Source organism: Balaenoptera acutorostrata, chromosome 1 (assembly GCF_949987535.1).
Source record: "Balaenoptera acutorostrata chromosome 1, mBalAcu1.1, whole genome shotgun sequence".
NCBI lineage: Eukaryota > Metazoa > Chordata > Mammalia > Artiodactyla > Balaenopteridae > Balaenoptera > Balaenoptera acutorostrata.
Genome location: NC_080064.1, coordinates 145396382 through 145684739, shown reverse-complemented (window position 1 = coordinate 145684739; position 288358 = coordinate 145396382). Strand labels below are relative to the sequence as shown.

The 288358-nt window shown below is 41.6% G+C and overlaps 2 protein-coding genes and 1 pseudogene across 7 annotated transcripts in view; 1 reads left to right on the top strand and 2 right to left on the bottom strand.

Annotated features, from left to right (window-relative positions):
- The window catches only part of LOC130708574 (uncharacterized), a 132485-nt gene extending 102607 nt beyond the window's left edge, over positions 1 to 29878 (bottom strand). For all 6 annotated transcript variants that reach the window (XM_057549731.1, XM_057549735.1, XM_057549733.1 and 3 more), the window contains exons 1-2: positions 29664 to 29878; positions 10024 to 10118 (exon numbers count right to left, since the gene is read on the bottom strand). In XM_057549731.1, coding sequence (XP_057405714.1) covers positions 10024 to 10118; positions 29664 to 29757 — 189 coding nt within the window. In that variant the 5' untranslated portion in view covers positions 29758 to 29878. The remainder of the gene's footprint in view (positions 1 to 10023; positions 10119 to 29663) is intronic.
- Positions 29879 to 120506: 90628 nt separating this feature from the next.
- Positions 120507 to 122069, top strand: LOC102999037 (serine/threonine-protein kinase PLK1-like; annotated as a pseudogene).
- Positions 122070 to 138284: 16215 nt separating this feature from the next.
- On the bottom strand, positions 138285 to 288143 carry LOC103000162 (uncharacterized protein C1orf21). The gene is made up of 5 exons (XM_057549766.1): positions 287935 to 288143; positions 252613 to 252707; positions 168443 to 168519; positions 160470 to 160530; positions 138285 to 139092 (listed from the first exon to the last, which is right to left on the bottom strand). The coding sequence occupies exons 1-5, from the start codon at positions 288026 to 288028 to the stop codon at positions 139054 to 139056; spliced, it is 366 nt and encodes a 121-aa protein (XP_057405749.1). The 5' UTR covers positions 288029 to 288143; the 3' UTR covers positions 138285 to 139053.
- Positions 288144 to 288358: the final 215 nt, after the last annotated feature.

The window sequence follows — 288358 nt, the reverse complement described above, 5'->3', positions numbered from 1 at the left end:
ACCATTCCAGGTTACAGGAAGTTTCCTAGGAACACTACTTTCGGATAGCGGGGGGAACCTGTGTACACTTTACTATTGCCCTTTCTCCGTGAGAGAATGAAGTGTGCTATGATGATATAAGTCTTTCTTCGAGGGGACTAGGTATTAACTCTTACTTAGAACCAGAAGAATGCTGTTCCTTAACTTTGTTTCCACCATGAAATAACAACTAACCTCAGAAACGAATCTAAGTGTCCTTTTAACTAGTGACAACAATAACCACTATAATTTGTGTTGGACTTTATGTTTACAAAGCACTTTGTGGGTATTCTTTTATTCTCATAACATTCTGTTCCTGAATTAGGAACTCTGCTTCTGTTCAACACTTAAAATTTAGACGGTTGATTCAACAAATCCCTCCTTCTTAGTGAATTAAACTCTACTCCTGTTCTTCTCTAAAATAAACTACCACAGTGCCAGGAGAATCTGTAATACCCTGAATGTGCCTGGCTCAAGTAACACAAAAATACTAGTTGGATAAAGAATGTTTTCCAAGATCAGTGAAGAGACAGAATTCTTCCCTCCTGTTCCGTCTGTGCCGCAACAAACAAAAGAGAACGATGCTGCCAGAACTAAAGCTCACATGAGCTGTTTTTCTCCTCAGAAACTAAAAGGTTCTGGTCAGGTAGATCGTGTCTGAGATCCTTATGCTGTTTCTCTAAGTATCTGGAAGAACCCGAGGCTGGTGCCCATGTCCTATGCATGCGAGAACAGGAAATGAGAATGAGACCACTGAGTTAAAAGCAGGGAATCCTGGGGATGAGTCTTGGGCTTAAGTGATGTTTATGAAGCTGCTCTAGGAAGAGGTTTCTCTCGTCTAAAACAGATGCTCTCGGGAGCATCTTCACCCCCTACCTTCACTTTGGTTTGGGAACCCTCAACCTTCTAGAATGTCCGCAACCCAGGAAGTAACTCCTTCAAGTCCAAATCCCACTTCTTTCCACCTCCACAATTCATTCCAGCCCCAGCCTGAGCTCACATCCAACCTGCACCTTGAAGGAGGGAGGGGAGGGGAAAGGAGGTGCTTTGTAGAGCTTGACCCTTTGTCTGTAATATCAGCTTTACCCTTGTCAGTTTATTTTACCTTATTCTCAAGAGTGCTAGGAATGTATAAATGACTTGGGAAACTGGGACAATTCAATGTCACGGTCTTTTGCATTATCTGGTTTCCAAAAATAATTACTTGACCTTCCATGTGAGATGAGCACTCAAAGATAAACAGTCACTCCTAAGATCACCAAGAACAACCTTTAAACCGAAAAGTCAGTTTGCTATTATATTAGCTGCTCTGCAGAGTCATAGGATAAGTAAACATGGTCGTATCTGTTAAAAAGAAGAGTTTAAATCGACTCTTAGAGGGTTCCTCATTAGAGAACATCTAGATGGCAATTATAAATCTTAGCATAATAAACATTATTGAGTCAAAGTTTACAATGTTCATTCACATGACTTGTTCCTCACCGGCATACTCGAGAAAGAGTGATATGGCGACTGTGGTCTTGAGCACTTAGCTTTCCTACTGACCTACAGGTACAGAGTGAAATTGCAGACTGTTCTCTGGTTTGTTTCAGGCTGTCAATCAATCCAATGCTTTGGAGAACATTAGCCCCCTCCAGGCGACTGCTTCAACCACAGCGCATTCCGTGGGTCAGAGCCACTTCCCAGTTTTCACCAGCTGAATGCCACTGCTCCAAAGAGAGCTCTGGTAGGTTGCTGGAAATTTTCCTCTTATCAAAGATGTCTCCTAATCTCTAAGTCTTCATTTCTCCAACTGGATGTCCTGACATTTACTGGAAATGTAATGTACCGGAGATAGGTTTGGGAGCTCCCACAAACTCAACAGGTGGGAAGAGGGCGTACCTAGAGCTTGATTCATTCTCCTTTTCCACTAAAGCCCATTAGAATGCTCTATGTCTTGTCACTTGATTGTACTCAGGAATTGGTGAGTTAGACAAGCATGTTTCAACTCAGTCTTCAACTCTATGGATAATACTAAAATCAAAAGCTCACCCAACCATGATATGTCTCATTTGATAGAAAAGTGCCTTCTCATTTATACAAAGATATCTGGAAATAGTGAGTCAAAAACTATTATAATACGTGTAAATCTAGGAAATACATACAAAACCCCAAACTCAAACCCAAAAACCCCCCAAAACAAAAAACCAGCGTCAAATGATTCATTAACTCCTAAGGGAGGACAGCTTAAGAATGACAAATGTTAATCAAGGAAAAAATGACAATGTCTTAGCGTGTAGTGAGAGGAGCACTTCAAAACTAGGTCGTTTATTTGTCTTTGGAGAGGGAAGGGGACTGAATAGTGCCAAGACTGGAGTAATTTACCCTTAAATTATTTATATGCAAAAGTATTAACCTACATAAAATGAAGCTGGATGATCCTTGAGCTTCCTTGAGCTCCTTGAGCTTGCCTGCTGTTAATCAGATATCAGAGAATGGTGGAAAACTGAGGGTATTTAAGATAATGAGAAAATGACAATCCTACTTAACATTACAGATCCCCAGGTATGCAAGTAGTTACTGGAGTTTTGTTATTATTGTCGCCTTTAAAAATAAATTTTAAATCACACAAATAATATACTCATATTTTCCTTAAAAAATTAAAAATATTAAATTTTAAAAATATTTTTTATAAGGATAAAAATCCCCTAACCACCACACCCGATCCTTTCTCATCCTTCCCACCCAATCCAACTCCACTGTTGACAATAGCCAACATCTGCATTTTCTATGCCAGAAACCGTGCTAAGAGTTTACAGGAATATCTTTTTAATTTTCACAAATTCCTGCTAAAGTGGGTTCAGTTATTATCCCCATTTTGCAGAGGAGGAAACTGAGTCATGGCACACTTATGTCCCCCATTAACTCAGGTGCCCACTCTCAGTAGTTCGGGACACATCCATCCGGGTTTTTCTATGGATCCCTGAACATTTATGAGTACTCATAGCACATGTAGGGTGTTGCTGTTTTGTTTCACTAAAAAACCTTAAATGGTATCATACTATACATATCCAATCTACAATTTGCATTTCTCCCTGACAGTTCATAAACTCTAACTCATTCTTTTCAATTGCTGTCTAGTGTACTACAGCTGTAGCATTCTCCTAGCGACAAGCATGCAGGTTATTTTTGATTTTTCACTTATAGAAACGATGCTGTAGTGAAAGTCTTGTGCAAGCTTTCTCATTCACAAGGGCAGCTGCTTGGGTGGATATCAAGATATGGAAGTGCTGGGTGATGCTGAGCGCATGTTTAAATTTTCATAGATACTGCTACATTGTCCTCCAAGATAGGTACCACTAGTATGTAAAGACATATTTTCCTATGACCATGCCAAACTCTGATATTATCAATCTTCAAATTTTTGCCAAGCTAAGGAATCATGTTTTAATATGCATTTCCCTGATTACCATAAAAGTTGTGTTAGGCAACACCATCTGGACTGGTAATTAAATGATAAAGTGAGTTAAAGTAGGGCAACATAAAAAATGTATATGTACATTAAGCGTATTATTTATTTTAAAATACATAGATGTGCATTCCCCCTCCCATCTTTTTTTTTTTTTTTTTTTTTAATTTTATTTATTTATTTATTTATTTATTTTTGGCTGTGCTGGGTCTTCGGTTCATGCGAGGGCTTTCTCTAGTTGCGGCAAGTGGGGGCCACTCTTCATCGCGGTGCGGGGACCGCTCTTCATCGCGGTGCGGGGACCGCTCTTCATCGCGGTGCGCGGGCCTTTCACTATCGCGGCCCCTCCCGTTGCGGGGCACAGGCTCCAGACGCGCAGGCTCAGCAGCTGTGGCTCACGGGCCCAGCTGCTCCGCGGCATGTGGGATCTTCCCAGACCAGGGCTCGAACCCGTGTCCCCTGCATTAGCAGGCAGATTCTCAACCACTGCGCCACCAGGGAAGCCCCCCCCCTCCCATCTTTTGACACAGGAACAAGGCTTCTCAAGTAAGGGATCACTGACTGGGGCTCTACATATACTTTCTGCATTAACCACACCCTTATAATGTACATCTAAGATAATGTAACCACACCCTTATAATGTACATCTAAGTGAGAACGTAAAAGCCTTGTGAAATAATCTGAGTGCAGAATTTAATTGAATTTAACCGCAAGTTTTTAGTAACTGCCTTCATCAAGATTTTCCAAAGCATTTAATTTAATTTTCACAAAAACAGCTCTCTTTCCACACCTGTGTTTCATCGGTTTACATATTACCTAACTAAATTACATAATTACAATGACATTCAACCAGCATAAGCAGGTTTGGAAACCATCGTACTGGCGCTTGGAAAACACACATTTAACTGAGACAGCAAAAGCACAGGGGTATTCTAGAGAGTAGCCCATTAGCCATTCTGTGAGCCCACCCTGGACTGAAGTCAGCATCTTTCAGAGGGGTTTGTGAGAGTCTTCTAACACAGCAGGTTGGGTAAGAGAGAAGCCACTGTACTAGTGATGTGGAACATCTTTTCATATGCTTATTACCCAATATCCTCTACTGTGAACCATCTGTTCATTTCATTTACCTATTTTTCTGGTGGATTAGCCTTTTCTTAATTATTTACAAGTGTTCTTTAGAAATCCCAGTACTAATCCTTTGTCTTTTATGTCATAAATATTTTCTCCCAGGATGTTGCCTATCAACTACTTTTCTGTAGTTATTCTGTCTTGCAGAAGTACTTAATTTTGATCTAATGAAATAAACTATTTTTCTTTCTTTTTTAAATAAATTTAATTTATTTATTTATTTTTGGCTGCATTGGGTCTTCGTTGCTGAGTGCGAGCTTTCTCTAGTTGCGGTGAGTGGAGACTACTTTTTGTTGCGGTGCGCGGGCTTCTCATTGTGGTGGCTTCCCTTGTTGCGGAGCACGGGCTCTAGGGTGTGGGCTTCAGTAGTAGTGGCACATGGGCTCAGGAGTTGTGGCTCGTGGGCTCTAGAGCGCAGGCTCAGTAGTTCTGGCGCATGGGCTTAGCTGCTCCGCGGCATGTGGGATCTTCCTGGACCAGGGCTTGAACCCGTGTCCCCTGCATTGGCAGGTGGATTCTTAACCGCTGCGCCACCAGGGAAGTCCCACTATTTTTCTTTCTTCATAGCTTTTGCTTTCTATGTCTTAAGAAAGCCTCCCCTGCTTTGCTAAGATTCTAAACATATTCTCCTATGTTTTCTTCTACTACTTCAATAATTTTATAATTCCCAGATTCCAGATGAGGAACTTGAAGTTCAGAAGTTTCAGATATTTGACCAAAATTATAAAGCTAGAAATAACCTGGGATCCATATTGATATATAATTATATATAATCTCCAAAGCCAATGCTACTACTTTATACTACCTTCCTGAAGAAGGAATTAAAGTCTGAGAGAAGTAAAGTGAAATACATGGATGTCCAACAGTGGTAAAAATTGGATGAATGCACATGTTTGTACTGAGTACATAAATGGTTGACATATAAATGACTCATCATCAGCCACAGAAAACCAGCACAATCTCTTCCACCCACAGAAACTGTGGTGAATAGTATTTAGATGTCCCAAGTGACTGGACATCTAAATACTATTGAGCAACTACTAGGTACAAAGTAATAGTTGGACCTCGAGGTCCAACTTCTCTTATTCATACATTCCTCCATCCACATTCAAGCAAACAAAAATATACCGAACACCTAGCATGTCCCAGGTAACCAGCGCCACACACTCATAGATGTGGACTTTGCTAGACTCCTTCGCATGGATAGTCTGCAAGTTCCTAAAGCTTTGCTTGCTCAAAAGCAACCGCTACATTCGCAATGTACCTTGAGTTGTGGTCATTTAGGTCACATGCCTTCTATGTGCTACCAGAAAGTGAGCCCACTAGGGTGATGAGATTTACATTATGTGCCTCTGCATACCCCAAAGCACAGAGCCTAAGGCCCTGACAGTACAGGTGTTCTGTTACTGCAGTTATTACATTGTCATGTGATGGATGCTTCACGTCCTCTCTTGTGGACCACATTTGATCTTTTAAGGGTGGGCAAGAATGAGTAATGAATAATGAATGAATGAATGAACACTTTGTATTTTCATCAAACACAGCCTTCTTAGTGATTTTATCTTTTCATTGAGGTCACTATTTATTCTCACCACTACCGGTCATCTTTCCAGGTGTCACAGTCTTGTTATTACCATTATCTCCTGACTCCTCTGTCTTCCTTTAATACCTATAATAAGCTGTCAAATCTTGTTGCTTCTATTGCAACCTTGCCTACACCTTTTCTATTCTCCCTGCCACTGCCTTGGTTCAAGTTCACTATCTCTTGCAAAAACTATTATGAATGATCTCCCACCCAGGCTCCCCATACTACTCCGTATTACACCTGCTGATTCCACATAAACTTTCCTGAATCATCATCTCATTCTGACAATCCCTTGCTTAAAAACTTCAAAGGCTCCCATTAATCCACTGAATTGATTTTGGACCTCTCAGCTAGACATCAAAGCTCTGTGTATGACCCCATCTACGTTTTGCCTCTAATTTCCCGCTGTTCTCCTACTGATGCCTTCTCCTGACCCCTCCCGCTCCCCAATCAAACAGGACCATGTGCTTTTTATTAAATACGATTTGTGTTTTCCATCTCTGTTACTTCAGCCTGGGGCACTCTCCCTCATTCTATCCTTTGAGGCTCATTGTAAACACCAGCTCTTTCATCAAGTAGGTCCTGATGCCACAACAGACAAGATATCTGCCTTCTTTGATATCGGCAGCTCTTTGTGTTGTCTTCTTGGAATCAATCTTGTTTGATTTGTCTAACCCTGTTTTATTTATAGTCATTTGGCACTTACCTTGTTTACTGCAATACAAGCGCCTTGTGGTAAGAGTCAGTGGTTTCCTTATTTTTGTGTTTATCTGCAGAGTTTGGGACAGAGCCTTGTACACAGAGGCACCCAGTAAGCTACTGGTTGACCTGAACAGTTCCCTCAACTTTACTGTAAGCTCCTTGACTTTAAGTACACTGTGTCTCTCAACACAAGTAAGGGCCTTGTGCATAACAGGTACTCAAAACATACTTGTTTAAGTAATTTCATGGTTCCAGAGCAAGATTTTTCAAAACAGATGTAACACTGGCATTAACCTAAAAGAGTCACTTAAATCTCTCTCACCAATTAACGTAAAAGAAAAAGAAAAGGAACACTGACTCTAACGTTCATTATTCTTTCCTTTCGTTTTATGTGATAATGCCTAACTCTTATTAGGTGCTTATCACGTACCAGGCACTGCACTCAAAGTTTTATAACAATCGCCTCATGTAATCCTCCCAAGAGCACCATGAAGCACTGTCTTTTTCCCCAATGGATGGGCGGGAGGCTTAGAGAAGTGAAGTAACTTTATCCTGCAATGAGTAAGTGGCAGAGCTGAGATCTGAATCCAGGCAGTTTCTGCCTCCAAAAACCCATGGTTGTCACCATCATGCCATATGCCTTGGTTATGTTTGCCAACCCTCTTAATTTCAACAGTTTGGGTAAAAAAAAAAAATCTTTTAAAAACTACTTCAAGCTACATCTTAAAATCATTCTTTGAAACATGAGAACATCTTGACTCTCAGATTATTTTAATGGACGTAAAAATAAAGAATTGTTAAGTCTATCTCATCCACCTTCCAATGTAAGCTTCAAATTTAGGAGGCTGTTTTCTCCAACGGTATGCATGGTCAGTACTTGGTTATGCATCCCCCCAAATGGAGGTGACAAAGGTAACATACTTCCAAATAACTGAAAATCATTTAATTTTGGAACGCAGTCTAGAAATCTCAGAACCAAAAATAACCATTTAGTCCCCATTCTCCTTGGAAGTCTTCATATACTTGAAAACTCCTCTCGGTGGCCTGGACTCTAATTTGCTGGCAGAGTAAAGGGGTGTGGGGTTGACATAGATAATCTATGAGTAAATAGGCCAGAATTGCTCTCTTTTTGAATCTCCATTCAGTCTGCATGGAAAAGCACTAGCGCCAATTCTGACCACAGTGCTGAAAAAGAATATACTAGCACCAAGGAGCTGATAGACTATGAAACTGAGAGAGAAGGAAAAAAGTCGTACTGGCCCTAAATATGATGAGAGCAACAATGAGGAAAAACTCACAAGCTGTAAGATAAAAGTCATTGCTTTCCTTAGGATTTCAGAGATGCAAGCATGGGAAGTAGAGATGGATGCTAGTAGTTACATCTAAGAAAGAGCCACCAGCGGACGGGTCACCAATGTCTCTTTAGCCTCCAATGGAAATACTATTACTAAAGATGAGATTCATAACTTAAGATGAAATTATATCAAGCAAGGACAAACTTTATTCAATAAAATACAGTAGAAAACTGACTACTGATGTTTCGACTACTCAGATCTTCTATTTATCTATTCAAAGCAAAAAAAAAAAAATTCATGTAAAAAGTCTGATAATATTAACTTCACTATTTAGTCATAGCTACCTTTTCTGGATTTAAGTATTGATGTTAAAATATACCACAGGTATGATGAACCTCTGTGACTTGAGGGATACCTTAAAATCCAAATCCCATTTATAAAGCAAAATTTTATCAGAGTATTTTTCACTCCTTTAAAATGATCTAAAATACTCAGTTGTTGATACTTGAGTTTTTCAAGTTGTAGATCATATGTTCAGAAAAGAATAGAGGAAAAAGAGTGAGCCTGTTATGTTCATTAGTGTATCATGGAAAAATGACAGCCTTAAATACTCATGAGCACTGGTGAATATTCTGCCGACTCCCTCTGCTGCCGCAGAAATCAGAAAAACAAAAACAAAGCACATAACGGAAAAAGGAGTTTAAGTCAAGTGAAAATATTTTATGACATTGCAAACTTCTTAAAAAATACATTCACGGGCTTCCCTGGTGGCGCAGTGGTTGAGAATCTGCCTGCTAATGCAGGGGACACGGGTTCGAGCCCTGGTCTGGGAAGATCCCACATGCCACGGAGCAGCTGGGCCCGTGAGCCACAATTGCTGAGCCTGCGCGTCTGGAGCCTGTGCCCCGCGACGGGAGGGGCCGCGATAGAGAAAGGCCCGCGCACCGCGATGAAGAGCGGTCCCCGCACCGCGATGAAGAGTGGCCCCCGCTTGCCGCAACTGGAGAAAGCCCTCGCACGAACCGAAGACCCAACACAGCCAAAAAATAAATAAATAAATAAATAAATAAATAAATAAGAAAATCCTTTAAAAAAAAAAAAATACATTCACTCAAACATGAAAAAAATAGCAAGCAATTAATCCCAAAATAAAAGAGAAAAACAATTCTGCTCCAACATAACTGAATAAATGCATATTCTTAACAATCTGTAATCTCTTAAGAAATCAGCTAATATGATAATTTACTAAGTTTAAGAGATGGAATATTAAGGTGGAACATGTATATTGATTTGTATTAGAGAAAGACGTTCCTAACTGTCTGCTTCAGATCATTAGAATTCTCACGTTAACTCAAAACCCACAATACCTTAACAGTGTGAATGTGAAGTACAAATTTGATACGGACCTACCTTCAAAGTACCTTATTTTCCTTTGAAAGGCAACTTCCTTAACAACACTACATATCGAGAATAATGAAACTTAGCCATTCACTATGATCTGGACACGAGTTAAAGGATGCAGAGAAAAAGAAAAAAAGGTAATGGTCCCCCCCCCCATAAAACTCATTCCTACTTTATGCTTTTTCCTTTAAATTTAACCATTTTGAAATACTAATAATTTTGCTACCTTTCCCCTGAAACATTCTCTATGAAGATTAAAGAAGAGCTTGTTCAAAAACAAACAGGATACAGGAGTACTGGTACAGCTTCCAGGCAAGCTATAAATAGCAACGGCATTTTCAAGAAATCTCGTGCCAGTGTGTAAGCTGCAGTTTAAACATGCAGTGCAGATTTTATTATAATGCTGTCACCAAAATTCATTGTTATACAAGAAATTCAATGCTTACCAAGTTTTCTTGGTTCCTGGCTGCTATTTTTTGCTCCTCTTCTGCCCCATTTTTCATGTATTTGACCTCTTCCACCGGTTTGATCCTATACTCATCTGAGTGCCAAAAAAGAAAAGACATTTTATAACTTTTTTCACAATGGGAGAAAAGTGTCAGTAAGAAAGCCCAACAGCATAATTTGTTAGAGCCTTTTCCCTGCGGCCTTTCTATGTGGTTCATTTGAAAAAATCTGGAAGAAGCTTAACCAGCCTCTTTTTATGAGGCGCTCTCCTCTGTCTACTGGGAAAAGCTCAGCATCACGAAGGCAGCTAATGAAAGTGGCACTGCCTGGTCCTTTCACAGACAGCAGGTGGTGGCAGCAGAAACAGAGGTTATTCCATATCTAAAGCCTATTTGGAATTTATACGCATTAGGGCATATCACATAATGGTTTAAGGAGATTTTTCTCCTTGAGAATACGAGTTCAAAATGCCTGTGGCAGCAACGTTATGCAGTACGTTCACACCTGAATTTCTTTCTTTTGGAAAAACAAAGTAGGACTAAAGAGCTTAACTGACCAACAAATAGATATAAACAATTGGAAATTGAAATTTTCCTGTTGGTGATCCCCATATTAAATGTGGAACAGTCTGCAACGATTTCATATGATACATACAGACTTTAATCTCTCTGTAAAGTCACACACATGAAGAGCCATAATATCACACGGCTCTAATTGGCAGGTATATCTATCACTCAAGGCAGGAGAGTATAGTGGGCCATGGACGGGACCTGGACTTTGCAACAGCCAGAGAGAGAGTACAACAAATTCCAGTATCAAAATACATCATAGGACAAACTTGGGAAAACTTGCAATTAAAGCTCCTCTCCAGGGTAGAGGTTTGGTGATGACAATGATGACATTTTCACCAGATTTCTGTCAATAGGAAATGACTTGGGCACACTAAGGTCAAAAACAGGTGTGACTTTGAGTCATCTTTAGTCCAGTGTATAGGAAAAATCACAGACATTATGGAATTAGAAAATTTCATCAACCAACAAACTGATGATTGCCTAGCATATGACATGGAATAATGTCTATAAAAGGCTACCTAATAGACAGATGTCTATCACTAGGAAGTTGCAATATATTTTCTTACTGCCTGTGGTTAATTTGCTACAATGACTATATGCTTATATAATTTCTTGCCTTACTATTTACAATACCATTTCCTATATAGTTTCAGGCTTCCTCATACTATCCCTTAACACGCTACCCGCAAAGATGTTTGTTACAGTAATATTTCTTCAAGTAATTATGCTGTTCCAATGTTTCTCAAAATTATCATCCTTATGAAAGTAATACATTTGCATATATCTGAATAAAGACTCCATGTTCACAGCTGAGCCAATTGTTTTTTCCATCTGACAATTCAAGGTAGTAAAGCATGGTACGTCACATCTGTGTGCTCGTCCTTCAGAGCCCTGAAGTTCACTGTCATGGGATGATCCATGGCAGTGAAGATGCCACTGAGGGGACTGGGCCAGAGGGCTGCCATCAGATCACAGGGTGAGGGCCAGGACCAAAGGGCCCTGCATGTATCAGGGCTCCAGCAATCAGTGCTTGATGGACAGACAGCCAGGTTGAGAAAGGAAGAGGTAGGTGATCCATGGCTTTGTTGTTCCATTAGATTGAAAGTTCCTGGAACAGAGGAACTGTATCTTGTATATTTTTTAAAATCTCTTCCTATGCCTAACAGAATGCCTTCCTTGCTTCCCCTTCCTAAAGCACACATTTGTTCACTTAAGTTCTGAAACCAGACACAGCCAAGTTCCCTAGGTTAACATATTACCTGTGTAAACTTAGGGAAGTTGCTTAACTTCTCACCATCTCCATCCCCTCACCTATAAGTGGGCATTAACAGCCCCCGGTAAATAATAGCTATCATTAATATCAGTTCATTATTATTGAATAACTTAAATATCGGACATTATGTTATGTTAGGTAAGAGCGGTGTATGATTAAATTATAAGCATTATCTTCAAGGAGTTCAGAGTCAATGATCATGAAATAATAACGGTTTACTGAAGAGTGGCTAGATCTTTCTCTAGAAGGGAAATGTCTTTATTTTCCCATCACATTTCACTCTTCTCTCTACCCCAATGCAGGCCTACATTAATTTTTCCCATTACCCATGGTACCCAAGGATATTCTGTGCCAACAGACACTCAATGTAGCACTTTGTTACATATTTTCAAGTCTATATTTCCTGCTGAATATTTCCCATGCATAAATGGTGTCTTTTCTAAAATAAGGTAAACTCTTTGAGAGCAGGTCACTTGATTTTATTTCCTGTGTATCCACCACCCACGAGCACACAGGGCCTGTTTATAAACACTGATTCAATTGGAGCCATTCTAACCTTGTAACTGGTCTATCAACAACCACTGAATGAGGATTATTACCTTAGGAGTACTTAATTGGATGAAGCAATTTTCCTCACTGTTTAGAATGTGTTATCAGAAACACAATTAAACTGCGACACCGATTTATGATCACAAACTACTCAACTGGAAATATTTCACAGATGAAAGCTCAGGAAGGCCTGGTGGGTGAATGAATGATAGACTACTTCTGCTCTGTCCCACGGAGATGGACCTGCTATTGCTATCTCCTACTCTGTCCCAATCCTCCCCTCTAAAATCTGGGCAAAGACTCAGGGCTCACGTGCCACAACTTCCTACATGCCTCTCAAGGCAGTAACTTGTCTTTCTTATTTCACCAGATGTGAAGAATTTACACGTGACAGATGATGCATATAAAATCAACTTTGGAGACATCACCAGTGTGCAATAATAAATAACTGTCATGTTCTGATGCCTGCATGGGACAAATACCACACCATCATACTTTGCCTTGGCTGGTTCGATGATGCTTTAATGATAATACAGTCTCAACATGTATGCAAAACCATGCACTGGCATTAGTATTTCAAGGTCTGTAATTATCTAACCTGAGATGAGGCTGATCATTTAAATAGCTTAAGGAATTAGTATCGAAATCTCCTACACTATCTGTCCAGTGTTTTCTAAATGCTCGGCCAGGGCTTCCCTGGTGGCATGGTGGTTAAAAATCTGCCTGCCAATGCAGGGGACACGGGTTCAAGCCCTGGTCTGGGAAGAGCCCACATGCAGCGCAGTAACTAAGCCTGTGCACCACAACTACTGAGCCTGTGCTCTAGAGCCCGTGTGCCACAACTACTGAAGCCCGTGCACCTACAGCCCGTGCTCCGCAACAAGAGAAGCCACTAGAATGAGAAGCCCACGCACTGCAACGAAGAGTAGCCCCCGCTCGCCGCAACTAGAGAAAGCCCGCGTTCAGCAATGAAGACCCAATGCAGCTAAAAATAAATTAAATAAATAAATTTTAAAAAATAAATAAATGCTCAGCCAATTTCCAGGTGCCATAATTATGATTCCTATACTGTCTGTGTGAGCTTTTTGGTGTTCTGAAAAAAAAATTACAGTGTAAAATTTCCAAATATTAAAATACTTGCCCTAATATGAAATTTTCTAAAGTTATTTCCCCACTGGTTTGGTAAAGCTTCCCAGTCTCCCCTTGACATGCTTGATGCATAATGTACCTCTGAGCCTTTTCACTGTCTCTCAGCCTGAAACTCCTGCCACATCTCTGTTCCTTTGTCTGTTTTTCATCTTTTAAGACTCAGCTGAGGCCTTAATCATCCTCTTTTTTTTTTTTTTTAACATCTTTACTGGAGTAGAATTGCAATCATCCTCTTTATGAGTCTTTTCCTACTCCTAACATAAGAGACCCTTTTGCATTATCATCAAAGGACACTGACATTTTTTGTTGAGATGCCCATCTGTTGCATCATTGTCAGTTCCTAAAAGACAGGGACCAGATTTAATCCATCTTTATAGCCTCAGTGCCTCGCACCGTGTCTAAGCCACGTGAGATGCTAAGCGTCTCGTGGACTGAACGAACTGCTAAGTTTTAAATGAAACCAACAAGCACCACTGATCAGACTCCATCTATTTACCTGGACAAACAAGACCATCAGTTCAATCCCTGTTGCCCTGGGGCTATTTCCAGTGATAGACAGAGCTCTCTCCTGTGGGACAGAGTTCACATTACCCTGAAAGCACAACTGAAGGCCTTCAGAAGATGGGAACATAAAATTATATTTACCAAAATCAATGGCTGTATTAATGATAAATGTTAACCACAAAAGAGTTAAATCATACAGGAAAATACAAGAAAAGAAATTAAGAATCACCTGAACCTCCACAATAGAGAGGTTGCCATTGTTAACGCTTTGGTAAACAGCCTTCCAAACATTTCTTTTATGAACTTGCACAGAATTTTACATGTATTTTAAACATATAAAATTTACAAACAAGATATGCTGTGTATAACCCTTTACCAACATGTTATAGACCTCTTTCCATCTCAATAAATGGAGTACCTTAATCCTTAATGGCTGCATTCGATATATGTCTCATCAGTGAGAAAGAACCTTGAGCATACCCGTTTGCATGCTTGCCCAATGATCTCCTTATGATAAATTCCTAGAAGTGGGGCTGCTGGGGCAAAGGCTGCGCTCATTTAAATTTTACATATTATATATTACCATTTGGTGCCCCAGAAAAATTGTTCTGGTTTGACATTCCCAGTTACAGCATGAGACAGATGCCTGTTCCTGCCAATTTGAGTGGTGACACATGTTTTGTTTTGCTTTGGGTTTTGGTGTGGTTTGTTTGATTGCTAAGAAGTTGAATATCTTTCTGTATGTTTATTGACCTTTTAAATTTTTTCTTTGTCAATTGCCGGTCACAAATTTCATCCATTTTTCAATTGGAGTTATTAGTTCTTTCCTTATAGATTTTAAGGAAATGTTTTTAATAGATTTTAGTCTTTTTATACTAGTCATTTTAACCCTATTTGTGTTACAGACATTACTCTCACTCACTTTGACATTTGTCTTTTAACTTAGTTCATGGCGGGTGGTGTGTTTGTTGCCATGCAGAGATTTAAAAATTTTATGTAGTCAACTATTTCTTTTAGGGTGTTGGGTTTTGTGGCATTATGAAGACATTTTGCAACCTAAGATTATAAAAACATCCTTTTTTTTTTTTTTTTAACATTTTTATTGGAGTATAATTGCTTTACAATGGTGTGTTAGTTTCTGCTTTATAACAAAGTGAATCAGTTATACATATACATATATCCCCATATCTCTTCCTTCTTGCGTCTCCCTCCCTCCCACCCTCCCTATCCCACCCTTCTAGCTGGTCACAAAGCACCGAGCTGATCTCCCTGTGCTATGCGACTGCTTCCCACTAGCTATCTATTTTACATTGAACAATGGAAATTTGACATTCAGAGCACAGTACCATTTACATTAGCACCCTAGAAAATTAAATACTTAGGTATAAATCTAAAAAAAAAACCATATGTACAGGATCCACATAAGGAAAACTACAAAACGTTGATGAATGAAATCAAAGATCTAAATAAGGGGAGAGATATTGCATGTTCACTGACAGGAACTCAATATTGTTAAGATGTCATTTCTTCCCAACTTGACCTATAGATTCAATGCAATCCCAGTCAAAATCCCAGCAAGTTATTTTGTTGATATTGACAAACTGATTCTAAAGATTATATGAAAAGGCAAAAATCCAGAATAGCCAACATCATACTGAAAGGAATGACAAAGTTGGAGGACTGATACTATGTGACTTATTACAAAGCTACAGTAATTAAGACAGCCTGGTTTTGGCAAAAGATGAGATAAATAGATCAACGGAACAGAACAGAGAGTCCAGAAATAGATCCATACAAATATAGTCAACAGATCTTTGGTAAATGAGCAAAGGCAATACAATGGAGAAAGACAGTCTTCTCAACAAACTTCCTGGAACAAGCAGATATCTATAAGCAAAAAAATGACTCTAGACACAGATCTTATACTTTCCACAAGAACTAACTAAAAATTTATCATAGACCAAAACTATAAATCTTCCAGAAGATAACATAAGAGAAAATCTAGGTGGGCTTGGATTTGGTGATGATTTTTTAGCTACAACAACATAAGCACAGCCCCTGAAAGAAAAAAATTGATTAGTTGGACGTTATTAAAATTTTAAAATTCTGCTCTGCTGAATATACTGTAAAGACAATGAAAAGACAAGCCATAGATTAGGAGAAAATATTTCCAAAATATATATTCAATATAGGATTGTGTCCAAAATAAACAAGGAACTCTTAAAACTCAGTGATAAGAAAACAAATAACCCCAGGAAGGAATGCAGACTGTGACAGGAGAACATACCTGCCTTACAGTGTGTGAAACTCCCTCAAGGAGGGGCCGGACGAAAGGTGCTGACCTCAGTCACTCTGGAAACGAGTGGGGTCTGTAGGCCTGAAGGCAAGGGACGTGCACACAGCACTGGGCTCTAGTGGTGAAGTTGTTTCCCATGGGGCATGGGTTAACAACCGTGTCCCTGCTGTACACGTGCGCTGGGATTGAACAGGAAAGTACACGGATGTTGGGGGCCGGGAGTCTCACCCCGGAGGAGTGGGAGGTTACAGGCGACCAAGGGGAGAATGATCCGTGGATAACAGATGCTGGTTGGAGACGTCAGTGAGAACTCACGTTCGTTTAATGTAGAGACAGGTGGTTACACACAGGAATATTTGTAACATGTGTGTGTATGCAAGGTTGGCACGCACATATATTTCTTTGCTTTGTCTGCTGAGAGGGCACAAAGAAACAAGACCCCAGCAGCAATGAACACATCTATCTCCCAGATCTGGGTTTCTAAGACCATTCTCTAACAAAAGGAAGGAACCAGAATCCCTTGAAGAAAAGGCTGACCCTAGGACTGGAAATAGAAATATACTGGATGAGCCTGGAGCATCTTGTAGCCGGAAGGTAAGGAGGTGCTCAAAAAAACAAAACAGAAAACACAAAGATAGGGTGTGTCAAAGGGACACAGGAGCCAACTGACAGAGTTCCCAGCAGCCAAAGCTGGAACAATTTGAGGGACAAAATCAACAAAGTAATAGTGTACCATAACCCAAAGCATAAAATACGTATCCATGTGATCACACTGACATAAGTGATTGAACAAATTAATAAATGGAGGAGAAGAGGCAAATCTCCCATGCTGAGAATTCCAAATAAATTCTGTGAACACTCCACCCCACAGTGAGGAGAGCCAGACTCCCCCCCCCCCCTTAAATGCAGGCTGTGCATGGGGACCTCCTCCCCAAAGGCACAGGATGGAAGGGGGAGGGGGAGTAATTTTACAGCAGAGAAGCCGGACAAGCATGCCTCGGCCCGGTGATCACAGCCAGCGTCAACAGTCATAAGTTTCGTTGATAGTATGTACCCTGGACATGGTGTGATGAAAAGGGCCTTTTACCTCTATTGTCTTCATCCTTCACACCCACACAGTAAGTCTGCTCCACACGAAAGAATCCCGTTCCGAGAGCGCGTTCGTAAACAAACATTTGTTTCCTCGCAGCCCTGGAGGCTGGAAGTCCGAGATCAGGGAGCCAGTGTGGCCGGCTTCTGGTGAGACCCTCTTCCTGGCGGCAGGCGGCTGCCACCTCCGCGTGCACACGGGCTTTCCTTGGGGTGAGCGTGGAGAGCGCGCGAGGTCTCTGGCGTCTCCCTGCGCCGCGTGGCTCACGTACGTGCACCTGAGCCTGGTGCGCCAGGGCCGCGCGCTGCGCCAGCGGCTGGGCTACGGGCGAGGTACGGGAGGGGGCGCGCGCCCTGGGGGCGGGGGGCGGGGAGGGTCGCGAGCAGCGCCGGGCCCGGGCCCTCCCATCTCGCCCAGGCCTCGGCGTGGGTCAGGCCCGCCCGGAGACCCCGTCCGCCCTTCCCAGCTCGGCGACATTGGGGCAGGGGGCGCGGTGCGGCCAAAAACATCCATTTTTTTATAGTACTTTTATGGTTTCATATTTTACAATTCAACCTTTAGATTCATCTGGAAAACTCTAGTATGAAGGGATGAATTAGAAATTCAATTTTTAATATTATACTTATGACTATAAGTTCATATAAGTTCTATAAAATGATTCCTATTTTAAAGAATAAAATAGAGTTGAATATGAATAAAGAATAAAACATGAATTGAAATAGTATCTAATTTGTGCATCTTTTTACTTCAGTTAGCTATGAATGCATTTATACCATTACAATCTGTGTCTGTTGCCTCTTGGCCTCTCCACAGTGCTTCACAAAGAAGTGTCCTTCCTTCCATAAACATCCTCACTGTACATGATAAACCCAAGACTAGGAAAATGCTGGATCACACCATATACAAAAACACAACACACACACAAATTAATGTTTGATAAATGAAAATATGTTTGCTAACTTCTATGTTGGTACTATTTTTCAAACCAAACTTTTATAGTGATAAGGCATAATATTATATTCACCACTCTTAAATCATATACTTTAGTCTTTTGATTTAAAGACACATACACACATTTTACACAGAACGTAAGCTGGTCTAGGTCAAAACAAAGAACAAATCATAGGGACACAAATATTCTAAAATACAAAATAAAGAGCTAAGTATTATGTAGACAATCAATAAACTTTTAGAGTTTGGAGGATGCCACATCTGCAATAGACTGGTTATGCTTTTCCCCCAGCAGAGTCAAGGGAAACTAGGGCCAGATGATGATGACAATAATAAATGGGCTTGGGGCTTCCCTGGTGGCGCAGTGGTTAAGAATCTACCTGCCAATGCAGGGGACACGGGTTCGAGCCCTGGTCCGGGAAGATCCCACATGCCACGGAGCAACTAAGCCCGTGTGCCACAACTTCTCAAGCCCACATGCCTAAAGCCTATGCTCTGCAACAAGAGAAACCACCGCAATGAGAAGCCCAAGCACGGCAAGGAAGAGTAGCCCCCGCTCGCCGCAACCAGAGAAAGCCCGCTTGCAGCAACGAAGACCCAACACAGACAAAAATAAAATAAATACAAAATAAATACATTAAAAAAAAAAAAAGAATCCGCCTGCCAATTCAGGGGACTAAGGTTCGAGCCCTGGCCTGGGAAGATCCCACATACCGCGGAGCAACTAAGCCCATGTGCCACGACTACTGAGCCTGTGCTCTAGAGCCCGTGAGCCACAACTACTGAGCCTGCAATGCCACAACTACTGAAGCCCGCCTGCCTAGAGCCCATGCTCCACAAGAAGAGAAGCCACCACAATGAGAAGCCTGCGCACTGCAACGAAGAGTAGCCCCCGCTCACCGCAACTAGAGAAAGCCTGCACGTAGCAACGAAGACCCAATGCATCCAGATATTAATTAATTTATAAAATGCTAAAAATAAATGAATGAATAAATGAATGAATAAATAAATAAATAAATGGGCTTCACTCAGTGCATATCATGTGGCAGGTCCTAATCTAAGGGCTTTCCATTCATTGATACATTGAAGTCCTCTGAAGGCAGTAAGTACTAGTACTGCATTCTCCATACTATACAGATGGGGAAACTGAGGCAAGGAGAGCCTCAGTAATTTGTCAAGACTACATGTTAGTGAGTAGCCGAGGCAGGCTTTGAAACCAATTAGGCAGATTCCAGGCCTGTGCATTTACCATGAGAGTGAACTTCAGGTCCACTGAAAATAGCCCTAACTACCACATTAGAGTCTTGCAACATCCTCATGTAAAAAAAAAAAAAAAAAAGGCTGAGGCTGAACTCGGGCAGCCAGTTAACAACTGCTTCGTAAACACTCCTAGCAAAAGTGGGTTTGGATTTTTTGTTTTGTTTTGTTTTGTTTTTTAATTATTTTTGGCTGCGTTGGGTCTTTGTTGCTGTGCGTGGGCTTTCTCTAGTTGTCTAGGCGTGCGGGCTTCAGTAGTTGTGGCTCATGGGCTCTAGAGCTCAAGCTCAGTAGTTGTGCTGCACGGGCTGAGCTGCTCTGCGGCATGGGGGATCTTCCCGGACCAGGGCACGAACCCGTGTCCCCTGCCTTGGCAGTGGGTTCGGATTTAATGACAAAGACAGATATCTTATTCCGGAGAGTGGAATCACCCTTCGTCAAGAGTCTGCATCCTTAATTCTAGGCACAGTCCCACTTTTTTAGTTAAGTGAACTGGTGGGGCTCTTCAGTTTCCTTTTGTATCAAGTGGGGATTGTAACTGCTCGTGAAAAGGCCTTATAAACTGTAAAGTGTGAGTCTGTGCTTCTGACGCCAACTAACAATTCAGGGGCAAAGGAAACAGCCACATTTAAGGCTCCAGGTGCAGAAGGTAGGTACTGCGCTTCTCTGTAGAGAGCTGGGGCCTAAATGAGGTCTAAGCACCAGACAGGTGTGGCCAGGTGTGCACTGCAGGTGGTTGCTACCAGGTAGGTGCTGCTAGGTAAGGGCTACCTGGCAGGTGCTGATGGCAAAACAGGTCCTCTCTGCCACATCAGCCAGGATTCCAGGAAGAGGACATTGTTTTGAATTTCTGAATTCTTTGACGTCATTCATGAGAAAATAACTCTGAGGAGAAGTGCTATGGGTACAGAAACCCTCCCACTCTCTCTCTTGCGGCTGAGTCACTTTTTTAGAACTTCCCCCAGCAGAGAACAAGCCTTGCCCACAGCTCCAGTCCTCTGTGCCTTCCGCTGGATGGTACCAGGACACCGGGAGGCACCCAGCAGCATCTCTGCTGCCTTCTCCAGGGCCAAAATTCAGTCTCATTTTCTGCCTGAGGAAGGGTTCCAGGCAGCTACAGAGAAGCCCAGGCACCTAGAGGGGCAAGGGAGCAATTGAAGGAAACCCTCAAGACATAAAACTGAAGTGACACCACCGAGGGCCCTGCCAGCACATCCCCGTCGATGGCATCTGAGAACTCGGAGGGTCCCTCATCTTGCAGTCAGGCTGCCTTGTAGCAATAAGTGACAGATGGTCCTACTTTTCGGCTTACCTCTCTATATAATATTAAAAGAACAGGCTCATGGTACCGTTGGCAAGGGAAGGAAAAACAGCACTTGGATTTTTTTTTCTTTAAATATAGAAAGTATAGCGCATTTTGAGACTTTCTGTCATAGAAAATTTTTCCAAACAGAAATTCAGACTGACTCTACCTCAGCTAGATTAAATTCTGCATCACGTGGCATTCCAGTGCGGTCTGTTTTGAGGTGGGCAAGGGGCCAAAGTGAAGAGGCTGGGCCAGTCTACTCCTATTTACAACTCATGCTCAACTGCTAATTACACCTGGCATCTTTCTAAGTGCTTTCCGTGGTTTGATCCTCCACACAACTCTGAGTGGTGGATACCATTATTATCTCTATACTGTAGACAAGGAAACCCAGGCACTGATGAGGTTCTTTGTCAAAGACAACACAGGAAGGGGGGAAGCTGGAAGAAACCCAGCTGGTAGGAGGGAACTCACAATCACTGCCTTATGTGCTCACGGTTTGGGCCTGTCTCCTCTTTCCTGTCAAAGTGATAAGCACCTATCAGAATGGCCCAGGAACGATCTAAAAGCAGAAAATGAAACTAAGATACTGTGAGACCTTCTGAGTCAAACACTGGCCTAAGCACTTTCCCTTCGGAAGTGTGAGATGGAAACTCAGGGCCAAGGTGGGCTGACTTCTATCATTTCATTAGCCCCACGTGCACTAAAAGCCTTTAAGACCTTTCTGAGGCTCAGCTCAAGACCTTGTAGAATCTTCAAAGACTGAACCCAGGGCCAGGTTCCTCACTCATCTTGACTTCAATATTTTTCAGCTTTTATGACTGTGACCCAGCTCTATCACACACCCATCAAACACTTCTCTTTTAAGGTTCTTTACCAACTCACTGAAAAAAAAAAAGGGGGGGGGAGGGGAAGATGTCCTCTCTGACCTTTGGGAAATAACTTCAGAAGTCAAAAGAAGCTTCTGGAGGCCAGCAGGAAAGCTACAGGGGAGGCAGCTAAAGACTTCCACTAATTAGCATTGAGAGGTGAGCAAGTTAGAGTCTGCTCTACCTCCTCTGCCAGGCTGGCTCCCAATCTCTGTCTCACTCGTTGTCCTGTGCTCTCCACCTGCGTGCACCTCCCACCTGGAGAGCCAAAGCAGAAAATGAGGGCTGCTGCCTCAGCCGAACCCCCTTCCCCTTCGATTCAATAATAAGTAAACTCCAAAACTGAAACTTGAAAGGGAAGGAAACTGTTAACACCACACTACCTTCTAGTGACTTAAACTAGCACTATCCAATAGAAATGTAATGTGAGTTATGTAAGTACTTGAAACATTTCCAGCAGCGACATTAAATAAGTAAAAAGAAACCAGGGAAATTAATTTTGATAATATACTTTATTTAACTCAATATATCCAAAATATTATCCTTTCAACATGTAATCAATAGAAAATTAGTGAGCTATTTTATACTTTTTTATCATAGTAAGTCCTCAAAATCGCGTGTGTAATTCACACTTACAGCACATCTCAATTAGGATTAGCCTTATTTCACGTGCTTAATAGTCACACGTGGCCAGTGGCTACTGTACTGGATGGCACAGAGTTAAGCATTATACTCTCTGCTACTATCTCACAAACACAGATTAATTCATCTTTAATTAATTCTTCACTTTACACAACCAGAAATTATTACAGGAAGAAACAGTGAATTATTACTTTGCTTCCAACTGCTTTGAATTTCTGTATAAATCTATTTTCTCATTTAATCTTCACCATAACCGGTGAAGTTGGTCCCTATAGTATTTGTTTTTTCCTATAGTACTTTTAGATGGGTAACTGATTGGCATAACACCATCTCTCTCACACACACACACACACACACACACACCCACACACACCCGTTACATGTTCTCCATTTATGTAGCCAAGGACCAGATCAGAACTGAAGCCACACAGCAATATAGAGCCCAAGTGAAAGAAAGCAGCCAAATTCTTGCTTTACCGCTCCTCTTTTATACACCATCATTCCAGAAGAATTTACTCTAATAATCTAAGCACTTCCACTTAAGGGAACACGTACAAACAAGAGGACCGTCTTGGGGCTTCCCTGGTGGCGCAGTGGTTGAGAACCTGTCTGCCAATGCAGGGGACACGGGTTCGAGCCCTGGTCTGGGAAGATCCCACATGCCGTGGAGCAACTAGGCCCGTGAGCCACAACTACTGAGCCTGCGCATCTGGAGCCTGTGCTCCGCAACAAGAGAGGCCACGATAGTGAGAGGCCTGCGCACCGCGATGAAGTGTGGACCCCGCTCGCCACAACTAGAGAAAGCCCTCACACAGAAATGAAGACCCAACACAGACAAAAATAAATAAACAAATAAAATTAAAAAATAAATGTTCTAAAAAAAAAAAAGATGGAGGGAAATTTAAAAAAAAAAAAAAAAAAAAAAGAGGACCGTCTTGGTCCTTAGTCAGTCAAGGCCACCTCATCATAGGGGAGCTGGCATGGTCAGGCCCTGGCTCCTGGAAGCCTGCGTCCTCTCAAGGTCAAACAGTCCCTTCCTCCAGGGGCTTTTTGCAGCTCATAAGACAGAGAACACACACACACACAAATAATGAGATTAAACATATAAGCAAATAAACCAAATACATAAGTATGTAAAAATGTACTCTGGGATGGCAGGAAAGAGATTCTTTCTGAAGGTATTAGGAAAGCTTTATGCAAGTTTGGGAAAAGAGCAGGATTTAAAGAGATGAAAGCAGGAGAAAGGGCCCATGCCAAGCAGAGGTCACGGTGTATTGGACCTGGAGGACACAGGCGTGCAAAGTGGTCACAGGGTGAGCTGTCCCTCTGGCTGAAGAACAGGGAAACATGAGGGACAGAGTATGAAACAAGGCTGCCAAGGTGGGTAAGAGGGTAAGAGCCATCGTCAGAGGTCTTGAATGTTCACTAAGGATTTAGGATTTGACTGTCTAAGAACTGAGTGCAGGAGGATTAACACGGACAGAGGAGTACTTTAGAAAAACTTGCTACCCTCTGCAAGGGTGCAAAAAAAAGGAGTTAAAAACAAAAGCAAAGAAGCAAACAAACAACAAAGAGGGCTAATGGAGCATCAGTTCAGAGGACACTGCGTGATTCTGGGTTATGCACTATAACAACCTAAACTATGCTGGTGGTAGGAAAAGTGATGCGAGGAGAGAGTGAGATTCACAGGTCTGGGAACTGGAAGAGACAAAGGCCTCAAGTTTAAAGCCTTTGCAAGATTAAAGCCTACATTACTGGAAGAATGATGGTGACCTTCACGCAAATAGGAAAGTCAATATAACTGAAGAGTTTCCCCCCTTGGGGATGGGCTGCAGAAGAGATAATGATCTCAGGTTTGATATGAAAATTTCCCTAATAAGGCCTGAATCTGTTCTGTGCACCTACTTTAATAGTCTAAGTGAATGATGGTTGAAAGAAATCCAGTGAGCACCCGGCTTTTCTTCGAACTTGCCTTACTAGTTCCTGATAACTTGAGCCTGTTGGTCACTTACTTTATGCAAGCTGGTCTTGGCAATCTGCTCAGTTGTCCTCTGAATGACCTCAGCAGATCTGCTGATCACTTTTCACATCTGCCCTAACCACTGAGGGAAAGAAAATTCCAATCTGGAGATGGAGCTTTCTGGCCCGGCTTTTACTTCTGAAAGGGCCACAGAAATGAGACACAACTTTAGATCTGAAACTTTTTATGCTTCTATACTTAAAGTGAAAGAAAGTCTATAGGTGAACGTCAGTGATAAAGTTCCTTGTCAATGATCTCCTGAAGTCTATGAAATCTAGGAGTCAAGATGCCCATCTGTCAGTTAATCCTCAATGGTGGAATATTCTATAGCAATTCTGTCCCACACATTTGGAGTGGTAGGTCTCTGATACCGAGCAGGGCCCTGGGCTGGGGCTCCTGGGCACAAAGCCCTTCTGTGTCCCCCATTTCTTTGATTACAGGAAGGAGCCTTCATTCAGCCTCCATGACCTTCCCTGAGTCCCAGTGGGCAGACTCAAGCAGTTGTTAATTAGGGAAGGGAGGGGATGCGAGACCAGGGAGAAACAAACAGTCAAGAGAAACAACAGTGCAGCCTTGGGGCAAGGTCCTGGTTCCCCATCAAGGGATACAGACAACAATATCTTTGAGCTGTTTTGCAGACACTGAAACCCCTTGAAGGTGGGAGAAGTTAATGACGGTACGCTACCCACAAGCATGTAGACCCCAGACCAGTTGGAACCTGAAGGTTGATGATGTTGACTCCTACTTACCTCACCACCAACCCGTCAGAAGAATGTCCACAAGCTCATCATGCCCATCATGAACCATTCCAATAAAACTTCTCACTATCCTCTCCAAGTGGGGACACATAGTTTTTCGAGGCAGGAGCCCACTGTGTCCCCCTTTGCCTGGCAAAGTAATAAAGCTATCCTTTTCTACTTCACCCAAAAATATGTCTCTGAGATTCAATTCAGCACCGGTGTACAGGGAAGCTGAGCTTTCGGTACCATCTCCTAAATAACCAAAATATCACAGAGACCAAAATGCTTCATATAAATGGAAACTACTATTTGTAAAAACACACTGCTTATCAACGCTCCCCAGCACGTCCTTAGAAGCTATGAAATTAAATTAACACTTTTAGGAAAAGGATCGAATGTGTGTGTGTACACACACTCAGAGACATATACTTCAGAGCTGTCCCCGAATATGCCACCTTTCACAGACTTGGTCAACTCTTCAGCAACATGGGGTAATAACATCTTTCAAGCATTAAGCTTTTAAAAAGTGAATGAGGCCATTTTATTCGGTGGAAAAGAGAGGCGTGATTTAGAAAGCAGCATACAACTGTCCAGGTTGGAATACAATCCAGTCATGAGTTCTCATTGCCTCTGTCAATGGGTGTGGTAACCCATCTCCAAGGACAGCTCCCAACAGGTCTTCCCCTCCCTATAGGCACACACTCAACAGACGGAGAGCCTTTGTGCTCCCCTGACTCTGGGTTGGTCTTGTGACTTGCTTTGCTCAACAGAACACGGCACAAACAACATTCTTGTACTTTCAAACCCAGGTCTTAAGAGGCCTGGAAGCTTCTACTTCCTCTCTTGGAAGCTAGCTGTCACATGAAAATTTGACTACCCAGATGGAAAGAGAGGTCTGAAGCCATCATGGTCAGTCGAGCCCAGCTGAGCTCCCAGCTGAATGCAGCTGCATGGCTGAGCCCAGGCAAAAAAAAAAAAAAAAAAAAAAAAAAAACCAGCAGATGAACCCTAGTCACCCCACAGAATTGGGAAAAATAATAAATCAGTGCTGCTAAGTTTGGAGTCCTTTGCTATGTGATAATAGATCACTGAAACAATGGGTGACAAAAGATATCAAATGGCTAAAAGTGAGCCAGATCTACCATTCATCTGTGACCATCTGTGATTCTATTGGGATTCTGTAGACTTCTGCTTGCAAACTAATTCAAGTGGAGAAACAGACAGGACCTTCTCTTGTCATATTCAAACTCTAGCATTCAGTAACATCTAGCATACTGGTACTGATGTTCACAATGGATTCTGACAATTCTACTCCCAGAACCCTGTAGGGCTAGGAGAACTCTCTCCCTTGACTGGTACATGAAGCTCTCTCCCTCCCTGTATTCCCGCTTTACGTAACACAGTGCCACAAACCTGCAAATGCTGATGTAAGAAAGAGTAACAAGATGACGAATGCTGGAGTGAATGAAACTTCAGTGTGAGTACCAGGAGGGTGAAGAGAAGCTGGCAGAGGCCTTGAGCGCACTTTATGACACAGAGCCACACAGACAGCAATGACTGCCCAGGCATGGGGCAGACTGAATTATTAGCCCCGATTCTTGACCCTTCTCTACATCCATACCCTTGCCATGAATGTGCTGTGGTCAGATGGACTTCTCTGCCCCTTGTCTTTGAGCCTGTTCACGTGACTTGATTCGGCTAGTAAAGCGTGGGTGCAAGTGACAGTGTGGGTGCCAGGTCTAAGCCTAAGCTTAAGAGGCATCATGTGTATCACTTGTACTTTTACCCTTTTGCAAAAGAAGAGCATACCCTCCCCCTTGGCTCACTGGTCCCAGGAGGAAGCTGAGAGGGACATGGAGCAGAGCCACTCCAGCTGACCAAGCAACTCGTGATCAAGAAAGACATGATTATTGCTGAATGCCACTAAGATCTTGAGGCTGTCTACTACCCAGCAATAGTTAACTAATACAAGCCTCCTTTATTAGATGCTAACATTTGCAAACTACACATGGTACTTTAGAACAACAGAAAGTCTTCCTAGCTATAAAAGTTGTAACCATATTAGCAAATGAATGGTTAGGTGGCCTCATTGCCAAGCAAAATATTAATACAATATACTGAATATCACTGAATTTTTGCTCTTACAAATCTAAGGTTACCTTTCTACAGATTGTAATTTGGTATTCCACATTCTCCATAATTTAACCCTAACTTAGTTTCGTACCCAATTCCCTCTCACGTATATTTTATATTCCATTCGAACTGGATTACTTGTAATTCTTGAATATGGGTCACATCACGTCTAGCCTTTCCTCATCTAGTTCCTTCCTACACCCTTCATCCGACAGGTTTAGATTCTCCAGTGCTTTAGGGCCAGGGTCAGCTGTCACCTCTATAAGAAATCTGCTCTGATCCCACCTTTTAAGGCAGTCTCTCAACCCTCTGACTCTTATCATGATGTGTATGTCTTTTCCTTTTCTGGTATTTGGCTTATTCTGCCTCATAACACTTCTTCATCCTCTTACGAAGTCCTAGAAAGCAAGGTTTATCTCTGTATCCTCCATGGCATTTAGCAAATGGTCTGACACATCGTGTACCGGCCAGTCAATACTTTCTCGCATTAAAGAATGAGTGACGGATGGGAGGCAGCAGGAAATGACATTGAGAAAGAAATGTGGACTTTGGAGTCTGAGACATCTGATTCTATCACTTAGTAGCTGAGTAACTTTGGACCAGTTAGTCACACTGTGCCCCAGCTTCCAAATCTGTAAAATTAAGATGGCAGAGATTTCACAGGATTGTTGTGAAAATTCAACATGAAAATGAATGTAAATGCTTCTCGGTGCCTGACATATGGTGAAGGCTCCGTAAGTGGTAGCTCTAATTACAAAAATGACAATGACACAGAACCTCACATAGAAGTTTAATTTAAACAAATTCCTGATACTAGATTATTTCCTCTTAAAAGTTAAGTGTTTGAGAGTAACAGTAATGACTCTAGTTCCCATTAGCTGTCTTCCCAGAAGGTGTGGTTTCAAAGAGCTGGATTCTACTTTATTAAGACGCTCATATGTCACTCTTCTCCACAGTTCTTGTTTCTATCGGTAGTGACCACTAGAAGCAAATTTGTTCCAGGCAACAAATACATCTCCTTAAAACAAACCAAAATGAAATCTTCCTCCCTCCATATACATGAGCCCACTTGTAACAGAGCATTACCCCTTCCACATTGTTCCCAATTCTTCCCCAGGGGACTGAAACAACCATTGCAACGGATCAAAAGCTAGAGGTTGAAATGCAGTGGAATTCCTTGACAGAGACTGAATAGTGCAACTTGAGTTGTTTACATGTAAACATCATTACAATGAGGTTCTTTATCGAAAAAGAGATGTAGAGGTGCTTTTATGAATAAAAGTACCATGAAAATGTCAAGTCTTGGGTATTATTGTTAAAATAATTAGCAAAAACTGCTTCATCTGCCTGGACTAACTGGAATTTTGTACAAACCCATAGCCACCCTGCATCAGGGTAATCATTGATCTTCCAAAGGACAAACTCAAGATTAGGCAAACTCAAAAGGCTGTAAGTGGCCAGGCATGGAACGTCAGTGAGTGAACTGGGCCTGATGTGCGTTCACGGGGAGGGCTCACCCGTTTACCGGAGGCCATACTCTGACTGAACCGGCAACTGCTACCCCATTCCAGCAACGGTTGCCTCAGGAAATGGAAAATCAGTGTTGTCAGACCTTCTCAAGAAATTTGGGGTTTTGTGTGAAACATCCTGATTTTTAAAGGTCGCCTTGCTTTTTTATTTTAAAATTCTCTGGGGGCCAAAGAAAATATATTTGTAAACCAGATGTGGCCATGGGTTGGCAGTTTGTGACCTCTGCACTAGATATTCTCAAGTCACTATGAATCATCACAGGATGGTTAAAAGACGATTTCTAAGTTCACTGTAATTGTGTTTTTGAAACCGAGAATTTCTAATTCACAGAAAGAGTAATTCCTTATAAACTTATAATAAACTCCAAAAAACACGTCATTCCCTCCATTATAAATCCTTGCCCGTTTTTGGACCTCCATGTGTTCAGTCCTACAGTTCTGGACCGGGACACCCTGCGGCCACTGTCCCATGCACCTGTTTATGTCCTACTAGTTCTTCAAAGCTTGATTTAAATGTGAGCTCTGCATAAAACCTCCATGATCCTCCTCAAAGTCTTCTAGGTATAAATTATGATGAAAACTGTCCAATGTAAAAGATCTGCCTTGATTTTTATCATCTCTCATCAGCCCTCTACCCACACACCCCCGTCACCCCTGCACCCCGCCCCGCCCCTCAGCAAACAGAACACAGGAACACTGCAATTGTTCACGTGAAAGGCCTGGATGGAGGGGCCAAGGATGAAATTCAACGGCACTTACCACCAAACACGTCTCCATTCTGGTAGTTCTTCCCTTTCTGGGCTTCCTCTTCATTTTGAACAGTGGCAACATGCTTCGCAGAGGCACAGCCCATAGTCTCATTCGGTCAGCTTCAGCCGGGCTGAACTGCAAAGCATCTCTACAGACACGGGGACATTTTTTTCTCTTTAGACACAAGGAAAATCCACCTTCTTGCTGAGTCGGTCAAAATGTGCGCACCTGCAAGAAGAGAGCGCTAGATCAGAATGTGGGACACGAAGCCAGTGTCTCAGTCTCCGTGGTGATTCCCGCCCGACCCCACTGGACTGGGGTGCGACCAGGCGCTGAAGAAGGAAATGCAGCACGGGTCATTCTCATCTGACCCCTGCCTGAAAAGCAAGGTCAGAAAGCCTGTGCCCTGCACAACACATGGCTGGACTTTTTTTTTTTTTTAATCTTTATTGGAATATAATTGCTTTACAATGTTGTGTTAGTTTCTGCTGTATGACAAAATGAATCAGCTATATATATATACACATATCCCCATATCCCCTTCATCTTGAGCCTCCCTCCCACCCTCCCTATCCCACCTCTCCAGGTGGTCACAAAGCACCGAGTTGATCTCCCTATGCTATGCGGCTGCTTCCCACTAGCTATCTATTTTACATTTGGTAGTGTATATATGTCCATGCCACTCTCTCACTTCGTCCCAGCTTAACCTTCCCACTCCCCGTGTCCTCAAGTCCATTCTCTATGTCTGCATCTTTATTCCTGTCCTGCCCCTAAGTTCATTAGTACAGTTTTTTTTAGATTCCATATATGTGTGTTAGCATACGGTATTTGTTTTTCTCTTTCTGACTTACTTCACTCTGTATGACAGACTCTAGGTCCATCCACCTCACTACAAATAACTCAATCTCGTTCATTTTTATGGCTGAGTAATATTCCATTGTATGTATGTGCCACATCTTCTTTATCCATTCATCTGTCGATGGGCACTTAGGTTGCTTCCATGTCCTGGCTATTGTAAATAGTGTTGCAATGAAGATTGTGGTACATGTATCTTTTTTTTTTTTTACTTGTTTGTTTGTTTTATATAAATTTATTTTACTTTTGGCTGCATTGGGTCTTCGTTGCTGTGCACAGGCTTTCCCTAGTTGCACCGAGCAGGAGCTACTCTTTGTTGCGGTGTATGGACTTCTCATCGTGGTGGCTTCTCTTGTTGCGGAGCACGGGTTCTAGGCATGCAGGCTTCAGTTGTTGTGGCACGCGGGCTCAGTAGTTGTGGCTCGCGGTCTCTAGAGCACAGGCTAAGTAGTTATGGTGCATGGGCTTGGTTGCTCCACGGCATGTGGGATCTTCCCGGACCAGGGCTCGAACCTATGTCCCCTGCATTGGCAGGCGGATTCTTAACCACTGTGCCACCAGGGAAGCCCCATGTATCTTTTTGAATTATGGTTTTCTCAGGGTATATGCCCAGTAGTGGGATTGCTGGGTCATATGGTAGTTCTATTTTTAGTTTTTTAAGGAACCTCCATACTGTTCTCCATAGTGGCTGCATCCATTTACATTCCCACCAACAGTGCAGGAGGGTTCCCTTTTCTCCACACCCTCTCCAGCATTTACCGTTTGTAGATTTTTTGATGATGGCCATTCTGACCGGTGTGAGGTGATACCTCATTGTAGTCTTGCTTTGCATTTCTCTAATGATTAGTGATGTTGAGCATCTTTTCATCTGTTTGTTGGCAATCTGTATGTCTACTTTGGAGAAATGTCTATTTAGGTCTTCTGCCCATTTCTGGATTGGGTTGTTTGTTTTTTTGATATTGAGCTGCATGAGCTGCTTGTATATTTTGGAGATTAATCCTTTGTCAGTTGCTTTGTTCGCAAATATTTTCTCCCATTCTGAGGGTCATCTTTCCGTCTTGTTTATGGTTTCCTTTGTTGTGCAAAAGATTTTGTTTCATTAGGTCCCATTTGTTTATTTTTGTTTTTATTTCTATTTCTCTAGGAGCTGGGTCAAAAAGGATATTGCTGTGATTTATGTCATAGAGTGTTCTGTGTATGTTTTCCTCTAAGAGTATGATCGTCTCTGGCCTTACATTTAGGTCTTTAATCCATTTTGAGTTTATTTTTGTGTATGCTGTTAGAGAGTGTTCTAATTTCATTCCTTTACATGTAGCTGACCAGTTTTCCCAGCATCCCTTATTGAAGAGGCTGTCTTTTCTCCATTTTATATTCTTGCCTCCTGTATCAAAAATAAGGTGAGCATATGTGTGTGGGTTTATCTCTGGGCTTTCTATCCTGTTCCATTGATCTATATTTCTGTTTTTGTGCCAGTACCATACTGTCTTGATTACTGTAGTTTTGTAGTATACTCTGAAGTCGGGGAGACTGATTCCTCCAGCTCCGTTTTTCTTTCTCAAGATTGCTTTGGCTATTCGGGGTCTTTTGTGTTTCCATACAAATTGTGAAATTTTTTATTCTAGTTCTGTGAAAAATGCCAGTGGTAGTTTGATAAGGATTGCATTGACTCTGTAGATTGCTTTGGGTAGTGTAGTCATTTTCACAGTGTTGATTCTTCCAATCCAAGAACATGGTATATCTCTCCATCTGTTTGTATCATCTTTCATTTCTTTCATCAGTGTCTTATAGTTTTCTGCATACAGGTCTTTTGTCATCTTAGGTAGGTTTATTCCTAGGTATTTTATTCTTTTTGTTGCAGTGGTAAATGGGAGTGTTTCCTTAATTTCACTTTTAGATTATTCATCATTAGTGTATAGGAATGCAAGAGATTTCTGTGCATTAATTTTGTCTCCTGCTACTTTACCAAATTCATTGATTAGCTCTAGTAGTTTTTTGTTAGCATCTTTAGGATTCTCTGTGTATAGTACCATGTCATCTGCAAACAGTGACAGTTTTACTTCTTCTTTTCCAATTTGGATTCCTTTTATTTCTTTTTCTTCTCTGGTTGCCATGGCTAGGACTTCCAAAACTATGTTGAACACTAGTGGTGAGAGTGGACATCCTTGTCTTGTTCCTGATCTTAGTGGGAATGGTTTCAGTTTTTCACCATTGAGGATGATGTTGGCTGTGGGTTTGTCATATATGGCCTTTATTATGTTGAGGTAAGTCCCCCCTATGCCTAGTTTCTGGAGGGTTTTTATCATAAATGGGTGTTGAATTTTGTTGAAAGCTTTTTCTGCATCTTTTGAGATGATCATATGGGTTTTATTCTTCAGTTTGTTAATATGGTGTATCACATTGATTGATTTGCATATATTGAAGAATTGTTGCATTCTTGGGATAACCCCACTTGATCATGGTGTATGATCCTTTTAATGTGCTGATGGATTCTGTTTGCTAGTATTTTGTTGAGGATTTTTGCATCTGTGTTCGTTCATCAGTGATATTGGCCTGTACTTTTCTTTCTTTGTGACATCTTTGTCTGGTTTTGGTATCACGGTGATGGTGGTCTCGTAGAATGATTTTGGGAGTGTTCCTCCCTCTGCTATATTTTGGAAGAGTTTGAGAAGGAGAGGTGTTAGCTCTTCTCTAAATGTTTGATAGAATTCGCCTGTGAAGCCATCTGGTCCTGGGCTTTTGTTTGTTGGAAGGTTTTTAATCACAGTTTCAATTTCAGTTGAAATTGAATCATAGTTCAGTTCAGACCAATCACATTGGTCTATTTATATTTTCTGTTTCTTCCTGGTTCAGTCTTAGAAGGTTGTGCTTTTCTAAGAATTTGTCCAGTTCTTCCAGGTTATCCATTTTATTGGCATATAGTTGCTTGTAGTAATCTGTCGTGATCCTTTGTATTTCTGCAGCGTCAGTTGTTACTTCTCCTTTTTCATTTCTAATTCTATTGATTTGAGTTTTCTCCCTTTTTTTCTTGATGAGTCTGGCTAATGGTTTATCAATTTTGTTTATCTTCTCAAAGAACCAGCTTATAGTTTTACTGATCTTTGCTATTGTTTCCTTCATTTCTTTTTCATTTATTTCTGATCTGATCTTTATGATTTCTTTCCTTCTGCTAACTTTGGGGTTTTTTTGTTCTTCTTTCTCTAATTGCTTTGGGTATAAGGTTAGGTTGTTTATTTGAGATGTTTTTTGTTTCTTAAGGTAGGATTGTATTGCTATATTCTTCCCTCTTAGAACTGCTTTTGCTGCATCCCATAGGTTTTGGATCGTCGTGTTTTCATTGTCATTTATTTCTAGGTATTTTCTGATTTCCTCTTTGATTTCTTCAGTGATCTCTTGGTTATTAAGTAGTGTATTGTTTAGCCTCCATGTGTTTGTATTTTTTACGTTTGTTTTCCCTGTAATTCATTTCTGATCTCATAGCGTTGTGGTTGGAAAAGATACTTGATACAATTTCAGTTTTCTTGAGTTTACCAAGGCTTGATTTGTGACCCAAGATATGATCTATCTTGGAGAGTGTTCCATGAGCACTTGAGAAGAAAGTGTGTTTTGTTGTTTTTGGATGGAATGTCCTATAAATATCAATTAAGTCCATCTTGTTTAATGTATCATTTAAAGCTTGTGTTTCCTTATTTACTTTCATTTTGGATGATGTCCATAGTGAAAGTGGGGTGTTAAAGTCCCCTATTATGATTTTGTTACTGTCGATTTCCCCTTTTATGGCTGTTAGCATTTGCCTTATGTACTGAGGTGCTCCTATGTTGGGTGCATAAATATTTACAATTGTTATATCTTCTTCTTGGATTGATCCCTTGATCGTTATGTAGTGTCCTTCTTTGTCTCTTGTAATAGTCTTTATTTTCAAGTCTATTTTGTCTGATATGAGAGTTGCTACTCCAGCTTTCTTTTGATTTCCATTTGCATGGAATATCTTTTTCCATCCCCTCATTCTCAGTCTGCATGTGTCCCTACATCTGAAGTGGGTCTCTTGTAGACAGCATATATATGGGTCTTGGTTTTGTATCCATTCAGCCAATCTATATCTTTTGGTTGGACCATTTAATCCATTTACATTTAAGGTAATTATCGATATATATGTTCCTATTACCATTTTCTTAATTGTTTTGGGTTTCTTATTGTAGGTCTTTTCCTTCTCTTGTGTTTCCTGCCTAGAGAAGTTCCTCTAGCATTTGTTGTAAAGTTGGTTTGGTGGTGCTGAATTCTCTTAGCTTTTGCTTGTCTGTAAAGCTTTTAATTTCTCCCTCGAATCTGAACGAGATCCTTGCTGGGTAGAGTAATCTTGGTTGTAGGTTCTTCCCTTTCATCACTTTAAATATGTTCTGCCACTCCCTTCTGGCTTGCAGAGTTTCTGCTGAAAGATCAGCTGTTAACCTTATGGGGATTCCCTTGGGTGTTATTTGTTATTTTTCCCTTGCTGCTTTTAATAGTTTTTCTCTGTATTTAATTTTTGATAGCTTGATTAATATGTGTCTTGCTGTGTTTCTCCTTAGATTTATCCTGTGTGGGACTCTCTGCGCTTCCTGGACTTGATTAACTATTTCCTTTCCCATATTAGGGAAGTTTTCAGCTATAATCTCTTCAAATATTTTCTCAGTCCCTTTCTTTTTCTCTTCTTCTTCTGGGACCCCCATAATTTGAATGTTGGTGTGTATAATGTTGTCCCTGAGGGCTCTGAAACTGTCCTCAATTCTTTTCGTTCTTTTTTCCTTATTCTGCTCTGCAATAGTTATTTCCACTATTTTATCTTCCAGGTCACTTATCTGTTCTTCTGCCTCAGTTATTCTGCTATTGATCCCTTCTAGAGAATTTTGAATTTCATTTGTTGTGTTGCTCATCATTGTTTGCTCTTTAGTTCTTCTAGGTCCATGTTAAATGTTTCTTGTATTTTCTCCATTCTGTTTCCAAGATTTTGGATCATCTTTACTGTCATTACTCTGAATTCTTCTTCAGGTAGACTGCCTATTTCCTCTTCATTTGTTTGGTCTGGTGGGTTTTTACCTTGCTCCTTTGTCTGCTTTGTGTTTCTCTGTCTTGTCATTTTGCTTATCTTACTGTGTTTTGGGGTCTCCTTTTCGCAGGGTGCAGTTTCGTAGTTCCCATTGTTTTTGGTGTCTTTCCCCAGTGGCTAAGGTTGGTTCAGTGGGTTGTGTAGGCTTCCTGGTGGAGGGGACTAGTGCCTGTGTTCTGGTGGATGAGGCTGCATCTTGTCTTTCTGGTGGGCACGTCCACGTCTGGTGGTGTATTTTGGGGTGTCTGTGGCCTTATTATGATTTTAGGCAGCCTCTCTGCTAATGGATGGGGTTGTGTTCCTGTCTTGCTAGTTGTTTGGCATAGGGTGTCCAGCACTGTAGCTTGCTGGTCCTTGAGTGGAGCTGGGTCTGTCGTTGAGATGGAGATCTCTGGGAGATTTTCACCGTTTGATATTATGTGGAGCTGGGAGGTCTCTTGTGGACCAGTGTCCTGAAGTTGGCTCTCCCACCTCAGAGGCACAGCCCTGATGCCTGGCTGGAGCACCAAGAGCCTTTCATCCACACGGCTCAGAATAAAAGGGAGAAAAAATAGAAAGAAAGAAAGAAAGAAAGAAAGAAAGAAAGAAAGAAAGAAAGAGGATAAAATAAAATAAAATAAAGTAGGATAAAATAAAATAAAGTTATTAAAATAAAAAATAAAGAATAATTATTAGAAAAAAATTTTTTTAAGTTAAAAAAAAAAAAAAGGGATGGACAGAACCCTAGGACAAATGGTGAAAACAAAGCTATACAGACAAAATCTCACACAGAAGCATACACATACACACTCACAAAAACAGGAAAAGGGGAAAAAATAATATATCTTGCTCCCGAAGTCCACCTCCTCAATTTGGGATGATTTGTTGTCTATTCAGGTATCCCACAGATTCAGGGTACATCAAGTTGATTGTGGAGCTTTAATCCGCTGCTCCTGAGGCTGCTGGGAGAAATTTCCATTTCTCTTCTTTGTTCCCACACCTCCTGCAGTTCAACTTTGGATTGGCCCCGCCTCTGCGTGTAGGTCACCTGAGGGCATCTGTTCCCACTCAGACAGGATGGGGTTAAAATAGCAGCTGATTAGGGGGCTCTGGCTCACTCAGGCGGGGGGTAGGGAGGGGTACGGATGCGGGGCGAGCCTGCGGCGGCAGAGGCCAGCATGATGTTGCACCAGCCTGTGGCATGCCATATTTTCTCCCGGGGAAGTTGTCCCTGGATCATGGGACCCTGGCAGTGATGGGCTGCACAGGCTCCTGGGAGGGGTGGTGCGGATAGTGACCTGTGCTTGCACACAGGCTTCTTCGTGGCTGCAGCAGCAGCCTTAGCATCTCATGCCCGTCTCTGGGGTCCTTGCTGATAGCCACGGCTTGCGCCTGTCTCTGGAGCTCGTTTAGGTGGTGCTCTTAATCCCCTCTCCTCATGCACCGCAAAACAAAGAGGCAAGAAAAAGTCTCTTGCCTCTTCGGCAGTTGCAGACTTTTTCCCATACTCCCTCCCAGCTAGCTGTGGCACACTAGCCCCCTTCAGGCTGTGTTCACGCTGCCAACCCCAGTCCTCTCCCTGGGCTCTGACCTCAGAAGCCGGAGCCTCAGCTCCCAGCCCCCACCTGCCCCAGTGGTTGAGCAGACAAGCCTCTTGGGCTGGTGAGTGCTGGTCAGCACCTCGGGAATCTCTCTCTCTCTGCTTTGCCCTCTGCACCCCTGTTGCTGCACTTTCCTCCGTGGCTCCGAAGCTTCCACCCCTCCCTGCCACCCGCTGTCTCCACCAGTGAAGGGGCTTCCTAGTGTGTAGAAACTTTTCCTCCTTCACAGCTCCCTCCCACTGGTGCAGGTCCCATCCCTATTCTTTTGTCTCTGTTTTTTCTTTTGCCCTACCCAGGTACGTGGGGAGTTTCTTGCCTTTTGGGAGGTCTGAGGTCTCCTGCCAGCATTCAGTAGGTGTTCTGTAGGGGTTGTTCCACATGTAGATGTATTTCTGATGTATTTGTGGGGAGGAAGGTGATCTCCACGTCTTACTCTTCCGCCATCTTGAAGGTCTCCCCGGGGTGCATATATCTTTTCAAATTATGGTTTTCTCCAGATATATGCCCAGGAGTGGGATTGCTGGATCATATGGTAGTTCTATTTTTGGTTTTTTAAGGAACCTCCATACCGTTCTCCATAGTGGCTGCACCAATTTACATTCCCACCAGTAGTGTAGGAGGGTTCCCTTTTCTCCACACCCTCTCCAGCATTTATTGTTTGTAGACTTTTTGATGATGGCCATTCTGACCTGTGTAAGGTGACACCTCACTGTAGTTTTGATTTGCATTTCACTAATAATTAGCAATGTTGAGCATCTTTTCATGTGCCAATTGGCCATCTGTATGTCTTCTTTGGAGAAATGTCTGTTTAGATCTTCTGCCCATTTTTTGATTGGGTTGTTTGTTTTTTGGTATAGGGCTGCATGAGCTGCTTGTGTATTTTGGAGATGAATCCCTTATCAGTAGCATCATTTGCAAATATTTTCTCCCATTCTGTGGGTTGTCTTTTCATTTTGTTTATGGTTTCCTTTGTTGTGCAAAAGTGTTTAAGTTAAATTAGGTCCCATTTGTTTATTTTTGTTTTTATTTTCATTACTCTAGGAGGTGGATCCAAAAAGATATTGCTACGATTTATGTCAAAGAGTGTTCTGCCTGTGTTTTCCTCTAAGAGTTTTACAGTATCCTGCTTTACATTTAGGTCTTTAATCCATTTTGAATTTATTTTTGTGTGTAGTGTTAGAGAATGTTCTTATTTCATTCTATTACGTGTAGTTGTCCAGTTTTCCTAACACCACTTATTTAAGAGACTGTCTTTTCTCTGTTGTATATTCTTGCCTCCTTTGTCATAGATTAATTGACCATAGGTGTGTGGATATATTTCTGGGCTTTCTATCCTGTTCCATTGATCTGTATTTCTGTTTTTGTGCCAGTACCATACAGTTTTGATTACTATATCTTTGTAGTATAGTTTGAAGTCAGGGAATCTGAATCCTCCAACTCAGTTTTTCCTTCTCAGGATTGCTTTGGCTATTTGGGGTCTTTTGTATTTCTATACAGATTTAAAATTTTTTGGTTCTAGTTTTGTGAAAAATGACACTGATAATTTGATAGGGATTGCCTTGAATCTGTAGATTGCTTTGGGAAGTATAGTCATTTTGACAATATTGATTTTTCCAATCCGAGAACATGGTATATTTTTCCATTTGTTTGAGTCATCTTTGATTTCTTTCGTCAACATCTTATAGTTTTCAGAGGACAGGTCTTTTGCCTCCTTAGGTAGGTTTATTCCTAGGTATTTTATTCTTTTTGGTGTGATGATAAATGGGATCGTTTCCTTGATTTCTCTTTCTGATCTTTTGTTGTTAGTGTATAGGAATGCAAGAGATTTCTATGTTTTAATTTTGTATCCTGCAACTTTACTGAATTTATTGATGAGCTCTAGTAGTTTTCTGGTAGCCTCTTTAGGATTTTCTATGTATAGTATCATGTCGCCTGCACACAGTGACAGTTTTACTTCTTCTTTTCCAATTTGGATTCCTTTTATTTCTTTTCTACTCTGATTGCCAAAACTATGGACTTCCAAAACTATGTTGAATAAAAGTGGTGAGAGTGGACATCCTTGTCTTGTTCCTGATCTTAGAGGAAATGTTTTCAGCTTTTTACTGTTGAGAGTGATGTTAGGTGTGTGTTTGTCATATATGGCCTTTATTACGTTGAGGTAGGTTCCCTGTATTCCCACTTTCTGAAGAGTTTTTATCATAAATGCGTGTCGTATTTTGTCAGAAGCTTTTCTTGCATCTATTGAGATGATCATATGGTTTTTATTCTTTAGTTTGTTAATATGGTATATCACAATAATTGATTTGCATATGTTGAAGAATCCTTGCATCCATGGGATAAATCCCACTTGAACATGGTGTCTGATCCTTTTAATGTATTGTTGGATTCAATTTGCTAGTATTTTGCGGAGGATTTTTGCGTTTATATTTATCAGTGATATTGGCCTGTAATCTTTTTTTGTGGTATCTTTATCTGGTTTTGGTATCAGGGTGATGGTGGCCTCATAGAATGAGTTTGGGAGTGTTCCTTCGTCTGCAATTTTTTGGAAGAGTTTCAGTTTCTAAATGTTTGATAGAATTCACCTGTGAAGCCATCTGGTCCTGGACTTCTGTTTGTTGAAAGTTTTTTAATCACAGTTTCAATTTCAGTACTTGTGATTGGTCTGTTCATATTTTCTGTTTCTTCCTGGTTCAGTCTTGGAAGGTTGTACCTTTCTACGAAGTCCGTTTCTTCTAGGTTGTCCATTTTATTGGAATATAGTTGCTTGTAGTAGTCTCTTACGATCCTTTGTATTTATTTCTGTGGTATCCATTGTAACTTCTTTTTCATTTCTAATTTTATTGACTTGAGCCCTCTCCCTTCTTTTCTTGATGAGTCTTGCTAATGGTTTATCAATTTTGTTTATCTTCTCAAGGAACCAGCTTTTAGTATCATTGATCTTCTCTATTGTTTTCTTCATCTCCATTTCATTTATTTCTGCTCTGATATTTATGATTTCTTTCCTTCTAACTTTTAGTTTTGTTTGTTCTTTGTCTAGTTGCTTTAGGTGTAAGGTTAGGTTGCTTTTTGGAGATTTTTCTTGTTTCCTGAGGTAAGACTACTATAAACTTTCCTCTTAGAACTGCTTTTGCTGCATCCCATAGGTTTTGGATTGTCATTTCTCTTGGTATTCTTTGATTTCCTCTTTGATTTCTTCAGTGATCCATTGGTTGTTTAGTAACATATTGTTTAGCCTCCACGTGTTTGTGTTTTTTACAGTTTTTTTCTTGAAATTGATTTCTAATCTCATAGTGTTGTGGTTTGAAAAGATGCTTGATATGATCTCAGTTTTCTTAAATTTACTGAGGCTTGATTTGTGGCCCATGATGTGATCTAGTCTGGAAAATTTTCCATGTGCACTTGAGAAGAAAGTGTATTCTGCTGCTTTTGGATGGAATGTTCTGTAAATGTCAAGTCTGTTTGGTCTAATGTGTCATATAAGGCCTGTGTTTCCGTATAGATTTTCTGTCTGGATGATCTGTCTGTTGATGAAAGTGGGGTGTTAAATGCCCCCACTATTACTGTGTTACTATTGATTTCTTCTTTTATGGCCGTTAGCGTTTGCCTTATGTATTGAGGTGCTCCTATGTTGGGTGCATATATATTTACAATTGTTATATCTTCTCCTTTGATTGATCCCTTGATTGTTATGTAATGTCTTTCTTTGTCTTTTGTAATAGTCTTTGTTTTAAAGTCTATTTTGTCTGATATGAGTATTGCTACTCCAGTTTTCTTTTGATTTCCACTTGTGAATATCTGTTTCCATTCCCTCCCTTTCAGTCTGTATGTGTCTCTAGATCTGAAGTGGGTCTCTTGTAGACAACATATATAGGGGTCTTGTTTTTGTATCCCTTCAGCCAGTCTATGTCTTTTGGTTGGAGCATTTAATCCATTTACATTTAAGGTAATTATTGATATGTATGTTCTTATTGCCATTTTGTTAATTGTTTAGGAATTGTTTTTGTAGGTCTGTTTTCTTCCCTTCCTCTTTTGCTCTCTTCTCTTGTGATTTGATGACTATCTTTAGTGTTATGTTTGGATTGCTTTTTCTTTTTTGTGTGTGTATCTCTTGTGATTTAATGACTATCTTTAGTGTTACGTTTGGGTTGCTTTTTCTTTTTTGTGTGTGTATATATTGTAGATTTTTGGTTTGCGGTTCTCATGAGGTTTTGATATAGGAGTCTATATCTATATCTATCTATCTATCTATCTATCTATGTATACACAGAAGACTTTTTAAAGTTGCTGGTCTCTTAATTTCAAATGCATTTCCAGTGTCCTGCATTTGTACTCTCTTCTCATGATTGCTGGTTTTGATATCATATTTTTGTGTGGATGATTTCCTACCTTTACTTTATGTTTGCCTTTACTGGTGAGCTTTCCCATTCGTAATTTTCTTGTTTCTAGTTGTAGGCCTTTTCTTTTCCACCTAGAGAACTTCCTTTAGGATTTGTTGTAGAGCTGGTTTGTTGGTGATGAATTCTCTTAGCTTTTGCTTGTCTGTAAAGCTTTTGATTTCTCCATCAAATCTGAACGAGAGCCTTGATGGGTAGAGTATTCTTGGTTGTAGGTTCTTTGCTTTCATCACTTTATATGACTCTCTGCACTTCCTGGAGTTGAGTGAATGTTTCCTTTCTCATGTTAAGGAAGTTTTCAGCTATTATCTCTTCAAATATTTTGTCAGGTCCTTTCTCTCTCTCTTCTCCTTCTGGGACCCCTATAATGCAAATGCTGGTGTGTTTAATGTTGTCCCAGAGGTCCCTTAGACTGTTGTCACTTCTTTTCATTCTTTTTTCTTTATTCTGTTCCACGGCAGTGATTTCCACTGCTGTGTCTTCCAGCACACTTACTCGTTCTTCTGCCTCATTTATTCTGCTATTGTTTCCTTCTAGTGTATTTTTTCATTTCAGTTATTGTATTATTCATCTCTATTCTTTAAGTCTTCTATGTCTTTGTTAAACATTTCTTGTATCTTCTTGGTCTGTGCCTCCATTCTTTTTCTGAGATCTTGGACCACCTTTACTGTCATTACTCTGTATTCTTTTTCAGGTAGATTGACTATCTCTAATTCACTTAGTTGTTCTTCTGGGTTTTTATCTTGTTTCTCTGTCTAAAACATATTTCTCTGCGGTCTCATTTTGTCTAGCTTACTGTGTTTGTGGTCTCCTTTCCACAGGCTGCAGGACTGTAGTTCCTCTTGCTTCTGGTGTCTGTCCCCTGGTGGGTGAGGTTGGTCCAGTGGCTTGTGCAGGCTTCCTGGTGGGAGGGACTGGGCTCTCCACTGGTTGGTGGAGCTGGGTCTTGTCCCTCTGGTGGGCAGGGCCGTGTCAAGGGGTGTGTGTAGAGGTGGCTGTGAGCTCAGTACAATTTCAGGCAGCCTGTCTGCTGATAGGTGGAGCTGTGTTCCACCCCTGCTGGTTGTTTGGCCTAGGCGTTCCACCACTGGAGCCTGCAGGTTGTTGGGTGGGGCCATGTCTCAGTACCAAAATGGCGACCTCCAGGAGAGCTCAGCCGATCAATATTCCCTGGAGCCTCCACCACCAGTGTCCTTGCCCCCACAGTGAGCCACATCCAACCCCCACCTCCCCAGTAGACCCTCCAAGATCCTCACGTAGGTCTAGCCCTGGCTCCTATGGAGTCACCAGTTTATGCTGGGTCCTAGTGCACGTGAAATCTTGTGTACACCCTCAAGAGTGGAATCTCTGTTTCCTCCAGTCCTGTGGAGCTCCTGCACTCAAGTCCTGCCGGGCTTTGAAGCCAAATGCTCTGGGGGCTCCACCTCCCAATGCCAGCCCCCCAGGCTGGGGAGCCTGATGAGGGGCTCAGAACTTACTGCTGCGGGAGTACCTCTGCCATATAATGATTTTCCAGTTTTGTGGGTTGCCCACCTGGTGACTATGAGATTTGATTATATTGCAAAAGCTCCTCCTACCATCTCATTGTAGCTTCTTCTTTGTCTTTGGATGTACCTTTTTTGGTAGGTTCCAGTCTTTTGCTGATGGTTGTTCAGCAGTTAGTTTTGGTTTTAGTGTTTTCATGAGAAGAGGTGAGCTCAAGTCCTTCTACTCCACCATCATGTCCGGAATCAAGGGGTGCTTTTAGTTTGGATGCTTGCTGCTTCTTTCCTAAGCATGTGCTGGCCGTTATCCCCTGAATATGGGATGTTTAGGTGCGGTGGCCTGTGTGCATTCCCTGTACGGTGGGGGCAGCAATTCATGCCCACCTGCGGGACTCCCAGCAGTGGCAGTGGGCTGTGAGTGCCCAGAACAGCGGGGGCAAGTGCTTGCAGTCTGCTCGTGGGTCCCCTAACTGCGGCAGCGGCCCACGCACCCCTGGAACAGCAGGGGCAGCAACTGGCGCCTGCTCCTGGGTCGCCTAGTGTCAGCAGCTGCCCGTGCACTCCTGGGACAGCAGGGTCAGTGCTTCGCACCCACTGCTGTGTCTCCCAGTAGTGGCGACGTCCCGGGGCAGGAGGGAAAGTGAATGGCGCCTGCTTGCAGGTTTCCCAATGGTGGAGGTGGCTGGCACACTCCCGGGACAGCTGGGGCAGCACTTGGTGCCTGCTCACCGGTTCTTTAGCTGTGGCGATGGCCCATGCCCATCTCTGGAGCCCACAATGGCGGCAGTGGCTCGTGCTTGCACCTGGAGCTCGTGTAGGTGGCGTCCTGTTGCCTGAGAGCCCACACGCACGGAAAGAAGCTCCTATGGCAGTCCCATACCTCTCGTGTGCCCCCCAACAATGGTGCCTTGCCTCTCTGTCAGGCCCAGACCTCTTCCAAATGCATCCTCAGCTGCCACACTCCATCCTCTTCAGGCTGTCTTCCTGCAGCCAACCCTTGGTCCTCTCCCTGGGTCTGACCTCCAAAGCCAGAGCTTCAGCATCCAGCCCCTGTCCGTACCAGCAGATGAGCATCTCAGGCTGGGGAACGTAGGGTGGTGGTACCAACCATCTGTGCACGTCTCTGTCCGTTTTGCCTTCTGCAAACTGGTTGCTGCACTCTCCTCTGAGTCTCCGAAGCACCCCCTCTGTCCAGGCTGATCTCCCCTCTGGTGAGGGGCCTTCCCAGGGTGGGGAAAGGTTTCCTTCTTCACAGCTCCCTCCCTGGGGCACAAGTCCCATCGTGATTCCTTTCTCTCTTTTTGTTTTTCTTTTTTCTTTCATCCCACCTGTTTACTTGTGGAGGTTTACTTGCCCTTTCGGAAGTCTGAGTTCTGCCAGCATTCAGTAGATGTTCTGTGTGAATCGTTCCACTTGTAGATGTGTTTTTGATGTATTTGTGGCAGAAGGTAAGCTCCACGTCCTACTCCTCTGCCATCTTGATTCCTCCCTGATTATTTTTTTATTGTTTTTTCTAATCTCTATTTATTTCCTCTCTGATCTTTCTTATCTCCTTCCTTCTGTTGACTTTAGGTTTTGTTTGTTCTTTTTCTAATTCTTTTAGGTGGTGGGTTAGGTTGTTTATTTGAGACTTTTCTTGTTTCTTAAAGAAGGCCTGTATCACTATGAACTTCCCTCTAAGAGCTTCTTTTGCTACATCCTATGTTATTTGTATGGTTGTGTTTTCATTGTCATTTACCTCAAAGTATTTATTTTATTTTTTATTTTTGGCTGTGTCAGGTCTTAGTTGAGGCACGTGGGATCTTCATTTCAGCAAACGGGCTTTTCTCTAGTTGTGGCACGCGGTCTTCTCTCTAGTTGTGGCATGTGGGTTTTCTCTCTGTAGTTATGACACTCAGGCTCCAGAGTGTGCGGCCTCTCTAGTTGAGGCCCGTGGGCTCAGTAGTTGTGGCACCCAGCTTAGTTTGCCCCACGGCATTTGGGATCTTAGTTCCCTGACCAGGAGTTGAACCCACATCCCCTGCATTGGAAGGCAGATTCTTTACCACTGGACCACTGGGGAAATGCATCAATTTATTTTTTAATTTTTTTTTTTTATTTCATCATTGTCGCATTGGTTTTGTAGTAGCATGTGGTTTAGTCTCCATGTAATTGTTTTTTCTCATTTCTTTTCTTGTGATTGTTTTCTAGTTTCATGCTGTTGTGGTCAGTAAAGATACTTGAAATAATTTTTATACTCTTAAATTTTCTGAGGCTTGTTTTGTGGCCTAGTATGTGGTCAGTCTTAGAGAATGTTCCATGTGCACTTGAAAAGAATGTGTATTCTGCTTTTTTGGGGTGTAATGTCCTGAAAATATCAATTAAGTCTAACTGTTCTATTGTATTATTTAGGATCTCTGTTGCCTTATTGATTTTCTGTCTCAAAGATCTTTTCATTGATGTGAGTGGGGTGCTAAAGTTTCCTACTATTATTGTATTCCCATCAGTTTCTCCCTTTATGTCTGTTAGTGTTTATTTTATGTATTTGGGTGCTATTTTGGGTGCATATGTGTTGATGAGTGTAATATCCTCTCCTTGTATTGATCATTTTATCATTATATAGTGTCCTTCTTCATCTTTCTTTATAACCTTTGTTTTAAAGTCTATTTTGTCTGATAAAGAGTATTGCGACCCCTGCTTTCTTGTCATTTCCGTTTGCATGAAATATCTTTTTCCATCTCCTCATTTTCAATCTATGTGTGTCCTTTGCTCTAAAGTGGGTCTCTTGTAGGCAGCATATTTTAGGCCGTTGTTTTTTTTAATCTAACCTGCCACTCTGTCTCTTTTGATTGGAGCATTTGGTCCATTGACATTTAAGGTAATTATTGATAGATATGTATTTATTACCATTTTAAACCTTGTTTTCCTGTTGATTTTATATTTCTTCTTTGTCCCTTTCTTTTTCTTTCGGTTTTTCCTTTTGTGGTCTGATGATTTTCTTTTGTTTTATGAATCTATTGTATGTGATAGATTCATAAAATCTGGTTTTGGTTTTTGTGAATCTGTTGTATGTTTTTGATTTGTGGTTACCCTGTTTTTCAAGTATATTTCCCCTTCCTATATCTGCTTGCTTTAGACTGGTAGTCATGTAGGCTCAAACACATTCTAGAAAAAAAAAAATCTACATTTTCTTACTCTCCTCCCCCACATTTTATGATTTTGACGTCCTCTTTTACATCTTCACGTTCATCCTTTTGCTGTTCATTGTGGTTATATTTGCTTTCACAGAAATTTTTTTTTTAATTATGATTTTAAAAAAATCTGTGTACTGGCTTATTTAAATGATTTACTTTCCATTTATGATTTTTTTCCTAAAGATTCTAACCTTTTTTCTATTTAGAGAAGACCTTTCAATGTTTCCTTTAGGATAGGTTTAATATTGCTGTATTCCTTTAGTTTTTGCTTGTCCGGGAAATTCTTTCTCTCTCTGATTTTAAATTTGATAATCTTGCTGGACAGAGTATCCTACATTTCACATTTTTCCCTTTTAGGACTTTGAATGTATCTTGCCACTCCCTTCTGACCTGCAACGTTTCTGTAGAGAAATCAACTGATATAGCCTTATGGGGGGTTCCCTTGTAATTAACTCTGTTTTTCTCTTGCTGCCTTTAGAATCCTCTCTTTAACTTTTGCCATTTTTATTATAATATGTCTTGGTGTAGGTCTGTTTGGGTTTATCTTGTTTGGGACCCTCTGTGCTTCCTGTACCTGGATATCTGTTCCCTTCTTTAGGTTTGGGAAGTTTTCAGCCACAGTTTCTTCAAAGACATCTTCAATCCTGTTTTCTCTCTCTTCTGGGATCCCTACTAAGTGTACATTGGCATGCTTTATTTATTCTTATATTGTTTCCATTTTTTTTTTTTCATGTGGCTTTCTGTTGTTCTGACTGGCTGATTTCCATTATTCTATCTTCCAGATCACTTATTCATTCTTCTGCATTATTTTTTCTGCTATTCATTGCCTTTAGCTCAGCTTTTGTCTCAGTGAATGAGTTCTCTAATTTTTCTTGGTTCCTTTTTATAGTTTCTAGTAATAGTAATCTGCATTTCTATGAATAGTCCTTCTTAACTCCTTCAGTATTTTCATTATCTCCTTTTTGAACTCAATGTCTATTAGACTGAAGAGGCCTGTTTCATTGTTTGTTCTTTCAGGGGAATTCTCTTGATCTTTTAATTGGGAGTGGTTCCTCTGCTTCTTCATTTTACTTATACTTCTCTTGCTCTATGAGTTTAGGAGAAACAATTATCTATGTGGTCTTGGAGGGCTGTTTTTATGTAGGGAGAGGCTATCCCTGTATAGCCTCTGTGGGTTTAATATTTTTTGGTGTGAGGGCTGTTTTTAGTGTGGATGCCTGTTGCCTCTTTCCTCAGTGTATCCTGGCCATTATCCCCTTGATAGGAGGTGTGACTGGTGTTGTGGTGACCAGAGCCTGCACTGGATATTGACTGGGGCCTCCTCTTTTGCTCTGTGGTTGTTACTGCCCTGTCAGGGGCTGGGTCTGTTCCCTAGCTGTTGGAGTAGAAGCCCCCAGATCCGTTTCTGAGCTGCAGTCTGAGGTAGGTGGGATTGGAGCGTTCCTACAGGGAGAGGAGCCACTGAGTATTCCTCTACCAGAGCTGTTCACCAGTGAGTGTGCTCTGTTGTGTCACCTGTCACCCATTGTATGGGCTCACAAAGTATACTGCCCTGAGCCCCGTCTCAACCTTGGGAATGCTGGCAATCAGCCCTGGTGTCCCTCAGGTGTTGTTTTCACAAGGCCACCAGCACAGATCTGCTAAAGCCGGGTCCCAGGACCGTAGTAGTTGCACACCTGGACCTGCTGTGGGAGCTATGGAGGCAGCTCAAAGCCAGGCCCAGCCCAGCCCCCATGTGCACGTGCCTGCAAAGCCCACAGCTGCTAAGGCCAGACCCATCCCAGCATGGGAGCACCTGTTGTCTACTCGGATGTCCTGCAGATGCTGAGTTTACAAAGCCGGCAGTGGAGGTGTAAATACACAGCTCACACAGCTGCAGGGAGAGATTGCAGCCCTGCTTCCTAAGTCACGCGGCCCCTGGGGCTCAGCTGTGGTTTCAGGCCTGCTTCTGTGCATGGGCAGCTCACTGGCGTCTGCTCCTGGGGCCTGCCGAGATGGTGGTTGGTGCAGGTGCCAGCCTAGGCGGTGGCTGGGACCCCTGAGCCTGCCCAGGTGGGAGCCCGAGGCGGCAGCTGGGTTGCCGGAATCTGCTGAGTCTGGAGCCCCTGAGGCGGTGGCTGGTGTGCGGTGTCCCGGGGTCCGTGCAGGTGGGGGCTGGCGGCCATGGTACCCTGCCCTTTGTGCCCCACTTAACAATGGCTCGTCAGTTCTGTGGCAGGCCTGGGCTTCCGCAGACACCCCCGGCTGTAGCCATACCACACTCCAGCCCCTTCAGGCTCTCTCTGCACAGCCAACAGCAGCCCTCTCCCTAGGTCTGTCCTCTAAACTCTGAGTGTCAGTACTCGGCCCCTGCCTGTACCAGCGGACTCACGGCTCGGGCTGGGGCGCGCAGGGTAGCGGTACGACGGTCTGTGCGGGTCTCTCTCCTGCCTGCCACAAACTGGTTGTTGCACTCTCCTCTGCGCCTCTGAAGCTGCCTTTCTGTCCCAGCCGATCTGAGGGGGCTTCCCAGGGTGCAGGAACCTTTCCTCTTTTCAGCTCGCTCCCAGGGGCATAGGTCCCGTCCCACTTCCTCTTTTTTTCCCCCCTTCGTCCTACCTGGTTACGTAGAGCTCTTTCTTGTCCTTTCAGGTGTTTGAGGTCTTCTGCCAGTGTTCAGTAGGTGTTCTGTGAGAATTGTTCCATTTGTAGATGTATTTTTGATGTATTTGTGGGAGGAGGTGAGTTCCACGTTCTTCGCCGCTGCCATCTTGATTGGAGCCTATACTATTCTGTTTTCTTATTCTATTTTATTAGCTAGATTTCCAAAATAATATTATATAACATCTAACCCTAGAGTGATTTTTTGCCAAAATCACAATCTTTATTACTAGAAGAAATAGCTTTACACTTTTTCCTATTCTTCTAAACTAGATTAATGCAATCTAGAAACGAAGTTGAACGTTCTTCTTTCCCTTCACCCTCAAACTTAGCGTAGCCTAACATAAATGAGCTCTAAGCAACCAGACACTGCTTTCTCTTCTTTGGGCCCCACCATAGTTTGCCTTGATGTCAAATTAAAATGTACCCTTTCCACAGCTGAGAGAATGTGTGGGGACTCCTCCTCCTTGCCCTCCTTCCCCCTGACAAACCCCACCTAAGAACTATCTTAAACTTCCCTAGTCAGGTAATCCTACCTAATCAGGGTATATGTCTACACACCCTCCTCTACCTCCCTGTATGCCTGTATTTTCCTTCAGATTTTCTGGTTTTATAATAAGTCCATCTTCCCTTTCTTCTTTGACTAATTAACTCTGATTATCTTTTATATCACAGTTAAGTATCACTTTCTGAAGGAAGCCCTCAAATCTCCTTACTCTTTCCTAACACCATGACTTGTGTCATGGGGTTTTCTATTGTGTGATTATTCCTAAACGTTGTTTTCCCCAGCTGGACTATAAGATTCAGAAGGGCAGGTCAGGTGTTTGTTTTCACCTCGTTTTATCCCTAGCACCTTACACAGTGCCTGCCACACAGTGGACGCTCGGGAGATCTTTACCAACTGACTGCAGAGTCTGAGGAGAATGCAGCATGTGGGTGTCGATGCTAATATTTAAGCACTTTCTTGTAGGAACCCTAAATAAAATGCCTCTAGTGGTTTTATTATATATTCATTACAAGAAGTTTAAACTGCTTTTCATCCTTCCAGTGGATTTTATGATTATATCTTAGAATTCATAGATCTCCAATAATGAAATAGAAGTTTTATAAATAATCTGGTTTTGTGTTTATGAAAATATTGTATTTGATCAATCACATTGATATCCATGAATCATTCAAAGTTTTGTATTATCTGCATTTTCATGGTTTACTGAGTGGGAATTTCACTTTTCAAAGAATATTATCTTAAAGTACAGCAATGGCATGTGCTGTTTAAAATGTATTCTATTTATAAAGACGCAGTTGTAGAGAATGGACTTGAGGACACAGGGAGGGGGAAGTGTAAGCTGAGACAAAGTGAGAGAGTAGCATTGACATATATACACTACCAAATGTAAAACAGATAGCTAGTGGGAAGCAGCTGCATAGCACAGGGAGATCAGCTCGGTGCTTTGTGACCACCTGGAGGGGTGGGATAAGGAGGGTGGGAGGGAGATGCAAGAGGGAGGGGATATGGGGATATATGTATACGTGTAGCTGATTCACTTTGTTATACAGCAGAAACTAATACAACGTCGTAAAGCAATTATACTCCAATAAAGATTTTTAAAATAAATAATTAATTTAAATAAATAAAATGTATTCTATTTAATATGTTCTCATGTGCAGGCTTTCCTGAATTTAGATATTTAATAAATCTGAGACATAATACAAATTTATATGCATTTTAATAGTAGTATTGTTTAGTATATTTCTTGGCATTTACTAATACCCATTGAAGGCAGTCTTTTTAGTTATTAGAGTCATTCTGCATTGACATGATTTTCTTTAACTTTTATTTTTTTGTTTTATTACCAAAACCAGTATGGTTTTGAGAATGTGATAGTACATGTTTTGTGGGGAAAGTAGCATGAAGTTTGTTTCTTTCATATACAGATCCTGAGATGGAAAATGAAGAACAACCATCCTCTGAAAATGATTCTCAGAATCAGAGTGCTGAACAGATTGCATCAAGTTCTCAGGAGGTTGATTTGGTTGATCAGGAGTCTCCTGAGGAAAGTTCTCTAAACTCTCACCCAGAATCTTTGTCTCCAGCAGATACGGACAATGCTGCAGCAAGCATTTCTCCTTCTGAACAGAATTCTAATCCCACGGAAAACCATGAGACTACAAGTCTTGATGGTGAATGTACAGATTTAGATAACCAACTTCAAGAACAATCAGAAACTGAGGAGGATTCCAATCCTAATGTTAGCTGGGGTAAAAAGGTCCAACCTATAGACTCCATATTAGCAGACTGGAATGAAGATATAGAAGCATTTGAAATGATGGAGAAGGATGAGCTCTGACTCACTAAAGTCTACCTGGTGGTAGGTATTTCAAAAGAAAAGGTAAACTGTGGATAATAGATACCCTGATACTAAGCAGGCTCTCTCATGGGAGGCTCTAAGTATGGTGATGAACAACCACGTTCTGACTGGGAGAGTTAGTTATCATAGGAATCTGGAACATGCTGTGTTAGAACTGACCTTGTTTATAACTGTCCCATCAAAAATGCAAACTCACAGTTTCCCCCTCAGGTGATAGCATTGCACCACCCTGCTGCATCTCAGGCCAGGAAAAGATTATTGGGCATTTCTAGGAACCAGATTTCTGCACTCTCTAGATGGTAGATAAGAAACAAATTCAGTTAACTGTGAGGTGGGCAATACGAATTTGTACAGCTTTCTAATTGAAGGAAGCTCTCGGTTTTCTTGGTTTTGGGGTTAGAGGCCCTTTGGGGAAAACACATAGGAGTATTTTGGGCATTCTGGTTATGCTGCCTTCACAGAAACACTCAAAAGTGACCTAAGTGGTTATGAAGCAAATACATTCATGGTGAAAACAGTCTTTGCTCATCATTTTCACTTGCTTCATTGTGTAACATGATCAAGATGACTTGATTTTTTTTCCCCCCTCTTTAACAGTATCCATCCTTTTCATTTAAACCAAAGGTGAAGCCAGTGTACTTTCTCAGTGAGTTCTCTGCATAAAGACTAATCATTGGGACCAGGTAAAAAGGTCATATATCGTGGAAATTGGTTACTTAATACTTTTGAAAAATGGAGCAAGGGAGAAACTATAATGTTGCAATATGAACTTGCCATTGGGCCTTCCGTAAGGAAAGCTGTGACTACTCTGAAATGGAACTTAAAGTTATATCTTTGTAGGGTAAATTATAAATCTTTTCCAGTTCATTTCGTTGGAGGTGATTACCTCTAGCCATCAGCCTTACTCCATCCCATGTTTAGAATGCATTTTGAGCCACAAGGCCTATGTTGCCAATAGCTGAATACATTTTGTTCCATTTTTCTATCTTAGGGAGCCATGATAAAACTGTGGTAGTGATCTAAAAATTCTGGAGTAACTACTATTTTTCCTCCTTTGAAACTAGTTTCTAAAGTTGCACCTAAGGAGTCTGTCACATTTTCTGTTGAATCATGGTTTTTAAGTTTGCTTTTTTTTTAAACAAATATTCCTTCTGATATGGACTTGAAAATTAGTCTATGGTAACCTGTGTAAAAAACACAGTAGCAACTAACATATAGCCATATAGCTTACTGAGAATTTTTTTCCTTTGTGTGAGTGAGTGAGTGTGTGTGTGTGTGGGGGGGGGCAGTCTGCTGCTGGCCACATTTAAGTTTTAAAAACTTTGTTGTTGATATCTGTAGACAGCCCTGTAATTGAAATCATGGCTTTACTCATTTTATTTATTTTTTTAAACTTACCTGACTCAGTTCTAAAGGAATATTTGAGACTTAATTTCTTTTTTCTGTACCATGACATTATATAACAACCCTTTTTCTTAAAACACAGTGTTTGAGGTACTGATGAACTTAAAGTGTATATGGAGCTGTTAAAGAACAGCAGTGCTGTATTGTAGTTATGTATATTCATGTACAGTATGTCTTAGATCCCAGGTAAACTGTTATTTTAGAAGGGGATAAATAGCTGCTTTCAAAAATTCCAGCTAAACTTAATTGGGTCAGTGAGTAATAAATCTAATAGAGAATTCACTTTGAGGGGGGAAAAAAGAGTAGTATACAAGACCTTTATTGGCCCTTAATTAAACCTGACACCAAAATGGATATTTTTTAGTCTCTCTGCATGTGAAATTTGGTGTAAGAAGATAGAACTATAATACATATAGTATACAGAAGGATAGACATAGTGCTTTGTTCATCTTAGTTGCAAAGCTGCCAAAATAGCTGAAGCTTAATTACTTGACTTGCCTTGATTTATAGGACTGGGGCTTGGAGAAAAGGAGCAGATGTTCCTTTAAGACTTGGATTACAGAAGCCTTATATACATTGATTTGATTTTCTTTTTGTATCTCAGAGCCATTGTTGTCTAAATCTAAATTGTCTAAGTTATCAAAGCAACATCATTTTATTTCCAGCAGAGATCTTGTGGCATACAAGGAAAAGCCAGCTTACTGCCACTTACCCTTTCTTTGGCCATTAGGGGGAGTTGTTGCCATTCATTGTGGTTTAGAAGCAAATTGCTGGCTTGTTTAGAAAAATGAATCCTTAAAAAAAAAAAAGAAACAAAAGGAAAAAAATTTAACAAATTATACTTAATACCCAGAAGGAATTATACGTGATTTTTCCCTAGCTAGGAAAAGAAGGTATAGTGTTCAGCTTCAAAACTCCAGCATTGTCATTGACTCTCCATTCTTAATTGACATACTGCCACAAAGTTGTTTTTTATTTCATTAAAAAATTTCAACATCATTAGGCATTTTTTTAAAATGTTTTGTTTTAAAATCTTTATAGCATTTTATTTACTTCCTAAAGATTCAGGGGATTCTATGTAACCCTGAATTTTAGAAACATCTGGTCTACCTCAGTTAGATGTTGACTGCATAGAGATAGAGCTGAAGTGATCACCACAGCCATAAAATTGATTGACTAAGAAGGATTTATACAATGTTTACAAACCCGGAATCAAGTAAGGATTTTATCTGAAAGTTAAAAGTTAGATATTAGAGAAAGTATTTAATTCAGGTATTTTCAAGTTTTAAAACTTCACTTGTTTACCTACTAAAAATAGTTATAGTTTTTTCTGCTTAGGAAGGTCCATTAAAATGATATACCCTAATTTGCAGTGCTTTTCCCATAAAGTTTTAGATGTGAAAGAATTGTAATTTACCAGATATGTTTGGGATGGGATATTTTGTTGGGTAGGTTTTCTTTTTTCTTTTTAACTTTTAATAGGCTTCCAACAAGAATACAATTGTTTCAGAACAATTTTTTTTTAACATTATACTTTTCCCTTTTTCTTCACAGTGTTAGAGGGTAAAATAAAAAATTGTGCACTCTGTGATTTTAACTTCTCTAATATGCTCTCTTGAGATTTTATTAATTTAAATTACCATCATCTCACAGCCCTTATAACAGTAAAACCAGCATTTGTTCTCTCACCAAACTCCATGCCAAATTCATCATGAAGAAAGCTCAGCGTCAGTAATTCAAATAGTGCTTATAATTGTAGAGGCGGGGGTGGGGGCATTTAATAAATATTCCAACCGGTCGTTTTATGCACAAGGCTTCAGTCAGAACATAGAAAAAAAAAAAAAAACATTCTGTGAATGAAATATTGTATGTTCAGATTTTATAAAAGACATTTTTAAAAGCCCAATTTACAGCCGTATATTTTCTTATGATGTAATTTATGAAAAAGATGTCTGTACTAACAGGTGCTGTAACACTACTGTTGTTGGATTTTATTGTTTGGTGATAAATGTATAAATATTTCTAAGGGAAACTATGTACTGTGATGTAAAAGTCTGGGCAAAATGTATATAATCCTTGTATATAATTGTGTATTTGATTATAATGACTGATTGTAAAGATTAATAAAATATGTAAATATGCTGGTCTAGTTTTAATTTTTAGCATCACTTTGCATATCTTTATACTTTGATATCTTTAAATTTTTTTCACCACTGTCTTCCCTTTGATTTTCATTTTACCCTAGGAGAGTAAATTTGGGGAACAGCTTAGAGTATAGACACACAGACATATGTTGAACAGTTCCACAACTCAACTAGGACCCTCAGAGTGGAGTTAGTAATTCACAGTGTCAATATTGGTAACGTGTTTCTGTTTTGAGTTTACTAATATTTAATAAAATCAATCAATCATTTGTCCTTTTAATATTGTCATCAAGAGTAATACTGACCTTTCCTGTTAATTCCAGTGAGATCATTTCATTTAGCAGCCACTTTCAGGTACTGTGATACTATGCTTTTCATCTGTACTGTTCCAGGGTTTCTGAACACAGATGTCTTGAAAGATCTGATAATAATCAATCACTATTATTTATTGATAATTAATTGTTTTCTTTAAAGATCAGCAAACTGAGAGTTGAACAAGTTCTAAGCATCTTACGCGAAGTCCAACATTTTGTGCCTGGGCAATGGAAAGGGAGCCCTGGTTTATTTCCAGAGCCTATGCTCCTTCCGGTATGCCATCTTCTCCCTTCCTTTCTCAGTCCTTCTCACCCCTCCTTCCACCCCCATTTCAGTTTCTGCTCACCTTTTGCTCAGCCACTACCTACCTTCCCACCTGACCACTTTCTCCCCACCTGGGATTGAAGTTTAGAAATGTTAGCATCCATTCTCAGGTTCTCTGGGCATTAATTCCAGTCTCAGCATGCCTCCATTCCTCTAGGACAAAGCACCGCTATTTCAGGAAGAGTTAAAGGATCCAGGAGTATCTCTTGGAAGATTTCAAAGGGGAGGTTGCTTCTCTTTTCTGGGTAAAGCAAGCTTTAAGAGGTCTATCTACTAAGAGAAGCTAAGTAATTTAAGGGTTGAAACTAGTGTCAGCATCTACCTGCTAGGAAGGCTTATACTTCTCAAAGCCTTGCTCTTAACTTACCCTAATAAGCCTGGAGGTCTATAGTTTCTATCCATCCTTTACAGTGAAGTAGTCAATGGGAGGCCACTGATTGATTGATAGAACCCTGGGGATTCTCTTAATCCATAAGAATGCACTCATCATCCCAGATGATAGTGGGAGAAAGAACTAACTTTAGAAGTCCTATGGTGTTAGAGCGCATTTCTATCCTTGTTTCAGTCTCAGCTGTCTAAGAAGTGGTACTGTCTTAAGAAATAGCAGCAGCAGGTAATATTGAAAAAATACTTTGGATGTAATAGTAGGATGGGGTTTCTTAAAATGAAAAGATTGAAAACCTTCCTCACAGGTTAAGGGAGAGAACCAAAGTCATTAAATAGAGGAAGAAGAACTTAACACCAAGGGACTGGCTGCTACCCTCCCACCACCATCACCACCGCCACGCTGGTGCTGGAGTTCTGCAGCAACTGGAGGCACATCCTACACAGGAACCCCCTACTTTATCTTTTCCCAGTTTCTGGGAAAAGCCACTGACCTTGGGTCGAGAGGCAATCTGACAAACACTGCCAGCTAGCTTGTCCTAAACTCCCTTTCCCCACTCTCCCGTCCAGCTTCCTCCATCTGTAGAGTAGATGAAGTTCTCAAGGCAGTCCCAGACAGCTGCTACCTTCAGAAGGACTAATCCGTTCATTAGTCCTTTCTTACCTGAGGTCTTAAGCTACGAGAATTCCAGCCCCAATTGTCTTATTACATTAATATTAATATTTAATAAAATATGTAAATATTTTTAAAGCCCTGTGATCTCAGTCTCTAATCATTACTTTCAACTCAGTCTTGGCCACTCACTTGGATAGTTCTTCAGGACCTCCAATCCACTGATTCTTCCCGTTTCTCAGAATCCATCACCCCTCCCCATGACCTCACTTACCAATTTACCCACCATTAATGTCTCTTCCTCTTTTGAACAAACTTGGCAAAACTTTAAATCTTATTAAACCTAACTACTCACTGATTTTCACCTAAACTTAAGTAACTGTTGGAACTGGATGAAATCACACCACCAGTGCTGACTGGCCTGACTTTAAATCATGAACACAAATCTCAAATGAGATTCAGTACTTCCCGCAATTCCAACCACATTTCTCTAGCTAATTTATTTTCCCACTCTGAGACTACAGTTTCACACCACCTTTCTTTCAAATATCCTATGCTCCTACCGTCACTCACGTGATGACCTCACCACATATATATCATTGAGAAAATAGATGCAGATGAGCATGACCTCAACTTCCACCAACTTCTCTACCTACTGAATCCACATGACTTTATTTGCATTTATTTTGAGGGAAATTTCCCTACACATATTCTAGGACAATCATCCACTTTTTCTACTTTGATAATTGGAGAGTGGGAACCCCCAGACTCAAACTAGAGGTACTGAAAAATAGAAGAATCAGACTGCTAGACTTGAACACAAAGGTGAAGGAATTCCCACCCACCCTCGCCTTACTACTCCCTCCCATATGTGTATTCTAACCCTGAAGGGAGCGTTGTTAAATTATCTCCATCCCTGGGAGTAGTGAAAATAAATATCGGACACCATACATACACAGGAGTGCCTCATTCAAGATCCAGAAATCTAATTCTCCCCCAAACCTACAAAACACAGATTTACATTCCTTTCCAAGAAACTGGGCAATAAAATATTCACCCAAATTTTATATAACAAGCTCTTTTCCATATACTTTTCATCAGTTTGTGCTTATTTTTATTTTTACTGCTAACAGAAGTATTAAGTTTTTTCAATCTTTTTAGAAATCAATTCAGCAGTATACATTAAAGCCTTAAAATGGTTTATTTCCTTTTAACTCAGTTTATCTATTACTAGGAATCTAAGGAAATAGAGGGACAGATACAGATTGCCATCCTAATATTGTGAATAAGAGAAAAAATTTGGATATAATATAGATGTCTATGGGGTAAATATTAAGAACAGTAGGGCCCATCAATAAAAATAATGTGCATTCATTAAAACAATGTTTATAAAAAGTTTTTAATATCTAAGAGCATGCTCTTCAGTTTGGATTAATTGAGCAAAGATTTATTGCCCTTCCTATTCACCATGCACTGAACTAAGCTCTGGGAAGAAGGTGTGATGTTCAACACAGTTCCAAGTCTTGTTCTCATGTATTTTACAGTCAAATCCAAAAGGCAGACATGGAACAAGTAATTACAAACGTGATGAGGGTTTTAAAAGGGGATGATACTGATACTATGCGAGCATATAAAGTGGGGACCTAGCCTGGTTGCTGTCATGGAAAAGTTGTCTGAAAAGTGAAATTTAAGCTGAGATCTCAAATAAGAGGAGAGACAGAAGGAACAACTAGTTCAAAGCCTTGTGTTATGGGTTGAATCGTGTACCCCAAAATCTTATGTTGAAGTTCTAATCCCAAACACGTCAGTCTGTGACTGTATTTGTACACAGGATCTTTAAGTAGGTAATTAAGGTTAAATGAGGTAATTAGAGTGTCTGGTGTCCTCATAAGATGGGGAGATTGGGACACAGATATGCATGAGGAAAGACCATGTGAAGACATGAAGAAAACAGCCATCTATAAGCCAAGAAGAAAGGCCTTGGAAGAAATGAACCCTACCGACACCTTGGTCTCGGACTTCTAGCCTCCAGAATTGTGAGAAAATAATGTCTGTTGTTAAGCCACCCAGTGTAATTTTGTTACAGCAGCACTAGAAAACGAATATGCCCCAAGACAAGAGAGGGTATGGTGTGTTGATGGAAATTATAAGGAGCCCAGCATGGCTGGAAGGGAGAAAATGGGGAGGAAAGCCTGGAGCTGGGCCATGTGGATTCTGAGGATTTGAGATGCTGTAGCTCCAAAGATAAGGATTGTGTGTCTTTCCAAAGACCAACATCTTGCAGGATATAGTAAGGATTTTAGGCTTTGTTCTAAGGGTAATGAGAAAGGGTTTTAAACCCTTCACTGAAGGGTTTTAAACTAGTCGGTGGCATGATGAAATATAATGCTAAATGAATAAAAATTTAGAACTGTATGTAAAGTATGACCTCAGCTCTCTTCTATATATAAAAAGAGACTCATTTATTCAACAGAAACTTACTGAGCACCTCCCATGTGCCAGTCATTATTATAGGGCCTGGGGTTTGCAGCAGTGGGCTAAACATAGTAAAGAAGATAGAAAATAAAGTAGTAAATAAATATGATAATGCGCTCATGAAGAAAAAGAACTTACGGTGAGAGGATAGTGATGGATATCAGCATAGCAAAGAATTCTACTTTAAATAACCAAAATATTAATAATGGTTATCTCTGGATTATAGGCAATTCCTGTTTCTTTATTTATAACTATCTGTGTTTGGATAAATTTCCAAAATGAACATTATGATCTTAAAAATAAAAATGGTCTAGGTCAAAGGAGATGAAAGACATATGCTGAGAACTATAGAATATTAATAAAGGAAACTGAATATGATTCAAAGATATGGAAAGATATCTCATGCTCTTGGATTGGAAGTATTAATATTGTTAAAATGGCTATACTACCCAAAGCAATCTACACATTTAATGCAATCCCTATAAAATTACCCTTGACATTTTTCACAGAACTAGAACAAATAGTCCTAAAATTTATATGAAATCATAAAAGACCCAGAATTGGCAAAGAAATCCTGAGGAAAAAGAACAAAGCTGGAGGCATAACCTTCCCAGACTTCAGACAATACTACAAAGCTACAGTAATCAAAACAGCATGGTATTGGCACAAAAACAGACAAGGATCAATGGAATAGAATAGACAGCCCAGAAATAAACCACTCACCTATGGTCAATTAATATTCAACAAAGAAGGCAAGAGTATACAGTTGAGAAAAGACAGTCCATCACTAGCAAGTGGTGTTAGAAAAGTTGGACAGCTGCATTGTAAATCAATGAAGTTAGAATACACCCTCACACCATACACAAAATAAACTCAAAATGGCTTAAAGACTTAAAGACATGACACCATAAAACTAGAAGAGAACATAGGCAAAACATAAACTGACATAAATTGTACCAATTAATTCTTAAGTCAGCCTCCCAAGGCAATAAAAGCAAAAGTAAACAAATGGGATCTAATCAAAATTACAAGCTTTTGTACAGCAAAGGAAACCACAAACAAAATGAAAAGACAACCTACAGAATGGGAAAAATTTTTCAAATGATGCAACCAAAAAGGGATTAATTTCCAAAATGTACAAACAGCTCATACAGCTCAATAACAACAACAAGAGGTGGAGGAGAAGATGGCGGAAGAGTAAGACGTGGAGATCACCTTCCTCCCCACAGATACATCAGAAATACATCTACACGTGGAACTGCTCCTATAGAACACCTACTGAACGCTGGCAGAAGACCTCAGACCTCCCAAAAGGCAAGAAACTCCCCATGTACCTGGGTAGGGCAAAAGAAAAAAGAAAAAAGAGACAAAAGAATAGGTACGGGACCTGCACCAGCGGGAGGGAGCTGTGAAGGAGGAAAGGTTTCCACACACTAGGAAGCCCCTTCGCGGGCGAAGACTGTGGGTTGTGGAGGGGGAAGCTTCGGACCTCGGAGGAGAGTGCAGCAACAGGGGTGCGGAGGGCAAAGCAGAGGTTCCTGTACGTAGGATCGGTGCCGAACAGCACTCACCAGCCCAAGAGGCTTGTCTGCTCACCCACCGGGGCGGGCGGGGGCTGGGAGCTGAGCCTTGGGCTTCGCTCGGATTGCAGGGAGAGGACTGGGGTTGGTGGCATGAACACAACCTGAAGGGGGCTAGTGTGCCACAGCTAGCTGGGAGGGAGTCCAGGAAAAAGTCTGGACCTGCTGAAGAGGCAAGAGACTTTTTCTTCCCTCTTTGTTTCCTGGTGCGCGAGGAGAGGGGATTCAGAGCGCCACCTAAACGAACTCCAGAGACGGGTGCGAGCCGCGGCTATCAGCGCGGACCCCAGAAATGGGCATGAGATGCTAAGGCTGCTGCTGCAGCCACCAAGAACCCTGTGAGCAAACACAGGTCACTATCCACAGCTCCCCTGCCAGGAGCCTGTGCAGCTCACCACTGCCAGGGTCCTGTGACCGAGGGACAACTTCCCCGGGAGAATGCACGGCGCGCGTCAGCCTGGTGCAACGTCATGCCGGCCTCTGCCACTGCAGGCTCGCCCCTCTTCCGTACCCCTCCCTCCCCCCGGCCTGAGTGAGCCCGAGACCCTGAATCAGCTGTTCCTTTAACCCCGTCCTGTCTGAGCAAAGAACAGACGCCCTCAGGCGACCTACACGTAGAGGTGGCCAATCCAAAGCTGAACCCCAGGAGGTGTGGGAACAAAGAAGAGAAATAGAAATTACTCCCAGCAGCCTCAGGAGCAGAGGATTAAATCTCCACAATCAACTTGATGTACCCTGAATCTGTGGAATACCTGAATAGACAACAAATCATCCCAAATTGAGGAGGTGGACTTTGGGAGCAAGATATATTATGTTTTCCCCTTTTCCTGTTTTTGTGAGTGTGTATGTGTATGCTTCTGTGTGAGATTTTGTCTGTATAGCTTTGCTTTCACCATTTGTCCTAGGGTTCTGTCTGTCCTTTTTTTCCCCTCACTTTTATTCTGAGCCGTGTGGATGAAAGGCTCTTGGTGCTCCAGCCAGGAGTCAGTGCTGTGCCTCTGAGGTGGGAGAGCCAACTTGAGGACACTGGTCCATAAGGGACCTCCCAGCTCCATGTAATATCAAGCAGCGAAAGGCTCCCAGAGATCTCCATCTCAACACGAAGACCCAGCTTCACTCAACGACCAGCAAGCTACAGTGCTGGACACCCTATGCCAAACAACTAGCAAGACAGGAACACAGCCCCATTCATTAGCAGAGGGGCAGCCTAAAATCATAAGGCCACAGACACCCCAAAACACACCACCAGACGTGGACCTGCCCACCAGAAAGACAAGATCCAGCCTCATCCACCAGAACACAAGCACTAGTCCTCTCCACCAGGAAGCCTACACAACCCACTGAACCAACTTTAGCCACTGGGGAAAGACACCAAAAACAATGGGAACTACGAAACTGCACCCTGCGAAAAGGAGACCCCAAACACAGTAAGATAAGCAAAATGAGAAGACAGAAAACCACACAGCAGATGAAGGAGCAAGGTAAAAACCCACCAGACCTAAAAAATGAAGAGGAAATAGGCAATCTACCTGAAAAAGAATTCAGAATAATGATAGTAAAGATGATCCAAAATCTTGGAAATAGAATAGAGAAAATGCAAGAAACATTTAACAAGGACCTAGAAGAACTAAAGAGGAAACAAGCAATGATGAACACATAATAAATGAAATTAAAAATACCCTAGAAGGGATCAATAGCAGAATAACTGAGGCAGAAGAATGGATAAGTGATCTGGAAGATAAAATAGTGGAAATAACTACTGCAGAGCAGAATAAAGAAAAAAGAATGAAAAGAACTGAGGACAGTCTCAGAGACCTCTGGGACAACATTAAATGCACCAACATTCGAATTATAGGGGTCCCAGAAGAAGAAGAGAAAAAGAAAGGGACTGAGAAAATATTTGAAGAGATTATAGTTGAAAACTTCCTTAATATGGGAAAGAAAATAGTGAATCAAGTCCAGGAAGTGCAGAGAGTCCCATACAGGATAAATCCGAGGAGAAACACGCCAGACACATATTAATCAAACTATCAAAAATTAAATACAAAGAAAACATATTAAGACGACAAGGGAAAAACAACAAAAAACACACAAGGGAATCCCCATAAGGTTAACAGCTGATCTTTCAGCAGAAACTCTGCAAGCCAGAAGGGAGTGGCAGAACATATTTAAAGTGATGAGAGAGAAAAACCTACAACCAAGGTTACTCTATCCAGCAAGGATCTCATTTAGATTTGATGGAGAAATTAAAACCTTTACAGACAAGCAAAAGCTGAGAGAGTTCAGCACCGCCAAACCAGCTTTACGACAAATGCTAAAGGAACTTCTCTAGGCAAGAAACACAAGAGAAGGAAAACACCTACAATAACAAACCCAAAACAATTAAGAAAATGGGAATAGGAACATACATATCGATAATTACCTTAAATGTAAATGGATTAAATGCTCCCACCAAAAGACACCGACTGGCTGAATGGATACAAAAACAAGACCCGTATATACGCTGTCTACAAGAGACCCACTTCAGACCTAGGGACACATACAGACTGAAAGTGAGGGGATGGAAAAAGATATTCCATGCAAATGGAAATCAAAAGAAAGGTGGAGTAGCAATTCTCATATCAGACAAAATAGACTTTAAAATAAAGACTATTACAAGAGACAAAGAAGGACACTACATAATGATCAAGGGATTGATCCAAGAAGAAGATATAACAATTGTAAATATTTATGCACCCAACATAGGAGCACCTCAATACATAAGGCAAATACTAACAGCCATAAAAGGGGAAATCGACAGTAACACAATCATAGTAGGGGACTTTAACACCCTATTTTCACCAATGGACAGATCATCCAAAATGAAAATAAATAAGGAAACACAAGCTTTAAATGGTACATTAAACAAGATGAACTTAATTGATATTTATAGGACATTCCATCCAAAAACAGCAGAATACACATTTTTCTCAAGTGCTCATGGAACATTCTCCAGGATAGATCATATCTTGGTTCACAAATCAAGCCTTGATAAACTTAAGAAAATTGAAATCATATCAAGTATCTTTTCTGGCCACAATGCTATGATACTAGATATCAATTACAGGAAAAGATCTGTAAACAATACAAACAAATGGAGGCTAAACAATACACTACTTAATAACCAAGAGATCACTGAAGAAATCAAAGAGGAAATCAAAAAATACCTAGAAACAAATGACAATGAAAACACGACGACCCAAAACCTATGGGATGCAGCAAAAGCAGTTCTAAGAGGGAAGTTTATAGCAATACAATCCTACCTTAAGAAACAAGAAACATCTCTAATAAACAACCTAACCTTATACCCAAAGCAATTAGAGAAAGAAGAACAAAAAAACCCCAAAGTTAGCAGAAGGAAAGAAATCATAAAGATCAGAGCAGAAATAAATGAAAAAGAAATGAAGGAAACGAGAGCAAAGATCAATACAACTAAAAGCTGGTTCTTTGAGAAGATAAACAAAATTGATAAACCATTAGCCAGACTCATCAAGAAAAAAAGGGAGAAGACTCAAATCAATAGAATTAGAAATGGAAAAGGAGAAGTAACAACTGACACTGCAGAAATACAAAGGATCATGAGAGATTACTACAAGCAACTCTATGCCAATAAAATAGACAACCTGGAAGAACTGGACAAATTCTTAGAAATGCACAACCTGCCAAGACTGAACCAGGAAGAAATAGAAAATATGAACAGACCAATCACAAGTAATGAAATTGAAACTGTGATTAAAAATCTTCCAACAAATAAAAGTCCAGGACCAGATGGCTTCACAGGTGAATTCTATCAAACATTTAGAGAAGAGCTAACACCCATCTTCTCAAACTCTTCCAAAAAATTGCAGAGGAAGGAACTCTCCCAAACTCATTCTATGAGGCCACCATCACCCTGATACCAAAACCAGACAAAGACACTACAAAAAAAGAAAATTACAGACCAATATCACTGATGAATATAGATGCAAAAATCCTCAACAAAATACTAGCAAACAGAATCCAACAACACATTAAAAGGATCATACACCACGATCAAGTGGGATTTATCCCAGGGATGCAAGGATTCTTCAACATACGCAAATCAATCAATGTGATACACCATATTAACAAATTGAAGAATAAAAACCATATGATCATCTCAATAGATGCAGAAAAAGCTTTTGACAAAATTCAACACCCATTTATGATAAAAACTCTCCAGAAAGTGGGCATAGAGGGAACCTACCTCAACATAATAAAGGCCATATATGACAAACCCACAGCAAACATCATTCTCAATGGTGAAAAACTGAAAGCATTTCCTCTAAGATCAGGAACGAGACAAGGATGTCCACTCTCACCACTATTATTCAACATAGTTCTGGAAGTCCTAGCCACGGCAATCAGAGAAGAAAAAGAAATAAAAGGAATACAAATTGGAAAAGAAGAAGTAAAACTGTCACTGTTTGCGGATGACATGATACTATACATAGAGAATCCTAAAACTGCCACCAGAAAACTGCTAGAGCTAATTAATGAATATGGTAAAGTTGCAGGTTACAAAATTAATGCACAGAAATCTCTTGCATTCCTATACACTAATGATGAAAAATCTGAAAGAGAAATTATGGAAACACTCCCATTTACCATTGCAACAAAAAGAATAAAATACCTAGGAATAAACCTACCTAAGGAGACAAAAGACCTGTATGCAGAAAACTATAAGACACTGATGAAAGAAATTAAAGATGATACCAACAGATGGAGAGATATACCATGTTCTTGGATTGGAAGAATCAACATTTTGAAAATGAGTATACTACCCAAAGCAATCTACAGATTCAATGCAATCCCTATCAAATTACCAATGGCATTTTTTACGGAGCTAGAACAAATCATCTTAAAATTTGTATGGAGACACAAAAGACCCCGAATAGCCAAAGCAGTCTTGAGGCAAAAAAATGGAGCTGGAGGAATCAGACTCCCTGACTTCAGACTATACTACAAAGCTACAGTAATCAAGACAATATGGTACTGGCACAAAAACAGAAACATAGATCAATGGAACAAGATAGAAAGCCCAGAGATTAACCCATGCACCTATGGTCAACTAATCTATGACAAAGGAGGCAAAGATATACAATGGAGAAAAGACAGTCTCTTCAATAAGTGGTGCTGGGAAAACTGGACAGCCACATGTAAAAGAATGAAATTAGAATACTCCCTAACACCATACACAAAAATAAACTCAAAATGGATTAGAGACCTAAATATAAGACTGGACACTATAAAACTCTTAGAGGAAAACATAGGAAGAACACTCTTTGACATAAATCACAGCAAGATCTTTTTCGATCCACCTCCTAGAGTAATGGAAATAAAAACAAAAATAAACAAGTGGGACCTAATGAAACTTCAAAGCTTTTGCACAGCAAAGGAAACCATAAACAAGACGAAAAGACAACCCTCAGAATGGGAGAAAATATTTGCAAATGAATCAACGGACAAAGGATTAATCTCCAAAATATATAAACAGCTCATTCAGCTCAATATCAAAGAAACAAACACCCCAATCCAAAAATGGGCAGAAGACCTAAATAGACATTTCTCCAAAGAAGACATACAGACGGCCACGAAGCACATGAAAAGATGCTCAACATCACTAATTATTAGAGAAATGCAAATCAAAACTACAATGAGGTATCACCTCACTCCTGTTAGAATGGGCATCATCAGAAAATCTACAAACAACAAATGCTGGAGAGGGTGTGGAGAAAAGGGAACCCTCTTGCACTGTTGGTGGGAATGTAAATTGATACAGCCACTATGGAGAACAATATGGAGGTTCCTTAAAAAACTAAAAATAGAATTACCATATGACCCAGCAATCCCACTACTGGGCATATACCCAGAGAAAACCGTAATTCAAAAAGACACGTGCACCCGAATGTTCATTGCAGCACTATTTACAATAGCCAGGTCATGGAAGCAACCTAAATGCCCATCAACAGACGAATGGATAAAGAAGTTGTGGTACATATATACGATGGAATATTATTCAGCCATAAAAAGGAACGAAATTGAGTCATTTGTTGAGAAGTGGATGGATCTAGAGACTGTCATACAGAGTGAAGTAAGTCAGAAAGAGAAAAACAAATATCGTATGTTAATGCATGTATGTGGAACGTAGAAAAATGGTACAGATGAGCCAGTTTGCAGGGCAGAAGTTGAGACACAGATGTAGAGAATGGACATATGGACACCAAGGGGGGAAAACTGCGATGAGGTGGGGATGGTGATGTGCTGAATTGGGCGATTGGGATTGACATGTATACACTGATGTGTATAAAACTGATGCCTAATAAGAACCTGCAGTATAAAAAAACAAACAAAACAACTAATACTAAACTTTCATTGGGTTATTTGTATGGAAATATGTTAATATAAATGTTTCAGACATTACATGAAATTTCTAAAAATCTTATATTTGTATTTGTATGGAAATATGTATGGAAATATGTTAATATAAATGTTTCAGACATTACATGAAATTTCTAAAAATCTTATATTTGTATTTGTATGGAAATATGTATGGAAATATGTTAATATAAATGTTTCAGACATTACATGAAATTTCTAAAAATCTTATATTTGTATTTGTATGGAAATATGTATGGAAATATGTTAATATAAATGTTTCAGACATTACATGAAATTTCTAAAAATCTTATATTTGTATTTGTATGGAAATATGTATGGAAATATGTTAATATAAATGTCTCAGACATTACATGAAATTTCTAAAAATCTTACATTTGTATTTGTATGGAAATATGTATGGAAATATGTTAATATAAATGTTTCAGACATTACATGAAATTTCTAAAAATCTTATATTTGTATTTGTATGGAAATATGTATGGAAATATGTTAATATAAATGTTTCAGACATTACAGGAAACGTCTAAAAATCTTATATGTTCTGGTATAATGTTATAAGTAATAATCCTAGTTATTACTTTAAAATGTATATCTCAGAAATAACTAATTTTCTTGTCAACTGCATTATTATGAACTTTCATCAAATCTTTAACCATGGTCATTTTTAAGTCTTTTGTCATTTACAGACAGTTCTGGGTGTACTCTGATGATTTTGCAAATATGTTCCTATAAAAGAGTTTCATCTTCAAGAAATTCATGGAAAAGACTCTGATAAGTACAGGTTTCTGGTAACTGACTGTACTGCTGAACTGAATGAATAAGCATTTTCAGAACTCTAATGAAAAACTGATGAACTCATAAAAGTGCTAACAAAAGATCAAGATGAAAAAAAAGAAATTAATTACATGGGACTGAGTGAACTGATGAGGATGAGTATAATTTTTGTGACTTTCTGTCTGAATTAAAAAAAAAAATCCCACAAGGACTCAGAGGAAAAGAATATACAAATCAATTTTCACTGCAAAGTAAAGGAGCTGTTACAGTGGAGGATTACTGGACTGAATGTCAATATTATGACATAGTATAAGTGTGTTTCATGTTTGGTAATTGCAATCATTGTTGCTTTTGTTGTGGTCATCCATGTACAATGCTTGGTGTCAGTCTATCTATCTCTTGTAAAAATAAAATACAGTGTGTGTGTGTGGAAAAAAAAAAAAAGAGAGAGCAAAAAAAAAAAAAAAAAAAAAAAAAAGAATGAACATGTCAGGAAGATAAAAAAAAAAAAAAAAAAAGAAAATTACAGACCAATATCATGATGAATATTGATGCAAAAATCCTCAACAAAATATTAGCAAACAGAATCCAACAACACATTAAAAGGATCATACACCACGATCAAGTGGGATTTATCCCAGGGATGCAAGGATTCTTCAATACACACAAATCAATCAATGTGATACACCATATTAACAAATTGAAGAATAAAAACCATATGATCATCTCAATAGATGCAGAAAAAGCTTTTGACAAAATTCAAAACCCATTTATGATAAAAACTCTCCAGAAACTGGTCATAGAGGGAACCTACCTCAACATAATAAAGGCCATATACGACAAACCCACAGCAAACATCATTTTCAACAGTGAAAACCTGAAAGCATTTCCTCTAAGATCAGGAATGAGACAAGGATGATCACTGTCACCACTATTATTCAACATAGTTTTGGAAGTCCTAGCCACAGCAACCAGAGAAGAAAAAGAAATAAAAGGAATACAAATTGGAAAAGAAGAAGTAAAACTGTCACTGTTTGAAGATGACATGATACTATACATCGAGAATCCTAAAGATGCCACCAGAAAACTACTAGTGCTAATCAATGAATTTGATAAAGTTGCAGGATACAAAATTAATGCACAGAAATCTCTTGCATTCCTATACACTAATGATGAAAAATCTGAAAGAGAAATTATGGAAACACTCCCCTTTACCACTGCAACAAAAAGAATAAAATACCTAGGAATAAACCTACCTAGGGAGACAAAAGACCTGTATGCAGAAAACTATAAGACACTGATGAAAGAAATTAAAGATGATACCAACAGATGGAGAGATATACCATGTTCTTGGATTGGAAGAATCAATATTGTGAAAATGACTATACTACCCAAGGCAATAGACAGATTTAATGCAATCCCTATCAAATTACCAATGGCAATTTTTACGGAACTAGAACAAATCATCTTAACATTTGTATGGAGACACAAAAGACCCCGAATAGCCAAAGCAGTCTTGAGGGAAAAAAACGGAGCTGGAGGAATCAGACTCCCTGACTTCAGACTATACGACAAAGCTACAGTAATGAAGACAATATACTACTGGCATAAAAACAGAAACATAGATCCAATGGAAGAAGATAGAAAGCCCAGAGATAAACCCATGCACCTATGGTCAACTAATCTATGACAAAGGAGGCAAAGATATACAATGGAGAAAAGACAGTCTCTTCAATAAGTGGTGCTAGGAAAACTGGACAGCTACATGTAAAAGAATGAAATTAGAACACTCCCTAACACCATACACAAAAATAAACTCAAAATGGGTTTGAGACCTAAATGTAAGACCAGACACTGTAAAACTCTTAGAGGAAAACATAGGAAGAACACTCTTTGACATAAATCACAGCAAGATATTTTTTGATCCACCTCCTAGAGTAATGGAAATAAAAACACAAATAAACAAATGGGACCTAATGACACTTCAAAGCTATTTCACAACAAAGGAAACCATAAACAAGACGAAAAGACAACCCTCAGAATGGGAGAAAATGTTCGCAAACAAATCAATGGACAAAGGATTACTCTCCAAAATATATAAACAGCTTATGCAGCTCAATATTAAAGAAACAAAAAACCCAATCCAAAAATGAGCAGAAGACCTAAATAGACATTTCTCCAAAGAAGACATACAGATGGCCAAGAAGCACATGAAAAGCTGCTCAACATTGCTAATTATTAGAGAAATGCAAATCAAAACTACAATGAGGTATCACCTCACAGCAGTTAGAATGGGCATCATCAGAAAATCTACAAACAAGAAATGCTGGAGAGGGTGTGGAGAAAAGGGAACCCTCTTGCACTGTCGGTGGGAATGTAAATTCATATAGCCACTATGGAGAACAGTATGGAGGTTCCTTTAAAATCTAAAAATAGAACTACCATATGATCCAGCAATCCCACTCCTGGGCATATACCCAGAGAAAACCATAATTCAAAAAGACACATGCACCACAATGTTCATTGCAGCACTATTTACAAGAGCCAGGTCATGAAAGAAACCTAAATGCCCATCGACAGACTAATGGATAAAGAAGAAGTGGTACATATATACAATGGAATATTACTCAGCCATAAAAAGGAACGAAATTGAGTCATTTGTGGAGACGTGGAGGTATCTAGAGACTGTCATACAGAGTGAAGTAAGTCAGAAAGAGAAAAACAAATATCGTATATTAACGCATGTATGTGGAACCTAGAAAAATGGTACAGATGAACCTGTTTGCAGGGCAGAAGTTGAGACACAGATGTAGAGAACAAACATATGGACACCAAGGGGGGAAAACCGTGGTGGGGTGGGGATGGTGGTGTGCTGAATTGGGTGATTGGGATTGACATGTATACACTGATGTGTATAAAATTGATGACTAATAAGAACCTGCAGTATAAAAAAACAAACAAAAAAAACAACTAATACTAAACTTTCTTTGGGTTATTTGTATGGAAATATGTTAATATAAATGTTTCAGACATTACATGAAATTTCTAAAAATCTTATCTGTTCTGGTATAATGTTATAAGTCATAATTCTAGTTATTACTTTAAAATGTATATCTCAGAAATAACTAAATTTCCTTGTCAATTGCATTATTATGAACTTTCATCAAATCTTTAACCATGGTCATTTTTAAGTCTTTTGTCATTTACAGATAGTTCTGGGTGTACTCTGATGCTTTTGCAAAAATGTTCCTATAAAAGGGTTTCATCTTCAAGTAATTCATGGAAACGACTCTGAGAAGTACAGGTTTCTGGTAACTGACTGTACTGCTGAACTGAATGAATAAGCATTTTCAGAACTCTAATGGAAAACTGATGAATTCATAAAAGTGCTAACAAAGGATCAAAATGAAAAAAAAAGTTAATTACATGGGACTGAGTGAACTGATGAGGATGATTATAATTTTTGTGACTTTCTGTTTGAATAAAAAAAAAAAAACCCACAAGGACTCACAGGCAAAACATATACAAATCAATTTTCACTGCAAAGTAAAGGAGCTGTTACAGTGGAGGATTACTGGACTGAATGTCAATATTATGACATAATATGAGTGTGTTTCATGTTTGGTAACTGCAATCATTGTTGCTTTTGCTGTGGTCATCCATGTACAATGCTTGGTGACAGTTTATTTATCTCTTGTAAAAATAAAATACAGTGTGTGTGTGTGAAAAACAAAAAAAACAAAAAAAAACAGTGTTTACAGAACAGAGCCCAAGAGATTGGCATGGCATTCAAGGCCCCCACGGTTTAGTTCCTGCCAAGTTCCTTAGCCTCTTCTCTCACTCTATGGCTGTCCCGACCCCACCCCATGTCCATGCTGCAGGCATGCACTGGCTGTCATAAATGGGCAGGTGACCAATGGGCTCATGACCAAGGCTGGTCCTCACCAGTAGTCCTCAATGTGCTGTGAAGTTTCTGGCCTCCATGTCTTTGCCCAGGCTGTTCCCTCAACCCAGAAAGCCCTTCCCCATCTCCCACATGAAAATTCTACTCAAGCCTCCAAACATCGACTTAGAGGCCATCATATCCATTGCCCGAGCAGAATCCCTATTCCTTGCGGTCACCCCTACAGCACCCGGCCATACTGCTCTCACCACCCCTCACACTCCGCCTCATGTAAAGACATTGATGAGTTATGTGCACCCACCCTTCCCCAGCTCCCACTCACATCTGCTCAGGTGTGAGATCCTGAAGGCAGGGACCAACTCTTATTCATCTTTAGATCCCCTCCCAGCACTTGGCAGTGTCTGACACAGAGACGTGCTCAGTGAATATCTGTATAATCAAATGGATGCACAGATGTGTAACACCTGTCCTTATGGAAGGATTCTGTGATCACTCCAGCCAGGGCCAACAGAGAGCCTCGTACCTGCTTTGGCTGCTGTCCCATTACCTTGGGCTATAACTATGTATGTGTTGGGTTCCCTACGTCCTACCAACCTACCTCAACTCCTGGCAAGAGAGTGTGAATTCCCGAAGGTAGTGATGATGCCTGATTTATCTTTGTGTGCACAGCACAGACCCCAGCATGGAAATGATAAATGAATGAAGTCCATTAATGATAATAAATTAATCTATGTGGACAACTGTTAAGAAAAAAAAAAGTGCTATATGATCCAGCAATCCCACTTCTGGGCATATATCCAGACAAAACTATAATTCAAAAATACACATGCACCTCTATGTTCATAGCAGCACTATTCACAATAGCCAAGACATGGACACAACCTAAATGATATACACACACACAATGGACTACTACTCAGCCATAGAAAAGAATGAAATTATGCTATTTGCAGCAACATGGATGGATCTAGAGATTATCATACTAAGTGAAGTAAGTCAGAAAGAGAAAGACAAATACCACAGGATATCACTTATATGTAGAATCTAAAATATGACACAAATGAACTTATCTTAGAAACAGACTCATAGACATAGAGAACAGACTTGTGGTTGCCAAGAAAGGCGGGGGTTGGGGAAGGGATGGATTGGGAGTTTGTGATTATCAGATGCAAACAACTGATATATAGAATGGATAAACAACAAGGTCCTCCTATTGTACGGCACAGGGAACTATATTCAGTATCCTGTGATAAACCATAATGGAAAGGAATATGAAAAAGAAAATACATATATCTGTAACTGAATCACCTTGCTGTACAGCAGAAACTAAACACAACATTGTAAATCAACTATACTTCAATAAAATACATTTTTTTAAAAACAGGCTAGGTCAGTTAAAGGATGAAAGGGAAAAAGAAAAACATCACACCAGAACCCTCCTATCTCGTGCTTCTGCACAATTCAAGTCCCCTCTGTACCACATGCTACCATGGACATCAGCAGTGAAGGGGAGCAGAATATGCCACCCCATAATATGCTGCTTTGGCATATTGATTATTTTGAATTAAAGTCACTTAAGAAACAGTCAGTGCAAGGACACTCTGACCCTCCTCTGTTCTCCTGAAAGCAGGAAATAAATCTCCCATGTCAAAGCTACCCTCCCTCTACCAGGAGGGTACAAGACATCCTTATCACCAAAGACAGGCAATTTAGGGACAAGAAAGGCTATATAAGCAAACCTTTTATTTCGTCACTAATTTGCTAACCCCAAGCCCAAACCACTTTGTCTTGTCAACTCTTCGCAAATTTGTTTCCGTGTCTAAAAGGCATAAAAGCTGCCTACTTTGGTCACTTCTTTGAGTCTCATATTTTTATGAGTTCCCGTACATAGGAATTAAATTTGTTTTCTCTACTGTTAATCTGTCTTATGTCAATTTAATTATTAGACCAGCCAAAGAACCTAGAAGGGAAGAAGGGAAAAGTTTTCCTTGCCTGTAGCATCATATAGCTGGGATTCAAAACACTGGGAGGAGATGAGGTTTATCAAGAAAAGCGTGTGGACTGCGGAAAAGAAACGAGGACCTGAAACAGAGCCCTGAGATCGCTGGCATTTAAGGATTAGTGGAGGAGGAAGGGCTTGTATAAAACAGAATGGGAAAGCAGTTGGAGAGGGCGGAGGAAGATGAGGACAGAGCAGTGTTATAAAAACCACAAGAAATAATCATTTCAAGGAAGAAGCTGTGCATAACCTGAAACCCCAAAAGAGCTGGTGCCAGTGAACCTTCGGTGTGCCAGAATGTAGGTTCGGTGTGGTTCTGTCTTCTAACAGCTGAGAAAAGCCAGAAATCCCAGTGAAATCTTACTTTAAACACTGTTCAAGTCAAAATAGATGCGACAACAAAAGCCTCCAGTTTGCAACCTCTGAGCTGGCAGGCCCTTACCGCCACCTGTCTAGGTGGAGAGAAGACTTCATTTTCAAGGGACCATTTGCCAATATCCAGTTCTAGATCTATTAGGGGCACTGAAGGCCTCCTCCAACTGTTGAGATTTTTCTGATGGCTTAACGTCTCCGAGGGTGATTATGTGGCTTTCCAAATACTATAGATGATTGGCTTAATCAAGTAAGTCAATGGAAAAATGTGCCTCATCCATTCACCTTCCTACACAGTTCTAATGTCAACCACGGAAGCACCAGTTCAGACTTTGCCTCCATCAACTGCTCTGGCCAGAATGCTGACTCAGCTTCACCTCAACTTCTTCCTTCTGTGGTTCCTGGGAGTCCCCCATCTCCAAGAGCCCCATCAGAGCCACATACCCACCCAGGATACCTTTATACGCCTCTGCTCAGCTCAATGGTGATTCCCTGAAGTTCCAGCAACACTAAGAGGACTGATCCAGGTCAGCTTTCCTCTCACAGGCAGTGTGATGACTAATGCCCTCCTTGCAGACCTGATAATAAAAAGAACCGCCACTTTTTTTTTAAACATCTTTATTGGAGTATAATTGCTTTACAATGGTGTGTTAGTTTCTGCTGTATAACAAAGTGAATCAGCTATACATACACATATATCCCCATATCCCCTCCCTCTTGTATCTCCCTCCCACCCTCCCTATCCCACCCCTCTAGGTGGTCACAAAGCACCGAGCTGATCTCCCTGTGCTGTGCAGCTGCTTCCCACTAGCTACCTATTTTACATTCGGTAGTTGTATGTATGTCCATGCCACCTCCGCTTTTTGAATCCTCACTAGGTATTAACATATACTGGGCACTCAATAGAGGTGATTCCTTATCCATTTGGCAACATTGTGAAATGTCTGTAATTTCATTTCATAGATAAGGAAAAATAAAATTCAGCAAAGTTAACTGGTTTGCCCAAAGCCCCAAAGCCAGTTAGATGGATCTGGGACTTGAGCCTAGATTAATCAGATTTCTATTACACAGGTTGCCTTTCCTATCTCTGTACAATGATCCATTTGAACCAAGTGTCATATGGCTGCCAAACGAGGCTGATTTAGAGATCCTTGTAAACAATGTTTTACTGCCAACCGGCCAGCCACCAAAAGGATCTGGGAACTGAAGGTATTTTGCACTTACTGAAGGGGTGGGAATAGGAGAAGGCACTGCTTACAGATTCAGGCCTTATGGTCTCTGAGCTAGAGGATATTTATAAGAAACCCTTCAAAATGGTAGACAGGAGAGATAGTTCTCCCTCTTTCCAAGGCAACTACTAGTTTCTCTAATCATTGGCTTAAACATTTTGCCTTCTCTAGTCAGAATGGCCAGAACTAGGAGACATCTATAAACCACAAAAGAAATTAACACAAGTGTGTTTCACCAGCTTATCACTGGATTGGGACCCCCTTGAGAAAACAGAAAAGCTTGGCCTATTCACCTTTGTCTCACTTAACACCAGTACCTGGCTCTTGAAAGGTACTCACTAAACACTTGTGGAGAACTAAATGAAATACTTTGTCGATGAAAAAATTAGTCAATCTAAGAGAAAGAAATGTAAAATTTTGTTCGAACCAAATTGAAGATTATAACCCAGGAACAGCTCAGAAAACTCAGAGAACCGTTCTGCCCATTAGAAGTCAAAACACTGTTATATAAGTTTTTTGAGACAGAGGGTTATCCATTAAATGATATATTATTGACAGGTTACACCATCTAGCGGGTAGTGGGTTCTGGGTCATTGTGGCCCCTTACAAGATTAGAATGGAATGCTATCTTCTAAGGAGTTGTCTTGTCGACGCTAGGAGAATGTTGCTCTTTATGGTTGAGCAAGTATTTCTGCCAATGGGGAGGTTTGGTCGATGCATAATGCAGATACACGATGCACAGTAGAGGGGAAAGAGGAGGCCAAAGGGCAGAGAAATTTTTTTATGTTTAAATTTTTCCTGTCTTGTCATAAAATATGAATTTTATTTCACAGTCTGGTTCTGAACTAGTGAATGTGGGTTTTTTTGTTTTGGGTTTTTTTGGTGGTGTTGTTTGTTTGGTTTTGGGCAGTTCCAAAAATCACATTTATCCTGAAAGAGCTAGGATTTGCAATCACTGAGAAATGTCAAAGAAATGATGTACCAGCTTTGAAGAGAGTTGTATAAAGATAATCCTAAAAATATTTTTTGTTGGAAGTAGACGTTGAAGAGAACAGGTAGTGGTCTCAGAGCTTTGGAGCCAAAAGATCTTTGCGCTGATTCTCCTCCTTGGACAGAAAAGAAAGAGAAGCCAGAGGTGGGAAGTGACTTGACCAAGGTCACACATATCTAGGACTGATGTTGCCTTTAGGATGCAGGAAGGTTCTGGTTCTTCTGTTTCAATGACATTCCACATGCTTTATAGCCTCAGTATATTCATTCCTTTGCGAGTTAACATTCAGCCGGTAAGATAATTACTAACTTCAGCTCTGCCCCTGAGGTGCCTTTGTAAAACTCCAGGGCCCCACTGAACAGTTTGAAAACTACCAACTTAGATAATTTATCGCTGGTTATTTAAACTTTTAGCGCATTCAAGCAAAAATGTCTTTTAATTCCCTGAAAACTGGCTATTCTCATTGGCAGCATTTATTCTTCTCTTCCTTTCCTGATGAATAAACCCATTAATGAAAGAATGCGCTGTGTACTTTCTTTTGTGCTGTTATCCATCTGAATTAACATGTGTGTGGGCAGAGCCCAAGTGGTGAGACCAAGATCCTCTGCTGGGCGGACCCTCTTGTGGGTCTCAAACCCAACGGCGCCCAAGCTTGCTTTGCGATGATGGCAGAAACGGTGCTCTTTAGACCTGAATCGCTGAGTCTGAAATTTCTAAGTTTGAAATTCTGAGTAAGATAGAGAGCTGCAGGAAAGAATGATAAACAACCTGATTATCTCTACATTGGTAAAGCAGTGATGGAGAATTCTAGACTAATGAAGCCAGAGACATCTCATTTTAAGCCAGTATTTTCTGTAAAACTTCCTAATGGCTTGTAATAACAAGAATCATTTATTGGATGTTTACCCCATGCTTACACAACATGTACCATTATAATTCTCATTTTACCAATGACAAAACTGAGGCTTAGCAGTTGGAGTTCTTAACTCAAAGAAACACACTCTGGCTAAACAAAGCAGAGTTGGGGTGGAGAGATACTGGAGAGGAGAGATATCTTGAAGGGTTTTAGTGGTGACACCAAGGGGAGCTGGGAGAGGGAAGATTTTCTCAATCTTTATTATGTAGGATGTGGAAATTGAGCAGAGACTCTGGAGCCAGACTGTTGAGATTAGAATCCTGGCTCCACCCCTTACTCTATGTGACCTTGAACTGGGTCTCTCAGTTTCCCCATCTGTAAAGTGGGTATAATAATAGAACCTATCTCAAAGAACAGCTGTGTTTAAAAGCAGTTAGCTCAGTGCCACACTCACTGCGGGATCTCAGCATGATAGTTATCATCAGCTAATGTATAAAGTGCTATGTATTGGGTTGGCCAAAAAGTTTGTTTGGGTTTTTCATAACATCTTACAGAAAAACCCGAACAAAGTTTTTGGCCACCCCAATAAATGTGCTTTCAAGTCCCCTCTTTGGGTCAGCCTCTCTCCCAGCAGATTGCTGCCCTTGAATTCCACCTATAAACTCTAACTGTATTAATCAGTTCTGGTCATCACTAGTGGCAGCTGTGGCCTAGTGATATGTCCTTCAACCTCTGATTGGTCCAGGCAGAGATGTAAGGAGAGCATCCCACCAATGGAAACAGACCTAATCATCTCAATCTCTCAAAAAACAGCAGAAAAGATTCCTTGAAATCATAAGGAGCCTTCAAAAGACAAGTATTTGGAGGATAAACAGTAAGGAATGGCCTGGATTGTTTATACAGATCTCCTGTGACTGGAGACTGGAGTCAATAAGTTGAATCTTGGCATGAAACAAAGTACACACGAGGGAAGGCTTGAACTGGGGACATCAGCTTTTGTTCTCCAGTGTAGTTGCTACACCACGAATCCCCAGGAGCAGGCCTGCCAAGCAGGGACACTCACTAGCTCTCCAATGCAGTCCCCAAGGCTGCCTCCTAATAAGTCTGGCAGAGATAAACAGGGTGACTGCCCAGGCAACTGCGTTATAGGGGAGAACCTCCACCATGTAGAGAGGGTGGTGTGACCACTGCCAGAGTGTCTGAGCTGCAGCGTGCTGGCCTCTTTGCACAAGCTCTAAAACCAGAGAAAGAGCCCAAATTTGCCAAAGAGCTATATGGGAACAGAGGAAGAAGAGACTTAAAAAAAAAGATAATTATTCTAATAAAACACTAAATTTACAAGGAAAAAAAGACAAAGTTACTTTCCTAGGAATTCTAATCTCACCATCAAAAAAGGACTTTGCACAACTCATCTCCCCGGAAAAGGTAGGGGAAAGCATCTCCCTGGCATAGCCTTGGGCCTTATAGATCCAGATTGGGACATCATTTTTCCTTGGTTCATGAGAGCTGCATCTCTTTGTTTTTGTTCCTAAATTTCCTCTTACATAAAAGAACCAAAATTCCTTCCTGAAGCCTCTGGTTCCCAGAACTTGCTTAGGAAGAATTTGATGTTATAAGTGCAGTACCACTTGCTTGCTTCATGACCCTGGCAAGTCACCGAACTTCGCTGAGACTTGGTTTCTCCTCTCTAGAGTCCTGGCTTTGTCTGCCCAACATGCCTTCCTCCATTTTCTCTGTTAGGTGGGCTCTATCTCACAAACCATGGCGTTGCCGCTGTAGAAATAAAAGCTCTCTGATACAGTCTTGCTTCTGCAGCCTCTCTTGCAGCCATGGGTGAACTTATAGTTTAAATTCTGTGAGTTGGAGCTTTGAATTCAAGGCAGGATCTACCTGGAATCTGTTCAACATGAGAGTGGTGTCAGCCATTAAATTCAGTCTCTGGAGACACAGTGATAACAGCTGGGCCCAGGGATGCTGGGGAAAGTGGTGATACTGGGAGGTCTATGCCCAGTATGTGTGTGTGGGGGGGCGGAACACACATTTTCTGCTCCATGTGTTTCCATGGGGAGGAGCCTCCCTAAGGTAACACGGGTCTTGTCTCTCCATCTGTCACCAGATCACTGAATTGCGAGCCAGCTTATCTATGGAAAACGTGATTCCCAGTCTACTTTCTACTATGTAGTAAAAGGAGTCTAAGCCTGTGAGGGGAGAGGTGTGTGGATGGAGGGAAGTCTGGGTTTTCCTGCTGTGCCAGTCCTGGGGCAGGTAATTCTGCCTAATTCTGAAATGAGGTGTTAGCATTCCCGTATTAGTTCTAAAATCCATCTGCTTTTTTAAAAACTTCAATTTATTTCGGAAGGAAACTTTATATGATCACTAATGGAAAAAGATTCTTCTTAACATTAGGCATGCATAAACTTTAAATACATGACTGTTAAAAATAAATATACTTGTCTACCACTTAAAATCATCTTCAGATCAGTGGTATTTGAGTTTTATTTTGGAAAACTCTCCATTATGCTATACTGCCTCTTTTTTTTTTGTTTTGTTTTTTAAATAGAGATAGGCCACTTTTGTCCTGAGGTAAGAAATGATAGACTGCACAGAAATGAGACAAACAATATTTATACAGTCACACCAAATTAATAGGTTCTCATGGCAATTATGCAAATTTCACTTTCTCTTTAATAATGTAGCTTTCTAGTTAGTGTTGGAATTAGGTAGTGTGAATCTTCCAGCTTATTTTCAAGATTGTTTTGGTTATACTAGGTCCTTTGCATTTCCACATAAATTTTCGAATAACTGGTCACTTACTTCAAAAAACAAGTCTGATGAGGTTTTGATTGGGACTGTACTGAATTTAGAGATGAAATTTTGGGAAAATGGACACTTTAAATAACATTGGGTCATCTTTTCTATGAACATGGCATATCTGCCCATTTAATTAGGTCTTTAATTTCTCTCAGCAATATTTTGTAGTTTTTAGTGTAAAGTTTTTGCATTTCTTTGATTAAATTTATTCCTGTTTTGTGTTTATGATATAAAATTGTCTTAAAGTTTTATTTACATTTTAAAAATTAATGTTATATACTGGTGCTAATATGTAGACATATGATTGATTTTTGTATATTGTTATTATATCCTAGAGCCTTGTTAGATTCACCTATTAGTTTTAGTAACTTTTTGTACATTCCATAGGATTTTTTATGTAAACATTCATGCTGTCTGTGAAAAAATGACAACTTTTCCCTTTTCAATCTTGATGACTGTATTTCACTGTTTGGCCATATAAAACTGGCTAGTATCTCCAGTACAATGTTGAATAGAGGCCATGAGAGTTGACATTATTGTCTTGTTCATGAAATTAGGGAGAAAGTACTCAATATTTCATTATTATATGTGATGTTAGTATTTTTAAGAGAGGCCCTTTTTCAGGTTGAGTAACTTCTCTCTATTTCTAATTTGCTGAGAATTGTATTGTGAATAGCTGCTGAATTTTGTCAAATGCTTTTAATGCTATTTAAATGATCTTGTGGTTTTTCTCTTATATTATTAATGGTGAATTACATTGATTGATTTTTTTTTTTTTTTTTTTAATGAGGATCTTGAATCAGATGCGTATGTTTGATTGATTGATTGATTGATTTTGGCTGTGTTGGGTCTTCGTCTCTGTGCAAGGGCTTTCTCCAGTTGTGGCAAGCGGGGGCCACTCTTCATCGCGATGCGCGGGCCTCTCACCGTCGCGGCCTCTCTCGTTGCGGAGCACAGGCTCCAGACGCGCAGGCTCAGCACTTGTGGCTCACGGGCCCAGCCGCTCCGCGGCATGTGGGATCTTCCCAGGCCAGGGCTCGAACCCGTGTCCCCTGCATTAGCAGGCAGACTCTCAACCACTGCGCCACCAGGGAAGCCCACATTGATTGATTTTTGAATATTAAACCAACCTTGTATTCCAGGGATAAACCTCATGTGATAATGATGTATTTTTCTTTTTGAATTTGACTTATTAATATTTTGGTAAGACTTTTTGTGTCACTATTCATGAGAGATATGCTTTATTCTCTTTTCTTGTATTGTCTTTAACAAGCTTTTGTGTTGGGATTATTTTGGCCTCAAAACAAGTTAGGAATATTCCCTCTTCTAATCTTGGAAAGAATTTAAGATTGGTGTTATGTCTTCCTTAACTGTTTGATAGAATTTACTAGTGAAACCGTTTAGACCTGGAATCCTTATCGTGGAAAGGTTTTAATAACAAATTCAATTAAAATAACAGATATGTGGATATTCAGAGTTTCCATTTCTTCTTTTGTCAGTTTTGGTGAGTTGTTTTTCAAGGAATTTGTGCATTTTATTTAAGTTGTTGAGTTTATTGACAGTGCACCATAATCCCTTATTATTCTGTTATTGTCTGTAAGATCTGTAACGATACTCCCTCTTTCATTTTCAGTATTGATAAATTGTTTCCTTTTTTTTTGTATCAGTCTAGCTAGGGGCTTAGCAATTTTAATAATTTTTTCAATAAACAAATTTTGGGTTTCGTTAAATTTTCACAGCTTTTTTTCTGTTTGATTTCTGTTCTTATCTTGGTCTCATCTCTTCCACATCTTTTGAGTTTAGTTTAGTTATTTTTTTAGTTTCTTAAGGTGGAAACTTAGGTTATTGGTTTTAAACATTTCCCTTTCAGTTTCTGCCTGCTTTTGGTTTTTCTCTAGTGCCTTTAAAACAACTAGGTAAAATATTTTGTCCATAGTGTTTAAGTGTTATCTGCAGAATAGTCATTCAGTATAAGCCCTTCTGCCATTGCTGAAACTGGAACTCAGTTTTGTTTTGTTTTTTAATTTTTGGCTGCACGCGGGCTTCTTCTAGTTGCGGCGAGGAGGGGCTGCTCTTCGTTGCGGTGCACGGGCTTCTCATTGCGGTGGCATCTCTTGTTGCAGAGCATGGGCTCTAGGTGCATGGGCTTCACTAGTCATGGCTCGTGGGCTCTAGAGGGCAGGCTCAGTAGTTGTGGTGCATGGGCTCAGTTGCTCCATGGCATGTGGGATCTTTCCAGACCAGAGATCGAACCTGTGTCCCCTGCATTGGCAGGCGGATTCTCAACCACTGCGCCACCAGGGAAGTCCCTGGAACTCAGTTTTAAGCTTCAAAATCTTGGGTAAGTATTCTAACCCATCTGTCAACTTCCTCACCTGTAAAGTGGGGGTGATTTAACATACCTTAGAAGATTGTCATGGAAAGCAAATGAGATGATGCATATGAAAACATTTTTGAAACAATAAACATGAGGGCTTCCCTGGTGGCACAGTGGTTGAGAATCTGCCTGCCAATGCAGGGGACACGGGTTCGAGCCCTGGTCTGGGAAGAGCCCACATGCCGCGGAGCAACTAGGCCCGTGAGCCACAACTACTGAGCCTGCGCGTCTGGAGCTTGTGCTCCACAACAAGAGAGGCCGTGACAGTGAGAGGCCCGCGCACCATGATGAAGAGTGGCCCCCACTCGCTGCAACTAGAGAAAGCCCTTGCACAGAAACGAAGACCCAACACAGCCAAAAATAAATAAATAAAATAAATAAATTTTTTAAAAAACCTTATCAAATTTTTTAAAAAATTAAAAAAAAGAATACACATGATATATAAATTATATTATCATTAATGCAACATAAAATTAATAAAAATAAACTCCCATGGCATGCACTTGTATTTCCACTAAAAGTTAAGACACAATACTAAGTCATCTTATTTTCATAGCCTGGTAGATGAGGAAGATATTCCTTTATCTTTTTCCAATATATTCTAACTAACCTTGTAATTATATGCAACTACATATCCAACCGATATTGAAGGTCTATCATGTATATATTAGGCACATTTATGTGCACTATCTTATTCAATTTCTCACAAAAATAGTGCCCTCCAATTTATCATTATGTGACAATAACTAAAAAATTTTCACACCTTGATTCTCCTCTTAAGAATCTTAATGAAATCAGAGAAGTCACCTAGATTTATGTGCAAATTGCTCATTGCAGCTTTACACATAACAAAAAAAGGGAAACCAAAATAAATGTGTATAAAGGATTTGTTAAATTATGATGCATACATGTAATGTAATATTATTCAGCTGTTAAAAACATTCAGATTATTTTATCATATGGGGAAAGTATATAATATTAAGTGTAAAGTATAAGATTACTGTTTAAACATGATTACAATTTTGTTTAAAAATAGGAATTAGAAAAAAGTAGCCAAAAGGAAATATACCAGCAGAAGCAAGAAGAACTACAATCCTGAAGCCTGTGGTACAAAAACCACATTCACAGAAAGATAGTCAAGTTGAAAAGGCAGAGGGCTATATACCAGATGAAGGAACAAGATTAAACCCCAGAAAAACAACTAAATGAAGTGGAGATAGGAAACCTTCCAGAAAAAGAATTCAGAATAATGATAGTGAAGATGATCCAGGAACTCGGAAAAATAATGGAGGCAAAAATCGAGAAGATGAAAGAAATGTTTAACAAAGATCTAGAAGAATTAAAGAACAAACAGAGATGAACAGTACAATAACTGAAATGAAAACTACACTAGAAGGAAGCAATAGCAGAATGACTGAGGCAGAAGAACTGATAAGTGACCTGGAAGACAGAATTGTGGAATTCACTGCTGCAGAACAGAATAAAGAAAAAAGAATGAAAAGAAATAAAGACAGCCTAAGGTACCTCTGGGACAACATTAAATGCAACAACATTCGCATTATAGGGGTCCCAGAAGGAGAAGAGAGAGAGTAAGGACCAGAGAAAATATTCGAAGAGACTATAGTCAGAAACTTCCCTAACATGGGAAAGGAAATAGCCACCCAAGTCCAGGAAGCACAGCGAGTCCCATACAGGATAAACCCAAGGAGAAACATGCTGAGACACATAGTAATCAAATTGGCAAAAATTAAAGACAAAGAAAATTTATTGAAAGCAGCAAGGGAAAAACGACAAATAACATACAAGGGAACTCCCATAAGGTTAACAGCTGATTTCTCAACAGAACCTCTACAAGCCAGAAAGGAGTGGCATGATATACTTAAAGTGATGAAAGGGAAGAACCTACAACCAAGATTACTCTACCCGGCCAGGATCTCATTTAGATTTGATGGAGAAATCAAATGCTTTACAGACAAGCAAAAGCTAAGAGAATTCAGCACCACCAAACCAGCTCTACAACAAATGCCAAAGGAAATTCTCTAAGGGGGAGACACAAGAGAAGAAAAGGGCCAACAAACACAAACCCATAACAATTAAGAAAATGGTCATAGGAGCATACATATCAATAATAACCTTAAACCTGATTGGATTAAATGCTCCAACCAAAAGACACAGGATTGCTGAATGGATACAAAAACAAGACCCATATATATGCTGTGTACAAGAGACCCACTTCAGACCTAGGGACACATACAGACTGAAAGTGAGGGGATGGAAAAAGATATTCCATGCAAATGGAAATCAAAAGAAAGCTGGAGTAGCTATACTCATATCAGATAAAATAGACTTTAAAATAAAGAATGTTACAAGAGACAAGGAAGGACACTACATAATGATCAAGGGATCAATCCGAGAAGAAGATATAACAATTATAAATATATATGCACCCAACATAGGAGCACCTCAATATGTAAGGCAACTGCTAACAGCTATAAGATAGGAAATCGACAGTAACACAATAATAGTGGGGGTATTTAACACCTCACTTACACCAATGGACAGATCGTCCAAAATGAAAATAAATAAGGAAACACAAGCTTTAAATGACACAATAGACTAGATAGATTTAATTGATATTTATAGGACATTCCATCCAAAAACAGCAGATTACACTTTCTTCTCAAGTTCTCACAGAATATTTTCCAGGATAGATCACATCTTGGGTCACAAATCAACCCTCAGCAAATTAAGAAAATTGAAATCATATCAAGCATCTTTTCTGACCACAATGCTATGAGATTAGAAATCAATTACAGGGAAAAAAACCATAAAAACCACAAACACATGGAGGCTAAAGAATACGTTACTAAATAACGAAGATATCACTGAAGATATCAAAGAGGAAATCAAAAATTACCTAGACACAAATGACAATGAAAACACGACGATCCAAATCCTATGGGATGCAGCAAAAGCGGTTCTAAGAGGGAAGTTTATAGCAATACAAGCCTACCTCAAGAAAAAAAAACCTCAACAATCTAACCTTACACCTAAAGGAACTAGAGAAAGAAGAACAAACAAAATCCAAAGTTAGGAGAAGGAAAGAAATCATAAAGATCAGAGCAGAAAAAAATGAAATAGAAACAAAGAAAACAATAGCAAAGATCAGTAAAACTAAAAGGTGCTTCTTTGAGAAGATAAACAAAATTCATAAACCATTGCCAGACTCATCAAGAAAAAGAGGGAGAGGACTCAAATCAATAAAATTAAAAATGAAAACGGAGAAGTTACAACAGACACTGCAGAAATACAAAGCATCCTAAGAGACTACTACAAGCAACTCTATGCCAATAAAATGGACAACCTGGAAGAAATGGAAAATATGAATAGACCAATCACAAGTAATGAAATTGAAACAGTGATTTAAAATCTTCCAACAAACAAAAGTCCAGGACCAGATGGTTTCACAGGTGAATTCCATCAAACATTTAGAGAAGAGCTAACACACATCCTTCTCAAACTCTTCCAAAAAATTGCAGAGGAAGGAACACTCCCAAACTCATTCTATGAGGCCACCATCACCCTGATACCAAAACCAGACAAAGATAGTACAAAAAAGGAAAATTACAGACCGATATCACTGATGAATATCGATGCAAAAATCCTCAACAAAATACTAGCAAACAGAATCCAACAACACATTAAAAGGATCATACACCACAATCAAGTGGGATTTATCCCAGGGATGCAAGTATTCTTCAATATACGCAAATCAATGTGATATACCATATTAACAAATTGAAGAATAAAAACCATATGATCATCTCAATAGATGCAGAAAAAGCTTTTGACAAAATTCAACACCCATTTATGATAAAAACTCTCCAGAAAGTGGGCATAGAGGGAACCTACCTCAACATAATAAAGGCCATATATGACAAACCCACAGCAAACATCATTCTCAATGGTGAAAAACTGAAAGCATTTCCTCTAAGATCAGCAATGAGACAAGGATGTCCACTCTCACCACTATTATTCAACATAGTTTTGGAAGTCCTAGCCATGGCAATCAGAGAAGAAAAAGAAATAAAAGGAATACAAATTGGAAAAGAAGAAGTAAAACTGTCACTGTTTGCAGATGACATGATACTACACATAGAGAATCCTAAAAATGCCACCAGAAAACTACTAGAGCTAATCAATGAATTTGGTAAAGTTGCAGGATACAAAATTAATGCACAGAAATCTCTTGCATTCCTATACACTAATGATGAAAAATCTGAAAGAGAAATTATGGAAACACTCCCATTTACCACTGCAACAAAATGAATAAAATACCTAGGAATAAACCTACCTAGGGAGACAAAAGACCTGTATGCAGAAAACTATAAGACACTGATGAAAGAAATTAAAGATGATACCAACAGATGGAGAGATATACCATGTTCTTGGATTGGAAGAATCAACATTGTGAAAATGAGTATACTACCCAAAGCAATCTACAGATTCAATGCAATCCCTATCAAATTACCAATGGCATTTTATACGGAACTAGAACAAATCATCTTAAAATTTATATGGAGACACAAAAGACCCCGAATAGCCAAAGCAGTCTTGAGGGAAAAAAACGGAGATGGAGGAATCAGACTCCCTGACTTCAGAGTATGCTACAAAGCTACAGTAATCAAGCCAATATGCTACTGGCATAAAAACAGAAACATAGATCCAATGCAAGAAGATAGAAAGCTCAGAGCTAAACCCACGCACCTATGGTCAACTAATTTATGACAACAGAGGCAAAGATAGACAATGGGGAAAAGACAGTCTCTTCAATAAGTGGTGCTGGGAAAACTGGACAGCTACATGCAAAAGAATGAAATTAGAACACTCCCTAACACCATACAAAAAAATAAACTCAAAATGGATTCAAGACCTAAATGTAAGACCTGACACTATAAAACTCTTAGAGGAAAACATAGGAAGAACACTCTTTGACATAAATCACAGCAAGATCTTTTTTGATCCACCTCTTAGAGTAATGGAAATAAAAACACAAATAAACAAATGGGACCTAATGAAACTTAAAAGCTTTTGCACAGCAAAGGAAACCATAAACAAGACGAAAAGACAACCCTCAGAATGGGAGAAAATATTTGCAAACGAATCAACGGACAAAGGATTAATCTCCAAAATATATAAACAGCTTATGCAGCTCAACATTAAAGAAACAAACAACCCAATCCAAAAATGGGCAGAAGACCTAAATAGACATTTCTCCAAAGAAGACATACAGATGGCCAAGAAGCACATGAAAAGATGCTCAACATCAGTAATTATTAGAGAAATGCAAAGTAAAACTACAATGAGGTATCACCTCACACCGGTTAGAATGGGCATCATCAGAAAATCTACAAACAACAAATGCTGGAGAGGGTGTGGAGAAAAGGGAACCCTCTTGTACTGTTGGTGGGAACGTAAATTGATACAGCCACTATGGAGAACAGTATGGAGGTTCCTTAAAAAAACTAGAAATAGAATTACCATATGATCCAGCAATCCCACTACTGGGCATATACCCAGAGAAAACCATAATTCAAAAAGACATATGCACCCCAATGTTCATTGCAGCACTATTTACAACTGCCAGGTCATGGAAGCAACCTAAATGCCCACTGACAGACGAATGGATAAAGAAGTTGTGGTACATATATACAATGGAATATTACTCAGCCATAAAAAGGAACGAAATTGAGTCATTTGTTGAGACGTGGATGGATCTAGAGACTGTCATACAGAGTGAAGTAAGTCAGAAAGAGAAAAACAAATATCGTATATTAACGCATTTATGTGGAACCTAGAAAAATGGTACAGATGAGCCGATTTGCAGGCCAGAAGTTGAGACACAGATGTAGAGAACATATGGACACCAAGGGGGGAATACCACGTTGGGGTGGGGATGGTGGTGTGCTGAATTGGGTGATTGGGATTGACATGTATACACTGATGTGTATGAAATTGACTAATAAGAACCTGCAGTATAAAACAAACAAACAAACAAAAGGAAATATACCAAAATATTAATAATGATTATCTCTGGAGTGATACAATTAGGGATGAGTCTTTCTTCACATTCTTTGCTGAGGTTCTAAATTATTCACAGGAATATATGATTTTAGCTTTCAGTTTCTCTTTTGGATGCAGAGACACTCTGAATTGGGTTAATCTTAATCAATTCAGTAAACAGTCTCCTCATTGGTCCATGCATAGCCATTGTTTATTCATTTGTTTATTACAGTGTAGTAAGTACTCATACACCCAATGCTAAATATAAAAGCTAGGACTAAAATAAAAATTTGCATCTAGGCATGAATCTTCTCCTATCCCACTCACTACTTTTCTTTACTCAAAATAACCACTTTCCCAAATCTCATAATTCCCTTCTTTTCCTTTTAATAAAGTTGTATATGGATACATGCTTTTGTAAAGCTATATAAACTATATATTTTTTTATCTTGGTTGTTTCAACTTTTTTAAGAGCATAGTATGTTATATATTATCTTCTAGGACTTTATTCACTTAATATTGCTGAAATTCATCTGTATTGATGCGTATATCACTGGAGATCATTTATTTTGATTACTATGTAATATTCTATTGTGCAACTATATTACTGTTTTTTTTCTGTATTTTAGGTTATTTCCAGACTTTTCCTGTTATGAACAGTACTATGGATATTCTTGTACATGTCTTCCCAGTGTCCCGGTATACCAATTTGGATATAAACCTGGGAGTGGAAATGCTCGTCATAGGGTATGTGAAACTTCAAACTGTTTTTCCCAAGTGGTTGCATCAGTCAATACATATTCCCACCAGCAGTGTATGAGATCCTATGAATCTGTATCATTACCAGCATTTGGTATTGCCAGATGTATTGCTTTTATATTCAGGAAAAGAAGGTTTCTAAAACAAACTAAGAACAAAAACAAAACTGCCTTGCCCTCCCTTCCCCCAAACTCCAGGAAAGATTCGGGGCACAGGAGGTGGTATATAAAACTATTCCTCCACCAACAGCTTTTCACCTTTTTCTAGCTCTAGAAACCCTCTTCTAGCAGTGAGTTGGAAACAGTGTGGGGGTGTGAGAAGTAGGAAAACTGCAGAATTTTGTGTCATGAGGACTCTTTCCAGCGGATGGTGAAATTATTCTGAATAATTAGAATTAGAATTCTAATTAAAATTAGAAACCTCTTATTCTCTCTCTGTCTCTTTCTTTTTGTCTCTGTCTTTCCACCTTTTCCTCTTTCTCTCCTGAAATACAAACCCTGGACCAGACATATCATTTTTATTCTCTGCAGTGTGTTCCTAAAATACTCACCTTGCAATCCTCTGCAAATATCAGAGAACTGACCTGCTATCTAGTGTTTTCTTTTTTCTTGGCTACAGAGTAAGAACCTGCCAGTTACACTAAGTGGGGTGAGGGGTTCCCTGAACAAGCATTGCAGAGAATGAGAAATTCAGAACCATAAGAATTGGAAAACCTATTCCAACAGCAGCACTCTGCTTGCCTCTCCTTTCAAAATTGAGTCCTAGTTTCTATCACTTTGCAGTAGCCTGTGACATGATACAGAACAGCAGATGGACACGAGAATCTGTGATTTTGCCCATTGATTCTGAGAAAGGTAGGCAGCCCACTTTTAAATATACAGAAGAACAACCAGGATAAGCTTGAGAGCCAAACTGATTCTCAACCTGGAATTATCATTCAGCCTAGAGGGCAGACCGCAGAGGCAGAGCTCCCCAGCAATTTCACAAGGTAAATCGGCCTGCCTCAGGACAGTGGTTTTCCAACTAGGTTTAGCAGGGTCCTCTCAGAGCTCTGGAGAAAGGAGGAGAGTCAGGGAGGCGGTTAGAAACCCACTTTGAGATAGAAATAGAGTAGCTTCAAAAAGTCTTTAACATATTTGGTCAAAATCAATTTTCTTATGAAAAAAAAAATTTTTTTTTGGCCATGCAGCTTACAGGATCTTAGTTCCCTGACTGAGATCAAACCTGTACCCCCTGCAGTGGAAGCACAGAGTCCTAACCACTGGATTGCCAGGAAATTCCCAATAGTCCTCTATTTTAAAGAAAGTTTAGAGATCATTGACAATGTTTAGATCTTAAGGTCTAAGAGTAACAGAGGTATAGATCTGAAACACACTTTGGAACAGCAGAGTTATATGAGATGAAGTTAGATGTGGATTCTATGTTGCAGAAGGCAGGGCCATGTGATTTCAAAACCAGCCAAGTGGGAAATAAGGCTTGACTCTTCTGATAAAAATTAAGGAGCTGAACATAAGACTCTTAATTCAACATGAGTAAAATTATTAGGGGGAAGGAATCTGTGCCACTTTTGGTCACCATTGTCTTGTGTGCCTAGCACAGTGCCTGGTACATAATGGGTGTTGAAAGACTTGAGAAAGGAAGAAAGAAAAAGGATGGAGGGAGTCATATCACGTGGGCAGGACCTAGAGTCTTTTTATAAAATAATTAAGATTTTTCCAAAAAATACACACACACACACACACACACACACACACACACACACACACGAGAATCTCAAGTTTTTCACCAGAGAGTACAATGAAGAAAAATTCAGAATACTAATTAGCAAACATTTACCTCATCTACAGAAAAATTCTAACATACCCGTCACACATCTCATTTTAAACAGTAATGGTTCCTTCCAGTAGAAATTCGTTATGAAATTGTTACTGAGTCCAAGCTCATACTGCCCGCCACATGACAGGCCAATAAATTGCAAGATAAATTGTTGGGGCAAGGAATAGTGACTTTATTCAGAAAGCCAGCAGACTGAGGAGATGGTAGACTTGTGTTCCAAAGAACCATCTTGCCTGAGCTAGAATTCAGGCTTCTTTTGTACTAAAAGGGAAGGAAAGCCAAACATTTCCTGGTTCCAGTCAGCCGCTGGAGGGGAAGTTTAATTTCTCTCTTCCTGCAGTCATTCACAGGAGGGCCTTGTCAGGATGCTTCATGGGAGCTAAATGATGGTATTTTAGCTTAATGCTCATTACTGGGGAGGCAGGGTTCCCAGAGATGGGCCATTATGTATAATTTAAGCTTATAGGCAACATCCCTTTAGTGATTAACTTGTAATAGAATACGAAGCTTCTTCCCTATTACAATTCCCTACTGTCAATGTCCATTCTACAATCTTGTGGGGAAAGGCACAAGACTGCTCTGACTACTTCCTGCTGAATGGGGCTGATAAATATTCTTTAGAATCTTTAAGTCAGTAGTAAAATCCTCTTTCCTTTTTTATCTACAACTATTTAAACCTGATGAAACCCCTTAGCATGTTGTTTTCTATTTTGTAATTGAACTTGGAGTTTTGGTTCCAGCTCCCAATACATATACTAAATTCCTGTGCTATTTATTTGGACAAAATTAAACAAATAGGTTGACCCTTCTCCAGCTATAATGAAATTACCATCTACTTTAGTTGGATAGGCAGACCTGTTGGAGGCAACTTCATGAACAGAGGTTAGCATATTGCCCAAACTTTTAACGTAATGGGCAACTGCTATGCCTTTTAGAGCATTTATAGATTCTCTCACCAGGGCAGACACCTGGAATGGCCTACCTTACGATATTTCAGGCTTAATTTAAGCCTGCTTCTGAGAGCCACTGATCCATAGCAGGGTAACTGGCAAGGCCCTATCCCAAGAAAATTAGTTTCTTGAGATAATTTTAATAGTGTTCCTTTTTAACAATGTTCCTTTTTAATGTACGATTCTTTTTCTTGGTTTTTCCTGTTGATTGTGGTCTCCAGGCTGAATGCAGTTTCAATGCCTTAATCCAAATCAGGGGATAATTTCCTTAAGGAGGGCTTTAACCACTTCAAGACTTTCTGTCCAGGTGGAATATGCTTCCACTCATCTTGAAAAAGATAAACACTAGCAGATTATCTAAACTTTCCTGCAGCTCGAGGCATTTGAGTAAAGTCTATTTTCCAGTCCCTGGTAGGACAGGTGCTCCTGTGTTGAATCCCCATCTGGGGAGGTCTGACAGTAGTCATTGTGTTATTTTTAGCACAAGTCATGGTCTTCTGCAAGCACCTTTCATTATTTTCTTTAAATAAACCCCTGGAGGTTACTCTGGATGATTATTGGTCTGCATCAATTGTGATGTTATGTACAATGGCCACTTGATTGTTTTGCTTAGTAGGTCTTGCTTAGTAGGTCTAAACTCACACTGAAGCAGAGTTTGAGGTTCATCTCAGAATTCTTGTTGAGCCAAGTGATTTTTTTTCTGGTGCGAATGAAACATCTGCAGATACATCAGCAATACTTGTGACCAGAGCTGAACAACCTGTCCAAGGGCACCAATGGACACATCAGTGATGGAATCCCCATTTAAATCTCCATAGCCATCCAGGGATCTCCAAAAGTACTGAATATGGCTTCTAAAGGCTCCATTGGATCCCAGGATTTTCTGGGAATACCTCATGTGAATGGTGCCCTCATGACCACTGTAGATGTACACAGCTCCAGAGTGCTGATTTTCCAAAGGTGAATCAACGATCACATCATTAAAGCCATCCATGTTGATGTCTGAAAGAGCTGCAATGGCTGAACCAAACTGAGCATTTTCAACACCCTCGGGGCCTTCCACAAATTGGTGCCAATTCAAAACACCCATTGTGATAGTAAACAGGTAGATTCTTCCTTTCTCTTTCTTTAGGTCATTCATGTGCATAGGCACACCTATCAAGAGCACATCTGTAATGGTGTCTCTATCCACATCGACTGAACACAGCACACTACCAATATAGCCCATCTGGTCACCTCTGTGAGACTGAGTAACTGACACTGTCATTCTCATGAACACTGTGTAGTACTATCTGGCTAGCATAATTCACCCGAGGAGCACCAGTAAGAAAGTGGACACTCTTTCCAGTAGAAATTGAAGCCACAGAGTAACCTAAATACGAGCGCCATCTGTAGGCTTAAAGCATGTTCTGGTGGGACTCTGATGTCAAGCTGTTCTGGTGAAAAACTTCAGGGTGAGGTCCATCAGACTGTTCATCAGCTCATTCCTCACTGTCAGTTTTCACCTGGGGCTCCTGTGGGGAATTAGGTGCCTCAAGTCCAAGGGAGCCCCTGGGCCTCTTCATTCATCAGAGTGATACTCTCTTTCTACCATATGAGAGGCTCTCAACTTTTATTGTTTTTCTTCTTATGTTTTAGTCTAGGCAATCTGTTTTCCAATGTTCTTCCTCCTTATGGCAGCACATTGTTCCTTCCCCAATTGTGACTTCTCTCTCGGGGTTACTCACCTTCCGGGAATCCAATGCCGCTGCCCAAAAAGTGGCATTTCGCTTTGCATCTTCCTTCTGTCACTGTTCCCTGTTGAACACTTTAAAAGCAACATCTACCCATTGAGAAGGATTCATTCCAAATGCGTCATCTAATCTTTGCAACTTTCTCCTGATATCTGAGGCACTTTGCCCAAAAAGGTCAAGTTTACCATTCTAATATTTTCAGGATTCTAATATTTTCAGGGGTCTCAGGATCTGCATTAGTATACTGTCTGTAGGCCTGATAAATCTTTTCCAAAAATTCAGAAGGGTCTTCGTTTTTTTGCTGAATTTCTTGAATTTTGTTCAAACTCTTTTGCTTTGGTTCCCCTTTTCAAAGCCCTGCCAAGATGCACAAATAAGCAGTGCCCTAATAATGGTGTTCCTCCCTCATTGGGGTCCCAATTTGGTTCAGCTATGGGTACTGCCAAATGAGCTTCAAGTGTAGAAGATCCTCCTGTAAGGAGGGTTGCGATCTTCCCAATTAAACAAGTCTGAGAAACCCAGGCGGCTGGTCATTTGCATTTAGCCTCCCATGAGATAAAGACATAAAGGAAATTGCTCTGCCCCAGAGTGGCTCCTGGCCCAAATTGGGTGCCTTGTCAGGACTTAGATGGCGATACCAGACCAAATCCCTGTAACCAGGAACGAACACAGGATTTTCTAATTGGTCCCTATAAGGAGGGGCAGGCCTGAGCCCCAGTGTCAGGAACTGGGGCTAGATATGAATGGAAGGTGGGGGAAGGAGTGGATATATCAGAGCGGCTAAGACAGCTAGCCCAGGTGGAGGAATTAAGGTTTGAAGCAACATATCCTCACTTTCATTCCCTTCCTTTTCTTATTTTCCCTGAGGTAGTAGCACAAATGCTTGCATATAAAGGACTTCGTCATTCTTCCCCACTTCTTCAGAAAACAGCTATAGAGTCATTCAAAAACCACTGTAAAACCATAAATAGCAATTGATCATCTCTAACCATTAAAAAGGATGCCCTTTTGCCTTGGCATCAACCAACCAGGCTGAATTCTGGGCTAGGGCTTTTGGTGATTTTAGGAACCAAGTAGAACTTTTCTCTTCTCCCAGGGAATGTCCCATAGACAGGTTTTTTTCTTTTTTGTTCCTTTCCCCCATTTGGCATCAGTAAAAGTTTTAAATATCACAAAACTGATTTGGCTGTAAATGGAGAAACAGTACCAAACAAACTGAAATGAACAACCCAAAGAACAAAACAGAAAATCCTAAATAAACCCTCAAGTTTGGTCTTGGGGTTTTACGTATACCACCGACACAGGAGACTGCAAACGATGTAATTAACACAGCAAGGGTAGCAGTACATGGTGCACAGGGTCCCAAGATAATCCTGCCTAAACCCCTTTGGAGGTCCTGACAGGTACTGTGGCAACACATTGTTACAATAAAATAGCACCTACAATAAAATAGTACCTTCTCACTCGTGGATTCATGGCTGTAATCAGATCACTTATGCAAACTGTGCCTCAGAGGACTTTTTAGGGATAGTTGAAATATTCCCCATTTTTTAAGAGACAGGAATACAAGACAAAACGCAAACAGCACACACAAATGCTAGCATCCAAAGAAATGAACTGGTTCACAAATCAGGTAAAAGTCCAACAACCCTTCCCTCTTTCCAACAGGGTACCCCACTCAAATACAAAACAAACTTGCTTATTCTGGAGCAAAAGCCCCAAACAGAGAGAAAATAAAGTTTCCAGCTGCACACACCGGAGCGACTTACCCTACTGCATGGAGCCTGTTGGTTCTTACACGTTGATTCCTTGATCCAACTGCCAAGCTCTGGGGCAGCGGGTGCTGCTTCGGGGAACTTGGAAGGGCAGGTCCTCAGGACAAGTGGTCCTGGCAGCTGCTAGAACCTTACCCCAAAATTCCCCAACTGGGGCCAGCTGCCCACCAAAAATTGTTACTGAGCCCAAGCTTGTACTGCTCACCACACAACATGCCAAAAACTCGAGAGACAAGTTGTTAGGGCAAGGAATTGCGACTTTATTTGGAAAGCCGGCAGACCGAGAAGATGGTGGGCTTGTACCCCATAGAACCACCTTACCTGAGTTAGAATTCAGGCTTCTTTTATACTAAAAGGGGAGGGAGTAAAGCCAAACATTTCCTGGTTCCGGTCAGCCTCCAGAGGGGATGTGTTCATTTCTTCCTGCCTGCAGTCATTCACAGGTGGGCCTGGTCAGGATGTTTCAGGTGAGCTAAATGATGGTATTTTAGCTTAATGCTCATTACCTGGGAGGCAGGGTTCCCAGAGATAGGCCATTATGTATAATTTAAGCTTACAGGCAACACCCCTTTAGTGATTAAGTTGTAATAGAATACTAAGATTCTTTCCTACTACAAAATGAAACTCTAGGAAATTGAATGAGCTCACCTGCTATCTGGAGTTGTAAATAGATACATTATGTTTTTAAAGAACATATGCCAAAAATGATTTGGGCTTAGCAGCAATTGTTGCTAAGCCATTCTACCAGAAGGTAGAGAGGTAGAAGCTGCACAATTGGTTCCTGATCACCAGTGCAATAGAGAGAACTCTCTTTTCTGTTCTCAACAGCAGGTGGGAATGCAGGCATTCTCTGCCAGGATCAAAAAGGGGCCATAAATCAGCACATATTTTTAGCAAAGGGCATGAAACATATCATCGCTCGATCCGGCACCACTCCTTGACTGAAAAAAGAAAACTGTGTGTGTTTTCCAGAAACACTACTTAACTGACTCCAACTCTGAAGGTGGTGTAAAATGCTGGTTCATTATAAGAATCAGTTATCAGGTTTCTATTTTGAATATAAGCAGCTAAATCCAAAAACTGATTTCAAGCTACAGAATGAAAGGTTGAGAAAAGTTCAACCTGGGGACAACAGACCATCTTACCTACTGTTCATGAGAGATTCCTGAACAAGTGGATCAAGAAGATATCAGTTCTCCATGGGCCTGGAATCAGGCCAAGCAGCCCTGGGAATTTCAAGCTGACCCTCACCAGGAAGGAAACAAGCACAGCATTTGGGTAACATGTTTAGCAAACTGATAGGGCACTAATTCAAAGGGAATAAACTCCATTCATTGTACTGTCCAGTAGGTTCAGATTGGTAAGCAGGTTGCCTGGGACCCTACCTGTCAGAGCAGACCACAAACAGTCTCAGGTGGAAAGCCTTTATTCGAAGATTACTTTTTTTTTTTTTGAGGCTTTAAAATAAACTAAACTCTATGAGAAGACATGACCAAAATCCAACCAGAGAGAAGCCTGTGATCTACGAATTTTAACACATTTGCACTGAGGTCAAAGGGCTGAAAGAAGAAAGGTGTCTGTCTCGATTTGAGCTTCCGTGTTTACACTTGGCCAGTTCATGCCTGGTTGATTAGGTCCCAAGGTCTTACCCCATTCGTGGTTGTAACTGCCAAATCCTGGGCCTCCCACAAAGATTCAAGTTTCTTGGAGGCCATAATAAGTTTACATAAGATTTGAAGCTGATAAATCCTAAAGTGACCTCTTGTAAATTCTCTTAATCCATGATCTCAACAGTTTACCCAAAGTTTGTGTTATTGTTATTTCCTTTGTGTTGACAAACCATGAACACGTGGGGACCACTTGCATCTCCCCAAACACGAAACACTCTGCACCTAATTATGAGTCCCTAGTCTGTACCAGGTGCTTTTCTAGGTCCCAGGCAAACAGCAATGAACAAAGTGAGGTTCCAACCCCCATGGAGCTTCCCTTCGTATTTCAGTCAACAATTCACTATGGAGACCAGAGAGAAGCAGAACGTCTCTTGAGGGACCAGAAATAGATTTAAAACACCAGAGATGATGTTTAAATGACCTTCATTCAGCAAAAAGTCACCCAGAAGATTAGATCTTTCTCTAAAGACTTTCAGAAAGAAAGTCTCCTTCTGCATCCTGCCCTTCTTAACTACTCAATCTACTAGTTCAATGGTAGGCACCAATAGGCCCCAGTACAGCTTGACAAGGGCAAAGTGGAGGAGGACGTTGTCTATCTGACCCCAAATCTTCATCTTAAGATAGATAAGTAGAGATGGATTCATGATAATATAATGCTGAGAGCACCTGTGTGATAAAAATTTCCCTCAGAGAGTCCTCATTTTCAGATTCTCTTTATTAACAGATTATCCACAGAGGAGGGATTTTAGCTGCAGAAGTTGCAAATATGAGCAAGACATTCCCCAGGGAGAGTGTTAGATGCGACTCACAAACACCAGGCCTTGTGGACGGGCAAGTCATGAAAAACCTGAACCAGAGCAGCAGCCCCCGGGAGAAGCAGGAGATAAAGCAGCAAGAGGCTGTGCTCGGAGAAACGTTTCCAGCTAGAGTTAGTGGCTAACCATGCAAGTAGGGTAGAGAGATCTGATAAGCTAAAACTGGGAAAGTATTTTTTGGGCTTTGGCCAGGAGAGGTTCATTCATGACACAGGAAACATAGTTCCAGCCAAGAGGTGGAGGAAAGGCCTGGATGCCATGGGTGGAGGAGGGAACTGACAATGAGGCAGTCAGCAGTGGGAGTAGAGCCATGAAGCATGACGGCACTCACCTCCTAACTGGCTTCCTTGTCTCTCCTCCATCCTGCACACCATTTGCTCCTAGAGCGCTCACACTCAGGCCCACAATCCTTCAACAGTGCCATTATCACCTGCACGCTAAATGTCAGAATTCTTAGCACAGACATCCCATCCTGGCATGAACCCGGCTTACAGTTGTTTGCATAACTGCCAGTCTTTGCCACTGGGTTATTCCCTCACAGGCTTTGTTCCTAAAGGACTGTACCATTTCTTATTTGGCATTTTATGTCACCCTACCTCTACCCATTATGAAACGGCACTCAACTCACGTGGTTGAATGAATGGAAAAATAAGTGAGAGATGGAATGAATGAATGAATGAATGATACCAGCACTCTCTTTGTAAGAATATGTCTCTGAGTCCCAATATGGAAGGTGAAGATAATCTTTGTGAAATGATTACCTTGCTTTTGTAAAATGTCTCGATGAGCTGGAAATAAAAATCTCTCTATAAATCCAACATCCCGTTGTTGCTTCGTCATTGTCAAAGCGTTTTATTTTGGTGGTCTGAGTTACCATGATGTTTCTTTATAACTAGACAAGTTCAACGGACGTGAAGATCTCCGACTGGAATAGGATTCTCTCGGCGATATAAGTGTGTTTGGAAGCACTACCGTTTAGCATGACACCAAGACCCAACACATGCCCAGTTCTGTCAAACCTCCGAGTCATGCATGTGGAATCAGCGGAATCACCAGGATGATAATTGACTTTACTCTGTGACTCCCCTGTTGGCACATTTATTTTAGCTCTTCTGGCAGAGCTGGAGACTTGCTCTACTATTTTTTTTTTAAACAAATTTTTTAAAAAATTTATTCATTTATTTTTGGCTGCATTGGGTCTTTGTTGCTGCGTGTGAGCTTTCTCTAGTTGAGGCGAGTGGGGGCTACTCTTCATTGTGGTGCACGGGCTTCTCACTGTAGTGGCTTCTCTTGTTGTGGAGCACGGGCTCTAGGCGCGTGGGCTTCAGTAGTTGTGGCACACGGGCTCAGTAGTTGTGGCTCTCGGGCTCTAGAGCGCAGGCTCAGTAGTTGTGGCGCATGGGCTTAGTTGGTCAGTGGCATGTGGAATCTTCCCGGACCAGGGCTCGAACCCATTTCCCCTGCATTGGCAGGTGGACTCTTATCCACTGCGCCACCAGGGACGTCCCACTCTACTATTCACTATGACGTTGTTTTCTAATTAGGTGTCTTGACACAGCAGGCATTCCAGTACGAACATTTCTTTTGTTTCTTTAATGTGGCAGCAAGCTGTCTGACTTTTAGCTGCCTGATCTTTCAGAAATATTACCTGCCATGTAAAATGAGATATCACATGTAAGACACCTAGCCCAGTGTGTGACACCTGAGGGTTCTCTGAGAATGTTCACTACATCTTCCTGTTTATCTTTGTCTTCTGACTTCTGGTGCTTTAGTTACCCTCGGAGATAAAATATTACCTTGGTAAGGCTGACGTTTTTCTTCATCCCGGGAGCGAGTCCAGTAAATCTATAAACAGAGACTACATGGATTCTGTAAATGAAATGGCCACAATTTATTGAGTGCTTTCTATGTGCCAAGTGTTCCCACATTGGATTGCTTTTCATCCTCACAGTAACACTGTGAGGTAGACATTTTTATCCTCCCTGCTTTTTCGAGAAAGGAACCTTGGCTGAGAAGCCAAGTAGCTGAGGTTACAGGGTGGGCGAGCAAGGGAGGTGGGACGAGAGCCCACACCTGCTTCCCTCACACAGTCCTCGACCTCAACCATCGCACACACTGCCCTCCACCTGCACCGTCTCAGTGGCCAGCGCAGTCTTGGGGACCCCACAGGACACAGAGATGGAGAAGCCATAGCCCTGCTCTAAAGGCATTCTTCCCGGCTGAACAGAAATGTGACTGCCCCCAGGTGTGAGTGCCAACACCCCCGGCCCGGAGAGATCCCCTTCCCACCCCGTTCCTCTGGGCGGCCCCCTTGGAGCCCCATCTGGAATGTGGAGGAAGAACTTCCTGGGGCGAGTGCACAGCTGGACCCCCTCCCTGCAAGCCCCCCTCCAACCCCACCCCGACCTCAGCCCAGAGAAGAGGACAGCAGGTGCTCCCGCGCCCTCGGTGTCCTGGGAGCCCATTGTCTGGTTTTGCTTAGCGTGGCCTGCTTCCCTTCTAGCCCTGGGCAAGTGGGCAGAGTACAAGCTAATTGGCAGGGCTGCTCCGAAGACTAAAGAGCATGGGAGCTGCCTGCTCGCTAGCGGGAGGGCGTGTTCCCAGCCAGCGCTCTGACATTCTCTGGTGCGAGGCCACCTGCCTGAGGAAGGTGTAACAGGGAAAGGGTAAACACGGAAGTTCAGGTCCTGACAGCTTGGCAGAGATTCCCCCAGAGGAAAGGACTCAGCTGAAATCCAGCTGCTCAAGATGCTTGGTCAGCAAGGAGGAGACTCGACCTGGAGACAGAAAGGAGTTCCTATAGGGACAGAGAGAGCTGGTCCTGTCCTCCATCCACCTGGCAGGCAGAAGGATCTTGAGCCCCCAGTTTCCTGGGAGACCACAAGGCTGAAGAGAAGGCTGACCCCAGCCCCCAGCCCCCAGCTCCCCAGCTCCCCAGCTCCCAGATCCCCAGATCCCCAATCCCCAGCTCCCCAGATCCCCAGCTCCCCAGATCCCCAGATCCCCAGCCCCCAGCTCCCCAGCTCCCCAGCTCCCAGATCCCCAGATCCCCAATCCCCAGCTCCCCAGCTCCCCAGCTCCCCAGCTCCCCAGTCCCCAGATCCCCAGCTCCCCAGTCCCCAGATCCCCAGATCCCCAGCCCCCAGATCCCCAGCTCCCCAGTCCCCAGCTCCCCAGTCCCCAGCTCCCCAGTCCCCAGCTCCCAGCTCCCCAGCTCCCCAGCTCCCCAGCTCCCAGCTCCCCAGCTCCCCAGCTCCCCAGATCCCCAGTCCCCAGCCCCCAGCTCCCCAGCTCCCCAGTCCCCAGCTCCCAGCTCCCAGCTCCCCAGCTCCCCAGCCCCCCAGCTCCCCAGCTCCCCAGCTCCCCAGCTCCCCAGCTCCCCAGCCCCCCAGCTCCCCAGCTCCCCAGCCCCCCAGCTCCCCGGTCCCCAGCTCCCAGCCCCCCAGCTCCCCAGCTCCCCAGCTCCCCAGCTCCCCAGCCCCCCAGCTCCCCGGTCCCCAGCTCCCAGCTCCCCAGCTCCCCAGCTCCCCAGCTCCCCAGCTCCCCAGTCCCCAGCTCCCAGCTCCCCTGCTCCCCAGCCCCCCAGCTCCCCAGCTCCCCAGTCCCCAGCTCCCAGCTCCCCAGCTCCCCAGTCCCCAGCTCCCCAGTCCCCAGCTCCCCGGTCCCCAGCTCCCAGCTCCCCAGCTCCCCAGCTCCCCAGCTCCCAGCTCCCCAGCTCCCCAGCTCCCCACCTCCCAGCTCCCCAGCCCCCCAGCTCCCCAGTCCCCAGCTCCCAGCTCCCCAGCTCCCCAGCCCCCCAGCTCCCCAGACCCCCAGCTCCCCAGCTCCCCAGCTCCCCAGCTCCCCAGCTCCCCAGTCCCCAGCTCCCAGCTCCCCAGCTCCCCAGTCCCCAGCTCCCCAGTCCCCAGCTCCCAGCTCCCCAGCTCCCCAGTCCCCAGCTCCCCAGTCCCCAGCTCCCAGCTCCCCAGCTCCCCAGTTCCCCTTCTCCCCAGCTCCCAGCTCCCCAGCTCCCCAGCCCCCCATCTCCCCAGCTCCCCAGCTCCCCAGCTCCCCAGCTCCCCAGCCCCCCAGCTCCCCGGTCCCCAGCTCCTAGCTCCCCAGCTCCCCAGCCCCCCAGCTCCCCAGCCCCCCAGCCCCCCAGCTCCCCAGCTCCCCAGCTCCCCAGCTCCCCAGTCCCCAGCCCCCAGTTCCCCAGCTCCCCAGCTCCCCAGCCCCCAGTCCCCAGCTCCCCAGCTCCCCAGCTCCCCAGCTCCCCAGTCCCCAGCTCCCCAGCTCCCCAGCTCTCCAGCTCCCCAGGCCCCCAGCTCCCAGATCCCCAGCCCCCAGCTCCCCAGCCCCCCAGCCCCCAGCTCCTCAGCTCCCAGCCCCCAGCTCCCCAGCCCCCAGCTCCCCAGCTCCCCAGCCCCCCAGCCCCCAGCTCCTCAGCTCCCAGCCCCCAGCTCCCCAGCCCCCCAGCTCTCCAGCTCCCCAGCCCCAAGCTCCCCAGCTCCCCAGCCCCCCAGTTCTCCAGCTCCCCAGCCCCAAGCTCCCCAGCTCCCCAGCCCCCCAGTTCTCCAGCTCCCCAGCCCCAAGCTCCCCAGCTCCCCAGCCCCCCAGTTCTCCAGCTCCCCAGCCCCAAGCTCCCCAGCTCCCCAGCTCCCCAGCCCCAAGCTCCCCAGCCCCCAGCTCCCCAGCTCCCCAGCTCCCCAGCCCCCCAGCTCTCCAGCTCCACAGCCCCCAGCTCCCCAGCTCCCCAGCTCCCCAGCCCCCCAGCTCCCCAGCTCCCCAGCCCCAAGCTCCCCAGCCCCCAGCTCCCCAGCTCCCCAGCCCCCCAGCTCCCCAGCTCCCCAGCCCCCCAGCTCCCCAGCTCCCCAGCCCCCAGCTCCCCAGCTCCCCAGCTCCCCAGCCCCCCAGCTCCCCAGCCCCCCAGCTCCCCAGCTCCCCAGCCCCCAGCTCCCCAGCTCCCCAGCTCCCCAGCCCCCAGCTCCCCAGCTCCCCAGTCCCCAGCTCCCCAGCTCCCCAGCTCCCCAGTCCCCAGCTCCCCAGCCCCCAGCTCCCCAGCTCCCCAGTCCCCAGCTCCCCAGCTCCCCAGTCCCCAGCTCCCCAGCTCCCCAGTCCCCAGCTCCCCAGCTCCCCAGCCCCCAATCCCCAGCTCCCCAGCTCCCCAGCCCCCAGTCCCCAACTCCCCAGTCCCCAGCTCCCCAGCTCCCCAGTCCCCAGCTCCCCAGCTCCCCAGTCCCCAGCTCCCCAGCTCCCCAGCTCCCCAGCTCCCCAGCTCCCCAGCTCCCCAGCTCCCCAGCTTCCCAGCCCCCAGCCCCCCCGCCCCAGGTCCCCGGCAAACACCTTACCTCACATAGACAAAAATAGGGCCTGGTGATGGTTGGGGTTGCTATGCTGGAAGCAAGGCAAAGTTCCCTGACCTGGATGAAAAAAAACAAAACCCTCACAGAGAAGAGGAGTCCTGCTGGAGAAAAGAAGTTTTGCAGAGTGGAGACTGTGGACTTTGTAGCCAGATATATCCATGTTCCAACCTCAGTGCTGCGACAGCCTGTAGCTAACCTAGCTAACCATCGTGCTAAGGGCTTTGAACAATATGTCATTTAATTCTCACAACAACCCTTTAAGGGAAATTATCTTTTAATCTTTATTTTATAAGAAACGGAAGCTTAGTTCAACATCTTGCCCATGGAGACATACCCGAGAGTACCAGTGCCGGGCCTAGAACTTGACGCTGCCTGGTGGAAGGCCATGCTCTTGACCATTAGGCCGCCCATACCAAGATGCTTTCTGTGGCGACATGATATTTGAGACAACACCTGTCCTCATGGAGAATGAGTTTCTTAGTTTCATCATTTCTAACATGGGATTAACCATATTCATCTTTCAGGGTTTTTGTGAAAATTAGAGATAATATAAAAAGGCACATGGGAGAGTTCCTTGAGGTTAAGGCCTAGAGAGAGTCCCCGATACCTCCCTGGGCAGAGAACTACAGAGCCCATGCTCATTGGTGCTATTTCTTTTAAATTAAGTCTCTTGCAAAAACATTACCTTAAATCAGAATGGAAAGATTTTCAAGTCAGAAGAGAACAATTGTCTCAATTCATTTCATTTTTATATTGTCCAAATTAAAATCATACGTATTATATTTTTCTCATTAAAATTGTGATACATGTTGATGCATTAATTATGGAAAATACAGAAACTGTAAAAAAGAAAATAAGAAAAATCTTTACTTCCCACTGTTCAGAGATGACTACTGTTAAGACATTTTTTCTTTTTTCTTTATTTCTGGTATTTCGTTTATATATATATATATATATATATATATATATATATATATATATATATTTTTTTTTTTTACAGAATTGGTATCATATTGCATGCTACTGTACTATATCCCACATTTAAAATGCAATGTATCATGAACACTATCATGACACCAAATAATTCTTAAAATATATGAGAATGAATAGTTGCTTTCCAATTTTCTTTACAAAGTGGCTCATTACTTTTGTAATGGAAAAACATTATGTTTAAAAGAACTCATTTGTTAAAAAATATATTTCTGTGAGGGGTGTGCTGCTTTACCTAACAGGTGTAGTGTCCTATGTTCACTTCTCACTCAGGCCAAGTGGAGGGTGATATTCTCCCAGCAGTAACCATGACATACGAAGTGGAGCTAGGGATAGTTGATTTTGTGAGGATTAAATGAGATCAGGTACACAATGTCCCCAGGAGAGTGTGGGCCATGGTGAGTGCTCAGTAATGATAGAATTGTGTCAGTCAATGACAATGCAAGGAGAACAAGGTGAGCATTCACTGGGGTGCCCTGGAGAATTGGAGGGCAGCCCTGCCAGTGATGTGCTAGAGCCAGCCCTTATATGCTCTCAAAAGCTAATTGTTAAATACTCAGGAAATTTTCAGGCTGGTGGTAAAGGTTATAAAACCACTGGTTGCTCGAAATCTGTCACGAGGGGAGTATTTACACCACAGAAACTGGAAATCAGCAAAAGCTACAAATCAGGGTTATTTGTTTGTTTCTTTCCCTATGTATGTATTTTAGCAGCACACCACTGGTAGGGACAACACAAAGACAAGCTTTGCTGCTTCTCAAAGTGGTGGAGCCCTGAAGAAAATGCTTCTGAGGGCTCGTGTAGCATTAGTCGATTTTGCAAAAATGGAAAGGGATTAACATGAGCTGAGATCCTGGTCTGATTTCTCTTGCTTTAACTGGAAGGAGGAATAGGGAAGCATAAGCAATGGGGAACCAAAAGGGCAAAGCAGAAGAGTTTTGTTTATGCTCCTAAAACAGAAATAACTGGATTAGAGGATTAAAGTGCAGGAGATGGGGACAGTTGTCAACCAGAGTGACAAGGACCTATTAGTGTAAGTGAATAAGAAGCTCACAGCTGGAGAGAAATCCTTGCCCAAGGAGAAGGCTGTGGGAAGGAGATGAAGAATGGATGCACACAGCAAGCTCTCTTCCAACATGTCACAAGGATCAGAGGTGTAGGGTCTGTGTGCTGGAAGGATTCACAGATCACTGGCTCACCTCTAACCTCCTAGGAGGAGACAGGGGCTGGGAATTGAGTTAATCACCAATTGCCAATGATTTAATCAATTGTGCATAAGTAATACAACCTCCATAAAAATCCTAAACAATGGGATCCAGGGGAATTCCCTGGCGGTCCAGTGGTTAAGCCTTGGCTTTCACTGCTGGGGCCCGGGTTCAATCCGTGGTCGGGGAACTAAGATCCCACAAGCCGTGCGACACGGCCAAAGAAAATGGGGTTCAGAGAGCTTCTGGGTTGCAGAAGCATCCATATGCCAGGAGGGTGATACACCCCAAACTCTGTAGGGTCAGAAGAAGCTCCTGTGTTCTGGACCCTTCCAGACCTTGCCCTATGTATCTCTTCATCTGGATGTTCATTTGTATCCTTTGTAATAGCCTTGTAATAAACTGGTAATAGTAAGTAAACTGTTCCGCTGAGTTCTGAGAGCCATTTATTACCGGCAAATTTTTCAAACCTGAGGAGGAAGGGGTCATGGGAACCCGTGATTTGTAGCCAAGTCAGATAGAAGTGCGGGTAACCTGGGGACCTACTAGTTGTGACTAGCATTTGAAGCAGGGGTATGGGGGGGAGTCTGGTGGGACTGAGCCCTTGACCTCTGGGGTCTGCACTCACTCCAGGAAGTTATTGTCAGAATTGAATTAAATTGGAGGATACCTTGTTGGTCTCCACAGAGAACTGGAGCATTGCTTGGTGTGGAAAACCCACACATTTGGCATCAGAAATGTTATGTGTAGAAACAGATCCTCAAGCATGAATGCTGTTTTTATCATTTGTGTGTATGTATATATATGTATTATATATATGTATATAATATAATACAATAAAGCTAGTTTCATTTGGGAAGGGAAATCCCAACAAAAGCTCACACTGAGTGCTTACTGTGCAAGAAAAATTCTGAAAGAAAAGTCAGAAGGTGCTGAGAAGTAATGGCTCTTATCCCGTAAATAACTACGTGAATTTGAGCAAATCATTTCATGTCTCTGGGCTCCAATTCCTCACATAAAATGGAGTTTTCCGCAAATGATCTCTGAGGTTCCTTTCTGTTCCAGAATTCGATGTATTGTTAGCTGTGAGAAAGTCAGTATGAGGTACAGAGGGGGGACATAGGCTGTAGAATCAGACAGCACTGGGTTCAATACCAAGGCTGTTGTTACCGCACATCTTTGGGCTAAAGAGTTAAACTCTCAAAAACTGAGGTTCCTCGTTTGAAAAATGGGAAAATAAAAATTATATTATAAAATCATAAGAATTGACTGGAAAATAAACATAAAGGACTAAGCATACATACCAGCATTCTTTTTTGAATCTAATGCGAATTAAGAGACAAGTTACTTTAATAAGCAAATTAAAATAATGGACTCCATATTATTTTCAAAGCTCTGCTTTGTCATCTTAAGGTGAAACAGTTTAAAAATAGGATATGAAATTCAGTGGGGGAAAATCAGCAAGTGATGAAACAGCAGAATATCCTTGCATTTTTTTTCAGAGAATTCATCTCTAAACAGTTTACCAGTGGAACTTATCTATTTTGGAGAGATTTGTCCAAGTTCACAAAAACAGGCACTGCTGAATGAAACCTTCCTGGGTTTCAGCAATATTGAGAGGTTACATTTTCTCCCCTGTGCTAATGCATCACATTTTTCATAAAATTGAAAGGAAAAAAAGTTATGAGCAGAATTTCATCAACCAGAACATTTTAGAAATGCAGAACCTGGGCTTTTGATTTTACACCATAAATCAAATAAAATGCAGGAAACCATTTTTTCCCAATCCTGATGCCATCATTTTGTACCTGCAGGGCCACATCTTGCCCTGGGAGGAGAGCTATTTCATTTCTTAACAATTGTAACGTTTTCTCTGAGGAATTCCAGTTGCTGCTGAGAACCAGCCCGTCTGAGAATATCCTTCAATGTTAAGTCAGTGATTCAATCAGAATCTGAAATAGTCTCACAGAAAAAAATCAGTTAGAAAGTTGCATCATGCAGACTCAATACTGGACCTTCAACTTCATTGTATCATTAAAGAAACAATTCTTTAAAAAACTAAACACATTGCACAAATAGGTTTGAATTGGCCAAGAGTCATGTTTTGAGTAAAGACCAAGAAGGAAAATAAACAAACAAGGTGGAAGAATTTGGGATGTGATTTTTTTTTTCATGGCATAAATTTATACGATTTATTATGTGCAGAAGACAGGAAAGTGTTGTCTGGGCCAGGATGACTCTCACCAGGTACCAGCACGAGGTGTGAAAAAGCAACATTCCTTCTACCCGGGAAGAGAGCTGTTCTGAAAGCAGCAGGACACTTTTTTCCCGCTGAAGAACTGTGTCTTAGGACTGTCTGTATTGAATTTGCTGTAGTGGAATTTGGTTCTCTGCAATGAATTTCTTCTCTATCAGTGTCTTCTTTGTCTTGTACCCTGTTTTTAATTTGACCACCAGCATTTGGCATTGAATGAAAAGCCCCAAACTCACTCAACTGGAGGGTCACTGCATAGAAGAACAAATCATTGCTTGTTTTTAATTTCTTTCCTTTCCTGGCACAGATACTAAATTGAAATGATGTTGAAAGTATTGATCTGAAAAAGAAAAAGAAAGAATTCAAGGGATTTGCTCCATTTAAAAAAATATGTGTCTTTACTCCGAAGTATTAAGAGCAGTCAGGGCTGTCGGAAACCAGTTTCCAGCAGGTGACTAGGTGATAAGAAATTGTTCAGGTTCAACTTCTAGTTCTGTTTCGTTCTTAATTTATAATAGTAATAGCTGATATATATCTGCCATGTCCAGTTTATAAATTGCTTTAGCATACATTAGTTACCTAATGTGATCCCCAAAGCAGCATAATGGTACAGATACCATCATTATCCCCATTTCACAGATAAGAAGACTGAGGTTCTGAGAGACTGACTTTATCCAGGTTTTTCAGTTAATGAGAGGCAGTGCTTGAAATCAAGCTTAAGTGTTCTGACTTCAAATTCCTTGTTCCTACTGTTGCCTTTTAAAGACCTAAAACTATGGGATACTTGAGCTGAAAGGGAACTTAGAGATCTGCTGGGCCAGCCTTTGCCTGGTTCTACAGGATGTTAACACATGTCCACAAAACAAAATTTGGGAAATGCCAAATTAAAGGATGTTAAGTGGATTTCTTGACCACAGAATGTCCCAGAGCCTTTATTTTGCAATGGATCTTGATGCCTTTTCTGATCTTATTTGGCGATGAATTTATTTTGGGGTCCATCTACCTAAGAACCACATTGTGTCAGGGGTCTGGAAGGAGCTGTCCTCTCTTCTTTTTTACAGAAATAAATCCTCATTTGTTCTGGACTTTCTCAGAGTACGCTATATTGTCACTCATATGCCACCTCAAGTCGACTTGGAAGAAAGTAGAAGAATTGAGCTTTTAATTGTTATGCAACAGATTTACCGCTGGAAACAGGAAGTAGTAACAAAGTGGCAGATTTCTGCCCTGCTGATTCTTTTCACAAACAATTATTAGTTGTGCACCAGATTCCAGGGACTGGGGGGTGGGGGGATCTGCGTGGAAAGATGAAGAGGACAGTTCCTGCCCTTAATGTATTCCCTCACCTTCTAGAACAAGGTGTAAACAAAACTAGCAAATAATGCCAAACATCTGATGAAAGCTGGCACGGGATGGGAGCCAGAGAGAGCGGCATCTGGTCCTGGAGGAGACGGACGGAGGGGGTGATCTGCGCTCAAGTCCCTGCTCGTCTTCCTGGCAGGAGAAAGGCCACATCAGCCCCTTCACCTGCCCCAGGCGAGGAGGGTGGTGGCTGGGTACCCAACCGGCAGAAGGTGTAGGTGCTCTCTGGGATCCATCGCAGCCCCAGGGCACCGGCGTCTGAGCTCCACAGCTTTCCTGACAGAAAGAAAAAAATAGATTGAAAACGTCTCAGCTCCACATGTCCTATTTTTAATTGATTTGCACACAGGCTCTTCAATCACGGTATTAATATTTAATTGTCCTGTCAGGTCAGATCCTTCCCCATCAGACAGTTAAAGATGGTTTTGGACAGACGAGGAAATGAGGGGGTGGAATGGCATGAAATGAGGAAAGTGAGGCATTTGCTCAGAGGGGATCGGATCTGAGGACCAAGGAGGGTCCTGAGAAGAAGTACACCTTGCTCACTTTCTCTCTGCCACTGTTCCTCCATTGCACACATCTGTAACCACCGCAGCACTTGTCCACAAGGCCATTGGGAGCCATATAAGAGCTTAGACAACACCAAGGCCTGAGGAGAAAGTAGGGGGTTTCTTCAATGAGAAGCCAAGAGGCTGGTGCCTGGGGAAGGGTCCAGAGGATGAAGTGTTCATATGCCATGTTTTCTAAGTTTGTGAGGAGAGATTGGTGTTTTGACTCTGGACTCCACCTCAGGCCGGGTGGAACCGGCTTGAACGCACATTTCTTTGAGAAACGGTGTCCCTCTGGGATGTACACCATCACAGCAGCCGAGAAAAATGGCCCGGGAACTATTTTAGGTGAACGCGCTCTCAGAGGCGGTGAATAAACGTCTCAAATGTGACTCGTTCCAAGAGGCTATTAATAGGCAGGAGATGAGAGGGATGGGAGAACTGGATTTCATTCAGTTTCGGACTCTCGCTTTATTTATACCTCCTTTTTCAACACAGAAAGGAGGAGGGAGAGCTTGTCTTGCCGCGTTTCCAGGGGATCAGGGAGAAAGCGGCCACCTCCCCCTCTTCTCCCGAGTCAAAGAGGCAAAAGCAGCGCACTCACCGCGGGTCCCAGCACAGTCCTTTCTGACCATCGCCCGTGGCTTTGCTGAACACAAGCCTACCAAGTCCAGAGAGTCACAGAAAATCAAGATGAGGCGATGCCTCTATTCCTATTCCTATTTGCTTCGACATCGCCGTCGCCTCTCTGTGCATCTTCTGGGCTTGAAGCAGCGGTTCTCATGGGGAAAGAATTGCTGGAAGGGGACTTCTGGAAATGCCCGAGTGTATTTGGCTGTCTTAATAGTGTCCTGGGATGATCTTACCATTTAGTGGGAAAGGGCAGAGATGCTGGACAGGCTGAAACACTCTGGCTGGTGTCCCCAACCAAGAACTGCCCCTGCCCTGCATGACGACTTGGGGCCCCTCTGTGTATTCTCAGCGGAGGATGTGTTTGGAATGGTCTGAGAGTAAACCTGAACTCCATTTTACTCATCCACATAAAGAGTACTTGTTTCATGTTTTAACGGCTGTGGAAAATCAAGGAAAGACAGACTTTTGTTTTGTTTGGGGCTTTACCAAGAGTTGTTCATCTTTCGGAAGAATCAGATCCCTGATGGCAATGACACTTGTGGTATTTGTTACCAAAACCACATGCCTGTGCCGGTCTGCGTCTGCAGCTGTCAGATTTCCGCACGGGAGGATCTGACTACTTCCTGCTGGCTCCTGACGCAGTCGCACCAAACCTTTACATATTGAAACACATCTGATGTTATCCTAAGCGACTTTGGTTTTATTTTGCCTTTACATTCCATTAGGGCATTATACTGATTTTTAGAATCGTATGTAGGTGGATAATATTAATTTAATTTAAGGAACATAAAGGGGATATTATAGAATATTTGTTGTGGGGGAGGCATTGGGTCTGATCCAGGTCCTAAAACAGGGGTGAGATAACTGGTTTAGATTTTAAAACAGGACAAACTCCTGAGAGAAGAGCCAGGCAAATGGATCATCAGCCACAGGACTCTCTGAATCATGTTCTGCTCTGAGGCTCAAATGCTTCTGCAAATGTGCCTGCGAGAATCAGGCAGTTCACGGGGAAGAGTAAAGGGGCAGAAAAGCAAGAGTTCAAGGGCCATGGTAGGGGCACGAGCTCTCAGCCTCACTGGGCACTGTGGGGTCTGCGCCTGGCTGGGGCTCATGGCCTGCTGACTGTAGCCCTGCAAGATTGCAGGCATAGCATTGCTAGATTTTCCATGCTTGCAGTGGAACCTGAAAGTCGGTGTGCTGGCAATTGTATTAGGTGTGGTAAGCCTCCAACGAAGAGAGCCAACAATACAACGGCTTAAGGACCAGGATATTGATTTCTTTTGAAGGTCTTGATCAAGGCAGGGCCACAGCCACATGTGGATGTCAGCCAGGAGAAGAGGGATGAGGGCGTGGAGGAGAGCATGAGCATCATTAAGGTCCAGACCCGGAAGCGGTGCACCTCCGTTCCACTTTTACATGCCCTCTGATGGGTGAGGAAATGCCATCTTTAGCTGGGCAACCATCGCCTGGCTGTAGCACTGACTGTCTCTGCCAGAGTACTTACTCCAAGCACTGAAACCAGTCCTCTGCAGACCATGGAGCTGAACTTGGCTCAAAGACTGCCTGTCCTGCTCTGCTGGAATTCACCATTTAGTTGTAGATTTAAGTTCCACACCAGGAGAAACCATTTAGACTAGAGGAAGAAGGAGGAAGGCAGGGGGGCCAACGTGTTTAAGTTGGTGGCGGGGTGGCATGCTCAGAGCAGACACTCTTAGTGGGGACAGCTTGGAGGATGGAAGGACACAGAACGCAGGTAAGGGAGGTTTTATTCAGGTTATCTGTCTTACCTCCACCTTGCCTGACAAAGCCCTCCTAGGCCAGCCTAGATGCTCCTATTCTGTGTGCCTGGCAGAGCACCAAATGTACTTATTGTTTTCCTTACCTATTTTTGTCTTCCCATCTAGACTGCAATTATATTTTGCTCACTTTTATATCCCCAGGGTCTTGCAGAGTAATTAGTATAGTAGGTGCTCAACAAATCCTTGATGAACGACTGACAAAATTCTATGAACAGTAGAAAACTAATGCATGCTTCTGAGTCAGTGCAAGGCACCATCACGGTGTTTCGTTAAGACTAATCTGGTTATCACGTTCAGAAGGCCAGAGTCAGCAGAAAAAAGACAGACTGGGTTTCTTGGCAAAGTACTCTGTGACTGAGGGTAGAGATGTCCTGTGGGAAGGAATGGGCTTCAAAAGGCTGGTGGGTTGGGGGCGTCTGCATGAGGAGTGGAGAATTCGAAACTCTGCTTCTGGATGTTTCCGTCCAAGTCTAGTCTAGTGATAACAGAGTTAGCTGCAGTACCAGTCACCAAGGCAAGGCCTGACTGGAGAAGACAGAGGTGAGCAGCAAACCCTTGAGGGTTCTATGTCCTATGCAATTGAATTAAAATAGAAACTCTAGGAGAGGCTTCCTGGATGAGGGACCATTTATGATGGGCTTTGAGACGTGAGGAAAATGAAGGTTCTGAAAAAGCATGTCAGCTTCATTAATTTGCCAAGAATCTAGTGAGTCCAATAAATATTTTTATGAAAGAAAAAAAAAATTATGAAATGGACAGTTAGCTATGGTTTGTACTAGTCTCTTCCGAAGAATGAATGGGAGGACAATTGGGGGTTCTTCTCAAGTTGGAAAGTTTCTGTTGCTCTATCAGGTTGTGGCCACTCAAGCCCATTGAAGAAAGCTGTGATCTTTGAGGAATAAGGTTCTGCTGGATGTGAGGGGGAGGTTCTGGGAGAAGTCAGGTCACCCCTTCCCTGAGCCAGTGATCTAGGAAACACCAAACAGGTGGCAGCCCCTGTGGTCCAGGATCGGCCCGGATGCTGACCTTGCCAGTCACCCCAGCCAGCCAGCGGAAGCTTCCACAGCCCCAGGGGCTGGCAGGCGGCCCCAGCATCCGCTGTCACATCCTCAGGGTTGTGAAAGAAAGCCACAGGTCTTCCATTGTGTGCAGGGCAGTGGGACTGTATGTGGGGAGCCTCAGACAGAACTGAGACACACCTCGGGGTGGGGGCAGTCTCCACAATTAAACAAAGGCTTGGCTGTTGGAAGATCCCTCGGGGAGTGAGACTTTGGATTATTAGGCTTGGGTTAAGGAAAGGGCTTTCTCTGCAAACACAGCAGATGCCTGGAAGTGACGCTGCCCACTCAAGATGTTCGTGGGAGGCAAGGCTGAAAGGCCCAGCATGGCAGGTGGTCAGGGTCGCGGCGCTACTAAGCAGGTCTTGGGAGCCGAGGGTGAGGAAGGGTCGGGCTTGGTTTTAAGCCTTGGAGAAGGAGGCTCTGAATGTGGCTGGAGGTGAAGGTGAGACAGAGGAGGATCATGTTGAAGGAGAACTAGAGAGGAAGTCAGAAGGCTTGGGTTTTAATTTCAAGTTTTACCATCTAGCGCTTGACTGGAAGTCATTTTCCTTCTTTGTGCCCTCTTTTCTACACCTGTCCTGCTCTGGCCCAGGTTTGGTGGGGGTGGGAGTAGGGCAGATGGATAGGCTTGGAAGAGGCACAGAGTCCCACACCACTGTGAAGGGCTGATGCATCAGCGATTTCGATTTCCTTGCACTTCGTAAGCACATGATGGATACTCAGTAAATATAACACAGCCACTGTTTCAGGCTCAGAGACCTCCCCTCCTGGAATACTATTCTCTACCAAGGTCAAGGGGGCTCCAGATAATCTAAGGGAGCAATGATTTCCCTTCCTGCAGCTTCCAGGATAGATTAGAAATAATAAAATGTTTGGGCCTAAGAATTAAAAATCAGGATGGATCTAAAGTACTTCACCCCCAAATATCTCATTCTTTCAAAGATGATGATCCGAATAATTGAGATTCTGAAAGAGACTGAAAAATGCTCTTTGGGAAGATTAGATTTCTTTGCAGAATAACAGATTAAGTTTTTTGTTTTAAATGACTGACAACAACAAAGTTAAAATATCCAAAACTACCTCATGAATCAATCAACCAAGGAAACAGACATTTCCATTATTCAGATGTTAGCAAGACTCTAAGTGTAAATATCTCAGAAGTACTAGAAGGTCATATTTGCAACGGACTTTTAAAGGTGAATTTAGCCCAACGTACACACTTTACGGGTGAAGAAACTGAGACCCAGAAAAGAGGTTACAGTAAGAAATGAAAAACGCATATGCAAAGTTTACCTTCTCCTACGCTGAATGAGGATATGATGTCAGCGTGTCCACCCACACATGACACCTGGCTGCCGGGGACACCTGCAAGGCTGCCGTGGGGTGACGTGTGGTTTGATTTTCCTCAGCATCTCTTCCTTTGGGAGAACGCTTCTCTTATTTTCCTGGATCTGTCAGTCAAGGTGCTGTTCATCATGGGAGGACACTTGACCCAGGTTGGTCACTAGTCACAGGGACTGGTCTGGAGTGGGCATGTGATCCAAGCAGAACTCATCAAAGGCTTTTCCTGGGATTTTTATGTGGATGGATCCAAAGAAGCATGCTTCCTTGACTGCAAAGAGGAAGCTATTTATAGTAGGAGAAAATGAGGCTATTCTTGAAGGAAGAAAACCCTAGATAGACAGACTGTAGATAAATGATGATAGATATAGATAGATAGATAGATAGATAGATACACATACACACAGAAACATAGAAAGAACCCGCTTCTGCACTTGCTACTTCTTTTGCTTGAGCTAGTTTGAATTCAGTTTCTGTCACTTGCAAACAAAAAAAGTTGTGATCAATATAATAGAAACACAATGGCCCTGTGACTTTTTAATGATCTAAAGCTGATAAGTTGGTGGTAGAAGGGAAAGAAATGTAAATAGAATCCCTCTCCTCACCTGGAATGTGTTCCCTGGGACTTGGCACTAGGAGGAGACTGTGGGCCTTTACTGTTTATTGCACCCCCCTTTTGTCTATTTCAAAACATTGACAATATGTTGAAATATACAAACATTTTGAAAAGTTACAATGTCCAGCAGCCAAATGCAACTGTTGATTTGGCTACAAGGCAATCGTGATGTACAGGCTTTATTGAATTCTGCTGCTCACTTTATGTATTATTCAGAAACACACAAAAAATGGCCATCTGAATCGTGGTAACGGCTGTACAACACTCCCCTGTGTCATATGGCAGTTTATTAAACTGTTCCCCAAATGTTCAACATTTTAAAAAAAGAACACCTAGGTGGTCTTCTGCTACTCTTTTGCAGAATTTTAGTTAAATTTATTTTCAGGTCAAATGTTGGATTACTTCCAACAAGCTGCTGTTCCGTGAAAACTGCACATTTGCACTTGCCTTTGTAAATGTTATCCTTTCTGCCCTTGGAATCTCCTGCCCCTTTCTTTTGATGTCCTTGTTTTGGTTAACTCTTATTCATCCTTTAAAGCCCTGCTCTGACACTCCCTCATTGATTTGTTCTTTTATCAAGAATTTACTGAACTAAGTGCTGTGCTGGGAGCTGGGGATATGGCAAGGAACATGCCGTTCATTCATTCAACCAACAGGTATTTCTTGAAGGTCTGCTATGTGGCAGTTGCAGTGTTAGGTGCAGGAAATCCAGTGGTGAGTAAGACAAGGTCCCTGCCCTTGTGGAGCTTAGATTCTATCGGGAGATAAAAAAATAGAATTCATGAAGGAGTGGGATGTGTTCTCCTGTCATTTATCTCCATCCTTCTCAGTAGCTATTTCTTACCTGTGTTTCCTACTAGACTGTGAGGAGAGAGGCTGTGTCCTTCACCCCATCTCTCCACAGTGGCGCAGGGCCCAAGGACACCACAAGCGCCACACGATGCCCAGCCTGAGCCCACCAGCGCTTCCTTATTCACAGAGGCTGTTGCCCAGCGAGGCGGGGAGGAGGGGCTACCTGTGGGAGGAGGGCAGTGCTTCCCCAAGGCCTGGCAGAATCCTCTCCAGCAGTAGGTGGAAAGAGGAATTTAATGAGGTTTAAAAGGAGACAATAAAGAAGATCCAAAGACATGGCCATCTGGGCTTCAGCAGTTTATGAGAAGGGAAGCCCAGCCCCAGACAACAGCTGGTTAAACTCGGAAGAGAAGCCACACGACTTTAATCCCCCGTGGAAGCTATTGGTGGGGTCCGTGGGCAAGGCTGTGACTGTCACTGCTTTCTAATGACTCCGCCGTGGGCTCCCTGCAGTTTGGGGAGAGGGAGTTCAGAAGACCAGGCAGGAGGGTGCAGGGCAGATGCAGGAGGTTCTGGGTGGTCAGTTGCTGAGTGCTGAGATGGGGCCAAGGCTCCTGTGGCTGGTGACCCGTGGTGTCCTTTGCTCCAGAGCTAAAGGGACTGTGGCGTTCATCTGGTCCTACCCCTTTATTTAGAAGAGAACACTGAGACCCACAGAGGTTAGGCAGCCTGACAAAGGCCAAAGAGCTAGGAGGAGGCCAAGCCAGGAGTTAGCCCCAAGTTCTCCTGCCTCTGCAGCAAGCTGAGCCCCCTCAGGTAGGACGTGGGAACTGTGACAATTCCTCCACCACACGCAGACAGTTTTCAAGATTGGTATCCGGCCCTCTTTGCTTTTTCTCCGCCTCCTTCCTTCCCTCCCAAGGCGAGTGCCACACCCGTGTGCCCCAGGCACTGGGAGAGGTGCTGAGGGTGGAGATGCCAGGTCTGGTTGCAGGCCGAGGGGCTCCCGGGCTCTGGGGGAGGAACACTTACCCCTAGGTAACGAAGCCTCCGTGTGGTCAGGCAGGATGCACGTGAGATCTAAGCGCACAGGGGTCCCCCGGCTGATCCGGGGGCATCAGGGACCACATCCTGGAGGAGGGGACACTTGTGCCCAGGGGTGAAGAATGAGAGGGAGACAGGCGTGCGACAGGCTTTAAACAGGAAAGGGAGATCCTAGGAATTTCATTTCGGATAAGACGCTGGTGACAGGGATTTAAAGGGGCAGAGATAGGGGCGAGCTGACGGAAGGCAGTGATCTAAGGAGGAGGGGCCGAGGGCCTGGAGTTGTGCACGGCAGGCAGGCAGGCAGGAAAAGAGTCAAGAACTATTTAGAAGGTAACATCAGCACGCCTGTCGATTGGTGGGGAGGCGACAAGGAGGCAATGGAGGAGCAGGCTGAGCCCCCAGGGTCACCTTGTCGTCGTGGTCTGACGTCGCTTCCACCAGGCTCCTGGCTGCTCACTGGATATCTCTGTGCGGATAAGCACTGGCCTCTCAAACCCAAAAGCACTACTTGATTCTTCACAGAATTGTCTCCTCTGCTTCATTTTCTGGTTCCACTCAGTGGTTCCCTTCCTTGGCCAAGCTGATGGTTTCTCTCAGGCCAGCTCAGCTCACCTGAATTTTTTGTGAGGCCGAATTTAAAAGGCACTCATTCCACATATCAATTTTGGGGAACACAATTCAGCCCATAACAAGAACCAAATAAAATCACACGCAAAATGCCTAGCATGATGTCTGCCTGGCACACGGTAACATCCTACAAATTTGAGTTCCCCCCTCTTTCCTGCTAGTAGGATACTAAACGTTTAAAACATCCATTTTAGATGGAGCAAGTATCAACTCTGGCTCCTGTGGGTATAAATTGTTACTAAATAGGGATAAGGGGGATCCAAATTAATGAGCTTCTATTAATCAAAACTGGTTTGGGAATTTCATTTTTTAAAAATTAGATTTATTGAGGTATAATTCTATATCATAAAATTCACCCTTTCAAAGTGTTCAATATATGTTCAAGGAGTTCTTACAAAGGTATATAGTCGTGTAACCACCATTACAATCAATATACAGAATATTTTGCTATTTTGCTATTGCTATTACAATAGCATATATGCTATAACATTTTGCTATTGCTCCAAAAAGTACGCTCATGTCCCTTTGCCATTTCCCCCCTCTCCGAGCCCTTTGTAACCACTGATCTTTCTGTCTCTACAATTTTGACTTTTCCATTATGTCATATAAATGGACATTTGATATGTAGTCATTTGTGATTGACTTCTTTCACTTAGCATAATACTTTTGAGATTCATCCATACAGCTACATGTATCAGTTTCAGTAGTTGTCCGTTTATCACCTTTTTTTTTTTACCAATTTATACCAAAGATACCACAATTTGTTAAACCATTCGCCAATTGATGGGCATTTGAATGGTTTCTACTTTTCGGTGATTATGAATAGAGCTTCTATGAACATTAAGAGTACACGTCTTTTTGTGGACGTATGCTTTCCTTTCTCTTGGATAAGTACCTTAGAATGGGATTGCTGGGCGCTAGGATACGGGGATGCTTAACTTTTTAAAAAACTGCAAACTGGGTACCATTTTGCACCCCCATTGGCTGAGTGTTTTACACATATTTTATCACAGTCTGTGCCTTGTCTTTTCATTTTTCTTAACACTATCTTTTGAAAAGCAGGAGTTTAAAATTTTGATGAAATCTAATTTATCAATTTTTATTTTTATGATGTATGATTTGTGTGTGTGTGTAGCTAAAAATCTTTATTTAATCCAAGGTCACAAGGTTTTATCTTCTATTTTTCTTCCAGAAGCTTTATAATTTTAGTTCTTGCATTACTACTATGATCCGTTTCAAGTCAATTTTTGTATGTGGTTTGAAGTAAGGGTCAAGGTTAGTTTTAGGCATATGAATGCCCAATCATATACCAACACAATGCATTAAAAAGGCATCAAATTACCCCCATCAAACTACCTTGACACCTTTGTCTAAAATCAGTTGACACTACACATGTGGGCCCACATCTGGACTCTTATATTGTTCCATTAATCTATCTTTCTATACTGTGTGCCTATGCTACGTGTGTGTGTCCAAATCCATATTGTCTTTATTTTTGTAGCTTAAAAATAGTCTTCAAATCAGGTAGTGTTAGTTTTCCAATTTCATTCTTCTTTTTCAAAATTGTTTCTGCTATTCTAGATCCTCTGCATTTCTATATAAACTTCAGAATCAGTTTGTGAATTTTTACACAAAAGCCTATCAGGAGTTTGATTGGGATTACTTGTATCTATAAAGGAATTCATTTTGATAAATTAGATGAACACCATTCCTAATTTGGTCAAGCTTTGAAACAAGCTTTGGTATTTTAGAAAACTGTTCAGTTTTTAATTAGGTTGAGTGTTTATTTCGAAGCCTGTGATTCTCACCTTCTCTTCTGAGTCTAGGATGCAATGGAAAGAAGCATCACTCTGGTGACAGAAACACCCGGGAATGTGTTTTGTCCTTGAGAGGAAAGACAGTTTCCTCCTTCAGGGGAACTCTGTCTACGTCTGTGATAGGTAAAATCTCACAACTCAAACCCAAGAGAAGCTGTTTCAGGCATTCCCAAATAACCACCCTTCCCTCCTTTGTCAAGAGCAAAGTTCATCGGATTTAGGAAAAGTGGTCTCATTCACAGCCCAAGCACACCACAGGCCCCAGGAGAGCGTGTTCTGGGAAGGGACTGAGGAGAGGCCCAGAAAAAGCCAGGGCAGAGGCTTTCTGGAAGCATTGTCACCACTAGCAGGGGGTCTTCCAGATGAAATATCCAGAGTAGGGGCCATGATTGCCACCCAGCCAGCTCCCCAGGGACTACCCTTAGAAAACCAGCCTGTCAGCAGCAGAATTGTTGCCTGTTCTTTATACTGTGAATTGTTAGCAGTTTCTAAATAGACCATTCATTTTTCCTTTTAGCACAGAAGGGTCTCACAACTCCAAATACCACCAGGGGCCTGAATGTTTCAAGTCAAAACATTCCCCAAACCACAGCCCTCGGGTGAGAGGCCGAGCTAGCCAAGGGTTTGGAGGAAAAACAACCACCTACCAGCCTGGAAACCACTGTGTACACAGGCGGCTGCTCGCCTTGCTCACAGAGGCTGGGAGACTGAGCATTTTCACTAGTGAGACTTAATCTGAAAAAGCCACCTTCCCTACACTTCCCCTCTGCCTGAGGAAATAAACCCAGTCCTGGGGCTGGAGGCTTCGCGGGGGGCGGGGCCGCCCAGGGTACCTGGAGGACCTGAGCCACTCCTGCCCCGCTTCTTCCTCCCCGGTTGTGATTAAAAAAAAGAGAGAGAGAGAGAGAGAGAGAAAAGAGAGGCTTTTGCAACAGGCCCGGTGCAGCATTTGATTCGGGGAGCAGCGGAGCGGTGTCAAACCTCTGCCAGGATCCTGCGGCGTCTGCCCAGCAACTCCAGGAACACGAGCGCGGCGGCGCTGCAGAGACGCTGGCGCGGGCACCAGCCCACCGGGGAAAGCCGGGATCTCTGGAGTTGTGGCTCCCAGGGCCCCCGACCGCCATCCAGCAGGCAAAAGAGATCCCGGAGGTCCTAGTGGAGCCGCGCGGTCGGCGGTGCTGCCTGCCGGGCCGCTTCCTGCGGGAGGGGCGGCTTCGCCAAGTGCCTTGAGATCTCTGACAGGATGAGGACGCCAAGAGGAGGCGCTTGGCCGCAAGATCCTGCCTGAGTCGCGGCTGCTCAGGCCGCACCGGAAGGAGAAGATGTCCTTGGAGATGTCTGTTCATTGCCCTCTCGCCCACCAGCACGGAGTTGTAGGTGCACGTGGACACGAACTTCATGTTGGTGGTGCTGGAGCGCTGCTGCCGCCGAAGATCTCCCCTGGAGCCGCACCGGCGGAGGAAGGCGACGACCCAGCCCGAGGTCCGCCGCTACCTGCAGCACGTGGTCCTCGGCTGCCGGTACCTGCACCCAAACCAGGTTATTCACCGGGACCTCAAGCTGGGCAAACTCTTCCTGAATGACGATCTGGAGGTGAAAATAGGGGATCTGGCCCGGCAACCAAAGGTGAATATGATGGGGAACAGAAGAAGAAAACCCTGTCTAAATACGTAGCTCTTGAGGCTCTGAGCAAGAAAGGGCACCGTTTCCTGGTGGACGGGGGGCCTATTGGGTGCATCATGTTGATATATACCTTGTCGGTGGGTAGATCACCTTTTGAGATCTCTTGCCTAAAACTGACCGACTTCTGGATCAAGAAGAAGGAATGCAGGATCCCCAAGCACATCAACCCCGTGGCCACCTCCCTCTTCCAGAAGATGCCGCAGACAGGTCCCACTGCTCACCTGATCATTCATGAGCAGCTCAAGACGAGTCCTTTACTTCTGGCTACATCCCAGCCCATCTCCCATTACCTGCCCCACCATTCCATCAAGGTATTCAATCGCTCCCAGAAGCCTGGATCCCAGCAACAGGAAGACTCTCATAGTCCTAAATAAAGGCCTAGAGAACTCTATGCCCAAGACTCTCTGGGGAAAAGAGGGACCAGTGGTCCAGGAGACCAGAGAGTGCCACCTTGGTGACATGCTATAGCGGCTGCATAGCGTGAATGCCTCCAGGCCCTCTGAGACGGGCTGGTGAGGCAAGAGGAGGCTGAGGGTCCCTCTGGCACCCCCATCTTCTGAGTCAGCAAGCGGGGGACGATTGGGACAAGTGCAGCCTCGGGCATCAGCCGTGTAGCAAAGTGTCGGGGGTGTTCTCCAATGGTTGGACTCACCTCATCCTCTGGTGCCTTGGTGACAGTCTGTGGTTCATAGAGCACGGTGGTGCAGAGTTCTCCCTCGCCGTGAGTTCCCATCCCAACTCCTCCGTGAAGATCACTCTCCAAGTACTTCCAAAACTACATGAGTGAACACTTGCTGAAGGTGGGTACCCACGGGAAGGTGATGAACTAGTCCAACAACCCTACCTGCCTACCTGATTCTGCAAGCACAGCACCATCATCCTGCATCCTGCGACGTCTTCCAGGACCACAGCAAACTCATCCTGTGCCCAGCATGGCAGCTGTGACCTACATCGACTAGAAGCCGGATTTCCACAAGTACTGCCTGAATCTCCTGGAGAAGCACAGCCGCCCCAAGAGTCTGGCAAGTCAGCTCTTCTATGCCCGCCCATGGTGGACAAGCTGCTGAGCTTTCGCTCAGCCAACAACCGCCTCAGGATCTCCTCATAGTCCCTCCCCTAGGACTACTGCCCCTCCTCACCCCCACCGGCCCCTTGGGCCCCTATGGGTTAGCTCCCGCCGTGCTGGGTTTTCTGTGATATGTCCCCTCACTCGGACCGGGTGGCTGGAAAAAGAGCTATGTCTTCCTTGTAGGTGGGAGTTGCTATTAAGTTATTTTTGTACATGTTGGGGTGTCTGTTCTACAGCCTCTTCACCTTCCCTCTCAACCCCACCGTATGAATTGTACAGAATACTGCTATCGAATTTGGGACTGTCTTTTTCTTGGCTTTATACACATTAAACACATGTGAATCTTTTTAAAAAGGTGTGGGGAGCGCTGATTGGCTGCTAGTTGTCACGTGCACTCAGTGGCCACCTGGCTCAGCCAGTCAGCAGCAAGAATTGAGTACTCTGGAGGTGCTGTGCAGAGGTGGCTATACGGGATGCCTGCCTTCATTGCCCCTTAGCCCAATAAGTCATGTAGCAATGGTAAACAAATTCAGTGACAACGCATTAAGTCCTTCACAAAGTGCCTTTGACAAAAGGCGGTCGTCTGCTGAGAGCTGTGGGACCCTCTCAGCTGGTAGGGCCCTGAGAATGCTACAGTGACCCTGTCATGGGGACAGGTCTGTCAGGAATGGTCTTGGGGGAAGAGGATGGAATTTATAAGACCTCCTTTGAATGACCAGTGCCGACTCCGGTGGCTCATCTAGCTGGCATGTAGAAAAGCTGGAAATGCTAGCCGAAAGCTTGGGAAGGCAGAGAGGGAGAGAGAGAGAGGAAGGGAGGAAGGAGGGAAGAAAAGCAAGGAACCCCCTGCGGTAGGTGCTGCGAGGGAAGGGCTGCCTGGGGTCCCGTTCATGTGCTCACAGCAGCATATGTCCACTAGTGAGGAGTACTTTGTGGATTCGGTCCAGGAGAGACACATTTAGGGTGCCTGTTTCAGCTGAAGGAAATCCAGGTGAGAGCATACTGGAAAGAAGTTCGAGAAGTTGGCTCAATGGTGGCCCAGGCAAAGAATATGACCAGACTGAGATGACATGGCATGCTGACCCAAGGCACACATGTCGGTGGCACTATGGCCGAATGGTTATAAGCCAGGCCTCTGGGTCAGATGACCTGATCCTGGTTCTACCACATACTGCTGTGTGACCTTGGGCAAGTTACTCAATCTCTCTGAGGCTCAGTTTCCCCAACTGTAAAATGAGAGAACAGGGCTTACTTTAGAGGGGTTATCTGGAGGAATATGTGAGAGAACATTTAGTCTCTGTTCCACATGTGGCAGTGACCATTAGGACGATGGATCAGTTGGGGACCAGTTGATGGCTTTGATGTCACACTTCCCCCCAATGACGTGGACTCTGCCAGTGTTTGGTAGACTCAGCTTCTGCTAAGAAGCTCATCTCATCTGGGACTTGAGGGAGGGAACTCAGCTCTGACTATGACCAGGTTTCAGTATGTGAAGAGATTTGCTTACCCAGGTCCTCCTACTTACCCCGATGACACTATTTACTTATATTTTGGAAAATCTTCAAGCTTTTTCCTTCCAATTGTGTGCTGGGGGGAGGAGGGGTGGGAATGGGGAGATGTTTGTGGGCCCTGGCAGGAGTCAAAGGGGCCCCTGGGGCACCAGAATCCCACTGCATTGGCAGGGGCACAAATCCTGGCAGATTATGTCAAGGATAAAAGAGGATTTAGGGTGACGATTTAAAGCTTCCTTTTCTCCTTTTTTGGGCAAGGGCCTGGGAAGAGGGGGTGGGAAGCGAAAACAGACAGAGCCTTGTTAGTGACTTGAATTTTCACATGTAGAATGACGGAGCTTTGGAAAGGAGTTTCTCCTTGTGTGCCCCTCCCGTTCCACGCCATCTAACCTGATCTTTAAATTGGCGACTCCATTTGTATTCCAGTCTGATCATGGGAGACTCGTATCCCTGTGGGCCCCAGCCTTGGTTTGTAGCAGACGGGAAGTGTTCAGGGGAGCCTTCAGCTGACACAAAAGGACTGTGGGGAAACCAGCCAGCATCCCTCCCTCCCGGCAGCCTCACCCCACAGCTGGGGCCCTGGGAAGCAGGGTGGTGGCAGGTCAGTCTTTACAACTGCTTTTTATTGGATCCTGTCTGCGTTGCTTGTATTCAAGGCTCTCAGTCCCAGATATGAGAGCAAACCACAAGAACCCTGCGTCAGGTCAGTGACCAAGCGCCGAGCATATCAATGACCAGAACTCCGGGAACAATTGGAGCAAGTGCTTGAAATTCCAGCCGTGAGCCCGTCTGACCCACATGGGGGGATGCATATATCTTGGGTAACATCCCAGCTGGCAATTCCCAAACTCACCAGGCATTCAACCACTGCAGCCTCAATTTTAATCATTATACCACCACCCATCACCCCACTCTAGCTCCGCCCCATGGAACGTCCTGGGTGTGTAAATCCTGTTCTTTTTATTCAGCTGAGAGATGCTGCAGAGAGGATGAGAAGCCACTGCCCTCAGTCCCTTGCAACCAGGGACCCTGCTTTTCTGGGGGTGGAATCTGCCTTCCCTGAGGTTTGTCAATTTGGGGCAAAGGAACTCATTCCCTAGATGCTGTGTTTTATCCTGAAGGCATCTCCCAGAGCCAGGGGTGTACTGAGGGCTGAGGGCAGCTGGGTGAGGAACACCACAAGGTAGGAGCAGGTTTAGGCTTCTGCCTGAGGTCAGCGATGAGGGCTAAACCTCCTGCCCAGGATGGGTGGGTTCACGAAATTCTCTTTCCTTGGAATGGCTTGAGCAAAATCGTGTCTGGACACCAGATGAACCCTTGAGGCCTTTCCCTAGCCTGAGCTCTTCGTCTTCTAGGGCTTGATTCATTCTCTTGTCCCATCAACACGAGAGACTCACCTTCATGTGTCACCGGGGGTCCTCCTCACTCCCCGCCTTTCCTGGCTCATTCTCACCATCGAGCTTGGTAGCAGAGTTGAGTGCTTCCTTTGCTGGGCTCTCACAGCCCCTTGGAGTGTGTGTACAGACCCACGCCCTACTATTCTGTAGCTCCCTGGGAGCAGGGTTTATTCTGTCCAGCTTTGTTTGCTGGTGCCCATCTCAGTGGCATGCTAGGTAGACAAATAGCCCGGGGACCCTCCCTGTGTCTCACAGTGGCCTGGGGAGATGCTTAAAAATGCCCAGCCCTCCTCCCAGAAATCCTGACTTAAGTGACCTGAGGTCTGGACACTGGTGGTCTGAAAAGCTCCCCATGTGACCTAATGTGCAGCCCCTGTTGAGACCCCCCCCAGAGTCGACCGTTAATGAAAGCTTGTCTTAGAATGAACCGATGACGTTTGTCCAAGTGATGCCTTCTCTTTTATTTGTGCGTGTGTGTGTGTGTGTGTGTGTGTGTGTGATCCTCAAGTCCTACTCACTCCTAGCATTTATCCCCTGTTAACGCCATTTGTTTGAGCCATAAAACTCTTGGAGGAACCAAGTTCTGGAAGGAGAGCTACTGGCAGGCCTTTCTCCTCTGATGTTTGGAACTGTGCTGAACAACTCATTGCGTCTTAGGAAGTTCCCGCCTCCAGCACATGGGATTCTCTCTCGTCCTTCAGCGTCACTCCATACCTGCTAAACCTCTTCCTCAACGTTTTCTAGACTGCAGACCATGGTTTCTGAGCCTTGTGGGAAGTGGTCGTGGGCAAGTCTGAGGGGCCGTGTGTGAGGCCCCAGGTGGGCCGAGCAGCCTGGACGGAGATGCACGTGGACAGCGTGTGTTATGCAAATGGGAATTACATGAAGTGATTGATAGAGTTTCATTCAGGGAGAAAATGATGAGAGAAATCAGCCCACAAAACGTTTTTCGAAATACCATACGATATCACTTACATGTGGAATCTAAAATACGACACGAACCTATCTACGAAACAGAAACAGAGTCACAGCTCTAGAGAACAGACTTGTGGTTACCAAAGGGGAGGGAGATGGGGGAGGGATGGATTGGGAGTTTGGGATTAGCAGATGCAAACTATTTTATACAGAATGGATACACAACAAGGTCCTACTACATGGTACAGGGAACCATATTCAATATCCTGTGATAAACCATAATGGAAAAGAATATGATAAAGAATGTATATATGTATAACTGAATCATGTTGCTGTACAGCAGAAATTAAGACAACATTGTAAATCAACTATACTTCAATTAAAAAAAAAAAAGTTTGTCCAGTCCAGTTCTATGCGCAGCTCACTGCTAGGGGCTGTGGGACTTCAGGGGATCTGCCCTCTGTGTGAGAAAACCGCAGAAGAGGACCTAAATATATGAGATGAAGCACAGATTTCCAAAGCTACCAGAGCTCTGAGAGGAGTGATGTCCATTCCCGGTAAAGCTCTGGTGTCTCATCCGTGGCTGGCGGCAGCCTCTGAGTCTAAACCAGCTGCAGCTGGTCACTGGCATGAGGTCTTTTTTTGAACACACAAAAGAGTATAGGGAATATTTTCCAAACACACACCCTATTTCCCCATATCTGCTTCAGTTAATTTTTTAAAAGACTGAAACATTGTTAACCCTCCCCTGTGCCACTTCCTGCCCTCCCTCCCCCCTCCCTTTCTTGAAATTGGTATTTGTCTTTCCCATGTATGTTTTCCTATGCACGTTATTATACATGTAGGGCATTCATGCACAATATATGATATGATTTTGAAAGCTTTCAAACTTTATATGAGTGGCATCATACTGTATCCTCTGCATGTTTTCCACTCACTGTTCTGTTTTTGAGGTTTATTCATGTTGGTACAAAATTAACTAAACTACTGTTTACCCATTCTCTTTTTGATGGGCATTAAGAGTGCATTCTGTTTTTCCGTTAGAAATAATGCTACATTGTTTGTAATGTATAGTTTGGCGCACATCTTCCTTCCTTCCTCCCTCCCTACTTCCCTCCCTTCCTTCCTCCCTTCCTTCCTTCTTTCCTTCCTTCTTCCTTCCTTCCCTTTCTTTCCTCCTTCCTTCCTTCCTCCCTCCATCCCTCCTTCTTTCCTTCCTTCTTCCTTCCTTCCCTTTCTTTCCTCCTTCCTTCCTTCCTCCCTCCCTTCCTTTCTCTACCTTTCTCTCCTTCCTTTCTTTCTCTTCCTTTTGAAGTATAGTTGATTTACAATATTGTATTGGTGTCAGGTGTACAGCATAGTGATTCAGTGTTTTTGCAGATTGTACTCCATTATAAGTTATTACAAGATAATGGGTATAATTCCCTGTGCTGTACATTATCTCCTTGTTGCTTATTTATTTTACGCATCTCCTTGCACACAGAAGCTCCACTCTCTCCCTGAATACTCCCTCCATGACCATCACAGCTTTCAGACCTGCTACCTGCCTCCTCCGGGCTCTGCCATGGGCTCACCCTTCCTCAGTACCGGCAACTCGGCTCTTAGTAAGTATTTGAACTTGACCTGGTTTCTAGGCTTCACCTTACACTTGGAGACCTAGTCTTACACCACAACTCTCTGTGGCTCAAGCCTCTCAGGGCTTCTACCCCCCCCCCCCCCCCACAACACCTGGCCTCTGCTGAAAGGGAAGTTCTGTGGCAGGAAAGATTGGCACGTCTTGGGTCATAAGACGAGGTCTCATACAAGTGGTCAGTTTTAACTGGATCTCAAAGGAAGTTCAATTTTCTGTAATAAGGAGAAATGGGAGAGTCTTCCTGAGGGGAGAGCAGGAACCAGAGTAGGAAAATAAACATGGCAGGGTAGTACAGGGTAAGGACCCGGCTAAGAGCAGTGGCCAATGGAAGCTGGGTTCTGTCAGAGAGTGGGTAACATGATGTGAATCTAGTAAGTTAAAACTTCATGCTCCCCACCAGATGACTTTGAGCTTTCGGGATGGAAATGGTGGGTGGGCAGTGCCAGTGGCAGGGGTGCTGGTGGCCGGGAGACCCCTGAGGAGAAGCGCCCGTCCTCTACAGCCATCCGCTGGGCCAGGCCGAGTGTGAGCACTTGTGGTCTCGTTTCACTCATTTCCCTCCGATTTGTTGATGAGGCTTTATCCAATCGGTCTTCCTCTTCCCTCCATCACTCACGTGTCCCTTCCCGCCACTCCCGCTTCCAAGTAAGAGAACTCCAGGCCACCACGTGCAGGCTTCAGTCCAGCTACGACCAGTGGACTGGACACTGACATTGCTTGCAAGAGCTTGGGGAGTGGACACGAGGGGCAGTCCTGCGGTCTCCTCTGCAGCTTGACTTCTCTGTGGCTTGAGGTTAAAGGAAGCTCCCAAAGTTCCCAGTCAGGGCTACAGGGGACCAGCATGTGTGTATGTGTGTGAGGTGCAGTCGGGAGTGAGGTGGGGTTAGGAAACCCTTCAAGCTTGGCTGGCCTTGTGATTTCAAGCGAGCTTCTGCAGGGAGAAACAGGCTTACTATTTCGGAAAGAACAAGCTTGGGTCCCAGGTTTCCTCTGGGCAGAAGCTTGGGCTTTTGCCTTGTTTGACAACCTGTAAAACTCAGCAGTAAATCTGAACTTCCAGCTCCACTGCTGGCAGGAAAAACCCTGGGAATAGTTATCAACTCTTTCCCCTTGGCTGGCAGACCCTCCCTTCCACTCCCTTCATCATTCCCACCCTTATTCTCACTACCAAACCATTAGGAAATCACAAAGAAAATCTGTTCCCAAGAGCCACGGTGAAGCACAGAGGCTGGCTGGGCTGGCTGATCAGATCAATGCCTGTCAGAGGCGAAAAGGCTGGTGCTACAGGGAAGACAGAACCAAGAGAAACTGCTTTTGGCTTCATGCTTTGAGACTATGTGTGTGTGTATTTCTCTCTGGTAGATCCTGGAAGGCGAGCGTAGTGGGAGAATCAATTGTTTTCAGCGTCCAGAATGTGTCAGATAGTCATGGCGTTTGAGGGTGGGGGACGAGAGAAACTCTAAGGCACATACCTCATTTTTCATACTGCTCCCCCTGCATCTAACTTTGGAGAGGGGAATTCCTTAATTCCTCACATCCCTGACCCCCTACCTGGGAGACCCCAGTGCCCGGCATACACTGTGTAATTAACAAATGTCAGCTGGCTGAATGAGTGCCTTTGGGAAGTGGGTGGTTGTTTACTGAGCATTTACTATGGGATCTCCTCAAATCAAACCAATGAGAAAAGTATTGTTTTCAAGTAGGTTCAGGAAGGTTAAGTAACTTGTCCAAGGTCTCACATCTAGGACTGTGTGTGTGTGTGTGTGTGTGTGTGTGTGTGTGTGGTGGAGGGAAAGGGGTGTACAAGAGATTTGAGAGTCTCATGGCATCATTTTTTGTCATTGCTCTTTTTTGCAACTTCATCAAATCTGAATTTATGAATTTGCAGAAGCTGAAGGGACTGAGTGGGGCTGTCCCTGAAAGTTGGAGGCAATGAAAACAAGGTTGGGGGCTTTCCAAGTGGGTGCTTGATGTAGTACATCTCCTGTAAAAACAGAACTTGAACTTATGTACACACAGTAGGGAAGAAGACAGAAGAGAGAACGGACAGGAAGGCCCCAAGATCTTTTGCAGACGTTTATAACAGCCCCTTCCCTGAGATCCAGGGAGAAAGAAAGGCACAAAAAAGCACAAAGCCAGGTCAACTGTTAAAAATTATTTAATAGAAAGTCCAATGTCAAAATGTAACAATAAACAAAAATACACATGTATAAATATGTATATATAATTAGACCTGTATACCTTCTCAGACCCTTTTCAAATGAAACAGAATCATCATCATATCTTGGTGGTCAAATCAGAAATAATATTCAAGCGACGTGGACCCACTTGCGCTGTGGGGAATAATAGTACTACTGAAGAACTTTGAGGGTTCAAAGAACTCCAATCATGAGAGAGCTGGGGATATTGCCAAATGTCCTTTTCTGGAGACCCAGAGAGGGAATATGAGCAACCCCATGGCTCTGTATAGTGTACCTGATCTTTTCTTAGCACCTATAGCCACTACTGCCTAGGGAGTCCACTCTCCTGTCGGATGGGGTTTTGAATTGTTTAAGTTTATGCCATTTGAGAGTTTGCTTGCCCTGTCTCCCAGATTAGGATCTCCTGGGGATTTTGCTTTAAGACCTTCCTATGCTTCAGGCCAAGTGCCAGCACAGTAGTTTGGGATGGATGCCATCAAGGTGTGAGGATTTGCTCTTGAAATGGTGGTTGGTGTCCAAAGTGGCTGTGCACATATTAATACTAGGGGGCACCCAAACCCTCAGGGCTTCAGAGTGAAAATACCAGAACCTCTGTCTATAATATTTTGTATCTTATTCTTTAAAAATTTCTATGTTGTGCACTTTTAAAAATGTGCCTAATGTTTTAGTACAGAAGTATATGAATATATACTTTAAATTAATAAACATACGGGGGGGGATGCATCTCACAAGGTTTTTGCTGACAGCCACGTGTGGTCCAAACAGATGGGCACCCACCGCTTTACAGAATTCACGTGCACGTGGAGGGCTGGGCAGGCTTCCCTGCGGGGCTCCCACGCCCACCTGAGGAAGCCTCTGCAGGTGCTCAGGAGAGCAATGCCTCAAGATGATCTCCCAGACCTGAATGAGAGCTGATGTCTCCTGATCCTGCCACTAGATTTTCCTTGAATGTAACGCCTCATCCTAAATAAAACACAAATGCCCTTGGGAAGAGCAAATACACAGCCACTGACACCTGGCAGGGAAGCATTTTGATCTCTTCCTGGTGATGGAGAGGGAATTGGACCAGGGCAGACAATGGGGAGAGGGTGTCCTAAGGCAAACCTGGCCGTATTCCATGACCACGCCCCGACCAAGGGGACCTTCCAGGACCTTCATTTTAAAGTAGGTGTATTTGAGGCCAAATATTCTGTCAGTTTCCAGCATCGTGATTACTACAGGCCGAGTTCTAATTAAAACGTCTAGGCTGGTGGGATAGTCGCGTGGGAACCACAAGACACAGAATTAGAAATTCCTCAGTAAGGAGCCAGAGGAGTATCTGGGAAAAGAGTAGGTGTTTGAGCGACAATCTTTCCAAGGGTCCAGAAGGCTGGTGAATATGCCAGGCTGCACCCAGGAGGGCAGGTGTGGAGGTCTTGCAAAAGAGGTGAGCCCCAAGCCGTCCTCAGGGCCCTCTGGGGTCAGGAGACCTGAGCCCCTCAGCTAGGAAAACTGCCTTCAGCCCCCAGTGCCTCCAACTCCTCACGGAAATTGTTACCTATTGTGGCCTTTTCTTGAGTTTCTTGCAACCATGCTGCCTCACAGCTGGTATTTTGATTCATCTAATTCTTTTTCTTCTTATAAAGTCTCTAATTATTTGTCTGGGGGCAAAGGGAAGAGAAACCCAACGCTCTGAGCTCTGAATAGGTTCTTTGGAAAACCTAAAAGGCACCGCGAGCTGTCTGCACAGAGAGACTCTGTCTGCTGTCTCTGAGCCTTCCCTGCGTCACTCGCAAAGAGCGCAGGGCTCCAGGGGCCTCCCCGTCCCCACGAGGCTCACGGCAGCTGCCTAGGCTTGCGGGTATTTTCCATGTGCACGCGATCCATCTGTGCTTTTCTGTTTCTGTTTGTTAACTCCCCTTTCTTTGGCAGGACACAGGTGCACACTGCAGACACGGCAGAGGCTCGGCCGCCAGGTATGACCCAACCCGGGGAAAGGCTGTCCAAGGGAGGCTGCCCTTCGGTAGAATGAATGGAGACCTCACACCCCCGAGTTGGGAAGCCCTAGGTGGCTTCCCGTGTATTTATCTTAGGGTACACCCTCATCCCGGGGTCTTGGCCGCCTTGTTCCCAAGAGGTATTTTTAGCCTTGGTGGTTCTACAGCCAGGTCAGGATGACCCAGAGCTGTCCCCTGTATGTCTCTAAATCCAGCCCAGGTTAAAGCTCTTGAAATCAAACACCTCTGGGGGAGAGGACAAGGAGCTGGGGGAGGGGTGGAGGATACACAGGAATAAATCATCTCAGCGACCAACCGTGTACCTCCACGGCGAGGAGGGAAAATCTGGTCCTGATGGGGATCACACTTACCTCACTGGGTGGCCTCGGCAGTGGGCTTCAGAGGGGGCAGAGCGTCACCTACAGCTCTCTTTATGCCCCCTGGGCTGGGTCACTGATTGCCCTGGCCACGTCCCTCTCTTCTCCCTCCTCAACTCCTAGCTCCAGCTGCTTCTCTGCACACAGGCCCTGACAACCCACGCTGTCCCTCCTTTGGCCGAGCGCCATGCTGTCCCCTCGGCCAGGAAGGCCCTTTGCAATGCTCTCCCTCAGGCCTCTGACAAACTGGAGCTTTGATGTCCCCTCTTTTAGGAAGCCCCCGAGTTCCAAAGCTGGGCGGCTGTGCCTCTGAGCGCCTCCCACGGCACCCAGTAATTCCCTGCAGCGGCACTTCCCACACTGTCTTCCCCACTAATGGTGGGCTCCTCGAGGGCGGGAGCTGGGCTTGGGTCAACCGTGTATTGCTGGGGATTAGCTCAGTGCCTGGAGTATACTAGGGGCTCCAAATAATCTGTCGAATAAATGAGAGCCCGACACTGGAAGAGGCAATGCTAAAGATGTTACATCTGGGCCAACCTAGACGAAGGGGCCCCAACCCCAGTCGCTGGCGTCCCAGTGCCCAGTGGAGCTGCTGAAGTGCCACAGTCAGGGACATACTGGCTGAGTGGGAGAGCGTGTGAGAAACGCTGGGGTATACGGCTAGACCTGGCACGTGTCCTGAGGGATGGGTCCTGTATGTGCCTGGAGCTGGGAAAGGCTGCCAGAGTCCAGGTTAAAGCCCAGGTGAGTGAAAGATGCTAGTGGCAGGCATCCTGGCACGGAGAGGGCACAAGACCTGACGACCAGCAGACCTTCATCCTCCTATTCGAGTCTAACTCAGACTTTCGTGAGAGTGATCACTAGCTTTTCCTAGTTTGGTATTATTATAATTACACGAATGCTTTCCTAGACATTATCTTAGAGATTACAGTACGGCAAAATGCAGCTCTTCCTTGAAGTACTTCACTGATAAAGTAGTTATATATTTTTTCTCCATGTATCTTTCTGTGGGGGGTGTGTGTGTGTGTTAGGAAATTGATCCAAATTTAGAGTCCTATAAGGCAGCTGCCTTGTTCTGCTCCAGGAAAATAGATACGGAAAAGCTGGCTTGCAATCTACTGCGAAACTTTCCTTGCTCACTTGACTGTCAAGGGAGAACAGTCCTTGAAGATCTGGACTGAAATGCCAGAAATCAGGGGCTGTTCTATCACTTCTGGGTCTAAGCCCAGGGGTCCCCGAGGTCCTAGAGCTATTCTCAACCCTAGGGACCCTAAGGCGGTTCTGGCTGAGTTCACGGTGTTCTTTTTACTGCCTCTAAGTCTTACTCAATCAGATGCAAAGCCTTGGGCTAAAAACAACCCCTGGAAAGGAAAGAAGGGAGAATTCAGAGTAGAGAGGGAAGACAGCATTAGAATAAGGCCTTTGGTTTAGGGGTGAGTCTTGGTGAATTAAAGCAATTTCTCTGGCTTCCAAGAGATAAGAGCCATTTCCTACATCATCTTGAAGGAATTTGACAGCTACCATGTCAGAAAGAGGCAGGAATCTTGACAACAGTTTTCATAAGAAAACTGGACATAGCACCCCCTTGACACAAGGAAATTCTTTTGATTCTTTCAAGCTAAGTAAGTGAGGGTGGAGGCAGGTCCCCTCTAGGCAGCACCTTTAACAGTTGCCATGGAGACATGAGTCATCTTCTTTAGAGGTTGTGCCTTTAGAAGCAAAGAGAGGAACTCTGGGGAATTCTTGGGCTCTTCTGACCTTGGAACAAATTAGTTAAATGCCTATCCAAGTCACTACATGACTATCTAAAACATTTAAGGTCTTGAAAGAGATTCACATCTAGTTTCAATGCTTAAACTAGCCTGGAAAATATAGAGGCCCCAGTCCAAAGATCAAAAAGAGATGTCAAACCCTAGCTCACAAGAAAGGATTTCAAGTTAATGGTCCAGGTATTGCCTTTCCTCCACCTTTGGAGATCAGACTCTCCTAAACTTCTCCGGAGGTTAAGGCTTTTCACCTTAAAAAGATGCATCCTGGGATGAAACAAGCCTTGGGACCCAGGAAAGAAATCAGAATACTCAAAAGCCTGTTCTGGTCACATCTGATACCTAACTGCAGATACCAGCCTCCTTCTCCACATGCTGAAAGGATTCCAAGGAAAGAGATATGCGCCTGAAATCCCAAAGCCGTTCCCTTCTGGGCACTAACACCCTGCTGGCCTCTCCTGGTTTGTTTGTAGCTTTAGCAGATATAGGAAGGCCAAGTAAAACACTCCCCATGAGGAAACCAAGCTGGTGGTGAGCCAAGGAGAGATTCTGGAAAAGGGAGATGCCCCCAAAGGGCTGTTTTCACAGTGTCGCATTGCAAAGGGCATAGTAATAATAAAAAAGAATAGGAAAACACTTGAATGACATCTTTCCTTCTTTCAACATGGCCATTTATGTTGGATATAGGAATTCTACACTTAAGATACACCACTTAGAACATGGGGGTAATAGGTTCACTTCCCAGGATTACTGTGACAAGACAATTATAAAAATGCCTAGCACAGTTATCTGACACAGAGTGAGTTTAAAAAATAAATGTTAGTTCCTTTTCCTCTTTCCCCAAGATTAGATTAGATCCCAGATAAGGTACAAGAGTCTTCTGAAAAGCATGGCATAGCTAGTGAGCGAGTCCTAAGGTCTGTCACAAAAGTAAATCTGTTTACCCACAATCCTCATTTTCTTCCATAGCTTTCGACCCTCTTCCAGAGACATACAAAAAGGTGACTGAAGTCAAGGGCATTTTTTTCCCCCTTGGAAAAACATGTCCATTCATTGGTAAAAGGCAATTCATAGACCTTATCCATGAAATTCCAAAGGTCTACGGCAGGGTCATATTTGCAGGGTGGAAGTCGATTGCCTCACCCAGCATTATACAAGCGCCGGGAGTGGAGGTGGGGAGGTCCAGTAATCCACCCATGACATTGAGAAGCCATGTTCCTGCTTCGAGCTACCCTTTCATTATGCCCTTCAATATATATTCCCTCTCCCCAACCAGGCCTTACTCTTCTACTAGGGTTTTAAGCAAAACTTAGCAAAAAGTTTAATTTCTGAGAGGTACAAAGAAATAAAGCTCTGAGCATGTCTTCCGGGGGAAAAGCATGCAAGGCAGATTTTATGTAAAATTATAGAGTGCAATCTGATACCTTTTTTTTTTATGAGGGAGCTGGGAGGAGGAAGGAGAGAGCCTTAGATACCAATTGTTTTGCCTTTCATAAAAAATATATCAGAGTCCCGGAGTCCAAGATTCAGAGTCAGTATTTTCCTAGATTGAGAACTTGATAATTTTTCTTCCTATGATACTGACATATTTAATTGAGTTTCTTTTCTAAGACCAGCAGACATGGAAACGCTCTTTTAAATTCTTGCCCAGTGTCTAAGCAGGACTTGTAATCAATATGCCAACGGGCCTCCTAGGCTGCTGAGGTAAACTGCAGAAGAGGTATAATCTCTGCTCTTAGCAGGCTTATGGGAGAGTGTGGCCCTAAGAGAAAATAAGTCTCAACGAGACTGTGAGGAAGACAAAGTTATAACTCAAATTGGGACCGAAGGGGGGGGGGGGCGCGCCATCGTCCCTGGACCTGCTCCCGGGGGCTGTCAGGTTGCAGCTATAGCTGCTTCTGACCCTGGGTGAGCCCCTGACACGGAGGTGCAGGAGGTTGGCACCAGCACGGAGGACTAAAGAACCAAGGCTCCTCCTCAATCAGGGCATCAAAGCTCCGTCTCAGACCCTGGGCACTGCGGACGGGGAGAGACCTGTCTCACAGCAGGCTGGTGGGTCGCCGCTGCTGTGTCTGAGGGCTGACCTAGTTTTCTGTCTCCAGACTTTGTACCTTCTTTGTCCCTAAATAGACCATAACACCACCCTACGCTCCAGCCTGGGGCTAGGAGGCATCATGAGGTAAAAGCCTCTTTTAGGGTTCTCTGCCAGTAACAAACACGCATTCAATTATGACAGCAGTACTCCATGATCCTGAATCTCTGCCAACCAAAAGAAAGCTACGCACATACTGCTAAACTTTTACAATTCTACAACTCAGAGCCCATAAGGCGTGTGTAATCCAGCTGTAAATCTTGTCGACAGTCTGCCCCACCCACTGGCCACTAAGCAGCTGGATTTTGAATCGCACCGGGCACACAGCCATCCCATCGCCCCTCTCTGTCCTAAATACTTCTCAGTCCATTTCTCATCCTTTTTCTATACCTCCATCCGCCAGACCATTTCCCTCCCTCCTTCCTTCCGTCTCCCTGAGTCCTCAGAGATGACAGCCAGCAGAAGCACTAGCTTCTGGATTATTCTTTCACTGTATCTGAGACAATGGGCTTAATGTTCAGATACACAGGGGAAAAAAAAAGGCAAAATGTTTTTGCATTAGACCTTTTCAGAAGGCATAAAAAAATAAAGTACAAACACAGATCCCTTGACAATTTTATGATTAAAACCAACAAATGGAAAACAGACAGTTTTGAGTGTTGCTAACATAATCAAGCATTTCATGCCAACTGGCTCTGCCACCCCATTTCTCAGCTCTGTTTCTAGATGTACCGAATGTGTCTGCAGATGACATCGCTTCTGCACATCAAAGAGGTACCCCGTGTTAAACCCGGGGGACAGAACTCCAGGTGAAAAGCCACTGGCTCACGGGCACAACACTTCGGGTTTCACGTAACCCTCAACAATCAGATTCTCCAGAGACACGTGGTTCTGTGTACATGTGTATCATGTCAAAATGTTAAACGTGACCGTAAGAAAAATGACGTGAGCCTGTTTCATCTCCACGTGGAAGGTGGTGATTTTCTGGGAAGACACTATCTGAGACACCAAATAGAGGAGCCAAATGGAAGACATTCAGTGTTTGCTTCATTCTTGCTGGATAAGAACAAGGAATCTCGGGAAAAGGTCACCCTCGGAACAGTGAACGAGTCACTGGCGCACAAGTTTAAGGTGGGGCTTAGCAGTTCGTTTACAGCTGGGGAAAACTATTTTAGTCACTTGGCCAAAAACCATAGAAAGGGAGGGGACGTAAAACCCTAGGCGACGCGAACTCTCCCTGCGTTTTTTCTGCTCGAAGCTGGGTAAAAAGCCTGAAATTTTGGCTGCGTCTCTATTTATGTAACAACCACAGCTGCCCCCCCCCCCCCAAATAGCTGCTGCTGCCGGCTGAAAGAAGGAAGGGCTTTTGTTGCTAACACTTGAGTCCATTTTCTCTAGCGCCTGACTGAGTTTCCTTCCCCTCGCTTTTGGTGTGTGCTGGGTCTAAAAGGAGATAAGCAACCTCCCCCTGAACACATCAGTGGTACCATCAGGTCTGTGGATGGATTTTCAAGTCAAGGCTCACCTTCACAGCAAGAACACACTTAGCTTCTTATTCTATTCTGTGGCAGGTGATCTCTCGACTACCCACAGCGTATTAACTACCCCCACCTTCGGAGGGGGGCGGTGTGGCTGATACTGAGGCCTTTCGCGTTCGCAACCCTGCAAACAGAGAAACACACAGCGCTTTTGCTGTGTTGTTTTTTTTTTTTTTTTTTTTTTTTTTTTGTGGGCCAAACCCAAACCTGGACACTGCTGGCGTGGCGCTGAATAGGGTGCCCTCCCCTGAAAGTAACAAAGACAACCCCCGTCCAAGCTATCGAACGTGTTAAAAAAATACAAAAGTTATTTTCTCCTTTTGATGGCTGTTTACTTGTGACAACGTTTGTTAAAAATATTATTTCTGTCTTTGAGAAGAGACCATTCTCTTCATAGAATTATGGAAAAATAAACTCTACCAAACCCACAGTTCATGTTCCCCACTACTGCCCGGGGCTTTGGCTTTCGCATCTCCGAATATCATCACCAGGGTCAATGTACTATGTTTTCCAGTCGGCACACGCTTTTCACCACACCATCCAGTACTGCAAGTAAGAGAAAGGAAGTGGCAAGGCCCGCGTGACATTTTGAAGGGAGAGGATTCGGAAGTAGGGTGGTTTCTTTGCTAACAAGATGAAAGGTAACAGGGTGGTTTCGGGCCCTCCTAAAAAGCCGTGGGATGTCCCCTCACCTCCTCTGACCACTGTCAGTACCGCGAGTGCCTGGTGGGTTATAAGTGGGATAGCAAGGAGCCGCTGAGGAGTCACTGCTAAGGAGGGCTCGTCTTCCGCACCCAGGAGCATCGTAAAACACTTGAGCTGGATGAATGGGAGAAGACAAGGAAACATAAAAACAGTAAAATGTTTATTTTCTTAGAAAAAAAAGTAGGCAAGAGGGATCCAAAATGATTGTGATCACACTTCCGTCTGCATCTGAGCAAAACTGACGCTGCAAGCTTGATCTTTGATTAAAGAGACCCAGGAAATGAAACTAACTGCCGTTCGCTCCTATGTCACCTCCAGGAGTCATGTCACAACATGCTTTTAATCGATAACAGCGCCTCTACTTCTTCTTCGCAGAGAAACAAGGCTTTTGCCATAGCAACCGTCCCATCTCCAAAGCGCAACACTGCCAGTGAGAAGCAAGGCTTTGGACTGCTGGGGCGGGGGGGAGGGCAGGGAGGGAGGAGAGAGGGAAGGAGGCGCTTGTCTTAGAAGCGGAACCGGTCTAGAGCAGAAGTTGGATATCTGAGTTCACCACTACCTCATCTTATAGAAAATAGGTTGGAGAGCATCTGTAAAACCAACAGTATCTTTAAGGTGAAATTGCAGAATTTTGCTGCAGACCTGGACACTGAGAGAAGTGAAAAGTTGCAACAAGTTTTAACTAGCAGCAACAAAGAAAGTTCGATAACAGTTTTTTTTTTGTTTGTTTTTAGCAATATTCCTTTGCAAGTTCATTAAGAAACATTGTAACTTAATGGGGATACGATATGGAACGATCTTCTTTTGCTATAGTGCTGTTCGCTGAAGAGAACCGACCTTTGCAAAGATTTCAACGTGGGGTGTAACCTATTTACACAGTAGTAGCTCCCGGTTTGAGTGGTAGAATTGGTGCTATGTGATATCTTCTTCTTCCGAACAGTAATCTCGACCCTTGAGAGGAAAAGAAAAGAATAAGATGTGACCGAGAATCCAAAGCAAGGCTGGAGATAGTTACTTGCAATCGGTTTTCTCTCAGTATATGTCTCCCTGCAACAGGAGCCAGGCTCTGTCACTGACTACTGAGCACCAGGTAGGTAAGTCATAAATACGTGTTGGCTGATTTATAAACTGTATATACCTCATAGCATGGAAGTTTTACCAAGCCCCCAATAAGCCCTTATTTTGTATTGGTAAGAACTTATATTATACTAGGCACAGGAAAGACTCAGCCTTTCACCAAGTTAATTACCAAATGGACGATCCATTCAGGAGACCAATTTGTCATGAACAGGAGAAACCAAAATGAACAGTGAACGAGTCCCTTTTTGCTCAGGCCAGGGCGGCTCACACTCCACAGCTGTATCTCCAAGCCCAGAACTTACACTTTCACAGAGGAGGATGGCATAATCTAGGGATGTCTTAGTTTTAATCCACCCTAATGTGTTGGTTTGTTTGTTTGGTTTTTTTTTTTTGGCCACACTGTGCGTCATGTGGGATCTTAGTTCTCCGACCAGGGATCAAACCCACACCCCCTGCAGTGGAAGTGCAGAGTTTTAACCACTGGACCACCAGGGAAGTCCCTTAATCCATTCTAAGTTAAAACAGGGATTAAAAAACAAAAGATTCACTGAATATGTATAACATATCTAGGACTATGTTTGGTATGTGTGGGATGCACAAGGAAGGCAAAAATGCTTTTAATGCATTCCCTAACAAAACAGGTTACTTGAGGGCTTAAGAACTATATCCAGCCATTACTTTTGAACATATTTCATCCTCTCTCCAGCAGGTTATATACTCTGTGAAGGCACAGTTAGGCCTGGGATTTAAGCTCCACGTCTGACATCACTGGGCTGTCTTGGTCAAAGCACATGGCTCCTTGGTCTGTAGTCTCTCACAGAGAGCACGGAAACAAGTCCCTGTCCTGCCTGTGTCACAGTGTCACAGATAAAGGCTTTGTGTAAAGTCACGTATTCATACTATTTATATCCTTTGACCACTTTCTTTTTTTTTTTTTTTAAACAAAAAAAAAAGAGGAATGTACTGGAAAGATACAAAGGTATCCCAAAGAAGTGAAGGCTCAGTAACCAAGGCTGGGAAGGATAGATGTGGGAACAACATGGACCCTACCTCCTGAGAGTGGCTATTAATGTGACCTAGTTGCAGTAACTTCCAGTCTCTGTGTCTGTTTGTTGTTTCAAATTTCCTGGAGTGACAATCATACTGGCTCAACTGGACTGAGCCCTCTCTACCCCTGGATCACACAAGTGTGAACAGGTAACATCCCGTGATGCTCAAGTTTGCCGAATGCTCTCTCCACGTTGGGTACTGTGCTTAGCACTTTTCAAGTTTTGCTGATTCTGCCACCACAGCCCTATGTCTTATGTACTGCTGTGTCTCCCATTCCTCAGATGAGAAAAACAAAGCCCAGAGAGGCCCAGAGGTTTTCCGAAGTCATAAAGCTTTTACCCGACATCCAATCTTTGGCATGCCACGCACATATCTTTAACTTTCTGACTAGACAGCATAGGTGGTAGTTGGGAGTTTGGTCTCTGCAAACATCCCGTGTTAATACCTTAGGGTTTTGCATGAGTGATCACAGTCTACGTCTTCTTTCCAACAGAAGTCAGAGCCATGTCCTGACTGTCTAAAGTGCTTGGCATCCAAGCCTCCCCATGACCTAGACAAGGGCGGGAGAAACACGGGGAGAGTAGGCTTGACCATGGCTATGGGCAGGAGCAAAGACAGCTCGCTCAGCAGCAGTGGAAGGGGAGGGGGCTGACTTCTTTCGTTTTAAATACACACTACATGTTTCAATTCTGGGGGGAACGTTCCTTTAAAAATAAAATGTTCTTTGTAACTGGGACTTATTACTAAAAGTATCTAAAACATAAAGGAAATAATAATTTTGCATACAACTATTTCTCAAATGTATGACATGTTTCTTTGTCACAATATCTGTATATTGGAAGTAGCTCACATTCTCCTAATACTTCAGCATTTCATTTTAATGCATGACGGTACCACCTGGCTGGTCAGTCATCCTGGCTCTGTGACTCACTAGCTCTGGGATCTTGATCAAGTTACCTCTCTGTGTCTCACTTTCCCCACCTGTAAAACGAAGGTAACAACAGTACTAACTTCATGTGGCTGCTGAAGATTAAGTGAGTTAATAGTAGTAAAGTGATGAAATCGGGCCTGGCACATAATTTTATACATGTATGTGTGTACACATGTGTACACGTGTGCTTGACAAATAAGAAAGTGCTGCCACACCAAGAAGTCTTCGGGGCCTGCAAAAGCACGAGGGTGGCCCGTTCCCATGCTAACCGGCCCCAGATTGCTTGTTCTCTTTGAATGGTTCACCAATTAGCAGATTTTGGTTTCTTCTACCATCACATTGCCAACTCTCACCCCTGCTCCTTGCAGAGTTTTTGAGTCTGGTGTCATCTCCAGGCTTGTTTTACTTGCTGCAAAAAAAAAGTCTCCTGGGCAGGGAAGCTGGGTGACCAATCTTCCTGACAAGAGAAGTGTGTCCCCAATGACACCACCCTGGTGACAGTGTCCAAGCAGATGCCGGCTGTTGCCTTGGCCCAGACCACCCAGGAGACACTCCCTGAGCCACATGATGGAGAGCTAGAAAGGAGACCCTCGTGGACCCTGACCGTTGGGAGTTTATTCTCCATTGTGGGCAACAGGACACATCCAAACCTATCAGAAATATATCAGATGATGCTCTCCACGTATCCTCAACTCATGGGGCTCAGACAGTAGACCTGCGAGTGGCCTCTGAGTGGCTGGCTGGAGGGGAAAGGTGGGCTCATGGAGTTTACATTAGGAAAGGAAAGAGGACTTTTCCAGTGTATATGTGGACACACACATTGTTGTGAGACACTGGGCAAATCTTCGGGCTTTGGTTTCCTGGGGATAATCATGGTCTCTGTTTCATAGGGTTGTGATCTGGATTACGTGGGAAAAATACCGTTTCTAGCAGGTGGTCAATAAATATTAGCTGCTGCTATTATTACTACTACTGCTATTAAACCCCCTGTTTGTCCAGGCCCTGGCAGGAGAATAGGGACCGCCTTCCTTATGGCGGTTGGGTGGGTGAGAACTGTCGTCACAAATTGTACTCTGCCAGGTGTCAGGGAGCCCTTCCTTCCACCTCAGCCTTGCACCCCAGATGGGCCAGAACCCCATGTGCTCAAATAAAGCTTCTATGGCAGACACCTCAATCCCTTCTCTTCTTAAGAAGCCTCAATCAAAGCAAAGGCCTAGGTGGCCAATGTGGGGTTCAGAGGGCATCTTATCCACAAGGAAGAACTTGGATGCAGTGACAGACAGACAGACACACATGAACTGGTGTACTCACTGATAAAGCGGTGTCTCCAACTCTGTAAATGAGTTATAGGGTTAAACAGCAGGAGCATTTCAGACCCTCCAAGTTTACTGTTACCATAAGAAAGTGCCCTCTTTTGAGGGGTAGGGGAAAAAAGGGTTATTATGGGATTATATGAAATCATGTGTGTGAAACTTTTGAAAATTGTAAAGCACTATAGAATTTAAAGAATCTATCATTCAATAAAAAAAAGAAAGTGCCCTCTTTTGAGGGACAAATCTCTTGTAAACCCTCTGCGTCAACCCAAACTGCAACTTTCATTTCTCAAGCATTTGCTCCTCTGAAATTATTATAATTACTATGAGAAGGAGAAGGAAAATTGCATCAGCTGCTTTGCAGACACTATTTCATTGGTTATTCACACCAACCCTACAAAGTAGGTAGGAGTCCTGCGCCCTGTTACTTGTGGGCAAACCTCAGAGAAGGCCAGAACACAGGGCTAATCCTTGCCTCTTTTGTTATGACTGTAGTGAGTTGATAACTAAATTCAAATCAGTTTTATTTTTGTTATTATCACCTGTCAGCAGCTCTGAGAAACAATTATTTTACGAACAGAAAACCTGGAAATCAAAAACAAGGAGAGCGGGCTTCCCTGGTGGCGCAGTGGTTGAGAATCTGCCTGCCAATGCAGGGGACACGGGTTTGAGCCCTGGTCTGGGAAGATCCCACATGCCGTGGAGCAACTAGGCCCGTGAGCCACAACTACTGAGCCTGCGCGTCTGGAGCTTATGCTCCGCAACAAGAGAGGCCGCGATAGTGAGAGGCCCGCGCACCGTGATGAAGACTGGCCCCCACTTGCCACAACTAGAGAAAGCCCTCGCATAGAAACGAAGACTCAACACAGCCATAAATAAAAAAATAAATAAATAAATAAATTTGAAAACAAACAAACAAACAAAAAAAACAAGGAGAGCAAGAGCTCCCATATGGCCAGTGTCATTTTAAGGGGAACCTAAGAAAACGTACTGAAGCAGCCCCGTCTCAGCATCACAAGGGCCCCACCTGCACACAGGCTCTACTGGGCCAGATAGGGAGCTTGTTTCTATAATATGACTTCACGTCTCATTGAAATTTTTAAAGAACTGTGCTAGAAAGAGAACCTTAAAACCTGCAGCTGTCAGAAGGCAGGAAGTGGGAGTGAGCTGGGTTTGGGAGCTACACAGCAATTCTCTTAGCCCAAAGCATGCCCTTTCCCCTTAAAGGGACTACAAAATGGAAGTCTTTGTAAAGACACGGTATGCAGCCAGCATTAGGGACTGTTAGACACAATTCCACCCTTGTGCAAAGGACACACTGAAAGCTACAGACAGCCAGGTCCCCACGAGACCCCACGTGTGGGAAGAATGGAAACGCACGATGACGCTGACAAGGAAGGGTCGTATGAAGAACCACAGAGGCGTTTTGGTGTAGACTCAAAAATCTCAAGGAGCTTTTTGCCTACCGGTTTCCCCGACCTCACCCCTACTCTGTAGAGTTTCCATGCCCTCTTCAATTGTCTGCATTATTTTCTTGGAAACTGGAAGTTTATGTCAACTCACACATTTCTTTTTTTTTTTTTTTTAAGTGATGATCCATTTATTTATTTATTTATTTATTTATTTATTTATTATTTATTTATTTATGGCTGTGTTGGGTCTTCGTTTCTGTGCGAGGGCTTTCTCTAGTTATGGCAAGTGGGGGCCACTCTTCATCGCGGTGCGCGGGCCTCTCACTATCGCGGCCTCTCTTGTTGCGGAGCACAAGCTCCAGACACGCAGGCTCAGTACTTGTGGCTCACGGGCCTAGTTGCTCCGTGGCATGTGGGATCTTCCCAGACCAGGGCTCGAACCCGTGTCCTCTGCATTGGCAGGCAGACTCTCAACCACTGCGCCACCAGGGAAGCCCCAACTCATACATTTCTAAGGTTCTAGGGTCAAGATTTTTTGTTTGTTTGTTGAAATGTCTAGGCTTAGAATTAGCGATATTAAGGTGTAGCAAAGGAAAGGACATTGTCCTAATTCTGCTAGTTTAAAGAGGAACACTCAAAGAGTGACTTTAAATAAAGGAATTATTCCTCCAAAGTGCCTACAGTACTTGTTCTCCTCAAGTTTAAGCAGGCAAATAGTCTAGGGCTGGCTGTCCAGTTTCAGGGGTGAGTTTATCACAGAAGTCTCTAGTACTTCTTTGTAGATGTGTGTGCATTTTGCCTAATACCTACACCTCAAGCATGTAATAGTCAGCTGTGAACTGAGTATTTCCCCAATGGAGTAGACTAGAACAAGACGAAAGTTCCAGAGAGGAAGCAGTGAGCTCCAGTCTCCCCATCTGTAAAATGGGGACAGTAAGACCTAACTTGCAGTGCTGTTGTGAGACTTAGGAGTAATACACATAGGTGTTTAGCAAAGCTTGGCACATGGTACTTAATAAATTATAGCTCTTATGATAATATTGAAAAATGAGGTCAACAGATCCAACTGTTAATAAACTGACTATGTGAGAAATTGGGCCACCGCTGGATTACTCATCTACATTCAGGCCCTCAAACAAGCCGGCACCTCAGGGCCTGGATGCTTGTTCTTCCTCCAACTTCCTGGCTGGCTCCTCCTGCCCGCAGCCCTCACCCCATCCATCACGTCACATTTTCTAGATCTCTGCTCAAATGTCACCTCCTTGTCTCCCCTGAGCTCCTTATATACAATAGCACTTACTCTGTTTCATTTTTATTTATATTACTTATCATTACCTGACATCATTAATGTATTGCTTTGTTCCTTTATTGGCTGTCTTCCCCCTTGAATAGACGCATCCAGTGGGCAGAAAGTGTTTTCTGCACTGCTGCATCCCTAGGACTTAGACTAGTGCTGGCGACATATTAGATGCTCAATAAATATTTGTTGAATAAACGAAAGGAGGAAGAGTATCTAGAGAGTTCTGAGATTTGGGAGTTGGAAGGGGACCCAGAGGTCTTCCTCCCTTACCTTGCATCTAATGTAGAAACGACCTCCACTGACCAACTGACCATATTACAGGCAGGGAGCCTTCTCTTTACGACTGGAACACGTCAGATACTTTTCCAAGCTGCTCATGAAATTGTTCACAGCTGAGCCCAAACCCTGCCTCTCTGTAACTCCCACAGAATGGCATAGTCAGGGCCTTTGTAACCAGAGGCTAGGTCTTCCCAGACTGATAGCATCCTTCGGTCCATTACCTGTGAATAATGAGGTTTCCACCTAGGTCTCGCTCCCTTGCATGTGTGTCAGTTCTCTCATGTTCTTTTTAAAGTGGAGCCATCAAAAACATCACCAGGGGCTTCCCTGGTGGCACAGTGGTTGAGAATCTGCCTGCCAATGCAGGGGACACGGGTTCGAGCCCTGGTCTGGGAAGATCCCACATGCCGCGGAGCAACTAGGCCCGTGAGCCACAACTACTGAGCCTGCGCGTCTGGAGCCTGTGCTCAGCAACAAGAGAGGCCGCAATAGTGAGAGGCCCGCACACCGCGATGAAGAATGGCCCCCACTTGCCGCAACTAGAGAAAGCCCTCGCACAGAAACAAAGACCCAACGCAGCCATAAATAAATAAATAAAAATTTTAAAAAAACCCAAAAAACCAAAAAACATCACCAGTACAGAATAAGATATCCTGGTAATATGGCCCAAGATATGTAAGAGTTAAGTATTTGACAAAAAGGGTCACCAGAAGTGACAGATTCCAAGAGAAATGATGTGCTAAATCTTAATAATAATACAAAACAGAACATAAAACTGAGCTTCTGTCAAAGCTCTGGAGAAGGAAATAACTCTTAGCCTCAAAGGCATAAAAAAAGATCACATAGAAAATAAAAAGATGAACATATTTGATCATGTAAAAATGAAACTTTGCATACCAAAAGAAAAAGAATAAAACAAAATAAAAAGGCAAACCTCAATGGGAAAAATACCTGCAGCATACAATGTGTAAGTGACAAGTCACGTGAGAAGCTCATATCAATAAAAAAAGTTAATTTAAGAGGATTTCAACAAGAGGGAAGGGCACAGAGTGGAAATTCATTCAGAACAAATAAAGTCAGTAAACACACAAATAGAAAAATGGTCTGCTTCAGAAATACAAAAATACAAATGAAGACAATTAGATATTATTTAAAAATAGCGATACCCAATTCTTGGGAGTGTACAATGAAATGCAACTCCCATACACTGCTGGCAGCCTTGTAAAGTGGTATGGCTGCTTTGGAAAGTAATTTGGTAAATATGTATTATGAGTCATAAGACTCAATAAAAGTATCATACCCTTATTATAGCAATCATAGACATCAATATTAATGATAAACTCCCAAATATATGTTTTTTAAAATATATGCATTTATTCCCTGGGGCTGGAGGTGGGAAAGGGGATTGGCTGTAAGCTGGCAGGAGGGATCTTACTGATGTGATGAAAATGTTTTAAAACTGGAATGTGGTGATGGTCATGCAGTTTGCTAAGTTTACTAAAAATCACTGAATTGTACATATAAAATAAGTACATTTTATGGCATGTAAACTATAACTTTATAAAATTCTTACACAAGTGTACAAATATTTTCATTGCAGCATTTTTTATAGGCATGGAAAAAACCATCTAATATCCCAAAGAAAAAATGGTTAAAACATAAAAGACAAAACAACAGGATCGGTCATCCACTATGTCCCAAACTGGCAGATCCTTCTTGTACATCCTGCATTTCCACATATATTGCTTTCTTCTCTCATACTCCCTCCTCCCCAGACTTCTCTTAATGGCTACTTAGTTTACGATCTTGTTCCAACATCATAATTTCAAGTGAAAGCTCTAGGGAGAATTGGTCTCTTCCCCTCTCAGTGGTCCTTCCATCCCACCATGTCTTAAAAGTAATTTTAGCCAAAATGTTTGCTTCCCTTACTATAGGGGGCAGAACAGAACATGTCTCTTATTCCCCTTTGTCTTTTTTTTTTTGCTGATAAAGCAAAAGACTTTATTGGGAAGGGGCACCCGGGTGGAGAGGAGCAGGGTAAAGGAACCCATGAGAACTGCTCTCTCCTCTTTGTCTTTTTTTTTTTTTTTTTTAATTTTTTAAATTTATTTTTGCTGTGTTGAGTCTTCATTTCTGTGCGAGGGCTTTCTCTAGTTGCGGCAAGCGGGGGCCACTCCCCATCACGGTTCGCGGGCCTCTCACTATCGCGGCCTCTCTGGTTGCGGAGCACAGGCTCCAGACGCGCAGGCTCAGTAATTGTGGCTCACGGGCCTAGTTGCTCCGCGGCATGTGGGATCTTCCCAGACCAGGGCTCGAACCCGTGTCCCATGCATTAGCAGGCAGATTCTCAACCACTGCGCCACCAGGGAAGCCCTCTTTGTCTTTTTGACACTCAATGGAATCCTTGTGTGGCCCATAGAAGTTTGCTTTAATGAGGCTTATTTCTGCCTGGAAGTGTGCACTGTTATACTGATCATACAGCAGGCTAACTGACAAATGAAGAATTCCTCCTCCTCTCCTGAACCTCTCTGGATCACTGGGAAGCTCCATAGGTTTCTGACCTGTGCATTATTTGGATTCTCCTACCTCCTGTCTGCTTCCTTTACATGATTCATCTTCCTCCTCTCTCTTCCTAACTGTGGGCTTAGTGAGTCTGTTTCTTGACTTAGTTGTGCCTCTTTGGTAGCCTTCTACCCTGCAGTGTGGGGCGGTCTGGCTTTCTGGGCACCAAAGAACATCTTGATTAATGAAACACAATTGTCCCAACAGTATTTGGTACAGACACTTAATGGGCCGTCTTGCTTCTCTGCCCACCTAATATCTTTTTCCCCAAAACTTTTCCTCCATGTATCACCATCCAGTGGCAACCTCGGATCTAAGTTTCTATGGGAACCTGAACATTTAAACTCTGTCCAAACAGGAATACAGGGGCACGAGAGCTGCATTCCACAGCTTGAGCATCTGTGAACCACCAGCCAGAATCCAGAACAAAGATGACGAGGAGGAGGCGGGACGAGGGTGGAAAAGTGAAATGAAGGACACCACCCAGGGGCTGCTGTTTAATCCTCCTCCTGTAGGGCTGTGGGCCAGGAGTCAGGCGCCCTCCACTGCCTCCTCGGGGCTGCAAGTGTCAGAGCCTCTTCAGTCAGGGAGTGTTTCAGCAGCATTTTCGTTACGGCACAACAACAATTTATAACAAGTTTTGAGGCAATGCCGAAGAAAAGCAAAAATAATTAGCTGTGCTGTTCAAGTCTCCTCCCCTGGCTTATTTCATTAGAAAAATCAATCAAGGCATTAATGGCCAAGTCTGTTTCTAATGAGCTTTATTCTAATTAGACTCGTGCATTATCATTTCAGTTGGAAAAAGGAATCGTTTGTAATTAGCAGTAGGAATATGACAGCCTCTGACTGTTGTGTTGACCATGTATAGGAATGATCACCACGATAACAGCCACAGTGAAAAGAACCCTAGTATATTGGCCTTTTCATTTCCAAGAGAGAATGTATTGACCAAACAGCTTTAAAACTCCCATGAAGTGTTGATTACACCCAAATCCTCATTCTACTGATTCTATCCTTCTAAAAAGGATATTTTAGAAGCTTTAAGGGACCTATTTCTCAAGGTCCTGCTTTGCCTGATGTTGGCACTCAGATGACTTTGATGATGCTTCTTTCCCCACGAGGAGGTGAGCAGGAGTGAGGAAAGGGAAAAGCAGGGATACAGAATGCAGGATGCCCATGTCTCTGGGCCATATTGAACTGATGTCCTAGAGCAGGGTTGGTGACTTTCTCTGTGAAGGACCAAAGAGTAAATAATTTGGGCTTTGCCTTCTAAAGGGTCTCTGTTGCAACTCAGCTCCAGCTATACACATGAAGGCAGCCATAGAGAAAAGTAAAAGAACGAGTATGGCTGTGTTCCAACAAAACTTTATTTGTGGACCCTTAAGCTGGAATTTCACATGATTTTTCACATGTCAGAAAATATTATTCGGCCTTTTGTTTCCCCCAACCATTTAAACACGTAAAAACCATTCTTGTCTGGCAGGCTAGATTTGGCCCATGGGCTGTATTCTGCCCACTTTTGTCACAGAAAATACAATTACCATCTGTAGGTTCAGAGGTTAACTCTGTCACGGGTTCAGGCCCTCTTCCTAAGAGCTCACACAGCAGAGATAAATTCCACCTTGAGAGACATTTCTCTCAAGATGGGGCCAGGGTTCTTCTCCAAAACGTCGTTTTATAAAATTGTTCTTATCTTATAAACAAGAAAACCATCGATCAAAATCAAAATTAAATTTAAAAATTTTCTTACAACCCCGTCTTGCTCATAAATTAGAAAGTTTTCAAGTTTCATTTAAATCTCTGTCCATGTGTCATTTTTATATAGTTTCAATCCTATGATATACAACAAATTTTTTAATTTTATTTTTTTCACTTGCTATTATCTTATAAAAAATTTCCCTGTTATACCTGATTCCTTATAACGATAAAGAGGTACACCACAAAATTTTGCATAATTCTTTGCAGAAGATTTCCAGGTCATTTGATGGACTTAATTCAAAGAGATGTCTTAAATTAGTCTATTCTCAGGTATAAGAGTTCAGATTTAAATACCACCCCCTCACCCCTAAGCCAGGAGAACCCAATTGGTGGATTGGAGCCTCATGGGTCTCCTCGAGGATTCACTTCCTCTAGGACATGAAGCTTCATGGGTCTCCTCTAAGACTCACTTCCTTCAGGACAATGGCTTTAGCAGGCCTGGGATTTCACTCCATATGCCTCCTGACAAAGATGTGCCTTCCAGACAAACTCTTTAGAGCTCTTTGCTCTGAACTAATTGCTTACACCCTAGAATTCATTTTGAACATGGCTGGAGGTTTGGGGAGACTAAGCACACACCTCCTCTCCTTACAGTTTTTAACTGAGAACAGTCAGGTGAGAATCAGCGCTCTTGCTGGATTAGAGAACCCAGCAGGCTCTCCTTATCCCCTCTCTTCCCACCCCCCTGAGGCCTTATGGATGGTGACTGACTCACCCAGTGACAGGTGGAGAGAGTAGAGAATGCTGGGTTTGCCCCTCTTAATGCTCCATGGGCTACCCTACCAGACAGGGGAGAAAGTGACAAGTTGGTTCCTTTCCCTCCTGCCTACACAGAGGAGCAACATTGTTTGCTGGACCACAGTGCTCACCTTCCCTTTCCTTCCTCTTTGCTTTCAGAATAGGAAGCACATGCATTTGGCCAGGGAGAGGACTGCAGCTACTGATGAGACGTCCCTGCCCGCAGAAAGCACAGAAGAGTGAACTAGCCAGATATGAGGGAGAAAAGGCCCAGCGAGCAGTGAGGAGTGGGTGTCCTGGGCCCACGGTTGGGGAGAACATGTCCGTTTGGCTTCCTTCCTCTTCCAGGACATGGCTAAGGTGGGCAAACTGCACCTTAGAAAGAGGAAGAAAAGCAGCGTCCATGGGATTTCATGATGGATCCTGAGGTTTCCATTGGCCTGATGAATCTAAGACATTTCCTGGGAATTAACACTTTGGGAGGATGACAACTGGGGGAGGCCCAGAGGACACATCAGAAGCTGGGCAAACAGAACTAACTGAATTTGTGGGGACTGTTTAGCCTAATAAGTTATGAAGCTCTGATTATATTAAGGCTTGTCACACATTTGATCAACTGGCCAATAAGAACAGCAATGAACAGAGGTCAACTCCATCTGCGGCCACGACTATCAGAGCCCTTGGAAATGGGAGCGGTTTCAAATGAAATTAAAACAGGAGCACTGGGCTTCCCTGGTGGCGCAGTGGTTAAGAATCCGCCTGTCAATGCAGGGGACACGGGTTCGAGCCCTGGTCCGGGAAGATCCCACATGCTGCGGATCAACTAAGCCCGTGCGCCACAACTACTGAGCCTGTGCTCTAGAGCCCACGAGCCACAACTACTGAGCTCACATGCCACAACTACTGAAGCCCGTGCACCTAGAGCCTGTACTTCACAACAAGAGAAGCCACCGCAATGAGAAGCCCGTGCACTGCAAGGAAGAGTAGCCCCCGCTCGCCGCAACTAGAGAAAGCCCGCGCGCAGCAACGAAGACCCAATGCAGTCAAAAATAAATAAATAAATAAATAAATAAATTTATTAAATAAAAAAACAAAACAAAACAAAACCCCAGGAGTACTTCAGGTGACTTAGAGCATGCCTTGGTGCCCGTGTATTAGTTCCTCCTGAAGGTTTTCTTCCACCAAACTGTACATAGGCGGATGCAGTGGAAGGTGTGAGCAACGCCATTGACCACTGTGTAATCTGCTTGTTTTCCACCTGACATTTTGTCATACACATATTCCTCTTTTCATAGACTTCTCTGAATTTTGAGAAATTTAAAAGATACAGAAAAGTATAATGAATGTAACAAACACTGCATTTCAACCACAGGCATAAGAACTAGTAATATTTTGTAACATTGCTTCTAGCTGCCACTCTCTCCCTGAAGAAATGAAACTACCATCCCAGTCCCATTCCCCTTCCCCCATCCCCAGGTGCAACAATGGTCATGGGTTTGGTATCATTTTTGATACTTTAATATTTATATCATATTCATAATATACCAAATAAACTATACATCTTGTATATGAATGTTTACATACATAACAAATATAAATACATGCCATTTATAAATATATCATATAAAAACGTACTATAGGGCTTCCCTGCTGGCGCAGTGGTTGAGAATCTGCCTGCCAATGCAGGGGACACGGGTTCGAGCCCTGGGCTGGGAAGATCCCACATGCCGTGGAGCGACTGGGCCCGTGAGCCACAATTACTGAGCCTGCGCGTCTGGAGCCTGTGCTCCGCAACAAGAGAGGCTGCGACAGTGAGAGGCCCGCGCACCGCGATGAAGAGTGGCCCGCGCTCGCTGCAACTAGAGAAAGCCCTCGCACAGAAACGAAGACCCAACACACCCAAAAATAAATAAATAAATAAATTTATTAAAAAAAAACAAAAAAAAAACCAACAAAAAAATGTACTATAGTAATGTGTGCGTGCACATGTATATGTGTGTGTATAACTGGTGTTTAATAAATATTTGTTGAATGTCCATCTAAAAACAATGTATGGTTTTTTAAATTTGTATGGTGTCATACAATTTTTATCATTCTGCTTATTCCTCTATTCATTTAATAATATGATTTGAGATCTATAATTGTGGAGATATATATATATATATATATATATATATATATATATATATATATATACGCCTGGGTCATTTCTTTTAACTGCCGCATGATATTGTACTGTGGGACTATAAAGGATTTTATTTATTCATTCCTCTAGTGCTAGGCACTTAAACTGCTTCCAGGTTTAAAAACTTTTTTTTTGCTACTGAGCATAGTATGTATGCTTCAGTGAACTTTATTGTACACATGTAAGAGAATTTCAAGGATATAGACTCATAACTTTAATTGATGGTTTTTATTGGTTTGCATTAATAGTATTTCCTTATATATGCTGGCTACAGATCCTTTTCATGTTTTAAGTATTGCAAATATATTCCAAACTAGTTTACTAGAAGCTCTGCATTTGGGAATTATGAGACTTATTAATAAGATAGATACTGACCCATGATACTCACCTGACTCTCTGTGTCTATTTTAAATTTGTTTAGAACCCAGAAGGAAGGCAGAATATGATTAAACATCTCCAAACCTCCAACAACCATTTTCGAGAATATGAGTTTAAAGTATTTGGTACTCCTCTTTTGAGTATATTTAGAAAAATGGGATTAAAATGAGGGCAATCTAGAAGTGTCTGCCCCAAGAATGCTTCCTCTAGCTCTCCACAGAATTTCAAAGAGAGGAATAAGTATCCCACAAATAACAAGATATCTCAGATAAACATTTCAAGAAATGTACAAAACATAGTATGTTTTATAATTCTTTCCCAATTGGTATAAAGGGGCATGCCTCATTCTTTGCTACAGAGGGTTCTGTTTAGTGGGAGTTTGGAAAGTTGGGGGTAAATCAGATAAGGTACTCTCTGAAGTCCCTCCCAACTCAAAACTTTATGCTGCTAGATTAGAAGCTCCCTAAAGGCAAGGACCCAATTTCCTAATTCCTCATGGTGCAGCTCCATGACCCTGGCTCATTTCTGCATCCAGAGAACACATTCCAGATAAGCTTGTTAAATGAATCAAAGAAGTTAGTCTTATCGCTTTAATGATCTTGTTAGGGATCCCCTTTCCTAACTTTCTGTTGTTGTTATAAGCATTTTAAGACTAGTATTAATGAATATTTGCAAAAGCAGGTTTTAAGCAACCCACAAGAATTAAAAAAGAATGAACTCTCCAAACAGCAAAAATACAGATAGGGATTCAGAGGTACCGAGGCCACTGACTCATGGACTCATTCTGCAATCAGCTCAAAAGCTGGCACAGGTTATTTAATGGCTCTATAAATGTTCACACGAATCTAATTCCTTAACATGTTTATACCACACAGGAGGGAGGTGGGCCAGTACACTGGAAAATATCCTGTTCTAATCTATACCACAGGAAGGCACTTGCTCAAGCAAGGTTCAAGCTGATAAGTTCTGCATGTTCAGTTTCAGTCACCACCTCCCCCAAATCCATCCTCTACAAATGGCCTTTATGATGTGGATACAGGCAACTTCAACCAAAATAAAAGCTACCAATCACAGAGCACATACAACACATCAAACGCTCCGCTATAGACTCTACATGAATTTTCTTTAATTTCCCGGACAAGTTAGTATTACTATCCAAATTTTTTGGTGAGGAAACTGAGGATCAGAAAGGTTAAACAATTAGCCTGGGGTCACACAGCTACTACTGGAGTGGGTCTTCGGATTTGCCTGGGGTTTGAAGCACAGGCTCTTTCACTTGCTCCCTGCTGCCTCTTTTCTTGACCTTTGTCAGTTCTGTTTCTTGGCACTGTACCTACTACATACCTGCCATGGGGCTCCTAACTGTTAAGAGCCCCTCCCATCACGCTGAGCCCTCTGCTACAGGAGTCTGCCCCATCACACCTCCTTCCTTCATGTGCTTCTACTTCTGCTAAGCCCAGTGGTCTTATTTGCCCCGTTCACTCATTCAACAAATTTATTAAGACTCTGTTCTGTCTCAGGCCCTGTGCTAGGTTCTAGGCAGAGACCCAATTTTTATCCTTAGGGAACCGTCTATGTAATGCTTCGAGTTCTTTTAGAGATGCTTCAATAATAAATCAGCAGTGACAGAGGTTGGCACCCTCTCTGTCCCCAAGGGCCCTCTGTAGGGCTAAAACAATGCCCTTGGATGCTAGGCGCAAAGAGTGGAAAGGCCATGGGGAGGAGGGGAAACAGACAGCCCAGGAAGAGGACGGGAAGGAGAAACCAAATGGGAGCAAGACCAAAAAACGACACAAGCCAGCATCACTGTCTCTCTGCTCTGAGTGGCACCTTGGGCCGCCTTCCTTTGCCCAAGTACCACACCCATGGCAAAATGACACCATTCACCGACTGTGCCCCAGGTTGCTGTTGAGTTCAGAGCACTGTCGGCCTCACTGCATTCATAAAAATGGCATGGTTTTTATTTGTATTCATGTACTCCACTGTTCTGGAACCTGGACTCTTCTCCTTTGCTACTCCCTAAGGCGCCAGGCTGATAGAACCTCAAGAATTCTCTGAAAATCAAGCCCTCCAGAAAAAAGAAAGTGAGCAGAGCCTGGGTGTGTTGCATCCTTCCAGGCTTGCTGCCTGCTTTATTTTCCTTGGCTGCGTGACCCATGACTAGTAGCTACATGGAATGCTGGGGAACGCTAGGATCCTCAAAGCCCACGGTGTGCACTCTCTTCGCCAGTGGCTCCTGCGCCAATGTTATCATAGTAACTATTGAGAAGTCACTTGCATAAAGCTATGCAGTGGGGAGAGAAACAAAACAGGGCTGAGTCACAGCCTTACCCTGTAATTACAGCTTTACTTTGGCCAGCGAATGAGGAAAGGTACATACAGGAGAGAGACGAGGCAAGGCAGGGGGATGAAGGGAAAGGAGACACAAGGCAGGGTTTGGTTATTGGCAAAATTAAGGCCCAGCTGTGTTTCCCATGGAGCAAGGAGCTGTTTAATGGAATATCGGCAGCCCAGCCCAGTTCCAAAACACACGTGCCAGCAAGAGCATCTCTCTGCCAGTGCTGAAGGCCCTGGTTGTTATGGAAATTGACAAGCTGGTAGGAGGGACATGCTATGACTTCCTCTGTACACACGGGGCAGGCCGGGTGACATTCTTCAGGATCTGATACAACAGTCCCATGTTTCTCATCACTGGCGGCACTGAGGAGGCCTTTAAACGCACCACCAGAAAGTAAAACCTATCATCACCTGCAGGTGCCAAATATTATATTCGATTCTATAGCAGCTCTGCAGTTAAACAGTCTACTTCAGGAAGAGTTTATATATAGAACCAAAAATCATGGCTCATAATTACACACAAGTCACTCTCTTTACCAGATGAAAAGCAAACACCTTCGGATCTCTGACACACTGATTCATAACGTAGTTCAGACTGATCTGACATAATATTAAGAAAAGGAGCCCTTGAAATAAATTTATAAGTGCAGACTTACCATGTCTCTCACCCACTAGGTTAGTTCTGGGGCCAAGGAAATCAGGCCACTTCAGGAACCCAAACATTTTCGAAGTGTAAATGATTTTTCAACAGATGTAAAGGTCTACAGATAAACATCTTTTAAAATCAGCTGGTTTTAAATCCATACGCTGCTCTTTCTAAGACATCTCCTCAAAAGGTCACATTGAATAATTCCAGTCAACAGAGGCGGCGTCTCAAAATCGTACAGGAATATGCAAGGCATGGTGGCAGTCTGCTGCCACCCTCGGGGGGTGAAGTACTATGAGCTATTCTCAAAGAGGAGAAGGGAGCTATGAGAGGAAGGAGAGTGGGTTTTCTCGGAGTTATCTGTGCTCAGTTTCCTAATTTTCTTTACAGTCAGAGATATATATGGATAAGATCAGACCCTGACGAGACTCGTGGGTGCTCATGGGTGTAGTCGGGCCCTGGATCTGAGCAAAGCCCATCAGTGAAATGCACAGGTTCTTTGCCTGGGGCCCAAGGACAGGCTCCAGACGGTTATAAAACTCTAAAATTTTACTTAAGAATTTTGTGTATATGGTATCATGTGCATTTTTATAGGGAGAGTCTTTATAACTTTTACAACATTCCAAAAAAATGCCCATGACCCAACAGAGCTTAAGATGCTTTTCACGAGGAAAACTAACCAGATGCAATTGGCATTGTACTGAGACGTTCTTTATTTAACATTCAGGGTTCTCTCTGAGAGAGCAAAAGACTTCTCAGTTGTCAGCTGTTCTTACATCTTCCTAAAGCAAAATATAAACCCCTGCGTTTGCCTGGGAAAGACAGTATTAATTCAGATACTTAAAAAATGTATTTACTTTTTCTGCTTCTTACAAGTAAACTCAAATATACAGTAGAAAGCATATCTTAAAATCTGATGTGATCTGTCTTTGGTACAATATTCAGAAACTCCTCCACAGGGCCAAGTTTTAATAATCTAGATCTCTTCTTTCTCCTCTAAGTATAGTGAAAGATGAGAGTTTAAAATCATTATCTTGTTCTGCAGTAAACTGTCATTTTCTTTAAGCTGTAAAATTAGGCAAATGTCGCCACTTCACATAAAGTTCAGGAGCCTGTGAACTGTCAGGGACAACTATAGAACGTAATGGAATAATGGTTAGGTATCAGAGTGAAAAATAAAGGTGAAGTAAGTGAAGAGGTGAAGATAAATGAGGTGCTCCCATTGTTTCACAGCATTTTTTTACTCTCCAAAAGGAAAAGCAAAAGTAGATCAGAGCTTACAATGCTCTTTTGAACTCTCACTGCTCTCCTGACAAAAATCTCTCCCGGGGTCATCTCCAGATGCAGCTCAGTGTCCTGGCCTTCTTCACGCCAGCATAGTGAAATGGTGCCAAGTGTCCAAGGATGTCCCAACTGCCTGGTTCATGGACCTCAAGTTTCAGCACTTGACCCCTGAAACACCTACGTTCAATACAGGAGGACCTGACTCACGGTGATAATGGCGTAAGGGGTGATGGAGGAAGGACTCCTCCATTGGTAAAATAATTACCTTTTCAAAGAAATGTGCATTTAAAACTGAGCTCCTCAAGTCAAGGGACTCTTTCCTACTTATTTTGTATCCCTTATTTCCTATCTCTTTTTCTATCCTGAGTCATAGCATAATGTCTGGTATGCTAAATAATTAAATGATGCTAAATAATTTAGCATCAAAAGTGCTAAATAATTTTTTAATGCATTTTTGCTACTTGCTTTTCTTTGACACCAATAACTTCTTAGAAAACTGCTTGCCCAGTTGTGGTGCAAAAGTAAACTGCAGCTCGGCACCATGATCATTTTTGATTTACAGTAGTCCACACTAAGTTTCCCTGTAAGTATTAAACCATCTAGCAGTCCTTGTTTCCTTATACTAATGGTACTTTTGCATATATCTTGAGAGAGACAGAACAGAGATTTCTCTTAGTATGGAGAGGAGAGTTGAAAGGTAAATCAAACTATGCCCTGTAGACATTCAATAAATACAAAGGATGAATCAAGGAACGGCAGGTTTAAATCTCTACAGATTCACTCAACTTTGCTTCTTACCAATTTAAGGAAGAAAAAAGGAATTCCTGGACATTTCTGAGAAAGATTATATCTCAAAACTCAAGGCCTCTCAGAATGACTCCAATTTTCAGCATGAAGCTCTGAGTTTAGTTTTTTAAAATCAATCCTATATAACCTAAAGAATAGATATGAATTGTATTTATGGTTGTCCAAATATTAGTTGGACCAAAGAAATATTTAGCAGTGGTAAAAAGTCAGGAAAATGATTCATAAGAATCCAACTTCCAATTTTGGTTATGTAAACTATGGTGAAGATTATATTAAGCTGAACACATATATTAAAAAGGAACATTTTAATTTGGGGAGGCTTAATGTTTAGATGATACATAGGATAGCATATTCACAAAATTCAGAAGGATGAACTTTAGATAAGAGAGCAGAAATAGGAAAGTTTGATTCAGAGAAGATACAAAATTCCCTTAGAAATGTGTAACTGGGCACGTATCACAGATTATATAACAGCTCGTTTTTGAATATAAACGTATTCAATATATAGTGGGAACACTGTTTATGCTGAATCTATAAATGTTCCTTCGTCCAAGGAAAGTTCCATCCAATAAATGATCAAGTTATAAACTTTGCTTTTGTTGTGCTAAACACATCATAGTCTACATCCTGGATGCAAAGTAAGAAGGAAAGTAGAATTTCAGATGGGAACAATGAATTTCAGTTTTGAGTAACAAGAGGTAGAATTTCAATTATGGAATCACACCAGAAAGAGATTAGATCATTTAAAACACCTTGTCAGGGTCTGTGAATGTTGTTTAAAAAGATAACTTACAATTCAGGTCTCAATTTTTACAGACTACCTCTGACTACGAAGCAAATATTTTTATTGCCAAAAAGCTAGTGGAGGAAAAATAATCCAGAGAAGGATCTTCACCATTACAGTAGGAACAAAATATTGCTTTTTATGCTTCTCTTTACTGAAAACAAAATGTTACTGGCAAGTTGAACAGCTTTTGAACCAATATGTGAAACCTGGTAATTATTCCTAGATGATGTTTTCAATCTAAAAAGTCAGGCATAAGCTAAAATTTCACTAAAAGTAAAAAAGAAAAAATACTCAAATAAGAATGTAAGCATAGCCAAGGAACACTATAGATTAAACTATTATTTTAGTTCATTACCCATTTCTATTTTTCACATTGGTAATATATGCTGGTCTTTTAATGGTGCATTAGAAGATTATATAATGATTCTTTCAGGAGAGGTCCACCTCAGAGAAGAGTCTGCAACTGAAATATGGATGAATTTAAGACCTCTTTCACTATCTTCCACTGACTGATAGGTATATAACCTAGGAATTCAGGAAGAAATGCTCAAGGGCCGCAAAAAGTAAAAAAGAAGTAAAAATTAAAATGGAAAACATTTCAAAGGCAAAATTGGCCCGTGATGCCTTAACCATAGTCGTGATATGTTCTGAATTTAGAATTTAACTCTTCTTCAGAATAAGGTTTTCAAATTATAATTCTCAGATGTATAACTTTAGTATTTAAAATTCACTTCCTGCAGTGATAAATTTAAATTCTCTAAGCATGTAAGCCTTTAATGATTACCATATTGAACCCTTCATTCAGTTAATTCGCATATGGCACTCTGAGATCATAAGTATGGATTAAATTTCCACATGAATCAACTTTGTGTCTTACTGTCACTGTAAAATCCACACACTTTTAGAGAAGCAACCCGGAGACTCTGCTTTGGAGTCGGACAGACGTGAGCTGGAATTCTAACACTACTGCTATTAGCCTTGCAAACCTGGGTAAGTTACTCAAGCATGAGCCTCAATTTCCTTATCTGTAAAATGCAAATATTACCTGTCTCACGGCCACTTCCCTGAGGTAAGGTATTGATTGCAACATGTTTGCGACATTTGTAAACAACTCAGAGCAGCGTTGGGTATGTAGTAGACAGGTGCTAAGGACCTCCTTGCTTGCAGTCTGAGGTCCGAGCAGGGCATCAAGTGCAGACAATACACAGTGATAGATAGCAATGCTCTGTTTCTAGGCAAAGGCTCTTACCAGTCTCTACCTGACCTGCCATACTTTAATGAATGATCAACGGTAGCCCAGGATCCTGGGAAGCTCTGTTATACATTAAATATTCTCCTAGCCACATTGTGGTGTGGGGATGTTTTGTTTTAACTCTAACCATCCCTTTGCAAGAAAAGCTTTGTAACAGAATAAACCAGAATATCGTTACTCTAACTCATGAGGCAACATTTCCCTTGAAACACGTTATTTTACTTCTTACCTTTTCAATTTTTTCATCCAGCATTCTGAAGAATTCTTGTTGGCTTTCAGAGATGTGCATGCTGAAAAACAAAGAGTAGTTAAGTGCATATTTCAGTGTTTTCTTAAACCTAGCTCCCTCAGATGAAAAATGCTGAGTCCCTAAACTTTGGGGCAGTCATTTATTTCTTGCAGACTTTTCCACTGAAGTACTCTGAAGTCACACTAAGGATAAATGTCATTACAGTAATCCTGCAAACGTGTTTCATAATAGTCTACCAGTTCCTATGATTTAAGGAACGCAATTTCCTTTCAACGTACACGTTATTTATAGTGGTGTTACTGGCAGGTGTGTGCCCAGTTTTTGCCTTGTGATTAAAACAAAAAGCACAGGCAAGCAGTACATGGCATATTTCAACCCTGTGTGTAACCGTAACAAGAAAATATATCCTAGTTATTACATTAAAATGTGTATTTCACACAGGCTGTCAACATCAGCATGGTATTCAGCTGACTGTATAGGTGTGGGCTGGCAGCAAACGAGCCGAGAACTTGACCTGAATATCTCCTGTACTGGTGACAGCAAATGCACCTCTTTGGAACTGAAATCCACTGGAACGTGAGAGTAAGTGAGGAGGCATGTCTGAGTAGCCCTCGCCCTGTGTGTTTACCTGTTCTTTGCTATTTAACGGCATACTTAATGAGACGGACGTGGTTAGTGAGGACAAAACTAAGAAGGTAAGGAGAGCAGAGAGGATTCACGGACAGGAGGGAAAGGACCTTGAATGGAAGGGTGACTTTTGTATTCTCAAACCCCGATGCACTAACTGAGCTCTTTCAGATAAACTCCGTTATCCCTAGAGGTGCAGCAGACCCTGCCAGGTGGAGCAAACACCCACCATGGAGATCCTCGTTACCTGTGTGTTGTCTTAGAGATGGTGTAACCAGACAGTAAGCGTGGGGCTTACTCTGCTATTCTTCATGCGTTCCTTTCAGAGAGAAGCCCTAAATCTCTTCCATAGGGACAGAGATAGAACTTTCACTCTGATGAAGTCAATTACCCCCTACCGACTGACTCCCGCCTAGGTAAATAGGGATGTCCTCCTCTCACGTGGAAACTATCAACACAGTGGCATTAATAATAGTTCTTACCTTCCAGGGTACACACCGCACTATGAGAAACAGTCCCTAGGTAACAACTTGATTCTTAAACCCCTTCTGATGGACAAGTTGATGATTGTGAGTGAGGGGAGGAGACGGAGAAGCATGCTGGGCTGGCTTTACTGTCTTTCTTCAAGATTTAGGAAGGGATAATTGGATTGCTTCTCATTTAGTTTATAAAGTATGAATACTTGATGCTAAGATTAATTAGATCTAAAAATCTTTTATAAAAGCCTGTAGGTTGGGATTTAACTACTACAGCTTAACAATTTCGGCTATTCCTATTTCTCTCTAATTACTAAAAGTCCACCTTGGAAAACACAACGCTTCCCTGGAACATTTCTTTTTTATTGAGGTATAGTTGATTTGCAATATTATATTAGTTTCGGGTGTACAACATAGTGACTCAATATTTTTATAGATTATCCTCCATTTATACCCTGGAGCATTCTTGTGGCTCCCAGCTGGTCCCGGCAAAGCTCTTGTGAGTTAACCCTGCCGTCAGAGCCTCTTCTCTCTGTGACTTGTCAGTTTCCTGAGACTAGGGTGATGATACTATTGAATCTTAATGACAAGTAATCAAACGAAGGAAAGATGGACAAAATGAGCTCTAGAACTGAAAGATACACGGCTCCCATTTTAAGTGACTTAAAAAAAGAAGCTTCCAAACAATGAACAGCTAAGCTGTGAAAGTATAAGAAGGCAAGGTCTTAATTCCCAAACACTTCACCTGCAAAAATGAAATTCCATTACTCCTGACAAATCTTAGCCGAAACACAGTTATTTCTTCATGATCATCATTACTATTTTTCAATTGCACCTCAGGGAAGTGGCATAATCCTAATCCTCACAGCAGGACACACCCTGGCTAGTAGTTCATGGCTCACTTTTATTTAGTTATTTTTTAAAATAATAGTATAATAAGCACCCATGAAACCAAAACAAAAAACCAAAGCTGCGATTTTTATTTATTTATTTTTAACACCTTTATTGGAGTATAATTGCTTTACAATGGTGTGTTAGTTTCTGCTTTATAACAAAGTGAATCAGCTCTACATATACATATATTCCCATATCTCCTCCCTCTTGCATCTCCCTTCCACCCTCCCTATCCCACCCCTCTAGGTGGTCACAAAGCACCGAGCTGATCTCCCTGTGCTATGCAGCTGCTTCCCACTAGCTACCTATTTTACATTTGGTAGTGTATATATGTCCATGCCACTCTCACTTTGTCCCAGCTTACCCTTCCCCCTCCCTGTGTCCTCAAGTCCATTCTCTAGTAGGTCTGCGTCTTTATTCCCGTCTTGCCCCTAGGTTTTCCATGACCTTTTTTTTTCAGATTCCATATATATGTGTTAGCATACGGTATTTGTTTTTCTCTTTCTGACTTACTTCACTCTGTATGACAGACTCTAGGTCCATCCACCTCACTACAAATAACTCAATTCTGTTTCTTCTTATGGCTGAGTAATATTCCATTGTATATATGTGCCACATCTTCTGTATCCATTCATCTGTCGATGGACACTTAGGTTGCTTCCATGTCCTGGCTATTGTAAATAGATCTGCAGTGAACATTGTGGCACATGACTCTTTTTGAATTATGGTTTTTTCAGGGTATATGTCCAGTAGTGGGATCTCTGGGTCATATGGTAGTTCTATTTTTAGTTTTTTAAGGAACCTCCATACTGTTCTCCATAGTGGCTGTATCAATTTACATTCCCACCAACAGTGCAGGAGGGTTCCCGTTTCTCCACACCCTCTCCAGCATTTATTGTTTGTAGATTTTTTGATGATGGCCATTCTGACTGGTGTGAGGTGATACCTCATTGTAGTTTTGATTTGCATTTCTCTAATGATTAGTGATGTTGAACATCCTTTCATGTGTTTGTTGGCAATCTGTATATCTTCTTTGGAGAAACGTCTGTTTAGGTCTTCTGCCCATTTTTGGATCAGGTTGTTTGTTTTTTTTTTTTTTGATACTGAGCTGCATGAGCTGCTCTTAAATTTTGGAGATTAATCCTTTGTCACTTGCTTCATTTGCAAATATTTTCTCCCATTCTGAGGGTTGTCTTTTCGTCTTGTTTATGTTTTCCTTTGCTGTGCAAAAGCTTTTAAGTTTCATTAGGTCCCATTTGTTTATTTTTGTTTTTATTTCCATTTCTCTAGGAGGTGGGTCAAAAAGGATCTTGCTGTGATTTATATCATAGAGTGTTCTGCCTATGTTTTCCTCTAAGAGTTTTTATAGTGTCTGGCCTTACATTTAAGTCTTTAATCCATTTTGAGTTTATTTTTGTGTATGGTGCTAGGAGGTGTTCTAATTTCATTCTTTTACATGTAGCTGTCCAGTTTTCCCAGCACCACTTATTGAAGAGGCTGTCTTTTCTCCATTGTATATTCTTGCCTCCTTTATCAAAAATAAGGTGACCATATGTGCGTTGGTTTACCTCTGCGCTTTCTATCCTGTTCCATTGATCTATATTTCTGTTTTTGTGCCAGTACCATACTGTCTTGATGACTGTAGCTTTGTAGTATAGCCTGAAGTCCGGGAGCCTGATTCCTCCAGCTCCGTTTTTCTTTCTCAAGATTACTTTGGTTATTTGGGGTCTTTTGTGTTTCCATACAAATTGTGAAATTTTTTGTTCTAGTTCTGTGAAAAATGCCATTGGTAGTTTGATAGGGATTGCACTGAATCTGTTGATTGCTTTGGGTAGTATATGTAACCACCAAGCACCTTAACAAGATAAATTCCCACCCCCAAAAAACCTCAAACAAGATAAATCCCCACCCCAAAATCCTTTTTCAGATGTCTATATGGCCCACTCCCTCCCTTTACACAAGTCTCTAAAATGTCACTTACTCAGAGATGTCTTCCCTGAGCCACCCTATCATATTTAGCAAACTGCCCCCTGCCTCCTAATTTGTTTTATATATAACATCCAGGGGAGGAATTTATTTAGTAGGAGGAATGGGGAAAGTGTGTCTACTCCATCTAGTCCGGAAATGGAAGTGGAAGTCCGTCACCACGTAAAAAAATTATTTATTGAGGTGAAGTTAACATAACATACAATTAACCATTTCAAAGTGAACAATTCGGCGACATTTAGTTCATTCAAAATGTACAACCATCACTTCTATCTAGTTCCAAAGAATTTCCATTAGTCTAAAGTAAAACCCTTTACCTACTAAGCAGTTTCTGAATCAACAATGTTGATTCTTCCAATCCAAGAACATGGTATATCTCTCCATCTGTTTATATCATCTTTAATTTCTTTCATCAGTGTCTTATAGTTTTCTGCATACAGGTCTTTTGTCTCCTTAGGTTTATTCCTAGGTATTTTATTCTTTTTGTTGCAATGGTAAATGGGAGTGTTTTCTTAATTTCTCTTTCAGATTTTTCATCATTAGTGTATAGGAATGCAAGAGATTTCTGTGCATTAATTTTGTATCCTACTACTTTACCAAATTCATTGATTAGCTCTAGTAGTTTTCTGGTAGCCTCTTTAGGATTGTCTATGTATAGTATCATGGCATCCGTAAACAGTGACAGCTTTACTTCTTCTTTTCCGATTTGGATTCCTTTTATTTCTTTTTCTTCTCTGATTGCTGTGGCTAAAACTTCCAAAACTATGTTGAATAATAGTGGTGAGAGTGGGCAACCTTGTCTTGTTCCTGATCTTAGAGGAAATGGTTTCAGTTTTTCACCATTGAGAACGATGTTGACCATGTTGTGGGTTTGTCATATATGGCCTTTATTATGTTGAGGTTAAGTTCCCTCTACAAAGCTGCGATCTTAACAACAACCTAGAGGTTACTTACGTCCTACCCATGTGTGTTTCTCCCAACTCAAGGGAACCATCATGCCCCCGCTTTCCTTTTACATAGCTTTACTCTCTCTATATGCTTAAAAAGTAGATGATTTATTTTAGTTGTTTTTAACTTTATAGAGTGAATTATGCTCTGTGTAATGTTTCAGGACTTACTCTTTGTTCTAGTGCTATATTGCTAGGGTCCATCCAGCATTGTGCATTGCTGCAGTGCATTCGTTTTAACTGCTAATATTCCACTGTGTGAATACAGTATAGTTCATCTATCCAATTTCCTGTCAAAGGGCATTTGGGTGGTTTCTAATTGTTAAGGTGTTCTTACCAAGTGTCAGACACTGTGATAAGAACCGGGCATACATTATTTCATTTAAGCCCCAGCCCTATAAGACAGGATTTTTCACCTCCATTTTTCTTGGAGAAAACTGAAGCTCACAGACATAACGTCACTGGCCTGAGATTACAAAGTCAGTAAGAATGTGCTCTACGTGGTGCATCAAATGAAGGTGTGAGCATTATCTGCCTTCATTATTAATAAATCTGCCATTATCAGGTATGGGATTGTCCGTCCACTCATGGGGAAAAAAGCCTCATCTTATTTTATACAGCTGCATGATAAATAATAATTTCCTGGATACTACATTATGTCAACGAGTAGAAAAAGTAAAACCCTTCTCTTAGCCCTCTAGAAAAATTTCTTACTTGAATTCCGGAAACCCAATGATCTGACTCACAGTTTAAAATACACACACACACACACACACACACACACACACACACACACACACACACGAGCATTATGCTGTGTGAAAAACAGGTGATTTTCTTCATAATTTTAATGTAAACACATGAGTCAATTTAATCAACTTCTCTGAAAGCTTCAGCACATGCCAGTCTGCAAAGCATGCTATTTCAATGTGTCAAAGTTAAATAAGTATTTGCTTTAAAGGAAAAAAGAAATTCTCAATAGAGTCTTTTTCTAGAAGCATTTAAAAGGAGCATATATCTAATGGCTTGGATGAAAAGATGATTTGGTAGTGTTATCAGGTATCTGTTGTCCCCAGAGGCAGATAAAATTAGTGTAGATAAAAGTGATTACAAGTGAAGTGGATTAGGTAGGTTGTGATTATAGCATGACATTTACCTGAGGGTGAAAAAAATCGGTTGTCCCATTATACTGACACTGTAAATGATAAATGGATTTTAAAATGTCCAGTTTTCTTTGGAAGTAAAAACTTCAATCCCTGAGCTCATTCACCACCCCCTGAAGAGCCCTAAACACCATATCACAGTGGCCAAGGCTGCAGCAATTCCAGACACTCAGCCAGGTTAAAGTGATTATGTTATTTTTGTCTCAACCTCCTGGGAAGAACCAGAGAGCACAACTTTTTCCACTTACGATATTGATTTACATATATGTCATAGTTAAATTTATTTGGGGATGGTGGTGACTGTGTCAGATGTACTCGTGTGATCAGCACCCTTAGGGAATTTGTTCATATTTAGGCAGAACAACACAAAAGAGATTTGCAGCCTCTGGGATTACAGCTTCTTTGAAGAAAGGGCGGGTAGCTTCAAAGTCACACAAGTGTATTTTATCACCAAGGTAGACTCAGTTTCAGAACAATATAGAAACTACTCATTATTCTCTTTAGCATTTTAATTGTGAAATACTTAACACATAAAAAAGGAAACATATAATGTTATTTGTACATTTTCAAATAATAATAATTAAAGGAACACGCATGTAACCACCACTTGGATTAAGAGATAGAACCTCTGGTCCCATTGTCTTCTATCCAGTAGAAAGAACCACTATTCTGAATTTAATGTCTTTTCATTTCCTTGCTTGCCTTTATTGTTTTACCAAGTACATATATATAATATATGGCTTAGCTCTGCCTGTTTTTGCACTTTATATGCATGAAACTGTACATAGGCAGGTACTACCACCTACCTTACTGGTACAACCTTACATTTCATGAGATTCCTCTATCTTGATCTGGGTAGCTATTGGTCATTCATTTTCACTGATATGTAGCATTCCCATCATAAGAATATACCACATTTTTGTTATCCATTACATGTCTGATGGACATTCGGGTTTTATTTCCAAGAGCTTTTTTTTTTTGGGGGGGCCATGTCACCACCATGAGGCACGCAGGATCTTAGTTCCCCGACCAGGGGTGGAACCCATGCCCTATGCAATGGAAGCATGGAGTCTTAACCACTGGACTGCCAGGGAAGTCCCATATCTTCAAGAGCTTTAAGAGCTCACGTAAACAGTGCTGCTATGGACATTTCAAAATATGCCTGCTGGCACACATGCACAAGTTTCTCTAGCGTATACACCTGAGAGTGGAGTTGTTTTCCAAGGTAATTGTACCAGTTTATATCCCTACATTCTGGTAAACATTTTAGTATCATTAGACTTCTAAATTTCTGCCAATCTTGTGGTGTGAAATGGTATTTTTTGCATATGCATTAGCTATTCATGTTTCCTCTTCAGTCAAGTGGTTATTTATGTCTTTAGCCTGCTTTTCTATGAGTTCTGTCTTTTACTTATTGATTCATAGAATTACTTGATATATTCTGGAAACCCAACTACTGTTAATTATACGTATTATAAATATATTCCATCATTTTGTGGCCTTTTACTCTCCTATAGTATATTTTGATAAACAGAAGTTCTTAATTTTAATGTAGTCACAAAAATTAATCATTTTTCTTAAGATCTGCATCCTTTGTGACCTATTCAAAGTTTTTCCCTACCCCATGGTTATACAGATATTCCCCTTCATTTTCTTCTAAGTGATGTGAAGTGTCAGCTCTGTCATATATTGTGGGTCTGTTTTGGGTCTCTCTATTTTGTTCCATTAGACTAAATCACACTGTCTCAATTACTGAGGCTTTATCATAAGTCTTGGTTATCTGGCAGGCAAAATGGAGGTCACTCTAAAAACATTTTTAGCTTTAAAAACAATATAGGAAAATAGGAACTAGAACTTACTTTGCTCTAGGTTGATGAACTAATCCCGGAATCTCTTTATTAGTTTTAAGTCTTACATTTGAACTGGCACTTTTTTCCTGAAACACATAAACACACATGTAAAAGACAAGATGAGAATCAGCAATTAAACAAGAGCATAAATTTTCATCAACAAAATGTTAGATTTGTTTGGGAGCCTCTGAGGTTGGGAAGGACAAAAGTCCTTACAAAGATGTCACACATTACAAGTAGAACTGCCAAATATTTTAACAGGGAACATTGTCATGAAAAGAGGAATTAACTTTTATAACAGCTATGGCTCCTTTTAGAAAATAACGTGTGAGTAATATTTGATTTTTAGGTGGAGTTACTGAAAACAGTAAGAGAATCAAAGAACAGAAGATTCTAGTGAAAAAGAACAGCAGTAGTACAACCACAGCCATTGTTTGCTTGCCCAGGTTAAGTGACTTCATGCATTTTATTTGTGAAAGACAATTGCAGTTACTGACACATGAAGTTTGCATAAGGCCCTAGCAGCGACAGGACAAGAACGTGACTAAAAATAGCTAATATTTTCCATGTATAATGAATATTGAGATTGAATTCCATTAAATTAATGAAACTCAATAGTAGCCTGTATTCCAGAAATACTTCTTTGGCTTTTAGCTTGATCTGATTTCTTATTTCCAGTAAACAAGCCGCATAGGAAAGAAATACTCTCAAATCTTAAAATACAAGTATATCAGTAAGCACACTGTCTCAATAATACTACTGCTTTGTGTTTTTACATTATCTTTAAAAAAATATTTAAGGTGCTTTAAAATTTGCTCTCTAAATATACCCCCGAAAATGAAAGGAAGGACTATTCTAAACCTACTTAACAGGTGACTATATACACTCAAGCAACCTGAGGTGTGGCAATAATTAAAGACCTGGGGTAGGCAGGGGCAAGGAATAAAAAGTCCTGTGGGCCGACCCACCATTCTCACCACAGGCAGAGTGATGTGGGATGGCACATAAACAGATGGTCCCCAAATGAGCTCTTTCAAGAGCTCGTTATTTCTCCTAGGATAGCAGAAGCCATGTAAATCAGTGAAACTGCAACGACTTACATGCCTGGTTGTTTGCTATTTACCATCAAACATGAGCATATCTGTACAACGTCAGTCCTCCAAAATAGAAGGTAATTTTGTTTGTGACCTTCCAGGAGAAGAAACAATCATTACAGTTCTTTAGCAGTCTAGCTTACCTTCTTTACCTCACACTAAACTCGAGAATGTTTTCATGAACATTTAAAAAGTATGAAATATATACTATTCCCTCTGCTGATGTAGTCAGTGAACAACAGATGAACTACCTTATTTTTTTACAAAGAAGGTGGGAGAACAATTAGTAAACTTTAATGCACTAAGTCCAGGAGGGCGGGACCCACATCCCTTCTTTACAACTGGGACCACAGTGCCTGGCTAGGGGCTTGGCACTCCATGGGAGGCACTCATCGAATATTGGTAGAACAAATAAATGATGTCAGCACATAATTAACTTTTCTAAACACAGATAAAAATAGCTCAACTGTAGTCTCTCTGCAGGACTGAAGATGTAGGTTCCCTCCAAATGAGTCATTTTCTCCCTTAAACTTTATGTGTGCTTGGACTAAGCACTGAAAATGGATGTATTTGATGTGACAGAACCTTATACTTTTTCTCTATTCACATAATTTCCTAAACTCTTTGAACTTAAATGATGCATCATAATTTAAAATATTGCTAAGGCAGGAAAGAGACTTCTAATTCAAAGAATGCAAAGACATATAATTGTATTCTGTTTCTATTCAATTTATTAAACTGTACCCTTCATAACTATACTGTCTCACCAAATCTTCCTTAAAAACACATTGTGTGGTTGCTAAAAAAGAAGGAACCGCCCCAAACAGAGACTCAGTAGATGGGGAGGACACTTTAGGACATCAGGCACAGACGTGCCCTTCCAGGAAGTGAGAGTACCCAAGGTGAGGCAGAGGTGGGGGGTGAGGGCATGGGGGATGGGGAGGAAGCAGCTGGAGATTTCCTGGTTACAAATATATATATAACTACATAGAGATTTCTATCTATTTTGTACTTATAATGTATTTGTTTTTACAAATTACCACTCATCAAGATCAGTAACAATTCACCACATGTTATTCTAACTGGTTGCATATATCAACTCATTTTAATGTTCACAAGTATATATATATTAATTTACTTTTATGCCCACAAACCTCTCTGAGATAGGTATCATTATTTTCCCCATTTTATAAATGAGGAAGCTGAGGCATGGAGAGGTGAAACACTTACTGGGATTCTACAAGTAATAAGTAATAGCGTTGGGATTTGAATCCATGCAGAATGGCCCCAGAGTTCATGCTATTAGCCACTAGGCCAGCAGTCCTCAAAGTTTTTACTATCAAGACTTCTTACCTATATTCTGCAAATTTTGATACATTTCATCACACAATATGAATAAAATCACATTTGTTAAAATCAGCATCAATCTCATGAGAAAAATCTTTCTTTTTAATTTTAATTTTAATTTTTGGCTGCACTGCGCAGCATGCGGGATCTTAGTTCCCCATCCAGGGATCGAACCCGTGCCCCCTGCATTGGAAGTGCAGAGTCTTAACCACTGGACCGCCAGGGAAGTCCCTCATGAGAAAAGTCTTGACAAAAGGTGTCAAGCTCATGGTGGTGGATACGAGTTTTCCAAGATTCTAATTTTGGTTTAACATTCGAATTTTATGACCAGCAACAAACACGGACAACTGTTTTCTTTGGAATAACGGGCTCTCTTCGGTCATTTTTGAGAAACTGTTTGCCAAATACCCAAGTCTGAATATCCATAATTTGTCTGTCAGGCACTTTTTTTTACAGTAGAGATGGTGTCCCACAAAAAACAGCTGCAAGTTCAGCTTGCAACTCAATCAACTGCAGAAGTGCTTTTCCTTGAGATAACGATCTTATTCAAAAATAAAAAGATATGCATCTAAGGCCTAAGAGTTAAAAAATTCAATAATTTCTACTACTTCATTAAGGGCATTCTTTTTTTTTTAAGAATCAATTTTATTTATTTATAGTTGCGTTGGGTGTTCGTTGCTGCCCACGGGCTTTCTTTAGTTGTGGCGAGCGGGCTCCTCATTGCGGTGGCTTCTCTTGTTGCGGAGCACGGGCTCTAGGGCATGTGGACTTCAGTAGTTGTGGCTCGCAGGCTCTAGAGCACAGGCTCAGTAGTTGTGGCGCACGGGCTTCAGTAGCTGTGGCTCGCGGGGTGTAGAGCACAAGCTCAGTAGTTGTGGCACACAGGCTTAGTTGCTCCGTGGCATGTGGGATCTTCCTGGACCAGGGATTGAACCCGTGTCCCATGCACTGGCAGGCAGATTCTTAACCACTACACCACCAGGGAAGTCCCCATCAAGGGCATTCTTAAGTGAAAATAGAATATATTCTTCCACTATGCTTGGTGGTGGTGACTACTAATAATAACTACTATTAGTACTACTAATAATAGTACTACTATGATTACTAATAAGGTGTGGTGCCAATGCCTGGATTTGTGCTAAGGCACAGGCAGTTTTACCCACCATTGCTTTTGCCCCATCAGTACAAATGTCAACAGCTATCTGCCTTGAAAAAGGCAAATAGCTTCTTTATTATTAGGAAAATGACCTTGAAGACTCCCTGAGAATATCTCAGGAACCTCCAGGGGTCTGCAGGCCACACCTGAACTATACATAGTGCCTTTCTATTTCTTTTGCATAGAAAAGAACTTTCAATTATTTAATTGTGGTATACGCTTTAAGAAAAAATATTTAACTGCCTTATTGTGATAAAATCTATATTCCATACAATTCCCCCATTATAAATGATTTTAGTAAATTTATAAAGCTGTGCAATTATCACCACAATCCAGTTTTAGAACAGTTAGATCAGCCCCAAAAGTTTCGTCATACCCATTTGTTCTCATCTGTAGTCCCCGGCAACCACAGATCTGCTTTCTGTCTCTACAAATTTGCTTTGTCTAGATTCACCTAAATGGAATCATACAATATATAGCCTTTTGCATCTGGCATTTTTCACTTAGCATAATGTTTTCGAGGTTCATCTATACTTCAGCATATTTCAGTGTTTCATTTATTTTAATTGCTAGATAATATTCCAATGTATGGATATACTATATTTTGTTTATCCATGCATAACTTGATGAACATATGGACTGTTTCCAGTTTGTGGCTATTATGAATAATGCTGCTATGAACAATTATATACAAGTCTTTGAGTGAACATACATTTTCATTTCTCTTGGGTAGACTCTAAGGAGTGGAACTGCTAGATTATATGAGAAGTTTATATTTGACTATTTAAGATGTCACCAAACTGTTTTCCAAAGTGGCTGTCATTTTACATTCCCACCAGCAGTGCATGATGGTTCCAGTTTCTCTACCTCCCTGCCAACACTTGGTATTGTCTCTTCAATTACAGTCATTCAAGTGGGTGTCTCATTGTGGGCTTTATTTATTTTACAAATTTTATTTATTTGGATTTGTTCTTATATGTCTTTCTATCAGAACATCTAGCACCTTGCTACATGGGAGCATTTATATGCTTACTGGTTCGCTGTATTTACATCAAGAAGTCAGTTTTGGGCTTCCCTGGTGGCGCAGTGGTTGAGAATCCACCTGCCAATGCAGGGGACACGGGTTCGAGCCCTGGTCTGGGAGGATCCCACATGCCACGGAGCAACTAGGCCCGTGAGCCACAATTACTGAGCCTGCGCATCTGGAGCCTGTGCTCCGCAACAAGAGAGGCCACGATAGTGAGAGGACCGCGCAGCGCGATGAAGAGTGGCCCCCGCTTGCCACAACTAGAGAAAGCCCTCGCACAGAAACGAAGACCCAACACAGCCATAAATAAATAAATAAATAAATAAATAAATAAATAAATAAATACTTAAAAAAAAAAAAAAAGAAGTCAGTTTTATATTTGCTTACAAACACCAATTAACTTCTGCTTTGGGTTTGTTTGTTGGGGAAGGAGAAGTTTAAAGAGACCTGTCTTTATTTTTATTCTTTATTTTTTTTGAGACCTGTCTTTAAAAAAAGAAACAACAAGCAAACAAACAAAACCAAGAAAGGCCAGAGGAAGGATGAGACTGATGGGAGTCTCTGATGGAGCAGATCCAACAGGGAGGGCTGAGAGCCATGCCACATTTGGGGTGCTCCAGGAATAGGAACAGAGAATTAAACTGGGAGATGACGGAAGAGGTATCTAAGATATTATTTCCCTTGGCAAGAAAAAACTATTTTAATGACATTTGACACTCATAAAATAAGTACCTAAAATAAACTGGGACCAAGTGGGATTAAGATGAAGCCATTGAAAGGGCCCTCAGCAGGCAGTTTGTAGAGCTGTGTTTTTATGATCCATCCATATTGGTATCACAATCATCTAGGATGCTTGTTAAAATACAGATTCCAAGGCCCTACACAATACCTCCTAAGTGTCAGACTCTGGGATTGTGCCCAGGAATCTGCATTTTAAACAAGAGTCCTAGGTGACTCTTAACTCAAAAAAGTTTGAGGACTTTTATTTCAGAAGAAAGGTACCTTTGTGCTTAGAATTCTCCCTCTTGGTCTTCCACAGAGCAGTTTTCAAACTGAGCCCTGGTGTTCTGCAGAGCTGCCTCCGGGGTCAATAGCAAGGCCTCTCAGAGCAGCAATCCCTTGAACTGTACATTCAGGGGTTTTCAAATGATGCTGGAAAAAAGCATCCACTTCTCAAAAATGTTTGCAAACTAATGTCAGGTAGTGACAGGTGTATTTAAACAGCAAATCAAACAACTTCTCCTTTGCTTGGAATTTTATTTCTTTATGAACAGAACACACTCGTCAGTGTCTAGAGTAAACTTATCATTCTCTTCTTAGCTTCTCTCATGTTGAAGACAGTCAAACCGAAATATATTTATTCTGCTGCTTCCAATCTCGAGGGTCATCTCCCAAAGGGAAAGTCAGAATACCAAGAAAAACTGACAGCTTCTTTACAAAGTCTTCTTGAACTTCAGCTCCTTAATTCTGAAGGAAGCAACACAACGCATTCAGGGAGTTGAAGAAAGTACCCCACTCCTTGTTGTTGAGTGAAGGAGCTTCTTTCCTCCTATCACTTCTTTGCCTGTGTTGTCCCACTGAGTCTGGGTCCTGGGAGGTTCCCAGAGTTGGTCTGGGTTGGAAGTGTGAGGAGGAATTTCATTTTCTTTTTTCTGTGCCCAATGGCAGGAAGTTCTGTCTTACAAAGAAATCTCAGGGGCCAGATGGATGGAGGAAGCTGGAGGCCTAGAGAAAAACAGTGGGAGTTGGAGTACTAGCTTCTGGGACTGCTAATGAGGGGCCGACACAGATAAAAGATACAAAAGCACTAAGTAAGAACTCTCAGTGGGTTTCCCTCTATACAAAGACTCTGTGTGTGTGTGCATTTTAACCACTGCATTTCAGAAAGTACCTGAAAACTAGAAAAGGTAAATACTTTAACTAGAATTAGGAGATTTTTGGGGGGTACACACACATTTAAAAGTAAGAACATGTTCAGCTATAACATAAATAATGAGTAATCATTCCAGCTTCTGGGGAGTGTCCCATACGATATACTCTCTGAGAAAACAATCTCATTTGATGTTTTACAAATTTGTGTGATTTCCTAAGAAGTATTAACACGAGTAGGACACCACCTCCTTCAACTATAAAGGAATAGTATCCTCTCTCTTCTGAGTGATGGTGATTAGCTGAGTGACATTTATTCTACCAGAATTTCTGGATGATAGCAAATGGCAAGGCCCAAGCTACGCAATGCAACTGTTGACTTGGGCCCACCGTTATCATAATTACGTGAGGTCAATGTAATTATAATTACCTGTCCATGGAGATCATTAGAATTATTAGTAATTTGTTAGCATTATTTAGTAGTGATGAAATTGGCATGGAAAGTCTCAGCTTTATGGAAATTCTTTCTATAAATTAAAATATAACCATGTACCTCATTCTATATCAAGTAAATGTTAAGTGGAGCAAATCAGTTTTAAAGCACCAAATATTATTCACATAGTTGTTTCACAAGGTAGACTGGAAATATTTAAAATAATCTTTAAAAAGCAAACAGAGTTTTAAGAAATTGCTCAGAACAGATTTCATTGTTTACCAACAAACCTAGAACCAAGTCTCTAAGTTACTATGTCAGGAATTAAAAGAAACTATCATTCACAGAATGTCTATCATTCACAGAAAAATAGACAAGATGAAAAGGCAGAGGGCTATGTACCAGATAAAGGAACAAGATAAAACCCCAGAAAAACACCTAAATAAAGTGGAGATAGGCAACCTTCCAGAAAAAGAATTCAGAATAATGATAGTGAAGATGATCCAGGACCGCGGAAAAAGAATGGAGGCAAAGATCGAGAAGATGCAAGAAATGTTTAACAAAGACCTAGAAGAATTAAAGAACAAACAAACAGAGATGAACAATACAATAAATGAAATGAAAACTACACTAGAAGGAATCAATAGCAGAATAACTAAGTCAGAAAAACAGATAAGTGACCTGGAAGACAGAATGATGGAATTCACTGCTGCGGAACAGAATAAAGAAAAAAGAATGAAAAGAAATGAAGACAGCCTAAGAGACCTCTGGGACAACATTAAATGCAACAACATTCGCATTATAGGGGTCCCAGAAGGAGAAGAGAGAGAGAAAGGACCAGAGAAAATATTTGAAGAGATTATAGTCGAAAACTTCCCTAACATGGGAAAGGAAATAGCCACCCATGTCCAGGAAGCGCAGCGAGTCCCATACAGGATAAACCCAAGGAGAAACACACCGAGACACATAGTAATCAAAGTGGCAAAAATTAAAGACAAAGAAAAATTACTGAAAGCACCAAGGTAAAAACGACAAATAACATACAAGGGAACTCCCATAAGGTTAACAGCTGATTTCTCAGCAGAAACTCTACGAGCCAGAAGGGAGTGGCATGATATGCCTAAAGTGATGAAAGGGAAGAACATACAACCAAGATTACTCTACCTGGCAAGAATCTCATTCCGATTCGATGGAGAAATCAAAAGCTTTACAGACAAGCAACAGCTAAAAGAATTCAGCACCACCAAACCAGCTCTACAACAAATGCTAAAGGAACTTCTCTTAGTGGGAAACACAAGAGAAGAAAAGGATCTACAAAAACAAACCCAAAACAATTAAGAAAATGGTCATAGGAACATACATATCGATAATTACCTTAAATGTGAATGGATTAAATGCTCCAACCAAAAGACACAGGCTTGCTGAATGGATACAAAAACAAGACCCATATATATGCTGTCTACAAGAGACCCACTTCAGACCTAGGGACATATGCAGACTGAAAGTGAGGGGATGGAAAAAGATATTCCATGCAAATGGAAATCAAAAGAAAGCTGGAGGAGCTATACTCATATCAGATAAAATAGACTTTAAAATAAAGAATGTTACAAGAGACAAGGAAGGACACTACATAATGATCAAGGGATCAATCCAAGAAGAAGATATAACAATTATAAATATATATGCACCCAACATAGGAGCACCTCAATACATAAGGCAACTGCTAACAGCTATAAAATAGGAAATCGACAGTAACACAATAATAGTGGGGGACTTTAACACCTCACTTACACCAATGGACAGATCGTCCAAAATGAAAATAAATAAGGAAACACAAGCTTTAAATGACACAATAGACTAGATAGATTTATTTGATATTTATAGGACATTCCATCCAAAAACAGCAGATTACACTTTCTTCTCAAGTGCTCATGGAACTTTCTCCAGGATGATCACATCTTGGGTCACAAATCAAGCCTCAGTAAATTTAAGAAAATTGAAATCCTATCAAGCATCTTTTCTGACCACAACGCTATGAGATTAGAAATCAATTACAGGGAAAAAAATGTAAAAAACACAAACACATGGAGGCTAAACAATACATTACTAAATAACCAAGAGATCACTGAAGAAATCAAAGAGGAAATCAAAAAATACCTAGAGACAAATGACGATGAAAACATGATGATCCAAAACCTATGGGATGCAGCAAAAGCAGTTCTAAGAGGGAAGTTTATAGCTATACAAGCCTACCTCAAGAAACAAGAAAAATCTCAAGTAAACAATCTAACGTTACACCTAAAGGAACTAGAGAAAGAAGAACAAACAAAACTCAAAGTTAGCAGAAGGAAAGAGATCATAAAGATCAGAGCAGAAATAAATGAAATAGAAACAAAGAAAACAAGAGCAAAGATCAATAAAACTAAAAGCTGGTTCTTTGAGAAGGTAAACAAAATTGATAAACCATTAGCCAGACTCATCAAGAAAAAGAGGGAGAGGACTCAAATCAATAAAATTAGAAATGAAAAAGGAGAAGTTACAACAGACACCACAGAAATAAAAAGCATCCTATGAGACTATTATAAGCAACTCTATGCCAATAAAGTGAACAACCTGGAAGAAATGGACAAATTCTTAGAAAGGTATAACCTTCCAAGACTGAACCAGGAAGAAACAGAAAATATGAACAGACCAATCACAAGCACTGAAATTGAAATTGTGATTAAAGATCTTCCAACAAAGACAAGTCCAGGACGAGATGGCTTCATAGGTGAATTCTATCCAACATTTAGAGAAGAGCTAACACCCATCCTTCTCAAACTCTTCCAAAAGATTGCAGAGGAAGGAACACTCCCAAACTCATTCTATGAGGCCACCATCACCCTGATACTAAAACCAGAAAAAGATACTACAAAACAAGAAAATTACAGACCAATATCACTCATGAATATAGATGCAAAAATCCTCAATAAAATACTAGCATACAGAATCCAACAACACATTAAAAGGATCATACACCACGATCAAGTGGGATTTATCCCAGGGATGCAAGGATTCTTCAATATACGTAAATCTTTCAATGTGATACACCATATTAACAAATTGAAGAATAAAAACCATATGATCATCTCAATAGATGCAGAAAAAACTTTTGACAAAATTCAACACCCATTTATGATAAAAACTCCCCAGAAAGTGGGCATAGAGGGAAACTACCTCAACATAATAAAGGCCATATATGACAAATCCACAGCAAACATCATTCTCAATGGTGAAAAACTGAAAGCATTTCCTCTAAGATCAGGAATGAGACAAGGATGTCCACTCTCACCACTATTATTCAACACAGTTTTGGAAGTCCTAGCCACAGCAATCAGAGAAGAAAAAGAAATAAAAGGAATACAAATTGGAAAAGAAGAAGTAAAACTGTCACTGTTTGCAGATGACATGATACTATACTTAGAGAATCCTAAAAATGCCACCAGAAAACTACTAGAGCTAATCAATGAATTTCGTAAAGTTTCAGGATACAAAATTAATGCACAGAAATCTCTTGCATTCCTATACACTAATGATGAAAAATCTGAAAGAGAAATTATGGAAACACTCACATTTACCATTGCAACAAAAAGAATAAAATACCTAGGAATAAACCTACCTAGTGAAACAAAAGACCTGTATGCAGAAAATTATAAGACACTGATGAAAGAAATTAAAGATGATACCAACTGATGGAGAGATATACCATGTTCTTGGATTGGAAGAATCAATATTGTGAAAATGATTATATTACCCAAAGCAATCTACAAATTCAATGCAATCCCTATCAAATTACCAGTGGCATTTTTTACAGAACTAGAACAAATCATCTTAAAATTTGTATGGAGACACAAAAGACCTCGAATAGCCAAAGCAGTCTTGAGAGGAAAAAAACGGAGCTGGAGGAATCAGACTCCCTGACTTCAGGCTACACTACAAAGCTACAGCAATCAAGACAATATGCTACTGGCACAAAAACAGAAACATAGATCAATGGAACAAGATAGAAAGCCCAGAGATAAACCCACGCACCTATGGTCAACTAATCTATGACAAAGGAGGCAAAGATATACAGTGGAGAAAAGACAGTCTCTTCAATAAGTGGTGCTGGGAAAACTGGACAGCTACATGTAAAAGAATGAAATTAGAACACTCCTTAACACCATACACAAAAATAAACTCAAAATGGATTCAAGACCTAAATGTAAGACCGGACACTATAAAACTCTTAGAGGAAAACATAGGAAGAACACTCTTTGACATATATCACAGCAAGATCTTTTTTGATCCACCTCCTAGAGAAATGGAAATAAAAACAAAAATAAACGATATAAAGCCCGAGGCAGCGGCGACGGCGTTGGAAGCTTGGACAGGCCGAGGAGCCCGCCAGAATCGGAGCTTGGAGTTTCTTTCGCTCCCATCATCCCTTCGTCTTCTCCTCGGCGCAGCCCTCGCGACGCGCCCGGCCTGGAGCCCAGCGGAGCGGCCGCGTCGTGTGGACGAAAGGCTCTTGGTGCTCCAGCCAGGCATCAGGACTGTGCCTCTGAGGTGGGAGAGCCAACTTCAGGACACTGGTCCACAAGAGACCTCCCAGCTCCATGTAATACCAAACGGCAAAAATCTCTCAGAGATCTCCATGTCAACATCAAGAGCCAGCTTCACTCAACGACCAGCAAGCTACAGTGCTGGACACCCTATGCCAAACAACTAGGAAGACAGGAACACAGCCCCATCCATTAGCAGAGAGGCTGCCTAAAATCATAATAAGGCCACAGACACCCCAAAACACACCACCAGACGTGGACGTGCCCACCAGAAAGACAAGATCCAGCCTCATCCACCAGAACTCAGGCACTAGTTCCCTCCACTAGGAAGCCTACACAACCCACTGAACCAACCTTAGCCACTGGGGACAGATACCAAAAACAACGGGAACTACGAACCTGCAGCCTGTGAAAAGGAGACCCCAAACACAGTAAGATAAGCAAAATGAGACGACAGAAAAACACACAGCAGATGAAGGAGCAGGCTCAAAACACACCAGACCTAACAAATGAAGAGGAAATAGGTAGTCTACCTGAAAAAGAATTCAGAATAATGATAGTAAGGATGATCCAAAATCTTGGAAATAGAATAGACAAAATGCAAGAAACATTTAACAAGGACGTAGAAGAACTAAAGAGGAACCAAGCAACGATGAAAAACACAATAAATGAAATTAAAAATACTCTAGATGGGATCAATAGCAGAATAACTGAGGCAGAAGAAAGGATAAGTGACCTGGAAGATAAAATGGTGGAAATAACTACTGCAGAGCAGGATAAAGAAAAAAGAATGAAAAGAACTGACAACAGTCTCAGAGACCTCTGGGACAACATTAAACGCACCAAATTCGAATTATAGGGGTCCCAGAAGAAGAAGAGAAAAAGAAAGAGAGTGAGAAAATATTTGAAGAGATTATAATTGAAAACTTCCCTAATATGGGAAAGGAAATAGTTAATCAAGTCCTGGAAGCACAGAGAGTCCCATACAGGATAAACCCAAGGAGAAACACGCCAAGACACATATTAATCAAACTGTCAAAAATTAAATATAAGGAAAACATATTAAATGCAGCAAGGGAAAAACAACAAATAACACACAAGGGAATCCCCATAAGGTGAACATCTGATCTTTCAGCAGAAACTCTGCAAGCCAGAAGGGAGTGGCAGGATATACTTAAAGTGATGAAGGAGAAAAACCTATAACCAAGATTACTCTACCCAGCAAGGATCTCATTCAGATGTGATGGAGAAATTAAAACCTTTACAGACAAGCAAAAGCTGAGAGAGTTCAGCACCACCAAACCAGCTTTACAACAAATGCTAAAGGAACTTCTCTAGGCAAGAAACACAAGAGAAGGAAAACACCTACAATAACAAACCCAAAATATTTAAGAAAATGGGAATAGGAACATACATATCGATAATTACCTTGAATGTAAATGGATTAAATGCTCCCACCAAAAGACAGACTGGCTGAATGGATACAAAAACAAGACCCATATATATCCTGTCTACAAGAGACCCACTTCAGACCTAGAGACACATACAGACTGAAAGTGAGGGGATGGAAAAAGATATTCCATGAAAATGGAAATCAAAAGAAAGATGGAGTAGCAATTCTCATATCAGACAAAATAGACTTTAAAATAAAGACTATTACAAGAGACAAAGAAGGACACTACATAATGATCAAGGGATCGATCCAAGAAGAAGATATAACAACTGTAAATATTTATGCACCCAACATAGGAGCACCTCAATACATAAGGCAAACACTACCAGCCATAAAAGGGGAAATCGACAGTAACACAATCATAGTAGCGGACTTTAACACCCCACTTTCACCAATGGACAGATCATCCAAAATGAAAATAAATAAGGAAACACAAGCTTTAAATGATACATTAAACAAGATGGACTTAATTGATATTTATAGGACATTCCACCCAAAAACAACAGAATACACATTTTTCTCAAGTGCTCAGGAACATTCTCCAGGATAGATCATATCTTGGGTCACAAATCAAGCCTTGGTAAATTTAAGAAAATTGAAATCGTATCAAGTATCTTTTCTGACCACAACGCTATGAGACTAGATATCAATTACAGGAAAAAATCTGTAAGAAATACAAACACATGGAGGCTAAACAATACACTACTTAATAACCAAGAGATCACTGAAGAAATCAAAGGGGAAATCAAAAAATACCTAGAAACAAATGACAATGGAGATACGACGACCCAAAACCTATGGGACGCAGCAAAAGCAGTGCGAAGAGGGAAGTTTATAGCAATACAAGCCTACCTCAAGAAATAGGAAACATCTCGAATAAACAACCTAACCTTGCACCTAAAGCAGTTAGAGAAAGAAGAACAAAAAAACCCCAAAGCCAGCAGAAGGAAAGAAATCATAAAGATCAGGTCAGAAATAAATGAAAAAGAAATGAAGGAAACAATAGCAAAAATCAATGAAACTAAAAGCTGGTTCTTTGAGAAGATAAACAAAATTGATAAACCATTAGCCAGACTCATCAAGAGAAAAAGGGAGAAGACTCAAATCAATAGAATTAGAAATGAAAAAGGAGAAGTAACCACTGACACTGCAGAAATACAAAAGATCATGAGAGATTACTACAAGCAACTCTATGCCAATAAAATGGACAACCTGGAAGAAATGGACAGATTCTTAGAAATGCACAAACTGCCGAGACTGAACCAGGAAGAAACAGAAAATATGAACAGACCAATCACAAGCACTGAAATTGAAACTGTGATTAAAAACCTTCCAACAAACAAAAGCCCAGGACCAGATGGCTTCACAGGGGAATTCTATCAAACATTTAGAGAAGAGCTAACACCTATCCTTCTCAAACTTTTCCAAAATATTGCAGAGGGAGGAACACTCCCAAACTCATTCCACGAGGCCACCATCACCCTGATACCAAAACCAGACAAAGATGTCACAAAGAAAGAAAACTACAGGCCAATATGACTGATGAACATAGATGCAAAAATCCTCAACAAAATACTAGCAAACAGAATCCAACAGCACATTAAAAGGACCAAACACCATGACCAAGTGGGGTTTATCCCAGGAATGCAAGGATTCTTCAATATACACAGATCAATCAATGTGATACACCATATTAACAAATTGAAGGAGAAAAACCATATGATCATCTCAACAGATGCAGAGAAAGCTTTCGACAAAATTCAACACCCATTTATGATAAAAGCCCTGCAGAAAGTAGGCATAGAGGGAACTTTCCTCAACATAATAAAGGCCATATATGACAAACCCACAGCCAACATTGTCCTCAATGGTGAAAAACTGAAACCATTTCCACTAAGATCAGGAACAAGACAAGGTTGCCCACTCTCACCACTATTATTCAACATAGTTTTGGAAGTGTTAGCCACAGCAATCAGAGAAGACAAAGAAATAAAAGGAATCCAAATCGGAAAAGAAGAAGTAAAGCTGTCACTATTTGCAGATGACATGATACTATACATAGAGAATCCTAAAGATGCTACCAGAAAACTCCTAGAGCTAATCAATGAATTTGGTAAAGTAGCAGGATACAAAATTAATGCACAGAAATCTCTTGCATTTCTATACACTAATGACGAAAAATCTGAAAGTGAAATTAAGAAAACACTCCCGTTTACCATTGCAACAAAAAGAATAAAATATCTAGGAATAAACCTACCTAAGGAGACAAAAGACCTGTATGCAGAAAATTATAAGACACTGATGAAAGAAATTAAAGATGATACAAATAGATGGAGAGATATACCATGTTCCTGGATTGGAAGAATCAACATTGTGAAAATGACTCTACTACCCAAAGCAATCTACAGAGTCAATGCAATCCCTATCAAACTACCCCTGGCATTTTTCACAGAACTAGAACAAAAAATTTCACAATTTGTATGGAAACACAAAAGACCCCGAATAGCCAAAGCAATCTTGAGAACAAAAAATGGAGCTGGGGGAATCAGGGTCCCTGACTTCAGACTATATTACAAAGCTACAGTAATCAAGACAGTTTGGTAGTGCCACAAAAACAGAAATATAGATCAATGGAACAGGATAGAAAGCCCAGAGATAAACCCACACACATATGGTCACCTTATCTTTGATAAAGGAGGCAAGCATATACAGTGGAGAAAAGACAGCCTCTTCAATAAGTGGTGCTGGGAAAATTGGACAGATACATGTAAAAGTATGAAATTAGAACACTTCCTGACACCATGCACAAAAATAAACTCAAAATGGATTAAAGACCTAAGTGTAAGGCCAGACACTATCAAACTCTTAGAGGAAAACATAGGCAGAACACTCTATGACATACATCACAGCAAGATTCTTTTTGACCCAGCTCCCAGAGAAATGGAAATAAGAACACAAATAAACAAATGGGACCTAATGAAACGTAAAAGCTTTTGCACAGCAAAGGAAACCATAAACAAGACCAAAAGACAACCATCAGAATGGGAGAAAATATTTGCAAATGAAGCAACTGACAAAGGATTAATCTCCAAGATTTACAAGCAGCTCATGCAGCTCAATAACAAAAAAACGAACAACCCAATCCAAAAATGGGCAGAAGACCTAAATAGACATTTCTCCAAAGAAGACATACAGATGGCCAAGAAGCATATGAAAACCTGCTCAACATCATTAATTATTAGAGAAATGCAAATCAAAACTACAATGAGGTATCACCTCACACCAGTTAGAATGGGCATCATCAGAAAATCTACAAACAACAAATGCTGGAGAGGGTGCGGAGAAAAGGGAACCCTCTTGCAGTCTTGGTGGGAATGTAAATTGATACAGCCACTATGGAGAACAGTATGGAGGTTCCTTAAAAAACTAAAAATAGAATTACCATATGATCCAGCAATCCCACTACTGGGCATATACCCAGAGAAAACCGTAATTCAAAAAGACACACGCACCCCAATGTTCATTGCAGCACTATTTACAATAGCCAGGTCATGGAAGCAACCTAAATGCCCATCGACAGACGAATGGATAAAGAAGTTGTGGTACATATATACAATGGAATATTACTCAGCCATAAAAAGGAATGAAACTGAGTCATTTGTTGAGACATGGATGGATGTAGAGACTGTCATACAGAGTGAAGTAAGTCAGAAAGAGAGAAACAAATATTGTATATTAACACATGTATGTGGAACCTAGAAAAATGGTACAGATGAACCGGTTTGCAGGGCAGAAGTTGAGACACAGATGTAGAGAACAAACGTATGGACACCACGGGGGTAAAACCGTGGTGGGGTGGGGATGGTGGTGTGCTGAATTGGGCGATTGGGATTGACATGTATACACTGATGTGTATAAAATTGATGACTAATAAGAACCTGCAGTATAAAAAAACAAACAAAAAAAACAACTAATACTAAACTTTCTTTGGGTTATTTGTATGGAAATATGTTAATATAAATGTTTCAGACATTACATGAAATTTCTAAAAATCTTATATGTTCTGGTATAATGTTATAAGTCATAATTCTAGTTATTACTTTAAAATGTATATCTCAGAAATAACTAAATTTCCTTGTCAATTGCATTGTTATGAACTTTCATCAAATCTTTAACCGTGGTCATTTTTAAGTCTTTTGTCATTTACAGACAGTTGTGGGTGTACTCTGATGCTTTTGCAAATATGTTCCTATAAGGGTTTCATCTTCAAGGAATTCATGGAAAAGACTCTGACAAGTACAGGTTTCTGGTAACTGACTATACTGCTGAACTGAATGGATAAGCATTTTCAGAACTCTAATGGAAAACTGATGAATTCATAAAAGTGCTAACGAAAGATCAAGATGAAAAAAATAATTACACGGAACTGAGTGAACTGATGAGGGTGATTATAATATTTGTGACTTTCTGTTTGAATAAAAAAAAAATCCCACAAGGACTCAGAGGCAAAAAATATACAAATCAGTTTTCACTGCAAAGTAAAGGAGCTGTTACAGTGGAGGATTACTGGACTGAATATCAATATTATGACGTAGTATGAGTGTGTTTCGTGTTTGGTAATTGCAATCATTGTTGCTTTTGTTGTGGTCATCCATTTACAATGCTTGGTGTCAGTCTATTTATCTCTTGTGAAAATAAAATACAGTGTGTGTGTGTGACTTGTGAAAAAAAATAAAAGAAACAAGCTATAATGTTATAAATCACACTGAGAATTATAAGTTAAGGATGTTTTCAACAAGATGATGTATCTCCAGGTTTTTCTAATTTGGAAGAACTATATTCAATTTTTGGCCAAGGTGCCAAAAAGTTAGGACAGGGTTGGTTATGCTGCAGTAAAAAACAACCCCTGATATCAGTAGTTTAATAATATACAAGTTTATGTCTTACACCTGCTACATGTCCAGTACAGGCTGGCAGGAGAGCTCTGCTCATCCTAATCACTCAGGGACTCAGGCCATTGGAGGCCACATGTCTACATGTGCTCTCATAATCACCATGGCAGGGGAGGGGAGGATAGAGTTGAGCAAGGTTAAGTGCTCATATTTACTCAGCCAAAGCATGTCACAGGACCACACTAGTCAAGAGACTGGAAAAGTACAATCCTACTACATGCTTAGAAGGAGCCGAACTGGAATATTTACAAATAGCCCTAAAGATGACCATAATGCTAATTTTTAAAAAAAGTATATTTTCTTAATCAAGAACTACTTAACATTAACCATTGTGATCTTCCTTTCTGAACAGTCTCATGTGTAAATCCATCAAGTATCTTATTTGTACTGAACATGGAAAACACTTAATTATTGAAAGTTTAAATTGGGCCAAAATGCCACGTAGAGTTTAGATTTCAAAACAAAGCTGAAACTAGTTGGTTAGCTGACATTAATAAATTATGTTAAATGCCACCTGGACACAGTAAGACAGAATAGAGACAAAAATCTGTGGTTTATTCCCCACTCAGAAAACTGCACCGACACCCACACCTACACACCTCTTGATTTTTCCATTTTTCACTTCTCCTCTCCAACCATCAAATCAAACAAAACACATAGGAATGTGAATCATAATCATTGTGATCCATAATAAGAAGACCAAAGATTTTAAGAATCCAACTATCAATGGATTATGGTCCCTAAAAGATTGCATTTAAGAGCTGACTAGCCCATAATAAACATGCTTTATGTTAGATTTTTCTGGTAGGTAAAAACACAGGCAGAAGAATCAAAATCAAAGTTAACAAAATATTAGAACAAAGAACTGTATCATCCATCATGCCTTTAATATTTTAACAAATAAAAAGCCATCATTTGTTCAGAATTGCTAAACTTTTCCTGTGGTAAACCAAAATCTTACAGGTTTTCCTAAGTTGAGAAACTGTAAATGTCAAAGCAAAAAACAAAAACTTAAATGATCCAGTTTTTCCTAAGGGCATGATCTTTTTTCTTGCATTCACTGTGCTAAGCCAGCCAAAAATCAGACTCCAGCCTTCCTGATCTAGCTGGACATACCCACAACTCTCTTTCATTCCAAATATGTCAGCGTCCAGAAAATCTGGTGTATTAATTTCCTATTGCTGCTGTAGAAAATGAACACAAATTTAGTGGCTTAAAAGAGCACAAATTTATGATCTTACACTTCTGGAGGGCAAGAGTCTAAAAACAGTTCACAGAGCTGCCTTCCTTCTGAGGCTCTAGGAAACAACCTGTTTCCTTTCCTTTTCCAGCTTCTAGACTTCACCTACATTCCTTGGCTCATGGTCCCTTCCTCCGTCTTCAAAGCAGCAGTGAAGCATCGTCTCTCCTCTATGACCTCTGCTTCTTACACCTTCTTTTTCTAACTCTGACACTCCTGCCTTACTCTTATAAGGATCCTTGTGATTATATTGGGCCTACTCAAATAATTCAAAATAATTTTTCCAGGTCAAGATCCTTAATTTAATCTCTTTTCCCATGAAGGTAATATATTTACAGGTTCCATGGATTAGGATGTAGACATCTTTGTGGGGAGGTATTAAGCAGCCTACCACTGTCCCCCGTGGCCCCAAAGATTCATACCCATCCCATATGCAAATCAAATATCAAAACCCAGGTTCATGACTCACAATGAAAAGTCAAACAGGGACAGAAACATGTATTAAAAAATACTAGTAGAAAACTATAGTAGAGAAACCCAATGGCCCATTCTTCACGAAATCACTATTTAATGGTACTTATGTGCCAGGCTGTACTAGGGAATCAAAGGTATGATCTTCACCTACTAAAAACAAAGTCAACATACATTTAAAAAAAAATAGAAGTTAAAAAGAAGATACAAGTATGTGTGGTGGAAGCACTTGCAATGACACAACCCAGAGGAGGAGATCAGGGAAGCTTCCTGGAGACGGAGAGGCAGGATTGGGTCTTGAAGAATGTATACCTGGCAGGGAGAGAAGAGAACCAGGCATGCATAGTTGTATGGAGTCCGGTAGAGCCACAGAGAGCATGGGGTGCCAGGAGGCTGTGTGAAAGACAAGGTGGTGAGGTGGGCAGGGGCTGGCCCATGAATGGTTCACGTTGGGCATTTAGATTTTCCTTTGACATAAGGTAGAACTACTGCAGGAGTTTATGAAGCTTCTGTCATGTCAGAATTGCGTTTTAAAGATGGAATCAGAGAAGGCTCGGGGGGGAGGGGGAAAATAGGGGAAGGGGATTAAGAGGTACAAACTACTAGGTATAAAATAAGATACAAGGGTATAATGTACAGCACAGGGAATATAGCCGATATTTTATAATAGCTTGACATGGAGTATAATCTATAAAAATATTGAATCACTATGTCATACACCTGAAACTAATATAATACTGTAAATCAACTATACTCCACTTGAAAAAAAGATGGGATCAGAGAGCTTGTCAGGAAGCTGTCCCTGTAAGTCAGAAGAGATTCTCTGAGAAGCTAGCAAGACAAGAGGAGACAGCATAGCAGATAACAAGAGTATGGGTTCTGCAGTCAGTCTTCCTCTTCACTTTCTACTCATGTCACCTTGAGCAGATTATGTAACCTCTGTGCTTCAGTTTCCTCACTTATGAAATGGGGATAAAAGTTGTACCTACTTCACTGGGTTGCCTGTTGTACAGGAAGTGCATACCAAATGCTAGCTTGTATTGATAAGATGGCTAATTACTCTGGGAATTAGAGACAAGGGAACAGACGTGAGAGTTATCAAGAAAATTACTGAGTGTCCACTATGTACTAGGCACCTTGCTAGGCTTTGAGGGTAACAACAAGAGAAGACCGATGAGATCCCTGCCCTCAGGAAGCAACTGCAAATATCTGAGAAAAAACTCCAAATGCAAAATGATAATATAAGAATAGAAAAGGGCTTCCCTGGTGGCGCAGTGGTTGAGAATCTGCCTGCCAATGCAGGGTACATGGGTTCGAGCCCTTGTCTGGGAAGATCCCACATGCCGCGGAGCAACTAGGCCCGTGAGCCACAGTTACTGAGCCTGCACGTCTGGAGCCTGTGCTCCGCAACAAGAGACGCCACGATAGTGAGAGGCCCACGCACCACGATGAAGAGTGGCCCCCACTTGCCTCAACTAGAGAAAGCCCTCGCATATAAACAAAGACCCAACACAGCCAAAAATAAATATAAAAAACTTTAAAAATAAATAAATAAAAAATGCAATAAAAAAAAAAAAGAATAGAAAAGACTTGAGGTTAATTGAGTGTATACAGGAGACGGAAGAGGAAAAGTATAGTGAAAGATAACAGCCAGATTTTTGGCTTAGCTGACAGTAGGAAATGGTGGTGACTAAATGGGAAATAAAGGAGGTTTAGGGTTACTGATTAAAAGGGTGAAATATGGATATAAACAAGTGCTTTTACTTTCTTGCTACAAATGCATAATGGGTGGGTTGACATTTCAAGTAAAGGTATCTTTTTGGGCAAGCAACGGAAAGCTGACACGTCTGTTAACGCAGAAATGGTCTGGGCAGTGGTGCATTTTTCTAGAAGGGAATGAAACTGAAGCTTGAGGGCCTGTTCCTAGATGTCCTAAAGAATCAGAATAAATTAGGAGACAATGCTGTCTTTCTGAATGGGTATATATTAGAATGCAATTATTTTTTAGATAAATCCTTTACTTATTACACATAGTCTATCCATGTGGATCCTAACAGACATTCATGCAGGAGCAAGGCAGGTGAGAGCGGGGTCACATCTGTGTCAGAGGGATGGCAGAGAAGCACTACAGACGGACAGAACACCTGTCTGAAGGCCCAGAATTTACTGGCTTACTTCACAGGAGTGAATCTGACCTCAGACCGAAAGGGATCTAGGTGGTCAAGCAATGCTCCCTCTCTCCCTGGCTCTCATCTTTGCTTATCACCTTGGTTTCATTTTTCAAGACCCTATGGCACTCTGTAATGACCTATATGAGAAAAGAATCTAAAAAAGAGTAGATATATGTATATGTATACCTGATTCACTTTGCTGTACGGCAGAAACTAACACAGCATTGTAAATCAACTATACTCCAATAAAAATTAAAAAAAAGAAAGACCCTATGGCAACCCCAGATTCAATCCTTCCAACTCTGTGACCCAACAGGCAAGAGGGACCCCTGTTAGCTCCAGTTACAAGGATCCCAAGGAAACACTGCTGAGCCTGCCTTTCATCAGGTGCCGACCACTAGGAAAGCGGGGTGGGGTCTCTTAGCAGGAGTCAGGGGGCTTGCTGGGGGAAGAGAAGCAATTGAGACCACAATATCTTTTACTCTTTTGCCTATGAACTCTTTGTATGAATTCCTTTTCTATTACTATACATATTTATAAAATATAGAAATTCTCTGTTGCATGTATTATGATTTTTTTAAAGTATGCTTAAAAAAAATCTTTTTATGTTTTCACACACAGGTGTTTTAAGTTTCTGATTGGTGGAAAAGAACTGATTTCTTTTTTTCATTTATCATCTTTTCCTTTACTTCTATGATGAATCCTGGCTAATTCTAAATTTAGCTCCCAGCCCGTACACTCTCTCCTTTACCCTTCTGTAACCTCTTCCCACCAGAAGTCAGAGGAAATGAGGGGAAGTCGTTGTTTCAATAGTACCTCCAGGCTGTCTTGCTACTACAAGCATTAGTTCTGCCATGGTACGATTATTTTACAATGTGGACACAGTCACTAGATTTTTAGACACAGACTTGACTGTCAATAATCAAAGCTGGTGTTGTTCCATTATTGACGTACTTTTAGCCCAGAGCTAGGAAAAGAATGATTGGTTGCAGCTAGCATCTGGATTGAAAAAGCTCTTTAAAACTGAAATATGGTACTTAGGGCAATAAAGAGTAATAAGCACATCCTTTTTTTTTTCTCTCCTTTTGGAGAAACGTGCCGCTAGAAATATCTTCATTCTAAATGTCACAAATAGAATTGATCCTGAGATGCTTTAAAGGAGTGTGTTTGACCATGACTGTCTTTATTTGCTTATCTTCTCAGTCTTTTGGAAGCCTTCTAGAGAAGCTCTCATTTTGATCTTTCTCCACATTTGCCCTCAACTTGGGCGTCCATTCCCATCAGACATCAGAGCTGAGCACTTGCTATTGATGTGGGACCATGATGCGACTGGGTCCCCTTTGGCAGCCTGCCACCAAGCTGGGGAGACAAGGTAAGAAGAAGTGACCTATGTCCCCAGCTGCTGTCATTTCTTATCTCTCTGAGGTTCTTTAATTAGGAGGCTTTCAAATTAGGGTTTATTAATGGTGCAATAAGCCTCAGTTTACTAAGTCTACCTTATGTAAAATGGTTTCTGAGTGTTCGATCTATTTTCTACATTCTTCTTACTCTCTAGATCCTCCTAGGCAAATAAGTCTTTAAAAAAAAAAAAATTTTTTTTTTCTTTTTTTTTTTTTGGCCGCGCCGCATGCGGGATCTTAGTTCCCCAACCAGGGATCGAACTCGCGCCCCTTGCAGTGGAAGCGCAGAGTCTTAACCCCTGGACTACCAGGGAAGTCCCACAAATAAGTCTTAAGAGCCAGTTTGCTTGTTCCCTCATTCTTTGCCTCTTATTTAGGTGAAAATCTTTTCCTATCTGAGTATTAGGGAAAAAAAGGTAACTGGCAACGGGAGAAAAATATGTTAAAATACATGTTTAAGAGCTTTAATGAACAACACAGGCCTAAATACAAGGTGATCCCCGTTTTTCCAAATAAAATATCCTCAGAAATGTGTCTTGGAAGCTTAAATTTATAATCTTTTAGGTATGTGGTTGGAACCTTCAGGTGACTAACTGTAATATATAATTTATTAATTCGGCTACACATAATATGTAAAATCACATACTGTGTAAAAAATCATATTAATTTAGAAATACTACTTTTTTCACACTAATATCTCAGGAATTAATTTAAACTTTTCAGGTGCATCAGACATCAGTGCTTTCACAATCAGAGTCACTAACTTTTTGAGTCTTCTAATGTTTCCATCTTCTCTTCTAATTTGTTTGAAATAAAATGCATTTTGAATTTTTGTATGCTGTGGCCTTGGAAATTTAATTCCAAGCCATAAATAAACATTTAGGAGTGGTGACCTCCACATTGTTCACCACTTATTGCATGGTTCTTTCAAAATAACTGTTAAAAGGTTGTTTACAATGACACAGTGATTTTTTCCTCACTTAGAAGCAAAACTGATTCTGTCAGAAGATCTCTAAAAGCATCTAAAGTGATCCCTAACTAATAAAGTCAAGTGCTTTAGGCTAATATGTCTCTCTCAAACTTCGTGTTTAAAACAACAAGAAAGCCCTGTACCACGTGACTCAAATACAAGGTGGCATCACTTTTCTGAAGGATAATTTAAAGAACAAAACAAACAACCCTGTTTGTATCCTGGCATATACCACAGCACTGTGGAAACACCACGTGAAGGAGATTTAAAGGATATCTTTTACCAAAATCCAAGGTTTCCTGCATTAAAGACTTTATGGGATACTGACATAAAATCTCAAATGTGAACAGATATTTTATAAGTTGCCCAAGGTCAGAGTGTTATTGGCTGAAAGGGGATAAGAACACTGCATAGACATTTTTCAATAATTATTTCACATCCTTAAAAAAGCCAAATCTATATGAATTAAAGAGGGTGGGAGTAAGAGTAGCTCACACAATCTCAAACTTCCCCTTTATGTTCTAATACCTAAAGATGAGACACAGGCCTGGAAGGCACATACAATTTTAAAGACACAGGCAAGAACCCTGGCAATCCTCCCACGGCCGTGACTGAGAAAACAGCATCTGCACCTCCCAGACCAAAGCAAGTCAAGGCCAGGCAAGTAACAAGAAGGGATGGAGGCCCTGAGTAAACAAGAGGGAATAAAGGGAGCAGGTACAACTGGTAACAACAGTCATCAGTGAGTGCCTGTCCAAAGGCATTCAAATTTAAATTTTTAAAAATGGTTATTTATGCTGGCCAAATAATACACATATCCAGTGGTATGCTGGAGCTGGCTCTTACTGGGGAGTGCCAACTGTTAAATATTCAGGAATTCTGTGAGTGAACTGCTGGTGGTTTGAAATCAGCCTTTGTGGGAGTATTTACACTATGGAAATTCACAAATGGTATAAATCAGGACTTTTTTCACCCAGAGACCTGGTTTACCAGCACTGTGTGTGTGTATGCATGTGTGTGTGTGTGTGTGTGTGTATTTTTCCCCCTGAAATAAATACACTTTATATGTGGTCAAGAGGAAACCACAATCCAGGGGAATGTTTTAGATGGACCAGACTGGAGTGTCATCATGCTGCTTTTTAAAAATTGGGTTAAGAGGACCTAAATTCTTGGCTTTCCTAGGACAATGCCATGGCCCTCTCCACAGCATACAACCTCTTCCTGCACTGATGGCAGTGAGATCCTTCTCACTGAGAGCTTAACATACGTCATTTCACTCTAAATACCTTTGAAATATTTTCACCATAAACCTTTTGGGTAACAACAGTAATACACGTCAGCTGTTACTCTCTTAATTATAATACTGATCATGGCATGTAAGACCTTCTACAAAAATGCACAGCAAACTAGAGTAGTCAAATTCATGGAGACAGAAAGCATAGGGTTGTTGCCAGGGGCTAGGGGGAGGGGAGAATGGGGAGTTAAGTGTTTAACGGGTACAGAGTTTCGGTTTTGCGAGATGAAAAAAGTTCTGGAAATAGATGATGGTGATGGTTGCACAAAAATATGAGTGTATTTAATGCCACTGAACTGTCCACTTAAAAATGCTTAAAATAGCAAACTTTAAGTATCTTTTACCCAATTGAAAAAATTGCACAGCCAAGTTTGGAGGGAGTTCTCACCTCCAGCCACCCCCAAACTTCTTTAAAAGATTTTCCTGTTTGCTTCATCAAATCTATTTTATGTTCTCTCCTTATTTTTATACACTTTAAAATCAACATTAAACAGAAAACAGATTTATGTACAAAGATCTGTTAAAATATTTCCTTGTACGTCTATATACTCTGCAATCTCAAAGGGCAATTGGTATGTCACATAATCCACTGAAGAACAATGATCTGCAAGTTTGGCCACACTGGGAAAAACTACACATCCTATAGAAGTTCAGCTATGCAGAAATTTTAACATTGTGTTATTTCACACATGCAGAACATTTTTTTTTTTTTGGCCACACAGGGCAGATTGGGGGATCTCAGTTCCCCGACAAGGGATCGAATCTGCGCCCCCTGCAGTGGAAGTGAGGAGTCTTAACCACTGTACCACCAGGGAAGTCCCACACACAGGCAGAACATTTTAAATGCCCTTGGACTTTGAGAACTCAGACCAAACTAACTTTGTGAAAGGCCTGTAGGTCTCGGTTTGTTTATGACTCCAATGCCAATCAACTTTAGGGGGAAACATATAACTTTCCAGGGAAAGGCAATAAAGCCAGATTAAAAACTGACAGCAGTTGAGAAGGAACTAGAATGAGTGTAATGATCTTACTGGGGAAGCACCAAACAGAGTTCAGAAAAGAGGTGCATGGTGAGGTTTGGAGAACTGGGCCTCTAGATGTGGCCAGATCTTCAAAATCCAGACTGTGCCACGTACTGTCTGTAAATTTTGTACGTAAAAATTCTTAGAGGGGCTTCCCTGGTGGCGCAGTGGTTGAGAATCTGCCTGCCAATGCAGGGGACACGGGTTCGAGCCCTGGTCTGGGAAGATCCCACATGCCGCGGAGCAACTGGGCCCGTGAGCCACAACTACTGAGCCTGCGCGTCTGGAGCCTGTGCTCCGCAACAAGAGAGGCCGTGATAGTGAGAAGTCCGCGCACCGCGATGAAGAGTGGCCCCCGCTTGCCGCAACTGGAGAAAGCCCTCGCACAGAAACCAAGACCCAACACAGCCATAAATAAATAAATAAATAAATAAACCCAAAAGTAAAAACAAGATGATGAACGTCAACCACCTGGCACACAGCAACCCCAAGCATTTACCTGCACATGTATGTACACGCATAGATGCTAGCAGATATACACCTTCCCCCCTTAACTGCAATGTCTGTGATAATCCACTTTGGTATGAAATGAAAGCAGGAGGTAGGCAAAATGTTAAAAAAAAAAAAAAATCTTAGAGCCTCAGTTACTTTCTCTGCAAAATGGGGTAACAGAATGTCTTTCATAAAGCACTAGTATCCCATGAAATGAGATTAAATATGATAATGCAAGCATCTGGAACATGGTAGATATTGGATCAGTTTTTACTATTTTTTATCTGCATGATTTAAAGTTATTTATTACTACAGATACATTTTTTTATAATTATAGTAGTATGCACGTACACTTCTGAAAAGTAACCAGGTCAGCCTCAAAGACTTGTTCTGAAACACTTTTTGTCCTGATATTGTGGGGTATTTGGGAGCAAGGAAGCCACGTCTAAAGATGGTCTAATCTGTCCCCTTTACATTGGTGGTAACCATGGTCTAGAGAGATCAGAGGATTTCGCGAAGGTCATACTATTAGTGGCAGAATTAAAAACCTGTCCTTTAATCCAGGGTTTCTTCCTCTCTGCTGCGGAACTTCCACAAGTGGCAGAGTTATAAAAGCAGCTGAATGTTCAAATCACATCTTCTAATTCTGGAAGTAGGTGAAACAAGTGGAAGGTGACTTGCTCTGTCCTGTGATGGCTGAATGAGTAACGATGCCAGCTGACATTCACTGAGTGCCAGCTAGGTATGAGGTATACCTGAGGACAAATCCAGGGGTACGCTTGGAACATGCTAGGATTGAAGCAATGAACGGATCCTAAAACCTAAACAAACATACCTAAGAGGCCTGAATGGCACAAGCAAATGATCTGCCTCATGTACACCCCGCTACGATGCACCCTCGGGGGACTGTGGTCTGGGATCCCTGACTCTCTGTCCCAGTGAAGCGTGGGACGCTAGTCAGCCGACTGGAAGCCCCGTGCACACAGGCTGGGCATGTGGACTGTGGGCTTCAGGGATACGACAGGGCTTTTTAGCTCAATAACCTCCAAGGGCAGCGTACTTGGATCTATGTACTTGGGCTGGTAGGGATCCCAGAGAAGGCGCATCTCATCTCATCTTGGAGAGTCTCAACCTCCTTGCCAGCACTCTGGGAGCCAGATACGGGAAGACAACCAAGGACCTTGGCATTCAGAAGGCAGACTTTCACTTAAAAGCCCTGATTGCATTTTGGCATCCTAGCCCTCAATAGAGCCCGGCTGGAAGGAATGTAGAAGGGGACCTGGGAGTCTGCTTTTTACACTGACTTTCAATGAGTCCTCTTGTTTTCAGCCCCACTTTCCCCTCCATTTCCAGAGATATCTCTGCTAGCAATTCCTCAGCCTTTTGCTCATTCTACAGTGTAACTGGCTTTCTTGGGTTTGCTAAGTTAGTTTCCACTCTCTCTGCTTTCCAGCTTATAGAATGTTGATATTCTTTCCTGTTCTTAGTCATAGAGGATTATTGCTATTCTGTAGAGTTCTTTAACTGTTGCTTTATCAGTGTTTCAGAAGGAAATAAAGGGTAACAGCTATGATCCACCTGTCCTACCTAGTCTAATCTAGGCACCTTGCATACATTGTCTAATTCGACAACTCTATGAAGTAGTTGTTATTATTATGCCCATTTAGAGGTGATGAACTGAGTTTCAGCAACTTGCCCAAGGTCTCTCAGAGGGTTTGAATTCAGGTCTTTCTGATGTCAGGGCTCAAACTGTAGATCATGACCACATCCAAACATTCATGGTGAAATAATGATAACAACGACTGTCGATCATCACTGAGCACTCATTAGGAGCTAGGTTTCTAAAGTGTTTGTATTAACTGTGGCAGCTCCCTGAGACAGGTACTATTACTATTAACCCACTTCACAGAGGAGGAAACTAAGTCATGGAGCGGTTAAGGAGCCTGCCCAAGACCACAAAACTCAGAGAGTCTGGCTCCAGGGGCTGTGTTCTTAACACTTACCAAAGGCAGTTAAACATACTGCATCTACCTTGTGGATTTCCACGATCTGCTTTAGGAACCTCCCCCAGCTATGCTTTTCCTCTTTCCTAGATGACTGACTCCAAAAGAAAACAAAAATCTCTTTAAATCAGCCAACCAAAGCAGAGACAATGAATAGAAGACAGCCACAGTTAAAGTAAAACCACTTTGAAAATATTTGCACAAGAAATTATTCTACTAGATTACACTATCCTCTGTTTACAGTTACCTTCAGACATTCAATTCAGGAATAATGTGAAGAATGCGCCACTATAACTAGACACGTATAAAAAACATACACTTTTTAGATAGGACATGAGAAGTACAATTTGCTTCCTAGACTGACAGCCTGAAATGATATATGCTAGGGGCTGCTGCTGAACAAGTTTAGGGTTTGCGTCCATTTGGTGTTCTTAGATTTGCATGCAGTAGTGCTATGGGCTTGTAGTTTTTAATTAAAGTCTGTTTAACCTCAGCCTGGTAACTGTTAACCAACACAGTATTTCACTGCAGAAGAAATTTTAAAATAAGTTATATTCTTTATATGTACAGTTAGCTCTTATTCATGGCAGAAGCATTAATCACCCATTATTTTCTTTTCCACTTGTATGTCCAAGAACTCAGTTAAAAGATAATGAGATGTAGGTGTTAAACCTAAAGAAGGTGGAAATGTCTCTAGAGCATTACCGACGGTGTAAAGACTTTTGTCTTGGGGTAGTTAATGGAATCTGTGAGCTAAAGGAAGCACAAGATCAAATTAGTGGAACCAAAACACTAGCAATCAGGAAATCTTAGTTCTAACTACCTTGCTCCACAATTAAGCTAAATTAGCTAAATACTTGTTAACTAAATCATAATGCAGGAAATACACAGGATTAGGAAGGTTAGCAAGCACAGCAGTGCTTGTGCTGAACTGATACAATTTTGGCTACATGAGCTCAGTCTAAAATAGAAAATGTGATGTAGTTAAACACATAAAAGGCCAAAGAGCATGCAGAACCACCCCCAAAGGCCACACAATTAGGAATTAAGCATTTGTATAAATAGATATCCTTCTCTGAACTTTCAATTGTGGTCTAAAACATTATTTATTCTAGACTTGTGCCTAGTTCTACACAAAATAATTTTAGTAGTGGATGTTTAAATTTTTTTGAATGAATAACAATTATCTATTAACTCCAGCACATCACTCTCCCTTATGGAGTAAATGAATTGTTCTGATATTTTATGCAGCTGCTAGAGCAGTGCTAGGCAAAAGGAGCCCAATGAACACTTGCTGATGGACAAATTGTATGGACAGAAATGTGGGCTAGTTCCTATGGAGTTTATCCAAGTTGATGGGAGCATTCCTACAGTGCAGGGAGAGCTATTACTCTATCACTGCAGTTTAAAGTTGGCAGTGAACAGCCTAACACCATTTTGCTAAAAGGACCATTTATTTACCTTCTTGGAAATTACTAAGACAAATGTAATTTTTTTTCCTTTCGGTTCTCAAGATAATTACTGCTCCTGATCAGAAGACTTGACAGATTTTAGAGCACTGAGGCCAAGTGGTTTTTCCTGCTAGACACAAAACCCCATGAGATACTCCATGTACTAGTATTTTAAAACTATTTAGTTTGTGTTTGGAAATAGCTTCCAGCAGCATACACAACACACAGGTCCTTTTTCAGTTGGCAACTCTGAAGCTACTATTCTGGAATATAGACTAAAAAAAGAAAACTCAAAAAGGCTTTTAGTGGGTGAAAACTGATTCTAGGGTGATTTTTTAAAAAAAGAAACTGGGGGAAATACCCGAAGTGTCATATTTAAAAACATTCTAAAAATATATCTATTAATAGGCAACATCGGACTTTTGGAACCAAAAGTTACTTCTCAGGGAGCAATTTCCAGAATTTAGGAGAGAAAACATTTTGAATATGATATTGGGGCTAAGACAAGTGATCTGATTATGTCCTATAACTAACTCATATCTATTCATCCCCAAATGCCAAACTGTGGCTTCATCTTGTCATTGAATGTATGCTGTCACCTGGGTAACATCTGCCTGATTTTATCAGGCCAAGGGCCTAGAGCCCTGCTCAAGGTGGTTTGGCAAGGTTTACCGGGGATCTGCACTCCCTACCCCTGTAGCCATGGAAACTGGGGGGGCGCATTCATGTGTCTTTGAGGAGAGCAGAGGGTTGGGAGATGGAGCCAGCTCTGAATTACATGAAAGTGCCTTCTTGTTCTGCACTGGTAGACTCCCCTTGGACTAGGCAAACCCACTGCCCTGAAAGGTATTCTAAACATGGTAAATGTTCTTGTCAAGATGATCTCCACTAAAATTGGATTAGTCCACAAAGGCTGGAAATGATCTCTACTTAAAAGATTTCTCGGGCTTCCCTGGTGGCGCAGTGGTTAAGAATCTGCCTGCCAATGCAGGGGACACGGGTTCGAGCCCTGGTCTGGGAAGATCCCACATGCCACGGAGCAACTAAGCCCGTGAGCCACAACTACTGAGCCTGCGCGTCTGGAGCTTGTGCTCCGCAACGGGAGAGGCCGCGACAGTAAGAGGCCCGCGCACCGCGATGAAGAGTGGCCCCCGCTCGCCGCAACTGGAGAAAGCCCTCGCACAGAAACGAAGACCCAACAGAGCCAAAAATAAATAAATAAATAAATTAATTAATTTAAAAAAAAAAGATTTCTCATAAAGAACACAAATAGCATTGCAAACAAGCAATGCTTAACAAAATTAAGGAAATAAACGGTTTTCAAAAGGCCCTTAAGCACATCAGAGGGCATCGTTTACATAGACAACTGAAGCACTAATTAAAAATAATTCCCGTTTATTCATTAAAACAGGCAATGTAAAAGCTGCCCTTAGTCACCATCTCTTTAACCTACAATCAACAGATCATTCAAGGTAAAGAGAAGAATTAATGTCATGGGGGCATCTTTGCCAGGGACTGGCTCCTTTTAGAGGTGGTGAACCAGGTATCACAGCGGATACCTGAGGATTCTGGAGGATTCTGGAGGTCATGACTCGTTGGTCTGGGGTGTCTGGAGTTGATGGTGGGCAAGAGGTTGGTTGCACCAGCTAGGATCTCCTTTACCTGCAGAAAAGACACCTAACAAAGACTCTTTCAGCTGGATTCTCCAGAAAGGGGGGTTACTATAATACTTGAAAGGAAAAAGCCTGAACTTCCTTAAAAGTATACTAATCTGCCTTTTCTTTTGGCTCGCATGAACCAGTGTAGTTTTGCTATCATTGAAGAGAAATATTACTAGAAACTCTGAGCTTATACACATCAGAGAATCTTATACATTCTAACAGGTTAATGTAACAGGTTTTTCATTTCTAGGTTTGCAAAAATCTTTCACGTCCTTTCTTCGGTTCTTAGAAGCTCCAAACCTGAATTACTCTTCAATTTCATCTTTATTCTCCTTTATTCACTCCTTTGAGCAAAATACTCCAATATCTATTAGGCACTAATGTGACAAGCACAGTGCTATACTGTCTCCTAAGGCAAAGCAAACAGAACCTTCTTTTTTGGCCTCTTCAACTAAGCAGGAAATGTGACGAATCATGATTGTTTAATACATGTCTACCCTCTATCGGGCAACTTACATGAATTCTCGCTAACCCTTTAAAGCACTTGGCATTTGACTGACTGCCTGCTACATCAAGTACATACCAGGGACTCCTTATCCACATGTTACACAGAAGGAAATCCAAGCTCAGAAAATAATTAAGCATGTTCACAGAGCTAGGTACTGGCCGAGTCTGAGCTCTAACGGGTCAGACCGACTCTCATCCCTCCTCTCTCTGCTACTCCAGGGTTCCCCCTACAGAGGCAGCATTACCCACGAGCAGTGATCGTGCACTGAGCTCTTGCCAGGCACTGTCCACAGGTTTTATGTGTGTTAATTGATTTAACACACTCAACAATTCTAGGGGGAAATAACTGCTCTTATTACAGTCACCATTTCATATGAAGAAACAGAGAGCTTAAGATCCTGGCCTCAGCTCACACAAAGCACCTGACAACCCAACAACCAGAGTGCACAGCCTGGTGACTGGGAGTTTTCTCCCCTCACAGGGGTGGCAGTTGGCCACCAAAGGACCCTGTGTTGGGGGTACTGGAGAGAGGTCCCTGTACTGCAGTGGATGGTTACACTTGACCTCAGACTGTCTTCCAGCTAGATGCTTTTGTTTACAACCTAATGGTTTACGTATATTTTGACTTTGGAATTCCTGGCATAGAAAATGGATGTTAAAAAAAAAATCCTAGTGACTACCCCAGGAAATAAAAGAAATAATCTACAACTTGTCACCTTGCCAAGATCAAATGTTCGGTGAGCCTGAGTGAAATTAGCAGTCATTATTCACACAAATCAGGGCCACAGGAATCATTTATTGATGAACGTTAAAGATTGTATATTCTGTGACACACGTGCTGAAAGCTTCTTATTGGTGAGTGTTGGGGAAGATGTGAAGTGGTAGCTGAAGAGGAAAACAGAAAGCTAAGGTGAAAACTGTAAGCTAAGCTTCCACTTTAATGACTGCTAATGAATTAGTGAGAAGGGAAGGAAGAGGAGACAGGAAATGGGCTGGAACGGCCTGGCCCTAAGAAAGCTGGACCTGGGCACTGCAGCCAGAGGCCTTTAGCTCTTAGCATTCCGAAAACCAAGCGGGTAAAGCAGGACATGTGTTAGATTTTGTATATAGACCTACGCCTGAATTCATTTAACAAACAGGGGCTTATCCCGATGTCCTTTTAGGACAACTGCCCGTTGGTGAAGTTCCACTGCAATTCCCCACTTCATGAGCAAATGGCTGTATCCAAATCACAGTGGGGTTGTTGAAAACAAAGCTCCTCACTCAGAACATTCTGTGGTAGTACTGCCAAGCTACTGGTGGTGGTTTTTCAAAGTTAAAACAAAATTACTTAAAAATAATCCAAACTAACATATAATCAATGAGCACCAGAATTAATCTAAATACTTCCTAAGTGGAGATTAAAACTGCACGGGAATGATGTTGCAAATGGGGCTTCTTAGGCTAACTCAATACTATAAGAACAACAATGGATCAATTCATGACCCCCAAACTGATATACTTGAGAGTCAGCAGGCCAAGGCATTTGGTTAAGAGTTCCAATTGGATAGTGCAAAGATGGGAACAGAGGGCAGCTCACGTACATGCAAAAAAAAAAAAAAAAAAATCAGTGATAATTCATAAACTGATGTCATGTTTTTCTATGAGGAGAAACTACTGTTTGAAGCAAGAGAAAGGCTGATAGGAAAAAAACACTAACATTTTCGGGAACAGAGTGGGAGGGGAGATGACAAAAGGTTAGCAAGATGCGACAAAAGGTTAGCAAGATCTTGTGATGCTCAGGCCACTTTTATCACAGTGACACAGTTGAACAAAAAATAGAAATGGATTTTCTAAGCCAAGACAGTCTTCCATTCATCTCTTCCTTTCTAATATTATAGCCATCCTCCTTAATATAGTAAGGACCATGTTTTTACAAAGCATGGAGTATGGTTTTTCTCCATAGGAAAGGTCCGGTCCTGTTGGGCCCTGTCACTATTCCAGGATTTCTAAGGCTGGTTCTGTTTTCCCTTCCTTCATCTTCTTCAACATACTAAATTGTTTAAAAATAAAACATAATAGCCTTTTCCAGTTAAAAGCATTATATGGGTACACAAACCTGAAAAAATAGTGAGCAGTGGTCACAGTGGTGGTGATGGTGGAAGGTTCCTTCTTTCTTATTTTTTTTAAATAAATAGGGGGCAGACCCCCGATGCCCTTTCTTTGGGTTGGCCTAGCATCTGGCAGAAGCCCCTTGCCCTCTCTTCTGCCCAGATCCATGAGAGGCACCAGCCTTCTTAGAACAAAGCCTCCTTTACTAGCAGAGGCTCTGTGACTCTCTGCGCTGGAAGCTAGAACAGGTTTCTGGATATGCTTTAAGTTGCAAGAAGCATGCATGGAACAAGGTCATGCCTGTCAACAGGCACTGCACGTTCCTTCTCTTAGGTCGGGAGACTCAAATCCTACCACTGTGGCTGACCTACCCCACGGCTTATCCAGCTCTCACCTGCCTTGGTTTATTTGTCCAAGAAGCCAAATAAAACTCCGTGAGAATATATACTATGGTGAACACTGTGAATGTCTGTGTGTGTGTGTGTGTGTGTGTGTGTGTGTGTGTGTGTGTTGGGGAGTGAAGGAGTGGAGTGGGCAATTACTAATGAGGATACCATTTCTTACATATCTTTCTAGAGTACAGTCCAAAATGAAGCAGAAAGGAAGCAGCTAAGCTTTATCTCCCTCTAGCAGCCGTCCTAGCCGGGGCTAAAGTGAGTTCATCTCAGGGGTCCACTGTATCCAGATGGCCTGGAGGGCCAGCGGGCTGTTCCACACCGTGACAATCTGCAGGAGGTACCACGTGGCCTGCGCGGAAGTTATTCTTCCTGCCGGAGGCTTGTTCGCTAATGCCTCAGTGTGGAAGTGGAGCTGTGATGAATTTTTCCTCACTCAGGACTTCTGATTGAGTCAAGCCTCCCACCCCACCTCACAATAATCTCTCCCCTTCGTCCCAATCCCTGCCCTAGGGATAAAAATAGAAAGGGAGGTTTCACCAGAACCTGAGAAGAATTCAGGAGCACAAGGTAGCTCTGGTCCAGAACTTTGGGATAGGAAGGTAACAGGTGTCTCTGCATGTGGGTGTGAACGTGTGTGTGCTCATTCCCACACCAGCAGAGAAGACTCACAGCACAGGTCCACGGAATGGTGGACTTTGGTGAGGATTCTTCCGCAACGAAAGAAGCAGCCTCTGGCTGTGGACATCAGTCCCTCCGCCTGGGCCCTGAGGGGCTGTGTAGGTGGCAGGAAGCAGCGGCTCATGGGGGCTTTGCCTGGCACCGATGGCTTCCTGGGCTTAGGGCTCCAGCAGCGGGTCCCACAGGAAGTCAGAGCAGAGTGAGGGGCAGGGGGAACAGTGGTGCCACGTGGTAGTGTTGGGAAAAGTCACCCATCAGGCATCTCCTGGAAAGCCCTGGTACAGCTTAGAAACCTCAAAATGTCAGGGGTGGGGGGAGTCCGCTCTCCAACATAGCAGATAGAGGCAGAGAAATTCATTCATCCATCTATTCATTCATTCATTCATTCTGCATAAATGGAACCGAGTAGCTCGGAGCACGGGGAAAAAAAAAAGACAAAAACCTGGTGCTCTAATAGAACTTTCATTGTAGTGAAGCAAGGGGCAATGCAAATGAGCAAACCCACGGATAATATCAAGTCAGGTGGTGAGAGGTAGTAAGAAGAAAATACAACAGGATCATCGAGAGTGGGGGGTGGAGGAGAAGACTACTCTTTAACTAGAGGTCGAGGTCTCCAGAATTAGAAAAAATGTTTAGGTTGTTCTTAGACACACACACATACACACACTTTTGAATTTATAGTAAATAATAAAAAAGCTTCCATTTTTGTGTCCATTTCCAACCATCACAATTTAAACAATCTATTATAGGCCAATTTAAGTTACAAGAAATTATTAAGGGACTGTTCATAATTTTTATTATACTTAGATTTTATTTTATAAATTATGATACAAAGGAAGTGGACCATAAAGTTTAAAAATCTTTGCTATACACAGACTTCCTTGAATTGATGTGTTTTTATTCATTGGATGAGTGAATAAATGAATGAATGAATGACGCATGATAGCCCAGTTAAGCAGACAGGTTCAAAGCCATCACTTATTAACTTCACTTTGAAACCTCTATTTCTGAAAAGGGGAGTAAAAACCATAAACATAGGATTGTGAGGATAAGATAGCGCCTTTAGAGTGTGTAGCACAGAGCTAGGCAAACAGTAAACGGGCACTGACTTGTTTTGATTTAAGAATAAACAGCAGGATGTAACTTTTGTGAATTCTAAACTATCAATAGTTTTTTAAAATAAAAATTTATTTAAAGACAGACTGTGAAATAACTACTGAGCCTAGGATTATTAATAGAAATCCAGCAGTCATTCTCAAGAAAAAAAAAATGGAATTAGTTTATTTCTCTTGGATTTATTTTTAAAGCTAACTGTTCTTTCCTAACCTAAAATAATAAAATACATCTTCCTTCATCCTGGTACCTGTGAAACGTCACATCCACATTGCATGAACAATCAAGGAGATATACACAGCAGGCTTTGGGCTCTCTGCACATGTATGAATAGAGATTTGAGATCTGAATGTACAGTGGACATTTACTAAGTACTATGATGAGTACCAGGCATGGACCTAGATCTTTAGAGATGGATTCGCTAATTTAATCCTTTTAAACTAATACGCTAGGAATATATGGAAACAACTCTCCTGAACAGGTATGTCCCTTCTCTAGGCCAAATGATAAAAACGTCTATTTTACTTTTGATACAAATATCAAATACGTCATTGCTGTTGTTTTTCTGATAACCAAAGTAACATTTTCATTGTAGGAAATAAATAACTTGTCCTATCAAGTGCCTTAACAATTTGGAATATTTTCTTTGTTAGTTTTACATCTCTTTGTTTCTGTTTTTTTCTCTCTTCTGTTTATCTACAAAATTGGAATTATGTAAATAACATTCTTTGAACAAATGATTTTTAATGGCTTACACTATTTCATTTATTTCATTATATGGATAAACTATTAAGTAACCATTAGGTAATATTGGGGATTTAGGTTATTTCCAGATTTCTACCATTACACATAATGCTACAATAGCTATCTTTATACACATCTTTGACAGCCTTTTTCTAAGAATTATTTGATCAATCTGAACATGAGCACCTATCTTCATGGCTTAAAATATTTTCATCCGGAAAGGCTGTAACAATTTACACCCTCAGCGGAAGGATATGAGTGTCTAGCCCACTCTACCCTTGCCAGAACTGACAGTATGATTTTAAAAACACCAAAAAAAAAAAGGCATAAAAAAATGTCAATTTCCTAGACCAAGAAATGTATCTTATTGTTTTCTTAAATCTGCTCCCCTGCTTTTTTTTTTTTCCTACTAATAAGGTTAATCTTCTTTTTCCATGTATACAATTTTCTTTTCCTCTCCTTTTTTTTTTTTTTTTGTAAACTGTCTATTCATGTCCTCTGCCCATTTGAAAAACTGGATTGTTCAGGATATCCCTATTATCTGACAAAACCCCTTTCTATGTTAAAGATATTAAGTCTTTTTGGGGGTAATATTTGTTGCAATTTTTTTTTTTTTTTTTACTGGGTTGTATTTATCTTTTAAACGTTTACTGTATTTTTTGTTCTAAGGAGTTTCAAATTTGCATATATTAGGCGTGAATCATCCCTGCCCTGCTCTGAGCCCTTTTCTTTTTTCTTTTTTTTTAATTAATTAATTTATTTATTTATTTATGGCTGTGTTGGGTCTTCGTTTCTGTGCGAGGGCTTTCTGCAGTTGTGGCAAGTGGGGGCCACTCTTCATCGCGGTGCGTGGGCCTCTCACTATCGCGGCCTCTCCTGTCGCGGAGCACAGGCTCCAGACACGCAGGCTCAGTAATTGTGGCTCACGGGCCCAGCTGCTCCGCGGCATGTGGGATCTTCCCAGACCAGGGCTCGAACCCGTGTCCCCTGCATTGGCAGGCGGATTCTCAACCACTGCGCCACCAGGGAAGCCCCTGAGCCCTTTTCTGTCCAATTCACATTCTCTTCTCAGAGAACTTGCTCCTGTCCAGAGAAGGCAGTGGATCCTCCCTCCTGCTGGCCTTGGTTGGAATAGCTGGTCCAGGGTGGAACAGCTAGCCAGAAAGAAGCGGACATTGGTTGTGTAACTGAGCCCGGGTCCAGTGCTCAGATCCCTGGTCCTTCTAGAGTAGCTTCTCTGTCTTAGCCTCGGGAAGGCCCAGACCAATCACTGTCCTTCCCTGTGGAATAATCCAAGATCCCTTTCTAGTAAACCCTCCATTTACTTGTGGTATTCTTGGTTTAGTTCCTCACACTCATAACTATTATATCTTTAATGAAACATGGTGAAATAAAGTAATTCTTTCACTTGTGGTTTCTTCCACTGCTCTTACATTTCAGAATCCGTCCCCATCCCAGTATTGGTTAAATAGTCACCTATTTTTTTCTCCTAGATTTAAAAAAAATTTTTTTAAACCCCACATAATTCTCTAGTTCTCTGGAGTGTATTCTGGTATGTGGTTTGCTGAATAATCCATTTCTTCCCCTACTGGTTTGCTGTGTTCCAAGTGATCATCAACTTGTGTGTGTGTGTGTGTGTGTGTGTGTGTGTGTCTTTCTGTGTATTTCAGGGCTATTTATTCTGTTGCATTGATTCTTATGCCTGCAGTACATTGTTTTAATTATTGCAGATTTAATATATGTTTTGATATTTGAGATACCAAGTTCCTTTTCGTTGCTCTTTTAAAATTTTTCATAGCTACCCTGTCCAGAATTATTTGGGTTATCAGAATATATCTTTTGTGGGGGGCTGTGGGGTGGCGGTAATGGGGAGATGTTGGTCAAGGGGACAAACTCTCAGTTATAAGATGAACAAGTTCTGGGGATCTACTGTTCAGCATGGCGACTAGTGAATACTACTATACAATAGAGTATTGTATACTCGAAATTTGCTAAGAGAGTAGTTCTTAAGTATTCTCACTGCAAAAAAAAGAAGTAACTGTGAGGTGATGGATGTATTAATTAACTTGACTGTGGTATTTCACAATGTATACATAGATTAAATCACCTTGTATACCTAAGTATAGACATATCAAATATACGTCAATAGAGCTGAAAAAATCTATTAAAAAATACATGTCCTTGTCTTTCCTCATGTCACTGACTAGACTATCTCAAGCTCTCAACAGCCAGTTATGATTTAACCAAGTCCAATAAGTCCATCTTCACAAAACTAGAAGAAACTTGACTTCTGGACGGCCAGGTTTACTGCCACAAATTCTGCTCATCAGTCCTGCAGATTAAATCCAGAAGGTAGCTAAGAGAAATTTAGGTAGCAAACGTGCTGTGGGCAGCATTACAATTTGCCTCTTTTTTAAAAATTGGGTGAAGAAAATTGGGTAGTCAACAAAATTAAAACAAATTAATGTACTTTCCTTTCAAAAGGTTTTTAAAAATAGACATTAACAGGCCTTACAATCTGATCTAGCACAAAATGCTTTCCTTGATATTTAAATCTTTTTGATATTTAAACACCTACTTACACCATTTGTTTTTACCCAACAACATACAATAGTTACTGGTACATTAAGGAAAAATAACCATTAACATCTCCAATCAACTATTACATATTGCTTTTTAACTATCATTCTAAAGGCACTTTCTATATATAATTAGGTTTTTTGGTGACGTATATACTTATCTAAAATTAGCACTGTATGAATACATAAAATAAACAGAATAATTTTGGGACTTTACTGATAAATTTTTCATTAGAAAGAAAAGTGATGGACTAGGGAAAAAACACCTGCCAGGAATGTCCCAGAACTGCCTAGTTGGCGGTACCGTCCCTGCTGTTCCACACCTGAATTTTTACACACCACAAAAGCAATCAAACAAAAAGGCCGACAAAGATATGATCTTACATGCAGAGAATGGGTAGGCAATCCAATGTTATTTCCTTAACAGAAAACGAGAGACTAAAATATTTTAAAATGCAACAACTAAAAAGGTATAAATGTTAGTATATATGATACTTTCCCTGACTTTATATATTTAATACATATATTTAAATACAGATTTATTAATATTTTAAAACACTGCTGTTAACAGAGAAAACAAAAGGCAAAGAAAACAGATTTGAGGATTTTAAGTGATTTCTTAGTGATTCTACTTTATCAATTTAAAAGCAGAGTACTCTAAACAAGGCCTCACACTTTTCAGTATATAACTAGAGGGAAAAGAATAAGTCCTTTCCTTACCTGAGATTTTCACCTACTTTACCTACATCATCACTATTATTAAACCATTTTGCAGATAATGAAACTGAGGCTCAGAAGTTACTATTCTAAGGTTACACAGCTAGGGGACTGAGCAGCATTTGAGCCTGGAGCTCAAGGGCTTTCCACCACACAGGGTTCAGAACCTTTTTGTGCCATGGACCCCTGTGGCAGTCTGGTAAAGCCAATGTACCTTTTCTTGGAATTGTGTTCTAACATTCCTAAAATAAACACATGGGGTTATAAAGGACAAAAATTATAACAAAATAGAGTTATCAAAATATTTTTAGGAAAAAAATATGTGATATAGCAAATACATTCTTTATTAATAGAAGATACACTATAGGGTCTGATAACTATGGTAATTTTGAAGCAGTGATAAGCATTAATATTTCAACATCTTTAACAAATAATAATATCTACAATAACTTCAATGTACTATGAAAACATCTGATTTCGATTGTTGAAAAGTCATAGGTAGTGCTACTGGTTTGTTGCCTACATTCATAATTACTGTGTTGTTTTCCTAGACACCTTATTTCCTTCTCCAAAGGAAGGTACCCTACCTATTTGTCCTAATCAGAAATCTAAATTTTCGTCAAAGGTTAGTGAAAATAAAGATGTTAATTTGTTTCCCTCAATCATGTCATAGACTTCCGGAATTCTGTCTACAGACCCCTTAGGAACTGGTTAAGTACTCAACGTAGATTCCGTGTATACAGCATGAAGACACCTACAATGAAACTGTGATGAGGGCAAGTCAAACAAATGAACGCTCCCACCAGAACACTGAGCAGGGTCAGGCAGTATAGGTTGCTGGCCCACTTCTTTCAGGGCCAAGGTAACCAGCCTCCCCTTCCCGACTAGTGTGGGCTTGTGCATGTACATGGGTGTCTGTGTGTGTGTGTGTGTGTGTGTGTGTGTGTGTGTGTGTGTCTGGTGTGTGTGTGTGTGTGTGTCTGGTGTGTGTGTGTGTGAGTGTGTGTGTGTTGGAGATGGGAGATATGAGTTACTACCCTTCCGAAAGGCACCTTTACTGTCCTGCCTGACCAGTGTCTGGTACCCGCCGACTCTCTCCTTGACAGTGTGCAGCTGAGGTATCACCACCAGGAGGTGTCAGCAGGTCTTTGGGAAGCACACCCTATTAGGGTACCTGGAGGAGGAGGGAGGAGGAGGGAGGTGAGGCCCAGCAGAGAGTAATGGCCTTCACAGGGCTGTAGCAACCTCCAGCAGTGGTTACGAGGGGCAGGAGGCAGTGGAGTGGGTGCTGATGAGGCAGCAGGGGACCGGTATCTGTTTCCAATCACCTGATTCGCCTGCCTTGCAGCTGCACATTCTGACACCCGAGGTCAACATTTCAGATGGTCGTGAATACCAAATAATGTCTGATATTCACCCACACCACCTTCCTAGAGAACAGCATATTCATTTTGATTGTTCTCCTCATAACTGATAGGATATGTTCACTTAACATATTCAAGTTAAATTAATTTAAGATGTTATCTAAAAATTTAAATACCTGAAATGCTGCCAGAGTGAAATAGACAAACACATTTGGCTTTATTTTTTCGACTTGGTACGTGGCAGAGAACATTCCTGTGGTTGTGTGCATGTGTGTATATGTGTGTGGGAGCTGGTCATGGGGGAAGGCACAGACTTTCCTTATGATTTCCTTCGATTTCCTCCTTGTGGTTCTCAGGAACCATGTGCCCAGCAGCAAGCCCAAGAACTTGCCTTGAGCATGCATGCCATTTGCAGTTCTTTAAGAGAGAAAGAAGGATTTATGTGCATTTAATTGGCAAGGAAGGAGGATCATAAACACAAACTTACACAAGCAAAGAATGATTATACTTAAAGACAAAAAGGAGGCAGAATAATTCAGACCCTCTGCAAATAAAAGAATGGTACTCCAGTTCAAATTTCCTAGCTTGGCATTTGAGGTCATCGGCACTCTGGGCCTCCTACTGGTCCAGGAAGACCCTGCCCTGCGTGGTGTGGCCTTTCTGGCTGCTCCGGCTTCAGCTCAGCCGCCCCTTCCGCTCACTCTCCTTCTCTAGTCTCTGTTCCGGGAATATCCTAGGCTCTCTTGTACTTCGGGGGCCTTAGCATGCAGTCTTCTCTGCCTGGAAGGCTCTGAATTGTCTTCCTCATCACTCCGCCCCCCTCCCCTTCGTCTGGTTAACTTAGCCTTTAGGCCTTACCCAGTCCTCCAGATCAGCCAGCTCCCCTTTGGTTGGGCAGACTGTGTTCGAAATAAGGGCTCCTGATAAAGGTGGGCGAGGGGAAGGCTGCTCTCCTGGCCACGTCACATGCCCTGGTACTGGGCTACATGCGCCTGGGAAAAATGATTCCTTTGTATAAACTAGAAATAGGCTCCATCTGTTGCCAAACTCTGTGCCTATACGCTTGCATATACCTGAAGGAGCTGCCTTTTAATTTGTCCACAGACAGGGGATGGCTTTTTCTAACTTGCACAAAGACACTGTATATCCTGTCATTGGCTCTGCAAGTCTGCCTGCTTGACATATGCAACTGGGCTTTTCATTCATAGCACTTCTCAGTCTGTAGTCTTTGATCTGTATGCTTAATTCGGTAGTATCGGTCACTCCCACTAGACAGTAAGGTCGGTTCGGGGAGGGGACAGGGCTTTTTTGCTTACGATTCTCTCTCCAGTCCCTAACACAGTGTCCTGGCATAGAGTCGAGGCTAACTGCATATTTGTGGAATGAATTAATAAAAAGGAGAGCCGTGGAGATGCTTTAATGGAAGAAATAACCAGACTCTGGGCACAATGGAAGTACCTAGCAAACGGACTTACTCCTACTGAATAAATGAGGATTCGAAGGGTATTAAGAAGCAGAAGCTGGCAGACCAAAAGACTGAGTTCATAACTTCACAACTGAAAGCAGAATTTTCATTGGAGCATTTCACCCCAGGGCTAGAAAGAAACATGCTGCTTCTAGAAGAAAGCAGAGTCAGGCCAGTCGTGCCTCAAGAGCCTGCCTCCGAAGAAAAGGAGTTTTAAGGCAGGGTAGCCAGCTGGGAGGAAACCTCAGTGAGACAAAAACCCAATGATTCATGAGACTCCAGGTAGACCAGGCATCTTAGAACTTGCAAAACTTGTCCAAACAAAAATTCTTGCCCAGTTGGCTGAAGACACTGAGGCAGAAAGCGTCCCCGTGTCACCCAGTCTGTGCGCCACAGGAAAACGGGCTGCAAATGAACAGCTGAGGCCAGTGTAGGAACAGTCCCAGCCCAGCAACTCCTGCAGTCCTCAGGGACTTGGAAAAGAAAGATCAGTGTGGGGCAGGGCTGAGGCGCTGATGGTAGAGGGGCAGGACAACAGCAGTGTTAGGGCAGACATCCGTGCCCCAGTTCCAAATTTTTAAAAAATTACTCATAAGGAAAATGGAGAGAAGGAAAAAGATGAAAGGTCCATCACCAGTAACAGTTTCTCATTCTAGAAAAAAAATGTATGCTCTGCCAGATCACATCCATACTTTTAAAACATTCATATAAAATATATCATCCTATATAGCTTCCTCTACGTGAATTCTTTCTTTACCTAATAGCATATTTTAAAGATTTTTATAGCTACGCACAGAGATCTTTTTCCTTTGTTTAACAGCTGCAACACATCCCACAGTATGATGTATATTGTAATTTACGTAACATAGAGACGACCATTCAGGCTGGCGATATAGTTCTAGTTTTTGTTTGTTTCAAAGTAGTCGCATGTGGTTGGCAGCCTCCAAGGGGGCCCCCGAGAATCTCCACCTCCTGGTTTTCACACCTTGCACTGTCCCCTCCCACACTGTACCAGTGTTGTTCTATGTGACCCAGAGTCTACGGCAGAAATGATGGTATGTCACTTCCAAGATTAGGTTATAAAAGACTGTGCCTTCCCTCTTGGGCTTCTTTCACATGCTCGCTCTGTTTCTCTTGGTTCGTTCTGGGGGAAGCCAGCACCCACAGTATGAAGACACTCAGGTAGCCTGCAGGGAGGCCCATGTGATGAGGAACCGAGGCCTCCAACAACCAGGAGAGTGAGCTTGGAGAAGAACTCTCGGCCCCAAGCGAGCCCTGGGGTGACTGCAGCCCCTGCCAACAGTTTGATGGAAATGTCATGAGAGACCTTGAACCAGAACCACACAGCTAAACTGCCCCCAATTCCTGAACTCAGAAACTGTGTGAGATAATAGATGTTTGTTGTTTTAAGCTGCTAAGATTTGTGGTAATTCGTTATGCAGTAACAGATGACTAATACACCACATACAGTAAAGTCCTAGCAGTGGACTACTTAGAAAAAAGGTACATGCATTCAAAAATCTGAAAGACATTGACGAATTGTCTATCAAAGAGTAGTAGCAATTTATAATCTGCCAACAAAGCACAAGAGTGTTGGTTTCTTCAAATCTCAGCAGCACCAGATATGGTCAAACTAAAGCAATTTTGCTAGATTAATGGGTGAAAAATGGCATCTGGTTGCTTTGATTTGTTTCCTGAATTTCAAATTTTTTTTGGACACATACCATGCATCATCAGAAATGAAAAGGAAAAGGTGCACTGCAGAGTTCTAAATGATTTCTTAAAAAATGACAGAGCGAGCCACCATGCCTCAAGCTCTAAGCCACTATCTTATCATTTAAAATTTCTATTAAATGATTAATTTTATAAAGGAAATAACCACTGAAGTTTGAGTCTGGCAGTAGAAGTCAACATCTCGTTTTGACTGCTTTCTCAAAAATGCACAGAACATTAAGTGATTTCAATAAGAGGCGTGACCTTGAACCTTAAAGCTATCAGCCTTAAATCAGAAGTGATCTAAATCCAAATATTAATTCCCTTTAATGTTGCTGAACCAGAAGTTTAAAAACAAAAAGAGAGTGAGTGATGGGGATCAAATGTATCTGTATTTTCCAAAACTACTTAAAGGAAACATCGTAATAGTCTCAAACCAAATATGAACTCAACTAATTCCTTATTTGGCTTCAATTCCTGGGAAGAATAAATGGTTCTGGGAAAACCTCTTATCTTTTACAAAAAACTATAAAGAGGACTAGAAGTCAGTGATGCTTGAGAGTAGCAAAAATAATCCTCCTTATGAGAGAAAAGCATGTGAAATCACTACAGGTCTTCCACCACCAGCAAACTTGGAGTTTCAAAATAATGAAGACAAATACATATTTAGTTATTTTTAAAAATAAACGATATTCTTGATGACATTTCACCAAATTATTAAATATATCTATCTGTTTCTCCTGCCAGAGGTCATAAAAAACATTTTTAGAAAAAAAAAATCTACTTCTTGTAACAATACAGTGGACATATTGTACCAGGGAAATTCTAGAAAGCTAGAATTTCCCTGGTACAGTATGTCTAGAGCCAAAATATCCAGGTGTCTAGAGCCAAAAACCAAGACAAATTGGTTGCAGATGATATCAAATGATCACTTTAAACACATAAATGAGCAACTCAGAAGGCCCTGAATGGTTATTAAACCAACCAGTTGACTTCTCACTTAGTACATGACAAGTAAGTGACAATATAATTTGATTATCATTGTTGCTTCCCAGGCTACACTGCTCTGAGGAAGGAAAACCCAAGGATGTGAGTAAAAACATGGCCTCCTCTCAGGAGAGGCTCTGGGACCCCCCAGGACTCCTCTCAGTTTTCCTGGCAGGGAAACCCGGGGCGGGTATTAGGGCACTCAGGTCTCCTTGCTGCCCTGCCCTGCTCCGCAGTCACCTCTAATGGGCAGCCCCTGCCCCAGCTGGCCCTGACCCGGGTCAGCCTAGGTGCTCCTGCCATGGCTTTGGGCTCCTGTGACCAGCTCCAGCCATACCTCCCCATCCACCACCCCCTCTGTCAGCACTCAGGTCTGTCCTTCCTGAGGTGAGGGAGGGCTACCTCCCCAGCAGTGGTGCATCTGGGCCACCGCCCGATGGGACCTTGCTCTTTCAGTGATCCTCGGCCCTTGTCTTTGGCTCCCACAGTAAGGTGGATGCCATGCTCTCAGTCCTCCATGGTTTGGGTGGGAGAACGTTCCAGTCATACTACATAGTGTCATCCTTAAAGCATTCTTCCCTGTTCACAGTCTAAGAGAGTTTCAGATAAGGCCATGGAACTGCAACTCTTTCTTTCCTCCCTCAGGATGCTGTGGCCATGGAGGCCGGCAGCCTCTGAGCTCTGCAGGACCTCGGGGTCCATTACAGTGGACATTACTCCTTCTCCCCAGAGGTCTGCTGCATCCTCAGGCAAACACGAAGACCACCACTCCTGTCTCGTCATTGCTACCTGATCCACACACACGTACTCTGTAGAGATTTTCTAAGGAGCTACCTATGTGTAAGCTCATTAGAGCTTATACGTAACTCTCTGTTACGTAACAACTCTCTGTTATTATACCCACAAACTCCACTAACTCTGCATATAGAGGGGATAAAAGATTCTCCTACATGAAACTGTCTCATCCAATGGCAGCTCAGAATTCTGACCTGCTTGTCCGGTAAATCTATAACCTTCTGCTGATAACAAGTAACATGTTCTGCTAAAATACTTCCTTCCTTCCTCTGCATCACTATTGATCCTGTACTTTACCATCCTCTAGTGAACACTGCTGTGAACTGTGATTGGGTCATTTCAGCTCCTAGAGCCAGACTGTCGGGGTGTGAATCCAGGTCCAACTTTTACTGGTTGCATGACCCCAGGCAAGTTCCCTAAGTACTTAAAATTCCTTTATCTGTAAAGTAGAGATATTAAAAGAATCTTCTCTATAGGTTGTTATTAGTAAGAAATGAGTTAAGGCATGTAAAGTGTCTAGAACTGGGCCCGGCTCACAGTATTTGCTATTAGCATTACTATATGAATCGCCCTGTGCTGTACTATACCGCAGGATCCCCACATCTGGTGAGATCTGCAGGTGAAATCATGCCGAAGGGATGGGGTTTTCACTCCATCACTGGCCTAGCTGTAAGTGGCTAAGCTGATAAGTCTCCCAACATGTTGTGACAATAACGTGCTGACAAGCTAAGGATGACTGCACCCTGTACGGAGGAGGAATTTGCCTGAAACCAAAAACAAGAGCACAGTTCAGGCAATTAATCACCCTCATTCCTTTTCCCCCAGAACATTCAACTTTAGCAAATTCAGCAATTTCTGCACAAGAGATTGTAAAAGGATAGCTGGCCACGTGGACACGCCACGCTTGCCAGAAGCCACGTGGAATGCTGTCACCTTCCCACTCAAGCTCAGACAGTTCTGACTCAGTAACTCTGCACAGCAGCCTGTGACACCCGTTGGCTTCCAGATCATTAAGTGGAGACACACTCCTTGACACACCTTTCTCAAAAAGCCAACCAAGATCAAGCACTTCCCATCTGGACTGCCAAGTCTGCTATGCTTATCACGCAAAAGAAGGAATCCAGGGCCCTGCTTTTAAAGTTTTAACTGGAGAACGCTCTGAGCAATTTAGGCTCTCGATCTGCCGCATCATCTGGGGACCACAATGAGATCCCTAAGTAAATATTTAAGGATCTGATATTTTCTTCCTATCATTTTTGCTAGGGTCTGAGCACAAGATTTATACCCTTATTCTGTCACCTGAAGATATCCAGATAGGCCACCTGTAAATGTCCTAGTCTAGGACCTACGGAAGTGAAGTCATGATTCTACCTGCTGAGATGAGAAGAGCCGGCCAGATGCACAGCAGATCACCAGGCCAAGGCTTATTCTAATGACAATGGAAGCATATTCACTTAGGATGATGCTATAAGTTAGCCCTTTAGAGACCTTTACTTAAATAAACAAAACCCAAACAAATAAAACTAGTATTTCTGGGAGGTGGGGCATGGTGATCACATACTGGTTGTAATAGGAAAATGAGGAAAGAAGTGTAATCAATATTTCATTTGCACTGCTACTTACACAGTTGGGCAAAATCAACAATAGACAGGAGGACTTTGGGGATCCCCAACACTCCCGCCCCCCGAGGAGGCACTGTGGGTATAAAGGGAGCCTCAGGGGGCCACATGACGTGGGTTCAAACCAATTCCTTCACTGGCAACTACATGGGCTTCAGTAAATTTCTTAGTTTTTCTGTGCCTCAATTTTCTCATGTATAAGAGGATTGTTATGAAGATTTAAAGAGATAATTTGTGGAATCACTTAGAATACCTGGTGGATAGTAAGGATGCAATGAATGTTAGCTATTATTATTTGTTTTTGGAGTTGGCTTTCAAATAAAATAATTTTTTAAAAGTTATTTGAAAATCTACAAGTATACTTTTATACTTGTTTTAGATGGTTAAAAAATGCTAAATATTTGGGGGAAAAACTGGTATGATGGCATTTATGTTGTTCATGGCACTACCATTCACAGGTTACGGATCAAGAAGTCACCATTTCTGCTCCAAGTTACAGGGCCTCAGAACTACAAACAGAACTTTATAGCATAAAAAACGTTTCCAAAACTAGATTACAAGTTTCTATAACTCAAAATACTGAAAACTGCCAGACTCAAGGATACACTATGTCTGTCAATTTCTTTTAAAACCTTGGTATATCATATATCCTAAAAATTATGTTAAGATGAGAGTTTAGGAATTGGCATTTACTTAAAATATTGTTACTAACTACTACGAAAAGACAACTAAATTGACTTAATAATTTGAGCACTAGTTATTAGTATTTGGGTAAAAGCTTTTAGAAGGGACAAAAAGATGTGTGCATTATACACTGGATTTCTTTGGCACTTATTAACAATAATGGGTTTTTGTTTAATGATTTCACTTTCATGAATAGAGTAGTAACTGTCCCCCACCCCCATCATAGGTGGGGCATTTTTTAGTTTCTATTTGTATCAGCCAGGGGGTTATGCTGTGGTAACAAACATCCCCCAAACTCAGTGGCTTATAAACAAGGTTTCTTTCTTATTCATGCTACGTGCCCCTCACAGGTCAGCAGTGGAGCTGTTCCATGTCACCATGTCATGTCCTCACTCAGGGATGCAGAGGCAAAGTGACCAGTAGGCAAGAACTTTGTCGGTCGCCATGGCAGGCAGAATGGAGTATGTAGAATTCTACACTGGCTCTTAAGGTTTTCCCTTAAATGTGACACGTATCATCTCCACTCATATTCCCTTGGGAAAAGCAAGTCACATGGTCCCATGGGCAAAGAAGTGCCCCATGGACTCAGAAGGAGGAGATTTAGTGAACATCCCCAGTGGTAAACATAGGCACTGTTAAAAGGAGTTCTGCAGGATCCTTTTACTTTTAAAGGTTAAACATGCAGCTGTAGCTAATTCAAACATCAGCCATAACAAGTCTGCCTTTACAATGCCCCCTTGCTCTATCCAGCCATATCCTGGGCTGGGCAAAGGAGGAAATCAGTAATTTGTATCCAACAAAAACTAACTTGATTCTCCCTTCTAACTGGAAACAAAACTTGGATATGAAAGTAGTAAGAAGAAATTAAGGTCTCAGTTAATTTGTTTCTTGTTGAGTGATAAGGGAAGTAGAGAGAGGAACAAATACATTTCTTATTTGTTTTCAAGTAATCAGTTGTTCTCACACAGAGAATGTGCTCCATCGGGCTACTCTCCACGGGCTTTACAATGTCACCCTCTGCTGGGCTTTTCTCCGCCTGCCTCTTCTGTTACCAGCACTTTCAAACAGGTACTTGCAGGAAACAGACGTGGTCTGAATTTTTTTCACAGGCAGATGAGAAATTAGACCTGGAACTTGCAACTTGTTATCATTTATTTTAAAACTGGAAAGGACCTCAGATGTCATGCCAGGAGACCGCTAGTTGTCCTCAGACATCTGCCCCCCTCCTCCTATACGGAGCAGTATAGATGACAACTACATGACCGGACAGCCACCTGACACCTCTCACAGCTAGCTGTGACCACATGACTAGCTGGCTGTCTGAGTGGAAGCTAGATCATGCCTTTCAGATCACGCCTTTGAAGGAATGGATGCGTCTTCCCCTTGGCCCTTTCTCTCTTCTCATTGGCTGGTATGTGGACATGACGGCAGGAGCTAGGGCAGCACTTTTAACCACCAAATGGAAGCTGTGTGTTGAACATAGCACAGCAACAGGAGAGAAGGACTCTGAGTCTCTGAAACTATGAAGCTTCCATGACAGCCCTGGAGTGTGTATGCAAGGACTATATGTAAGAGAAATACATGTTTATAATAAAATGTCAACCATTTCCATGTCAACTGGTTCAAATCTCCTGTTTTCTGATGAAGAAACTGAGGCCAGAGAGACTAAAAGAGGTGTCCATGGCCATACAGCTATCCCCTCTGTCAACTGTACATTAAAATGATGGAAAATGACTCATCTCTCATGTTAATGGCCATGAGAGTAAAATTTCTTACAATTTCTTTTTTAGTGATTTAACGTCATATTCAGCAGAGGGAACAATAGAACTTAATGCTAATAACTACATCACTTCAAGTTTCCTAGGATAATCAACATGTCCTATTAATAGAAATTATTTAATTCAATGTAGATTGCCAGGGTTCAAAGCTAATGGGAAATTCTGAAGATTGAGGAAGCAGTCAAACTCTTGGAAGATATTCTCGAAATACATTTCCCAAAGTCTACCGGAACACAATCAGTGTGTTGTACTGTATTTGTTCTTCCTTCCGAGAAGGGATAGTAAGGCTTCAGATGGAATTTGAATTTGGCTCTGATGGTGTAAGCACCCAGCTTTTAGTACACATACAAGAAACCACAAACTTAATTACCTAAAATGAAGTCCACCCATTGAACCACACTTGCTTTCAGTTAACTTTTTCATAAGAAAGGAGGAAAAAATGGTTCTCAATTCACCATTTCTTTGACATCCTCATTTGCTGTTTTAAAGTGCCACTCAACAGGAATTATGCTGTTTGATGTGGTTTGAGCATCTGATGCTGTAGAGTTGCGAAACGACTGGAACTTTGAAACTGTTTCAAAGAGCAAAAACATCTGACCTTGTTGGTTTAAGCTTTGGATAGTTTATGGAAAATGAGAATTCTTTTTCTCCTTTGGAATATACTTTAGAAACATTTCTTTTAGGTTCTACTTAGTTGTCCTTGTGTTTGGATGGCTGATAGTGAGTCCTAACATCACAACTAAGACCTCAGGGGACCAGCCAAAGCCATTTGGTTCGATTTTATCCACTCCTCTTTCCGATCTCCCACACAGCTGTCCTGAGTCATTTTCGCTGCTAGCAGAAATGACAGCTAGTGTTAAGTGGGGCTCACTTTCCCACAACAAATCATTGCTTTTTGCTTCACTTCACTTCTTGCTCTCAAAATCTCTAATTTGGAACTCAGAATTGCTAGAAGGGAACATGTTAATATCAGTTATTTTTTAAAAATCTGATGTCACATACCTGCTTTAAAAAATATCAAGTGCTCCCTGTTACCTAGAGAATGCCTGAGCTTTACCATCATAAGACCTTCAAATCTACCCATCCTGCCTCTCAAGCCCTAATGTCCCCCATTGCTCCTCTTTGCCACAACTACCTTGGACTATTCTTCACATCAGGGACCCATCCTTCTGTACTTTCTGCCTGGGGTGATCCCCTCTGCCCCCCCCCCATTTTTTTCTCTGAGAAGTTATCTTTTTGCTTGGCCTCTCTCCTAGTTTTTCCTACCTCTACAATATCACTGGTTTAACTGTATTTTAATTATTTATGTATCTGCACCCCCTGCTAAGTTGTGAGCAACTCAAAGAGAGGAATCATATCCTAATTTGACTCCAAACATCTGGTACAGTTCTCGGCACATAGAAGATGTTCAATATATGCTTGCTGAATCAACAGATACTTGGCAATAAAAGGAACAGAAAGGGTCCTAAACTATAGAGTCTAAATCATTAAAATGAAAAAAACCCCTAACTGTGTAAAAGAAATCATAATTTATAATAGTGTCTCTTTATCCCATCTTTTACGTTGAGAGAAAGAAGCAAAAAATCTATGGAGCAGAAAAGTTGCATGAGAGGCAATGGATGTCTTTACCCTAGGAATTAGAAGGCAGAGATTTTTTGAGTTTCAGCTCCTTAACTCTAGGCAGTTTACAGTTATAAAATTAAAATATAAATCCCACCTCATTCTAAAAAAAAAACACAAAGTAACTCTCAGGCAACAGTTGGCAAGGAATACTCCTCCTCTGAGATTTCCTTTTCCTTTTTAAAATCAGTTTAGAATGGAGATGAAAATACCTGCCGTACCTTCCTCACGGCGTGCAAGGTTCCAATGAGCTGGTGGCTGTGAAAGCACTCTATAAACTAGAGAATGAGATGTAAATGAAAGGCATCATTATCCATAGACGGGAAAGAAAAGGAAACAAGTACCTTTCACTCAACAATCCTCTTCAGAGTGGTTACTGTGGACCAGGCAAGGTAGCAGGTATTAGGGATTCAAAGAAAATATGGAGATCAGGACTGCTCTGGCAGGTTCTCCCCCAGACAGATCTCACCTAGTCTCAGGTGTACTCACTCTATAACTAATTCAGTCCCCATGGGCCTGAGTGTCATGGTCTGAGGGCAGGTCTGGATACAGCAAAGGAACAGATGCACCTCCAAGGCCAAGACATGCACCAAATACAGAAGAAAAGGCTCCACCATGAACCACCACCAAGCACCCCTCACTTCCCAATTTGACAGGGTATAGCAGAGCTGGTCACTTCTTACTGGAAATGAGGACTGAAATAGAAATTAATTTTGCATTTTTCTTATGTGAAAGAACCAACAGCTCCAAATAAAACATTAGAACATTTTTAAAAATTAATTAATTTATTTATTTTTGGCTGCATTGGGTCTTCGTTGCTGCGCATGGGCTTTCTCTAGTTGTGGCGAGCGGGGGCTGCTCTTCGTTGAGCTTGGGCTCAACGAGAGCCCAATGGGCTTCAATGAGAAGCGTGGGCTTCTCATTGCGGTGGCTTCTCTTGTTGTGGAGCACGGGCTCTAGGCACGCGGGCTTCAGTAGTTGCGGCTCGCAGGCTCTAGAGCGCAGGCTCAGTAGTTGTGGTGCACGGGCTTAGTTGCTCCACGGCATGTGGGATCTTCCCGGACCAGGGCTCAAACTCGTGTCCCCTGCACTGGCAGGCGGATTCTTAACCAATTTATTTTTAAAATTGTTTATGAAGCATTCATTCTTCCCTCGCATCCAACCTGGCTAAGTCTTGGATCTACAGAAAGTATTAAAAATCAAAGACTATGCCTCTTTTAGCATTATGTTAAAGATTATGTTTATTCGTTTATCCATTCATTCATCCTACCAATATTTTTTTAACACTTATAAAATGCTAGGCAGTAAGTGAGGTACTGGGGAAACAGCCATTAACAACCAGAGGTGGCCTACAGCAAATATTACGCAAGTAACTTTATTTACCATTGTGGTAAACATTACAAAAGAGCGGTACAGGGTTCCAAGCGGTACAGGGAAATCTGTGGGGAGCAAGGAAGGATGGTGGAGGGGTAAGAGGATGCTTTCCTGAGGCAAGGACCTCAGGGCTGAGACAAGGGTAGGTGGAGCTGCTCAGGGGAAGTGGGAGAGAAAGCAATCAGGGGTGGGAACTGCAGGACTGCAGGCTCCAGGTGGGAAGGAGCTCGGCCAAAGTGTGTGTGGTGGGGAGGAGCCCAGAGAGGCAGCGGGGGGTCAACCCCTCCTCAGGTCAGAACCTGAGAGCAACACAAAGCCATTGGAGGAAGGGCTCTAAACAGTAACATGATCAGATATGCAGTAAAAAGCAAAAACAAAAGGTGACTTTCATACCTAGGAGAGTGGTAAGAAGCACAGAGAATTTGGACAGAGTTGAGAGTGGGGAACCATCATGGTGGCAGAACCCCTTCATTTTATGCATGAAGACACAGCCCCAAAAGTGAAGTCACTTCACCAAGAACACAGACGGAGAGATACTGGCAGAACCTCCTTTTTATGACTCTTGGTCCAGTGGGGTTTTTGTTGGTTTGTTTTGTTTTTTCTATAAGAGCAACCTCCACCCTTTAACTGTGAATCTGGAGTCATAGCTCTCCTACCCTTCGAGTCACATCTATATAATCACGGCACTGACTGCTTTCTCGCCACTTTAAACGTCATGATACTACTAAAAACAGCAGCAATCATTTATTAGAAACCTGCCCTGTGCCAGGCAACCTGTTAGGTGCTTTCCATATTTAATCTTCCTAACAATCTTGTAAGGTGGGTATGATTTTTTACTGTTTTACAGGTGAAAAAACCTGAGGCTCAGAAATATTTTTTAAATTGCCAAGGTCACACAGGTAGTTAAGTGTGATCAGAATCTACAACCATTCTCCTCTGGCTCCAAACCAATGCTACTATGCCACACACACTCTAGCCTGTATCATTATCTAATGCCCAATTCTTGTCTTTTGCGAAAAATCAGAATGGGAAGGAAAAGCTTTCCTGGTGTAAACTTAAAAGAGCAAAAACACCTAGAGGAAATTTTCTGAAAAGTTAACTAACTGAATGCATAAATAAATCAAATACATACAGCTAAATACAAGGAGGAGTAAGAACTGAAAAACTTCAGAAGAAAATTTTTATTTTTAATCTACCACACTAATGGCACATTTTTAAAATGCTCCATCAGCCTGTTTCAGGAGATACATATTGGCAACAACCACATGGCTGGAACAAGATGAAAAGAGACCCTTCAAATGGTCTGGTCTACAGGCTCAACTAGAATTGCAACGCTGCTTACTGAATAGCAAATGGGATAATGGAGAAAGAAAGAGCACCTCTGACAGACCTGATCCCAACCCCCGAACAGGTAGAAGTGAAATTTAAAATTAGCTTCCTTATAGTAAACACTCCAAAAATTGAAGAGGAAGTATAAGAAAACAGAAAAAAAAGAAAAAATCTGGCCCTAATGAGAAAGCTATGTACCCAGAAAAAAAATGAAAAAGAAGAAAAGTCTTAGAAGCAATTATCACCCCTCTGAAATAAGTCTTGCACGCCACGCGAGAAATTTTCAGGGAACAGCTGTTATTCATTCTCAGGGAAAGAAAAAGAAACATCCCTATAAAGAAACAGGAACAGCAGAATGCACTCACTCCATGACAGAAGCAATAAGATCATCATTGCATAAATATTAAAATCAGTGCTGCAGAAAATTGGGTCAGTCAATCAGAAATAGATAAAAGAGATACATATATGGAGGCTTGAAAAAGTAATTAGATGTTGAAAAAGAAGGTAAGAGAAGATGGCATAAAAGAGGGCATTACAAATTAGGTGACAATCCATTTCAAAAAATAAAAACAATCAAAACATGCAAAAGAATAAACTGGCCTTGGGGTATCATTTTTATTCTTAACTAAATTAGCAAGAGTTTAAAAAAATGAAACACTCATTGCTAGAGAGGCTATCAATTCTGTCCCTTTATCTCGGTGTTGAAATTGGCAGTCTCCATTCGCTGCTGGTGGAAGGCACCAGGTTATGTATGTCAAAAACAATAAAACTATTCATAATGGTCAACCCAATGATCCCACCCCTGGAAACTTATGTAAGGAAATAAATCAACAGAAGAAAATGGCTTACAGTGGCATCAGGTACCATATAATAATGAAAAACAGGAAATAGACTAATACCCAACAGCAGGATAAAAGCTAAGGAAAATCAATTTGAAGTACTTTTACACATCCGTTAAAATTTAACACGATGACTATAAAGGAAAATGGAAAATGATATGATGCTAAGAAAAAACTGTAATGCAAAGTTACATGCTGGCTATGACTCCCGCTCTGTAAAAAAAAAAAACTATTACTTGTACCTGAGTGAAGACAGAAAGCACCTGACAAGAATTCACAAAATTAAAAAACGTGTTGTGATGGTCAGCCTTTACATCTTTTTAAATCAAATTTTAAGATGCAACTGCTATAATATGAAACACAGGTTCCACACTTTATTAGCTGTACTACCTTAGGCAAGAAGTTTAACTTACCTGAAATTAGTTTACTCACCTATAAAATGAGAAAACCATGGTTCTGTCCCTTAGCAGATTAAATTATGTGATAAACACTTACATAGCACTTACTATGATCCTGGCACTGTTCTAAGCACTTGACAAATATTACCTTTTAAAATCATCAAAACAACATTTTAAGATGAAGCAAAAAGAGGTTCAGGGGCTTCCCTGGTGGCGCAGTGGTTGGGGAATCTGCCTGCCAGTGCGGGGGACACGGGTTCGAGCCCTGGTCTGGGAGGATCCCACATGCCGCGGAGCGACTAGGCCCGTGAGCCACAATTACTGAGCCTGCGCGTCTGGGGCCTGTGCTCCGCAACAAGAGAGGCCGCGATGGTGAGAGGCCTGCGCACCGCGGTGAAGAGTGGCCCCCGCTTGCCGCAGCTAGAGAAAGCCCTCGCACAGAAACAAAGACCCAATGCAGCCATGAATAAATAAATAAAGAAAGAAAGAAAGAAAATTTAAAAAAAAAGAGGTTCAGTAATCCACAGTGACAATAGCAAGAGAACAATAACTTTCACTAACTTTCCGATGTCCATGGGATCAAATCCAGCAGTAAGAGCAACTGCTAACATTGACTGAGTGTCTGCTAATGCGGAATGTGTTGTGCTCAGTGCCTTCCTTGCATTGTCTTCTATAACCCTTAGAACAGTCCCCTAGGTAGGTACTGTAAGTGTGTCCTCAGGATATTCAGGCTCAGAGAGGTTACGTAACATGCTCGTGAGCGAGAGAGCAAAGATTTGAACATGGGTCTGTGGGAGTTCAGAGGCTTCGTCACTACGTGACAGTTTGTTCCATTTTGTTAGGATGGTGTACACAGTCTTTCAGACCCTGAACCTGGCCACACCTACCTCACTCCAGATCTGGGAGAGTTCTGAGTTGACACCAAGACCTTTTAAGCCCCTGGCCTCTGCTCCTACTGTTCCTCACCTGGTCTTCCTCAAAACTCCTATTCATCCCTCAAGGCCCCACCTTCCCGGACCTCCAGAGGCACAGTTAACTGTTCCCTTATCTGCTGCTCTTTCAGTTAGAAATTCATGCTTGTAAGTCACCATGTACCATATTGTTTCTACATTTTTTACCAGCTTGTTTCTTACAAATTATGACTTTCACAAAGGCTAAGACCATGTTTTATACAATTTGGTATACACTGTATTCCTGGCTTTCAGCACAATTCCCAGAACATGACAAGGACCGAACAACCACTTGCTGAATTAACACACACCTCCGGCGCAGAGGATATTCCCAAGAATCACCTGTAACATCAAAGCACCATTTGCTATGTACAAAGGATGGAGAATCAAGAGCCCATATTTCTCAGTACTCTTTTTCACAGAGCTTTGATGCTGAAGGTAGTTTAGCTAAATGAGAATATAAAAGGGACCTCTCTATCAAGAAGGCTTCCCAGATGTAGTAAGTTTGGGTTCAGTGCGCATGGTACCATGGGTTTACTCATGAGGCCTGTTAGCCTGCTGCTTGGAAACTGCATGCTCACTGGCTTACCTTCTCCTTCTAGACAGTAAGCTTCTCAAGGACAGAAATGTGGGTATTCCTCATAATCTCCAAATCCAACGACAGTAACTGTCATGTAACTGACTAAGGAATATTTGTCGAGTGACTGATTGAATGAATGGGGTTGAGACATTTTCTTTCCTTACAGCCTTGACAAGATAGTTCAACCTGTAGCATGCTCTATTATACCAGTGCCAGACTTAAAAAAAAATCTTCAATTTCACGATATTCCTAAAATTTTGTGAAAAAATTAAATGAACTAAAAAGGATAAACTACTTGTCCATCTATGTTGAATCTTTCTGTACTCTCTTCAATGATTGGGAAATCACTGCACGCTCTAACCCCCATAAAGGATTTATTTTTTTCTCTGAAAAATGCTTCCCACTTGAACCTTCTTTAAAAACACACAAAATAAAAAGATTCATTTGGTGGACATGTTCCCTCCTTATCCTGAGATCAGTTCAGGGCTGAGGAACTATTATTAGAAAGCTCCCAGTTGAAGAAGATGCCTTCAAAAAGGAAAACATGATGTGGGATACAGTGTGTTCAAAGCTAATTTTAATTATACAGGCTACTAGGGTTACTGAGATATGCCAAACATTTAGCTAATTAGCAGACTCTTGAGACAAGAGAGCTGCCTAGAGCTACACAGTTTTTCCTCATTATGACTGATGACAAATTCTAGTTAAACACCCATTATAAATGCACTTTCTTTGTTCTTTCTTAAATTCCAATAACATGAGCTAATTTAAACTTGAAAATTAGTCATTAGGACTAAAATGGAGATCTTCCACTTTAAACACAATGATCCAACATCAAGCACCACATTGGCAACGTTTTTAGGAAAGTAAAAAATTCTTAATGTTGATTTTGATACTATACTTATAAGTTCAAAGACCTGAAATTGAAATTAATTAGAAAACTTCACTAAAAAATTCTATGGGTGATGTTCAACAAAATAGTAAAACCTAAGTTAGTAAACACTGAAGTGCCTGGAACTCTCTAGGAGCTGGTTTTGAGGGCATATGAAGCACACAGAAATCAGGAAAACAGAGATAAGAGGAAAACAGCTATCTTCCGTTGAGTACTTACTATGTGCTGCAGTATACTAGGTGTTTTACAAAAATCACCTAATTCCTCAAATCAACCTGGGGAAATCATTATTCCTACTTTGCAGATGAGAGACCAAGGTTCATGCAGTCTGAGTAAGGTCATCCCGTTAGAAAGTAGCCTGGCTAGGTTTGATGCCGAAGATTGCTTTTCTTAGGCTTGTTTAGATGTCATCTTATATCTGAGAAGACTTAGGAACGATGTAATTAGATACATTTAGCCTTTGGGGTATCTGGTACTTATAGAGGTGTTTTGCTCAGGACCCAAGCATGAGGTAGATGTGTCTGTCAGCTTTTCTTTTAAAATAGAAAGTAGATCCAAGGACACAATCCAGGTTTCTGAAGTCAGTGGGATTTCCCACAAGGCTTTTCTCATAAACTGGTCCCTACCCATGGAAACACCTGAACAGGTTGGTGGTTGTAGCAGATGGCAGTTCCCAAAGACGGCTGCTATAGTATCTCCCATGCCCTGTGCTCTGCAATATAACCTTGCCACTCCCCCATCAAGAGGCAGAGCCTATAATTTCACCCCCTTGAATCTGGGCAGGCTCTGTGACTGCTCTGACAAATAGAATTGGAAGAAGGGCCGCTGCCTCTGGGAAGCCAGTTATCTGGTGAGAAGCATGATTACCCTCAGACCACCATGCTGTGAGAAGCCCAAGCCATGTGGAAAAGTCACATATAGGTACTTGTCAATGGCCCCAGCTGAACCTCATGGCCAACATCCATTGCCAGCCCTGTGACGAAGCCCAGTTGAGCCTTAGGATGACTGCAACCCCAGCCAACAACTAAATGCAAGTGCGTGAGGGACCCTAAGCAGGAACTGTCTAGCTAAACCCAGTTGCTCCACAGAACCATGAGATAATAACTTGCTATTTTACAGCACTACATTTTTCAGTGGTTTCTGATGCAACAATAATAGATAATCAGAACAGTGGTGGTATTGGTTTTCTTCTATGGGGTGAAGCAACTATTTCTTTTAAGCAACTGGGAGTAGATATTTGGGGGGATATATTAAAATATCATACATCCCTGCCATGGTAGCTAAGCAAATTCTCCTGTTGAGGGTTATTCCTTTAAAGAATTGAGAGACTATGAAAATGTACCTATGTGAATATTCTTAAACACAGTGGGTTCACAGCAAAATGATTAGATATATTTGGAGTTAGTTTACCATAAGGCTGCCAAACAATTCTCATTTTTTTAAAGCAGTAATCAAACACAATTTAGTCCCTAAACAACTTCAGGATGCCAATACCCTGCTTTATGTTTGTATTACCTGCCAAATTCCACCTGAGCTGATAAGAGAGAATTCAGCATTAATGATTCTAAAGTAAAAAAATAAAATTTTGGAAACAGAAGAATACTACAAAAATACTTGTAGGTTAAGTATAAGAGAAAATAATGTTTAGATAAAAAATAAACTCTTTTCTAGGGGATGTCAGAAGGCTAGCACAGATTTAGCCAAATCTCCTCAGCCTCTGAATATATTGTTCAGTTTTTGGTGTTTTTAACAACAACCTTAAGGCCAGGGCAAGATAGTGAATCATGAAAGAAAAATTTACTAATACTCAAAATCCTGTACTTACTAACAAAAAGAGGGCAAATAAAATATATTTCAAAAAACTTTCAATAACAAGGCAGGAATAAAGGAATGATGGTGCTTGATCGATATACTCTAAACCCTGGGCAATTTGGTTAACTCAAGTTTTCTTTCATTAACTCCAACAATAAAAATTTTAAATTATTGCCACTTTGCTAAATAATGGGAATAGTTTCACAACATTACTTTCATTGTATCTTTTAAAGAATTCCTAAAAAGCAAAGCAATTTGTCCACATGGACAAACTGTTCTTACCTTCCTAGTTTGCAAAGCCCTGAAAAGTTATAGGGCTGCATTCATTCATTTACCACACCACCTATAGCAGAATGAAGTTTCCACTGGTTCTCAACTGAGATGGAAATTGGGTGAATGGTCCTTTTCCCTCCTCTCACAGAGATGTGCATTTCCAGAAAAAAAGCAACTAATATTTGTGGTAGCATGAATGTTGTTCTTCTGCTATAAATCCTTGTGTTTTAAATGCTCTTTGTATAATTTCCTTTCCCTGAGTTGTAAAAGTAATAAATGTTCATTAAGGAGGAAAACATTTTAAATACAGAAAGGAATTTTTAAAAAAGAAGAATCTTCCATAACCCTGTAACCCAGAGATACCCTGCCCCCATAATTTTTTTTTTTTTTTTTGGTCAGTTGACACAAGCAAACTTCTCTTGTGGATTCTTTAGATGCATTTCATGATCTGATCACAAAATTCCTGTGTATGTCACAACACTGATATGGCTTCTGCTTATACAATCAGAACCATAATCCAATCTTTCTTAATGCTGATATGATTTCTTGGTTTAAAAAAAAAACACAAAATCAAATGATGGAAAAGAAAGATGTCATGAAACAAAGGGGTAAAATTAAAACAGATAAAACTGGAAGCTTATGATCCAACCACACACTGAAGAGTACACTGCATAAATTTTAAGAAAATTTGATGACAAATTAAGATGTTACAACTGGAAGTTAATTTTCCATGGAAACCAATGGCATGAAAATAATTATTATAATAACCAAAATTTATACAAAAATAAAACAAAGGAGGTGTTAATAGCTAATGTTAAGTTTAAAATAAAAGCTGTTTTTTTCCATTCATCTCTGCAGGTACATGTATCTTTGCCTTAAAACAAAGTAAAATACCACTGTACTACAGAAACTTAGATGCAGAACTATTTAAGGAGTAAAAAAATTCACCATTGCTCCAACTCAGAAAATACTGTTATTGTTAGCAGGTAATGTCAATGTACTCCCCAAACTGAGAGATACCTTAAAAGTAACTTTTGAGCATATTTTCTATGACAAAGTAAGACCAATAATATCCAGTTCAAAGAGTTTCATCTCAGTTCAGTTATCTCATCATCCTGAGGTTAAAGCAGGAATCACATAAGTTTTGATGCTTTCAGTGCACAACACTGGGTAAGGGCGCTCTTCTTCAGGAGTATGAAACCTATTGAATGATGTAAATCTCTCAGCAGTCAGGGAAGCGATGTTGCCTAACCATATTTATACGTTTAATTCAGCACTATTGGAATAACTGCTGAATATTTCAAACCTGTTTAAAAAATACTGCTATCCCAGTTCTGTATCCTAATTGATTGGAAAGAGGTACAGATGAATGGGTGGATGACTGATTCTACAAGAATATTTTAATCTGGGATTAATTTCACATAATGTCATGATTCCCCAAAGGTCACGATTGTTCCCATCTTATGCAATGTTCTTATTGCAATAGCCAGGATCTTGGGTAAAACTCAAATGCAGCATAATAAAGGATGGGCCAACTTATCTGAATAAGATCCAAGCAGGCCATTACTTAGGAATTCCTCATGAAGATATTCAGTTTTATAGTTTCATATTCATGTGTAAGAATAGAATTAACAAATTTTTTTCTCCTGCCTTTTTACCCCTAGGGTCCAATGAAAGGAAAACCTTCAATTCCAGCAAAAATGAAATATAAGAAATATGACTTATTCATTAAATGTTTATTAGTATTATTAGTATTAATACTAGGTCCTGAATAAAACAAATAGGATCTCATCCTTGTGGACCTTACATTCTAAGTTATAAACACATTTTTAAAAGTGTAAACTCATTAGTAACCAGAAAAAAGCAAATCAAAACAAAAAGATACAGGGTAGCACCAACTAAAAGTTATAAAGTTCCCCATGTGGTAAAGGGTCAAGAGAAACGGACACTCATACTTTGGTGATGGGAAGATAAGTTGGTAAAAGATTGTTTTTGGAGAGAGGGTAATTTGGAATACATATACAAAAATATCTCTTTGTCTCAGTCATCCTATACATGGGGATTTATGCTAAGGGAATGACAGGAGATACAAAGTATTATGAAAAATTGTTCAGACGAGAGCACCGGAACCACAACTAACTGCTGAACAATCATCGACAGGAAGACACTGGAACCTACCAAAAAAAGATACCCTACATCCAAAGACAAAGCAGAAGCTGCAATGAAACAGTAGAAGGGGAGCAATCATAATAAAATCAAATCCCATAACCGCTGGGTGGGTGACTCACAAACTAGAGAACACTTGTACCACAGAAGTCCACCCACTGAAGGTTCTGAGCCCCACGTCAGGCCTCCCAACCTGGGGGTCCGGCACTGGGAGGAGGAATTCCAGAGAATCAGACTATGAAGGCTAGAGGGATTTGATTGCAAGACTTTGACAGGACTGGGGGAAACAGAGATTCCATTCTTGAAGGGCACACACAAAGTAGTGGGTGCATCAGGACCCAGGAGGAAGGAGCAATGACCCCATAGGAGACTGAACCAGACCTACCTGCTAGTGTTGCAGGGTCTCCTGAAGAGACGGGGTGTGGCTGTGGCTCACTGCGGGGACAAGGACACTGGCAGAAGAAGTTCTGGGAAGTACTCCTTGGTGTGAGGCCCCCTGGAGTCTGCATTAGCACCACCAAACGGCCTATAGGCTCCACTGCTGGGTCACCTCAGGTCAAACAACCAACAGGGAGGGAACTCAGCCCCAACCATCAGCAGACAAGCGGATTAAAGTTTCACTGAGCTCTGCACAACAGAGTAACACCCAGCCCTACCCACCACCAGTCCCTCCCATCAGGAAGCTTGCACAAGCCTCTTAGATAGCCTCATCCACCAGAGGGCAGACAGAAGAAGCAAGAAGAATTACAATCCTGCAGCCTGCGGAGCGAAAACCACATTCACAGATAGACAAAATGAAAAGGCAGAGGACTATGAACCAGATGAAGGAACAAGATACAACCCCAGAAAAACAACTAAACAAAGTGGAGATAGGAAACCTTCTAGAAAAAGAATTCAGAATGATGATAGTGAAGATGGCCCAGGACCTCAGAAAAAGAATGCAGTCAAAGATCAAGAAGATGCAAGAAATGTTTAACAAACACCTAGAAGAATTAAAGAACAAACAAACAGAGATGAACAATACAATAACTGAAATGAAAAATACACCAGAAGGAATCAATAGCAGAATAACTGAGGCAGAAGAACAGAGAAGTGACCTGGAAGACAGAATGGTGGAATTCACTGCCACAGAACAGAATAAAAAAAAAAAGAATGAAAACAAATGAAGACAGCCTAAGAGACCTCTGTGACAACAATAAACATAATACAAATGCACGAACATTTGCATTATAGAGGTCCCAGAAGTAGAAGAGAGAGAGAGGACCTGAGAAGATATTTGAAGAGATTATAGTTGAAAACTTCCCTAACATGAGAAAGGAAATAGCCACCCAAGTCCAGGAAGTGCAGAGAGTCCCAGGCAGGATAAACCCAAGGAGAAACATGCCAAGACACACAGTAATCAAACTGACAAAAATTAAAGACAAAGAAAAATTATTAAAAGCAAAAAGGGAAAAATGACAAATAACATACAAGGGCACCCCCATAAGGTTAACAGCTGATTTCTCAGCAGAAACTCTACAAGCCAGAAGGCAGTGGCAGAATATATTTAAAGTGATTAAAGGGAAGAAGCAACAACCAAGATGACTCTACCCAGCAAGAATCTCATTCAGATTCGATGAAGAAATCAAAAGCCTTACACACAAGCAAAAGCTAAGAGAATTCAGCACCACCAAACCAGCTTTACAACAAATGCTAAAGGAACTTCTTTAGGCGGGAAGCACAAGAGAAGAAAAAGACCACAAAAACAATCCCAAAACAATTAAGAAAATGGTAATAGGAACATACATATCGATAATTACCTTAAATGTGAATGGATTAAATGCTCCAACCAAAAGACACAGGCTCACTGAATGGACACAAAAACAAGACTCATATATATGCTGCCTACAAGCAACCCACTTCAGACCTAGGGATTCATACAGACTGAAAGTGAGGGGATGGAAAAAGATATTCCATGCAAATGGAAATCAAAAGAAAGCTGGAGTAGCAATACTCATATCAGATAAAATAGACTTTAAAATAAAGAATGTTACAAGAGACAAGGAAGGACACTAAATAATGATCAAGGAATCAATCCAAGAAGAACATATAACAATTATAAGTATATATGCACCCAACACAGGAGCTCCTCAATACAAAAGGCAAATGCTAACAGCTATAAAAGAGGAAATCAACAGTAATGCAATAATAATGGGGAATTTACCACCTCACTTACACCAATGGACAGATCATCCAGACAGAAAAGTAATAAGGAAATACAAGCCTTAAGTGACACAATAGACCAGAGAGATTTAATTGATATTTATAGGACCTTCTGTCTGAAAACAGCAGATTACACTTCCTTCTCACGTGCACACGGAACATTCTCCAGGATAGATCACATCTTGGGTCAGGATAGATCACATCTTGGGTCACAAATCAAGCCTCAGTATATTTAAGAAAACTGAAACCATATCAAGCATCTTTTCTGAGCACAACCCTATGAGATTAGAAATAAATTACAGGGAAAAAGACGTAAAAAACACAAACACATGGAGGCTAAACAATACGTTACTAAATAACCAAGAGATCACTGAAGAAATCCAAGATGAAATCAAAAATATACCTGGAGACAAATGACAATGAAAACACCATGATCCAAAACCTATGGGGTGCAGCAAAAGCAGTTCTAAGAGGGAAGTTTATAGCGATACAATCCTACCTCAGAAACAAGAAAAATCTCAAATAAACAATCTAAGCTTACACCTCAAGGAACTAGAGAAAGAAGAACAAACAACCCAAAGTTAGTAGAAGGAAAGAAATCATAAAGATCAGAACAGAAATAAATGAAATAGAAACAAAGAAAACAGTAGCAAAGATCAATAAAACTAAAAGCTGTTTTTTGAGAAGATAAAACAAAATTGATAAACCTTTAGCCAGACTCATCAAGAAAAAGAGGGAGAGGACTCAAACAAATAAATTTAGAAATTAAAAGGAAGTAACAATGGACACTGCAAAGAGTAGCCCCTGCTCGCCACAAGTAGAGAAAACCCACGCACAGCAACGAAGACCCAACGCAGCCAAAAAATTAAAAAAAAAAATTTAACAAAAAGAAAAAAAAGAAATGAAAAAGGAGAAGTTAAAACGGACACCGAAGAAATACAAAGCATCCTAAGAGGCTACTACAAGCAACTCTATGCCAATAAAATGGACAACCTGGAAGAAATGGACAAATTCTTAGAAAGGTATAACCTTCCAAGGCTGAACCAGGAAGAAATAGAAAATATGAACAGACCAATCAGAAGTAATGAAATTGAAACTGTGATTAAAAATCTTCCAACAAAAGTCCAGGACCAGATGGAAGGCTATACCATGTTCCTGGACTGGAAGAATGAATATTGTGAAAATGACTATACTACCCAAAGCAATCTACAGATTCAGTGCAATCCCTATCAAATTAGCATGACATTTGTTTTTACAGAACTAGAACAAAAAATCTTAAAATTTGTATGGAGACACAAAAGACCCCAAATAGCCAAAGCAATCATGAGGGAAAAAAACCGAGCTGGAGGAGTCAGACTCCCAGACTTCAGACTATAGTACAAAGCTGCAGTAATCAAGGCAATATGGTACTGGCACAAAAACAGAAATACAGATCAATGGAACAGGATAGAAAGCCCAGAGATAAACCCACGCACATATGGTCAATTAATCTATGACAAAGGAGGCAAGGATATACAATGGAGAAAAGACAGTCTCTTCAATAAGTGGTGCTGGGAAAACTGGACAGCTACATGTAAAAGAATGAATTAGAACACTCCCTAACACCATACACAAAAATAAACTCAAAATGGATTAAAGACCTAAATGTAAGACCAGACACTCTAAAACCCTTAGAGGAAAACATAGGAAGAACATTCTTTGACATAAATCACAGCAAGATCTTTTTTGATCCACCTCCTAGAGTAATGGAAATAAAAAACAAAATAAACAAATGGGAGCTAATGAAACTTAAAAGCTTTTGCACAGCAAAGGAAACCATAAACAAGACGAAAAGACAACCCTCAGAATGAGAGAAAATATTTGCTAACGAATCAATGGACAAAGGATTAATCTCCAAAATATATAAACAGCTTATGCAGCTCATTATTAAAAAAAACAAACAACCTAATCACAAAACTGGCAGAAGACCTAAATAGACATTTCTCCAAAGAAGACATGCAGATGGCCAAGTAGCACATGAAAAGCTGCTCAACATCACTAATTATTAGAGAAATGCAAATCGAAACTACAATGAGGTATCACCTCACACCAGTTAGAATGGGCATCATCAGCAAATCTACAAACAACAAATGCTGGAGAGGGTGTGGAGAAAAGGCAACACTCTTGCACTGTTGGTGGGAATGTAAATTGATACAGCCACTATGGAGAACAGTATGGAGGTTCTTTAAAAAACTAAAAATAGAGTTACCCTATGATGCAGCAATCCCACAACTGGGCATATACCCCGAGAAAACCATAATTCAAAAAGACACATGCACCCCCATGTTCACTGCAGCACTATTTACAATAGTTAGGTCATGGAAGCGACCTAAATGCCCATTGACAGACAAATGGATAAAGAAGATGTGGTACATATATACATGAAATATTACTCAGTCATAAAAAGGAACAAAACTGGGTCATTTGTAGAGATGTGGATGGACCTAGAGACTGTCATGTAGAGTGAAGTAAGTCAGAAAGAGAAAAACAAATATCGTATATTAACGCATATATTTGGAATCTAGAAAAATGGTACAGATGAACCGGTTTGCAAGGCAGAAATAGAGACACAGATGCAGAGAACAAATGTATGGACACCAGCAGGGGAAAGTGGGGGGAGGGGTGATGGTGGTGTGATGAATTCGGAGACTGGGATTGACATGTATACACTAATATAAATAAAATAGATAACTAATAAAAACCTGCTGTATAAAAAAAAATAAAATTCAAAAAATAAAAAAAAAATTGTTCTCTAAATATTAGTTAAATTATGGCATATTCAAACAGTATATTCATAGTGTGTATAGGACAGGCCCATTATTTTATACTTAAATTTTATAATTTAGAATGGTTTAACATTTACAGAGAAGTTGTGAGAATAGTAAAGAGTTCCCATATACCTTACATCCATGGCAAAATCTTAGATTAGGATGGTTCATTTGTCACAATTAATGAACCAAACATTGAAATGGTATTCAGATTTCCATAGTTTTTACTTAGTGTCCTTTTCCTGTTCCAGGAGCACATCCAGGACACTACAGTACATTTAGTTGTCATGTCTCCTTAGGCTCCTCTTGACTGTGACAGTTTCTCAGATTTCTTTTTGGTTTTGATGACCCTGAAAGTTTTGAGGAGTACTGGCAAGGTATTTTGTAGACTGTCCCTCAATTGGGATTTGTCTAATTTTTTTCTCATGATTATACTGAGGTCATGGGTTTTGGGGAAGAAGACCACAGAGGTCATTCTCATCACATCATAACAAGGGTACATGCTATCAACATAAACTTAACACTGTCACTGTTAATTCTGATCACCTGGCTGGGGTAGTGTTGGTCAGTTTTCTCCACTGTAACGTTACCTTTCTTGCCCCATATTCACAATGTACTCTCTCTAAGGAAGTCACTGCGCACAGCCCATACTTAAGAAGTGGGAAGTTATACTCTGCCTCCTTGAGGGTAGAATAATACATAAATGATTTGGAATTATTCTGCATAGGAGATTTATCAATTCTTCTCTATTTATTCAATCATTTATGTGTATCGGTATGGACCCATGGGTATTTATTTTTATAATTTGTATAAAGTAAATGCATTGTGAGCTATTCCATATTTATAGCACAATCTAATACTGTATGATTAATTCTGTTGCTTCAATTCTTTCAGCTTTGACGGCTCGGAGCTCTTTCAGTTGGCTCCTGTGTCCCTGTGACATACCCCATCATTGTGTGTATATATTGTTAGCACTTCCTAATTTGGGCACTACAAAATACTCTAGGATCATCTTACATATTCCCCAGCCCTATAATCAGCCATTTGTCCAAAAAGTCTTGGTTCCTTTTTTTGGAGAATGGTACTAGAAACAAGATCCGGGTGCTGGGTATGTTTGTTGCTACTAGAGTGTCACTGACTCTAGGTCGTCTCAGCTGAGAGAGCAAGAAAGTGGTGTGTGTGTGTACATGCATATCTACACCTGTGCATACATATACTACAAATATAGGTATCAACGCATGTACATACATGTATATAAATATATGCATGCCCATACATGTGTGTATATGTTTACACGTGTTTACACATATCTATCAATATTTCTACATGCATCCATCTATATCTATATTTGGCTAAACATTAATTCACACTGATATCACCAACTCTAAACCACTGCCACCAGATGCTTCTAGCCACCGCTCGTGTGTGTCTAACCTCACACTCCAACAGTGAGAAACCTGCCTCCACCATCCAGCATCCACAAATTCATTAATTACAGTGTTTTCAGAATTGTTAACTCTTAGCGCCACTGCAAAAAAGAGTACAGTGCTTACGTAAAGTTTCTTTTACTTTTACAGTCCCCATCCATCATTTCCAAAGTTACTTAGGTCACCCTCTTCAGTGAGGTTATTTCATATACTTGTAATACTGTTAGATTCTTTTGTCAGTCTACATGCCATCTTGGGATCCCCTGACCTCCTAAATTTTTTTTTTTTTTAATTTACAAACATGAAAGTTCACTCTCTTTGTTGTAAAGTTCTATTCATTTTAACAAATGCATAGTGTCACGTATCTACCATTACAGTCTCACACAGAATAGTTTCACTCCCCTAAAAATTCCCTGTGTTTCTCCTATTCAGCCCTCCTCTTCCCACAAACCCTTGGAAACCACTTATCTGTTTACCATCTGGATGGTTTTGCCTTTTTCAGATGTCATATAAATAGAATCATATCGTATGTATTGTACCTTTTTGACTATATTCTTTCACTGAGCAATGTACACTTAAGACTCATCTATGTTTTTTCATGGCTTAGTAGCTCATTTCTTTTTATCACTAAATCATACCCCATTGTATATAGTTTGTTCATTCACCAGTGAAGGACATCCTACATGCTTCCAGTTTTTTGGTGATTGTGAATAAAGGTACTATCAACACTCATATGAAGATGTTTGTGGGATCACAGTTTTTCAATATCCTAGAAGTATGGCTGTTGGACATACAGTAAGAAATACCATACATAGCTCTGTAAGAAATTCAGGTCCACTTCTGTTCAGAAAAAGATTATATTTCTATGTATTTAGGCATAAAACATAAATAGCTGTGATGGGATTTATGACCAATTTTATTTATTTTTTACTCACTTTCATATTTTCCCAGGATGTTTTGAAGTAATTCAAGCAAGCAGTACATTTATAAACAGGGAATAATTAATTTAAAAAGTACAATTAAGTAAGAGAGTAACAGGAGTAAACCAAATCCAATGGCTCCGTGTTGCTTATCTTGTTTCACTAGACCACCAGCTCCTGGCCAGCAGGGATTCTCTGATATGAGCTTACACACTGTGACTGTTAAGGCATCACACAGACTGTGAAGCATTTCACTATAAAGAGATTCTCTGTTCTTTGCCTACAGCTGGTGTTCCCTGACATTTGTTTCAGGCTCTGTGTATCTCAGACTCAGGAGAAGTAATGGAACCCTGGTCAGCATTTGGGAGACCCAGATTCCTGTCAGTGTGCCTGAATTCGACTTCTAATAAGGAATGTTCTGTTCTGTTATTTTTATTTATTTTTAAATTTATAAAACCTCTTAGTTTCAGGTATACAGCTAAGTGATTCAGTGATATGTGTGTGTGTGTGTGTGTGTATATATATATATATACACACATATATACACACACACACATTCTTTTTTAGATTCTTTTCTATTATAAGTTATTATAAGATATCGAATATATTAATAGTTCCCTGTGCTATACAGTAGGTCCTTGAATTGTTTATCTATTTTATATATAGTAGTGTGTATATTTTAATCCCAAATCCTAATTTATCCCTCCTCCCCTTTTCCCCCTTGGTAACCATAAGTTTGTTTTCTATGTCTGTGAGTCTTTTTCTGTTCTGTAAATAAGTTCATTTGTATCATGTTTTTAGATTCCACATATAAGTGGTATCATGTGACACTTGTCTTTCTTCTGCCTTGTTTCTGAGACCAACCTTTAAACCTCATCTTCCAGTTCTAGTCACCAGATTCCTGTCTTGTTTCTGGTCTAAGTGCCCTCAACTGTACAAATCCATAACGTATTGGAAAAAAAAAAAAAAAAAAAAAAAGTTTCCCTCCAATCAAGCAAGCCCTCAAATAATCTATTTATGAGGAGAAGTTTTGTCAGTAAATGAAAATCTGCAGTATAACATCACACTCTGACATGAACAAAAAAATGAGGCCAGCTTATTAAGTTTTAGACAATATATCTGTCATTACCAGTTGTTTTAATTTTTAAAGAAGGAGGAACTTTGGCACCTATTATCATACAGAGTAAATAAATTAGATCTATTGTGAACGTGAAGCAGGCAGTTACAATGGCATCTTCATGTATCTATTATAATGTTGACAAGCTAAATAATACATCCCCCCCCTTCAAAGAAGATGTATGAATTTTTTACGCCTGGTTATTTATTTCTATCTTTTCTGAATGACAGGTATAGAATCCATTGTCAAAATTACCAATAACCTTTTAGAAACAAATCATGAGGCTGTTGAGTACTACACCTCTGTTAATACTAAGTATTAATTACTCACAAATAAAGTCTATAAGAAGAGACACTACTCAAAGACCAGACTCTTGGAAACATTACCACAGTTTTTGATGTTCTCACCTCCAGGGCCTAAATTATTAATTTTGGGTAAAGCTACCTCACTGAGTTTGCCAATCGATGAGTGAAACTTATATGCTTTGGTTTTATTTTTAGCATCACAGGGGAGATAAGAGAGAAATACGAACAACCTGCAGAAAAGGCACATGACTGTATTATTGTTCTAGATACTCTTAATCAGTGGTGAGCCTTAGGTGGCCCTCTCACTTGTCACTCATTTCCCCCACTCCACTGTTGTATCTGGGCCACTTGGGTAAAAAATACCCAGGCTAAAACAGCGAGACAAATAAATCCAGTATCTAAAATGACCATGTGGATCAAACAGAATCAAGGTTTGAAGAGGGCTTCTTTCCATTGTCTATTTAAATATCATGGTATGGTTCTTGGAGAAGAGGCCAAAATTTTAAATATAAGGTATCAGGTATACCTGATACCTTAATATTTAAATATAAGGTATAATTTTAAATATAAGGTTTGTGTTTGCTGTACTTCCCGAAGTTAAACAGGGAAGGTTTTGGAGGATAAATAAGAAGCTATGCTTCACAGGGCAGAGGAGATCAAGAGTAACTATGTTCAGCAACTTTTAGAAAACACTTTGCATCCAAGGAAGGCATATTTAAAAGCAATCACATTTTGCAACAATGCTGGGAAAAGGGAAGTCATTATCAACACCCTCAATCTTTAAATTAGATGAGCAGAGATCTGTTCTATTTATTCTGTAGCTGCAAACTGGCTAGAGAATGTGGCTATCTGTATACCAGAAATTAATGTGCTGGCTTGGAAAAAAAAAAAACAGCTGAAACACACTAACTACCCAATAAACACTTCACAATGTGCTCCCTCAGCCTCCCCATCCACTCACTATTCATGTCACGTCTCTGTGCTTGGCTCCCACTACTCCTCCTGCTCGAAATCCCTTTCCCCTCCTCATCTGCCAATGCAAACTCCTTTCGTTCAAGGCCCTGCTGCAGTGCTAGCTCTCTGTGAATCTCCTCAGATCTCCCAATCAGGGTCCACCATTCCATTCCCATTCTCCCAAAAGACTTCATTAGGGCCTCTACTGGAGACTTCCTGTGTATGTATCTCTGGCCCCTTGAGTTTCCTGAGTTACATTGGTGCCTCGTTAATCCTTTTTTTCCGTCAGCACCCAGACAATACCTAGCTGACAGTGAGAACTGAGTACATTGAAATAGGAATTTATTCAAGAGATATACTGTAAAAAACTAAAAATAGACTTATCACATGATCCTGCAATCCACTTCTGGGCATGCATCCGGAGAAAACTATAATTCAAAAAGATACATGTACCCCAATGCTCACAGCAGCACAGTTTACAATAGCCAAGACATGGAAGCAACCTAAATGTCCCTCAACAGATGAATGGATAAAAAGAAGATGTGGTGTGTATACCACCCCCCCCAACACACACAATGGACTATCACTCAGCCATAAAAAAGAAGGAAACAATGCCATTTGCTGCAACATGGATGGACCTAGAGATTACCATATTAAGTGAAGTAGTCAGACAGAAAAAGACAAATATCATATGATAGCACTTATATGTGGAATCTAAATTCCACAAATGAACTTATTTATAAAACAGAAATAGATTTACAGACATGGAAGACAAACTTATGGTTACCAAAGGGGAAAGGGGAGGAGAGAGATAAATCAGGAATTTGGGATTAACATATAAAAACTACTATTTACAAAATAAACAACAAAGACCTACTGTATAGTACAGGGAACTATATTCAATATCTTGTAATAACTTATAATGGAAAAGAATCTGAAAAAATATATATACATGCATGTATAACTGAATCACTTTGCTGTATACCTGAAACTAACACAACATTGCAAATTAACTATACGTCAACTTAAAAAATAGTTATGAAAAAAAGAGAGATGCTGTACCAGGACCCTAACACCGTGTTCACCTGCATAAGGTCGTGTCAGTGTATTAGTATGGAAAAGAGAAAAAGCTATTTGAAATAGGGTTTCAGTCATGTTCTGCTATGCCTAGCTTTTGGGATGATTATAGTAGTTGCTCCAAAAACCACCTTCGATTCATTGATTTCTGTATCTGTTGGGTACAGGTATCCCCTGCTTTTTCAAAGTTTGCTTTACACCACTTTGCTTTTACAAAAGAATGAGTGCCTGTTTTCGCTAACCGAAAGAAATGTGAAGAGGATTTTTGCTTTTAGGAAAAAAGACAAAAAGCGAAAATAGCATGCAGCGTTTGTTTTGCAGGAGCCATTATAAAGGCAGTGCATTCCCCCAGCAGTGAGAGTGGCACTACCATGCTCCTTCCCCAGAAACTACACTCAGGATCTCAGCATGACGCTGCTGTACCTGTGAACTGTGGCTGTGGGTGTCTGTGCTTTACCTCCATTTATTTTGTGCATCCGTTAGCAAGATGTGTCCGAAGGTAATTGCTTCTTCACTTTGCACCATTCCAGGTTACAGGAAGTTTCCTAGGAACACTACTTTCGGATAGCGGGGGGAACCTGTGTACACTTTACTATTGCCCTTTCTCCGTGAGAGAATGAAGTGTGCTATGACGATATAAGTCTTTCTTCGAGGGGACTAGGTATTAACTCTTACTTAGAACCAGAAGAATGCTGTTCCTTAACTTTGTTTCCACCATGAAATAGCAACTAACCTCAGAAACGAATCTAAGTGTCCTTTTAACTAGTGACAACAATAACCACTAGAATTTGTGTTGGACTTTATGTTTACAAAGCACTTTGTGGGTATTCTTTTATTCTCATAACATTCTGTTCCTGAATTAGGAACTCTGCTTCTGTTCAACACTTAAAATTTAGACGGTTGATTCAACAAATCCCTCCTTCTTAGTGAATTAAACTCTACTCCTGTTCTTCTCTAAAATAAACTACCACAGTGCCAGGAGAATCTGTAATACCCTGAATGTGCCTGGCTCAAGTAACACAAAAATACTAGTTGGATAAAGAATGTTTTCCAAGATCAGTGAAGAGACAGAATTCTTCCCTCCTGTTCCGTCTGTGCCGCAACAAACAAAAGAGAACGATGCTGCCAGAACTAAAGCTCACATGAGCTGTTTTTCTCCTCAGAAACTAAAAGGTTCTGGTCAGGTAGATCGTGTCTGAGATCCTTATGCTGTTTCTCTAAGTATCTGGAAGAACCCGAGGCTGGTGCCCATGTCCTATGCATGCGAGAACAGGAAATGAGAATGAGACCACTGAGTTAAAAGCAGGGAATCCTGGGGATGAGTCTTGGGCTTAAGTGATGTTTATGAAGCTGCTCTAGGAAGAGGTTTCTCTCGTCTAAAACAGATGCTCTCGGGAGCATCTTCACCCCCTACCTTCACTTTGGTTTGGGAACCCTCAACCTTCTAGAATGTCCGCAACCCAGGAAGTAACTCCTTCAAGTCCAAATCCCACTTCTTTCCACCTCCACAATTCATTCCAGCCCCAGCCTGAGCTCACATCCAACCTGCACCTTGAAGGAGGGAGGGGAGGGGAAAGGAGGTGCTTTGTAGAGCTTGACCCTTTGTCTGTAATATCAGCTTTACCCTTGTCAGTTTATTTTACCTTATTCTCAAGAGTGCTAGGAATGTATAAATGACTTGGGAAACTGGGACAATTCAATGTCACGGTCTTTTGCATTATCTGGTTTCCAAAAATAATTACTTGACCTTCCATGTGAGATGAGCACTCAAAGATAAACAGTCACTCCTAAGATCACCAAGAACAACCTTTAAACCGAAAAGTCAGTTTGCTATTAGATTAGCTGCTCTGCAGAGTCATAGGATAAGTAAACATGGTCGTATCTGTTAAAAAGAAGAGTTTAAATCGACTCTTAGAGGGTTCCTCATTAGAGAACATCTAGATGGCAATTATAAATCTTAGCATAATAAACATTATTGAGTCAAAGTTTACAATGTTCATTCACATGACTTGTTCCTCACCGGCATACTCGAGAAAGAGTGATATGGCGACTGTGGTCTTGAGCACTTAGCTTTCCTACTGACCTACAGGTACAGAGTGAAATTGCAGACTGTTCTCTGGTTTGTTTCAGGCTGTCAATCAATCCAATGCTTTGGAGAACATTAGCCCCCTCCAGGCGACTGCTTCAACCACAGCGCATTCCGTGGGTCAGAGCCACTTCCCAGTTTTCACCAGCTGAATGCCACTGCTCCAAAGAGAGCTCTGGTAGGTTGCTGGAAATTTTCCTCTTATCAAAGATGTCTCCTAATCTCTAAGTCTTCATTTCTCCAACTGGATGTCCTGACATTTACTGGAAATGTAATGTACCGGAGATAGGTTTGGGAGCTCCCACAAACTCAACAGGTGGGAAGAGGGCGTACCTAGAGCTTGATTCATTCTCCTTTTCCACTAAAGCCCATTAGAATGCTCTATGTCTTGTCACTTGATTGTACTCAGGAATTGGTGAGTTAGACAAGCATGTTTCAACTCAGTCTTCAACTCTATGGATAATACTAAAATCAAAAGCTCACCCAACCATGATATGTCTCATTTGATAGAAAAGTGCCTTCTCATTTATACAAAGATATCTGGAAATAGTGAGTCAAAAACTATTATAATACGTGTAAATCTAGGAAATACATACAAAACCCCAAACTCAAACCCAAAAACCCCCCAAAACAAAAAACCAGCGTCAAATGATTCATTAACTCCTAAGGGAGGACAGCTTAAGAATGACAAATGTTAATCAAGGAAAAAAATGACAATGTCTTAGCGTGTAGTGAGAGGAGCACTTCAAAACTAGGTCTTTTATTTGTCTTTGGAGAGGGAAGGGGACTGAATAGTGCCAAGACTGGAGTAATTTACCCTTAAATTATTTATATGCAAAAGTATTAACCTACATAAAATGAAGCTGGATGATCCTTGAGCTTCCTTGAGCTCCTTGAGCTTGCCTGCTGTTAATCAGATATCAGAGAATGGTGAAAAACTGAGGGTATTTAAGATAATGAGAAAATGACAATCCTACTTAACATTACAGATCCCCGGGTATGCAAGTAGTTACTGGAGTTTTGTTATTATTGTCGCCTTTAAAAATAAATTTTAAATCACACAAATAATATACTCATATTTTCCTTAAAAAATTAAAAACATTAAATTTTAAAAATATTTTTTATAAGGATAAAAATCCCCTAACCACCACACCCGATCCTTTCTCATCCTTCCCACCCAATCCAACTCCACTGTTGACAACAGCCAACACCTGCATTTTCTATGCCAGAAACCGTGCTAAGAGTTTACAGGAATATCTTTTTAATTTTCACAAATTCCTGCTAAAGTGGGTTCAGTTATTATCCCCATTTTGCAGAGGAGGAAACTGAGTCATGGCACACTTATGTCCCCCATTAACTCAGGTGCCCACTCTTAGTAGTTTGGGACATATCTATCCAGGTTTTTGTATGGATCCCTGAACATTTATGAGTACTCATAGCACATGTAGGGTGTTGCTGTTTTGTTTCACTAAAAAACCTTAAATGGTATCATACTATACATATCCAATCTACAATTTGCATTTCTCCCTGACAGTTCATAAACTCTAACTCATTCTTTTCAATTGCTGTCTAGTGTACTACACCTGTAGCATTCTCCTAGCGACAAGCATGCAGGTTATTTTTGATTTTTCATTTACAGAAACGATGCTGTAGTGAAAGTCTTGTGCAAGCTTTCTCATTCACAAGGGCAGCTGCTTGGGTGGATATCAAGATATGGAAGTGCTGGGTGATGCTGAGCGCATGTTTAAATTTTCATGGATACTGCTACATTGTCCTCCAAGATAGGTACCACTAGTACGTAAATACATATTTTCCTATGACCATGCCAAAATCTGATATTATCAATCTTCAAATTTTTGCCAAGCTAAGGGATCATGTTTTAATATGCATTTCCCTGATTACCATAAAGGTTGTGTTAGGCAACACCATCTGGACTGGTAATTAAATGATAAAGTGAGTTAAAGTAGGGCAACATAAAAAATGTATATGTACATTAAGCGTATTATTTATTTTAAAATACATAGATGTGCATTCCCCCTCCCATCTTTTGACACAGGAACAAGGCTTCTCAAGTAAGGGATCACTGACTGGGGCTCTACATATACTTTCTGCATTAACCACACCCTTATAATGTACATCTAAGATAATGTAACCACACCTTTATAATGTACATCTAAGTGAGAACGTAAAAGCCTTGTGAAATAATCTGAGTGCAGAATTTAATTGAATTTAACCGCAAGTTTTTAGTAACCGCCTTCATCAAGATTTTCCAAAGCATTTAATTTAATTTTCACAAAAACAGCTCTCTTTCCACACCTGTGTTTCATTGGTTTACATATTACCTAACTAAATTACATAATTACAATGACATGCAACCAGTATAAGCAGGTTTGGAAACCATCGCACTGGCGCTTGGAAAACACACATTTAACTGAGACAGCAAAAGCACAGGGGTATTCTAGAGAGTAGCCCATCAGCCATTCTGTGAGCCCACCCTGGACTGAAGTCAGCATCTTTCAGAGGGGTTTGTGAGAGTCTTCTAATACAGCAGGTTGGGTAAGAGAGTAGCCACTGTACTAGTGATGTGGAACATCTTTTCATATGCTTATTACCCAATATCCTCTACTGTGAACCATCTGTTCATTTCATTTACCTATTTTTCTGGTGGATTAGCCTTTTCTTAATTATTTACAAGTGTTCTTTAGAAATCCCAGTACTAATCCTTTGTCTTTTATGTCATAAATATTTTCTCCCAGGATGTTGCCTATCTATTAACTACTTTTCTGTAGTTATTCTGTCTTGCAGAAGTACTTAATTTTGATCTAATGAAATAAACTATTTTTCTTTCTTTTTTAAATAAATTTATTTATTTATTTATTTTTGGCTGCATTGGGTCTTCGTCGCTGAGTGCGGGCTTTCTCTAGTTGCGGTGAGTGGAGACTACTTTTTGTTGTGGTGCGTGGGCTTCTCATTGTGGTGGCTTCTCTTGTTGCGGAGCACGGGCTCTAGGGCGTGGGCTTTAGTAGTAGTGGCACATGGGCTCAGGAGTTGTGGCTCGTGGGCTCTAGAGCACAGGCTCAGTAGTTCTGGCGCATGGGCTTAGCTGCTCCACGGCATGTGGGATCTTCCTGGACCAGGGCTTGAACCCGTGTCCCCTGCATTGGCAGCTGTATTCTTAACCACTGCGCCACCAGGGAAGTCCCACTATTTTTCTTTCTTCATAGCTTTTGCTTTCTATGTCTTAAGAAAGCCTCCCCTGCTTTGCTAAGATTCTAAACATATTCTCCTATGTTTTCTTCTAATACTTCAATAATTTTATAATTCCCAGATTCCAGATGAGGAACTTGAAGTTCAGAAGTTTCAGATATTTGACCAAAATTATAAAGCTAGAAATAACCTGGGATCCATATTGATATATAATTATATATAATCTCCAAAGCCAATGCTACTACTTTATACTACCTTCCTGAAGAAGGAATTAAAGTCTGAGAGAAGTAAAGTGAAATACATGAATGTCCAACAGTGGTAAAAAGTGGATGAATGCGCATGTTTGTACTGAGTACATAAATGGTTGACATATAAATGACTCATCATCAGCCACAGAAAACCGGCACAATCTCTTCCACCCACAGAAACTGTGGTGAATAGTATTTAGATGTCCCAAGTGACTGGACATCTAAATACTATTGAGCAACTACTAGGTACAAAGTAATAGTTGGACCTCGAGGTCCAACTTCTCTTATTCATACATCCTCCATCCACATTGAAGCAAACAAAAATATACCGAACACCTAGCATGTCCCAGGTAACAAGCGCCACACACTCATAGATGTGGACTTTGCTAGACTCCTTCGCATGGATAGTGTGCAAGTTCCTAAAGCTTTGCTTGCTCAAAAGCAACCGCTACATTCGCAATGTACCTTGAGTTGTGGTCATTTAGGTCACATGCCTTCTATGTGCTACCAGAAAGTGAGCCCACTAGGGTGATGAGATTTACATTATGCGCCTCTGCATCCCCCAAAGCACAGAGCCTAAGGCCCTGACAGTACAGCTGTTCTGTTACTGCAGTTATTACATTGTCATGTGATGGATGCTTCATTTCCTCTCTTGTGGACCACATTTGATCTTTTAAGGGTGGGCAAGAATGAGTAATGAATAATGAATGAATGAATGAACACTTTGTATTTTCATCAAACACAGCCTTCTTAGTGATTTTATCTTTTCATTGAGGTCACTATTTATTCTCACCACTACTGGTCATCTTTCCAGGTGTCACAGTCTTGTTATTACCATTATCTCCTGACTCCTCTGTCTTCCTTTAATACCTATAATAAGCTGTCAAATCTTATTGCTTCTATTGCAACCTTGCCTACACCTTTTCTATTCTCCCTGCCACTACCTTGGTTCAGGTTCACTATCTCTTGCAAAAACTATTATGAATGATCTCCCACCCAGGCTCCCCATACTACTCCGTATTACACCTGCTGATTCCACATAAACTTTCCTGAATCATCATCTCATTCTGACAATCCCTTGCTTAAAAACTTCAAAGGCTCCCATTAATCCACTGAATTGATTTTGGACCTCTCAGCTAGACATCAAAGCTCTGTGTATGACCCCAACTACGTTTTGCCTCTAATTTCCCACTGTTCTCCTACTGATGCCTTCTTCTGACCCCTCCCGCTCCCCAATCAAACAGGACCATGTGCTTTTTATTAAATACGTTTTGTGTTTTCCATCTCTGTTACTTCAGCCTGGGGCACTCTCCCTCATTCTATCCTTTGAGGCTCACTGTAAACACCAGCTCTTTCATCAAGTAGGTCCTGATGCCACCAGACAAGATATCTGCCTTCTTTGATATCGGCAGCTCTTTGTGTTGTCTTCTTGGAATCAATCTTGTTTTATTTATCTAACCCTGCTTTATTTATAGTCATTTGGCACTTACCTTGCTTACTGCAATACAAGCGCCTTGTGGTAAGAGTCAGTGGTTTCCTTATTTTTGTGTTTATCTGCAGAGTTTGGGACAGAGCCTTGTACACAGAGGCACCCAGTAAGCTACTGGTTGACCTGAACAGTTCCCTCAACTTTACTGTAAGCTCCTTGACTTTAAGTACACTGTGTCTCTCAACACAAGTAAGGGCCTTGTGCATAACAGGTACTCAAAACATACTTGTTTAAGTAATTTCATGGTTCCAGAGCAAGATTTTTCAGAACAGATGTAACACTGGCATTAACCTAAAACATTCACTTAAATCTCTCTCACCAATTAACGTAAAAGAAAAAGAAAAGGAACACTGACTCTAACGTTCATTATTCTTTCCTTTCGTTTTATGTGATAATGCCTACTCTTATTAGGTACTTATCACGTACCAGGCACTGCACTCAAAGTTTTACAACAATCGCCTCGTGTAATCCTCCCAAGAGCACCATGAAGCACTGTCTTTTTCCCCAATGGATGGGTGGGAGGTTTAGAGAAGTGAAGTAACTTGATCCTGCAATGAGTAAGTGGCAGAGCTGAGATCTGAATCCAGGCAGTTTCTGCCTCCAAAAACCCATGGTTGTCACCATCATGCCATATGCCTTGGTTATGTTTGCCAACCATCTTAATTTCAACAGTTTGGGTAAAAAAAAAAAATCTTTTAAAAAATACTTCATGCTACATCTTAAAAATCATTCTTTGAAACATAAGAACATCTTGATTCTCAGATTATTTTAATGGACATAAAAATAAAGAATTGTTAAGTCTATCTCATCCACCTTCCAATGTAAGCTTCAAATTTAGGAGGCTGTTTTCTCCAACGGTATGCATGGTCAGTACTTGGTTATGCATCCCTCCAAATGGAGGTGACAAAGGTAACATACTTCCAAATAACTGAAAATCATTTAATTTTGGAACGCAGTCTAGAAATCTCAGGACCAAAAAATAACCATTTAGTCCCCATTCTCCTTGTAAGTCTTCATATACTTGAAAACTCCTCTCGGTGGCCTAGACTCTGATTCGCTGGCAGAGTAAAGGGGTGTGGGGTTGACACAGATAATCTATGAGTAAATAGGCCAGAATTTCTCTCTTTTTGAATCTCCATTCAGTCTGCATGGAAAAGCACTAGCGCCAATTCTGACCACAGTGCTGAAAAAGAATATACAAGCACCAAGGAGCTGATAGACTATGAAACTGAGAGAGAAGGAAAAAAGTCATACTGGCCCTAAATATGATGAGAGCAACACTGAGGAGAAACTCACAAGCTGTAAGATAAAAGTCATTGCTTTCCTTAGGATTTCAGAGATGCAAGCATGTGAAGTAGAGATGGACGCTAGTAGTTACATCTAAGAAAGAGCCACCAGTGGACTGGTCACCAATGTCTCTTTAGCCTCCAATGGAAACACTATTACTAAAGATGAGATTCATAACTTAAGATGAAATTATATCAAGCAAGGACAAACTTTGTTCAATAAAATACAGTAGAAAACTGACTACTGATGTTTCGACTACTCAGATCTTCTATTTATCTATTCAAAGCAAAAAAAAAAATTCATGTAAAAAGTCTGATAATATTAACTTCACTATTTAGTCATAGCTACCTTTTCTGGATTTAGGTATTGATGTTAAAGTATACCACAGGTATGATGAACCTCTGTGACTTGAGGGATACCTTAAAATCCAAATCCCATTTATAAAGCAGAATTTTATCAGAGTATTTTTCACTCCTTTAAAATGATCTAAAATACTCAGTTGTTGATACTTGAGTTTTTCAAGTTGCAGATCATATGTTCAGAAAAGAACAGAGGAAAAAGAGTGAGCCTGTTATGTTCATTAGTGGATCATGGAAAAATGACAGCCTTAAATACTCATGAGCACTGGTGAATATTCTGCCATCTCCCTCTGCTGCCGCAGAAATCAGAAAAACAAAAACAAAGCACATAACGGAAAAAGGAGTTTAAGTCAAGTGAAAATATTTTATGACATTGCAAACTTCTTAAAAAATACATTCACTCAAACATGAAAAAAATAGCAAGCAATCAATCCCAAAATAAAAGAGAAAAACAATTCTGCTCCAACATAACTGAATAAATGCATATTCTTAACAATCTGTAATCTCTTAAGAAACCAGCTAATATGATAATTTACTAAAGGTTTGTTTAAGGGATGGAATATTAAGGTGGAACATGTAGATTGATTTGTATTAGAGAAAGACGTTCCTAACTATCTGTTTCAGATCATTAGAATTCTCACTGTTAACTCAAAACCCACAATACCTTAACAGTGTGAATGTGAAGTACAAATTTGATAAGGACCTACCTTCAAAGTACCTTATTTTCCTTTGAAAGGCAACTTCCTTAACAACACTACATATCGAGAATAATGAAACTTAGCCATTCACTGTGATCTGGACACGAGTTAAAGGATGCAGAGAAAAAGAAAAAAGGCAATGCCCCCCCCAATAAAACTCATTCCTACTTTATGCTTTTTCCTTTAAATTTAACCATTTTGAAATACTAATAATTTTGCTACATTTCCCCTGAAACATTCTCTGTGAAGATTAAAGAAGGGCTTGTTCAAAAACAAACAGGATACAGGAGTACTGGTACAGCTTCCAGGCAAGCTATAAATAGCAACGGCATTTTCAAGAAATCTCGTGCCAGTGTGTAAGCTGCAGTTTAAACATGCAGTGCAGATTTTATTATAATGCTGTCACCAAAATTCATTGTTATACAAGAAATTCAATGCTTACCAAGTTTTCTTGGTTCCTGGCTGCTATTTTTTGCTCCTCTTCTGCCCCATTTTTCATGTATTTGACCTCTTCCACCGGTTTGATCCTATACTCATCTGAGTGCCAAAAAAGAAAAGACATTTTATAACTTTTTTCACAATGGGAGAAAAGTGTCAGTAAGAAAGCCCAACAGCATAATTTGTTAGAGCCTTTTCCCTGCGGCCTTTCTATGTGGTTCATTTGAAAAAGTCTGGAAGAAGCTTAACCAGCCTCTTTTTATGAGGCGCCCTCCTCTGTCTACTGGGAAAAGCTCAGCATCACGAAGGCAGCTAATGAAAGTGGCACTGCCTGGTCCTTTCACAGACAGCAGGTGGTGGCAGCAGAAACAGAGGTTATTCCATATCTAAAGCCTATTTGGAATTTATACGCATTAGGGCATATCACATAATGGTTTAAGGAGATTTTTCTCCTTGAGAATATGAGTTCAAAATGCCTGTGGCAGCAACGTTATGCAGTACGTTCACACCTGAATTTCTTTCTTTTGGAAAAACAAAGTAAGACAAAAGAGCTTAACTGACCAACAAATAGATATAAACAATTGGAAATTGAAATTTTCCTGTTGGTGATCCCCATATTAAATGTGGAACAGTCTGCAACGATTTCATATGATACATACAGACTTTAATCTCTCTGTAAAGTCACACACATGAAGAGCCATAATATCACACGGCTCTAATTGGCAGGTATATCTATCACTCAAGGCAGGAGAGTATAGTGGGCCATGGACGGGACCTGGACTTTGCAACAGCCAGAGAGAGAGTACAACAAATTCCAGTATCAAAATACATCATAGGACAAACTTGGGAAAACTTGCAATTAAAGCTCCTCTCCAGGGTAGAGGTTTGGTGATGACAATGATGACATTTTCACCAGATTTCTGTCAATAGGAAATGACTTGGGCACACTAAGGTCAAAAACAGGTGTGACTTTGAGTCATCTTTAGTCCAGTGTATAGGAAAAATCACAGACATTATGGAATTAGAAAATTTCATCAACCAACAAACTGATGATTGCCTAGCATATGACATGGAATAATGTCTATAAAAGGCTACCTAATAGACAGATGTCTATCACTAGGAAGTTGCAATATATTTTCTTACTGCCTGTGGTTAATTTGCTACAATGACTATATGCTTATATAATTTCTTGCCTTACTATTTACAATACCATTTCCTATATAGTTTCAGGCTTCCTCATACTATCCCTTAACACGCTACCCGCAAAGATGTTTGTTACAGTAATATTTCTTCAAGTAATTATGCTGTTCCAATGTTTCTCAAAATTATCATCCTTATGAAAGTAATACATTTGCATATATCTGAATAAAGACTCCACGTTCACAGCTGAGCCAATTGTTTTTTCCATCTGACAATTCAAGGTAGTTATTGATTCTACTTCTTTCTAAAGAAATTAGAAAGACTGGTATGAGGTTACAGTAATGAGTCCTTTAGGAATACCACGTCCTAAATGTATTAACAAGTTAATCAATGGGTTCTGATCCACAATTACAAAATACAGAATTTCACATTCCAATTTGGTATTCAGAAGAGAAAAAAATAAGAGTAAATTAATAAATGTGGCACATTTAATTAAGGATTATTTACTCAGAAGTTGGAAAAGCACTTGTTAATTGAAAAAGAAAAGACACTGGCTAATTATGCCTCCCATACAATTAAACAGAGACAAAAATAAAGGAAAAAAATAATAGCTAAAGATGGGTCTCCCTAACTTCACTTCGGAACATTAATATTTATAAATGATGGTTCACTGGGATAATTACTAACATTTAACTGAACTAAATTGTGATCTTAATTACTTACGGTGAGTCGAGTCTCTAATTATTTACATATAAATTACACACATACATACATATTTGTTTTAAACACAATTCCAGTGGACTCTATGATTTTGTCTAGAGGACACAAAACCTCACATGATGAGATGGGGAAAGCACAACATTTTAGGACCTAAGCAGAACCTTCTGAAAGAGCCTTCCAAAAGATGGCCCTTTGCCTGCGGCATAGCAAAAGGTTTCTTCCAGAGGGGACCCGCCCTTGCCTTGCCCGCTGTCCTCTCCCACCCCTAAGCCACAGCCCACAGCAGAAACTCTCTAAACAGCTGAGTGATATTCAATCTTCATTCTCTTTTTATCCCTCCAGGAAACGCAGCCGAATTCAAAGTATCAATAGTAGACAAACTACTAATATTTTTCTACAATGAACAAAAGCTGCTGGCTACATGTCTTTCAAAGCAGTGTTATCCCACCGACAGACTTTTTATAATGTCACCAATTTAGAAAGAGGATAGGTTTTAGCGTGTCATTAACAAACACGCCTGGCTAGCCAATGCTGTCTTTGTGGAACACGCTATGACTGGATAAAAAAGAAAAACAAACAGCCACGACTGCAAAGCCAGACCTATCATTATTACTTACATAACACACTGCACAGAATCCATCGTGGTACGAAACAAAAAAGCCAGCAAGACCCTTAGATAAACCACAATTCGTATAAAGCAAATACTTAAAAACGGTCTGTCAAGTCTCTCAGAGGCTGGTGCTGGGGATGAAGATGCCCATCTGGAAACAGACAACTCGTCAACCAACGTGTCACACATTTCCATGGCAATGCAGCCGTCAGGAACGGCACTCTGTGTGGACCAATGGAGCATTTCGGGTGATGGCAGTGACACAACCACTACGGAAATCCATTTTTCCTTTTGGTGAGGGCCCAGGGGAATCCGTGTGGGACTTCAGCCCCTCCATCAGATCACACACTGGAGGCAACTGCAAGTAGCAGAGCCACTGTTACAAGCCAGAGAGCCCCGCCCGGCAACAGGACAACCTGCCGACTTGATTAACAGGAGCCACAAGCAGACTGTCCTCCTCTAGCTCCCTCACACCTGCTCACAGTTTTTCTTTCCTTCCTGTTGATCTTGTCAGGTGGCTTCTTAAAATGCACGTCAGGAGCTGTAGGCTAACACCCCGTTTCCAACCTGCTCCCCTTTCTCTCTATGTAAACAGTTGCAGGCTATGCCAGTCAAAAAAATAGATCTGGGGTAAAAGCACTGCTATGGTGATATTTTTAGCATTTTATTCCTCAGATTCCATCAGAGAGGGCTACACTGTTTCTGTGGCAGCTCTATCATGTTAAAGACACACTGTTTCCCACCAAATCTCTGCACCTCACGTTTGACGTCCGTAAAGGGCCTCATATATATGTATATAAAATTAGGTTTTTAGAACTAGAAGGGGATCAGTTGGTTGGACTTGCTTCAGATGTTATGGAATCATCCCCATTTTCAGGATCCTGTCAATTCTTCCATTGTCAACAACTCACTGGCCCCTATCCTGTCCTCCTCCCAAGCTTTGCAGATGGAAGATCTGCTACAAGGTTACATTTATAACCAACAGAACTGACTTCAAAATGAGTGAATTAGAAGGAGATGAGTGCTGGAGTGAGTTTATAATGTCATAACTATTAAAAAGTTAACAGTTCTCATAAAAGTACATATTAGATGGGGAAGGAGGAAGATAGGCAAGAGTTCTAGAAACGCTACTCTTTGAGGCAGGAAGGGATCTTACAGTTGTTTCCTAGAATGGTGAAATTCGTATCTATTGATACTTTCACACTCAAGTCTTCTTCTGATCAATGACATAGGTACCAGAATGAATCTTTCCCAGGACTCTTCCGATTTCAAAAACTCTGCGCTAATGTCCTCATATCAAAACAATCCTACAAAACAAACAAACAAACAAACAAACAATCCTACATCTGGGCATCTTCACTGAATGCTCCGGATTGGTTCATCATCCAAATTTTGCATGAAGATTCTCTGGTAGACTTATTATTATTATATGCTCAGGAAAATATGAGGGCTTGGAACAAGAGGTAAAAGCAGTATTTATAAAAATAAACAAACCAAATAAAAGACTAAACTATTCTGCATTTTAGTGTAAACTCACTTCTCTTGGGTTTCTCCCACTGAACATCCTGCCCCCCAAGCTAACTAAATTCAAGTCCCCAAATCTTGGTACGACTTCAAATTCATGCCTAGGATCTTTATTTCTTTACTTGGCGAGATTTTTTTCAAGAGGTGAGTATTCATGGTGGCTAAGAGCTTACCCTCTAGAGCTTGAATGACTAGCCATATGGCCTTGGGCAACTTACTCATGCTTTCTGTGCCTTGGTTTCTTCATTTGTAAAATGGGAATATTTATAGTACCTAATCTCACACATAGAGTCACATGAATTAATATATGAATACACTTAAAACAGTGCCTAGCCCATAATAAATGCTCAATAAATGTTGGCTGCTGCTTTAGAAAAACTGTGCTGGTTCTGCAGGGAACACTATTTCTAATGCACAAAATCCATCAAGGTATAAAAACAAAAAGCATAATGTAAACATCAAAAATGAATTTAACTGAAAATTCTGACTTAACTATGTTAACAAATAAAGTGAGAAGGGAATATTATCGTCCATGATAAGCCTTTAGCATTTTTTAACTAAATGCATAGAGTGCTTTAATTAAAATATAACATAATTTTAAAAGAACAATAAATAACTTTTATGACAGGAAAAAGAAGAGTGATCATTATTTGAGTGAAACCAGGGTTACAAGAAAATAATGTTCCTCTATCTTCCTTTATATCCTAACTCAATTACTGCCATTGGCACAGCTCCTAGTCTCGGCCTTCCTTGAGGGCACAAGAGTGAATGGGTGAGGAGGTTCAGGAGAGTCTGAGAACCTACTATGGGCTGGGCTCTGTGATAAGCAATGGAGGGGGTGTGGAGCGGGGGGATGGAAGAGGCCGGGAAACAGTGCCCGGGGAAAACCACTGTCTTGCGGGGTGGCTTATGCTCTGAGAACCCTTCTGCTACCTGGAGCACGTTCCTCAGGCTAGACTGACCCTAGACTGACCGCACGAGTAGGCTGACCCTATCCCACTCAGCCACAGTCCACCAAGACAGACTAACTCTGGAAAACCTTACGCACAAAGCAGAGACTCAGCTGAAGGACCTCACAGACCAGTATCAGTTCTCTGAGTCAGGCAGTCCCTTCACGATAATGACTATATCCTCACTTGCAGAAAGTGATTTCGCCCTTTCCAATGTAATAGTTATCATTAAGCAATTTCTAGGGCAATTATGAACTGCTCGTTCTAAATGTTTTGAATATTTCTAAAATAAGGCTTTGGTGCATTTAATACAAAATGCTCTCAGTTTTTTTTCAGAGTGTGTCTCAAATCAACCTAATAAAGGCAAACTAATTTCAAAATAAGATTCTCTAATACATTAAGTGCTCATGGTCTAAAAATATAAACTGTTAAAAAATAACAAGCAGGGAAATTATGTTTTCAGACTTCATATTTGTGGAAGATTAAACCCTGGCCACTGGGTTTCTACCAGGGGAATTAGGAAGATTGTACATATTTGTACATATCCCCCTTTATGATATCTCATAATTGAAAACTGTTAATATCACTAAGAGGGCAAGTCTCATATGTCTACTGTACCCTTATTCACTAGTGAAACCTAATGCTTGGATATATTTGAAAACCAGAGATAGATAAAAGATATAGTCTTGCTTCAGTCATGTAAAACTCATTTCAGCACACCCTCACTAATAAAGGGTATTATCCTTTTTAAAAATACGCAATGAATTGAAGGGTGAAAATGGTATCTAATTTTTATTTTAGTTTGATGTTTCAAAATTGACTAGTGATACTGAATACTTTCCCCCCGTTTTGATCATTCATGTGTGCCCTTTGTGATATATCTCTTCATATCCTTTGCCCCTTTTCTCTAATTGGAGTTGTAGCATTTTTTCCTATTCATTGTGATATGAGCTCTCTGTAAACTATACCAATTTATGGACATACTTCTGGCCCCAAAAGGTCTGGGCAAAAACACCTCTTGATTTTCGTTCAGACATGAGGTGATGGAAGGAACTAGCTGCTTTCTGTCTTTGAGGCAAGTGCTGGGCTATCCCCTGCTGTCTTTTCTGGGTTTCTTTCCTTCTTCATTTCAGCAGTATTCACTGAGCACCTACTGCGTGCCAGAGAATGTAGTACTCAGTCCTGGGGTTACGCCTAGGGAAGGGAAGCAGATCCTGTTCTCAAGGAGCTCACAGCTAGTAGGGGAAGATTTAAGAAAATGAGCAAATAGAGTGCAGAATGTCTGCAGCCATGAAGCACATGTGTGGGGTGACTGTAATAAGAACAGAAGGGAGGGACCCCCCTAGGCAAGGATGGGGAGAGTCTTGGAGGAGGTGACGTTATCTCACTGGAGCGCTGAGGAACACTAGTGTGTGTGTGGGAAGGACAGGTCTAGGCAAGGCGACGGTGAGTTCAACAACCAGAGAGAGCATGGCAAACAGGAGCAACTACAAGTGGTCTAGTACGGCCAACACGCAGATTCCAGGGGGCCTCGAGGGATGTAAGGAGCAGAGGCTGCTAGGGCCGGTGCAGGAAGACCTGGTATGTGAATCCCACCAGAGGCAGTCTCCATTCTGAGGGGATACGGTCTCCCCAACCAGGGGAGCCAGAGTGAAGCCACCGTTACAGGCTAAGCTTCTGTCCTCTGGCCTGTCCTCAACCATCTCCTCTGGAGAGACCCCCAACCATCGCAATCCAAGGCTTTCTCCCTCTCTCTGAAAGAAGGTGTAGCAAAGGTGGAACTTACTTGGAGCAGTGGAGGTGGACCAGTCAGGTGAGGAAGAACAACACACGGAGAAGACTGGCCAAGAGCCAGAGAAAGCAGCCACAAAGAGTCTCACGAGGGTGGAGTTTTTACCTGGAGTCAGCTGGTGGGGCACTGGTGGGGCTGGAGCTTAAGACACAACATCTGCCAGAACCTGTTTCCTGCTTCCCTGACAGGTATGCCTTCAACTGGTGATGGGGAGATATCACGGCATGCAGAACAGGGAGTGGTGGGGATGGGGTGTGATCCATCCTAGGGGCAAAGAAGCTGCCGCTGAACCTGATCCCAGCTCCTTCCCCTTTGGCGGGACAGCAGTGAATCACAAGGGACAGAGCACCGGCTTCAAAGGGCCTTTCTCTTCTGGGCCTGGCTTGGTGGCTTCCCAGCTGTGTGCCGTGGAGGCAGGGGATAGACTTCTCTGAGTGAACGGAGTGCGTTGAGATGCCTGTGCATGGGTGCTATGGCCTCTCAGCATTCTTAGGGTCTTGTCCACGCCTTCGAAGAGGACAAGCTGAGAGGTGTCCACAGCTGCAAGGATGAGAGGGTAGTAAAGCTTCCCTCATTACAGCACCCTCAATTATTAAGACTGGACCTGCAGGCCCCATTCCTGAGTCATTTCATCATTTCAGAGGCCAGAGAGCACATCTCCTCCATTCATCTGAGGCTCATTCAGTGACCAGGGAACTATTAGCCAGTCATTAAGGGCCCCGGAACATGCATCTTCTGACACGCTCCGACAAAAGACATGCAACCAGATGCAGATCCAGGCTGGACTCCTTTAGGAATGCATATGCAACCAAGGCTTTCCTATGGAGAGGGGGTTTAATTTTTGTATCATACAGTAATAATTCCTAACCAAGAAAGAGAATGAGTGGCGAGCCACTCCCAGAGAGGGAGGGCATGCATGGTGGTTCTGACAGCCATTTTTCCAGCTTCTCAAGAGCTCTGCTCTGACTCTTCTGGAGCGCTGGTTCTCCACCAACCACAGGAAAGCTGGAGGCCAGCTAAGTCCTCTCTACTATTCTTGGTGCGGTTCCTCTTATCCTTGATAACCGTTCAAGAGAAAGCCTGCCGCCCAGCTGTCTGTCCTCTCCCCTGCTTTGATTTAATCCTCATGTCAGCCCTATGAGGTTGGTACTATAACCCATTTTCCAGTTGCAGAGATTAGTCCTTGATTGGCTGGTCAAGTGGCAGTGCTGGTTCTAACCCAGGTTGGTTGGAATCCAGGGCCAGGCTCCTAACCACTAAGCCAGTTCTTTTTTTAAACCGCAAAGCACAGGAAATAATTACTCTGAGAAACGGTACAGGCATAAAGTATGAATGGATTCAGAAAGGATTTGGACATATTTGCAAATCACAGTGATATAAATAAAAGTTATAAAGACAACTAACATTCATGGGTAACATCAGGGAAACTCTCAGAGCCTCCCTTGTCAGGCGTCTGGAGCTTCTGTCAGCAGAAGATATCATCCCTGTGCTCCTTAAGTTAGGAATTAACATACCAATCAAAGTAAGGGTTGTGAGACTTTTCATTACAATGGCGATTTGACCACCACCGCATCTAATGGAAGAAAACGGAAGCTATTCTACAGTATACAGTAAATACTGCAATGTCTTTACAAAAACTTTGTATTTTGAAAGATAACTTCCTTTTAAGCCTTCTGTTATACACTACAATTTTGATATATGATCTTAGCATTAAGACCAAGTAATAAATCAAGGATGTCTTCCTTCACTGGAGTAAGGAGGAGGAGAAGGAGGAGGGATTGGAGGAAGAAGAGGCGGAGGAAGAGAGCTATCGTTTATAGAGCCCTTTAAATGTCCCAGATCCAGTTCAGAAAATCTGTTATGCAACAGCCCATTTAATGCTCACAGGGCTCTAAGACAGAGAACCGTCAATGTCTCCATCAAAAGGAAACGTTCACTCATCCAGCTATACCATCCAGTAAGTGGTGGGAGTGGGGCCAGGCCCTGAACCAGGCAGTCTGACTCAGACCCCAGGCTCTTATTTGACTTTCCCACAAACGTGTAGTAGAGCTAATTTCTGATAAAAACAAAAATTCTCTTTGTTTGCTGATTTCCATTACAGAACTAGTAGAGAATGTTATCACAATATGGATCCTCTCCCCGAATGGAAGTCACCTTTAAGATAAAGATAAACCTTTTCAGGTCAGGCATTAAAAAATGTATTATGATAAAATAAGATCTAAAATAAACGTAAACAGTTATTTTCTTTTTAGGGGTAAACTATAAGGCAATAACAGCAGTTACGAACAGATGCTAACAGAGGGGTTCACATGCCTTCCTTTGTACATGAAGTCGATAAAACTCCACTGTCATTCCACTGTCAAGAGGGCTTGAAATGAGAGTTGTTTTTCTAGGACTGGCAATAAATTTCTGCTGATTCATTCACAGTTAATCCTTCACTGCTGCCCAAGATCAAGGGTCATGAGTTTGCAGGATGGCTGGTCAGGATTAGGAAATTCTATGATCATTCCAGAAACTCTTCCCATTTAGTGTGACTGCCATAGAGTTATCCGAAACATTGAACAATTTGGCCAATGGGTGTGTGTGTGTGTGTGTGTGTGTGTGTGTGTGTGTGTGTGAAGGACGAAGGACATCTTAATGTTGATCTGATGTAATTCCTTTAACTGGGTTCTGACTTAAGTGGATTTCTGTGAAGGAAAAGATTCTCAGATAATAATCCGGATGCTTAAGCATCCCAGGCCCCTCCCCCTCTCCCAAGGGAACTCACCAGCAGGCCAGACGTGCTTGTGCTCTTTTGTGATGCAGTCTGGCGACGGGGTGAGGAGGTTAGCAGGAAACTGCAGCAGCCTGCATTTACACCAGAAAGAGCAGAGCTAATGAGAAGAATTGGGCTGGAGTGGAAAGTTTTGCAGAAGATTAGAGAGGGGAGATTTTGGAGGCAGTCCAAAGAAAGACAGACAAAAAGTCACCAGAGTGGCAGAGAGCTAGAGATTCACGGGAATAGATTTCAGTACATTGTGAAGTAGGTTTATGAATGAGATGCCTCTGGGATTCTTTATCCAGTAAAAATTTAAATTGCTTTTCAGTGATCTTGGGTGATTCTTTTAATATGCCTCTGGACTGAAGCTGACTTCTGGGTTCTACAGCCATTAGGAATAATTTAGTGGCAGCAAAATCATTAGCAAGAATAGGAAGAAATTGGATAGAGTTGTTTTCAGTTAAAGTAATTCCCAAGGCTGCAAGCACTGCCACTGAATTTTTAAAATGGAAAAACACAGCTAAAATACAGTTTGTGATAAAAGAGTACAGCTTCCCTACTTATAAAAAATATTCATGACTTGACGTTCACTGAGGATCTCATGAAGAAAAGTCCCAGAAGGCGAGGAGAGAGCTCATTCACATGTGCATATGAGGGGCGAGGAGGGCTCTCGCTCTCTTTCTCTCTCTCCTGCCAAGTCTGTACCTCTTCTCACAAGAGATTCATTCACGTAAAACAAAAGATCATTTCCAGTTGCTATGAATCGCCAAGTTAGAATCCCCTTAGAGACTAAAGTGTGTTCTGACAGCGACAAAGAATAGCTCTTTAGGAATAACGTGTCTGGGTGAGTGGGGGGAACAGCATATTTGAGGATAGTTTAATGGTGAGCAGCACAGTAAATAAGAACACACCGTCTTCCACAACCTGGTCGGTTTGAACGAGACTATTTTAGTAACACATTCTGCTCAATTTGTTTGTAAGAGATGGTAGCTGGTTTTATTATTTATCTTTCGGGAAGGATTCATAAGGGCATTTGAGTGGTTCAATTAAATTCAAATTGTGCAGTATCGCAATTGCGAGGTAGGCTCTGCAGTGCGAGCCTGAGGACACAGAGCTGATGGGTAAGTGGTCCTCAGTGACCCTCACCCACCATCTATATGTAAGCTACTGAAGTGTAGATTACGATAGTGAAAGTTCTTAAGGGTCCATTTTGCTTCCTCCACAGGGATGTACAGTAGCAAAAAAGAACTGCTGAATCATTTCACACCTGTTAGAATGGCTATCATCAAAAAGACAAGAGATAAGAAGTGTTGGCAAGGATTTGGAGAAAAGGGGACCCTCCTGCACTGTTGGTGGGATTGTAAATTGATGCAGTCACTATGGAAAGCAGTATGAAGGTTCCTCAAAAAATTAAAAATAGAACTACCATATATATGATCCAGCAATCCCGCTTCTGGGTATACATCGGAAAAAGATGGTATCAGGATCTTGAAGAGATATCTGCACTCCCATGCTCACTGCAGCATTAGTCACAAGAGCCAAGGTATAGAAACAACCTAAATGTCCATTGATGCAGTAATGGATAAAGAAAATGTGGTACAGATAGCCAATGAAATAGTATTCAGCCATGAGAAAGAAGGAATCCTGCCATTTGTGACAATATGGATGGATCTTGAGAGCACTGTGATAAGTGAAATAAGTCAGAGAAAGACAAATACTGTATATCACTTACATATGGAATCTAAAAAAGTTGAACTCATAGAAACAGAGAGTACAATAGTGGTTACCAGCAACTAGAGGGTAAGGGAACATAAGAAGATGCTGGTCAAAGAGTACAAACTTCCAGTTATAAGGTGAGTAAGTTCTGGGGACGTAATGTACAGCATGCTGACTATAGACAACAATACTGTATCATATCCTTGAAAGTTGCTAACGAAATGATCTTAAATGTTCTCAACGCGTGCACACACACACACACAAACACACACACAAAAGATAATTAATTATGTGACGTGATGGAAGTGTTAACTAACCTTATTGTGAGAATCATTTTGCAATGTATATGTATATCAACTCGTCACGTTGTACACCTTCAATTATATCTTCTATGTCAATTACATGTAAAGAAAGCTGGAAACAGTAAAAAAAAAAAAAAAAAAAAAAAAGGACTGCTGTAACTTCTAAGCCTTTGAATGACTTAAATCAGACATTTTCAACACATAGAAAAGTATGAAAGGCCCACACCATTCTATACAAACAGGCCAAAGGAGAATTTGGGAGGACAGTTCACACAGAGACACAGAACAGCCACAGTTCCTTACATCTTCTGTACCGTTTTCTTTCAGCTACCTTTCTAAGATACTGCTTGCACCCAAAGGCCTGAGTTAGGTAAAATCTCGAGAGTTCAAAGATCTTCAAGTATAATGCATGGCCTGGACATGTTCCAAAGTTTCTTTTACATGGTGTAAAGAGGCTTTTAACCTGACCAAGGCCAGTGGGTGATAAGGTTCCCCACTGCTCCTGCAGGATCTGGTAGAGGTACACCCGAGGTCTGGGTGTGCAAAGTATCTGCCAGACCAGAAGGGCAAGGATTGCAAGCTCACCCCTTTTACACCACCACCGTGTCAGTTTCCAGAAACAGCCGACATCACCGTTTGAGGCACCTGTTTCCCGTGGATCAAGCCACGTCACCCACTCTTAGGTGTGGGTTTCAAGCCTTGAAATCCTTTTGACCTTCCCTCAACTGGGGAGGGCCTAGAAATGATTCACTTGTCTCCTTCAGGAAGCTCTGTGGGTAGACTTGGCCTTGGCCAGGTCTGACAGTCTACTCCCTACAGAGCAGCGAGAGTAAGCCTTTACATTAAAACCAAAGTCAGACTACATTACTCCCCCACTCCCCAAACCCTCTCCTGCCTTCTATTACATTTAGAATAGAATCCAGAGCCCATATTTGAGCTTCGGGCAACACACAGTCTAACCCAGCGGTCCGCAACCTTTTAGGCACCAGGGACCGGTTTCATGGAAGACAATTTTTCCACAGACTCGGGGGGTTGGGGGAGGGTGGGGGGATGGTGCAGGTGGTAATGCCAGCGCAGCGATGGGGAGCGGCAGATGAAGCTTCGCTCACTAGCCCGCCGCTCACCTCCTGCTGTGCAGCCCGGTACCGGTCTGCGGCCCAGAGGGTGGGGACCCCTGGCCTAACCCCAGTTGCCTCTCTGAGTTCATCACCCACCACTCTCCCCACCTGAGGGCCTCCGACTTTTCCTGGGAACCACCAGCTGCCCCCTCTCAGGGATTTGGCCCTGGTGTGCCTCTGCCTAAAACACTGTTCCTGGGTGTTCTCATGGCCTGCTCCTTCCTTCAGGTCTCTGCTCAAAAATGTCAACTGCTCAGGCAGACCTTCTCTGACCTATGAATCTAAAACAGCCACCGCGGGGCTTCCCTGGTGGCACAGTGGTTAAGAATCCGCCAGCCAACGCAGGGGACACAGGTTTGAGCCCTGGTCTGGGAAGATGCCACATGTCGCGGAGCAACTAAGCCCGTGCGCCACAACTACTAAGCCTGCGCTCTACAGCCCGCAAGCCACAACTACTGAGTCCACATGCCACAACTACTGAAGCCCGTGTGCCTAGAGCCTGTGCTCCGCAACAAGAGAAGCCACGCAATGAGAAGCCAGCACACCGCAACGAAGAGTGGCCCCTGCTCACCACTAGAGAAAGCCCGCGCGCAGCAATTAAAACCAAACACAGCCCCCCCGCCCGCAAAGAAAAGCCACTGCATCACTCTCTTGCGTTTGTTATTTTTCTCACTGTGCTCATCCCCACCTGATAGTGTATTATATGTCTCTCTGTTTACTGCCTGGGTCACTCCCTAGGATGTGAACAAAATGAGGGCAGTCATTGTCTTTTTACCTGTTACATCCCCTAGTAAAAGCCAGTTTCTAGCAATTGCTCAATAAATATTTCTTGAATGAATAACTGTGATTTTCAGAGTTCTATCTGAGCTAAAAGCATATTGCTTTTCATTTTAATGCTTGGCAACTGAACAACTGCATTAGAGGAAACAAGGCAAGGAACAAAGGAGGAAAGCCATGGTCAAAACTCAAGACCTAAACACTTTTAAATAAAGAGACATTTCTGGAGTGAAAGAAGGCAATGGGAAGTAAAAGATTAATAAATAAATATGGTGTTGAACAGCTGACACAATAAAGGCCAAAATGCTGGGTGCAACATTAAAAATAAAATCCTATTTCATATATAATTTGATCATTTCTTCTTTGGTTATAGATCGAGATCAACAGTGACATTTATACACTGAAGCATGGGTGCCTGTAGCTAGAAGGGAATTTAAATGTAGCTTGTCTTGAATGTGGTTTTCAAAATGGAAATGCAACATAATGTAAATACAGATTTGTACCAGTTTGGCTTTGTTTTACAGTCTGAAAAAAATTCATTAGTTTCACAGATTGGTATTTTAGCACCATGCTTTTTCACTTCACCCTTAATCTTTTACCTTCAGTTCTTAATAGCCACGCACATAGCTTTTGAAAATATATTTTAAATGAAAATGTAAATATCCACTTACATTATAACTTAAGCATGGACTATTACTTTATTTTTTTTATAATATATTTACAATTTTTTAAATTTTTATTTATTTATTCATTTATTTATTTATTTTTGGCTGTGTTGGGTCTTCGTTTCTGTGCTAGGGCTTTCTCTAGTTGCGGCAAGTGGGGGCCACTCTTCCATCGCGGTGCGCGGGCCCCTCACTGTCGCGGCCTCTCTTGCTGCGGAGCACAGGCTCCAGACGTGCAGGCTCAGTAGTTGTGGCTCACGGGCCCAGTCGTTCCGCGGCATGTGGGATCTTCCCAGACCAGGGCTCGAACCCGTGTCCCCTGCATTGGCAGGCAGACTCTCAACCACTGCGCCACCAGGGAAGCCCTGGACTATTACTTTTAAGGAAGTGAACTGCATATACTTGTCCCTCTCTCCACCAATTTCCTTTCCCAGCAATGGCCCTTTTATCTAAGAAAATTTAATTAATATATTGTAATAACCTATAATAGAAAAGAATCTGAAAAATATATATAGGTATAACTGAATCACTTTGTTGTACACATGAAACTAACACAATATTGTAAATCAACTATACTTCAATAAAAACTTTAATTATGCAACCTTTATAAGCCAAAGACCATTTTTATTCATTGTTTAAAACTGTATTGTTAACTATATGTTAGTAGAATATTATTTATGTATATATTTAATATAACAGCCACGAGACTATTATCTCTTTGTTACCCTTTAGAATTTGACTTTCTCTAAGTTGTGACTTTCTCTTGCTCTTTTAGAGTCTGGCTGGACCAACACAGACAGCTACGTTAAGTCAACAACAAAATCACACTCTGAAAGTGACCAGGTTAGAGTACAGTACAGTATAAAGTCATCAACCTGGGAAATTAAAGGTTCCCTTTTGTCTAAATTTTGTTTAAAACTATGTCCTATCATACATTTTATTACCCTTTTCAAAAATAGAACTAACATATCCCACTACTACTTCTAACAAAACTTTACAACAGAAAGTCAGCAACACAAATCTCACACTGACCAGCAACTACACTGTACCAATTCAAGCATCGCTGCATGAAAGATAAACTAAACACCAGCCAGCCAAGATGGAAGCAGGGATAGTTAACACCCACACTTCCAGCTTTCTTGCCTTCTACTTGTGGTAATGCTTTGAAGCTACAGAAGATATTGGGGATAATTCTCTCTCAATTTTTAGAAGAAAAAAATTATAAAGCAATCAACACTTGGTCAACTTGGGACCATAAAGCTATTACTTTGTTGACCACTACCACCACCATCATTTTTCTTAAAAAAAAAACTCATCAAAACAGTATCATATATAGTCTTTCCAATGGCCCCAGGGCTTGAGAGAAATTGAGACCACAGAGTCACGTGAACCGTCCACAGTCTGGGAAGCAGGTCAAGTAGAACTTTTGAACACGAGCGCTCAACACTCTCCAACCTAAGTTCAACACTCACTCCCAAAATGTGGAACTGAGGATGACAGAGATCGCCTTGTAGCAGCTAATCTGCAGCAGCATCCAACCACACCCAAGATCTCCAGCCACTGAGTCAAGGGCTTCTCCATAAACTGGGCTTCCTGGGCCACAATCATTTGTTTTGTTTGTTTTAACAAAAGCTTAAGCCGTATGTAGCCCACTGTGCTCTCTAAGATAGTTACTTCTGCAAAGAATTACTTACAGTAGAAAATGTGAGAAATGAGAGACTGAGAGTCAAGTCACAAAGGATTAAGGTGGCTCAATTTCGAATTAGTCATCTGTCAAGCCCCACCTGACTTCTCCTCTTTATGCTTTGAAATGAACAGCAAGACAAGGCCCATTAGCTAAAAATAAACTTCATAGAGGGAATTATATCATAGTTATTTCCTATCTTTCAATTTAGTCCCAATCTTAGGCAACCAATTGGGTGCAGGGCTGAAGACAGGCAGAATGAAACCGAACTGTTTAACTAGTGTACCAGGAGTTAGGAAAGTGAGCAATTTCTTCAGAGCCCTGGAGTTCAATGTGATGGTTCATGGTGAAGTTGACACTGAGAAGCAGGAGACAGAAGAACTTTGCTATCAGCAATAATTCCTAATGAGGGAAAGTACTACACGTGTTGATATTTCCAGTGGCAACAGGTATATGAAAATACAGAACTTTCTTAATAAGCCAGCACCTTGACCACATTGCTTTTCATATTTTATAACCTATGCACGTGGTAACTTTAAGTTAAAAAGGACTTGAAGATAAAATAGCATGGCATAGTGGCTGAAGGTACAGATTTAGGGACCATGCTGATAGGTTTCTATTGGAACCTACCTCATAAGGTATTCTGAGGATTAAATGAATGAATAAATAACAAAATGCTTGAAATAATGTCTGGCACATAAAAAGTACTCAATAAACTCCTTTAAGAAAGATTTCTAGGTCACTCTTTCCTTCATAAACAGCATATTCATCTTAAACAGTAATGTTCATCATAGTATGTTTTTGAAAATAAAATTTATTTTATTTTTCAAAAAACTTCCTTTAGAAAAGAAGGTGTAGATATTTGGAAATAGAAGTGCAAAGCACCGCCTAGAGATAATCATCACTCACCTTTCCTGGTAAATACCTAGAGGCTTGTTTTCAGTCCATGACATTCTATATATATGAGTTTCATAACCAGTTTTTCTCCATTTAACATCAGAGCATCTTAATACAATGAACAAATAGAAATACCCGAACAAGGAAATGAAGCATCAACTATAGTAAACTCTACTGTCTTCCTATCCCAAAGTCTAGAGAGTTTAGGATTAATTATTTGATACACTTAGGTTTTCATTTGGTCCAAGGAACTGCAAAGCCAGACAGAGCCAGACATGCAGATGAGTTCCCAGACTCTAAAACAGAGGTGCCCCTGACCTTACTCTGGCTCAGATATAAGTTTCCCAGACCCTAGTCAACAGGCGCTGGCTCAGAAGCAGGGTACACTAAGAGGGGGTGTTTTCCTACCAGTACTCAGTGATTGTTTGCCAACAACAACAGAAAGAAATTCAGTGTAAAGCATGGTACGTCACATCTGTGTGCTCGTCCTTCAGAGCCCTGAAGTTCACTGTCATGGGATGATCCATGGCAGTGAAGATGCCACTGAGGGGACTGGGCCAGAGGGCTGCCATCAGATCACAGGGTGAGGGCCAGGACCAAAGGGCCCTGCAATGTATCAGGGCTCCAGCAATCAGTGCTTGATGGACAGACAGCCAGGTTGAGAAAGGAAGAGGTAGGTGATCCATGGCTTTGTTGTTCCATTAGATTGAAAGTTCCTGGAACAGAGGAACTGTATCTTGTATATTTTTTAAAATCTCTTCCTATGCCTAACAGAATGCCTTCCTTGCTTCCCCTTCCTAAAGCACACATTTGTTCACTTAAGTTCTGAAACCAGACACAGCCAAGTTCCCTAGGTTAACATATTACCTGTGTAAACTTAGGGAAGTTGCTTAACTTCTCACCATCTCCATCCCCTCACCTATAAGTGGGCATTAACAGCCCCCGGTAAATAATAGCTATCATTAATATCAGTTCATTATTATTGAATAACTTAAATATCGGACATTATGTTATGTTAGGTAAGAGCGGTGTATGATTAAATTATAAGCATTATCTTCAAGGAGTTCAGAGTCAATGATCATGAAATAATAACGGTTTACTGAAGAGTGGCTAGATCTTTCTCTAGAAGGGAAATGTCTTTATTTTCCCATCACATTTCACTCTTCTCTCTACCCCAATGCAGGCCTACATTAATTTTTCCCATTACCCATGGTACCCAAGGATATTCTGTGCCAACAGACACTCAATGTAGCACTTTGTTACATATTTTCAAGTCTATATTTCCTGCTGAATATTTCCCATGCATAAATGGTGTCTTTTCTAAAATAAGGTAAACTCTTTGAGAGCAGGTCACTTGATTTTATTTCCTGTGTATCCACCACCCACGAGCACACAGGGCCTGTTTATAAACACTGATTCAATTGGAGCCATTCTAACCTTGTAACTGGTCTATCAACAACCACTGAATGAGGATTATTACCTTAGGAGTACTTAATTGGATGAAGCAATTTTCCTCACTGTTTAGAATGTGTTATCAGAAACACAATTAAACTGCGACACCGATTTATGATCACAAACTACTCAACTGGAAATATTTCACAGATGAAAGCTCAGGAAGGCCTGGTGGGTGAATGAATGATAGACTACTTCTGCTCTGTCCCACGGAGATGGACCTGCTATTGCTATCTCCTACTCTGTCCCAATCCTCCCCTCTAAAATCTGGGCAAAGACTCAGGGCTCACGTGCCACAACTTCCTACATGCCTCTCAAGGCAGTAACTTGTCTTTCTTATTTCACCAGATGTGAAGAATTTACACGTGACAGATGATGCATATAAAATCAACTTTGGAGACATCACCAGTGTGCAATAATAAATAACTGTCATGTTCTGATGCCTGCATGGGACAAATACCACACCATCATACTTTGCCTTGGCTGGTTCGATGATGCTTTAATGATAATACAGTCTCAACATGTATGCAAAACCATGTACTGGCATTAGTATTTCAAGGTCTGTAATTATCTAACCTGAGATGAGGCTGATCATTTAAATAGCTTAAGGAATTAGTATCGAAATCTCCTACACTATCTGTCCAGTGTTTTCTAAATGCTCGGCCAGGGCTTCCCTGGTGGCATGGTGGTTAAAAATCTGCCTGCCAATGCAGGGGACACGGGTTCAAGCCCTGGTCTGGGAAGAGCCCACATGCAGCGCAGTAACTAAGCCTGTGCACCACAACTACTGAGCCTGTGCTCTAGAGCCCGTGTGCCACAACTACTGAAGCCCGTGCACCTACAGCTCGTGCTGCGCAACAAGAGAAGCCACTAGAATGAGAAGCCCACGCACTGCAACGAAGAGTAGCCCCCGCTCGCCGCAACTAGAGAAAGCCCGCGTTCAGCAATGAAGACCCAATGCAGCTAAAAATAAATTAAATAAATAAATTTTAAAAAATAAATAAATGCTCAGCCAATTTCCAGGTGCCATAATTATGATTCCTATACTGTCTGTGTGAGCTTTTTGGTGTTCTGAAAAAAAAATTACAGTGTAAAATTTCCAAATATTAAAATACTTGCCCTAATATGAAATTTTCTAAAGTTATTTCCCCACTGGTTTGGTAAAGCTTCCCAGTCTCCCCTTGACATGCTTGATGCATAATGTACCTCTGAGCCTTTTCACTGTCTCTCAGCCTGAAACTCCTGCCACATCTCTGTTCCTTTGTCTGTTTTTCATCTTTTAAGACTCAGCTGAGGCCTTAATCATCCTCTTTTTTTTTTTTTTTAACATCTTTACTGGAGTAGAATTGCAATCATCCTCTTTATGAGTCTTTTCCTACTCCTAAGATAAGAGACCCTTTTGCATTATCATCAAAGGACACTGACATTTTTTGTTGAGATGCCCATCTGTTGCATCATTGTCAGTTCCTAAAAGACAGGGACCAGATTTAATCCATCTTTATAGCCTCAGTGCCTCGCACCGTGTCTAAGCCACGTGAGATGCTAAGCGTCTCGTGGACTGAACGAACTGCTAAGTTTTAAATGAAACCAACAAGCACCACTGATCAGACTCCATCTATTTACCTGGACAAACAAGACCATCAGTTCAATCCCTGTTGCCCTGGGGCTATTTCCAGTGATAGACAGAGCTCTCTCCTGTGGGACAGAGTTCACATTACCCTGAAAGCACAACTGAAGGCCTTCAGAAGATGGGAACATAAAATTATATTTACCAAAATCAATGGCTGTATTAATGATAAATGTTAACCACAAAAGAGTTAAATCATACAGGAAAATACAAGAAAAGAAATTAAGAATCACCTGAACCTCCACAATAGAGAGGTTGCCATTGTTAACGCTTTGGTAAACAGCCTTCCAAACATTTCTTTTATGAACTTACACAGAATTTTACATGTATTTTAAACATATAAAATTTACAAACAAGATATGCTGTGTAAAACCCTTTACCAACATGTTATAGACCTCTTTCCATCTCAATAAATGGAGTACCTTAATCCTTAATGGCTGCATTCGATATATGTCTCATCAGTGAGAAAGAACCTTGAGCATACCCGTTTGCATGCTTGTCCAATGATCTCCTTATGATAAATTCCTAGAAGTGGGGCTGCTGGGGCAAAGGCTGCGCTCATTTAAATTTTACATATTATATATTACCATTTGGTGCCCCAGAAAAATTGTTCTGGTTTGACATTCCCAGTTACAGCATGAGACAGATGCCTGTTCCTGCCAATTTGAGTGGTGACACATGTTTTGTTTTGCTTTGGGTTTTGGTGTGGTTTGTTTGATTGCTAAGAAGTTGAATATCTTTCTGTATGTTTATTGACCTTTTAAATTTTTTCTTTGTCAATTGCCGGTCACAAATTTCATCCATTTTTCAATTGGAGTTATTAGTTATTTCCTTATAGATTTTAAGGAAATGTTTTTAATAGATTTTAGTCTTTTTATACTAGTCATTTTAACCCTATTTGTGTTACAGACATTACTCTCACTCACTTTGACATTTGTCTTTTAACTTAGTTCATGGCGGGTGGTGTGTTTGTTGCCATGCAGAGATTTAAAAATTTTATGTAGTCAACTATTTCTTTTAGGGTGTTGGGTTTTGTGGCATTATGAAGACATTTTGCAACCTAAGATTATAAAAACATCCTTTTTTTTTTTTTTTAACATTTTTATTGGAGTATAATTGCTTTACAATGGTGTGTTAGTTTCTGCTTTATAACAAAGTGAATCAGTTATACATATACATATATCCCCATATCTCTTCCTTCTTGCGTCTCCCTCCCTCCCACCCTCCCTATCCCACCCTTCTAGCTGGTCACAAAGCACCCAGCTGATCTCCCTGTGCTATGCGACTGCTTCCCACTAGCTATCTATTTTACATTGAACAATGGAAATTTGACATTCAGAGCACAGTACCATTTACATTAGCACCCTAGAAAATTAAATACTTAGGTATAAATCTAAAAAAAAAACCATATGTACAGGATCCACATAAGGAAAACTACAAAACGTTGATGAATGAAATCAAAGATCTAAATAAGGGGAGAGATATTGCATGTTCACTGACAGGAACTCAATATTGTTAAGATGTCATTTCTTCCCAACTTGACCTATAGATTCAATGCAATCCCAGTCAAAATCCCAGCAAGTTATTTTGTTGATATTGACAAACTGATTCTAAAGATTATATGAAAAGGCAAAAATCCAGAATAGCCAACATCATACTGAAAGGAATGACAAAGTTGGAGGACTGATACTATGTGACTTATTACAAAGCTACAGTAATTAAGACAGCCTGGTTTTGGCAAAAGATGAGATAAATAGATCAACGGAACAGAACAGAGAGTCCAGAAATAGATCCATACAAATATAGTCAACAGATCTTTGGTAAATGAGCAAAGGCAATACAATGGAGAAAGACAGTCTTCTCAACAAACTTCCTGGAACAAGCAGATATCTATAAGCAAAAAAATGACTCTAGACACAGATCTTATACTTTCCACAAGAACTAACTAAAAATTTATCATAGACCAAAACTATAAATCTTCCAGAAGATAACATAAGAGAAAATCTAGGTGGGCTTGGATTTGGTGATGATTTTTTAGCTACAACAACATAAGCACAGCCCCTGAAAGAAAAAAATTGATTAGTTGGACTTTATTAAAATTTTAAAATTCTGCTCTGCTGAATATATTGTAAAGACAATGAAAAGACAAGCCATAGATTAGGAGAAAATATTTCCAAAATATATATTCAATATAGGATTGTGTCCAAAATAAACAAGGAACTCTTAAAACTCAGTGATAAGAAAACAAATAACCCCAGGAAGGAATGCAGACTGTGACAGGAGAACATACCTGCCTTACAGTGTGTGAAACTCCCTCAAGGAGGGGCCGGACGAAAGGTGCTGACCTCAGTCACTCTGGAAACGAGTGGGGTCTGTAGGCCTGAAGGCAAGGGACGTGCACACAGCACTGGGCTCTAGTGGTGAAGTTGTTTCCCATGGGGCATGGGTTAACAACCGTGTCCCTGCTGTACACGTGCGCTGGGATTGAACAGGAAAGTACACGGATGTTGGGGGCCGGGAGTCTCACCCCGGAGGAGTGGGAGGTTACAGGCGACCAAGGGGAGAATGATCCGTGGATAACAGATGCTGGTTGGAGACGTCAGTGAGAACTCACGTTCGTTTAATGTAGAGACAGGTGGTTACACACAGGAATATTTGTAACATGTGTGTGTATGCAAGGTTGGCACGCACATATATTTCTGTGCTTTGTCTGCTGAGAGGGCACAAAGAAACAAGACCCCAGCAGCAATGAACACATCTATCTCCCAGATCTGGGTTTCTAAGACCATTCTCTAACAAAAGGAAGGAACCAGAATCCCTTGAAGAAAAGGCTGACCCTAGGACTGGAAATAGAAATATACTGGATGAGCCTGGAGCATCTTGTAGCCGGAAGGTAAGGAGGTGCTCAAAAAAACAAAACAGAAAACACAAAGATAGGGTGTGTCAAAGGGACACAGGAGCCAACTGACAGAGTTCCCAGCAGCCAAAGCTGGAACAATTTGAGGGACAAAATCAACAAAGTAATAGTGTACCATAACCCAAAGCATAAAATACGTATCCATGTGATCACACTGACATAAGTGATTGAACAAATTAATAAATGGAGGAGAAGAGGCAAATCTCCCATGCTGAGAATTCCAAATAAATTCTGTGAACACTCCACCCCACAGTGAGGAGAGCCAGACTCCCCCCACCCTTAAATGCAGGCTGTGCATGGGGACCTCCTCCCCAAAGGCACAGGATGGAAGGGGGAGGGGGAGTAATTTTACAGCAGAGAAGCCGGACAAGCATGCCTCGGCCCGGTGATCACAGCCAGCGTCAACAGTCATAAGTTTCGTTGATAGTATGTACCCTGGACATGGTGTGATGAAAAGGGCCTTTTACCTCTATTGTCTTCATCCTTCACACCCACACAGTAAGTCTGCTCCACACGAAAGAATCCCGTTCCGAGAGCGCCGCGTTCGTAAACAAACATTTGTTTCCTCGCAGCCCTGGAGGCTGGAAGTCCGAGATCAGGGAGCCAGTGTGGCCGGCTTCTGGTGAGACCCTCTTCCTGGCGGCAGGCGGCTGCCACCTCCGCGTGCACACGGGCTTTCCTTGGGGTGAGCGTGGAGAGCGCGCGAGGTCTCTGGCGTCTCCCTGCGCCGCGTGGCTCACGTACGTGCACCTGAGCCTGGTGCGCCAGGGCCGCGCGCTGCGCCAGCGGCTGGGCTACGGGCGAGGTACGGGAGGGGGCGCGCGCCCTGGGGGCGGGGGGCGGGGAGGGTCGCGAGCAGCGCCGGGCCCGGGCCCTCCCATCTCGCCCAGGCCTCGGCGTGGGTCAGGCCCGCCCGGAGACCCCGTCCGCCCTTCCCAGCTCGGCGACATTGGGGCAGGGGGCGCGGTGCGGCCAAAAACATCCATTTTTTTATAGTACTTCTATGGTTTCATATTTTACAATTCAACCTTTAGATTCATCTGGAAAACTCTAGTATGAAGGGATGAATTAGAAATTCAATTTTTAATATTATACTTATGACTATAAGTTCATATAAGTTCTATAAAATGATTCCTATTTTAAAGAATAAAATAGAGTTGAATATGAATAAAGAATAAAACATGAATTGAAATAGTATCTAATTTGTGCATCTTTTTACTTCAGTTAGCTATGAATGCATTTATACCATTACAATCTGTGTCTGTTGCCTCTTGGCCTCTCCACAGTGCTTCACAAAGAAGTGTCCTTCCTTCCATAAACATCCTCACTGTACATGATAAACCCAAGACTAGGAAAATGCTGGATCACACCATATACAAAAACACAACACACACACAAATTAATGTTTGATAGATGAACATATGTTTGCTAACTTCTATGTTGGTACTATTTTTCAAACCAAACTTTTATAGTGATAAGGCATAATATTATATTCACCACTCTTAAATCATATACTTTAGTCTTTTGATTTAAAGACACATACACACATTTTACACAGAACATAAGCTGGTCTAGGTCCAAACAAAGAACAAATCATAGGGACACAAATATTCTAAAATACAAAATAAAGAGCTAAGTGTTATGTAGACAATCAATAAACTTTTAGAGTTTGGAGGATGCCACATCTGCAGTAGACTGGTTATGCTTTTCCCCCAGCAGAGTCACGGGAAACTAGGGCCAGATGATGATGACAATAATAAATGGGCTTGGGGCTTCCCTGGTGGCGCAGTGGTTAAGAATCTGCCTGCCAATGCAGGGGACACGGGTTCGAGCCCTGGTCCGGGAAGATCCCACATGCCACGGAGCAACTAAGCCCGTGTGCCACAACTTCTCAAGCCCACATGCCTAAAGCCTATGCTCTGCAACAAGAGAAACCACCGCAATGAGAAGCCCAAGCACGGCAAGGAAGAGTAGCCCCCGCTCGCCGCAACCAGAGAAAGCCCGCTTGCAGCAACGAAGACCCAACACAGACAAAAATAAAATAAATACAAAATAAATACATTAAAAAAAAAAAAAGAATCCGCCTGCCAATTCAGGGGACTAAGGTTCGAGCCCTGGCCTGGGAAGATCCCACATACCGCGGAGCAACTAAGCCCATGTGCCACGGCTACTGAGCCTGTGCTCTAGAGCCCGTGAGCCACAACTACTGAGCCTGCAATGCCACAACTACTGAAGCCCGCCTGCCTAGAGCCCATGCTCCACAAGAAGAGAAGCCACCACCATGAGAAGCCTGCGCACTGCAACGAAGAGTAGCCCCCGCTCACCGCAACTAGAGAAAGCCTGCACGTAGCAACGAAGACCCAATGCATCCAGATATTAATTAATTTATAAAATGCTAAAAATAAATGAATGAATAAATAAATAAATAAATGGGCTTCACTCAGTGCATATCATGTGGCAGGTCCTAATCTAAGGGCTTTCCATTCATTGATACATTGAAGTCCTCTGAAGGCAGTAAGTACTAGTACTGCATTCTCCATACTATACAGATGGGGAAACTGAGGCAAGGAGAGCCTCAGTAATTTGTCAAGACTACATGTTAGTGAGTAGCCGAGGCAGGCTTTGAAACCAATTAGGCAGATTCCAGGCCTGTGCATTTACCATGAGAGTGAACTTCAGGTCCACTGAAAATAGCCCTAACTACCACATTAGAGTCTTGCAACATCCTCATGTAAAAAAAAAAAAAAAAAGGCTGAGGCTGAACTCGGGCAGCCAGTTAACAACTGCTTCGTAAACACTCCTAGCAAAAGTGGGTTTGGATTTTTTGTTTTGTTTTGTTTTGTCTTTTAATTATTTTTGGCTGCGTTGGGTCTTTGTTGCTGTGCGTGGGCTTTCTCTAGTTGTCTAGGCGTGCGGGCTTCAGTAGTTGTGGCTCATGGGCTCTAGAGCTCAAGCTCAGTAGTTGTGCTGCACGGGCTGAGCTGCTCTGCGGCATGGGGGATCTTCCCGGACCAGGGCACGAACCCGTGTCCCCTGCCTTGGCAGTGGGTTCGGATTTAATGACAAAGACAGATATCTTATTCCGGAGAGTGGAATCACCCTTCGTCAAGAGTCTGCATCCTTAATTCTAGGCACAGTCCCACTTTTTTAGTTAAGTGAACTGGTGGGGCTCTTCAGTTTCCTTTTGTATCAAGTGGGGATTGTAACTGCTCGTGAAAAGGCCTTATAAACTGTAAAGTGTGAGTCTGTGCTTCTGACGCCAACTAACAATTCAGGGGCAAAGGAAACAGCCACATTTAAGGCTCCAGGTGCAGAAGGTAGGTACTGCGCTTCTCTGTAGAGAGCTGGGGCCTAAATGAGGTCTAAGCACCAGACAGGTGTGGCCAGGTGTGCACTGCAGGTGGTTGCTACCAGGTAGGTGCTGCTAGGTAAGGGCTACCTGGCAGGTGCTGATGGCAAAACAGGTCCTCTCTGCCACATCAGCCAGGATTCCAGGAAGAGGACATTGTTTTGAATTTCTGAGTTCTTTGACGTCATTCATGAGAAAATAACTCTGAGGAGAAGTGCTATGGGTACAGAAACCCTCCCACCCTCTCTCTTGCGGCTGAGTCACTTTTTTAGAACTTCCCCCAGCAGAGAACAAGCCTTGCCCACAGCTCCAGTCCTCTGTGCCTTCCGCTGGATGGTACCAGGACACCGGGAGGCACCCAGCAGCATCTCTGCTGCCTTCTCCAGGGCCAAAATTCAGTCTCATTTTCTGCCTGAGGAAGGGTTCCAGGCAGCTACAGAGAAGACCAGGCACCTAGAGGGGCAAGGGAGCAATTGAAGGAAACCCTCAAGACATAAAACTGAAGTGACACCACCGAGGGCCCTGCCAGCACATCCCCGTCGATGGCATCTGAGAACTCGGAGGGTCCCTCATCTTGCAGTCAGGCTGCCTTGTAGCAATAAGTGACAGATGGTCCTACTTTTCGGCTTACCTCTCTATATAATATTAAAAGAACAGGCTCATGGTACCGTTGGCAAGGGAAGGAAAAACAGCACTTGGATTTTTTTTTCTTTAAATATAGAAAGTATAGCGCATTTCGAGACTTTCTGTCATAGAAAATTGTTCCAAACAGAAATTCAGACTGACTCTACCTCAGCTAGATTAAATTCTGCATCACGTGGCATTCCAGTGCGGTCTGTTTTGAGGTGGGCAAGGGGCCAAAGTGAAGAGGCTGGGCCAGTCTACTCCTATTTACAACTCATGCTCAACTGCTAATTACACCTGGCATCTTTCTAAGTGCTTTCCGTGGTTTGATCCTCCACACAACTCTGAGTGGTGGATACCATTATTATCTCTATACTGTAGACAAGGAAACCCAGGCACTGATGAGGTTCTTTGTCAAAGACAACACAGGAAGGGGGGAAGCTGGAAGAAACCCAGCTGGTAGGAGGGAACTCACAATCACTGCCTTATGTGCTCACGGTTTGGGCCTGTCTCCTCTTTCCTGTCAAAGTGATAAGCACCTATCAGAATGGCCCAGGAACGATCTAAAAGCAGAAAATGAAACTAAGATACTGTGAGACCTTCTGAGTCAAACACTGGCCTAAGCACTTTCCCTTCGGAAGTGTGAGATGGAAACTCAGGGCCAAGGTGGGCTGACTTCTATCATTTCATTAGCCCCACGTGCACTAAAAGCCTTTAAGACCTTTCTGAGGCTCAGCTCAAGACCTTGTAGAATCTTCAAAGACTAAACCCAGGGCCAGGTTCCTCACTCATCTTGACTTCAATATTTTTCAGCTTTTATGACTGTGACCCAGCTCTATCACACACCCATCAAACACTTCTCTTTTAAGGTTCTTTACCAACTCACTGAAAAAAAAAAAAGGGGGGGGGGGAGGGGAAGATGTCCTCTCTGACCTTTGGGAAATAACTTCAGAAGTCAAAAGAAGCTTCTGGAGGCCAGCAGGAAAGCTACAGGGGAGGCAGCTAAAGACTTCCACTAATTAGCATTGAGAGGTGAGCAAGTTAGAGTCTGCTCTACCTCCTCTGCCAGGCTGGCTCCCAATCTCTGTCTCACTCGTTGTCCTGTGCTCTCCACCTGCGTGCACCTCCCACCTGGAGAGCCAAAGCAGAAAATGAGGGCTGCTGCCTCAGCCGAACCCCCTTCCCCTTCGATTCAATAATAAGTAAACTCCAAAACTGAAACTTGAAAGGGAAGGAAACTGTTAACACCAACACTACCTTCTAGTGACTTAAACTAGCACTATCCAATAGAAATGTAATGTGAGTTATGTAAGTACTTGAAACATTTCCAGCAGCGACATTAAATAAGTAAAAAGAAACCAGGGAAATTAATTTTGATAATATACTTTATTTAACTCAATATATCCAAAATATTATCCTTTCAACATGTAATCAATAGAAAATTAGTGAGCTATTTTATACTTTTTTATCATAGTAAGTCCTCAAAATGGCGTGTGTAATTCACACTTACAGCACATCTCAATTAGGATTAGCCTTATTTCACGTGCTTAATAGTCACACGTGGCCAGTGGCTACTGTACTGGATGGCACAGAGTTAAGCATTATACTCTCTGCTACTATCTCACGAACACAGATTAATTCATCTTTAATTAATTCTTCACTTTACACAACCAGAAATTATTACAGGAAGAAACAGTGAATTATTACTTTGCTTCCAACTGCTTTGAATTTCTGTATAAATCTATTTTCTCATTTAATCTTCACCATAACCGGTGAAGTTGGTCCCTATAGTATTTGTTTTTTCCTATAGTACTTTTAGATGGGTAACAGATTGGCATAACACCATCTCTCTCTCACACACACACACACACACACACACACACCCACACACACCCGTTACATGTTCTCCATTTATGTAGCCAAGGACCAGATCAGAACTGAAGCCACACAGCAATATAGAGCCCAAGTGAAAGAAAGCAGCCAAATTCTTGCTTTACCGCTCCTCTTTTATACACCATCATTCCAGAAGAATTTACTCTAATAATCTAAGCACTTCCACTTAAGGGAACACGTACAAACAAGAGGACCGTCTTGGGGCTTCCCTGGTGGCGCAGTGGTTGAGAACCTGTCTGCCAATGCAGGGGACACGGGTTCGAGCCCTGGTCTGGGAAGATCCCACATGCCGTGGAGCAACTAGGCCCGTGAGCCACAACTACTGAGCCTGCGCATCTGGAGCCTGTGCTCCGCAACAAGAGAGGCCACGATAGTGAGAGGCCTGCGCACCGCGATGAAGTGTGGACCCCGCTCGCCACAACTAGAGAAAGCCCTCACACAGAAATGAAGACCCAACACAGCCAAAAATAAATAAACAAATAAAATTAAAAAATAAATGTTCTAAAAAAAAAAAAAGATGGAGGGAAATTTAAAAAAAAAAAAAAAAAAAAAGAGGACCGTCTTGGTCCTTAGTCAGTCAAGGCCACCTCATCATAGGGGAGCTGGCATGGTCAGGCCCTGGCTCCTGGAAGCCTGCGTCCTCTCAAGGTCAAACAGTCCCTTCCTCCAGGGGCTTTTTGCAGCTCATAAGACAGAGAACACACACACACACAAATAATGAGATTAAACATATAAGCAAATAAACCAAATACATAAGTATGTAAAAATGTACTCTGGGATGGCAGGAAAGAGATTCTTTCTGAAGGTATTAGGAAAGCTTTATGCAAGTTTGGGAAAAGAGCAGGATTTAAAGAGATGAAAGCAGGAGAAAGGGCCCATGCCAAGCAGAGGTCACGGTGTATTGGACCTGGAGGACACAGGCGTGCAAAGTGGTCACAGGGTGAGCTGTCCCTCTGGCTGAAGAACAGGGAAACATGAGGGACAGAGTATGAAACAAGGCTGCCAAGGTGGGTAAGAGGGTAAGAGCCATCGTCAGAGGTCTTGAATGTTCACTAAGGATTTAGGATTTGACTGTCTAAGAACTGAGTGCAGGAGGATTAACACGGACAGAGGAGTACTTTAGAAAAACTTGCTACCCTCTGCAAGGGTGCAAAAAAAAGGAGAGTTAAAAACAAAAGCAAAGAAGCAAACAAACAACAAAGAGGGCTAATGGAGCATCAGTTCAGAGGACACTGCGTGATTCTGGGTTATGCACTATAACAACCTAAACTATGCTGGTGGTAGGAAAAGTGATGCGAGGAGAGAGTGAGATTCACAGGTCTGGGAACTGGAAGAGACAAAGGCCTCAAGTTTAAAGCCTTTGCAAGATTAAAGCCTACATTACTGGAAGAATGATGGTGACCTTCACGCAAATAGGAAAGTCAGTATAACTGAAGAGTTTCCCCCCTTGGGGATGGGCTGCAGAAGAGATAATGATCTCAGGTTTGATATGAAAATTTCCCTAATAAGGCCTGAATCTGTTCTGTGCACCTACTTTAATAGTCTAAGTGAATGATGGTTGAAAGAAATCCAGTGAGCACCCGGCTTTTCTTCGAACTTGCCTTACTAGTTCCTGATAACTTGAGCCTGTTGGTCACTTACTTTATGCAAGCTGGTCTTGGCAATCTGCTCAGTTGTCCTCTGAATGACCTCAGCAGATCTGCTGATCACTTTTCACATCTGCCCTAACCACTGAGGGAAAGAAAATTCCAATCTGGAGATGGAGCTTTCTGGCCCGGCTTTTACTTCTGAAAGGGCCACAGAAATGAGACACAACTTTAGAGCTGAAACTTTTTATGCTTCTATACTTAAAGTGAAAGAAAGTCTATAGGTGAACGTCAGTGATAAAGTTCCTTGTCAATGATCTCCTGAAGTCTATGAAATCTAGGAGTCAAGATGCCCATCTGTCAGTTAATCCTCAGTGGTGGAATATTCTATAGCAATTCTGTCCCACACATTTGGAGTGGTAGGTCTCTGATACCGAGCAGGGCCCTGGGCTGGGGCTCCTGGGCACAAAGCCCTTCTGTGTCCCCCATTTCTTTGATTACAGGAAGGAGCCTTCATTCAGCCTCCATGACCTTCCCTGAGTCCCAGTGGGCAGACTCAAGCAGTTGTTAATTAGGGAAGGGAGGGGAAGCGAGACCAGGGAGAAACAAACAGTCAAGAGAAACAACAGTGCAGCCTTGGGGCAAGGTCCTGGTTCCCCATCAAGGGATACAGACAACAATATCTTTGAGCTGTTTTGCAGATACTGAAACCCCTTCCAGGTGGGAGAAGTTAATGACGGTACGCTACCCACAAGCATGTAGACCCCAGACCAGTTGGAACCTGAAGGTTGATGATGTTGACTCCTACTTACCTCACCACCAACCCGTCAGAAGAATGTCCACAAGCTCATCATGCCCATCATGAACCATTCCAATAAAACTTCTCACTATCCTCTCCAAGTGGGGACACATAGTTTTTCGAGGCAGGAGCCCACTGTGTCCCCCTTTGCCTGGCAAAGTAATAAAGCTATCCTTTTCTACTTCACCCAAAAATATGTCTCTGAGATTCAATTCAGCACCGGTGTACAGGGAAGCTGAGCTTTCGGTACCATCTCCTAAATAACCAAAATATCACAGAGACCAAAATGCTTCATATAAATGGAAACTACTATTTGTAAAAACACACTGCTTATCAACGCTCCCCAGCACGTCCTTAGAAGCTATGAAATTAAATTAACACTTTTAGGAAAAGGATCGAATGTGTGTGTGTACACACACTCAGAGACATATACTTCAGAGCTGTCCCCGAATATGCCACCTTTCACAGACTTGGTCAACTCTTCAGCAACATGGGGTAATAACATCTTTCAAGCATTAAGCTTTTAAAAAGTGAATGAGGCCATTTTATTCGGTGGAAAAGAGAGGCGTGATTTAGAAAGCAGCATACAACTGTCCAGGTTGGAATACAATCCAGTCATGAGTTCTCATTGCCTCTGTCAATGGGTGTGGTAACCCATCTCCAAGGACAGCTCCCAACAGGTCTTCCCCTCCCTATAGGCACACACTCAACAGACGGAGAGCCTTTGTGCTCCCCTGACTCTGGGTTGGTCTTGTGACTTGCTTTGCTCAACAGAACACGGCACAAACAACATTCTTGTACTTTCAAACCCAGGTCTTAAGAGGCCTGGAAGCTTCTACTTCCTCTCTTGGAAGCTAGCTGTCACATGAAAATTTGACTACCCAGATGGAAAGAGAGGTCTGAAGCCATCATGGTCAGTCGAGCCCAGCTGAGCTCCCAGCTGAATGCAGCTGCATGGCTGAGCCCAGGCAAAAAAAAAAAAAAAAAAAAAAAAAAAACCCAGCAGATGAACCCTAGACACCCCACAGAATTGGGAAAAATCATAAATCAGTGCTGCTAAGTTTGGAGTCCTTTGCTATGTGATAATAGATCACTGAAACAATGGGTGACAAAAGATATCAAATGGCTAAAAGTGAGCCAGATCTACCATTCATCTGTGACCATCTGTGATTCTATTGGGATTCTGTAGACTTCTGCTTGCAAACTAATTCAAGTGGAGAAACAGACAGGACCTTCTCTTGTCATATTCAAACTCTAGCATTCAGTAACATCTAGCATACTGGTACTGATGTTCACAATGGATTCTGACAATTCTACTCCCAGAACCCTGTAGGGCTAGGAGAACTCTCTCCCTTGACTGGTACATGAAGCTCTCTCCCTCCCTGTATTCCTGCTTTACGTAACACAGTGCCACAAACCTGCAAATGCTGATGTAAGAAAGAGTAACAAGATGACGAATGCTGGAGTGAATGAAACTTCAGTGTGAGTACCAGGAGGGTGAAGAGAAGCTGGCAGAGGCCTTGAGCGCACTTTATGACACAGAGCCACACAGACAGCAATGACTGCCCAGGCATGGGGCAGACTGAATTATTAGCCCCGATTCTTGACCCTTCTCTACATCCATACCCTTGCCATGAATGTGCTGTGGTCAGATGGACTTCTCTGCCCCTTGTCTTTGAGCCTGTTCACGTGACTTGATTCGGCTAGTAAAGCGTGGGTGCAAGTGACAGTGTGGGTGCCAGGTCTAAGCCTAAGCTTAAGAGGCATCATGTGTATCACTTGTACTTTTACCCTTTTGCAAAAGAAGAGCATACCCTCCCCCTTGGCTCACTGGTCCCAGGAGGAAGCTGAGAGGGACATGGAGCAGAGCCACTCCAGCTGACCAAGCAACTCGTGATCAAGAAAGACATGATTATTGCTGAATGCCACTAAGATCTTGAGGCTGTCTACTACCCAGCAATAGTTAACTAATACAAGCCTCCTTTATTAGATGCTAACATTTGCAAACTACACATGGTACTTTAGAACAACAGAAAGTCTTCCTAGCTATAAAAGTTGTAACCATATTAGCAAATGAATGGTTAGATGGCCTCATTGCCAAGCAAAATATTAATACAATATACTGAATATCACTGAATTTTTGCTCTTACAAATCTAAGGTTACCTTTCTACAGATTGTAATTTGGTATTCCACATTCTCCATAATTTAACCCTAACTTAGTTTCGTACCCAATTCCCTCTCACGTATATTTTATATTCCATTCGAACTGGATTACTTGTAATTCTTGAATATGGGTCACATCACGTCTAGCCTTTCCTCATCTAGTTCCTTCCTACACCCTTCATCCGACAGGTTTAGATTCTCCAGTGCTTTAGGGCCAGGGTCAGCTGTCACCTCTATAAGAAATCTGCTCTGATCCCACCTTTTAAGGCAGTCTCTCAACCCTCTGACTCTTATCATGATGTGTATGTCTTTTCCTTTTCTGGTATTTGGCTTATTCTGCCTCATAACACTTCTTCATCCTCTTACGAAGTCCTAGAAAGCAAGGTTAATCTCTGTATCCTCCATGGCATTTAGCAAAGGGTCTGACACATCGTGTACCGGCCAGTCAATACTTTCTCGCATTAAAGAATGAGTGACGGATGGGAGGCAGCAGGAAATGACATTGAGAAAGAAATGTGGACTTTGGAGTCTGAGACATCTGATTCTATCACTTAGTAGCTGAGTAACTTTGGACCAGTTAGTCACACTGTGCCCCAGCTTCCAAATCTGTAAAATTAAGATGGCAGAGATTTCACAGGATTGTTGTGAAAATTCAACATGAAAATGAATGTAAATGCTTCTCGGTGCCTGACATATGGTGAAGGCTCCGTAAGTGGTAGCTCTAATTACAAAAATGACAATGACACAGAACCTCACATAGAAGTTTAATTTAAACAAATTCCTGATACTAGATTATTTCCTCTTAAAAGTTAAGTGTTTGAGAGTAACAGTAATGACTCTAGTTCCCATTAGCTGTCTTCCCAGAAGGTGTGGTTTCAAAGAGCTGGATTCTACTTTATTAAGACGCTCATATGTCACTCTTCTCCACAGTTCTTGTTTCTATCGGTAGTGACCACTAGAAGCAAATTTGTTCCAGGCAACAAATACATCTCCTTAAAACAAACTAAAATGAAATCTTCCTCCCTCCATATACATGAGCCCACTTGTAACAGAGCATTACCCCTTCCACATTGTTCCCAATTCTTCCCCAGGGGACTGAAACAACCATTGCAACGGATCAAAAGCTAGAGGTTGAAATGCAGTGGAATTCCTTGACAGAGACTGAATAGTGCAACTTGAGTTGTTTACATGTAAACATCATTACAATGAGGTTCTTTATCGAAAAAGAGATGTAGAGGTGCTTTTATGAATAAAAGTACCATGAAAATGTCAAGTCTTGGGTATTATTGTTAAAATAATTAGCAAAAACTGCTTCATCTGCCTGGACTAACTGGAATTTTGTACAAACCCATAGCCACCCTGCATCAGGGTAATCATTGATCTTCCAAAGGACAAACTCAAGATTAGGCAAACTCAAAAGGCTGTAAGTGGCCAGGCATGGAACGTCAGTGAGTGAACTGGGCCTGATGTGCGTTCACGGGGAGGGCTCAGCCGTTTACCGGAGGCCATACTCTGACTGAACCGGCAACTGCTACCCCATTCCAGCAACGGTTGCCTCAGGAAATGGAAAATCAGTGTTGTCAGACCTTCTCAAGAAATTTGGGGTTTTGTGTGAAACATCCTGATTTTTAAAGGTCGCCTTGCTTTTTTATTTTAAAATTCTCTGGGGGCCAAAGAAAATATATTTGTAAACCAGATGTGGCCATGGGTTGGCAGTTTGTGACCTCTGCACTAGATATTCTCAAGTCACTATGAATCATCACAGGATGGTTAAAAGACGATTTCTAAGTTCACTGTAATTGTGTTTTTGAAACCGAGAATTTCTAATTCACAGAAAGAGTAATTCCTTATAAACTTATAATAAACTCCAAAAAACACGTCATTCCCTCCATTATAAATCCTTGCCCGTTTTTGGACCTCCATGTGTTCAGTCCTACAGTTCTGGACCGGGACACCCTGCGGCCACTGTCCCATGCACCTGTTTATGTCCTACTAGTTCTTCAAAGCTTGATTTAAATGTGAGCTCTGCATAAAACCTCCATGATCCTCCTCAAAGTCTTCTAGGTATAAATTATGATGAAAACTGTCCAATGTAAAAGATCTGCCTTGATTTTTATCATCTCTCATCAGCCCTCTACCCACACACCCCCATCACCCCTGCACCCCGCCCCGCCCCTCAGCAAACAGAACACAGGAACACTGCAATTGTTCACGTGAAAGGCCTGGATGGAGGGGCCAAGGATGAAATTCAACGGCACTTACCACCAAACACGTCTCCATTCTGGTAGTTCTTCCCTTTCTGGGCTTCCTCTTCATTTTGAACAGTGGCAACATGCTTCGCAGAGGCACAGCCCATAGTCTCATTCGGTCAGCTTCAGCCGGGCTGAACTGCAAAGCATCTCTACAGACACGGGGACATTTTTTTCTCTTTAGACACAAGGAAAATCCACCTTCTTGCTGAGTCGGTCAAAATGTGCACACCTGCAAGAAGAGAGCGCTAGATCAGAATGTGGGACACGAAGCCAGTGTCTCAGTCTCCGTGGTGATTCCCGCCCGACCCCACTGGACTGGGGTGCGACCAGGCGCTGAAGAAGGAAATGCAGCACGGGTCATTCTCATCTGACCCCTGCCTGAAAAGCAAGGTCAGAAGGCCTGTGCCCTGCACAACACATAGCTGGACTTTTTT

Excerpts from the sequence above, each read along its gene's own strand:
- LOC103000162 (XM_057549766.1), bottom strand. The coding sequence starts at position 288,028 with ATGGGCTGTGCCTCTGCGAAGCATGTTGCCACTGTTCAAAATGAAGAG. Across the intron at positions 252,708-287,934 it reads GAATGGAGACGTGTTTGGTG|ATGAGTATAGGATCAAACCG; the intron begins GTAAGTGCCGTT and ends TTTGGCACTCAG. Across the intron at positions 139,093-160,469 it reads TGGATGAAAAAATTGAAAAG|GGTCGAGATTACTGTTCGGA; the intron begins GTAAGAAGTAAA and ends TTTCCTCTCAAG.